Here is a 288,358-nt window from a genome sequence, read left to right as displayed (position 1 = left end):
CAGGTCTCTGGGTCTCACACCCTTAGAGCCTTAGGTGTTTAGACTTCCTAGCCTTGCCACGTACAGTGATCCCACACTGCTCAGCCATTTTTCTCAGCTCCTGCATAGTGCTTTTAACTTATCCCAAGTTACTTCACCCTGGCTTGGGGAGCTACTAGCTTCAGTTGCAGACATGTTAGTATTCAATCACACACAACCACAAGAAAACCTATATTGAAATCTTGCTCTTTTTTGACTGGGAACAATTTGGCTTCCCACTTCCAATTTCTCTCATTAGTCTGTGGGTAAAATGCAGGATGGTAGCCCCAAAATTTCTGTTATGACCTGGCAAGAAAGGGGTCTAGGGTTCCCTCTCAGCCTTCACCTGGTCTTACCATAACAGGGTTTTAATTTTAAACACAGTTTTTTTAGCTCCCCCTTAGTGAATCCTTTGTTCACTAACTTCCAATTATAAGGCAAAGAAACTAGTCAAACAGGTTTTCTTAGGTTTAAAGAAAAAAGGTTGAACTTTATTAAACTTAAACTCTAATTCAGTTAACGCCTATGGATATGCGATGTGCCTACGCTAGCATGCATACGCAATGCACACATGCAGATAGAGACAGAAAGGAGCAGAAGAAATACAGTGGAAAAGTTTGTGGCAATATCTGAAGATGGTTTTGGTTACTATTCTTTGAGCTCGCTGTAAATTCCTCGATTGTAGGTAGGTCTTGCTTTCCGTTGGGGCCCAGTATTCTTCTTAAACCTTATTTGATGTAGGAGACTTTTCTCTCTTGCGGTTCATGTGTCTTCAGTGGGTCCAGAGGCTTGTGAGAAAGAGATGGATCAAACATGAGAGGTCTTGTCACTCCAGGAGCAAACAGTCTTTCTGAGTTCAAAAACTCTGTGGCTAGTTCAAAAAACCCTGGACCAGCCAGTTAGTCATGTGACCAGCTGGTTTAACCAGGCCTGGCTTTTGTGGATAGTACATGGCATTGCACATGAGAAGTCCAGATCAGATGCTGTATCTGTTTAAGCAGAAGTTGAGGTTAGGGCCATACTGGACCAACATGGAAAGAGGAGGAACCAGAGAAGTGATGGAAGGAGCGGCAGTGGGCAGGGGAAAGGAGGGAGGGAAAGGGTTAAGTGTGGAGGGTCAGGAGGGAGAGGAGGAAGAAGACAGGGAAACAGGTGAGGAGGAAGTGAGGGGAAGGTTGATTGGAAGAGAGAGAGGGGAGAGGGAGAGTTGGTATTGGAGTGGGGAAGGATGGGCAAAGAGTGGTTGGGGAAAGTCAGAGGGGAAGAGGATGTGGGTCAAAGGGGAGGATAAGGGGGCAGGCCCAAAAGGTTCATTTGCAGGTGGGTGATGGAAGTGGCTGTCCCAAAAGGTCATTCAGCAGGGAGATTAAGGGTATGCAGGCCTGGAAGTACTGTACAAATGCAAAATACTGCAGAAACCTGAAATATAAAGAGAAAATGCTCAGCAAGACTGGTAGCATCTGTAGAGAGAAAAATAGAATTAATGTTTTGGGTTGATGACCTTTCATCAGAACTATACTGACGATACTGTATGTGGGCATGGAGGATCATAGAAAGTCAATCAGCACAGCCAAGAAAATGCAGATAGACCATCAGCTTGGTGGGGAGGGGTGGGGTGTGATGGGAGATGGGTACATTAGGACTGAAAAAGGAGGGGATTTTAAAATATTTCTGGAGTGGTGGGTAGGGGGTTCATGACCAGAAAAGATCAGCAGAGGTTGGAGACCACCCTTCAATGGAGCACAGGGTTGTAACCCTGAAAAGATGAATAGGACAGGGGGCAGCATGTAAAGTCTGTTAGTAGAGGGTGAGTAAGTGAGCCCCAAAAGGGCAATTAGGGGAGGGGGGGATGGGGGAAGGAGGCTGCCACAGAAATTCTGTCTGTAGGAGGAGAGGCAGCCTCAAAAAAGCTGTCAATCGGGAAGGAGGGAAGGTTCAGGTACCAAAATGCTGTCAGGGTCGGTCATGGCAAGAGGGAAAGCTGTACTAAGTTAACCTGCTGGTAGAGAGTTGGATGGGGTGAATGTTGTTCTATGCTTTAGCAAGGAATGGGAGACCAAATCTTGGGGGGCAGTGAATTCCAGGTATGCAGTTACACCAGAAGCCTGTTAGCTAACAGTGTGCAGATTGATGGTGTAGTGTTGTAGTGTTTTGAAATTGTAATTGCATTGTGTATTGTGTACACTTGGGGCTGCTGTAGAACACACATTCCAGCAAAAGGGAAAGTGAAAGTAAACAGAATAAAACTCAATTATATTCAACAGCCAGCAGTCTCTGTCTCTCAGTCTCTGCCTCATACCATTTACTAAACTCAGCTAAACCTCACGCAAGTCTCAACAACAGCACAATGATGATGAGATAAAAAAGAAAAGGATGGTAAAATAAAAACTGAAAATATTGCTTTCAGGTATGAAAATTTTGGAAGGTTTTTGTCTACATTTACAGACAGCATTTTAAGTTGGAGACAATGTTAGAGTGACACACAGGAAACCCACACACTGATCTCTCCAAAATAACCATCCAATCAAAAAATATACATATAATCTTGGATCATTGCAGAGACGTTTTCTCTGAAAGGTGCGCGATCCCAGATCCTTTATCAATGCATTGCTGATCAATGTGGCATTGTCTATGCCTAACCTATTACCTTTTGATGTGCATTCAGAGCCATCATCTGTATTGACAGGTTGGCAAAAGTGGCTGCAATGTTTTGAAGACGCGATGGCAGGTTTTGCAATCACAGACAACACAAGAAGAAAGGCTTTGATTCTACACTATGGAGGTGAAGAATCAGAAGAAATCTTTGAAACACTTGTGCCTGTGAAAAACGACAATGACTCAGCAAAAAGTGCACTGATGATGTACTTCACGGCCAAGAAAAACACTATATACGAAACCATTGATTTTCGGTGCACGAAACAAGAAGAAAATGAGATAATTGACCAATATTGCACGCGATTGAGGCAACCAGATGTGATTTTGGTGATGTTGAACATTTCAAACAGGAAATCAAAACACAAACAATTGAAGGCTGTTTCTCCAGCCAACTATACCACAAAGTACACATGAAAGATAGAAAGCTGTCAGAGTTGCTGGAGTTAGTAAGTTCACTATTGTTTTCAGAGTCCTGAGCTACTGAGGTTGAGGCTTCTAACAGTAACTACCACACTCCAAGTTGAACTCCTGCAAACACTATTCATCACTCACATGCCAGAAAATCACCTGCAAAGCAACAACAGCTGTTTCACAGAGTTGCGACCTGTCCAAAGAATTTTTCCACTGTGGCGGTGCTTACCCGCACCAGACAGAGTGGCCTGCTACTGATAAACAGTGTAAAGCCTGTGGAAAACCCAACCAATTTGCTCGTGTTTGTCACTCATTAGCAAAATCAACTACTAAGATCAATACCAACTAAAGGGTGCCACGTATGCATACCACAGCAAAAATGGCAAGAGAATGTAACCAATGTAGAGGTGGATGACCCTGAACATACTTTTGTCCTCTCTCTCAGACACAGCAAACAGCCATGTGTGACAGTGACCATTGGCTGCTCGGATGTAGATGCTGCCATAGACACAGGAGCGTCTGTCAATGTCATGGGAGACAAAACATTCAACCAACTTCCGGATTGCCCCTTTCTCTGAAAACCAGGGAATGCAAAAATTTTCCCTTACATCAGTGACAAACCACTGAAAATTCACAGAACTTTTGAAACACCAATCTCATTCAAAGACACAAGAATGAATGCTCTATTCTATGTCATATCTGGAGAATGTGACAGGCTTATCAGTTTCCAGACAGCAACAGATCTGCAAATGATTGCAGTCACATATGCGATTCCTTCATGTAACAAAAATATTCTCGAACTGTGTTCTGATCGCTTCACTGGTATTGGAAAGTTGAAAGTTGTTACATGCAAGCAGCATGTAGGCCCTAATGTGCCCCTGGTTGTGCATCAACGGCGATGAATACCATTTCATGTCAGGAAACATAAAGACTACTTGATTTTGACATTATTGAGTAAATTAGGGATGAGCCTACCCATTGGGTCTCACCCATACAAGTCGTCAAGGAACCCAAGAGTAAGTACCTGATTAGAATCTGGTTTGATATGTGATCATCAAACCAAGCCATACAACGAGAAAGACACTTGACACCAATAATTGATGACATCACAGAGAAAGTGAATGGTGCTAAACACTTTGCTGAATTTGACCTCAATGCAGGCTACCACCAAATCGAGCTTGCAGAAGAATCGAGATATCTTATGGTATTCTCCACTCACATCGGACTTTTTCAATATTAGAGACTGAACATAGGAGTCAACTCAGCAGCTGAGGTATTTCAGAACTTGATTCAATCTGCACTTCAAGGACGTTAAGGCACGCTGAACATCAGTGATGACATTCTCATCTATGGCCGCACCAAATGTGAACTCGAGACACACCTATGTGCATGCCTATAATGTCTCAGAGAATGTAACTTCACCTTGAACAAAGACTAGTGCTTGTTTAATGAAAGCAGAATTGAATTATTTGGTCATGTGTTCAGTGGTGAAGGAGTATCACCTGATCCATGGAAAGTTGAAGCCATGGAAAACGTTGCAGATCCTACAAACGTGCAAGAAGTCTAAGTCTGCTAGGACTCGTCACGTACAGCAGTCATTTCATTCCTGACCTCACTATGCTATGTGCCTTCCTACGTGATCTGACAAGAGACCACCAAGTGGGAATGGACTAAATCACACAAACAGACTGTACACTAGATCAAAAGATGTTTGTCAGCAAGTTGCACAAATGCCTATTTCGACCCTGAGAAAACCACCCAGCTAATTGTGGATGCAAGCCCGGTTGGTTTAGGGACAGTTCTCATACAGAACGACAAGACAGGTAACCAATTAATTATTGTAATGGCAAACAGATCATTAATACCTATAAAGCAATGTTATTTGCAAACAGAAAGAGAAGCGCTCTCAATCACATGGGGTATCTTACACATTCATCTCTTCTTATATGGAAGCGAGTTTAAACTAATAACCAATCATAGACCACTAGTGAGCTTGTTCAACAATCCACATAGCAAAATACCCACTCAAATAGAACATTGGATACTCAAACTACAAGAGTACGAGTTCCATGTTGAGTAGCAACCAGGCAAGCTCAACCCAACGGATTACATTTCGCGACATCCGCTGCCGCCAATCAGTCCTATTAATCATGAGGAAAAGGTTGCTGCACAACATCTTAACTACGGAAGCCTAAATGCAGTGCCAAAGTCACTAAAACTAGTCAACCTCAAAGGAGCAACAAAACAAGATGAGGGTTTGTAATTATGTATGAAGGCTATAGAATCACGAAACTGGAAAGATGTGATCGAGAAAGCGTTTACAAACGAAATCGCTTCAACACTACAAAGTCATCACAATGTTCGAAATGAACTCACCGTTACAACCACATCTGATCTCGTATTATGTGGCAACTGGATTTTCATTCCACACTCAATGAGGGACTGTATTGTCGATATAGCACATGAAGGACACCAGGGAATAGTCAAGACCTAACAACTCCTTAGGGAAAAAGTATGATTCCCAGCAGTTGACCGTATGGTAGAGCACAAAATCAGTCAGTTTGTGCCATGTCAAACAACCACAATATCAAATCTTCATGATCCTCTCAAGATGTCTGCACTACCTCCAAGACCATGGATTGAAGTTAGTGTTGACTTCACAGATTTGTCTACAGGTGAACACTTGCTTGTTGTCACTGACGACTGGAGCAGATTCCCAATCATGGAATTAGTTATGTCAACTTCAACGAAAGCAGTCATCCCAAAGCATGACCAGACCTTCGCATTGTTTGGAATCCCTCAAATGGTAAGAACTGACAAAGGACCCCCATTCAACATCAATGAGTTCAACAAATTTGAAAACTACCTAGGGTAACATCCATAGGAAAATCACACTCCACTGGCCAAAAGCCAACGGAGAAGACTAGTGATTTATGTAAACCTTGAAAAAGTGATACATAGGAACATAGGACCATAGGAAGAAGGAGCAGGAGTAGGCCATTCGGCCCCTTGTGCCTGCTCTGCCATCCAACTAGATCATGACTGATCTTCTACCTCAACGCCATTTTCCCGCACTATCCCCATATCCATTTATATTTTTAATATCTAGAAATCTATCGATCTCTGTCTTGAACATACTCAATGACTGAGCATCTACCACCCTCTGGAGTAGAGTATTCCACAGATTCACCACCAGCTGAGTGAAGAAATTCTTTCTCATCTCAGTCCTAAATGGCCTATCTCTTATTCTGAGACTGTGTCCCCTGGATCTAGCACCCCACCCCTCCTCCCCACCCCCCCCCCCCCCCACCCCCAGCCAGGGGAAACATCCTTCCTGCATCTACCCTGTCGAGCCCTGTAAGAATTTTGTATGTTTCAATGATCTCACCTCTCATTTTTTCTAAACTCTAGAGAATACAGGCCTAGCCTCCTCAATCTCTCCTCATAGGCCAATCCCGCCATCCCAGGAATTAGTCTGGTGAACATTCGTTGCACTTCCTCTATGGCAAGTATATCCTTCCTTAGGTAAGGAGGCCAAAACTGTGCACAATACTCCAGATCTCACCAAGGCTCTATAAAATTGCAGCAAGACATCTTTACTCCTGTACTCAAATTCTCTTGCAATAAAAGCCAACAGACCATTTGCCTTCCCAATTGCTTGCTGCACCTGCATGTTAGCTTACAGCATATAGCTACAGCTGACAACAAGTCATGGAAGCAAGAACTATATCACTTTCTTCATAATTATCGAGCAACGCCTCACTGGAAATCCTCCAGCTACACTCATATTTGCACTTCCTGTGCACGCACGTCTATCTGAGCTATCCTGTGGAGCTAATGATCAACATGTACACGAACGTGATCAGAAGGATCGAATGAAGGTAAATGCAGAGCAAAACATGAAATTTAAAGCTACACCGCTAAAGCTAGGAGATTGTGAAACGTGATGGTCAAGTTGGAAAGCAAACAACTCCTTATGACATCCAACCATTTGTTGTGACCAAAAGGATCAATGATCACTGCTAAGCCAGTTCACAAATCATTACAAGACCTGCATCATTCCTCGGAGCACTGAAAACACCACTCGTAAGCATCGAATCCGATTCCGACAACAACACCTCAGATAAATAACATGAGTCAAATGAGGCTACATCTGACGTCAGACAATATTCCACTCATGAAAGAAAACGGCCACCATATTTAAGTGGCTATGTTACATAGTGAACTATTTATGTTTAAGTTTATTGTTTACATTTTTGGATACAAACCTTTGAAACATGCTATGTCTCTCATTTACTAAGCAGGAGAGGGATGTAGTGTTGTAATGTTTTGAAATTACAATTGCATTGCGCATTGTGTACTCTTGGGGCTGCTGTAGAACATACATGCTAGCAAAGGGAAAGTGAAAGTAAAACAGAATGAAGAAGATTCCATTACGTTCAACAGCTTGCTGCCTCTGACTCTGTCTCACATATCTTATACCAAAATCGGCTAAACCTCACTCCAGTCCCGAGAACGTCACAAACTGCTTCCTCCATTATAGGGCACTGAAAGTGGCTGTTCGTGGCTTCATTCCTGATGCCATGAAGTGAATCTCCTCTATACAAACATTTATTCTGCATTGCCATCCAGTGGATTTTAATGGAGTTGCATGTTTAGACACATGCTGAGTTTTACAGCCAAAATTCCAGGTTGGAGCTAAGAATATGCGACAAATCCTTTAAGATTATAATTAACAACCACTCTGTGCCAACATATACTGCAGGTAAAAGGTGACACTTTTTAATAGGTTTTTCCATTGACAAACACTGAGATAGTTTTCAATATATTTCAAAATGGATTGCTGTTCTACAGGCCAATACAGTCATATTTGTACAAAACAACAGTCACTACAGAATCTGATTTCACCCTAAATATTAGTCTACAGTAGAGCCCCCATTATCTTCTCTAATGACTTAAAGAGAGAGATACAGCACTGAAACAGGCCCTTCGGCCCACCGAGTCTATGCTGACTAACAACCACCCATTTATACTAATCCTACATTAATCCCATATTCCCTACCAAATCCCCACCATTCTCCTACCATCTACCTACACTAGGGACAATTTACACTGGCCAATTTACCTACCAACCTGCAAGTCTTTGGCTGTGGGAGGAAATCAGAGCACCCAGTAGAAACCTACACGGTCACAGGGAGAACTTGCAAACTCCACACAGGCAGCACCCAGAATCGAACCTGGGTTGCTGGAGCTGTTAGGCTGCAGTGCTAACCACTGCACTACTGTGCCGCCCAACTTCTATTGTCATTTTTCCTAGTTGACTTTCTCCTACATGCACAAGACTTTCTCCAGTACCTTAATCAAATAGTTATTCTTCATGTTAGAGCCAATAATACCACAATGGGCACCACATCCAAGATTGATCCTATCTGTTCCCATTATACAAACTTTCCAAAGCGTCACTGAATGGGAATCAGGAGTGGGAATCAGGAGTGGGAATCATGGCAGCCACCAACCACACCCCCCACCGCCCCTCCCCGCTGCAGGGCAATGGGAACTGAATTACAATATTTAAATGAATGGGATGAATGAATTTAAATAAACTTACCCTTAATCTTCCGGGCCCACTGCGATTCTCAGGACAGCAGCCAGCACTCCAGTGCCTTTAATTCCCCATCTGGGGAAAGGCAGCATGACATTGGTGGGGAGGGGGTAGGAGGTCAGATTTTCTGTGCTCTGAGGGGACGGGGTCAAATAAACGTAATGGGTGTAGGGGATGGTGGGAAGGGATGAACTTTAAACTTTGTGCAGTTTGGGGGGGAATGTCAGATTTAAAAGGTAAGCGTTTTGGGGGGAAAGGCAAATAATTAATGTAATTGTTATTGGGCAGGTGGGAAAGGGGCATCAGAAATTTATTTGATAAACTTTGGGGGGGTGTATCTTTAAAAATGTAACTATGCTGGCAGGGCTGGCTGCCCTTCAAAAACAGCGCCAGTGCCTGCGCACAGGCAGCTGACGCCATTGCCCGCGACAGACAGTCCGCCCCCTCCACATGATTGGGGCCGGGGTGGGCCGCCCCAGCTATTTAAATGAGCCGCTGTGCAAGAGATTGCAGAAGCTCTTTGGCGTGAGGCCTGCAGTTTGAGCTCGCCGCCAAAATCCAGCCCTTTATTTGGTGTTAAAATGGACAGTCAAATTCACAGTGTGATTCAACTCTAATACCTGTAATTTTTTTCCAGGAAACTGTTTCTAATATTTTTATAAATTGTAACAATCATGTTCTGAAGAGATTCAACCACTTTTAATATTTTTTCCCACACGGCTAATCCCTTTGAATTCCTTTTTGAATCATTGGCCGGAATTTTACAGCGGGCGGATGGGAGCCGGACTCCGATGTAAATGTCGGTGACGAACCCGCTTCGCCCAGCCCGTATTTTAAGGACCCCCAGGCTTTTATTGGCCCGAGGCCGGCAGCTCTTAGTCTCAGCAGCGCCACCAGGAGCGGTGGCCACTGCTGGAACTGCAGCCCAGCTGATGCCATGGACCTGAGAAAGTGGGTAAGTTTGGGTTGCCTCACCAGGGGGATCGGTCGTGCCCTGGTGAGGCAAGGGTGGTCATTTGGGGAGAGGGGAGCGTCTTGGATCCTGGGGGTGGGTTGGGAGGCGGGGGCTGCCCTCAATCGGGCACCCTGTGCCGAACTGCCATCCACCAACACCCACCCCCCACCCTGAGGCACGGAAAGGCCAGCAGCTATCGCTGGGCAGCCTTTCACATCCCCGGCACACCCGTTTGCCATGGGTAAAATACCCGTGGAGGCGGGCGAGGGTCCTTAAGTGGCCGTTAAGACTTAGGGTCTTGATTGGCCTCGGGCGGGGGGGCCGTTTTCCACCCCTTGCCCCCCCGCTGGACATCCGTAAACTTGTTTGGAGGTGAAATCGGGGCGGGTAGGCCTCCCGGAGCCTGCCGCTCAATTTTATGCAGCCCCCACGCCACCATCCGACCCGCTGGGGCAGCGTAAAATTCCAGCCATGGTGTCAGTTTCCACATCTACGCTGATGTTACCCAGATCTACCACGCCTCCACCTCTCTTGACCCTTCCTCTGTTTCTAAATTATCTAACTGCTTGTCCGACATGCCATACTGGATGAGCAGAAATTTCCTCCAATTAAATATTGTGAAGACCAAAGCCATTGTCTTTGGTCCCCATTCCCTCCCAACTGACTCCAGCCCTCTCCCCGGCAACTGTCTGAGGCTGTTTGCAAACTTGTTGTTAAATTTGAACCTGAGATGAGTTTCCTACCACACATTAACACCATTACTAAGACTGTTTAATTCCACTATCGGAACATCATCCAACTTTGACCTCGCTTCAGTTCATTTGTGACTGAGACCCTCATTTATGCCTTTGTTATCTCTAGACTTGACTATTCCAACACACCTCAGATCGGCCTCCCGCATTCTACCCTCCGTAAACTTAAGGTCAATCAAAACTCTGATGCCCATGTCCTCACTCACACTGAGTTCCACTCTCCCGTCTCCCCTGTGCTCACTAATGTTCATTGGCTCCTAGTCAATAGAACAGAATAATAAAATAGTATAGCACAGAAGGAGGTCATTCAGCCCATCAAGTCTGTTGAGACTCTTTCGAAGAGCAATCTTTCCTTGTTCAAATACTTATCAATTCCCTTTTGATGACTACTATTGAGTCTGCATCCACCACCCTATCGGGCAGTGCATTTCAAATCCTAACCATTCATTTCATGAAGGTTTCCCTTCATATCATCACTTGGTTCTTTGCCAGTCACCTTAAATCTGTGCCCTTTGGTTATCGACACTTCAGCCATTGAAAACAGTTTCTCTTACTGACTCTATCTAAACCCTTCATGATTTTGAACACCTCTATCTAATCTCCTCTTAGCTTTCTCTGCTCTAAGGAGAACAAACCCAGTCTATCCATGTTACTGTAATCCCTCATCCTTGGAACCATTCTAGTAAATCTCTTCTGTACCTTCTCCAAAGCCTTCACATCCTCCCTGGAGGTACCCAGAATTGGATACAATACTCCAGCTGGGGTTTTTAGGTTTTTTGCGTTTTATATAGGTGTAGCATAACTTCCTGGCTTTTGTACTATATGATTCTGTTTATAAATCCCAGGATCTAATAGGCTTTACAAATTGCTTTGTTAGCCTGTGCTGCCACCTTCAAAAATTTGTTCTTGCACCCCCTTTAAATTGTACCATTATTGCCTCTCCTCATTCTTCCCACCAAAATGTATCACCTCACACTTTTCTGTGTTAAATTTCAACTGCCATGTGGCTGCCCGATCCACCAGCCTATGTATCGCCTCCTGAAGTTTACTGATCTGGATTCATAGTTTTTGGAGTTTTCTTAAAAGAACGATATACAAAAAGATTTTAAGTTGCAAATTATAGTGCAACAATGGAATATGCTCTTGCAAAACTTACTCTTGAGCAGTACTGTGTCCTTAATGAACATACGAACAAACGAATTAGAAGCAGGAGTAGGCCACTGGGTCCCTCGAGCCTGCTCTGCCATTCAATAAAATCATGGTTGATCTGATTGTAACCTCGACTCTACATTCCCACCTACCCCCAATAACCTTTTACCTCCTTGCTTATCAAAAATCTAGCTACCTCTGCCTTAACAAATATTTAAAGACTCTGCTTCCACAGCCTTTTGAGGAAGAGAATTCCAAAGACTCACAGCCCTCTGAGAGAAATAATTTCTCCTCATCTCTGTCTTAAATGGGCAACCCCTTATTTTTAAGTAGTAACCCCTAGTTCTAGATTTCCCACAAGGGGAAACATCCTTTCCACATCCACTGTTATGGCTCAGTTTATCCAAGCAGAAAAATTAAGCTTTTCTGGACAAGATAGTGAATAAAATTAATTTAAATCTGACTAAAAATACCCAGTCATCCTTCCATTTAAGAACATCTGTACCCCGTCTCACACATTTAACCAAAAAGTCAAAACACAATATCAGTTGAAAAAAATGAAGCCCATTTGGCATTCTTCTACAATGCCTCAATTTTAAAATTCTCATCCTTGTTTTTAAATTGCTTCGTGGCCTCAACCTTCCCTATCTTTGTAATCTCCTTCAGCCCCATGAACCTCCACCCCTCTCCCGCACCACCATCCCTGATACTGTGCTCCACAAATTCTGACCTTTTGAGCATTTGCAATTTTAATCACTCCACAATTAGCAGCTGTACCTTCAGCTGCCTAGGCCCTAAGATCTGGAATTCCCTCCCTAAACCTCTCCGCCCCTCTTCCTCTCTTTCCTCCTTTAAGACATTCCTTAAAGCCTACCTCTTTGACAAAGCTTTTGGTCAGCTGGCCTAACATCTCCTTATGTTGGATGCTGAACATGGATATTGGTCAGTACACCTAGCTAAGGGAACTCAAAAAGAACACCATTTGGAAGATATAACATCCAGAGACTACCCTTCGTCTTATCTGTCAGTCAAGATCTGTTTTAGCAGCATATGGACAGAATTATAGAAAACATTCCTGGATGTATATGCATTGCCAATGATATTGCGGTAATTGGCAAAATCTTCATTCATTGATGGCAGTAGCTCGTCGCGAAGGGCTTGTTTTTAACAGCAAGAAGTGCCAGGTGAACTTAAGTCAGATCAATTTCTTTGGCTCCATCTTTTCAGTTTGTGGAATCTGTCCTGACGCAGGCAAGGTCAAAGATGTAAGGCATATGCCTACTCCACAAGACAAGGAAGATCTACAGAGATGTCTTTAATTTTTCAACTTCTTGGCACCATACATTCAAAAGTTTTCTGACAAAGCATCATCACTGAGAGCTCTTTAAGAAAGATGTACCATATGTATGGCAGGTGGACCATTAGCATATGTTTGAGTCTCTCAAACAAGCATTGTCAGCAGAAACCTGTACCCAGCAGTACTATGATCCAAGGAAGAAGACAATCCTGGAAGCTAACACCTCACAGAAAGGGCTAGGAGCATGCATCCTGTAGGATGGCAAACCAATTGCATTCGATCCAAAAGTTTATCCTCAGCACAATCCAATTACTCAAACATAGAGCATGAAACACTTGCTTAACATGGATTAATCAGTTCAGCCATGAACTTACTGAATGGCGGAGCAGGCTCGAAGGGCTGAGTGGCCTAGTCCCGCTCCTAATTTGTATGTTTGTATGTATGTTCGTATGTTACTGTGGTGTTTAGGATCACAAGGTTCCACACCTACCTGTTTGGTAAACAGTTCACTTTGGAAACTGACTACAAACCATTGGAGATGATCTGGCACAAACCATTGACAAGTGCATCACCTCGACTACAGCGACTTTTAATGAAAGTACAGGGGTACAACTTCGATGTCTGCTACAAACCAAAATGGTCACCTCGGATACACTGAGCAGATTGCCAAATGCGAACAAGAATGAAGTTCCACTAGATTTACATGTAGACAGCATGGGCATCAAGGTGGAAGATGTGCTCAACATCAATTTATTGCATTTTGGTCAGTACAAATGTGACTAACTGCTATCAGAAATAGCAAATGACCCACAACTGAAGGCACTGTAGAGAGTCATCATAGAAGGATGGCCTGATATGATAAATGAGGTGCCAGAAACCCTCAAGTGCTTTTGGCCTTATAGAGATGAACTCGGTATCTCGAGAGGGGCAACCTTCAAAGGAAAACAAGTGATTGTGCCCAAAGCTCTCCGACAGGACATCTTGTCACAACTTCACCAAGGCCATACGATTATCGAACAAATGAGACGACTGGCACGAGACACTGTCTATTGGCCAGGGGTCAACAGTGACAACCAAAAGTTAGTGAGGATGTGCGAGGCATGCCAGAGCCACCAGCCACAACAACATAAACAATCTCTACACCCTCACGAGATTCCGTCAGTCCCTTGGTCCAAAATCGCCACTGATCTATTTACTGTGAATGGAGAGGACTTTATTTTAGTCACCGATTATTTTCCAAATTTCCAATTGTCAGACAGGTAAAAGATACTTCAAGACCGGTTGTCGCAGACACATTGAGTGCCATGTTTAGTCTGTTCGGTGCACCTGAAGAAATTATTTCTGACAATGGGCCACAGTATACGGGTAGACCTTTCAGGGATATGTGTGCCAAATGGGGCGTAAACTATGTGACGTCCTCACCACATTACCCCAGATCCAACAGTCAAGCCAAGTGAATGGTTCACACAGTTAAATTGCGTATCCTGAAGTGTAGGACAACGAAACAAGATTTTCGTGTTGCCATGCTCCGCCTCAGAGTTACACCTATGGATATGGGCTTCCCGTCACCAGCAGAGATCATGTTTTGCAGGCAAGTGAGAATGATTCTGCCAAGCCATCATCTGTCCACATTTTCCGAGATGCAGGAGACACTTCTCGAAAAATGGGATAATGAAGATGGTGCATGACCGACATGCAGGGGCAGAACTACCTCAGCTACACGTAGGACAAAAGGTCAGAGTCATACACCCCACAATGAGAACATGGCTACCTGTAGAGGTATCCAAAGTATGCAATGAGCCTAGATCTTATGAGTTTACAACATCTAACGGAGCAGTGTTGAGGAGGAACCAAAGCCAATTAGGAGAAGTGTGCAATACTCCAATTGCGGGCTCGAAAGAACACACTCCAACGATGAGGTTGTGACGGAACAACAGGACAACAACCAACACATTGACAACACGTCTGCAAGCCAAGAACAGCTAAGGGTGAAATCCACATCCCCAGAAGGTTATACCATAACAAGATCTGGAAGTGTTGTCAAACCACCAAAATGATATATGGACTCTTAAGCCTCTGCACTCATAAATTTCACAATCCCTATCTTCATACTTGGAAATTTTATAATCTGTATTCCTGTATATCTAATTTTGATATTTTTTAATTTTATAGTTTTTACTGGTATCATACAGGACTTATCTTTGGAAAGAAAGGGGATGTTGTATGATCACTTTAAGAGTGATGTCCCTTTAAGAACTCAGTATGCTAATGAACCAAGTACCAGGATGTAGTCATGTGATTAGAAGCCACAGTCATTCTGCACAACAACACCCTGGACAAAGGTTCTGTATATAGTTTGCTTTGTGTTGTATGTACTAGTTTAGCTGTTAATAAACCTTCTAGAGATCTGCAAGGAACTGGAATCCCCGAAACATTAACTCTGTTTCTCTTTCCACAGATGCTGCCAGACCTGCTGAGTGGTTCCAGCATTTCTTGTTTTTATTTCAGATTTCCAGCATCTGCAGTATTTTGCTTTTATTATACTGGAATCCACATCCCTCATTGTGTTGCTTAACATAACACGAAGAAACTCATGATAGGATGCAAAGGCCTCAGTCACTGCTGACCCCATGATTTGAAGCACCGTCTTCTCCAAAGAAGTCAGGAGATGCAGGTGTGCCTGTATCCCACCAGTTCTCTGCTGCTCCCTGTGGTTCTGTACAACCTTGTCCTGGAAGAGAGAGGGAAGAGTGTCAGTGAGTGTATTATAATAGGTTTGGGTGATATGTCTGTCATTGCTGAATAGCTGGACGCCTGTGAAAGCTGTGAGATGTGGCTGTGAGTCAGGCAACATTGGTATGTGTGTGGTGAGGTGGAGCATCTGGGTGCCAGGAATGAGTCCTGACTGCTGCTAGGTGAGTGATGGGGGTGTGGTGCATTGAGCAGTGAGAGAGGTTGGTGGTGCACTGGGTATGACCTGTCATTGGAAGATGCATTCACTGATCTTGACCACTCATGTGAGTTCATTGCACTTTATGCAGCACTGCAAGTGGGTTCTCAGGGCCACCTGCTCCCATTCCCTATGTAGGGTGTGCTTTAAGGGTACATGGCTTCCTGTGGAAACATGACCTCTCTTCTCTTTTGACCTCCTGGACTAAGGGTCTCCAATCGGCATCAGAGAACCCTGGAGCCCTCTCTCTGACCTGTTGCTCTAGTGATAGTGTTATTCCTTCTCTGAAAGCCTTTTATACACAGTTCCACCAGCTGCTGCAGTCTGAATATGCCTTCCTTTAATGGGCTGCCTTTAAGAAATGCTGGCTAGCTGGAAGTCATGTCAGCCATGCCTGTACCTGGGCCTTCTGCTGAATGCGCAGCTAGTCAGAAACGTGTCTCACATTAGGCTATGAATCACAATCATTGAGATGAGCATGCAGCACGAAGCTTGAATGTTGCCTACGTCAAATCAACCAGGCATGGGGTTATCACACATTGCGATCTCCATGCCTGCTAATGGACCCAATCGAATTTGTAGCCCATACAGTACATTAAATTCTTAACAGAATTGAGACTTTGCCCACAGATACGCACACACACACACATTACTTAGAAGAATTGAAAGTAATCCTAATACACAAACATAATCCAATAAAGGGCTCTGGTGTCCTGATCTGCACAGCTTAATGACTTATGTACAGCAGCTAATTATTTTAAACCTCTCACACCACTACCAACAGAAGTCACATCTTTTATATTTCATATCTGTTTATACATAAATGTAGCATTATTCATTCCGAATCTATTAGAGTGAACTTTTCCAACTCTTTTTGCCTGATTTAATGGACCCATTGATTTACATTATATAACTGCATTGCCCTCAGTTGATACCAGGAGAAATTTGCAGTTACAACATTTCTGTGAAGAAAAAGTAGAGTATAATATTTTTAATATGGGTTTAACCCAATGCATACTGCTCCAAATTTAGATGTGCCTATTATTTTAAGAATGCTGCTGCTTGTACATAGTGGGATGTTGGCTGCCTTTGTGTCTCAGGGTAGGCACATGATCATTTTGTTTGCTGCACCAAATGTTTCTGTTGTAGTAAGTGTTGACAGCACTCTAAAGCTAGCGATTTTTCTTTTAAAACTATTTGTGTTGATCTAATGTTTGTCTGCTCAGTTTCATCCTGGTTGAGTGGCTATGTGGTTGTCTAGTTGTGAATACACTTCCAACTCTCCACAGGTTAGTTTGTGGGTGGGAACCTCATCCATTGCTGGCCAGCACAGATTTGATTCTCTGCACTCCAATAAACTATGTATTAACTCTCTAGTTGTGGTGAGTTTGCGTCCTATTTCATTGTGGTCTAATACACTTTCAAACTCCAACTGGCCAGCCTTTATCCTTAGCTAGCACAGGCACGATGGACAGAATTACCTCCTTCTCTGCTGTATCATTCCATGATTCTTACATTGCCACAATACTTCAGCAGCTGTTTATCCCACAACTACTTCCTCACCTTTCCCTTTGATGCCCTTGTCCAGTAAAACCCTTGTTCTCTCCCAACCTAGTCACTCCCTCGGTACAGGCTCCACCTTCGCTCCCTCAACTCCATGGGGTACAGTCTTGAACAAATCTGGCAGAGAACTGGTTTAGTCATTCATCACCATGTTCAGCTGGACCACAGCCATGACTACTGGGCCCTGCTCTCCTCTGATAAAAACTGCTCGCTATTCCTGGATCAAACCTGGAATGCAAAGGTCCTCTCCCCTGTCCCCTCCCACCCTCAATTCCAAGAGCAGATGCAAGGAGCTTGCGAAGACCACTGACTATTGTTGGATATTAAGGGTTAAATAGATTTTTTTTTAGAACTGAATACAGTTAAAAGGGATTAATCAGAGTCTGGTACTAAGCAACTATTTTACCCAACCTCACAAATCAAGTAGCAGGATTCCACCGTACTTCTCTAAAGAGTAGACTTGTTTGAACTGTAGGCTGCCAGACTGGTGTCTACTGGCAGGCTGTGAGCACCACCTGCTGGTAAAAACCAGAAGTACATTGGCAATGTCTATCAGCACTTCCTAACAATTCTGGATTCATATTCAAATGTTATTTCTGATACTCCAAACTCTTATTAGTTGGTTGAAGTTCAGAAATTCTTTACAGCATTACCCATTCGATCAGTTGATTACCATAACTCACTGATAAAGAAGATTTCTACAGAAAACCCAGCAACAACAATTTATATAATGTCTTTAATGACTCAGACCAAAGAAGTTGCATCATTCCAAGCAGAAGGGCCACCCGCGCATCAACACGAGCAGAATTTCTCACCCACAGCTGTTATAAAAATTTCTAAATTCACTTGTAACGGCCCTTCAAAACACTCCCACAGGGGTTGCTGAGACCAAGTGGGCCCACATCAGAGACGCCATCTATGAGTCAGCTTTGACCACCTACGGCAAAAGTGCGAAGAGAAATGCAGACTGGTTTCAATCTCATAATGAAGAGCTGGAACCTGTCATAGCCGCTAAGCGCATTGCACTGGTGAACTACAAGAAAGCCCCCAGCGATTTAACATCCACAGCACTTAAAGCAGCCAGAAGCACTGCACAAAGAACAGACGGGCGCTGCGCAAACGACTACTGGCAACACCTATGCAGTCATATTCAGCTGGCCTCAGACACCGGAAACATCAGAGGAATGTATGATGGCATTAAGAGAGCCCTTGGGCCAACCATCAAGAGGATCGCCCCCCTCAAATCTAAATCAGGGGACATAATCACTGACCAACGCAATCAAATGGACCGCTGGGTTGAGCACTACCTAGAACTGTACTCCAGGGAGAATGTTGTCACTGAGACTGCCCTCAACGCAGCCCAGCCTCTACCAGTCATGGATGAGCTGGACATACAGCCAACCAAATCGGAACTCAGTGATGCCATTGATTCTCTAGCCAGCAGAAAGGCCCCTGGGAAGGACAGCATTACCCCTGAAATAATCAAGAGTGCCAAGCGTGCTATACTCTCAGCACTACATGAACTGCTATGCCTGTGCTGGGATGAGGGAGCGGCACCCCAGGACATGCGCGATGCCAATATCATCACCCTCTATAAAAACAAAGGTGACCGCGGTGACTGCAACAACTACTGTGGAATCTCCCTGCTCAGCATAGTGGGGAAAGTCTTTGCTCGAGTCGCTCTAAACAGGCTCCAGAAGCTGGCCGAGCGCGTCTACCCTGAGGCACAGTGTGGCTTTCGTGCAGAGAGATCGACCGTTGACATGCCGTTCTCCCTTCGTCAGATACAGGAGAAATGCCGTGAACAACAGATGCCCCTCGACATTGCTTGCATTGATCTCACCAAAGCCTTTGACCTCGTCAGCAGACGTGGTCTCTTCAGACTACTAGAAAAGATCGGATGTCCACCAAAGCTACTAAGTATCATCACCTCATTCCATGACAATATGAAAGGCACAATTCAACATGGTGGCTCCTCATCAGAGCCCTTTCCTATCCTGAGTGGCGTGAAACAGGGCTGTGTTCTCACACCCACACTTTTTGGGATTTTCTTCTCCCTGCTGCTTTCTCATGCGTTCAAGTCCTCGGAAGAAGGAATTTTCCTCCACACAAGATCAGGGGGCAGGTTGTTCAACCTTGCCCGTCTAAGAGCGAAGTCCAAAGTACGGAAAGTCCTCATCAGGGAACTCCTCTTTGCTGACGATGCTGCTTTAACATCTCACACTGAAGAGTGCCTGCAGAGTCTCATCGACAGGTTTGCGGCTGCCTGCAATGAATTTGGCCTAACTATCAGCCTCAAGAAAACGAACATCATGGGACAGGACGTCAGAAATGCTCCATCCATCAATATTGGCGACCACACTCTGGAAGTGGTTCAAGAGTTCACCTACCTCAGCTCAACTATCACCAGTAACCTGTCTCTCGATGCAGAAATCAACAAGCGCATGGGAAAGGCTTCCACTGCTATGTCCAGACTGGCCAAGAGAGTGTGGGAAAATGGCGCACTGACACGGAACACAAAAGTCCAAGTGTATCAGGCCTGTGTCCTCAGTACCTTGCTCTATGGCAGCGAGGCCTGGACAACGTATGTCAGCCAAGAGCGACGTCTCAATTCATTCCATCTTCGCTGCCTCCGGAGAATACTTGGCATTAGGTGGCAGGACCGTATCTCCAACACAGAAGTCCTCGAGGCGGCCAACATCCCCAGCTTATACACACTACTGAGTCAGCGGCGCTTGAGATGGCTTGGCCATGTGAGCCGCATGGAAGATGGCAGGATCCCCAAAGACACATTGTACAGCGAGCTCGCCACTGGTATCAGACCCATCGGCCGTCCATGTCTCCGCTTTAAAGACGTCTGCAAACGTGACATGAAATCGTGTGACATTGATCACAAGTCGTGGGAGTCAGTTGCCAGCGATCGCCAGAGCTAGCGGGCAGCCATAAAGACGGGGCTAAAGTGTGGCGAGTCGAAGAGACTTCGTAATTGGCAGGAAAAAAGACAGAGGCGCAAGGGGAGAGCCAACTGTGTAACAGCCCCGACAAACAAATTTCTCTGCAGCACCTGTGGAAGAGCCTGTCACTCTAGAATTGGCCTTTATAGCCACTCCAGTTGCTGCTTCACAAACCACTGACCACCTCCAGGCGCTTACCCATTGTCTCTCGAGATAAGGAGGCCAAAGAGAGAGATAGTGTTGTAAGACAAGGTGCTTGAGAGAGGCATAAGAAAAATGACACCAAGCCAAAGAATGAGATATTAAAAGGAGGGACCAAAAGTTTTTTTTATCAAAGAGGTGAATTTTCAAAGGGTCTTCAAGGAGGAGAAGGATTTAGAAAGGGCATTCCAGAACATGAAGCTAGGTTACTGAAACAGCTGCCAATGATGGGGCAAAGGGAGAGGAATGCACAAGAGGCCGGTGTTAAAGGAAAGCAGAGATTGGGGGTGGGGGTGGGGGATGCAGGGCTGTAACACAGGAGAAGGTTCTAGATATACAGGAGGGACACAAGGTTGAGAATTTTAAAGTTAAGGCATTGTACAATCATCGGACAAGATGGGCCAGCAAGTACAGGGTTGATGGATGAGTGGGACTTGGTGTGGGATAGGATATGGCCAGCAGAACTTTGGATGAGCTGAAGTTTATGGAAGGTGGAGGATGGGAGGCTGACCAGAAGAGCATTGGAATTAGTCAAGTCTGGAGGTGAAAAATGTATGCACGATGGCCAAGTTAGGAGCTGAGGTGTAGGTTTGTGGTCTTTGTGATTCGGGGATACAGGATCAGAAGCTCGCTTGGGGTCAAACAAGACACAAAGCTTGTGAAAGTATCATTACACCTGGTATAATGCCTAGGGACGAGGTGGAATCTGTGGTGAGGGTATGAAATTTGTGACAAGTTGAAGATGATGGCTTCCATCTTCTCAATGTTTAACTGTGGCTCGGCCAAGACAGGATGTCAGACAAGCAATACAAGGACAGTAGAGGAGTTGAAAGAGTTAATAAAAAAGTAGAGATGGGTATTATCAGTGTACTTGTGGAAACTGACACCAAAAGAGGAATTTTAACCTCTAAAAACAGGCGGGTTTTGGGTCAAGTGGGAGGTTAAAGTATTAAATTTTAACTTCTATTATCTCCTATCTATTTCCTATCAGATTTTTATATAAACTAATTTTTATGTAACCAGGCCTATGTAACTTGCACTTGCCCTGTGTCCATTTGCATGCACGTTTTTTCTGCTGCTCCAGATCCAAGCACTTCATTATATTTCTGTTTTTTTTTACTTTTTTGCTCTTTACCCCCTCCTAGACTCCACTCTTCTGTCGTTATGCCTTCTTTCACTTCTCCTCTCTCAGGTATTCTGTCCTCCCAATTCCCTACCCCAATCTTTCAGTACTCCTCAACATTCCTGCTGTCTTGCTGCTGTTCCAGGTGTGACTGCCTCTAAGATAAGCCTACAACTTCCCTCTGTGCCTCCCTTGGTATCCTCCGAAGGGCTCATCAAGGCACTCTGTGTTATCGCAATGTGGTTGACTCTTAAAAAAAACCCTCTGAAATAGTCCAGAAAGCCACTCAGTTCAAGGGCAATTAGCGATGGGCAATAAATGCTGGCCTAGCCAGTGATGCCCACATCCCACAAATGAATAAAAAAAAATTCCAAAAAGCTTGTTATGGAAGGATGACACTGGAGTCTATCTTTACTCAGTTTCACATTTATTGTACAAAGTAAAAGGATTACAAACATGTAGCTCCTCATTCAAAAACCTCCACCAGTCTCAGTAAGTGTCTGCTTGTAAGTGCTCAAGTAAGACCCCAATTAACACCCTCCACCTGCATATAATTAAACAATTGATATACAATTAACACATTAACGCTCACCGCTGCCACTTTTAGAAATGCAATCCCAATTGCCCTATCGTATTCGCTTGCTGAACTTCCCAACCAGCATGTCCACCGGGGGCTGATCTTGCCAATCTTGCTCCCATCCAACTAACCCCTCCCCATGCAGGCACTGTGGAGTCTGCCAGTGGATCAGCTCTCACTGCCCCTTTGTGCATTTCTCTCCAGAATGTTTCTTCACTTGTGATCAAGGCCCTTGCCAACCATGAACTTATTGCAGTTGACTGCATTGACATCATGGCCTTAATGGAAAACTGGCTGAGGGGTGATGACACCTTCCCCCTAAATGAAACCTCCTCACCTGACTATGTCCTCCACACTTCCCCTGCCAAAATTGTCATGGTGTTGTGGCAATTATCGCCAAATAATCCTACTCCTCTTGACTTCCTCCTTCTTTAAACTACTCACCTTGCTCCACCCCCTCACCTCTCATTCAAAATCCTTGTTCTCTACCCTTTATCCCAGTATGATAAAAATTCTCTCATTGAGATATCTTCACTGCTCTCCTCCCTCAGCCACCGCACCGAATTGCTTCTCATCCTTGGTGATTTTAACCTCCACCTCAATTCATCATGTTCTCTCTCCTCGAATTTACTGCCTTCTTATCCTCCCTAAATCTCTCCCTGCATGTGAACTCCCCAACCCATATTCACAGCCACCCCCTTGACCTTGCTATCTCAAGTGTTCTTGCTACTCCCATCATGTCATTTACGGATAAGGCCTACTCAGATCTCCCCCTTCCACACCCCAACACTACCTCTTTCTATATCCACCCCTGGGGAAAACTATCTTATATTTCAGTTATAACTGCACTTTCAAAATCCCAGCTGTTTAGCTTCTGGCCCCCTGTTTCACAAAATTTCTACAGCTACTGATTTGTTCAACTGTAGAGTACCTCCACCTTTGATGCCCTAGTCCCCAATAAACCCATTACTGTCTCTCACCCTGGCTATTCCCCCTGGTATGGCTCCCATCTCCACTTCATTAAATCCCAAGGGATGCAGATTTGAAAGGGCATAGCGGACAATTGATTTAGCCATTCGCTGCCAGATCAGGCTGGAACACATAAAACATTATTGAGTCCTTCTCTCAGCTGCTGAAACTGCTCACTATTCCAGGATCATCCAAGATGCAACGATAACCCCGGCTTCTTTTCTCTACTGTAAACTGTCTTTTTACACCCACTCACCTGTCCACTCCACGCTCATCGATGAGAGTAAGTGTGGGACGTGCATGGGCTTCTTGTCACTAAGATCGAGGCCATCCGATCAGATGCCTCTGTCGCTTTCCTTCCTTCACTAGCCAACTGAACCACACTTCTTCTAAAGTTTCCCCCTGTCCTAACCCTGAACTTGCATCTTTCTCTAGTTTCTTTCTTATCTTCCCTCATGCCCTGTCCGAACTCATCTTGTCCATGAGACCCACCTTGTGCTTCCTCGACCTTATTCCCACTAAACTGCTGACTACTCAACTTCCCCTCCAGGTCCCCATGTTAGCTGATATTGTTCATGGTTCTCTCTCTTCAGATGCTGTCCTTCTCTACTTTAAAACTGTCATCATCAGCTCTCTCCTCAAAAAACCAAAACTGGAACCCACTGTCCTTGCAAGCTACTGCCCCATCTCCAACTCCCCATTCCTCTCCAAAGTCCTTCACCTCCTGGAACTCCATGTTTGAATCCCTCCAATCAGGTTTCTGCCCCTGTCACTGACCGACACTGCTGTTATCAAAGTCACAAATAACATTCTATGTGACTATGGCAAAGGTAAACTATCCTTCCTTGTCCTTCTCGATGTGTCAGCAACCTTTGACACGGTTGACCACATCATCTACTGCCAAAGCCTCTCCACTGTCATCCAGCTGGATGGGACTGCACTCACCTGGTTCCATTCTTATCTTTCTAAACAGAGCCAGAGAATCTCTTGCAATGGCTTCTCTTCCTGCTCCTGCACTGTTACCTCTGGTGTCCCCCAAGTAAAGGCCTGCTCAGGTCACGAAAATAAACCCGACCCCAACCCAACAGAACCACATCAGAACCGAGCCCGACCCGGCCCGAGTCCCTCTATTTTTTTCCTGCGCCCAACCCAACCCGAGCCCGACCCGACCTGAGCCCGACCGGACCCGAGCCCGACCGGACCCGAGCCCGACCGGACCTGAGCCCGACCGGAGCCGAGCCAAGCCCGACCACCGGAATGTTCCCTTTACCTACCTTGCGACTTCCAATCTGCCGGAAGCTGCAGCATGAGCATGATGATGTCATAGAGACGCTCACTCGCTCACTGCACAGGCTCAGAGTTTCCCTCTTTGACGTCCCAGACTTCTAGCTCAGGTAAGTTTTTTACTTTTAACACTTCTTGCTGTGTGATCCGACCCAGACCCAGCCCGACCTGAGCTCAAAAGCCAGACCCGGAAGAGTGACCCGACCCGACCCGAACCCGACACATGTCGTCGGGTCCCGTCGGGTTCAGGTCGGGTAGCAGGCCTTTTCTCCCAAGGATCTATCCTGGGCCCCGTCCTATTTCTCATCAAAATGCTGCCCCTCAGCGACATCATCCGAAAGTATAATGTTAATTTTCACACGTACACTGATGACACCCAGCTCTACCTCACCACCACTTCTCTCAACTTCTCCACTGTTGTTAAATTATCAGACTGCTTATCCGACATCCAGTACTGGAAGAGCAGGAATTTCCTCCGATTAAATATTGGAAGACTGAAGCCATTATTTTTGGTCCTTGCTCCAAACTCTGTTCCCTAGCTATTGACTCCATTCCTCTCCCTTGCAACTGCCTCAGACTAAGCCATACTGTTTGCAACCTTGGTGTCATATTTGACCCCCAGATGAGCTTCTGACTACATATTTGCACCATCATTAAGACCGCCTATTTCCACCTCTGTAATATCACCCGACTTCCCCCCTGCCTCAGTTCATCTGCTGATGAAACCCTCATTCATGCCTTCTTTACCTCTAGACTTGACTATTCCAATTCACTCCTGACTGGTCTCCCACATTCTACATTCTGTAAACATGAGATCATCCAAAACTCTGCTGCCGCGTTCTAACTCACGCCAAGTCCCGTTCACCTATCACCCCAGTGCCCATTGACTTACAAGCAACACTTTGATTTTAAAATTCTCATCCTTGTTTTCAAATCCCTCCATGGCCTCGCCAAGACATCTGCGCTCATCTAATTGCGGCCTCTTGAGCATCCCTGATTTTACTTTCTCCACCATTGTTGACTGTGTGTTCAGCTGCCTAGGACCGAAGCTGTGGAATTTCCTCCATACTCCTCTCTGCCCCTCTACCTCTCTTTCTTCCTTTAAGATGCTTCTTAAAACCTACCTCTTTGACCAAACATTTGGCCATCACTTTATGTGTGTCAACTTTTGCTTTACAGCTCTCCTGCAAAACATCTTGGGACATTTTATTACGTTAAAGGCACTGTATAAATATAACTTGTTTTTGTGAATGTCCCAACCCCAACCTGTTTCCAACCCTCCACTTCCACTTTTAATGGAGGTGCGACTGGGAACCGCAGCCAATCCACACCATGGAGGCATGTTGGCACTTTATATATTACAGTGAGGCTACGAGCCTCATTGTTATTCTCCATTTGAAGCTTAACAGTAGATGGCTGGGTTTCCCAAGCCTTGGGAAACCTGGCAGTTAAACCCAGGTGAGGACTGTTGGATTTAGGAGGTAAGTGCCTTTGCACCTACCTACTGGTTCCAGCGAACCTGCCTTGCCAAACCCCTGCAATTAGATACACCCCCCACCCTCCCAATCTCCCCTCAACCATCCCCCCTCCTTGAGACTTGAGACCTCCCTCCAATGCCTCTGAATCCACCTCCAGGTCTCTGACCGCGCCTCCCCCCGCCCTCCCCCCCCCACCCAGCCAGACCCAGACCCCTGCAACCAAGCATCTTCCCCGGGATCCAGGGATAGGTTCCACTGGGATCACCTGCGCACCGTGGATTTATTGACACCCCACAGGAACAACCCACCACCCCAGAATCAAGCCCTGTTTCACAGGGTCAATATCCTCCCTGGGCTACAGAGCCTCCTAGTCTTGCGGCCTCCTCGCTACTGCTTCCCATCCAGCAGAGGCCAAGCCTGTAAATCGGGCTGACTTCCAGTTGGGGGACCGGTCGGTGATGACACACGTACACACACACACACACACACACACACACACACACAGAGGGCTCAATTTTGTGTCGATGGCGGGGCTCCTGGCGCAGGGCCGAAAAGGCGGGTGGTGTCCCATCTCGGCCAGCTGGAGCCCCCTGAAGCAGTTTTACAGCGCCGGGCCAATTAACAGCCTGGTGCACCGGTTCCCGGACCTTTAAAGTCGGGGATCCCGCCTCCAGGAGCTGCTGGCCAATCACAGTGCTGGCAGTTCAGCAGTATTGCAGCAGCTTTTTCGGGAGCAGAGAGTGCGAGCGAGTGAGCAGCTGGGAAGGTCAGTTTAAAGTAAACTTAATTTCCTTTTGTTTTCGGTGGAGACCAGGGGGCTGCTGGGTAAGTAACACCCTAGAGATTTGGGCCATTTAAAATAACTTGCTTTTCATTGCAGCAGCTTTTTCGGGAGCAGAGAGTGCGAGCGAGTGAGCAGCTGGGAAGGTCAGTTTAAAGTAAACTTAATTTCCTTTTGTTTTCGGTGGAGACCAGGGGGCTGCTGGGTAAGTAACACCCTATATATTTGGGCCGTTTCTGAACCCGAGACACTACACTTGTAGTGTCTCCCACCCGCCCTCCTCCTCTAACCAAAAAAAAAAGGACTCGGTGGTGTGTAGATAAGGTAAGGCTTTTTCTATTTCTCTTTTTTGTTTTATCGTGTGATTGGTTAAAAACTTTTCGTTCCTTTTTCATTTAACTAAGTTTAAGCTTAAGATTAAAAATGGCAGGAGATCTCAGACCCGTGACATGCTCCTCTTGCTCAATGTGGGAGCTCAGGGACATGGCTGATGTCCCTGACTCCTTCACGTGCAGGAAGTGTGTCCAGCTGCAGCTCTTGTTAGAGCGCATGACGGCTCTGGAGCTGCGGATGGACTCACTTTGGAGCATCCGCGATGCTGAGGAGGTCGTGGATAGCACATTTAGCGAATTGGTCACACCGCAGATTAGGATTGCTGAGGGAGAAAGGGAATGGGTGACCAAAAGGCAGAGAAAGAGCAGGAAGGCAGCGCAGGTGTCCCCTGCGGTCATCTCCCTCCACAACAGGTATACCGTTTTGGATACTGTTGAGGGAGATGGCTCACCAGGGGAAGGCAGCAGTAGCCAGGTTCATGGCACCGTGGCTGGCTCTGCTGTTCAGAAGGGCGGGAAAAAGAGTGGAAGGGCTATAGTCATAGGGGATTCGATTGTAAGGGGAGTAGATAGGCGGTTCTGTGGTCGAAAACGAGACTCCCGAATGGTATGTTGCCTCCCAGGTGCACGGGTCAGGGATGTCTCAGATCGGCTGCAGAACATTCTGAAGGGGGAGGGTGAACAGCCAGTTGTCGTTGTGCACATAGGCACCAATGATATAGGTAAAAAACGGGATGAGGTCCGACAAGCAGAATTTAGGGAGTTAGGAGCCAAGTTAAAAAGTAGGACCTCAGAGGTAGTAATCTCAGGATTGCTACCAGTGCCACGTGATAGTCAGAGTAGGAATGAAAGAATAGTCAGGATGAATGCGTGGCTTGAGAGATGGTGCAGGAGGGAGGGGTTCAGATTTTTGAAACATTGGGACCGGTTCTGGGGGAGGTGGGACTATTACAAATTGGACGGTCTACACCTGGGCCGGACTGGAACCAATGTCCTTGGGGGTGCTTTTGCTAACGCTGTTGGGGAGGGTTTAAACTAATATGGCAGGGGGATGGGAATCAAATGAGGTCAGTAGAGAGTAAGGATGTAGTAACTAAAGCCTGTAAGGAACTAGATAATGAAGTCAGCGTGACTAAGGGAAAGAGTAGGCAGGGAGCAGATGATGAAAGCAAAGGGACTGGTGGTCTGAGGTGTATTTGTTTTAATGCAAGAAGTGTAGTAGGTAAGGCAGATGAACTTAGGGCTTGGATTAGTACCTGGGAGTATGATGTTATTGCTATTACTGAGACTTGGTTAAGGGAAGGGCATGATTGGCAACTAAATATCCCAGGATACCGATGCTTCAGGCGGGATAGAGAGGGAGGTAAAAGGGGTGGAGGAGTTGCATTACTGGTCAAAGAGGATATCACAGCTGTGCTGAAGGAAGGCACTATGGAGGACTCGAGCTGTGAGGCAATATGGGCAGAACTCAGAAATAGGAAGGGTGCGGTAAAAATGTTGGGGCTGTACTACAGGCCTCCCAACAGCGAGCGTGAGATAGAGGTACAAGTATGTAAACAGATTATGGAAAGCTGTAGGAGCAACAGGGTGGTGGTGATAGGAGATTTTAATTTTCCCAATATTGACTGGGATTCACTTAATGTTAGAGGTCTAGATGGAGCAGAATTTGTACGGAGCATCCAGGAGGGTTTTCTAGAGCAGTATGTAAATAGTCCAACTCGGGAAGGGGCCATACTGGACCTGGTGTTGGGAAATGAGCCGGGCCAGGTGGTTGACGTTTCAGTAGGGGACTACTTTGGGAATAGTGATCACAATTCCGTAAGTTTTAGAATACTCATGGACAAAGACGAGAGTGGTCCTAAAGGAAGAGTGCTAAATTGGGGGAAGGCCAACTATACCAAAATTCGGCAGGAGCTGGGAAATGTAGATTGGGAGCAGCTGTTTGAAGGTAAATCCACATTTGATATGTGGGAGGCTTTTAAAGAGAGGTTGATTAGCGTGCAGGAGAGACATGTTCCTGTGAAAATGAGGGGTAGAAATGGCAAGATTAGGGAACCATGGATGACAGGTGAAATTGTGAGACTAGCTAAGAGGAAAAAGGAAGCATACATAAGGTCTAGGCGGCTGAAGAAAGACGAAGCTTTGAAAGAATATCGGGATTGTAGGCACAATCTGAAACGAGGAATTAAGAGGGCTAAAAGGGGTCATGAAATATCTTTAGCAAACAGGGTTAAGGAAAATCCCAAAGCCTTTTATTCATATATAAGGAGCAAGAGGGTAACTAGAGAAAAGATTGGCCCACTCAAGTACAAAGGAGGAAAGTTATGCGTGGAGTCAGAGAAAATGGGTGAGATTCTAAATGAGTACTTTGCATCGGTATTCACCGAGGAGAGGGACATGACGGATGTTGAGGTTAGGGACAGATGTTTGATTACTCTAGGTCAAGTCGGCATAAGGAGGGAGGAAGTGTTGGGTATTCTAAAAGGCATTAAGGTGGACAAGTCCCCAGGTCCGGATGGGATCTATCCCAGGTTACTGAAGGAAGCGAGAGAGGAAATAGCTGGGGCCTTAACAGATATCTTTGCAGCATCCTTAAACACGGGTGAGGTCCCGGAGGACTGGAGAATTGCTAATGTTGTCCCCTTGTTTAAGAAGGGTAGCAGGGATAATCCAGGTAATTATAGACCGGTGAGCCTGACGTCAGTGGTAGGGAAGCTGCTGGAGAAGATACTGAGGGATAGGATCTATTCCCATTTGGAAGAAAATGGGCTTATCAGTGATAGGCAACATGGTTTTGTGCAGGGAAGGTCATGTCTTACCAACTTAATAGAATTCTTTGAGGAAGTGACAAAGTTGATTGATGAGGGAAGGGCTGTAGATGTCATATACATGGACTTCAGTAAGGCGTTTGATAAGGTTCCCCATGGTAGGCTGATGGAGAAAGTGAAGGCGCATGGGGTCCAAGGTGTACTAGCTAGATGGATAAAGAACTGGCTGGGCAACAGGAGACAGAGAGTAGCAGTGGAAGGGAGTTTCTCAAAATGGAGAGATGTGACCAGTGGTGTTCCACAGGGATCCGTGCTGGGACCACTGTTGTTTGTGATATACATAAATGATTTGGAGGAAAGTATAGGTGGTCTGATTAGCAAGTTTGCAGACGACACTAAGATTGGTGGAGTAGCAGATAGTGAAAGGGACTATCAGAGAATACAGCAGAATATAGATAGACTGGAGAGTTGGGCAGAGAAATGGCAGATGGAGTTCAATCAGGGCAAATGCGAGGTGATGCATTTTGGAAGATCCAATTCAAGAGTGAACTATACAGTAAATGGAAAAGTCCTGGGGAAAATTGATGTACAGAGAGATTTGGGTGTTCAGGTCCATTGTTCCCTGAAGGTGGCAACGCAGGTCAATAGAGTGGTCAAGAAGGCATACGGCATGCTTTCCTTCATCGGACGGGGTATTGAGTACAAGAGTTAGCAGGTCATGTTACAGTTGTATAGGACTTTGGTTCGGCCACATTTGGAATACTGCGTGCAGTTCTGGTCGCCACATTACCAAAAGGATGTGGATGCTTTGAAGAGGGTGCAGAGGAGATTCACCAGGATGTTGCCTGGTATGGAGGGCGCTAGCTATGAAGAGAGGTTGAGTAGGTTAGGATTATTTTCATTAGAAAGACGGAGGTTGAGGGGGGACCTGATTGAGGTGTACAAAATCATGAGAGGTATAGACAGAGTGGATAGCAAGAAGCTTTTTCCCAGAGTGGGGGATTCAATTACAAGGGGACACGAGTTCAAAGTGAAAGGGGAAAAGTTTAGGGGGCATATGCATGGAAATTTCTTTACGCAGAGGGTGGTGGGTGCATGGAACGCATTGCCAGCGGAGGTGGTAGACGCGGGCACGATAGCGTCTTTTAAGATGTATCTAGACAGATACATGAATGGGCAGGAAGTAAAGAGATACAGATCCTTAGAAAATAGGCGACAGGTTTAGATAGAGGATTTGGATCGGCGTAGGCTTGGAGGGCCGAAGGGCCTGTTCCTGTGCTGTAATTTTCTTTGTTCTTTGTATCGGCAGCGCCTTTGGGAGCAGTGGCCACTGCTGGTACTGCAAGAGGCCTTGGACCCAGGCCCAGTGCTGGAGTCTGGACCCAAGGTAAGTGAGGGAGGGTCACCATGGCCAGACGTGCAGGCCTCGGCGGTGGGGGGAGGGTGGTTCAGGGAGGTGCAGGTTTTCCCGGCAGGGGCCCACAGAGGAGGGCCACACCTCCCCACATGGTTGAGGCCCTTCCCCCTCCCCGCCCCCCGCCGCTAGTTGAATTCCAGCGGCAGCAGGAAGAGGCCCTTAAGTGGCCGTTAATAGGCCATGTAAGGACCTTAATTGGTCTCTGGGTGATAAGACGGTCTTGGACCTATCCCGCTCCCAACAAAATTGCGTTACGACGGGGAGGCAACGGACCCTCCGCTCCCCCACCTCCTGCCGCAATTCTATGGGCTTCATCACCTCCAAACCTCGGGGGGCCCATAAATTTAAGCCCACACCGTGGAGTTAAAACTCCGCAGCATGCGAGGAAACCCTGACTTCCGGGTTTCCTATGCTCTATCAACATCTCCTGCCACTCCCAGCAGGTCAGGTCAGATAAAATCCAGCCCATGTCTTCCAATTATTTCATCGATGATAGCAGCATGTAAGAGAAAAGGGATGGACTCTGAGTTCTGATGAAAGGTCATCGACGTGAAACATTAACTCTGTTTCTCTCTCCACAGATGTTGCCAGATCTGCTGAATATTTCCAGCATTTTCTGTCTCTAATAAGTTCAAGGAGAGGAAAGGGAGGTTGGGTGTGGATGCATAGACGGAGAATCAAGGCTGGGTTTATAAGTAGAGGTGACAACTTGACAACTGCAATTTTGAAATGGATGGGAGCAGTGTCTGCAGGGAGAAAAGCACGCACAATACCAGCTAGCATGGGGGCCAGGAAGGGAAGTAGCATGTTCTCAAGTTTAGTTTAGTTTAGAGATACAACACTGAAACAGGCCCTTCGGCCCACCGAGTCTGTGCCGACCATCAACCACCCATTTATACTAATCCTGCACTAATTCCATATTCCTACCACATCCCCACCTGTCCCCTATATTTCCCTACCACCTACCTACACTAGGGGCAATTTATAATGGCCAATTTACCTATCAACCTGCAAGTCTTTGGCATATGGGAGGAAACCGGAGCACCCGGAGGAAACCCACGCAGACACAGGGAGAACTTGCAAACTCCACACAGGCAGTACCCAGAATTGAACCCGGGTCGCTGGAGCTGTGAGGCTGCAGTGCTAACCACTGCGCCACTGTGCCGCACTGTGCTGAGGGAATGGGACCGAGGGAGCAGGAGGTGGTTTAAATTGACATGAAAATCTCAAAGAGGGTGTGAGGGGAGATAGAAACTATAGAGTGATAGCTGTTCAAGGCAAGGGTAGGGACAGGTCTGGGAGAAGATTGCCTCAATGGGCAAAGGCCATACCTTTGATCCAATGCAAATATACAGACAGATAAACTCTCATTTCAGGCTAGGATTAAAGGATAAAGTCACCTACCTTATAAGAAGGACTCAGATGTTAGGTATCTGCACTTACATGTGTCCCAGTTAAATAAAAAAAAATCCAGTCCTGTCCTGTCCTGTCCTGAAAGCAGTGACATGGATAGAATTGATGTGCCAACCCTCACTGCAATGCCTCACCAAAGTGGTCATTTTTGATAAGTGGGTCAGGACAGTGAGCAAGTTAGCCAACCTTATCCCAACTCAACATCCACACATGGTGCACTTTGCCAGCAGGCTCTGTAGATAATAATCAGGACCCTGGCAGTTTTTCCCAGTCCCTAGCCCTGTGAGCATTGATGCTAATTGTAGCAGCCAATGGCTGCCTGAAATGAGATCAACTAACCTAGCACAAAAAGGGAATGTGGTCTGAAACTTTCTGCTCTGTATATCTGCTGAATAGACCTTCAACGGTAATGTGTATTTTCAATTCAATTATCAAAAATGTATATGTAATATATATACCTTAGGAAATCATGGTACATTTTAATTGCATGACGGATGTGGGTGGAGTATATTGATACAAAGAACAAAGAACAAATAACAGTACAGCACAGGAACAGGCCATTCGGCCCTCCAATCCTGCGCCGATCTTGATGCCTGCCTAAACTAACACCTTCTGCACTTCCGGGGCCCGTATCCCTCTATTCCCTTCCCATTCATGTATTTGTCAAGATGTCTCTTAAACGTCGCTATCGTATCTGCTTCCACCACCTCCCCTGGCAGCAAGTTCCAGGCACTCACCACCCTCTGTGTAAAAAAACTTGCCTCGCACATCCCCTCTAAACTTTGTCCCTCGCACCTTAAACCTATGTCCCCTAGTAACTGACTCTTACACCCTGGGAAAAAGCTTCTGACTATCCACTCTGTCCATGCCGCTCATAATTTTGTAAACCTCTATCATGTCGCCCCTCCACCTCCGTCGTTCCAGTGAAAACAATCCGAGTTTTTCCAACCTATCCTCATAGCTAATGCCCTCCAGACCAGGCAACATCCTGGTAAACCTCCTCTGTACCCTCTCCAAAGCCTCCACGTCCTTCTGGTAGTGTGGCGAACAGAATTGCACGCAATATTCTAAGTGTGGCCTAACTAAGGTTCTGTACAGCTGCAACATGACTTGCCAATTTTTATACTCTATGCCCCGACCGATGAAAGCAAGCATGCCGTATGCCTTCTTGACTACCTTATCCACCTGCGTTGCCACTTTCAGTGACCTGTGGAACTGTACGCCCAGATCTCTCTGCCTGTCAATACTCCTAAGGGTTCTGCCATTTACTGTATACCTCCCACCTGCATTAGACCTTCCAAAATGCATTACCTCACATTTGTCCGGATTAAACTCCATCTGCCATTTCTCCGCCCAAATCTCCAACCGATCTATATCCTGCTGTATCCTCTGACAATCCTCATCATTATCCGCAACTCCACCAACCTTTGTGTCGTCCGCAAACTTACTAATCAGACCAGCTACATTTTCCTCCAAATCATTTATACATCCAGGGTTTTTTTGGCATAACTGTGCTTGGACTAGGAGCAGCATGAATCAAGGGGTCAAAGAAACTTCTTTGGTCTTGCTTTTAGGGGAATAGTCAACTCAGGGGATCAGGGAAGGAGGACCAGCTTACCAGTGTTCATGAGCTTTGACACACCTTTTTTTTCTCAGTTTCTCTGCCATTGTACTCAGATCAAGGGATTCCTGTCTTAGACTTTGTTCAGCACTAACAAACTGCTCCTTCCTTGCCCACATTTCTTGAATTTGTCATTCAAGAATCTCACTCTCTTCTTCCGAAGACTGTCCCTGTTTGAATCAATGGAGGTCTGTTGGGTTTCTTGCCAATGGTCAGGTACATTACCTGCTTTATTAAGAAGATATTTATTCTTGCAGTACAACATTTAAATGCCAATCAAAAGTCCATGTAGCTCCAGCAATTGGGAGAACTAGGTTTCCGTTCAGAGAGCCAGCAAGCTTTCACTTGAATATTGAAGTCCCACTCAGAGTCAACTAGTAGATTGAATCTAATTCATAGGATACAATTTCAAATTGCAGTCAAAAATAACACTCATTTGCTCTCTGGAGAGTTCATGCTTCTAATGCAAATCACTGAATAGGGAACCTTACAATTGTTGAGTGTTCTACCAGGAGGAAACCAACAGAAATATGTGAGGAAGTCTATCCTAATTCACTTAATGTGCTTCCTGTTGCCACTTCACAATGGCACCGATAGCATCTGTGCAGAAGTTTGTAGCACAGCCCATTTCATTCTTTTGGCTGAAGAATAGCTCTAAAGTAAGCAGTAGGGCTATAAAGTGGAGTAAAGTTTCTGAAAGCATGTGTAGGACATAAAGTCCTGGATTTGTGGTAGGAATAACAGTGAAACTATCAGCACACACCATTATTATGGAGTAAATCAGACAGCAGCCTCAGTTGGCTGCATATATGTAGTTAACTGTGAAAATTAGAAAGATGCTGTCTGATTTTCTACTTTATTATTTTTAAAGTACACCCAACCCCACCCCCCCACCCCCACAACCCCCCCCCCCACCCCCCCCCAATAGGGTGTCTCTTTTCCCAGTTAGGACGACTGGTAAACTGTCTGCGCTAGGCCATCGTCCTGTGCTCCTCAAGCCAACGTCTGGATGGCTCCGCTTGTCACATTGTCTCTGCGGGAACTCTTAGCCTGTGTTCGGTATTGTCTTTGGGGCACACTGCAAGTACAAATCCATATCCTGCCACTCTGACATGTAACACATTGAGATTACACCAATAAATTGTCCAAATTATTTATTTCAGTTCTTCAAATTTCATACATTGGGTAAGATGTTACAGTACTAGTACCATCACTCAGAACCTTACCTTCTGATCACTGTGAGAGCAGGGAGACATTCATGTCTTGGAGATATTACTATGAAGAGACAAGGGACTGATTCCTAGTATTAGGTGACTAAGTTATAAGGAAAGATTAGAGAAACTTGGGCTTTTCAGCTGCAAAAGTAGATGACTGGGTGGGAGTCTGATACAGCTATAAAATGATAAAGATATATAGAAGGTAAATCAGCATAACCTATCTGTAGGATAGCATATGCGAGTTCAAACAAGCAACAAGAAAACTCAAGAAATTCTTCACATAAATCAGCAAGCAAGATTTGAAGTGGATCTCTGGGTAGGATGGTGGAAGCAAAACCAAGGAGTCAGTGGATGACGGTTTGGAGTGACTGTAGATTCTGTCTGAATGGACCAAATGGCCTTTCCTTATCTATCTTGTGATCTGTGACCTATGTCAGATTTGCTCCTCAATGTGCTTCTATTCATGGCCTGCTCAACAATTGGAAGGTCACCAGATCTGGGATGCAGATCTCTCTCTTCTTATGGTACAGTGAAGAAAGCAAAACCAGTGCAATTAGAAGGTGAAACAATCTCAGAAATATCGAGAAATGTAAAGGACTTGATTAAATGATAGGGCTAGTAGTTCCATACTGTAGTTTTTTTCTTCTTCCTGGAGAGAAATAGCTGGCTTGCACTTGGTAACTACCCAGGGTGACACATTTGAAAGTGGGCACTCTGATGCAGGTTAAAATCCCATCACTCTATAGTACAGCATATTGGAGCATTACTGAAATTGAAAATGGAAGAGCAGGGGAGGCTACTCGGGGAGGGAAGGGTGGGGTTGATCGGGTGCATAGAAGAGCAGGGAAAGGTGGAGTGGAGTGTTCAGGGTGTTGAATGGTTGATGTTGATGCTGAAGCTGCATATTGTCAGCTGCTGGGGTGGTGGGTGGATTAGATCAGTACTGTGTTGAGATATTTGGCAAGGGCCTAAAAGGAGGGATGAGTTAGTCATAGTCATAGAGTTATACAGCACAGAAACAGGCCCTTCAGCCCATCGTCGGAGAGCTGTGGGGCAAATGGAGGGTACTGGCTAGCAGAGGGAATGGTTACAGTCAATGGGGTCAAATGGATTCTGTAGAAGGGGAGGTCAAGACTAATGGGTGGGTATTCAACAGCTTCATATGGAGAGGAAAGGGACTCAGGAACATTGGTCATGTCGATGTGAGGAGGTTCCAGGGTATGAGTCGGCATGTTAATAGTAACGGGAGTAGAAACGGGGGAAGGGATGGCATGAATACACTGATGATTACACTGTGCATGGTAATGGGTAGCAGCTCATTGGTAACAGAGGTAAGGGTAACGCTAACATTAGGTGGGTCAAGGGTGATGGGTTAAAGCTGGAATGTTGCAGGAGGAGGTTGGAAGATGGCGAGACTTGCCCTGAGTTCCACAGGCGCCATTTTGTCCAATGATAATGGAAACCATGTGGACACTCATGGATTGCAAGGAGAGTGGAAGGAGGCAAACGACAGTGGGTGTGGCTCCTGCCTGGCTGCAATTTGAAGGCGGCACAGTGGCGCAGTGGTTAGCGCTGCAGCCTCACAGCTCCAGGGACCCGGGTTCAATTCTGGGTACTGCCTGTGCGGAGTTTGCAAGTTCTCCCTGTGACTGCGTGGGTTTTCGCCAGGTGCTCTGGTTTCCTCCCAAAGACTTGTAGGTGATAGGTAAATTGGCCATTGTAAATTGCTCCTAGTGTAGGTAGGTGGTAGGGAATATGGGATTACTGTAGGGTTAGTATAAATGGGTGGGTTGTTGGTCGGCACAGACTCGGTGGGCCGAAGGGCCTGTTTCAGTGCTGTATCTCTACATAAATAAATGAGGGAGTTGTTCATTGTCTCACTGTTTCAGCTCAGTGTCAACAGAGGGCTGAATTGCCACACTCTGCTTATTTGTTGTTGAGAAAAGCCACAGTGACATGGGTCTCATACACCCAATTTGTATGGTACCACGGGAAGAAGAACAAAGAGAGAGACTAAAGAGGGGACTTTTCCTTCAACTCATGGTGCTTGAGCACCAGCAACAGGCAGAACAGGAAGATGAGGATGCTCAGAATTATAACATCCAGGAACGGTCTTATCGAAGACGGCACTGGCATGTCATCACATCCTCAGGACAAGGAAAAATCACCTTCAAATGTCAGAGAAGCAATGCTAGAGACACTTAAGGATGTCACGTGAAATTTGTAGGATCCTGTGGCATGATCTGCAGCTGCTCAGCTTCGGAGGGAATCCATGCCAGTTGCCCTCAAGGTGACTGCTGCACTCAATTTTTTTTGCTAGTGGCTTTTTCCAGGAATCCAAGGTGTCATGTGTGGCATCTTGGAGTCTGCAACCCACAGGTGCATCAAAGAGGTAACCAATGCTCTTTTGCAATCTAAAGCAACACAGGGTGGCATAGTGGCGCAGTGGTTAGCACCGCAGCCTCATAGCTCCAGCGACCCAGGTTCAGTTCTGGGTACTGCCTGTGCAGAGTTTGCAAGTTCTCCCTGTGACTGTGTGGGTTTTCACTGAGTGTTTTGGTTTCCTTCCACAGCCAAAGACTTGCAGGTTGATAGGTAAATTGGCCATTGTAAATTGCCTCTAGTGTAGGTAGGTGGTAGGAGAATTGTGGGAATGTGGTAGGGAATATGGGATTAATGTAGGATTGGTATAAATGGGTGGTTGATGGTCGGCACAGACTCAGTGGGCCGAAGGGCCTGTTTCAGTGCTGTATGATGATTCTATGATAATGATTTAATCTACTTACCTGTAGACAAGGACATTCAGGAAACAAGGTCTGTGGCCTTTGGTGCCATTGCTGGTTTTGCTAGAGTGCAAGAGGTGATTGACTGTACTCATGTGGCCATTAGAGCTCCCTGGGACCAGACTGCTGTCTTTGTCAATCGCAAAGGCTTCCACTCTTTAAACGTTCAACTTGTTTGTGACCACAGGAGAAGAATCATACATGTTTGCGCACGTTTCCTAGGGAGCCGTCATGCCTCATACATTTTGAGAAACTCCCAGCTGCCAGCAGTTTTTGAGGAACCAGCCAAAGTGGACGGATGGATCCTGGGTGACAAGGGTTACCCATTGTGTACATGGTTCATGACACCAGTACGTCATCCCCAAAGTGCTGCTGAAGAGAGGTATAATGCTGCTCATGCATCCACAAGAGTCAGCATGTTGAAAATGCAATTCTGTTGCCTTGACTAGACTGGAGGGGCTCTTCAGTACACGCCACAGAGGGTGCCATGAGTAATCATTGTCTGCTGTGCCTTGCACTACCTTGCAATTAGACCTGGCAACATTCTGCAGACAGAGGAACAGGAGGAACACCAGTCCTCCTCAGATGAGGATGACTATGAAGACGGCAAGGAGGAGGACAACGATGACAACGATAGCATCATCGATATGAGGGCCATGGAGAAATATGCAAGGGACATCAGGGAGAACCTCATTTATGCACATTTCAGCCAACAATAAGCCACATCATCAAGGAATGTTGGAAGGAGAAACATAATAATTCCCCACAGAAATTCAATATTACCTGAGATCTTGTTCATCTCTGCAATCTTAACGAAGCATTGCTGCACTTTCACGTGATTGGCATTTGAAATCATCTTTGGACTATGGTGAATGGGACTACACACCATTGCAAGTTATGACTGTAGAAACTCAGTAGTGGAAAAAGTTAATAATCATCAATAGGAAAACAGCCATCATTGAAGACTGAAGGCTCAAATTTCAATAAGAAAAAGACACAGGATATTTTCTGAGATGCTTTGCAAACATCATTGTGTTCCTGCCATAAGCCTCCAAATACATCTTTGTTTCCATCTGAAACTAAGCAAAACATTAACAACAGTGGATCAAATTTTAAATGAAATAAATATGTATTGAAAAGTTTTTACTATTGTCACAATTTGTACATCACCCATGCCACCGTCGTGCTCAAAACTGTTTCAATTTTCCTTTCCTGCCACTACATCTAAGTGCTGTCCCGACATTAGCATCTGAGATGGATGACTGTGCCGGGCGTCCTCTGAAGGGATGGAGGGAGCATCTGTAGGGAGGTCCAGGTTCCTCACTTAGACTGTGCTGCATGGAGCCAACAGTTACAGCGATGGAGTGCAGATCAGATCTCATATGGTTCGAGTACTCAACCAGACTCACCACGGAGCTCGCCAAACTCTCAACTGAGGAAGCCATACGCTCATATGCCTGGGACATGTCAGACGTAATTGCTTGCATGGCCTCCTCCATGGCACACGCAAAGCCATGCATGACCTCAGGCATCTCCGACATATTTTCCACATGGCTTTGCTGCACATCCAGCAGACTTCTCGTACCAACAAACAGAAGATCATCATGAGCATGGGGCTGAACAGGGACCTTGTACTCAGCAGTCCTCTGATTGTCAGGGGACCTGGCTGGGACATGCTCCCTGAGCCGCTGGGGCGTGTCTGTGTCGTGCACTCCAGAAGGAGGCCATTCAGCCCATCGTGTGCGCCAGCCAAAAAAACTACTGCCCAATCTAATCCCACCTTCCAGCATCTGATCAGTAGCCTTGCCGGTTACAGTACTTCAGGTGCATGTCCAGGTAGCTTTCAAAAGAATTGAGGGTTTCTGCCTCCATCACCATTCCTAGCAGTGAATTCCAGATATCCACCACCCTCTGGGCGAAATAGTTTTTCCTCGTGTCCCCCTCAAATCCTTCTAACAATCACCTTAAATCTGTGCCCTCCTCTGCTACCTCCATCCAAGCCATGTTGGTGAGGTGGGAAGTTCTTCTAAATCCATCTGCAGGGAGGAGGACTTCCTGCCTTTCTCTGACGGCCTGGAGGAGAACCTGCAGGGAGGCATCACTGAACCGATGGACTGGTCTCTGCCTACTGGCTGACATCTGACTCACTTTTGCTGCAAGGAAAATAAATGATGTGAAGTTGATGGTGACAAAATAAAAGTAAGAACTCCAATTTAGGTTAATCTGAAGGTACTTAAATGAATGGAAGGCTGATGATCCTTGAGGCTGCAAGCATAGGATGTTTTACATCTGTGGCGATCATGGTGCTTGAGCCAGTGATGGTGGGTTCCACCGATGAAAGGCTGCCCCCACCACGTGATCCCACTACTTGTCTGACATTCAGTACCGGATAAGTAGAAATTTTGTCCAACTAAATTGTGGGAAGACCAAAGGCATTGTCTTCAGTCCCCTCCACCATCTGCATTCCATCCCTCTCTCTGGCAACTGTCTGAGCTGAACTAAAGTGTTCGCAAACATAGGCCATAATTTTACAATCTCCAGAAGCAGGCTGGGAAGCCGGGTGGGGGGTGTGGTGGGGGGAGGGGGGGGAGTGGGGGGATGGAGGGGAAGTAAAATCGTGTGGGAGTCAGGGGGTGCCATTCCCATCGCCAACCTTCTCCCGCTGCCATTTTACCAGTGACAGGGCAGGTGACACATGGCCTACCCACCCCAAGCCAATTGAGGCCCTTAAGTGGCCAATTAATTGCCACTTAAGGGCCTCCTCCCGCCGCCACTGGTATGTTACCAGCGGCGATCGGGCACTTTGCCACCTGGGGAGGCCGCTCAGTTAAACCTAGCGGCCTCCTTGCAGGCTGCGGGTGGGGGCCCTCCTGACGATGCATCCTGTGCCCCATGGAGGGCTCCCCAGCGGCACAAACCACACCGGCTGGAACATCTCCCCACACCCCCCCTAACCAGGGCCCAGCCAATTGTCCCCGGTGAGGCCCAAACCCCCACTCACCATTTTCAGGGTCAGCCTCCATGCTGCTCCACTCGCTGGGCGCAGACCCAGCAGTAGTCACCGCTCCTGGTGGCACTGCTGGGATTGAAGAGCTGCCAGCCCTCTGATTGGCTGGCAGTTCCTGGAGGCAGGGCATCCTGCCTCAGAAGGGTGGAAGTCCTGATTAGGGTCAATTAATGGCCTGGGCCATGCAAAATTACAGTGACAGGCTTGCCCCCAACATTTTAACTAGTGGGTGGGGCCATAGTGTCATATTTGACCCGAGATAGCCTTCCGACTACATATCCATGCCATCACTATTTTCACCTCTCTAACATCGTTCGACTCCTCCCCTGCCTCAGTTCATCCATGCCTTTGTTACCTCTGGCCTTGACTATTCAATGCACTCCTGGCCAGCCACTCATCTTCCCCTCTCCATAATCTTAAATTCATCCAAAATTCTGCTGCCATTTCCCAACTTGCACCAAATCCTGTTCACTCATCATCCCTGTGCTCACTGACCTACTCCAGGCTCAGCAATGCCTCAATTTTAAAATTCTCACCTTGTTTTCAGATCCCTTTGGCCCTACATCTGCGCTCCTCCAATTCTTATCTCTTGCGATTTTAATCACTCCAGCATTGGCAGCCATGCCTTCAGGTGCTTGGGCCCTAAACTCTGAAATTCCCTTTCTAAACCTCACCGCCTCTCTGCCTCTCTTTCCTCTTTTAGGACCTTCTTAAAACCTACCTCTTTCACCAAACTTTTGGTCATTTGATCTAACATCTCATGATGTGACTCAGTGTCAAATTATGTTTCATATTGCTCCTGTGATGCACCTTGGGACATTTTTCTATGCTGAAGGTGCAATATAAATGCAAGTTGTTGTTGCTGGATGAAGGTTGGCCAAGACACTAAGAAAACACCTTACTCTTCTTTGAATAATGACAATACTTTCTCACATGCTGACTGTAATTCGTGGGAGGCAACACCAAGTCAACAGAACAAGTACAGCTTTAAATCCACTACACACCATTTCATCAATCACATCTTGTCTAGGCCTTGAATGACATAAAGGCAGTGTGAATGTGAGGCAGGATTAGACTTCCCTCCCAATCATCAATGCATTTTTACTTTGGTTGACTAAAGAAATAACAATGATCAACTTGCACTCATACTGCATTGTTCAAAAGCAGAAGGCTTTGCTTTTTTTTGGTGCAATGAAACAGAAAACAAAAATATTTTATCCTTGTTATTTTCTACTTGGGTTAAAATCCACAAGAAACATTTCCTATGGACAGGATGATTCAGGCTGAACACATTTGGACCTAACTGCACTGTGAAGAGGGGAGAGTGAAATTAGCAGTTATGATGACCACAACAGCATGAATAGGACTGAGAAAGCAAACAGTTGTGTGAAAGGGATGGTGGTTGGCAGCTACAAGCTCAATTTGTTGAAGGGTATAATGCAATCCTTCTCATTTATTTTGATCATGAATCTTACTCCTGGCACCTTCCTGATGTTGTTAGCTCTTAAGTGTTTTATCAGCATAAGCAGAATAGATTAGCATAATCAGAATAGATGACAAGCTTTTGCATGTCTCATAATGGTGGGCTGCAGACCAGTGTCAGCACAGGCATTGTAGCAGGTCTGTAGCACATTTGTTTGGTTGATAAATAGGGCATCACAGAGAAACACAAAGGAAAGGAAATACATATTCTATAATAGTGGCAGGGTGTGGTTATAGCTTTAGTTATAAAAAGAGTGCTTACATTTCTTAAGAAAGAGAAGTAATGTTTAATATTTACACTGTATTCTAAATCATTTAGTACATTAATAGACATTATACCAACATATTTAGTTTGTTTATAATTAATTAATAGTTTGTATAGGCTCAAATCAGATTTACAAGTGTCACATGAATGTAGAGACTGCAATACTAAATAATTAAATGTGAGTGACTCTTATACTCATAATACAGCAGGTACAGTTTAAACCTGTCCCTTTGTAACTGTACTTAGATCCACCCAACTGAATAATTTCAACTGAGAGGTATGGATCTAGCATTCATTTGGGATTGACAGCATTTGCTGTACCCTTTATAAGAAAACATCTGTTTTTCCATGTTACAAACTGCTCTCTCGTTATTTTTCCTTGAATTTTAAACTGATAGTCCCTGGCCAAATGACGAGTCGGGAACCCGTTGACAGCTGGAACGGGCATTGCTGGGGCATTAGCATCCCACTTTCAGGTCTCCGAACCAATCAGTAAGGGCTGGGGTAGGGGGAGGTGGTGAAATGATGCACCAAATTTGTCAAAGGACATGGATTACTCAGGCTGCAACAATCACAGGAATGGAGAGGAAGGTCACGAAATCAATGTCAGCACCCAACTACCTCGCACCTGGTTGCAAAATGAGGAAGGTGTTTACTGCTGTCAGGAGGAAGTGAAAGCTAATTTTGCTCCTCAGTTTTGTCCACACACATTCATTATGGTACAACTCCCATCGAGTATTTATGGTAATTGCATATTGTTAATGGAACATTATCTGGCCTGCTAATGGGAGTAAGCATTTTACGGCAGTTACACTCCAATGTATTCTCTTGTAATACTTATTTAATCCTTGAGGGAATATTCTTGAGGGCCTGGAAATAAAAGCAACTAATTACAACCACGCCAATAAGTGTTTATTTGTACGTAACACCATCCTCTCATCGGGGCACCAATATCAAGCATTGCACACAACCATTGCCCTTTTAAACACAATAGGCTGGATTTAGTAAGCTGGTCATGGGTCCCGGTGGCAGACCTGGAAGTGGGGTGCGCCCCCGCCCACCACCCCGCTTGCCACGTGTGTGGCAACCCAGCATGATCATCCGGCGGGCCGCCAATTATAACAATGAAAGTGTGGGCCAGCTAATTATGCAGTCCACGGGGACGGTCTTTGAGGCGTCGAATGCGGCATCAGATGACGCCAGAGCAGGTGCTGGCACCATATTTAAAGCCCTGCTAGCCCTGCTTTCATTGCTGACTTAGACTAACATTCAGTGCTCTCTGGTGAAGCCATTGCTATCGTGACTCCTGGACCGCTCCCCCAACACCACCACGCCCCCACCCCGGAGAAGGACACCGCATGATGACAAATGCAAGTTTAGTGATGCCTGCCTTGAGATTCTCCTCCGGGCTGCAAGGGAAAGGTGGGAGGTCCACTTCCCCAACGATGGCAAGAAGAGGTCCTCCCGCCTAACATAGCAAACCTGGATGGAGATCACGGTGAAGATCAGCAGCTGTGGGGTCATCCCCGAACATGGGTACAATGCCACAAGAGTGTCAATGACCTCTTTCATTCTATCAAGGTGACTGCTCCAAACCACTCTCCTTTTTCTGGATTTCATGTGGCTGCACAGGAGGAAACGGGGCATGGGGAGGGAAGCACCATAAAGGCGCTGGCAAAGGGGGTTAAGCATCACCTCTTCCTGACAGATGCATAGCTGCATCTCGGCCACAGGACACCTTCCTACACAGCTCACACCCATTAACTCCCCTGAGAGCTGATGAGAGGATGAGCTATATAGGAAACCCCAGTAGGGAATGACGGGCCGACACTAGCAGAACTGTTATGTTGATCCCCCTGCAAAGTACGACTATCTCCCTCTTTCCAGTTGCAGGTGAAGGACAAGACGGCTCATAACAGCAGGGAGACATCGTAGACCGATGGAGGAATACCAGACATCAGGCCTCTCTCCACAGTTGAGGAGGAGGCACTTGAGTTTTCAGGGACCCAAGGCGGCCACTCAATCATGGATGGTGAGACTGGAGTCTCCAAGCAAGAATTTGAGAATTGTCTTCCATTGACATACAGTTCACTTCTGGAGACCCATATCATGCATGGTTGGCATGACGATATCTGCACAGCCTAACCCACACGTTTGTGTTCTCTCATGCAGGTCAGTGTCCGCACGAGACTCCAGTAGAAAGGGGACATAATTCAATCTCTGAGGACGATCGTCCCATGACTCTCCTGCACCTTTCACCAGCTCAGATATTTTCAACTCGGTGAGTTTCTGCTCGGCTTTAGAATCAGGATCACAAGCTGGTGAGAACACCACACACACCCAAGCAGATGGCTGAGGCTGAGACAGCCGAGGCCTCTGACAGTTGGAGGACTGTGGGTGGCCAGGCCTCTGCTGAGCCCCAGACTTTGTTTTTACTTGTTTTTTGTGGGATGTTGGCGTCAGTGGCTAGGCCAGCATTTATTGCCCATCCCTAATTGCCCTTGAATTGAGTGGCTTGCTAGGCCATTTCAGAGGGCATTTAAGAGTCAACCACATTGCTGTGGGTCTGGAGTCACATGTAGACCAGACCAGGTAAGGATGACAGATTTCCTTCCTTAAAGGACATTAGTGGACCAGATGGGTTTTTACAATAATTGACAATGATTTCATGGTCAGTGAAATTTTAATTCCAGATTTATTAATTGAATTCAAATTTCACCATCTGCCATGATGGGATTCGAACCCATGTCCACAGAGCATTAGCCTGGGGTCTGGATTACAAGTCTAGTGACTGATGACGAGCCTCTGGTGTCAACAGCACAGGGCATGCTGGAGTTGCAGAAAGGATAAGTAAACATCTGGTGCAGAAGCCAGAGGCAAAGCGCAGCCATGAGCGGACAATGGAGGAGTCCTGCCATTTCTCAGGCATTTGACTGTATGGCTTCCTCCATCAAGAGGTTGGCGACCCTCATGGAGAGTTAGATCCCACAGATTTGCACAGACCTGCACACCATCTTCTTGGCCATGAGCTAAACACAGCAGTAGCAAGGCGAGAGAAGGTCAACAGGGAGGTTCAAGTAAGCCTTGAAAGGGAGGAGGAGAGACTGACCTCTACAGCTGATGGCTCCCCTCAGTGCATTGTGCGCATGGACAGTAGCTCCTCAGCCCCTCCACCAGTGACCCTAGCTCCAGCAGGTATGATGCCTGAGGAGAGTCCTGCGCATGTGCAGGACACCTTCAGACAGCTGGAGCCGTCTAGGCCTCGGGCAACCAGATGAGGGCCGCCGAAGTCATCCCAGGCCAACGGGCAACTGTTAAGCTCCAGAAAGCTTGTTATGGAAGGATGATGCTGAAGCCTATCTTTACTCAGTTTCACATTTATTGTACAGAGTAAAAGGATTACAAATATATAACTTCTCACTCAAAACCCTGCACCAATCTCAGTAAGTGTCTGCTTATAATGTTCAAGTAAGACCCCAATTAACACTCTCCACCTACATATAATCAAACAATTGATATACAATTAACAGATTAACAGTAGCCTGATCAGCAGCCTGCCTCCAGCCCAGCTGCTAGTTCATGGGTTACGCCTCGTAGAAGCACTCGTATGCATATAAAGAAAACCACCTAGAGACACTTGGTGTTTCATGGATGTTTGAAATTTGCCTTTTGTTTTTCTTATAAGTTTTTTTTTTCATTTTTGAAATTAACTTTCATTGTGGAAATGATTTTTCTATCGTACATTAATTGTGAGCTGCTGACTTCACCCTTCCCCCTTAATGGATTCCAATGTAGGCACAACTCTCATTTGATTAGTATCTGCCATGGGCCAGAGCACATGGTTAAGCTGGGCAGTAAGGTTTGGAAGATAAATAGAAAGGAGGTGATAGACTGAATGCATTGAGGTGAGTCTTCTTTGATTTTTTCTGAGAGGCCATCATGGTGGCTGGAAGCGGCTAAGTATGGCACTGTTTCTTGCCTCCTTGGCCCATTGCTCAATCTGCCTGGCCTCTAGGGCAAGGGGTTCAACAACTGCTTGCTCATTAGCCTCCTCTGCGTCCTCCTCATTGGTGGAGGAGTTCAATCATGTCATGCAAGGCTTCTCCCCTCTGCAGGACTAGATTGTGCAGAGCACAGCAAAAAACACAATACACGAGACCCTCACTGAGGCAGAAAACAGGGCTCCACCAGATCAATCCAGGCACCGGAATCTTATCTTTAGCAGCCTAATGGCCTGCTCAGTGGTCGCTTGGGTGGAGCCATGGCAGGTGTTGTACCTCTCCTCTGCTGCAGTGTGAGAGTTCCTCACAGGCGTGAGCAGCCATGTTTTCAATGGGTGCCTATTGTCCACGAGAGTCCATTCCTGAAGGCAAGCGGGTGGGCCAGAAAAGCTGCAGCACCTGGGATTGGCGACGTATGTAGACATTGTGGCTGCTTCCCAGGAAGCGGGCACACAGCTGTAGGAAATGCTTTCGGTGGTCACAGACCAGTTGAACGTTGATTGAATCCGAGCCCTTCCTGTTGATGAAGGCGGCTGGCTGGTCCATTGGAGCCTTGAGGGCCACATATGTGCAATCTATCACACCTTGCTCCTGGGAGAATCCAGCAATGGTCCCGAATCCCAAGGCCCTCTCGACCTGACTGTCAGGGTTGGTCCAGTAGTGCACATAGTCATCAACCCTCTTGAACACGGCATTGGTCACCTATTGATGCTGCTGCCTGAGAGATGCCACACAAGGTGTATCCTTGGAATGATCCAGATGTGTAAATGTTAAGTGCCACAGTGATCTTCAAGGTCACGGTCATAGGTTGACTACCGACTCCCATAGGTTGCATATGTCGGTGACTTGGAAAGATCAGGTCTTCACTGACAATGCCACTCAGATATCTGAAGGTAGCTGAGTCGAGTCCAGTACACTCTCTGATGCCCTTCTTGGCATGGCTAGCTGCTGTCGCTCTCGAATGGAGCTTCACGGGCAGGCGCAGCTGCCTCCTGGCCCTCCCTCTGTCGGAGGCGCTGCATCATGCCACGGAGATCCAAACAGATAGGGTGTATGAGACCATTGCCAGGTGATGAGTAGCCCTCCAGAGTGCTTGCAGAGACAGTTGCCTTGGCAGCTTTCCCTTTGCTACTTCTCTTGCAGACTCACTAATGGCTCTCAGTGTTCATCCTTTCTTATAGCCGACCTTCTCGCCCGACAGTATGGGCACCTGAACCTCTCACCCAGCAGTATGGGCACCTGGTACTGCCACCCAACAGTATGAGGATCCAGTACTGCCATCCAAAATCAATCCCCCCCCTTGCAGACCACCCGAGACCAAACCCACTCGGTACTGCGACCTGTGACCGAACCCACCCATGCAGAGTGTACAGCACTGCAGTCCGGCAATGGCCTCCACTCCCCACCCCTCCCTATGCAATGCTGGTTATGGCTGCCTACCCATCACAGCACTGAGGCTTCGCCTCGGTGATGCCAACTTTCAACAGCCAGGGATCCAAAGGTGCATGAGGGCAGCCCGTCATCCACTTAATTCCAAGCCTCCCATTGAATCGTGATCAATGACATCCTAATGTATTAAAACTGTTATACAATTTAAATTGCACTCCTGTCGTTTCTGGGTAGTGACACCGCCTTGTTGCTTTCCTGCCACTGACTAAATCCAGAACCCAGAACCAATATCATGATTTTGGATTTCCGGGCAAACTCGTCCGATGCTATTCTCTGGCCACCCCCCCACCCCCACCCCCCAACCCCACGCCTCCATTCCTGGTCCAAATGGGCTCACTAAATTCAGCCCACTATTTTGTAGGATCAGAATTCCCTCCAACTGGAAAATTTATGGAATATAAAAATCCAGGCCCACGGATATGTTTTGACCTCATTTCTTTTGAACGATGAAATACAAAAGTCTAGCTGCAGCCAACAGCACAGAGCTGGGCAGCAAGGGTTAATTTAGACATTTAGTAAAGGATAGTGGCTCACCAAAAGGATTTGGACATTGATGGCTATTATGGGGCAATGGTACCAGGGAAATGCCATTACCTGCCATTGGTTAATGCAGTTAAGAGACTGATTACCATATACAGTGGTACAAGAAGCATGCCATCAATATAATACCATTAAGGAATTGTAATACAACTAAGGCCAGCATCATAGACAATGGTACTGGAATCTGGCTATTGTAACTATGATTGGTCCCTCTCTAGAAGCAAAACGGGTCACTCACACCTTCATCAACCTCGGAGCCAGGTGCTTTTACTGTATTGTCTCAAAACAGCAGGAGGATTGTTTAAACGATAAGAGAGTTGATCATATTCATCTGGGCTATTTTTCCATGGAATGACTGTATTGTTTCAACCAGTATGAGCTGATCTGGTCTATGTGTAGAATAAACGAAGAGGTGTTAACTACCGGACATTTGAACAGCATGAACAACAGGAAATATGTTTGAGATATTTGAGTTGAATCAATTTAAAAAGGAGGGCATTTAGGAGTGATGGGGTTGCAGTCAGGTGAAGGAGGTTGGGGACCAGTCATCTCCAGATCCAGGCCTACAATCAACACCAGTAATGACCAGCCGTGTGGGTGATTGTATGTTTTCAGTCAAATCTTGAAAGGGTTTGTACTGTGAGTACTGCAGTCAAGTGAAGAAGGATAGGGACAAGTCAGCTCCAGATCCAGGCCTACAATCAACATCTGTAACGACCAGCTGCATGGGTGATTGTAAGATTCAGTCAAATCATAGATGGGTTTGTACTGTGGTTATGTTAATCTAATAAACTAACAAATTTAGGTTGAACCAAAACATTTTTATCACGTGTATTTTGTTCTTGTAATTCCGGGGTCCAAGAATCATTGTGAGGAGGAAGGGAACTAAAACCCTTACAATTTTATTGTGTCTACGTTTCATGGTACATATTTCTTGGTAGTTGGGTTGCACTGAGGAAATAGATACCGAGGAGTTCAGGTTAAGAAGGCTTCTCTGCTATTCAGGGCTTTTTAGTAGGGTTAGCAATTATGAATGCAGAGGATAGCCTATTCACCCTGGAGTCATCGATCCAGTGGGTCAATTTTAACTCTACCTGCATGGCAATGGTGGGGCAAGTGAGAGTTAAAAATGTACAGGTTACTTACCTGCTCAGAACCTGACCTATTTCCACCATTTAAGATTTAACCTGCAGAGTTCCACAAGTGATGAAGCAGGTGGGATCCACTTGAATTTATGCAAATCACAGTTCTATTACATCAATAGAACCCCCATTGCAATTTTGGCCTGATTGGGGAAATCGTCATGGATTTCCTGCCAGGCTATAGCCAGTTTGCAACTTAAGAGACCCTTCACGTCTCCTCTGGGTCCCAAAGGAAAAATAGTAGCCACACCTGCCCCATACTGCCCCCTTCTCTCCCACAAGCCTCTCCGATAGCCTCCACCCTGACACTTATCTGCATTTGAGCAGTCTGCGGAGAGCTATCCAATCTTTCCCTGCCAGCAGCCATTCCATGCTGTCTTGGCTGATCCCAGCAACACCTGAAGGAGCCCGAGATTTTAAATTCCCCAGACCCTAAAACTTCGGCCAACAAGTGCTATTTGCAAGCCCCGCCTGCCGCGTTCCACGTTTAAAACTGACCCCAGTATTTCTTTAACTTCAACCAACATGGACACGATGACCCACACCTACTGCTTGCAAGGCCATGTGAAATCAAAGCTATATACCATCATAGGAATATAGGAATTGCTAGACAAGAAAAGACCATTTAGTTCACTTTCTACCATCCTGATGGTTGCACATTGCAATGATAATGAAGGTGTTGATTAATCATAGCAATCAATCTCTTATCATTTAGTCTACACAAGACTGAGAAAGGACACAAAGAAAATCCCAATGATGGAGATTTTGAGAACTATAGACCCAAAGTCACCTTTTCCCTCCCAAGCATCCTCAATTACCAAATGTCATGTCTTAAATTACTCATATGCTGTATTCCAAAATGTTACTATATGCAATAAATCTAATTGAGTTCCATTTGAATGAAACAATACTAAATTCTTCCACCATCCACCTAGAGAGCCTGGTCCATAGATTGACCATGCGCTCACTGAAATATTGGCCCCAATATTTAAGGGGGTGATGGAGAGGGAGCACAGTATTGGGGAAAGCCTGAAAATTCTGAGAATGTGAAGGCAGGAACTCATTATTATTGTTGTCCTATGTTCTTCCCTAGCAGTCAGCCAGATTGACAGCCAGTGAAAAGCCAGTAGCGAGGGGGCGTAGTCAAGGATCTTTAGGGATGTTGCCCAGGATTCGGTAAATATCGGAGCCTGGTGAGGGCTGGAGTGGTCAGAGCCCAGTAATCGGGAAGAAGGAAACGATCAGGATTTGTGATGGGGAGGTGGGGGATAGTGCATGGTGTGAGTCAGAGCCAGGAATGGTGAGGGAAGGAGGGAATGATCGGGGGTTGGAAGGGAGGTCAGCTCATTGCAGGGAAGACCAGAGATCGGGGGTTTGGGAGGATATGTTGGCCAATCCTGGCAGCAATGAGAGACCACGATCAGCAGAAAAGAAGCTGAAGGCTTGCTTGGGAGGCCGGGGGAACACCCTCTGCATCTCGTAGACCACAAGAAGTGTTCTAAAAAAGCTGCTCTCATCTCCATTTCGCTGCTGAGTTTCCCAAGTCCAGCAGCTGTTAAATTTAAATCAGGCTCCCAACTGCACTCTTGGAGCGTGATTTAAATATGATAAAGTAATGTCTGCCTCTCCAAAATGGGACACATTCATGATATGCTACCCGCAGCAATAAAAATGGCAGCTGGCGCACAGGAATGTTGGAACAGGAGTGGACCAATCAGCCCTTCGAACCTGTTCTTTCAATCAATGGCTGATCTGTATCCTGACTCCATCTACACATATCCATTAATAACCTTGGCTAGCAACAATCTATCACTCTCAGATTTAAAATTATTAATTGAGCAAGCACCTCCTGCCTCTTGTCAGAGAGAATTCCACACTTCGAGTACCCTTTGTGTGAAGAAGTGTTTCCTGACTTCTCTCCCTAATGCCTGGCTCTGATGTTAAGGTTTTTTTGTTACAGTGCTGAAGGGGGTCATTTGGCCCATCGTGTCCACACCAATAGAGCAACTCCCTCAGTTCCATTCCTCTGCCTTCCCCCCTCAAAACCCTGCACATTCTTCCTTTTCATATAACTGTCGAATTCCCTTTGGAATGCTTCAATTGAACCTGCCTCCACCATGTTCTCAGGCAGTGCATTCCAGACTTTAACCACTCACTGTGTGAAAAAGTTTTTCCTCGTGTCACTTTTGCTTCTCTTACCAAATACTTTAAATCTGTGCCCTCTTGTTCTCGATCCTTTCACGAGTTGGAACAGTTTCTCTCCATCTACTCTGTCCAGACTCCTCATGATTTTGAATTCCTCTATCAAATCACCTCTCAGCCTTCTCTTCTCCAAGGAAAACAGTCCTAACTTCTCCAATCTATCTCATAACTGAAATTTCTCATCCCTGGAACCATTATCATGAATCTTTTCTGTACTCTCTCCAATGCCCTCATGTTTTTCCTCAAGTGTTGCACCCAGAACTGGACGCAATACTGCAGCTGAGGCCGAACGAGTGTGTTATACAAATTCAACATAACTTCCTTGCTCTTGCAGCTCTTAATAAAGCCCAGGATACTGTATGCTTTATTAACTGCTCTCTCAACCTGTCCTGCCACCTTCAATGACTTATGCACATATGCACCTAAGTCCCTCTGCTGCTGTACTCCCTTTAGAATTGTACCCTTTATTCTATATTGTCTCTCCATGTTCTTCCTACCAAAATGAATCATTCTGCATTGACCATCATCTGCCACCTGTCTGCCCATTCCACCAACTTGTCTATGTCCTTTTGAAGTTCTACACTATCCTCCTCACAGTTCACAATGCTTCCACGTTTCGTATCATCTGCAAACGTTGAAATTGTGCGCTGTACACCAAGGTCTAGGTCATTAATATATATCGGGAAAAGCAAGGGTCCCAACACTGATCCCTGTAAAACTCCACTACAAACCTTCCTCCAGCCTAGAAAAACATCCATTAACTACTACTCTTTGCTTCCTGTCACTCAGCCAATTTTGTATCCATGTTGCTACCATCCCTTTTATTCCATGAGCTACAAGTTTGCTCACAAATCTGTTGTGTGGCATTGTATCAAGCACCATTTGAAAGTCCCTGTACACCACATCAACAGCCTTGCCCTCATCGGCCCTCTGTTACCTCCTCAAAAAGCTCTAGCAAGTTAGTTAAACATGATTTTCCCTTAAGAAATCCATGCTGGCTTTCCTTAATTAACTCACATTTGTCCATGTGACTATTGATTTTGTCCCGAATTATTTTTTTCTATACGTTTTCCCACCACCGAAATTAAATTGACTGACCTGTAATTGCTGGGCTTATCTTTACACCCTTTTTTGAACAAGGGTGTCGGGCACCACCCTCAAGTCAAAGCAAGACTAAAATTATTATGGCCAGTGCCTCTGCGATTTCTACCCTCACTTCCCTCAGTATCCTTGAATGTATCTCATCCGGCCCTGGTGCTTTATCCACGTTAAGTACAGACAAGCTATCTGATACTGCTTCTTTTTGAATTTTAAAGCCCTCTAGTGTCTGACTTACCTCCTCTTTCAACATTGCCGGGGTGCATCTTCTTCCTTGGTAAAGACAATGCAAAGTATTCATTTAATACCTCAGCTATGCTCTCTGCCTCCATTTGTGAATCCTCCTTTCTGGTCCCTAATCAGCCCCACTCCTCCTTTTACTATTTATATGCCCATAGAAAACTTTGGGATTTCCTTTAATGCGAGCTGCCAGTCTCTTTTCATGTTCTCTGTTTGCTTCTCTTATTTGCTTTTTCACTTCCCCGCTGGACTTTTTATATTTGGCCTGGTTCTCAATAATATTTTCTACCTGGCATCTGTCATAAGCACACTTTTTGTTCTTTATCTTAATCTCTATCTCTTTTGTCATCATGGGAGCTCTGGATTTGTTTGCCTTACTTTTCCCTTTTGAGGGAACATACCTTGACTCTGCCCGAACTATCTCTTCTTTGAAGGTAGCCCATTGTTCGTCTACCAGTTTTCCTGCTAGTTTTTGACTCCAATTTATTCATCCATTCTTACCCCATTGAAGTTAGCTTTCCCCCAGTTGATTATTCTAACCTTGGATTGCTCTTTGTCCTTTTCCACAGTCAGCCGAAACCTTATGATACAATGATCACTGTCTCCAAAATGCTCACCTACTGATACTTGATCCACTTGGCTCACCTCATTCCCAAGTACCAGGTCTAGCAGTGCCTCGTTTCTCGTTGGACTAGCAACATACTGTTGTAGAAAATTTTCCTGAACACACTCTAGGAACTCTTGCCCCTCACTGCCCTTTACACTACTGTTATCCCAGTCTATGGATAATTAAAGTCCCCCATTATAACTACTCTATAATTTTTGCACCTTTCAGTAACTTTCTTGCAAATTTGTTCCTCCATGTCCTTCCCACTAGCTGGTGGCCTATAGACAACACCGAGCAATGTAACCGCACCTTTTTTGTTCCTTAGCTCTAGCCAAATTGATTTTGTCCTCAACCCCTCTGGGACATCTTTTTTCTCCAGCACTGCAATGCTCTCCTTAATCAATACTGCCACCCTCCCCCTTTCTTCCCTTTCCTATCTTTCCTGAACACCTTGGCCGGAATTTTACGCCGCCCCAGCGGGTCGAATGGTGACGTGGGGGTGGCATATAATTGAGCGGCAGCCTTTGGGAGGACTTACCGCCCCGATTCCGCCTCCGACCAACTTTACATTGGTCCAGCGGGGGTGGGGGGGGGGGTGGTGAGAGACAGCCCGCCCACCCGATGCCAATCAAGACCCTTAAGTGGCCATTTAACGGCCACTTAAGGGCCCTCGCCCGCCTCCACGGGTATTTTACCTGTGGCAAGCGGGTGTGCCGGGGATGTGAAAGGCCGCCCAGCTACAGCTGCCGGCCTTTCCACACCCCGGGGGATGGGGCCTGGCAATCGGCACAGGGTGCCCGATTGAGTGCCACCTCCACCTCCCACCCCAACCTCAGGAATGCCCCCTCCCCCCAAACAACCACCCTAGCCTCACCAGGGCACGACCAATTCCCCTGGTGAGGCTGCCCAAACTTACCTTCGGTCCCAGTTACATTGCGTCCTCCTCAGTCGGCTGGGCTGCAGTCTCAGCAGTGGCCACCACTCCCGGGGGCGCTGCTGAGACTAAGAGCTGCCAGCCCGCTGATTGGCTGGCAGCTCACTGAGGCGGGACCTCTTCCCTCAAGTGGGTGGAAGTCCCGCCTCGGGCCAATTAAAGCATGGGGATCCGTAAAATACGGGACGGATCCCCAGGCTGGGCGGGAGCGGGATCGGCACCGACATTTACGTCGGACTCCGGCTCCCGTCCGCCCAGCATAAAATTCCGGCCCTTGTTTCCAGGAATATTTAACACCCAGTCCTGCCTTTTTTTGAGCCAGGTCCCTGTTAGAGCCACAACATCATATTTCCACATAGCAATCAGCGCCTGTACCTCACCTGTTTTATTAACCACACCCTGTGCATTCACATACACGCACATTAACCCTGATTCAGACTTTATTACTTTCTCTCTTACTCTGACCCCACCTAATAACGTACTATTCCCTACTGTTACAAGCAGGTGAGAAAGAGGTCTAGGGGTCCCTTTCAGCCTTCACCTGGTCTTACTGTAACAGGGTTTAATTTTAAACACACCGTGTTTTTTTTGGTTCTCCCTTGGTGAATCTTTGTTCACTGCTTTCCAATTATAAGGCAAAGAAACCAGCACAACAGGCTTTCTCAGGTTTAAAGAAGAAAAGTTGAAATTTATTAAACTTAAACTTCGGTTAATGCCTATGGATACACGATGCGCCCATGCTAGCATGCATACGCGATACACACATGCAGATAGAGACAGAATAGAGCAGAAGAAAGATAAAGAGGACAGGTTTGAGGCAATATCTGAAGAGTTGTTACGGTTCTTTGAGCTCACTGTGGAGCCTTTGATTGTAGGTAGATCTTGATTTTCGTTGGGGCCCAGTATTCTTATTAAACCTTGTTTGCTGTAGAAGACTTTTCTCTCTTGGGGTTCATGTGTCTTCAGTGGATTCAGAGGCTTGTGAGAAAGAGATGGGAGCAGACAGGAGAGAGATCTTCTCAGTCCAGGAGCAAACAGACACTCTGCCGAAACTATTTGTACAAATTCAAAAAACTCAGGTTGCCCAGCAGGTTAGTCATGTGACTAGCTGGTTTTCCCATGTCTGTTTGTGTATTCGGCCATCTTAGCAGTCAACCTAGAATGCGAGCTTCCCCACCTTCAAAGTCTGATGATCAAAAGTCCATTGTGGGTTGAATGTCAGGGATGGCTGCTTTGTCCTTCCATACACTGTCTGTTAATATGCAAATGTCTTTTCCAGACAAGCCTTATCTGTTTAACAAGTCCTTTCTTAACTCCAGTATTAAACTTCAGTTTAAAATCAATGTTCATGACAAAATTAATGTGCCTCATTCCTGGCAAGTGGGGGCCTAGCATTACACTACTCTAGTACTATCTATCTCCCCCAGTATTCTGTGCATCTTGGTATTACCCTCTATTACTTGCTCCTCGTTCCCACATCCCAGACATGTTACCAGTTATGCCTCCTCCAGTCTGAGCTCCCTCTCCAGTTCCCATCCCCCTGACAATTTAGTTTAAACCCTCCCCAACAGCAGTGGCAAATCTCCCTACGAGGATATTCATCCCAATCCTGCTAAGATGAAACCCATCCATCTTGTACAGGTCCCACCGATCCCAGAACCGCTCCCAATGTCTCAGAAATCTGATGCCCTCCCTCTTACACCAGCTCTCCAGCCATGTGTTCAATCGCTCAATTCTCCTATTCTTATGCTCACTTGCATGTGGGACTGGGAGTAATCCTGAGATTACTGCTTTTGAGGTCCTGCTTTTTAACCTCCTTCCTAGCTCCTTAAAATCTACTTTCAGGACTTCATCCCCCTTCTTACCTATGTCATTGGTACTAATGTGGACCATGAGCTCCGGCTGGTCACCCTCCCCCAGAAGAATGTCCTGCAGCCGCTCCATGATATCCTTGACCCTGGCACCAGGGAGGCAACAAACCATCCTGGAGTCACGTTTACTGACGCAGAAACGCCTGTCTGTTCCCCTAACTAATAAATCCTCTATCACTACTGCTCTTCCATTCCTCTTCCTCCCTTCCTGTGCAGCTGAGCCACCTGTGGTGCAACAAACTTGGGTCTGCCTGCACTCCTCTGAGGAACCATCACCCTCACCAGTATCCAAAATGGAAAACCGATTAACGAGTGAGATCGTCTCAGGGGACTTCTGCACTACCTGCCTGGTTCTCTTAGACTGCCTGGCAGTCGCCCATTCCCTATCTGCTGGCACACTTCGAACCTGCAGTGTGACCACCTCCTCAAACATGCTATCCACGTAGTCCCCCGTCTCACGGATGCACAACAGAGACTCCAGCCGTTGCTCGAGTTCCAAATCCCGGAGCTCAAGCTTCTGCAGCCAGTGACCCTTCCTGCAGGTGTGTTTGTCTAAGACACATGACTTCCCACATACCGCAGGATGTACATTCCACTCGGCAGAGATGCCCTACCATACCTTAACTTTACAGACTATTTATTATAAGTCGAATAGCTAACCAAACAGCTCCTTCCACTGCACTGAAGTGGGAACCAAATACTGGAGGATTAAAAAAGTATGAAAACAAGTAGAAAAATGGAGCACCTCTCCCCCTTCACCAAACTCACCACTCATCAAACTCGAATCTCCACACTCAGCTTGCAGTCTGCACTGTTATGCCCCCTTGTCCGAGACTCCCCCAATAGGGAAAAAAGTTAGTCTCTATCTATCCTTTCAAAATACTAAAAAACACAATCAAATTACCCCTTAACCTTCTATATACCGGAGAATATATGCCTAGTTTATGTAATTTCTCATTATCTCATCTTTGAAGCCTTGGTAACATTCTGGTGAATCTGTGCTTCACTCCTTCTAAGGTCAATATATCCTTTCTGCGATGTCCAGAATTGTTCACAGTATTCCAAATGTGATATAACCAGGGCTTTGTATAGCTGTAACAAAGCTTCCTCCCCTTTATATTCTATCTAGCTGGTTATAAAGGCTAACATTCCATTCGCCTTTTGGTCATTTTTTTGAACCTGAAAACTGCATTTTTAGTAATCTATGTATATAGACCCATAAATCTCTTTGGACTTCCACTGTTCATTCACTGAAGGTTGGGGACACGTTCCCTGATTTTTCATTATTTTTATCCCCCTGATCCTCTCCGACCTGTCATGAGTTTGTTATAATGACCCCATTATCTTCACAGATTCATTTTGAATTTACCCTCCTTCAAGCACAGGCCATGTCCTCTGGTTCTACTGTTCTGGACATGGTAAATTGGCTTGTCATGGTCTACTTTATCCAGTCTCAATTGAATTTGCACCTCATAATCCAATGCCCCCATCCCCTAAATCATTCTTGTTGCTCTACTTGACAATCTAGGTTTAATTTTGAGGAGTCATGGTGGGAATAATTTCATTAGCCTCATTGATGAGACTGTTTTTGCAAGTCTACCATACTGATCATTCCTTCACCAGAGAGAAAAACTTCAAATAAGATGAGTGTCTCATGATCAGGTCAAATGTTTCCATTTCAAACAGAAATTATGATAAAACCACCCGAAGGTGAAACATCAGTACTCCATGCCAAAAGCCGCCATGGAACAGTCTAGGGAAATTTTACAGATGTGTTGCCATGTAACATATTTCCACTGAAATACACATTTGAAATTGAAATTACTCACATCCTATGCCTGGGACGTTGCAGTTCTCCTCCCCTGCTGTCAGCAAATCTACACTCCTCCATTGGGTAAGTTGTAGAGATTCCCACAGACTGCAATCTCCATTGCAATCATGAATTGTTGAGATTTTCCACTCTTACGGCTGTTAGTCTCACTGTAAAAACCCATGAAGAAGTTACACCTTATTGAATGAGGTATAACTGAGTTATTAACGGCATACTAATATCATAATTACTGCTAAGCACCCTCACTGGTCCTGAAAAACTAATTTTATATTTGTGGAATTTCAAATGTCTCCACAATGATTAAAAAATTCCACATATTTTTAAAAATATAATTTTTTTAAGAGCCTGTCATGCATTTATTTCATGTCTGAAAATTTAAATTAATGGTGAGTGGATTTTAAATGCTTTTAGCTTTCTGGTTTGCTGTGTGTGAATACACCAATTTGATTGGTTGCCTTCTTAGTTGTTGATATCCTTGTTGCTGCAAACCAAGACATCCCCTTGACTTAGTGACAATTTTAAACTGCCATCATGAAAGGGGAAATTCCTACCACAGAGATTGCTAGATCTTTGTGGTCAGCTTTCCTTGAGGTCAGTGACGAGCACCCTTGCTTCACCACTGACCACAAAATCCTGGTCAATAGTTTTGTGGTAGCCACAACTTCCATTTTTTGTATGCTACTCTTTTCACATGACTTTACCAAATCAAGCTAAGAACTGCTGCTCATTCATTCTCTGACACATTGTTTCATGAAACAATCATGCATTTACTAATCCTGAATCTAAATTACTTTAACAATATCAAGTTATATTTGATTGAAATTCCATGTTAATATTACCTTCCTATTTTCACACATCCTTTTCCTCTGTCTACAAAGTATTCAGTTCTTATCTTGAGCTGGTGCTGTGCAGCAAACCCATTGTATTATGTGAGCTGACTTTGTGTTAGAAATATCCAACAACGACTACTCCCTTTTATGTAGGGCCTTTAATGTAGAAAAGGCATCCTAAGGTGCCTCACAGAGGCATAAAAAAAAAGAAATGAAAGCCAAGACAAAAAAAGATATTAGGATAGGAGACCAAAAGCTTAGGCAGAGAAGTGGGTTTTCCAAACCTGGGACCTCTACCACCTAGAAGGACAAGGGCAGTTGACACATGGGAGTACCATCACATGCAAGTTCCCCTCCAAGCCACAGACCATCCTGACTTTATCGTTGCTTCTTCACAATTGCTAGGTCAAAATCCTGCAACTCCCTCCCGAACAGCACTGTGGGTGCACCTACACCGCATGGACTGCACCGATTCAAGAAGGTGGCTCACCATTACATTCTCAAGGGTAATTAGGGCTGGGCAATAGATTTTGGTTTTGTCAGTGATGCTCAGATCCGAAGGACAAATAAAAAAAGGTCAATGGAAAGTAAAATTGGGTGGGGTGTAAAAGGGGTGGCCAATCCAATCTCATTTTTATCATCCTGTAGGTTAGATTGAAATGACAGAATTACTTGGAATTTACAGCACAGAAATAGGTTGCTCAGCCCAACTAGTCTAAGCTAGTGTTTATGCTCCATATGAGCCTTTTCTTTTATTCCACGGATGTGGACGTTGCTGGCAAGACCAAACTTTGCTACCCATCCCTAATTGCTGTTGAGAAGGTGATGAACTGCTGTAGACCATGTGGTGAAGGAATTCCCACAGTGCTGTTCGGTAGGGAGTTCCAGCATTTTGACCAAGCAACAATGAAGGGACGGATATATTTCCACGTCAGGACGGTTTGTGGCTTGGAGGGAAGCTTGGAGGTGGTGGTGTTTCTATGCGCTATTTAGAAGTCACGGGTTTGGAAGGTGCTGTTGTAGAAGCCTTGGTGAGTTGCTGAGGTGCATCTTGTTGATGGTACACACTGCAATCATGGTACGCCAGTGATAGAGGGAGCTAAAGTTTAAGGAGGCCGATGAGGTTGCCAGTCAAGCGGACTGCTTTGTCCTAGATGGTGTCAAGCTTCTTGCATGTTGTTAGAGCTGCATTCATCCAGGCAATTTGAGCATATTCTATCACACGCCTAACTCGTGCGTTGTACAGGATGGAAAGTCTTTGGGGAGTCAGAAGGTGAGTTATTTGCCACAGCAAGTTTTTGGTCAATGGTGACCCCTAGGGTGTTGATGCTGAGGGATTTGACAATGGTAATGCTTTTGAATGTCGCCAAGCACTTGTGTAGCATGTATATGACTTGTCATTTATCAGCCCAAGCTTGAAGATTGTCCAGTTCTAGCTGCACACCAGGACAAATTGCCTCATTATCTAAGGAGTTGAGAATGGTACTGAACACTGGTCTTTTGATGGAGGGAAAGCCATTGATGAAGCAATTGAAAATGAAAATCCTGAGGAACTCCTGCAGCAATGAACTCTTCCCATTCCTCTTTATCTAACTCTATCGGCGTATCATTCTATGCCTTTCTCCTTCATGTGTTTATCTAGCTTCCTCTTAAACTACCTCCTTGTACTTCTTTAACATGTTATTGTGTTGAAACATTTCAAAGTGATTCACACAATAAATTGTCTGATGTTATGTGGGAAACACAGCATCCGTTCTTCACCAGCAATGCCCTATGAACAGCAATAAGGCGAATAATGAGTTAACTCATTTCTTCTATGGTGTTGGTTGAGGGAGAAATATTATTCAAGACACCAGGAGAACACTGTTCTTCCTCGAATAATGCCATGGAATATTTACCATCTTCCTGAACTGCTGGAACAGATAGAGGGGAATTACAGTTTAACATTTCAATCTCAGGTTCACCAAGAACATAGAAGCCTAAGTTTCATGATGTACCAAGAGCTATCCTGTGAACAATTAGATTGTACAATTTCTAAGCCACAATATAAAATAAATCCTTATTAAATCCTTACTGACTCCAATAGAAAACATAGTTATAACTTGGAATTTTGAGTAACCACACCCCTTACCAAGTCCCTGTACCGCCCGCCACACTGGTAATTGAATGCAGGACTGAGAGTCCATGGGTATCATAGAACACTCGTCGGTAGGATGAAGCCCACAAAAAGCTCATTGTTCAGACTGGTTTACAGCAACTTGCCAACTTACTGCTTTTTGGGTTAGAAATGGAATTTAAAGGAGGGGGGAGCTGTTAACACCACATGGGTATGTGGCAGATGTCATGCCCAGTAAATGCATGACCTATTCATAAATTTAAACATGGACCGTAGTCAGCATAAAATCTTTTGAAACTGAACTTTACTTTTTTTCTAAACGAACCACAATGGACATTAAAAGGCTACATAAGATGGCTGGCAACGGTCAGGTGACTTTTGCAATTTTGGCCCAAACTCGGAAGTATCTCCAGCCTCTGGAAAGTTCCTAATTGAATGACCATGGGTGGAGTGGATGGACATACCAAGATCAAACCATATATGGAATTCACACCTCCTACTGTTTGTGGTCTGACCCAAAACTCAATATCTATGTATTCCTAGACTCACTGTCTCTGAGCTCAAAACTTAACAGAGAGCTGTAAAAAACTAGTTAAATCATAAGTAGGTGTGAATGGCAACCATCTATCCCCCATTGTGTAGCCATGGCTTCGAACCTCATATCATTCTGGGTGGACAATAAAAGTACTGATCAGGTGGTCACATGACCAAAACTAAACACAGATAATGGAACTTTTTACTCTAAGCACCAGGGAGAAACTTGTTAGTTTGCAAACTATCAGCTGGAGAGACAGCAACAAAGGCAGTACCACCATGCCGTACAGGAACTAGAGGCTGTAACATCTTGAGGTCTCCAAGCCTGTTCCATTTCAAGTTCACCAGTACAGAAAACCAACCTTCTAGTAATGAGACTACAAGCAATTAACTTCGTGACCTGCTGAAAATCACCTTCTTCGAGATAATCCTGCAACGACTTTGATATATGACTCTGGCTATCGAATCCACCTAATTACACTTCAGGAGTGAAAATGCCTTCTTCACCGGGCCCAGAACCCATGCCTTTTCCCCAAGGTGATCCAAATCAGGTGACTTACAAACTATTCTTTTGTTTGCAATTTGTAAAAGTGCACTATCCTCTTTAATGGCTTTCTTTCTCAAGTGTGTGTCTGTGTGTATGTGTATGAGTGAATGAGGTAGTGTTAGACTTTTGGGATGAACATGTGAATAAAAATAATTCTCTTTAGTTAAATGCACAAAAAGCATGCTGCTGGTTATTCAAAATGGCCATACACTCAGGGGTTAAGAAACCCACACATCTCCCTTGTTAAAAAAACACTGGCCGGGATTTATGCTGGCGACAGGGGTCTCAACGTCTGGAAAAATCAATGCTGAGAACCCTGCATCACCTCTTCTGTGGAAGGTCTGCTGAATCTAGTGCCAATTAGGCACTTAAGTGGACAGCAGCGGGCCTTCCATGGGATAAAGGACACGGGGAGTAGAAGTCCCGCCCCTGGAGAGCTGCCGGCCAATCAGAGGCCCAGGAGCATCGCTGGACCCAGGCCACAGGTAGGTCAGGGCGGGAGGGGTCTCACAGGGTGGGGGACGCGGGGGGAGGGCGGTGTATAGGGGGGGTTGTTAGTAAGGGCAGGGGGGTGGATCTCAGCTGGCTTTCCCCTTCCAGCTGCCGGGTCCCTCATTTAAGCACTACGTGCCTTTTAACAGGGGACCTCACCCCCTCCCTGGAGCCGGGAAGCAGCCCGCACAATTTTTCATGTCATGCTTCTTGTGCAGAGATGGTGGCGTAATGGAAATGTCACTGAACTAGTAATCCAGAGGCTCTGGCTAATGCCCTGGGGACACAGGTTCAAATCCCGCCATGGCAGCTGATGGAATTAAAATTCAATTAATTAATAAAAATCTGGAATTGAAAGCTCGTCCCAGAAATGGTGCCATGAAACTAACATCAATTGTCGTGATAACCCATCTGATTCTCTAGTGTCCTTTAGGGAAGGAAATCTGCTGTCCTTACCTGGTCTGGCCTATATGTGACTCCATACCCACAGCAATATGGTTGACTCTTAACTGTCCTCGGAAATGGTCTAGCAAGCCACTCAGTTGTCAAGGGCAATTAGGGATAGGCAACAAATGCTGGCTTTGCTAGTGATGCCCATATCCCATGAAAGAATAAAAAAGGGCCGCCCACTGCACAGCTAATTGCAGTGACGGTGGGATGAGGCCCTTAATTGGGCATTCATTGCCCAGTTAAGGACCTAAATTAGCAGTGGTGTTACCATCCCACATGATTTTATGCTCTCCCAGCCTCCAAGTCCACTGCAGGGGAGAGCATAAAATTTCCCCCATTGATTATGGACAGTAAAGGGAAGGAAACTGGGATTTCAGTTTCCTCTCAATTCTGAGACAGAGAATTGAGGCATCCAATTGTCCTGAAATAAGTGAGAGTTTATAATGAGATTATTTAGCAAAGCACTGCAAGGAAGCCAGACATACTTATTAGTTCATGTCATTTTTTTCTAATTTTAATGTTTTGCCTATTAACTCTTTGTAGTACAAGACCTGTTTCAAAACAATCAGATCTGAAAATTTATATTAAACAAGGTTTTTATTGCATGTGTAGAACAGATTTTATTGATATACATAATCATTTGAATGTTTGCAAATACGCTAATTGTATAGTATGATTAAAAATCCTCATGCACATATGTACTCAGCTTGAGTACCTGTGTAAAGGTTTATGTTACAAATTCAGAGCCTACCAAAGACAACCTTTTCAGGTTCAGTGACATTAATTGCTCCCACGGAAGCAAAATTTGTTCTAGGCCGTTTTCAGGCATTGGGGTGATTGTGCAATCATCCCGTCTCCAGTCCTGTTGAGGCAGGTAGCATGCAAACTCCATGCTTCCTCCTCATCTAAATAATTTCAATATGCGGATTGCACTGCTGACTGGCTACATGCTGATCAAGGGCCCAGCAGCATGCATGGCTAGCATGATGCACATCAAGCCTGCACCTCTTAAAGACAGTCCTCCCCTCTTAAAGGAGCACTGCACTCATTATATAGAAGCTATTGCAGCCTATCCATGGAAGATTTACATGGAAGGAGCAGCACACCAAATGAAGAAACAGGCCAGAGAAAGGATCCCAGGTTTTCTGACATGACACTGATGGCATTAATCCAGGAGGTGGAAAGGAGGAGAGACGCAATGTTTCTGCAGGTAGCCAGGAGGCCCTGAAAGCACATCCTGAGAAAACAATGGGAGCAGGTGGCCAGGGAGGTCACTTGCCAGAGTCTGGTCCAGAGGACCCGGCTGCAGTGCTGAAAGAAGTTCTATGACCTCACACAAGTGGTCAAAATCAGTGAATGCATCTTCACATGATAACTCCCACCCAGCATACCACATGTTGTTCAATGCACCATACCCTATCATTCAACCATCGGCAATCTCTGTTTGTGTACACCTTTAAGAGGTGTATTATCTTGCCAGCAGTGTAAGAGCTGTGATGTAACACATCATGTGAGTTCTGGGTAGGGGCAGTCTTAAGTAAGTACCTGTACAGTGAAGTCCTGCGTGTACATGCAGAACCATCCTTAAATAAAGAATCCACATTGCTGGGTTACTGATCCTGTCTTGAGTCGTCAGTGCTTTCTGTAAAGTGTCAGCTAACACAGAGGATAAGAGAACATGCAATATAATGGCAGTGATTTGGATTTTCAACACTTCAACTTTTTGAGTTTTCTTACCTTCAAAGATGTGCTAACCACTGCTGATTTTACAGGAACGTCAAGGATCTGAATACTGGTTCCATTGCATCATGCAACAGCAGCAATGCAAGCAGCAGCAGCTTGTGTGCACTTGGGGCTGCAAGGTCGGGCAGTTGCAGATTTCAGTTAGATTTGATTTCCACGGTGTGCCTGAGGGTCAGATCCCTCATGTCAGGAAAAACTAGGGATGGTCTGAGCATGGTGGACAGTGGACGAGTAAGCGGACCCCCGATTGAGAAGTGCGTCGATCGGTTTAGTGCCATAGCAATAGTGTGCTACTGGGTCGAGCACGAAAACGGGCCACCTTTAATAATAATAGTGCAGCAATCTGACAGTGAACAAAGGAAAAGACGAGATTTAAGACACAGAATAGAGGAAAAATCGCCATTGCTGTTTTCTGTCTGCCTGAATAGCAGGAGACAGCGCCACATCCTCCAAGCCTGTTCACAAGTGGAACTGCAAGCAGTTATTTCTGTTTGTCTGCAGAGCAGATTTCTTTTAGGAGCAATGGCAGTGAGTCATTGCAAGAACTAGCAGAGTTTCCTACCATCAACTGGAAAGCATCTGACCTGCTATCAGAATTTCAGCTGTTCGAGCAGATTCGACCAATGTTTCGTCGCAGACATGGATCCACAGAAGCAGGCAGTGAAAATACACATTGCCCTTGGCAATGAAGCTTACATCACCTTAACATTTCTGGTCTTACTGAAAGAACAGAAGGATCCCGCGAAACTGTTGTCCACATTCGAGGATTAACTTCATGTCAAACTCAATTTTCAGGTCCATCGACTAGAATTCATGGCCTTTCAACAGCAGTTGACTAAGTCCATTGACCAGTTGTCAGTCAATGTCAAGCTAAGGGTCGTCAGTGTGACTTCACTGAGAATGAGCTGGCAGACCGCTTCATCAAGTGAATGATTGCATCTACAGCAATAGAGGCATACCAGAGGGATATTTTAGAAAAGACCAAGGGATATATAGTGGACGCCTTGCTCAGAGATGGTCGAAAATTTGAATCTTTCATTGCAGGCAAACAAAGTTTACAATCCCGATGTGCTGCAAATACCATTGGTGCATTGAGTAAGGATTCCAAGTACAGGCAACTGTGTAAAAGGTGCAGGCTCGTCCATACACCTAAGGGTTTCCCAACATTTAACGACATCTGCAAAACTTGTGGTGTCAGGCTCATTGGAAACATCAGCATTGGGAAGCCAAGACAAATGCTGCTGGTAAGAGTCCTGACCACAGTCGAAAAGACCTTAAGAAGTCTTCACTCCCTGCAATCTTAGCAATCATACTTCACATCACAACTGATACATCCACAAGGTTGCAGATGATTTCAACACTAGAGATGATGATGGTGAGATTCCATGTTCAAGTGGGCGAGAGGAACAGTCGTTTTGCATTGTCAATGTCACGGAATGCATTGATTCGATCACTTCACTGGAGGCTTTTGCATCTATTTGTGTTCTATGTCTGAAAAAGGAGGGCACTGGGTGAAAGTGGATACGAGTGCCACCACAAATATTTTACCTCTATGCAGATATAGGCATAAAGGCATATATCCAGGTAAATGGTGAGCCATGGTGATGCCAATGAATGCCCAACTAACCACGTGTTTAGGATCCATCAAGTTTAAACGCAAATACAATGATTTGGATTGGAAATCCCAACCTTTGTACATCGTCCAAACGGCTGGACCTGCTATCACTGGACTACAGACGTGCAAGAGTTTGAGCTGGTAATGATACATGGTATTGGGCAGCGCCTCCCTCCAGGACTCAGACACCGACTCGGAAAGTTGAAAACAGCTTCTATCTTCTGTCCACAGTATGGGCAAAATTTAAAGATCATTCTGAGACTACGGCCTTCCTTGCACTCACTTGGTGAACCACCCTGTTCTCATGCCCACATTTCTGTCCTTGGTCTGCTGCAGTGTTCGAGTGAAGCTCCTCATCTTCTGTTTAGGCACTGTACAGCCTTCAGGACTCAATATTGAATTCAACAATTTCAGAGCATGATTGTCATTTTTTTTCTGTTTTTAATTTTCATTTTTTTAATATTTTATTTTTATTTCATTTTTTAACCATGTGGCTGTCTTAAACTTGGTTTTTCACGTTTCTGCTGTCAGGCAGAGCTATTAATTATTCTGCCATTAACACTCTCTCTGCACTAATGCTTTGTCTTTTACTGCAACTATTCGCACTCCCTTTACCTTTTATTCCGTGACATCACTATCATTTAATCTCTCCTGCCCTCCACCCTATCACACACCTCCTCTTTTGTTCTTCTTCCCCCTCCCCCCCTTTCACTTGCTCACATGGGAGGCGGTGGCGTAGTGGTATTGTCACTGGACTAGTAACCCAGAGACCCAGGGTACTGCTCTGGGGACATGGGTTCAAATCCCACCACAGCAGAAGGTGGAATTTGAATTCAATTAATAAATCTGGAATTAAAAAAGCTAGTCTAATGATGGCCATGAAACCATTGTCAACTGTTGTAAAAACCCATCTGGTTCACTAATGTCCTTTAGGGAAGGAAATCTGCTGTCCTTACCTGGTCTGGCCTACATGTGACTCCAGACCCATAGCAATGTGGTTGACTGTTACATGCCCTCTGAAATGGCCTAGCAAGCCACTCAGTTGTATCTAACCGCTCCAAAGTCAATAGCACTTGCTTAGCAATAGCCTGCTCAGTGACGCTCAGTTTGGGTTCTGCCAGGGCCACTCAGCTCCTGACCTCATTACAGCCTTGGTTTAAACATGGACAAAAGAGCTGAACTCAAGAGGTGAGGTGAGAGCGACTGCCCTTGACATCAAGGCAGCACTTGACCGAGTATGGCATCAAGGAGCCCTAGCAAAACTGAAGTCAATGGGAATCAGGGGGAAAACCTTCCGCTAGCTGGAGTCATACCTCGCACAAAGGAAGATGGTTGTGGTTGTTGGAGGTCAATCATCTGAGTTCCAGGACATCACTGCAGGAGTTCCTCAGGGTAGTGTCCTAGGCCCAACCATCTTCAGCTTTTTCATCAATGGCCTTCCTTCAATCATAACGTCAGAAGAGGGGATGTTCACTGATGATTGCACAATGTTCAGCATCATTTGTGACTCCTCAGATACTGAAACAGTCTGTGTAGAAATGCAGCAAGACTTCTTTTCTTTTATTCTTTTAGAGATACAGCACTGAAACAGGCCCTTCGGCCCACTGAGTCTGTGCCGACCAACAACCACCCATTTATACTAACCCTACACTAACCCCATATTCTCTACCACATCCCCACCATTCTCCTACCTACACTAGGGACAATTTACAATGGCCAATTTACCTATCAACCTGCAAGTCTTTTGGAGGTGGGAGGAAACTGGGGCACCCGGCAGAAACCCATGCAGACACAGGGAGAACTTGCAAACTCCGCACAGGCAGTACCCAGAATCGAACCCGGGTCGCTGGAGCTGTGAGGCTGCGGTGCTAACCACTGCGCCACTGTGCCGCCCTTAAAAAAAAGCAACTTCGACAATATCCAGGCTTGGGCTGTAAAGTGGCAAGTGACATTCGCGCCACACCAGTGCCAGGCAATGGCCATCTCCAACAAGAGAGAGTCTAACCATCTCCCCTTGACATTCAATGGCATTACTATCGCTAAATCCCCCACTATCAACATCCCAGGGGCTACCATTGACCAGAAACTGGCTACAAGAGCAGGTCAGAGGCTAGGAATCCTGCGGCGAGTAACTCACCTCCTGACTCCCCAAAGCCTGTCCACCATCTACAAAGCACAAGTCAGGAGTGTGATGGAATACTCTCCACTTGCCTGGATGGGTGCACCTCCAACAGCCCTCAAGAAGCTCGACACCATCCAGGACAAAGCAGCCCGCTTGATTGGCACCCCATCTACAAACATTCACTCCCTCCACCACCGACGCACAGCGGCAGCAATGTGTACCATCTACAAGATGCACTGCAGCAACGCACCAAGGCTCATTAGACAGCACCTTCCAAACCTGCGACCTCTACCAACTCGAAGGACAAGGGCGGCAAATGCATGGGAACACCACCACCTGCAAGTTCCCCACCAAGTCACACACCATCCTGACTTGGAACTATAGTGCCATTCCTTCACTGTCGCTGGGTCAATAGGAATATATATTCTATATATCCTATAAGCGGTTAATAAGGCATATGGGATCCTGGGCTTTATAAATAGAGGAATAGAGTACAAAAGCAAGGAATTTATGATGAAACTTTATAAAACACTGGTTCGGCCTCAACTGGAGTATTGTGTCGAATTTTGGGCTTCATTTTTTAGGTAGGATGTGAAGGTATTGGAGAGGGTGCAGAAAATATTTACGAGAATGATTCCGGGGATGAGAGACTTCAGTTACGTGGATAGATTGGCAAAGTTGGAGCAGTTCTCTTTAGAAAAGAGAGGCTTCAGAGGTGATTTGATAGAGCTGTCCAAAATCATGAGAAGTCTGGACAGAGTAGTTTTGTGATACTGCTCTAATTGCTTTAATCCTGACTAAAATAATACTGAATATGTAAATAGTTTAGTGTACATCATCACAGGAAGTAATGCAAGTTAAGATTTGATACAGTAGTTGGAAGAGTGTTAGATAGCAAGTAGCACGTGCATTGAAGAGCTCTCCTAGAATCCTGTTATTCTTCAATAAAGAACAGTATGTTTAGTTTACCATTCATTATTATAGTGTTTGAAACATTTGTGTCAAGAGCAAATAGCACAAGTAGATAGGGAGAAACTGTTCCCATTCGTGAAAGGGTCGAGGATCAGAGGACACCAATTTAAAGTGATTGACAAAAGAACCAGAGGCAACATGAGGAAAAACTATTTTTACGCAGAGAGTGGTTAGGTTCTGAAATGCACAGCCTGACAGAGTGGTGAGGACAGATTCAATCGTGAGTTTCAAAAGGGAATTGGATAATTATCTGAAGAGAAAAGACTTGCAGGGTTATGGGGAATAAACGGGGTATTGGGACTAGCTGAATTGCTCATACAGACAGCCGGCATGGACATAATGGGCCAAATAGCCTCCTTCTGTGCTGTAACCATTCCATGATTCTAAGATTCTATGATCTGTTGGTTGTGGGATTGTTTAGCTTGCTCTATAGCATGCTGCTTCCACTGTTTAGCATGCATCTGTAGCCCCATTACTGAAGCAGACTTTCCTTGACAGGCCAATCAACTCCTCTGACCTCCTTGTCACGATCCAGAACTACTCTCTTGAATATCTAATAAATTTGCAAAACACCTCCAATAACGAAACACAATATTTCCACTAATGCTGCATCAGAAAAAGTAAGTCAAAAGTACCTCTCCTGCGAGTTGAATAGTTATCCTTTTAAATAATGCAAGTGCAACTGAACACATATTCAGCTGGGACTGATTAAGAGAGGGCTTTAACTGAACCTGCAAGGTCCAAAATGGCAGCTTGTACACCAGATTGGTGATAGAGGCTGATTGACAACTTGATCCACACAGTCTGTATGCTTCCAGCACAAGCATGGCACACCTGTGCTAGTACCCTATCAATCAGGGCATACTGGGTAGGCTGCACCGAAAGTAACCAGATGAATACCAGTCGCCACTATTTCACTTCGGAGCTTCCATAACACCTGCAACAGTGGCTCTAAGGAGACTAATTTTGCGGCCCTTGTGTTTTATATTCTGGAGGTAATTCACACTCCACCACCGACGCACAGTGGCAACAGTGTGTACCATCTACAAGATGCACTGCAGCAACGCACCAAGGCTCCTTAGACAGCACCTTCCAAACCCGCAACCTCTGCCAACTAGAAGGACAAGGGCAGCAGATGCATGGGAACACTACCACCTGCAAGTTCCCCTTCAAGCCACACACATACTGACTTGGAACTATATTGCCGTTCCTTCACTGTCACTTGGTCAAAATCCTGTAATTCCCTTCCTAACAGCACCGTGGATGTACCTATCCCACATGGACTGCAGCGGTTCAATAAGGCGGCTCACCACCACCTTCTCAAGGGCAATTAGGGATGGGCAATAAATGCTGGCCCAGACTGCGAGGCTCACATCCCATGAACGAATAAAAAAAATGGGCTGAATTTTATGTTGCTGCCGCCATAATCGGTAGCGACCGTAAAAAATGGCAGCCCGCACATGTGGCCTTTACTCTGTGGAGCCACCGCAATATTAAATGCGGCGGCTCATTTACATGGCTGGGATGGATCGCCTCCTCCAATGGCTTGGAGGGGGCAGGTGGTCCGTCCCCAGCAACGGTGTCAGACGCCACTGCACAAGCACCAACGCCACTTTCAAAGGGCTTCCAGCCCTTCCGTCTAATTAAAATTTTTAAAGAAATATGAGTGTAAAACATTAAATAAAGTTATCCCAACCCTCTCTGACTCCCCCCATGACCATCAAATTTATTACTTGTCCTCTCCCCCCACAAAAAATTTACCTTGTGCTCCGACCATCCCCCCTCAAATTTCATAAACTATGAACTTTGCCCCTTCCCACCACCCCCTTGAGCAATCAAAAACGTTTGACCCCACTGCCACCCCTCCCCCCCGCCGTGTAAACTTACCTGCTTCCCCCTCCCCACCAGTGTTCTGCCTCAGATCTCTGAATGGAGATCCAAAGGCATGGGAGCTCTGGCCACCGCCACCAATATAGCACCAGGACTAACAGCAAGAGCAGGTAAGTATTTAATTCATTACTTGAAATACAGTTACATATTTAAATTTTGATGCTGCCGCCACGAGGCCTTGCCACCGCTGGCAATATGGGGCCCGGCCTTCCCAGCCTGGAGGCCTGTGGCTGTCCTCTCCCAGAGGAATTCTCCAGGCTCCCCTGCCGTGACCTTCAACGTCGGGGGTTCGGTAAAATCCAGCCCAATATCTACTTACATGATGGTGTAACCCAGGGTATATAACAATGCATCACCTTTGACATACAAAGTGGATACAAGGTAAGCCTCCATGTGTGTATTTTCATCTTTCAATAGACAGAACTAGTGGTGAGACTAGATCAAAATAGCAGCTTCAGATTTTTTGGAAATCTCCCCATTCAGTTACTGTAAGTGAGTAAGGTAAGTGAGCTTTGAGCTCCAGGTAAAGAATGAGTTCAAGTATCACACTGTTTAGTAGGTCTTGATTTCAGGAACAGGAAGAGCATGCAGGGCAGTCTTTTAGGAACTTCAAAGGGACAAGAGAGGTAAGTTCAGAATAGCAGCAACAACAGTAATATTGATAAAGTGGAGGAAAAAGGTTGTGGCAGAGAAAGGGATGCTGTAGGTGAGAGAAAGCAATTACTTGTCAGGAAAATACGTTTTCTGTATTCTGTCCAGGAGTGTGACTGAGGTTTCAGAAGAGTCTCCCAGATAACCAAACAATTTTCTAGTCTAGGGCATTTTAATAAAATAATGCAAAACACCACAGCGTCAGGAGAATAGTAGCTATATCATAATTTCATAACAATGTCAATAGGAATTCAGGTACGTGAAGCTGTTCTGTGCACAGATTTGGTAGGGAGGCAATAAGTTCAAGATGCTGCCCTTTTCCAGCCTCCAATCATCCATTTTCAAGATACATAAGTTTTATCCTATAGAATGAGTTGTCATAGAGTAATAGAATCATTTATGGCACAGAAGGAGGCCATTCGGCCCATCGAGACAATGCCGGCTTGCCACGGAGCCATCCAGTCAGTTCCACTCCCCTGCTCGATCCCCGTAGCCCTGCAAGTTTATTTCCTTCAAGTGCCCATCCAATTTCCTTTTGAAGTCATTGATTGTCTCCACTTCCACAACCCTCGTGGGCAGCGAGTTCCAGGTCATTACCACCCACTGTATAAAAAAGTTCGTCCTCATATTCCCCCTGCATCTCTTGGCCAACACCTTCAATCTGTGTCCCCTAGTCCTTATACCATCAGTTAATGGAACAGATTTCCTTGCCCAACTTATCTAAGCTTGTCATAATCTTGTACACTTCTATTAAATCTCCCCTCAATCTCCTTTACTGCAAGGAGAACAACCCCAGCTTTTCCAACCCAATCTTGTTGCTCAAAGTCCCCGTCCCTGGAACAATTCTGGTAAATCTCCTCTGCACCCTCTCAAGGACCTTCACATCCTTCCTGAAGTGTGGTGACCAGAACTAGATGCAAACTCTAGTTGGAGCTGAACCAGTGCTTTAAAAAGGTTCAGCGTAACTTCCCTGCTTTTGTACTCAATGCCGCTATTTATGAAGCTCAAGATCCCATATGCTTTACTAACCACTCTCTCAATATGTCCTGCCACTTTGCAAGATCGTTGCACATACATCCCCAGATCCCTCTGTTCCTGCACACACTTTAGAATTGTTCCATTAAGTCTATATTGCCTCAACTTATCCCTTCTACCAAAATGCATCACCTCACACTTCTCTGTAATATAGTCATTGAGTCTTCTATGGCACGTCAACCTTCAAGTAAATAGAATAACCCCCACAATTTCAAATTTCATAGTCAGCAATAAAATGCCGTATTACAATTTTGTAAATCCCCATCAGAAGTCCATTGGCAGCTGTTTTGGACAATCAAATGATAGATGTTACAGCCTACTTTTGGTGGGAATGAATTAAACTGACATTACATCGGCCTCTTTGGTCGTACAAATATAGAATAATAGCACCGTGCAATATGGAATGTCTGAAGGCTGAAGATACAAAACTAGCAGGCACGTCCTTTGATAGCAGCTACTAGTGAAATTTCATAACAGCTGTCGGCATTTCATTCCTGGCTGACAAATACCAATCAGTGTTCAGTCCAAGGTTAGGCAGCTGAACATTTTTTCTGATAGTTTTTTCGAATCATATTACATAATTCACCCTTTTTATTAATCTTTCATGGTATGCAGCCATTGCTGGCAAGGCCAGCATATGTTGCTCATCCCTAAGTGCCCTTGCGAAAGTGATGGCGAGCTGCCTTCCTGAACCACTGCAGCCCTTGTGGTGTAGGTACATCCGCGATGCTGTTAGGGAGGAAGTTCCCAGTTTTTCACCTAGCGACAGTGAAGGAACACCGATATATTTCCAAGTCAGGATAGTGTGTGACTGGGAGGGGGACTTGCAGGTAATGATGTTCCCATGTGCCTACTGCCCTTGCTCTTCTCGGCAATAGAGGTCGTGGATTTGTCCCCTGGCTTGATGGTAATGGTGGAGTGAGGGATGTGCTGGGCATGAGGTTCCATATTGTGGTTGAATACAATTCTGCTGCCACTAATAGCACACAACACCTCATGGATGCTCAGATTTAAGCTGATAGATCTGTTCTGAGCCCACTTAGCACAGTGGTAGTGCCACACAGACAATGGAGGGTGTCCTCAGTGTGAAAATGGGACTTCATCTCCACAAGACTGTGCAGTGGTCACTTCGACCAATATTGTCATGGATAGTTCCATCTGCAACAGGTAGATTGGCGAGATCAAGGTGATGTAGGCTTTTTCCTCATGTTGGTTCTGTCACCACTTCCCATAGGCTCAGTCTGGCAGCTACATCTTCAGGACTCAACCAGCTCAGTCAGTAGTGTGCTACTATGCCACTCTTGGTGATGAGTGTTGTGTTATTGGCTCTTAACACAAACATACCAAACGCTATAACAATAATTGGTTCGCTAAATGAAGGGTTCTTTCTTGAAGAATAACAGGATTCTAGGAGAGCTCTTCAATACATATGCTACCTGCTGACTAACACTGCTGCAACTGCTATATTGCATGTTAGCTTGCATCATTTCCTGTGATGATGTTTACTGAACTATTTACATATTCAGTACCATGTTAATCAGCATTAAAGCAACATCACAACAATTGGCATTGAAGTCCCCCATCCAGAACACATTCTATGCCCTTGCTACCCTCTGTGCTTCTCCCAAGTGGTGTTCAACATGGAGGAGTACTGATATATCAGCTGAGCGAGAGTGGAAGGTGGTAATCAGCGGGAAGTTTCCTTGCCCAAGTTTGACCTCATTAGGCAGTCTACGGCTTTCTGGACTCAACATTGAGTTCATCAACTTCAGAACATGACCGGCTTTTTTATTTTATTTTATTTTATGAACATACAAACATTCTAATTAGGAGCAAGAGCAGGCCACTCGGCCTCTTGATCCTAATTCAGTAAGTTGATGGCTGAACTGATTACTCCATATTTCCACCTACCCCCAATAACCTTTCACCCCTTGCTTATCAAGAATCTATCTACCTTTATCTTAAAAATAGTCAAAGACTCTGCTTCCATTGCCTTTTGATGAAGAGAATTGCTAAGACACACAACCCTCTGAGAGAAAACATTTCTCCTCATCTCTGTCTTAAATGGGTGACCCCTTATTTTTAAACGTGATCCCTAGTTCTAGATTCTCCCACAAGGGGAAACATCCTTTCCACACCCACCCTGTCAAGACCCCTCAGAATCTTGTACGTTTCAATCAAGTCGCTTCTTTCTCTGCTAAATTCCAGCTGATACAAGCCTAGCCTGTCCAATCTTTCTTCATAAGACAGCCCGCCCATTCCAGGTATTAGTCTAGTAAACCTTTCCTTACATAAAAGCAAAATACTGCGGATGCTGGAAATCTGAAACAAAAACAAGAAATGCTGGAATCACTCAGCAGATCTGGCAGCATCTGTGGAAAGAGAAGCAGAGTTAACGTTTCGGGTCAGTGACCCTTCTTCGGAACTGACAAATATTAGAAAAGTCACAGATTATAAGCAAGTGAGGTGGGGGTGGGGCAAGAGATAACAAAGGAGAAGGTGCAGATTGGACCTGGCCACATAGCTGACCAAAAGGTCACGGAGCAAAGGCAAACAATATGTTAATGGTGTGTTGAAAGACAAAGCATTAGTACAGATTAGGTGTGAATACACTGAATATTGAACAGCAGCAAGTGCAAACCTGAAAAAAAACCTTTCCTTACATCCTTCCTTAAATAAGGAGACCAATACTGTACACAGTACTCCAGATGTGGTCTCACCAATGCCCTGTATAGCTGAAGCATAACCTCCCTACTTTTGTATTCAATTCCCCTTGTGATAAACAATAACATTCTATTAGCTTTCCTAATTACATGCTGTACCAGCATACTAACCTTTTGCGATTCATGCACTAGGACACCCAGATCCCTCTGCATCTCAGAGCTCTGCAATCTCTCACCATTTATATAATATGCTTCATTTTTATTCTTCCTGCCAAAGTGGACAATTTCACACTTTCCCACATTATACTCAATTTGCCAGGTCTTTGCCCACTCACTTAACCTATTTATGTCCCTTTGTAGCCCCCTTATGTCCTCTTCACAAGTTACTTTCCTATCTATCTTTGTGTCATCTGCAAATTTAGCAACCATACCTTTGGTCCCTTCATCCAAGTCATTTATATAAATTGTAAAAAGTTGAGGCCCCAGCACAGATCCCTGTGGCACACTACAGTTTAAATCTTGCCAACCAGAAAATGATTATGTCTACTCTCTGTTTCCAGTTAGCCAGACAATCTTCAATGCATGCCAATATGTTACTTCCTACACCATCAGCTTTTATTTTCTGCAATAACCTTTGATGTGGCACCTTATCAAATGCCTTCTGGCATTTTTTCTGTTATTTTTTTTAAACATGTGCCTGTTGTAAACTTGTTTTTCAGGGTTTTGCTTTTGGACAGAGCTGTTCATTATTCTGCCATTAACACTCTCTCTGACTAATGCTTTGGCTTTTAATACAACTATGAGTATTCCATTTACCTTTGTTCCATGAAATCTTTGTCATTTAATCTCTCCTGCCTTCTGCCCTTTCACACACCTTCCCTTTTGTTCTTCTTCCACCTCTACCACCTAGAAGGGCAAGGGCAGCAGATGCATTGGAACACCACCACCTGCAAGTTCCCCTCCAAGTCACACATCATGCTGACTTAGATCTATATCACTGTCCCTTCACTGTTGCTGGGTCAAAAACCTGAAACTCCCTTCCTCACAGCACTGTGGGCGTACATATGCTAGATAGACTGCAGTGGTTCAAGTCGGCGGCTTACCATCACAAAGGCAATTAGGGATGGGCAACAAATGCTGGTCTTGCCAGCGATGCTCACATCCCATGAAAAAATGAAAAAAAAAGGATTTTGCAGGATCTACAGGGTTGGCTACCCCTTTGTCGTGTCCGGTGCTTAGGTCGATGTTAGGTGGTACATCGGTTTTATTCTCATTCGTCTACATCGTAGTGGTTTGAGACAACCGAGTGACTTGCTAGGCCATTTCAGAGGGCAGTTAAGGGTCAACCACATTGCTGTGAATCTGGAGTTACACATAAGCCAGACCAGGTAAGGACGGCAGATTTCCTTCTCTAAAGGACATTAGTGAACAAGATGGGTTTGTACAACAATCCGGTAGTTATGTTGTCACCGTTAGTGATACTAGGTTTTTATTACAGATTTATTTAATTAATTAAATTTAAATCTCCCACATGCCATATTCTACCTACAGCACCAGTAGCTTCAAATACAGCTCCATTCACCACAGCCCCTTCACTCATCTACCAACAATCTCTGTTAACCACAACACATATTGCACTTGTGGTGGGTGGGGGAGGGATGGATTTACTGGGTAAGTTGTTGGACTGGGAGAAACATTCCTGCTCCTCCTGACCCATAAGCAGTGCTGTAAAGGCACGCAACTTATGAATTCAGCTCTACTCGCTGCTTTTCACTTGCTGGGTTTCCCAAGGCCTGGAAAACCTGAGCAAAATGTGTTAAAAACAGAATGATTGTGAAAATGAAGGCAGTCAGCCTCATTATAATATTTAAATGATCAACCCACTTCCTGAAAGTTGTTTGGTCACCTGTCCCTCATCCTGCTTCTGTTAAAATGGCAAGTAATAGGGTTCAAGGTAGGGTGGGTTCCTGTTACAGATATTGTCTTTGTGATGGAAACCACACCTACCAAATGGAAATATATATTAATTTCATCATATGGAACATTATTTGAATGCTTACTGGACATTGAACATAACTTGTTTTTAAAAGACCACAGAGCAGTGGCTGAAAACATGGCTGCACATTTGCATTCTGAAAGACAGTTGCATGGAGAGACAATGGAAGTACTCTCTGATCCAAAGACATTGAGAGTCATTGACTGTGTAAGAGCTCAGCATTCCACCACCGCCGCCCCCACCATTGTGAGTGTCTGGTAAGCTTTAAGGAATCCATAAAGCTCACAGGCGAGGCTGTTTCAAACAAAAAGCTAGTCACATGACAAACCTGCTGGTCAACCTGGGAGTTAATTGAATTGTGCTCACAGTAAAGTTTTGAGTCAGACTGCAAGTTGAGAACCAAGGAGGAAGGTGTCCCTCTCTCTGTCTCTCTCTCACGCAAATTTCCAGGGACCCACAGAAGTAGCTTAAACCTCAAGACAGAAGACGAGCAAAACAAGTTTGAAAGTGTGCACTGGGCCCCAATGAAAACTGCAAGACTTAACTTCAATCAAAGACTTTACATCCAACCCAAAACCAGTAACTGAATTCCATCTACTACTTCAAACCTTCCCCCCTTTAATTCTTTCTCCTCCTCTGTATCTATTTGTGTGTGTGTTTATTGCGCATGCATGCTAGCATGGTTGTGTCGCATGTTCTTAGTAGTTTTAACTGAGTTAGAGTTTTAAGGTTAATAAACTTCCACCTTTCTTGTTTAAACCTAAGTAAACCTGTCTGACTGATTCCTTTATAATTACAATTAGAGAGCAGTGAGCAATGACTCACTGAGGGGAACATAGGAAGGAACATAGGAACATAGGAGCAAGAGTAGGCATTCAGCCCATCAAGCCTGCCCCGCCATTCAACATGATCGTGGCTGATCATCCACTTCAATGCCTTTTTCCCACACTATCCTCATATCCCTTAATGTCATTGGTATTTAGAAATCTGTCAATCTCTTATTTTAAACATACTCAATGACCCACAGCCCTCTGGGGTAGAGAATTCCAAAGATTCACAACCCTCTGAGTAAAGAAATTTCTAATTTCTGTCAGAAGCAGCTTCTCTCTTATTTTGAAATTGTGTCCCCTGGTTCTAGACTCCCTAACCAGGGGAACCATCTTAGCTGCATTTACCCTGTCTATTAGTGGTTAGGAAGGCATATGGGATACTTGCCTTTATTAGCTGAGGCATAGAATATAAGAACAGGGAGGAGACGATGGAGCTGTATAAAACGCTATTTAGGCCACAGCTGGAGTACTGTGTACAATTCTGGGCACCACACTATCGGAAGGATGCGATTGCACTGGAGGGGGTGCAGAGGAGAATCACCAGGAAGTTGCCTGGGCTGGAGAATTTCAGCTATGAAGAGAGACTGAAAAGGTGAGGGTTGTTTTCCTTAGAGCAGAGAAAGTTGAGGGGGGACATGACTGAGATATACAAAATTATAAGGGGCATTGATAGGTTAGATAGGAAGAGACTTTTTCCCTTAGCGGAGGGGTCAATAACCAGGGGGCACAGATTTAAGGTAAGGGGAAGGAGGTTTAGAGGGGATCTGAGAAAATGTTTTTCACCGTGAGGGTGGTTGGAATCTGGAACGCACTGCCTGAAGGGGTGGTAGAGGCAGGAACCCTCACAACATTTAAGAAGTATTTTGATGAGCACTTGAAATGTCATGGCATACAAGGCTACGGGCCAAGTGCTGGAAAATGGGATCAGAATAGTTTAGTTTTTAGTTTAGTTTAGAGATACAGCACTGAAACAGGCCCTTCGGCCCACCGAGTCTGTACCGACCATCAACCACCCATTTATACTAATCCTACACTAATTCCATATCCCTCTATGCCTTGCTCATTCAAGTACCTGTCCAGATGCCTCTTAAATGTTGCTACTGTTCCTGCCTCCACCACCTCCTCTGGCAGCTCATTCCAGATACCCACTATTCGTTGTGTGAAAAATTTACCCCTTTGATCCCCTTTAAACCTCCTCCCTCTCACCTTAAATCTATGCCCTCTAGTTTTAGTCACCCCTACCATGGGAAACAGACTCTGGCTATCTACCCTATCTATGCCTCTCATAATTTTATATACTTCTATCATGTCCCCTCTCAGCCTCCTTCGCTCCAGGGAAAACAGACCTAACCTATCCAATCTCTCTTTATAACTCAAGCCCTCCAAACCAGGCAACATCCTTGTGAAGCTTTTCTCCACCCTCTCTAGCTTAATCACATCTTTCCTGTCATGCGGCGATCAGAACTGCATACAGTACTCCAAATGAGGCCTAACCAACGTTATGTACAACTGTAACATGACGTCCCATCTCTTGTACTCAATGCCTCGGCCGATGAAGGTAAGCATACCAGATGCCTTCTTCACCACCCTGTGTTGCCACTTTCAGGGAACAATGTACTTGCACCCCAAGGTCTCTCTGCTCAACAACACTCCCCAGGGCCCTGCCATTCACTGTATATGTCCTGCCCTGGTTTAACTTCCCAAAATGCATCACTTCACACTTGGCTGCATTAAATTCCATTTGCCATTCCCTTGCCCACTTTCCCAGTTGATCTATATCCTGTTGTAACCTTAGACAACCTTCTTCACTGTCCACTATACCACCAATGTTGGTGTCATCTGCAAACTTACTAATCATGCCCCTTACATTCACATCCAAGTCATTAATATATATGACAAACAACAGAGGGCCCAGCACCAATCCCTGTGGCACACCACAGGTCACCGGCCTCCAATCTGAAAAACAACCCTCCACTACCACCCTCAGCCTCCTATCACCAAGCCAATTTTGTATCCAATTGGCTAGCTCACCCTGGATCCCATGTGTTCGAACCTTCTGGACCAGCCTACCATGCAGGACCTTGTCAAAGGCCTTGCTAAAGTCCATGTAGACAAAGTCCACCACCCTGCCCTCTTCAATCCTCTTGGTCACCTCCTCAAAAAACTCAAATCAAATTTGTGAGACATGATTTCCCACGCACAAAGCCATGCTGACTATCCCTAATCAGACCTTGCCTTTCCAAATGCATATAAATCCTGTCTCTCAGAATCCCTTCCAATAACTTTCCCACCCCTGATGTAAGGCTCACCAGCCTGTGGTTCCCTGGCTTATCCCTGCTGACCTTCTTAAATAAAGGCACAACATTAGCTATCCTCCAGTCTTCCAGTACCTTACCCGTGGCTAACGATGATACAAAAATCTCTGCCAGGGCCCCAGCAATCTCCTCCCTTGCTTCCCATAGCACCCTAGGATACACCTGGTCAGGCCCTGGGGATTTACCCACCTTAATGCGCTTCAAAACCTCCAACACCTCCTCCTTTGTAATGTTGATATGCTCCAGGATATCGGTGTTTCCTCCCTTGAACTCACTATCTTCCATGACCTTCTCCACGGTAAATACAGACGAGAAGTATTAATTTAAGACCTCGCCCATTTCCCATGACTCCACACATAGATTACCACACTGATCCTTAAGGGGACCTACTGTCTCCCTAGCTACCCTTTTACTCTTAATATACTTATAGAATCTTTTAGGATTCTCCTTTATCTTATCTGCCAGGGAAATCTCATGGCCCCTTTTCGCCCTCCTAATTTCCTTCTTAAGTGTACTCTTACATCCCTTATACTCCTCGAGGGACTGGCTTGATCCCAGCTGCCTATACCTGACATATGCCTCCTTCTTTGTCCTGACCGGATCCTCAATATCCCTCGTCAACCAAGGTTCCCTAAACTTGCCAGCCTTGCCCTTCAATCTAACAGGAACATGCTGACCCTGAACTCTTCCTATCTCACTTTTAAAAGCCTCTCACTTGCCAGACGTCCCTTTACCTGTAAACAGCCTCTCCCATTCAACTTTTGAGAGTTCCTGTCTGATGCCATCAAAATTAGCCTTCCCCCAATTTAGGACTTCAACTTGAGGACCAGTCCTATCCTTTTTCATAACTATCTTGAAGCTCATAGAGTTATGGTCACTGGTCCCAAAGTGCTCCCCCACTGACATATCAACCACCTACCCAGCTTCATTTCCTAAGAGGATGTTGACTGTAGCCCTTTTTCTAGTAGGGCCATCCACATACTGCTTCAGAGAACTATCCTGGACACACTTAACAAATTCTTCCCCATCTGATCCCTGAGCACTAAGGCAGTCCCAGTCAATATAAGGGAAATTAAAATCACATACTATTACAACCCTATAATTCCTACACCTATCTGTGATTTCCCTATATATATGCTCCTCCAATTCCCTCTGACTATTGGGGGTATAATCCCATCACCGTGATCACCCTTTTCTTATTTCTAAGTTCTACCCATATGGCCTCGCTGGACGTTCCCCCCAGGATATCCTCTCTACGTACTGCTGTGATGTTCTCCCTAATCAATAGTGCAAATCCCCCTCCTCTCTTACCTCCACCTCTGTCACACCGGAAGCATCGGTACCCCGGAACATTGAGCTGCCAGTCCTGCCCATCCCTCAACCACGTTTCCGTAATAGCTATAATATCACAATCCCATGCTTTGAGTTCATCTGCCTTACCTGTAAGGCTTCTTGCATTAAAGTAAATGCAGTTTAGCCTACCAGACCTTCCACGCTCCCTGGCCTGCCCCTGCCCGGCCTGCCTACTGGACTTGCTTGCTTTAAACTCTACATTTGCCTCAACTATCTCATCAGAGAGACTCCTACTTTGGATCCCACCCCCCTGCCAGACTAGTTTAAATCCTCCCGAGTAGTACTAGCAAACCTCCCCGCAAGGATATTGAACCCCTTCCAGTTCAGATGCAACCCATCCAACTTGTACAGGTCACAGAGATCCCAATGATCCAAGTAGCTGAAGGCCTCCCGCCTACACCAGCTCTTCAGCCACACATTCATTTGCCTTATCCTCCTAATCCAACCCTCACTAGCACGTGGCTCAAGGAGTAATCCTGAGATTACAATCCAGTACTCCAAGTGCGGGAAGCTAAAAAAAAAACCCTGTGTTTTTTTAAAAGTTAAACCTTGTATTGGCCAAACCAGGAATAAGCCGAGAGGGGAGCCCTAGACCCCTTCCTCAATTGGTCGTAACTGTGCATTTTAACGTAAAAGCAAAATACTGCAGATGCTGGAAATATGAAATAAAAATAGAAAGTGCTGGAAATACTCAGCTGGTCTGGCAGTATCTTTGCAGAGAGAAGCAGAGTTAATGTTTCAGGTCTGTGATCTTTCATCAGAACTGATAATGGTTCGAAAAGAATTAGGTTTCAAGCAAGTGAAGGGGGAGAGGCTTTGGTGCAGAAGAGAAAAAAAGGGAAGGTGTGTTATAGGGCAGAAGGCAGGAGAGATTAAATAACAAAGCTGTCATGGGACAAAGGCAAAGAGAGTGTTAATGCTTGTGGTGAAAGACGCAGCAATAGTCCAGAAAGAGTGTTAATGGCAGAGTAATGAGCAACTCTGCCCACATGAAAAAACATGGTGAAAAAAAAGAAAGAAAAGAAAAATATGAAAAAAGGCCAGTCATGCTCTGAAATTGTTGAACTCAAAGTTGAGTCCGGAAGACTGCAGAGTGCCTAATCGAACAATCAGGTGCTGCTCCTCGAGCTTGCATTGATTTTCACTGGAACATGCTGCAGGCCAAGGACAGAAATGTGGGCATGAGCGAGAGCAGGGGTGTGTATTGAAATGGCAAGCAACTGAAAGCTCAGAGTCATGTTTTCGGACTGAGCAGAGGTGTTCTGCAAAGTGGTCACCCAAGCTGCGTTTGGTCTCCCCAATGAAGAGGCGACCGCATTGTGAGGGTACAAAGCTAAAAGAAGTTGTAAGTAGCTTTGGAATTCGGTCTACCAAATTGAGAAAGTGCTAAAGAGTGAAAATTATAAGGTATGCAAGGTTAAGGGTTTAATTGAATAACAGTGAAGCTTGCAAAATGTATCACAACTTCCCTTTTGATAGTTAAAGTCTCTGAACAAAGATACAGAAAGAAGTAACAGTAACAATAAATAGAAACTTATCTGTGCAAAGTTATTTAAGCTGGAACAAGAAAAAGACAACTGAAGTAAAAAGCTATCGAACGCAAGTGGCATGTTGCCACAGGTATCCCAGAGGTAAAGCCTAGCATTCAAGTTGAAAGCAAAATCACCCGATGTTACACCAGCCAACATACTAGAAGGACAAGGTTATTTGTTTATGCCCAAATAACAGAGGGATAGCTTGAATATTTGAATCCTGGAAACTGAACAAGGAATGCTGCATTATTGGAGAGGCTGGCCTTCAGATGAGATATTAACCCAAGACCTTATCATCTTGTTTAGTTGATTCTGGTATATATTTGAAAATGAGCAGAGTGATCAGGGTGTCCTGGCCAATATTCCTCCCTCAAAGGACTAAAAATAGATTAACTGATCATTCATTTCATTGTTGTTTGTAGGATCCTGCTGCTTGCAAAAAGCCACAAACGCCTACATAATTGTCACTGTCCTTCTAAGTAATTAATTGTATGTGAAACACTTTGATATATTTCTGAAAGTGTGATAAGCAATGTTCCTGCTAAGCTGCACACATGCCTGGAAGGTACCTCGTAGGCCTTGTTCCATATTAAATACTGTGATAAAAAAATTTAAAGGTACTGCATACTGAACAAATTGGCCACGCACAACAATGAAACTTTAAAAGGAACATTGGTGATAAGTTGCAACATAAATGTAAGCCTATTTTTCCTCAGAGACTGATTTAATAAAATATCTTAATTCAGCTCAACCCTCAGAAACCATCTCATCTAGTGTTCTATGCCAGTTTTACTTGGAGAAAATTAAAATAATTTGAAAATGGGTGAATCCCAATCACTGCCCAGTCTTGTTAAAAATTACCCATCAAGCAAAAAAAACCTTTAACCCAAATCTGTGTATTAAAATAGGTAACAATTATAAACACACAAAAATTTTAATGGAGGATAAATAGAAAACAATTGAAGTAGAAGCAAAAACAATATACAAACACAGACTGGTAATGTTCATTTAACGTATGGGCTACTTTTAATGCACAGAAAGGAATTCCCCCACATTCATGGTTTTTATAAATAGGTGTCTATTTTTTCACTTGTTTTGTACCCTGTATTGTGGAGACATTAGTTATTAAGGTTAATAAGGTATCCAACATTGTTTGATTACCAAACATCAGAAACTAATCCATTATCTCACCTGTTGACTCATCCCTATTGAACCCCCAGTCTAATTTTGTATTTGGTAAAAATGGCTAATTCAAACCATTGAGCTCTTCTTGTATTGAGGATCTGGAGTGGAGAATGCTGTACAAGAAGGCCTGGCAATCATTTTTCTTGCCATTTCACAGACTTCCAGGCTGCCTGTAACTTTTGCGGCCTGGATGAGTTTGTTTTTCACATTTGTATGGAATGTGTAAGGTTACAGCCCCTGTTCTAATATTTGAAGGGGATACTCTTCAACTTCTGGCTCCGCTTCAGTCCCATATTCCTAATCTTTGGCTGCCCGGTGCAGGAGGATGGGGTGCTGGGGCAAGTCAGAGCACCTCCTCATGCGTCTGCTGCTGGGCCTGGCGAAGGTAACCATCCACAGGTCCAGATTGGATGCAGCCCGTGGGGGTGATCATATGGTCCTCTGCCACTCTTCAGCTTTATCCAGGCCCAGGTAGCCTTGGAGAGGGAGCATGTGGTCCACTACAATGCTTAAGGTCTTCCATGAATGGTGGATGCCACAGGGACTGGAGGAGATAGTGTTGTTTCATTTGTTTTTTATGATATGGATTTTATTAGGTGTGCCTATCTAAAAAGGGCAGTTTTGCTTAGATTTTAGCATCTCCTTAAGAGTGCAATTAATGTTAAAGCTGTCCTCATCACTAAAATGTTAGGAATTAGATTTAGGAGCAAAAGGCCTTGCAACCTCATTTAAATATTATCAGAAAGTTCTGGAAATACTCTGCAGGTCTAGCAGAATCTGGGGAGTGAAGCAGAGTTAACGTTTCAGGTCTGTGACCTTTCGTCAGATTTAGGGTGGCACAGTGGTACAGTGGTTAGCACCGCAGCCTCACAGCTCCAGCAACCGGGGTTCAGTTCTGGGTACTGCCTGTGTGGAGTTTGTTGGTAGGCACAGACTCGGTGAGAATAAATTAAAAAAGAACTGGTAAAAGTTAGAAATGAGCAAGTGAAAGGGGGAAGAACAAAAGGGAAGATGTGTGATAGGGCAGGAGAGATAACAGAGATGTCACAGAACAAAAGGGAATGTGAAGCATTGCAGTAAAAGAACAAAGCATTAGTCCACAGAGAATGTTAATGGCAAAATAATCATAGAAAGTTTAAGGCACAGAAAGAGGCCATTTGGCTCATTGTGTCTGTGCTGAACAGCTCTGTCCAAAAGCAATAACATGAAAAATAGGTTCAAGGCAGGCACATAATTAAAATTAGATGATTTTTACAGCCTTCCAGACTCAACATTGAGTTCAACAATTTCCAGAACACTTTCTGTTTTTATTTCAGATTTCCAGCAGCTGCAGTATTTTATTTTTATTTATACTCGTTTAAATATACTCGGTTGCTTATTTTCAGAAACAGTAACACGTTAGCAGGCCTGCAAACCCTTTATCAAGGAACACCTTTACTCTGCCGCGTTTAGCAGAGCAGTACATGCGGGAAAGCGGCGCACCGTGCGCCAGTCAGTGAGGCGGCGCCGCTCTTGTCTTGCCTTAGTGGGAGGACCGAGCTCATTGGCGTTGGCTGAGTGAAGTGATGTCGCCGAGGTGAAGGGACCGAGTTGTAGTCGAGTTTGAGTAGCGGCTACTGAGCCGCGCGTTAGAAAACCTTATGGACAAGCCGGCACCAAGAGGGAGAGGGAAGTCCGTGATAATATCCTTTAACCTGGGGAGTGGAGCAAATCAGCGACGGGCGTAGCATAGGGCCGAGATCCTGGCAACCAAGAAACACAATATAAACACGCCGGGGCCCGGCTTAAGGAGCAGCGGTAGCCCGAGCCTCTGGAAGTAGTGCTGGGGCCAGGCCAGGATCTGCCTGTTGGCAATATACGGCTTTCACCGTTACAGCGGTTTTCACCGCTACAACCGGTTCAGTCTCTCAGCCTTATAAGATGTGCAGTGACGGTTCTGTTTACTGTTCAGTTTATATTGTGTGTTGAGAAGAAAATCCAGTTTTGGAGGATTTATTCTGAACGCATTATGGTGGTTGCTGGGAATGCTATACTCTCACAGTATGTAGGAAATGCTTGTTTTAAATTGTTGCCGTATTTTAGAGTTGATGTTCTGCCCGTTTTCATTATTTTTTTCTATTTTGGTCTACAATAATGCGTGTTACATCACTAGTTGGATAAGTTTGTATAAGTGTGATAAAGACAGTTTTCAAAGTTGTTCGTAAATTCGTACGTTAAACAGAATTGTCCTGTTTAAAACTCTCCAAGTTTGTAAAAGAAAGACTTGCATTTATGTTGTCCTGACATGCGTGGGAAAAGGTGCCGCATATGGTGCCAGTCCTCCCGGGACTGAACTCAAATGGCAATCCGGTGTGTGTGTGTGAGAGAGCCTAAAATGAGTGTTGACTGGTCATTTTGCCACTGTGGGCATCACCTGCTGTCATTCTGTGAAATTGAAATCACAGAATAGCAAACGGGAGTAGGATTCCTGATATTTCTTTGGCTCCCTTTTCCCCACTCTAGGGTGTTGAGGTCAATTGTAACTATTCAATTACTGCACACCTTAGATCAACTAACTTAGTATGCAAAGACTTTCTGGTCTGTATAGCTTAATATTACATAATATGGTGCATTTGCTCACTAGCTCACAAATGAACTGGAATGCATGTTTACAACGTGCAGGCATTCTGATACAAATAACATTGGGTCATGAATTTATACATTTTTATGTAAATTCAGTCAAAATGTTCAACATCCAAGATTCCAATATAGTTAGTCAAATAATTATGACTGCTACATAAGTACCAGTGAGTGAACAGTATGAAAATATATTTAATTAACTGTATTAGACAACCTAGCTTTAAAATGAAAATCGATTATTTTAATAGATTTGCCAGAGCATTTTATGTGATCTTGGAACAAAAATGTATTTGTACTTTAAAATGGAAGCTCCTTATTTCTCAAACACTGCAGGTGTAAATTAATTGTTCTGCTTTTCACAACTGTTTTATACTGGTGGATCTGCTGTAGGTATTGCTCATGGTATAAGGCCACAGATGGAACTGGTCGGGGCAAAGGTAGAGCAAGCAGTGGCAGATGGGTTAGTAGCCAATTACAAGTGATGTTCACAGAGCAGGTAGTTTCTTTACAACACTCCCATTTGTTTCTCAGGTGCTTGAAGATGAAGTTAGTTTTGAACTGAGATAGCTACTTTGTTTTTTGATTTTGCAGTTTGGTTATTCTTAACCATATAAGTAACACAACTGCATGGTTAGCGTGCACAAATGGCAAAATCAAGAGGCTAAGTTTTTGATGGATAATACCCAGTGATTAGCAGACACCAATAAGAAAATTGGTAGAAACACTACCTATGTACTTGCACAATGTTTTTGTTTGTGCAGTGATCAGAATTGACAGGAATTTATCAGGGAACTCCTCTTTGCTGACGCTGCTTTAACATCTCACGCTGAAGAGTGTCTGCAGAGTCTCATCGACAGGTTTGCGGCTGCCTGCAACGAATTTGGCCTAACCATCAGCCTCAAGAAAACGAACATCATGGGACAGGACGTCAGAAATGCTCCATCCATCAATATCGGCGACCACGCTCTGGAAGTGATTCAAGAGTTCACCTACCTAGGCTGAACTATCACCAGTAACCTGTCTCTCGATGCAGAAATCAACAAGCGCATAGGAAAGGCTTCCACTGCTATGTCCAGACTGGCCAAGAGAGTGTGGGAAAATGGCGCACTGACACGTAACACAAAAGTCCGAGTGTATCAAGCCTGTGTCCTCAGTACCTTGCTCTATGGCAGCGAGGCCTGGATAACGTATGTCAGCCAAGAGCGACGTCTCAATTCATTCCGTCTTCGCTGCCTCCGGAGAATCCTTTGCATCAGGTGGCAGGACCGTATCCCCAACACAGAAGTCCTCGAGGAGGCCAACATCCCCAGCTTATACACACTACTGAGTCAGCGGCGCTTGAGATGGCTTGGCCATGTGAGCCGCATGGAAGATGGCAGGATCCCCAAAGACACATTGTACAGCGAGCTCGCCATTGGCATCAGACCCACCGGCCGTCCATGTCTCCGCTTTAAAGACGTCTGCAAACGCGACATGAAGTCCTGTGACATTGATCACAAGTCGTGGGAGTCAGTTGCCAGCGATCGCCAGAGCTGGCGGGCAGCCATAAAGGTGGGGCTAAAGTGTGGCGAGTCGAAGAGACTTAGCAGTTGGCAGGAAAAAAGACAGAAACGCAAGTGGAAAGCCAACTGTGTAACAGCCCCGACAAACAATTTCTTCTGCAGCATCTGTGGAAGAATCTGTCACTCTAGAATTGGCCTTTATAGCCACTCTAGGCACTGCTCCTCAAACCACTGACCACCTCCAGGCGCTTACCCATTGTCTCTCGAGACAAGGAGGCCAAAGAGAAAGAGAGAGTTCTTATGTGCCATTCCTCTGGCATTATATCCTAAATAAAATTTGGAGCAGAAAAGAGAAGCAGAGTTAACGTTTCGGGTCAGTGACCCTTCTTCGGAACTCTCTTTTCACAGATGCTGCCAGACCTGACGAGTGGTTCCAGCATTTCTTGTTTTTATTTCAGATTTCCAGCATCCGCAGTATTTTGCTTTTATCATAGAATATAAGAGCAGGGAGGTTATGATGGAGGTGTATAAAATGCTAGTTAGACCACAGCTGGAGTACTGTGAACAGTTCTGGTCGCCACACTATAGGAAGGATGTGATTGCTCTGGAGAGGGTGCGAAGGAGATTCACCAGGATATTGCCTGGGCTGGAGCATTTCAGCTGTGAAGAGAGACTGAAAAGGCTAGGGTTGTTTTCCTTAGAACAGAGAAGGATAAGGGGGGACCTGATTGAGGTATACAAAATTATGAGTGGCATGGATAGGTTACATAGGAAGAGACTTTTTACCTCAGTGGAGGGGTCAATAACCAGAGGGCATAGATTTAAGGTAAGGGAAGGGGTAGGAGGTTTAGAGGGGATTTAAGGAAAAATGTTTTCACTCAGAGGGTGGTTGGAATCTGGAATACACTGCCTCAAGGGATGGTAGAGGCAGGAACCCTCACAACATTTAAGAAGTATTTAGATGAGCACTTGAAATGCCATAGCATACAAGGCTACGGGCCAAGTGCTGGAAAATGAGACTAGAATAGTTAGGTGGCCATCACAGACATGATGGGCCGAAGGGCCTGTTTCTGTGCTGTATGTCTCTATGACTCTATTTCTGGAATATGCCTTCTTTATGCAATATGATAGCATGGTTTAGAAGCCATAACAATAAGCCCCCTAGTGTATGTATTGGATTCCGTAATCACACAGGTGGCTCACATTTTAACATTGGAGAAAGTACAATAAAGGCCATCCAAATTGATATCTTGGATCAGAAATGTAAATTGCAAAAATGGTTAAGAAAATTGGAGAAAAGAAAGCTTTTCGGATATCTACTGAGTTATGCAAAATTCTAAGGGGTACATGTATAGATCAGTTGATCACTAATAATTTTACAGTCATGAATTTGATATTTGGGAGCACAGACTCCAGTTCAGAAGAGAACTTAGAACAATTTAGATTTACGTACTTTTTACTTGTTTGAATATATTGGATGCTCTGCCCGTGGAAAGCGAATAGCATCAAATTCAAGAGGATAGATATTTAGCAGAGAAATGGGATTAAGGAGTGTGATGGTGTATGTTGATTTTGAACTTTGGTTTATCCAGATGGTCTACAATGATCTCATCTAGACCTGTTCCTAAGTTACTATATATAGTCCATATCAACCAATGAATGTTTATTTATTTCTCCCCTTTCTTTCTGTTGTTTATATTTTATCATAAGTCCTTGATACAATGCTTCAGTACAATCACTGTCAGACATCTACACAATTTTCCACTTCAGTCAAACTGTTTTTGACTAACAAATTCATCCCAATTAATACTCGGTAAATCTTGTACTTAAAAGAGCAACATTAGTATTGTGCATGTAGGGCAGATGGTTGGGGTTGAAGTATGTTCTCTATAATGTACATCCTGTTCTACCTAGAAGAAGGTATGTGTATCATAAATTGATTCTCCCTGTACCGTACTTGGCAGTGCTGACAAATACTAAATTTTGCTAATTTTGGTCTCTAATTGGCCTCCTGATGCCGATTAAGTTGTGAAGCTGCTTACTGTACAGATATAGTTCAAGTGATGGCACTCTTGCTTCCTTAAGTGGGAATGGCATGTGTTCAAACCTCTCTCCAGGACTTGAGTGCATATTCTAAGTTGGCACTTTTGTGTAATATTGAGCAAATACTGCATTGTCTGATGTATGGTCTTTCCGGTGAGACATTAAACTGAAGCTTCGTCTGCCTGCTCAGGTGAACGTAAAAGATCCAGTAGCACAATTTGAAAAATTGGGAGTTTGTCTGGTGGCCATCATTTATCCCAACTAAGAATGGAGTAATTGGTCATTTATTTAATTACCATTTGTACAACCAAGTGAGAGAGAAGCAGATTTAAAAGTACAAAAATATCCTACCAGTTGGGACTTTTATTCCTCACAGACTGTCCAGCGGTAAAGGAGGATATAGTTTACTTTAGACTCTTCAATGTTTACCATTTTGCTTGTGGGCAGTCTGGCCATACTATTGTGCATCCGCAGACACCGCTAACTTGACGTTATTTCTCAGGCAGCTGGTGGAGAAATTGTTGCATGTTAAAGCCTGTTATACTGACTGGAGGGAGGCAACAACTGATCTGAATTAGTCAAAAATGCTCAATTTAGAAACATGAAGTTTGAGAAAATAAATTGATACTAAACAAAAAAAAATACCTTTTTATTAACTATGAATTGCAATATGAGCATTTTTGACTTCTAAAATGTCATTTTAATTTTACTTTTAACAAGACAATTATAACACAATGAATATGCCAAAACAAATTTCTGTAAACTCTGGTTACGTATGCGATAGAAAATGGTTTGTACAATTTGTATATATACTTGTTACTTTTAGTAAATTCATGTTAATACGATGCTTGTGTTTAAAATGTTTTAAAGTCCTCCTTCAAAAATTATGGAAAACTTCAGAGTTCTATGATCTTAGTCATAATTTAGCTGATAGATTATACAATACTTTTGTCCTTCTGGAACAATGTTATTAACAATCTATTTGACTGCCCTTCATGGTCACAAAGACCAACTGTTCCCAATTAAATTTTAGGGAACCTGAATTTAATTGACTCTTGGGTTGCAGGTTGCCTTTTTAATTGTATTACTAATTGATGTATATAGTACGTGAAAGCCCATTAAGGACCCTAACCTGACTAGAAGAAGGGCATTTTCCTACCTATGACTGGGAGGCTTAAACTGCCTTCTGTTATGACATTGAAAGCACTTTAAGTTGAATCCCTTTCCCTCTAAAGGCTCGGAATATGGTTTTCTTAAAGAAAGGAGTGAGAACAACAGTGGGTGGGGCGGGGGAAGAGAACTCTGTTATAGTAGGAGAGGGACCAATTTGGTAGTAGGCTAGTTTTTTTCATATAAATCTGAGGTAGGTGATGCTGTGGAGAACAGGGCCACCTGCCTTGCTGCCTAAACTAGAGTGATTCGTTCTAATGTTTGTATAATGCAAAGATTAAGTTTAAGGGTGTGTACATTGTGTGTTAATAGTGCTAAAGTCCTTAGTGGCCTATTTAGTTTTGGTTTTAATATCTTTTCAGCTTCACAAATGATTCACAGTACTAAGAAAAAAAATTCTGAACTGAATTGAAAACAGAAATAAAGATGGGATGGGGTAGTATACCATGATTAACATGAATGACAGCAAATCCGGAAGAACCATTATTTCAAATTCATGTTCCAGTCGTGTTTATTAGTAGAGTAGGGGCGAGGAATGCCTCTTCTGCTTTTCCTTTGTGAAAATGCAATGCATTTTCAAAAAGCCACCTGTACTTAGCATTTTGAATATTAACAAAGGAAGCCACAGGTGCTGTCAGTGAGCTTAATAATTCAGTAATTCGCAACAGTAAAAACTTAACATTTTACATGCGAATCTTGTCTGAAACACTTTTTTCAGATTTACTTCAGCAAAAAAAACCCATAGAAATCATTACAGAGGGGAAACCGCAAATCACTTCAAAATCAAGAAGGCCACTAATGCATTTTGGAAAGTTTCTGCAAACTGCTTCCATTTAGAATGTACGTGTGTGGTTGGGGAATCCGTTAATTGTTTTTGAGACAGGCTGAAGTGATGAAATAAAAATTTTAATGAATATTAAAAGACAGAAATACATTTTAATGGTCAACAGACATAGAGTAGAATAGGACTTGATGCATTAGATGCTATCATATTCCTGTCTTTGTAACAGTGCATCCTGCTAGTGACCTGTAATTTAAAATTTATCAGCAATTCCAACTAACCTCTGACTTCAGTTTAAAGTTACTCTAATTACCTGGATTTTTTGATTTAGGACAGAAAATGTTGGTGACATTTTAAACACATGCTGTTTTATAAATTTAATTTGGTATGTTATGTTACATTCCATATTTTCAGTACTAAGTAAGATTCCAAGTTGGTCGCCAAAATGAGTTTTGAAAAGTATGTTTGGATGGCTTAATTTGTTGCCTTTTTTCAGTACCGTGTTTTGACTTCCCATTGACTATTTTCATATGCTGTCGCAATTTTCCTTGGAATTTCAAACATCACTTTGGCTTTTAATTGGTATAACCCTTATTTCTTTGCTATTTTACGAATATGAAATTCGAGTGAGTCAAATGCAAGTGGGAGATTTCATGGAGACCAATGAAGTGTGCGTGCATGTCTACAGGCCTGTAACCCAATTGCCATGTGACAGTGTAACCCTCGATTCAATTGCTGCCTTGTAATTTCCCCTTTTTTTTTCTCTACTCCATTCCAACTGTAAGACTAATTTTGTATATTTACATTTTCTTAAAGTTCTGATGTAGATATTCCTGATGGGCTGCCCTTAGTACCACTTTTATTATATGTTTAATTTTGTCCTCTGGATCTGAAGTGTATGTTTCCTTAACCAATTTGAAAAGCTGTCAGTGGTTCAGAGCTGAAAGATGGACTGAAAGTGCCCAGAGTTTTGTATCTCATTGAAAACAAAGGTGAATATGAGTAAGTATTTGCATGTTTTTGTTTAGTTTTGTGTGTTTGCTGTGATGTATTCAAGTTAATTTTGTAGCGGACCCTGCTGTTCCAAAGAAAATGCCATAATTTTGCCTCTTGGTTAGGTACAACGATTTTTGGTTGGATGGTTGCACATAGATGTGAAATTAAAGTAATCTTTTTGGTGGATTTATGTGATTCAGGGGTTAGAAGTCTGTATTTGGATTGCTTTGCTATCGAAAGTTCCTATTCCTTTGAGCATGTAAGTAATTCCGTTGGGCAAGCAACTTGATACAAGTTAACTGCATTCTAATAGACCTGTTGAGCTAGACTGGAGCCTACTTATATTAACATTGTTGGGAAGTCAGCAAGGTGCTGTGTGAATGAATGCCATCACCTGCAGGAAATGCACACAAGTTTATGAAAGGGAAATGGATGCAGTTCCTTGGCCAATCTTGGATTAAGAGCTGGTTATAGGGGAAATTTGACTTTGTTTGCAGCTGCTTGTGTGTGATGAATTTTAAACAGTAGTTTACTCTGCAATTGTGTGTTACTTTTAACATAAGGGTCATAGAGTTTTACAGCACAGAAACAGGCCCTTCGACCCAATGTGTCTGCGACGACCATCAAGCACCCATACAATCTAATCCCATTTTTCAGCACTTAGCCTTGTATGCTGTGGTGTTTCAAGTGCTCATCTAAATACTTCTTAAATGTTGTGAGTGTTCCTGCCTCTACCACCCCTCCAGACAGTGTTCCAGATTCCAACCACCCTCTGGGTGAAAAAAGTTTTCCTCAACTCTCCTCTAAACCTCCTTCCCCTTACCTTAAATCTATGCCCCCTGGTTACTGACCCCGCCGCTAAGGGAAAAAGTTCCTTCCTATCTATCCTATCAATGCCCCTCATAATTTTATATACCTCAATCAGGTCCCCCCTCAGCCTTCTCCACTCCAAGGAAAACAACCCTAGCCTATTCAGTCTCTCTTCATAACTGAAATGCTCCAGCCCAGGCAACATCCTGGTGAATCTCCTCTGCACCCTCTCCAGTGCAGTCACATCCTTCCTATAGTGTGGTGACCAGAACTGTCCCCAGTACTCCAGCTGTGGCCTAACCAGCATTCTATGGAGCTCTAACATAACCTCCCTGCTCTTATATTCTATGCCTCGGCTAATAAAGGCAAGTATCCCAAATGCCTTCCTAACCACATTATCAACCTGTGCTGCTGCCTTCAGTAATCTATGGACAAGGAGCCCACGGTCCCTCTGAACTCCCCAAGGTCCTACCATCCATTGTATATTCCCTTGCCTTGTTAGTCCTACCAAAGTGCATCACCTCGCACTTTTCAGAATTAAATTCCATTTGCCACTGCTACCCCCATCTTCCCAGCCCATCTATATCGTTCTGTCATCTAAGGCTTTCCTCCTCTGTTTATGACACCACTAATTTCCGTGTCATCTGCGAACTTACTGATCATATGTACTATATTAATGTCTAAATCATTAATGTACGCCGCAAACAGCAAGGGTCCCAGCACCGATCCCTGTGGTACCCCACTGGTCACCGTCCTCCATTCGCAAAAACAACCCTTGACCATCACCCGCTGCCTCCTGCCATTAAGCCAATTTTGGATCCAATTTGCCAAATTACCCTGGATCCCATTGGCTCTTACCTTCTTACCCAATCTTCCATGCGGGACCTTATCAAAAGCCTTACTGAAATCCATGTAGACCCTATCAACTGCTTTACCCTCATCTACACATCTAGTCACCTCCTCGAAAGATTCAGTCAGATTTGTTAGACGCGATCCCCCCCCCTGACAAAGCCATATTGACTATCCCTGATTAATCCCTGCTTCTCCAAGTGGAGATTAATCCTGTCTCTCAGAATTTTTTCCAATAATTTCCCTACCACTGACGTTAGACTCCCTGGCCTATAATTACCTGGTTTATCCCTGCCACCCTTCTTGAATAATGGTACCACATTTGCTGTCCTCCAGCCTCTGGTACCTCTCCTGTGGCCAGAGAGGGTTTGAAAATTTGTGTCAGAGCCCCTGCTATCTCCTCCCTTGCCTCACATAGCAGCCTGGGATACATCTCTTCTGGGCCTGGGGATTTATCCACCTTTAAGCCTGCTAATACAGCTAATACTTCCTCCTTTTCAATGCTAATTTGATCAAGTATATCACAGTCTCCCTCCCTGATTGCTACACCTACATTGTCCGTCTCCATAGTGAACACTGATGAAAAGTAATCATCCAAAACCTCACCTATGTTCTCCGAGTCCACATGCAGATTGCCTCTTTGATCCCTAATGGGCCCCACTTTTTCCCTGGTTATCTTCTTTCCATTAACATACTTATAAAACGCCTTGGGATTTTCCTTTATCTTGTCTGCCAGTGATTTTTCATGTCCCCTCTTCGCTCTCCTTTTTTAAGTACTCCCCTACACTTTCTATACTCCTTTAGGGCCTCTGCTGTTTTCAGCGCTTTGAATGTGCCATCAGCCTCCTTTTTTTTTTTCTTTATCCAATCCTCTATATCCCTTGACATCCAGGGTTCCCTTGATTTGTTGGTCCTACCCTTCACCTTTACGGGAACATGTTGGACCTAAACCCTCACTCATTCCTTTCTGAATGACTCCCACTGGTCTGATGTAGACTTTCCTATAAGAAGCTGCTCCCAGTCCACTTTGGCCAGATCCTGCTTTATCATATTGAAATCTACCTTCCCCCAATTCAGTACTTTTATTTCTGGTCCCTCTATATCCTTTTCCATAACTACCCTAAATCTTAGAGTTATGGTCACTATCCCCGAAATGCTCCCCCACTGCCACTTCTACCACTTGTCCGGCTTCATTCCCTGGGAATAAGTCCAGTACCGCTCCTCCTCTTGGACTCTCTACGTGCTGGCTCAAAAACCACTCCTGAATGCACTTGAAGAATTCCGCCCCCTTTAAGCTTTTTGCACTAAACATCGTACCTCCATTTTGTAAATGGGACTTGTGTTCTTACCCATTTTTTATTCACTGAAAGTAACATCAGTTTACTTGTTACTTCAGTTTACTTGTTACTTTCTGGGCTTTTCATCTGATCCATGAGTAATAATGATTCAAAACATAATAGAAAGATAGCCCATAGATTTAGTGTGGTGAGGATTTATGCCACAACATTTTAGAATAAGAATTCCCACTTGCACTTGAAGGCTCAATTTTAAAACATAGCAACTAAAAATCCAATTTTTGTGAATTTGGTTTCATGACATCTGTGCTAACCTTATTTAACCACTAAGTTTTGCTGAAATTAGTTTGTTATACATGTATCTTGACCATTATGTTACTGAGGAAAAGCTAACTTTGGTTTCTGCCTGTTACAGTAACAATAAGATGCGAGTTTCTGTTCATTGAAAACTTGTAGATTTTCTTCCCCCTATTATCTTCCCCTTTTAGATTAGATTTAGCTCCCATTATTAGCTTGGATTCTCTTGCCCTATGGAAGGGTGGGATGGTCTGGGATGCATATTTCTATTTTGATTGCCATTAACTTTGAAGATCCAATGTCAGCATCAAATGATTTTAGGTCAGGTAAGGCACAGATAATAAAGTTGCTTTGTTCAAGGCACAGAAGGATACCCCGTTAATTTACCAGTGTGGCATTTTCCCTTTCTCAAACCAACATGCTCGTGACCTTTGTGAGTGAGATTGCCAATTTGTGATAGGTTTATATTGTTGCTATCCCAGTTGGCTGGCTGGTTACGGTGAAAGATTCTAATTTGTCCTTTTCGCACCATATTAGGTGTGGTATTTTACTACAGTTCAAGGCTCTATCAATTGGCATGATGGAGCGATAAAGTTTTGCTAATGAGGCAAGTGTTTTGAACGCTACTAGAGCACTCAAGACCTGTGCTTGCACTGTATACTAATTAGCATGTTGTCATGAAGGCCCCCTCCCTGCCAAGAATGAGACATATTAATTTTGTCTTATGAACATTAATTTTAAATTGTTGCTGGAATGAAGAAATGACTTGTTTAAAAAGAGATCACCAGATACTTAGATGGAGGACATTCTCATACTAAGAGACAATGCTTGTGGCGACATGGCAGATACTCCCTGGTCCAATTAACCCAAATGGATTTTGATCAGACATTGAAGGTGTAAGGAAGCTCGTACTCCAGGGTCTGCTAAGATGATAGAATCCACAAACGCATGAGTTTGTTAAAGCAGCTAGTTGTGTGACTGGCTGGCCCAGGTTTTCTTTGTTTGAACTGCACACAGCACAGTTTGGTCAGACTGCAGATTGTAATTGAACCTGGAACAAGACAGTCTTTGTCCTGGCTGGCGCTCTGGCTTTCTCACAAGCCTCCGCACCCACTGAAGACACGCAAACCTTGAGAGAAAAAACCCCTGCATCGAAACAAGTTAAAGCGTGCACTGGGCCCCAATGAACAGCAAGACCTATTGGCAACCAAAGACTCTACATTGAACTCAAAGGACTGTAAATAATTACCAGATATTGCCTCAAACTTTTCCCCCTTTATTCTACTTTTTCTGTCTCTAATTGCATGTGTGCTTATCGCATATGCATCCTAGTGTCGTCACGTTGCGTATTCGTAGCCGTTAGCTGAATTAGAGTTTTTAAGATGAATAAGCTTCCACCTTTCTTGTTTAAATCTAAGAAAACCTGTCTTGATTGATTTATTTGCCTTACAATTGGAAAGCGATGACCAAGGATTCACTGAGAGGGAACTAAAATACGGTATTTAAAAAAAAAAAATTAAACCCTGTTGGGCAAAGGCTGAGAGGGAACCTCTGGACCTCTGTCTCACCTGGTTGTAACAGAAATTTGGGGTCTAGCATCCTGGATTTGACCCACAAAAAAACGAGAAATTGGAAGTGGGAAGCTAAATTGATCCCAAAGACAAAGAGAAGATTTCAATAGAGATTTTCTTGTGGTTGTGTGTGCTAGAATACTAACATGTCTGCGACTGATGCTAGTAGCTCCCCAAACCAGGATGAAGTAACTTGGGACAAGTTAAAAGCACTGTTTATGGAGGAATTGAGGAAAATGGCTGAGCAGTGTGGGATCACAGTCTGTGCTAAGGCTAGAAAGTCTGAACTCTTGAGACTAGTGGCCAACCATTTTTCCTTTGAATCTGCAGAAGCAGTGTTAGAAGTAGGCTTTGACAGGGCATTGCGAGCAAAGATGCAATTGGAACAGAGAAAACTTGAATTAGAAGAGAGAGAGAGAGGAGAAAGAAAGAGAGGGGGGGAGAGAGAGAGAGGAAGAGAAAGAACCTTCCAGAAAGAATGCCGAGAGAGAGAGCTGAGGCGACTTGAGTTAACTAGGGGGCAACAGAGTAACCCCAGTGAAAGCATGACCAATATGGAGGAGAAGTGTAATTCAGGGCTGGGTACAGAATTGTTAAAACTCTCCCAACTGATCCCAAAATTCTCCGAGGGAGACGTGGAAGCGTTTGTGTCTTTTGAAAAACTGGCAAGGCAGTTAAAGTGGCCAGCTGAGGCTTAGACTCTCCTGTTACAAAGCAAGCTAACCAGAAAAGCCCATGAGGTTTATTACACGTTGCCAGATGAGAGGTTGTCAAAATATGAACTGACAAAAATGCTATACTCGGGGCATATGAGTTGGTACCGGAAGTCTATCGCCAAAAGTTTAGAATACTCAAGAAGCAAGCTGATCAAACTTAACTGGAGTTTGAGAGAAATAAGCAGCTGGCTTTTGACCTTTGGCTGAGGGCTCTTAAAGTACAGCTCAGCTATGAAAATCTCAGAAGTAATTTTGCTCGAGGAATTTAAAAACACTCTCCCATTCTGCATAAAGACTCATGTAGAGGAACAGAAGGTTCATAGAGCCCGGCAAGCCGCAGTGCTGGCCAATGAGTTTTCTCTCATTTATAATTCAGTTTCCCAGGGGGAAACCTTTCCTCATCACCCCCACAAATCCGAAAAGGACAAAGGCGGGGGGAGGGTGATAGAAGCCTAGGCAGTCCTGGGAGGGAAAGAAAAGCAGGAGACACGGGGCACTGTCCTCCAGCCATAAAGGAAGGTGCTGTAAGTAGGAGTGAGACCCTTAGGCCTGTGTGCTTCCATTGTAATAAAGTAGGGCATTTAAGAGCTGACTGCTGGAAACTAAAGGGAAAACCTGTAGGGTTAATCAGGGCACACCTCAGTGATGGAGAAGGGACCCTGATGGAAAGCACAGCAGAACAAAGTGTGGCTTTAACTGCAGTAAGAGTGAGACCCAGGAAGCTTAAGGCTGCAAGTGCAGGAATATTTAATAGGATTCCTGAGGGTTAGCAGGGTTTTGTGTCTGAAGGGAGAGTAACCCCATACCCCTCGAATGAGGCAGGCAAGCCCATAGTAATTCTCAGGGACATTGGCCACTAGATCCATTTTACTGGGGAAAGGCCTGACCTTTTCCCCCCTCCCCACCCTCCCAGAGAGTGCAGCGAACACCAAAATGGTGGCGAATGGTATTGGAGTGCAGTGTATGCCTGTACCTTTACACTGGGTGTACTTGGAATGCGACCTACTTTCGGCACCGGTGACCATAGGGATTGTCCCTAGTTTGCCTGTGGATGGGGTTGGCCTCCTAGATAATGATCTGGCAGGGACGAAGGTGACAGCTTCCCCAGTAGAGAAAGAGAGACTGCAGCAGGTCAGAGAAACAGGGCAGTGGCAGGAGACGTCCCCTGCAGTTTCTCTGAATGTGTAGTGAATCAGGCCATGATCAAACCAGCTCACCCAGAGGAGACTGAATTGGCACTGCAGGCAGATGACCATCAGGTCTGCCTGTCTGAGACTTTTTTTGGAAAGTTAGAAGCCCCAAGGAATGAGTTAAATGGATCTTCCCTAGCTGAGGCTTAGTGAGCTGATCCAGTATTGAGAGTTAGCACAGGCTGCCCAGTCTGAAATTGAAGCAGAGGGAGTGCCTGATTACTACTATTTAAAGGATGAGGTACTGATGAGGAAATGGAGTTCTCCTTCCAGATCTGAAAGCAAGGAGTGGACAGTGGTTCACCAGGTCGTTGTGCCGCAGAAGTACCGGAGAGAAATATTAAGAATGGCCCATGAGATTACAGTGGCTGTATGTGTCGGTATACGAAAAACCAAAGCCCGCATAAGGCAGCAGTTTGACTGGTCAAAACTCCACAAAAATGTGGTGGAGTACTGTAGGAGTTGCCACATGTGCCAGGTTGAGGGGAAATACTAACCGGCAGTGAGATCTGCATCCTGAATTCCTGTATAGGCTTTTGGAGGATCCTCCAGCAAAGGGCTGGTGAACTGTAAGGGACCCATGCCGAGAACAAGAGAGGACAGGCAGGCACAAGGCTGGCAAAAGTTTAGAAAAGAAAGCGAAAAAAAAATTAAGAGGGCAGGTTAAAGGAAGTCCGGGAGAAATCTCGGATGAAACCCCTACTGTTTGGTCAGCCAACCGTGAAATATTTTAAAAGTTAGACCCCACATCCTCCTATGTAAATACAGACACTAGAAGCACCCCACCAGAGTGGCTAGCTGCATTTACAAGAACCTGCAGAGACAAAAGGAAGTCCTCAGGAGGGCAGAGAAACCGTGAGGGTGATGTCTCACCTAGTCTTAGTGCCGCAGGTGAGTGCAGTAGAATATGGGCAAATACCTGCAGGCAGGAGTGTCCCAGAGGACAAGGGGAAGATGAGCAAAGGATTTCCCCCCCCCACCCCGCAGTCAGGAAATCAGCGAACCAGCCATCCCCTCAGGTGAAAAGCCCTTGCATGACTCATCAAAGCACTGAAGGAGAGTTCAGAGTGGAACTGCCCACTGCCACCGTCCCTGAGCCGCCCACTCCAACCTAGGGCTAATTAAATTTAACCCTCCCCCTGCAGACCTCAACAAGAACAAAGACACCTTCAGCAGTCATGGAAGTGTGAAAACTGAAAAAACTTCCCCAAAAACCATATGTTTATTGGAATGCCAAAAAGGGCAGTTTAAAGCAGCACTGCTACCAAGAAAAGACAGGCTGAAACAACTGTTAGGATTTCTGAATGAATGAGAGAGATGCATGTGTGTTTTCCGGTACTTATCTTCTCTCTAGTCCCTTTTAATTAACTGTTCTTTTTTTAAAAAAAAAATCGCATTTCATTCCGTGGAGGTGTCATGAAGACTGCTAAGAATGAGTCATATTAATTTTGTCATATGAACATTAATTTTAAACTCTCGCTGGAGTGAAGAAACTACTTGTTTAAAAAAGAGATCACCAGGCACGTGGCTGGAGGACATTGGCATACTGAGAGACGGTGCTTCGGGAGACAAAGCAGCTATTCCCTGGTCCAATTAACCCAACTAGATTTTGATCACCAGACATTGAAGGTGTAAGGAAGCTTGCATTCCAGGGTCTGCTAAGATGATATAATCCACAAATGCAGGAATTTGTTAAAGCAGCTGGTAGTGTGACTAACCAGCTGGCCCAGGTTTTCTTTGTTTGAACTGCACACAGCACAGTTTGGTCAGACTGCATATTGTAATTGAACCTGGAACAAGACAGCCTTTCTCCTGGTTGGCGCTCTGGCTTTCTCACAAGCCTCCAAACCCACTGAAGACATGCAAACCTCGAGAGAGAAAAGACCCCTATGTTGAAACAAGTTAAAGCATGCACTGGGCCCCAATGAACAGCAAGACTTATTGGCAACCAAAGACTCCACATTGAATGCAAAGGACTGTAAATAATTACCAGATATTGCCTCAAACCTTTCCCTTCTATTCCTTCTACTTTTTCTGTCTCTCTGCATTTGTGTTTATCGTGTATGCATGCTAGTGTCATCCTGTTGCATATTCAAAGCCATTACACAAATTAGAGCTTAAGATGAATAAACTTTCACCTTTCTTGTTTAAATCTAAGAAAACCTGTCTTGATTGATTTTCTTTGCCTTACAATTGGAAAGCGGTGAACAAGGATTCACTGAGGGGGAGTTAAACACAATGTTTTTTTTTTAATTAAACCTTGTTAGGGTTAACTAGGCAAAGGCTGAGAGGGAACCCCTAGACCTCTGTATCACCTGTTCGTAACATTGTCATGAAAAATGCACTTTTTAAAATTCATCTGACTTCTCTATGGACAACACACTGCGCACAAGAGAATTGACAGCCTGTTCCCAGGCTGCTGCTTGTACTATCTGAGCTGGCTATAAGAAAGTTCTTTGAGTTATCTGAGAATAACTTTCTCCCTCTGATTTTCTCTCCGAACAGTAGGATGGCTAAACTGAACAACTTTGTACATCGGTGTTCCACTAGGTTGCATTAGAAAATGCTTCCAATTCCCACTCGACCCTTGTGTGTTGACTGTGGCTTGCCTTGTGCAGAGTGTCATTGGCAATTCCATTTAATTTCATCAAAATGGCTCTGTTGCCATTTGTTTTTATTTCCCCCAACATTTGCTCTTGTGTTCTTAGACACTAATTTCCATAATCACCCCAATTTCCACAAGTAGACTGAGTCCTGAAACTTCTGTCTTGTTTACTGCTGTGTATGGGTAGAATGCTTTAAGCTTAGAAAGCAACATCTATTTGCAGTATAAAAGCAGAATATTGTGGATGCTGGAAATCTGAGATAAAAACAGAAAATGCTGGAAATACTCAGCAGGTCTGGCAGCATCTATGGAGAGAGAAACCGCTTACCGTTTCAGGTCGTTCACCTTTCATCAAGATGACCTCCTGTCTGTTTCTACTATTTCCTGTTTTTATATCTAATTGTAGTATATTGCTCACTGGAAAATACATAGGGTGCCCACTGTAGTCCCCATCAATTCCAAAGACAGAAAATACTACTTTAACACAACAATGTTGGGTTTAAGCTTTAGCTCAATAATAGCACTTTCACCTTAGTCACGAGTTCAAGCCATTCTCCAGAAATCTGAGCTGATGTTCGAAGCAGACACTTACTTCAGTACAGTACTGAGGGAGTGCTGCACTGTTGAAGAAGCTGTCTTTCATATGAGGTGTTAAACTGAGGTTCTGTCTAGCCTATTGGGTGGATGTAAAATATCCTGTTGTACTATTTGATGAAAAACAGGGTCATTTCCCTGTATCCTGACTGGCATTTATCCTTCAACCTTCATAAAAACAGATTTTCTGTTCTTTCTTGCTGTTTCTGGAACCTTGTTGAGTGCAGATTGGTTGCCTTGTTTCTGTATGTGACAGTGTTTCAAAAGTATTTCATTGGTTGTGAAAGTCTTTGGGACATCCTGAGTGAAAGATGGAATATGAATGCAAATTAATTTGTTCATTCAATATATACAGGCTAAAGGTGTTGGTCACATTTGTGTAAAGGTTGAATGATACACAGAAGCCAACAGAAACATTACAGATATTCAAGCAGCACAGTACTTAGAAACAAAACTAGAAATAATCTACAAAGTTTTTTTTTATAGAGAAGTGGTTCTTAAACTATATTAAGTAATAAAACTGATGGATGTAACATTCATTTTGAAGGTTATTAAGAGACATGCTTGAGATGTTAAATATAGTTGACCTGATATCCAGTTCACCCACAGACTTGATGTTTTTTTGCCAAACTGAACACTAATGGTGCAATATTTGATTCATGCCATAATACTACTTTCATGCTAGCTGTTTCTTTTGAACTAAATGGGTTGTAGTATGCCTAAGGAAGTCTTGCTGCAATGACATGGGGTTTTGGTGGGTCCAAACCTGGAATACTGTGTACCGTTTTGGTCTTCTTACCTAAACAAGGATATACTTGCCTTAGAGTGAAGTGATTTATGACTTTAACCCCTTATAGGGACTAAACCAAATCAGGAGTACATCCCTATGAATCTCCATTAATCAACTTCAAACCAGACAAATTCTCATAGACACTTATTTGGGTCCAAAGAATTGTACTAGCTTTCCCTCAAAGAAAGAAAACCAACAGAGAATATTATCATCTTTCGGATAGCCTATTTTTAATAATTATGGTTAAGTCATAAATATCCCAGAAATTATAAGAGTCTGGGAACTCTCTTCAAAATGTATCTCTCCACTTAGAGATACAGAGAGGGGTGGGGGTCTTTGTAGTTGTATACAGAATAATGCATGAGATGATTTATCAGCTTTTATATATTAAAGAATTTATCATGCAATACACTTCTAAGTGGATAAGTATATCTTTGGCCTCCTTGTCTCGAGAGACGATGGGTAAGCGCCTGGAGGTGGTCAGTGGTTTGTGCAGCAGCGCCTGGAGTGGCTATAAAGGCCAATTCTAGAGTGACAGACTCTTCCACAGGTGCTGCAGATAAAATTGGTTGTTGGGGCTGTTACACAATTACATCTCTCCTTGCGCTTCTGTCTTTTTTCCTGCCAACTGGTAAGTCTCTTCGACTCGCCACGCTTTAGTCCTGCCTTTATGGTTGCCCGCCAGCTCTGGCGATCGCTGGCAACTGACTCCCACGACTTGTGATCAATGTCACAGGACTTCATGTCGCGTTTGCAGACGTCTTTTAAAGCGGAGCCATGGACGGCTGGTGGGTCTGGTACCAGTGACGAGCTCGCAGTACAATGTGTCCTTGGGGATCCTGCCATCTTCCATGTGGCTCACATGGCCAAGCCATCTCCGGCGCCACTGGCTTAGTAGGGTGTATATGCTGGGGATGTTGGCCGCCTCGAGGACTTCTGTGTTGGAGATACGGTCCTGCCACCTAATGCCAAGGATTCTCTGGAGGCAGCGAAGATGGAATGAATTGAGACATCGCTCTTGGCTGACGTACGTTGTCCAGGCCTCGCTGCCGTAGAGCAAGGTACTGAGGACACAGGCTTGATACACTTGGACTTTTGTGTTCCGTGTCAGTGCGCCATTTTCCCACACTCTCTTGGCCAGTCTGGACATAGCAGTGGAAGCCTTTCCCATGTGCTTGATTAATTCTGCATCGAGAGACAGGTTGCTGGTAATAGTTGAGCCTAGGTAGGTGAACTCTTGAACCACTTCCAGAGTGTGGTCGCCGATATTGATAGATGGGGCATTTCTGACGTCCTGTCCCATGATGTTCGTTTTCTTGAGGCTGATGGTTAGGCCAAATTCATTGCAGGCAGCCGCAAACCTGTCGATGAGTCTCTGCAGACACTCTTCAGCGTGAGATGTTAATGCAGCATCGTCAGCAAAGAGGAGTTCCCTGATGAGGACTTTCCGTACTTTGGTCTTTGCTTTTAGACGGGCAAGGTTGAACAACCTGCCTCCTGATCTTGTGTGGAGGAAAATTCCTTCTTCTGAGGACTTAAATGCATGTGAGAGCAGCAATGAGAAGAAGATCCCAAACAGTGTAGGTGCAAGAACACAGCCCTGTTTCACGCCACTCAGGATTGGCAAGGGGTCTGATGAGGCGCCGCTATGCTGAATTGTGCCTTTCATATTGTCATGGAATGAGATGATGATACTTAGTAGCTTTGGTGGGCATCCAATCTTTTCTAGCAGTCTGAAGAGACCACTTCTGCTGACCAGGTCAAAGGCTTTGGTGAGATCAATGAAAGCAACATAGAGGGGCATCTGTTCATGGCATTTCTCCTGTAGCTGGCGAAGGGAGAACAGCATGTCAATGGTGGATCTCTCTGCTCGAAAGCCACACTGTGCCTCAGGATAGACCCACTCAGCCAGCTTCTGGAGCCTGTTTAAAGCGACACAAGCGAAGACTTTCCCCACTATGCTGAGCAGGGAGATTCCACGGTAGTTGTTGCAGTCAGTGCGGTCACCCTTGTTCTTATAGAGGGTGATGATATTGGCATCGCGCATGTCCTGTGGTACTGCTCCCTCATCCCAGCACAGGCGAAGCAGTTCGTGCAGAGCTGAAAGTATAGCAGGCTTGGCACTCTTGATGATTTCAGGGTTAATGTCGTCCTTTCCAGGGGCTTTTCGTTGGCTCGAGAATCAATGGCATCACTGAATTCTGATTTTGTTGGCTGTACGTCCAGCTCATCCATGACTGGCAGAGACAGGGTTGCATTGAGGGCGGTCTCAGTGACAACATTTTCCCTGGAGTACAGTTCTAGGTAGTGCTCCACCCAGCGGTCCATTTGCTTGCGTTGGTCAGTGATTGTGTCCCTTGATTTAGATTTGAGGGGGGCAATCTTCTTGACGGTTGGCCCAAAAGCTCTCTTAATGCCATCATACATCCCTCTGATATTTCCTGTGTCTGAGGCCAGCTGAATATGATTGCATAGGTGTTGCCAGTAATCATTTGCGCAGTGCCTGGCTGTTCTTTGTGCAGTGCTTCTGGCTGCTTTAAGTGCTACGGATGTTAACTCGCTGGGGGCTTTCTTGTAGTTCAGCAGTGCAATGCGCTTAGCGGCTATGACAGGTTCCAGCTTTTCAATGTGAGATTGAAACTAGTCTGCATTCCGCTTCACACAATTTCCATAGGTGGTCATTGCTGAGTCATAGATGGTGTCTCTAATGTGGGCCCACTTGGTCTCTGCATCCCCTGTGGGAGTGTTTTGGAGGGCTTTGTCCAGTGAATTTAGAAACTTGCATGACAGCTGTGGATGAGAGATTCTGCTAGTGTTGATGCGCGGACGGCCCTTCTACTTGGAGTGATGCAGCTTCTTTGGTTTGAGGCTAAACTTGCTGCACACCAGGGAGTGGTCGGTGTCACAGTCCACACTGTGGAAGCTGCGTGTGATTTGAACGTTGTTTACAGAGGCTCGCCTTGTGACAATGAGGTCCAGCTGGTGCCAGCGACGTGATCTTGGGTGCCTCCAAGAAACCTGGTGACAGGGTTTAGTGTGAAAGAATGAGTTGGTGATGCAAAGGTTATGATAGGTACACAACTCAAGCAGTCTCTGTCCATTCTCATTCATCCTTCCAATGCCATAGCGCCCAAGGCAGGAGGGCCATGAGTCATGGTCGGCCCCAACCCTGGCATTAAAGTCCCCTAGCAGGAATAGATGTTCGGTGTTGGGGATGCTACTAATGATATTATGGAGTTCCTCATAGAACTGGTCTTTAGCTTCAGGTGGGGAGCAGAGTGTTGGAGCATAGATGCTGAGTAGGTGTACTAGACCAGAGGTGTTGAACAGTTGGATGGACAGTATGCATTCCGAGCCATTTCAGGGTGGCTCTATCATGCTGAGCACAGTGTTTCTGATGGCGAAGCTCACTCCTTGCTGTCTTGGTTCTTCAGGATCCCTACCCTGCCAGAAGAAGGTGTAGTCTTGCTCTCTTAGAGATCCGCTTGCAGGGAGGCATGTCTCCTGAAGTGCTGAAATGTCCACATTGAGTCTACTGAGCTCGTTGTTGATGATGGCAGTCTTCCGAGAATTGTTGATTTGTGTAAAATCTTCCGACAGGCCAGGACACTTGGTTCTGGCGTTCCAGCTTGCAAAATAAAGGGCTGGTACCTTCTTTCCTTTTTTGGTCGTGCTGTTTGGTGCGGTGTTACAGTCCACTTGTCGGGCAATGACACTGAGCTCCAAGCACCCATTGAAGCAGGTGGACTGTGGCGGGACAGAACCTTACTGACCCGGGGCTGCCCGGTTTGAGGCGGGCGGCAGCTGTCCAGTGAGATGCGATGACCTCTCCTACTGACGAAGGCAACCCGTGGCGCCCAATCTCTACGCCAATTGAGCTGGACTTATAACCCGTAATTGCTGCCTTCCGTGTTGATTTGGTCGCTGTGAGGTGACTATGGAGTGACCTCTCCATGGCGCATGCCTGGGCAGATGTATGAAGGTTGTGAGTTGCCCAAGCATCAAAACCCCCCTCTCGGCCTTCCTGGTGGGGTCCAAAGGAGTGCAGAGCACGACATTTGGCACCAGTCTGGCTGCAGGAACTGCCGGAAACATGCCAAAGGTGACATGGGGTTCCGCTCCGGATTTTCTGTTAGGGTTTACTCCCTTAGCCTTGGTCTCTCCCGAGACGCCCACAAGGCAGTGGGGTTGATGGGTCCCCTACACAGGGGTAGGTGGATGCCGGTGGGAGGAGGTGGGGGGGTGGGGTGGTGCGAGGAGGAGGAGTGCGGTGGGAAGGAGGTGAGGGGTGAGCTGGGGGGGAGCTGTAGGGGAGAGGGGTGCAGGGGAAGGGGGTGCGGGGAAAAGATGATGCAAGGAGGGAGCTGGGAAGGGGGTGCGAGGGGGGTAGGTGGAAAGGGGTGCGAGGGGGTGAACTGGGAGCGGGGGGTGGGGTGTGGGGGAAGGGGGTTCAGGTAATAAAACATTGCATCAGCTCCTACCATTGTCCCTTTTACAATGGTGTTCGTCGTAGAAATGCTATATTCAGCAGCTTCCATTCCCCTCTCCAGCTGCCCATGCTTTTAAATAACAAGTGATGCAGGCAGAACAGTTAATATTCTCTACAGTGCAATATATAGATATGAGATTTGAGACGGACCTTCCTTAAAAAAAAAATGAAAACGTCGGGAGTAACGAGGAGGTCAGAAACTCGGACTCAGTTCAAGATTCCAATATAATTGAAATTGATTGCCGAGTCGCCGAGTGAGCGGGAGCCGCTGCCGGGACCATGTGGCCACTCTTCCTCCTGATCGTCGCCGTGGATCACAATGTCAAATATTACTAAAAGATGTAACACACCTTATTTCTAAAATAGAATCCAAAAGTTTAACCTTGGTAATGTTACCAAAATATCTTGGAATATCCAGAATATCTATCAAAGTTTAAAGTAAACTTTTTGCCTTAAATTCCCCTTAGTTGAGAAGCATTGTTTGAGGATTCAACACTTCTAATTTTTTTGCTTCAAAACCTCTCCTGTTTGTTCTGTTTCTGAAGTGTCATCTGACTTAGCATATAGATGTGACCTTCCTGTGTGTTTATCGTGCTTTTAAAATCCATATCTTTAATTACCGTCTGCACTTAATGTTTTACTGGAATTTGAAGTTGAGTATTTATCTGGTCGAAATGTTTATAATTGTGTTTACTTAACCTCTCTTGTTCCTGTGAGTCCATTCCATTTATTGTTTCATTATTTATAATTGCCCTTTCCATGGCACCCTAAAGCAACCTCCAGAGCTGACCTGTCTGCACAAACCAATTAAGTTTATTGCTACCTCTTACTGACAGGGTATTTCAATGTGTGTGTTTATCTTCCAAGCCACTGACAACAGGGATACAAATAGATTTCTCAACTTGTTTCTGGTTCATAACAGGGACCATGAAATATTCTACCACCTTAAAGGAGAATGTTAGTGAGTCTTAAAAACCTGACCATTTATTCAATCTTTAATTCTAAAAGGTATAATATTTTAACTATTTCTGAATTCTACTTAATTAAGCCTATTATACCTATATTCCATCACAAGAGGGGGTGAAGAAGGTCCACTAGATTGATTCCTATGAGGAGAGATTGAGTTGAATTGGCCTCTATTCTCAAGTTCAGAAGATCTCAGAAACCTATAAAATTGTGCAAGGGCTTGACAAGGTAGATGCTGAGAGGTTGTTTTCCTTTGCTGGAGGGTCTAAAAAAATTGTCTCAGGAAAAGGGGTCGGCCATGTACAGTTATTAGGAAGAGGAGAAATTTCTTCTTTTAGAGCGTTATGGATCTTTGGAATTCTCTGCCCCTTTAGAATGTGGATGCTTCGGTTAATGGGTATATTTAAGACTGAGATTGATAGATTTTTGAACACTAAGGGAATCGAGGGCTGTGGGAAATTGGCCTTGATGCATAAGTCCAGCCATGATCTTATTGAATGGTAGATCAGGGATGATGTACTCTTATTTATATTATGCTAAAAGGTTTTATATCTTAGGTTTATATATCTGAAAATAGTCTCTTCCTTTGTTCTATTGCACTAGACAGGCTTTATTCCTGATGTTGAATTCCCCTCAGGGCTGTTTATACGGAGACAAGTCATCTCCTTCATTGTCTGTCAAGATGTGCATATTAGTACATGTAAACTTATTCCCCCCCCACCACCTGCCCGCATCCTTCAAAATACCTTTTGACAGATATTTATTTTCCTACACACGGAGTCTTTGCCGATTTATTTTGCAACTTGGCAAGGAAAGGCAGCTTCTGTTTTTCTCTGATTGTCTTTTTATTTAAAACAAAGAGACAGAAAATTCCCTAATTGTTACAGGCCCTTCTGGTTGTTAAAATAATTGCAGAATTCTCTGCTGCCAGCCTTCCTTTTATCGTCTTAACAGATTAGATGACAATAATTTTTGGAATATTACAAGTTAACTCACTAAGATTTTAGTAGGCTCGGTGTAGGAAATGAGGATCCGTTTGTTTTTTTCTGATGTGTCTTCGTTGTGAGATTTGTTACTGAGATGATTGATTCAAGATATTTCCAGTTATAAGTTTTTTTTGCAGTAGAAACCTGTATCTGCTTAAACTCTGAACAAGCTTTTGTGGTCTCAAGGGATGTTTCATCTTTGGTTTTGTACAATGTTTAAATTTATTAATGTGTGACTATTTACCTAGAAACAGAAATCTGCTGTCCCTACCTGGTCTGGCCTATATGCAACTCCAGCCCCATGCGAACATAGTTGACACTTAACTGGCACTCAGGCTGATATTGGTTTAATACAACTATCAATAAGGAGGCCAGCTGCCACCACCTTGGCAAGTAGAGATAAGCAAATATTGGCCTTGCCGGTGGCGCCCAAATCCTAGCATTAATTACAAGCCATCTTGTACTGAGCTAATGAGCTGGCCATGCCCCTTTGTTGCGGTTGAAAGTGGCGAATGCCATCCACGTCAAGTCTTCCCTTTCAAATACCTTTTTATATTTTTCTGTAGTGAATCGATTACTGTTTACCTGTCAAATGACAAGAGAAGTATCCAATTGAAACATGATGTGCATCATTTTTTGGTTGCAGACTATTGGAATTATTTAAGAGTTAATATTGGCGGACAATTTGGACTAAAATTATTCTGTGCACTGAGAAAACCGCAGTTCTTCCAGAGGCCTTGTGGTATGTGGAGAATGCAGATCATGAAAAAGATTGCTTGCTGTATAATCTTTGAAAATATGCTTCACTTATTGAATTTGATCAACTATAACATTCATGAAACAAAATGTTCACGCCTCTTTTAGAGGAGTGTTCGTGAATATTGAGGCATCACTAGAGAGGTTAGGGAAGGAGACCAAACCCAGTTGGAGAATTAAGTTATGAAGAGTTTTGAGAGGAAAGGAGGTACTAAAATCTGGTTTAAGTGGAAAGTTCTGGAATGCAGAGTTATGACTGAAGACTTGAGAATTGCTGAAAATGGAGACATGTTGTTGAAGCTTTTCGTCTTGCACTCATCAGGACAATACGCAAGAATAACCAATGTAAGGGAAAACAACAACTTACACTGCATGAGAAGTGTGATTCGTTGGCAAGTGAGCTCTGGTAGAGGCGTTGCCATGGAGAATGCACCAGTTTACAGTGACTGACAGTTAACTGCCAAGCTTTGTTTGAAATTTAACCCAGGCAGCTTGACTTTGGTCAAGGCATTGCCCTGAGGAATGAATCAGCGAATGGCTGTCACTTATTTTGTTCAGCTGAAACAGGAGCAATGTGTGTACATGTTCTTTGTCTGCAAAGAACAGGGCCCTGTGTATTAATGTATGTAGCTTCCAGTACATGCAAATGTGCCACACTGCGAGTCCTACTGACAATCTTAAACTGGAGGCAGTCTTAGTGATGGCGTGAGTATGTGGCTGAAACTTCATCTCTGGGTCAAATGTAACACCAAGGTTGTGAACAGACTAGTTTAACCTCAGGAAGAGGGAATGGCTTCAACCTTCTCAATATTTTATTGCAGGAAATTTCTGCTCAGACAGTAATGAATGTCAGATAAGCAGTCTGATAACTTCGCAACAGTGGAGGTGTTGAGAGAGATGATGGTGCGGTAGAGCTGGGTGTTAGCATACATGTGAAAACTAACGCTGTGCTTTCGGATGATGTTGCCAAGGGGCAATATGTACCGAGAAATAGGAGGGGGACAAGGGTAAATCCTTGGGGGCCACCAGAATTTATGTGCAGGAGCAGTAAGAGAAGTCATTGTAAGCTATACTCTGGCTACGATTGGATAGATAACAATGGGACCAGGTGAGAGCAGTCTCACCCAGCTGGATGACAATGGAGAGGCATTGGATGAGGTTGGTGAGGTCGCAGTCACATAGGATCTCATTTGTGACTTTGATCGAAGCTAGCTGAAGTGTATTGAACTGGCTGAGCATTTTGTGATCAGTGTGTTTCCTGAAAATGCAGAGCATGCGCAGAACGATCGCTGACGTCATCGGTGTGTGCTACCATTTGCCTGCTTGCCAGTATGATTCTGCGCATGCACGCGTCAACATCACCATGTCATGACTTCCGAGTGTTGCTTTACCCCTCAATAGCTGTGATTGCTGCCTCCATCCCCTCCAACAGTACCCCACTCCCTCCCGCAATCGGTGCCTCAATCATCTGTTCCACGCTTCCGCCCCCACCTGTTCGCCGCTCCTGCCTTGCCGCTAGCATCCCGTTCACTGCCCCCCCCCCCCCCACTTCCCTGCTTCTCCAGGCGGCGAGGCGGGAAGAAGCGAGAAGGCGGGTGCAGGAGAGAGCGGGGATGAGAAGCAGCAGTCACGGGAGGAAGCGGGAGACTGGAGGTGGCGTTCGCAGGAGGGAGTGGGGTACTATTCGGTGGGGGGGGGGGGGTGGAATGTGGTGAGCGGGTTTGGGTTCAGTTCGTTTTTTCCGTCAAATTGAGTAGTGCCATTTTTATTACTGGCAGCTGCTTATGATGTCGTAGACAGTGATGTTTCTATCGAAGAAGTTGTATTTGTGCATGTGCCACCTAGTGGTTGTGTGTCGGCAAATGCAGCCTTTTGTGATACTGCTATACTGGCTCTCTGCTGCCCTCTTTGTCGGGGAGATGTAAACAAAAAGCTTCATAATGGCTGCCGAAAATGTTACGGCCACATGGTGAGGGGTTTGGGTGGTTTCCACGATTCAACTACCTTTTTTTTTATTCGTTCGTGGGATGTGGGCATCACTGGCTAGTGGTAAGCTTCCTTCTTGAACTGCTGCAGTCCTTGGGGTGAAGGTACCCACCATCTACAAGTCAGGAGTGTGCTGTTAGGAAGGTAGTTCCAGGATTTTGACCCAATGACAGTGAAGGAATGGCAATATAGTTCCAAGTCAGGATGGTGTGCGGCTTGGAGGGAACTTGCAGGTGGTGGTGTTCTCATGCATCTGCTGCCCTTGTCCTTCTAGCTGGTAGGGGTTGCAGGTTTGGAAGGTGCTGTCAAAGGAGCTTTGTTGAGTTACTGCAGTGCATCTTGTAGATCAAGTGGGCTGCTTTGTCCTGGATAGTGTCGAGCTTCTTGAGTGTTGTTGAAGCTGCAACCATCCAGGCAAGTGGAGAGTATTCCATCAAACTCCTGACTTGTGCCTTGTAGATGGTGGACAGGCATTGGGGCGGCAGGAGGTGAGTTACTTGCCGCAGAATTCCCAGCCTCTGACCTGCTCTCATCACAGCATTGATGTGGCTGGTCCAGTTCAGTTTCTGGTCAATGGTAACCCCGAGGATGTTGATAGTGGGGGATTCAGCAATGGTAATGCTATTGAACATTAAGGGGAGATGGTTAGATTCTCTCTTTTCTGAGATGGCCATTACCTGGCATTTGTATGGTGCAAATGTTACTTGCCACTTAGCACCCCAAGCCTGGACGTTGTCCAGGTCTTGCTGCATCTGGACACGGGCTGATTCAGTATCTGTGGAGTCGCAAATTGTACTGAACATTGTGCAATCATCAGCAAACATCCCCGCTTCTGACATGATGGAGGAAGGTCATGGATAAAGCAGCTGAAGATGGTTGGGCCTAGAACACTACCCTGAGGAACTCCTGCAATCATGTCCTGGAGCTGAGACTGAGCTCCAAGAACTGCAACCATCTTCCTTTGTGCCAGATATGACTTCAACCAGCGGAGCGTTTTCTCCCTGATTCCCATTGACTCCAGTTTTGCTAGGGCTCCTTGATGCCATACTCGGTCAAATGCTGTCTTGATGTCAAGGGCAGTCACTCTCGCCTCACCTCTGGAGTTCAGCTCTTTTGTCCATGTTTGAACTAAGGCTGTAATGAGGTCAGGAACTGAGTGGCCCTGTCAGAATCCAAACTGAGCATCAGTGAGCAGGTTATTGCTGAGCAAGTGCTGCTTGATAGCACTGTCGATGACCCCTTCCATCGCTTTGCTCATGATCAAGAGTAGACTGATAGGGTGGTAATTGGCCAGGTTGGATATGTCCTGCTTTTTGTGTGCAGGACATACCTGGGCAATTTTCCACATTGCTGGGTAAATACCAGTGTTGTAGCTGTACTGCAACAGCTTGGCAGGGGCGTGGCATATTCTGGAGCACAGGTCTTCAGTACTATTGCTGGAATGTTGTCAGGGCCCACAGCTTTTGCAGTATCCAGTACCTTCAGCTTTTTCTTGACATCACATGGAGTGAATCAGATTGGCTGAAGACTGACATCTGTGACGCTGGGGACCTCAGAAGGAGGCCGAGATGTATCATTCACTCAGCACTTCTGGCTGAATATGGATGCAAATGCTTCAGCCTTGTCTGTTGCACTGATGTGCTGGGCTCCCCCATTGTTGAGGATGGGGATATTTGTGGAGCCTCCTCCTCCTATTACTTGTTTAATTGTCCACCACCATTCATGACTGGATGTGGCAGGACTGCAGAGCTTTAATCTGATCTGTTGCTTGTGGGATCGCTTAGCCTTGTCTATTGTTTCTGCTGTTTGGCATGAAGTAGTCCTATATGTAGTTTCATCAGGCTGACACCTCATTTTTACGTATGTCTGGTGCTGCTCCTGGCATGCTTTCCTGCACTCTTCATTGAACCCCCACCCCCCAGCTTGATGGTAATGATTGAGTGGGGGATATGCTGGGCCATGAGGTTACAGATTGTGGTTGAATACAATTCTGCTGCTAATGATGGCCCACAGTGCCTCATGGATGCCCAGTTTTGAGTTGCTGGATCTGTTTGAAATCTATCCCATTTAGCACGGTGATAGTGCCACACAACACGATGGACGGTATCCTCGATTATGAAGGCGGGACTTTGTCTCCACAAGGACTGTGCGGTGGTCACTGCTATCAATACTGTCATGGACAGATGCATCTGCAGCAGGCAGACTGGTGAGGACGAGGTCAAGTAGGTTGTTCCCTCACTACCTGCCACAGACCCAGTCTAGCAGCTATGTCCTGTAGGATTCGGCCAGCTCGGTCAGTAGTGGTGTATGAGCCACTTTTGGTGATGGATGTTGAAGTCGCCCACCCAGAGTACATTCTGTACCTGACTGCAGCAAGTGTGTTTTCTTATTAACCCCTTTGTGTTTTATTTGTCAAATAAACAGACAGCGACAGTTTTCCTTGTAGATTTAAAACAGCAAATCAAATGTTTATTGATCAATACACCTTAAGCCAAAATGATCGCAGCCACATCCACTCACTCATTCATTCGCCCGTGCGCGCACATGCACACGAGACAGAGAGGAAAAGGGAAAAGTGGGTTTAAGTGCGGATAGATTTCATGGGGTCACGGTAAACAGTTTGAATTCTCTTGGAAGTCTAGTTCTTGTTAGTTGCAGGCCTGTGGTGTTTGTAGATTTCTCTCTTGGTTGAAAGTTCAGTTGAAGACCGTGGATCACTTCTAATTCACTGCTGTATAAAGTGTAGATGTAGAATTCTACAGCAGGGTGCTTCCTTTCTGGTTTGCTGATTGTTCTCCCAGTCGCTTAGCTGGAAAAGCTTGGATGATGCTTTCTGGGTTTCTCTCTCTAGGCTGCTTTTTAAGGTAAAGATGTATTACATCTCACCTCTGCTAGAAGACGGGTATTTTCTTCCTTGTAGTAATCGACCATGGCCTAGGATTTGGCTACTTCGCACCACCTTTATTTTAGAAGAACCCATTCAATTCAAAAGGGTCTCTTGATAGGTTCAGGATGAGAATCATCTGTTATGATGTTTCTACTTCACACCTCCTTAGTTTCAGAAGAACCTAGTCAATTCAGGACTATTTCAGGATGGGTGTAATTGACCCCTCTTAGCTTTGAAGATTTTCCTTTGTCCCTGTCGGACAGTTTGAATATACAAAGGTCAAATCCTTTTCTTTCAGCAGCTATTTTAAAGCACATTGTTCACTTTTAAAAGAAAGGTCCATTTTTAAAAGACAAAGTAAGTTTTTATAACTCTTCAGTTTTTGTCCATAATTTTTCATTGTTGCACTTATATGCGTGATAACAGTAAGACTCATGTTAGATTTACTTAATGAATACACAACAGAAAGATGACTATGAGATGGGTTTGAATTCTTTTTATACATTTCATTCGAGAGATTATGGTCTGTAGAACATAGTGATACATATTTTGGAACTCCCAAAGTTCATTTTTGAGGAGGTTTGAGTGATTTGAAAGATTACTTCGTGTGTCTGCATATTGTGTTCAGGTTCAACTCAGTAAATCAGCACGGTACATATTTTTTTAAAAAAGGGCACTGAAGGCATATTTTGGGACAATGCAGGTATACAACCCTAACAAAGAGGACTGGTGTAATTATAAACAAAAGTTACACATTTGGCTGCAAGATAAAATAGGGGATGAAAATAAAGTGAACGTTTCACTCATCATGATAGGGCCGCATGCTTTTGAGGTGGTGTTTAACCAATGTTGCCTGCGAGACCCCTGTACTTTGGACCATTCTGAAATTAATGAGATTCTGGACTCATTATGGCATGACAGAATGAAATTGCACTGAGTTGCATTCCATGAAAGGAAGCCATTTGCAAGTGAGGCTATTGCAGATTATATTCTTGAATTAAAGAAACTCTCTCCTTACTGTGAGTATGGCACGAACTTAGAAGTCAACCTTAGAGACACGTTCTTCGGAGGTCGAAAGAACAGTAAAATCCAGGCCAACCTTTTGAGTAAAGGCAATAAGCTGATGTGGAAAGAGACCTGTGATGAGGCTACAGCCATGGAAATGGCTGGAAGAGATGGTGGCAGATTGCAAGGAAGTTCTTTTCCTGAGCTGGCAGGAGAGGATTACTGGATTTCAGCAGGAATCAGATCATGGCAACCAAATTCACAGCCTCGTCAGAAATTTAGGTGCTACCGTTGCCATGGTAGCTACCAGCTATTTACAGAATCACAGAATTGTTACAGCGCAGAAGGAGGCCATTCAGGCCATCATGTCCGCTCTGGCTCTCTGAAAGAGCAACTCCCTCAGTTCCATTCGCCCGCCTTCTCACCATAACCCTGCACATTCTTCCTTTTTATATAACAGTCTAATTCCCTTTTGAATGCTTCAATTGAACCTGTCTCCACCACATTCTCAGGCAGCGCATTCCAGACCTTAACCACTCACTGTGTGAAAAAGTTTTTCCTCATGTCACTTTTGTTTCTCTTAACAAATAGTTTTAATCTGTGCCCCCTTGTTCTCAATCCTTTCACAAGTGGGAACAGTTTCTCTCTATCTAATCTATTGAGACCCCCTCGTGATTTTGAATACCTCTATCAAATCACCTCTCAGCTTTCTCTTCAAGGAAAACAGCCCTAAATTCTCCAATCTATCTTCCTAACTGAAATTCCTCATCTCTGGAACCATTCACGTGAATCTTTTCTGTACTCTCTCCAATGTCCTCATGTCTTTACTCAAGTGCGGTGCCCAGAATTGGATGCAATACTTCAGCTGAGGCCGAACTAGCATCTAACTAAGTTCAACATAACTTCCTTGCTCTTGTACACTATGCTCCTATTAATAAAGCCTAGGATACTGCATGCTTTATTAACTGCTCTCTCAACCTGTCCTGCCACCTTCAATGACTTATGGACATATACCCCCAGGTCCCTCTACTCCTGCACCCCCTTTAGAATTGTATGCTTTATTCTATATTGTCTCTCCATGTTCTTCCTACCAAATGAATCACTTCACATTTCCTTGCATTGAACTTTATCTGCCACTTGTCTGCCCATTCTACCAACTTGTCCATGTCCTTTTGAAGTTCTACACTATCTTCCTCCACAGTTCACAATGCTTCCAAGTTTCATATCATCTGCAAACTTTGAAATTGTGCTCTGTACACCAAGGTCTAGGTCATTAATGTATATTAGGAAAAGCAAGGGTCCCAACACTGATCCATGGGGAACTCCACTATGAACCTTCTTCCAGCCTGAAAAAGCATCCATTAACCACTACTCTTTAGATTAGATTAGAGATACAGCACTGAAACAGGCCCTTCGGCCCACCGAGTCTGTGCCGAACATCAACCACCCATTTATACTAATCCTACACTAATCCCACATTCCTACCAAACATCCCCACCTGTCCCTATATTTCCCTACCACCTACCTATACTAGTGACAATTTATACTGGCCAATTTACCTATCAACCTGCAAGTCTTTTGGCTTGTGGGAGGAAACCGGAGCACCCGGAGAAAACCCACGCAGACACAGGGAGAACTTGCAAACTCCACACAGGCAGTACCCGGAATCGAACCCGGGTCCCTGGAACTGTGAGGCTGCAGTGCTAACCACTGCGCCACTGTGCCGCCCCTTTGTTTTCTGTCACTTAGCCAGTTTGTATCCATGCTGCGACCGTCCCTTTTATTCCATGAGCTACAAGTTTGCTCACAAGTCTGTTGTGTGGCACTGTATCAAATGCCTTTTGAAAGTCCATGTACACCTCATCAACCCTCTCTGTTACCTCCTCAAAAAACTCCAGTTAAATACGATTTTCCCTTGAGAAATCCATGCTGGCTTTCCTTAATTAACTCGCATCTGTCCATGTGACTATTGATTTTGTCCTGAATTATTTTTTCTAGAAGTTTTCCCACTACCGAAGTTAAACTGACTGACCTGTAGTTACTGGGCTTATCTTTACACCCTTTTTTGAACAAGGGTGTAACGTTTGCAATTCTCCAGTCCTCTGGTACCACCCCAACGTCTAAGAAGACTGAAAAATTACAGCCAGTGCCTCTGCGATTTCCACCCTCACTTCCCTCTGTAACCTTGGATGCATCTTATCCAGCCCTGCTGCTTTATCCACTTTAAGTACAGACAGCCTATCTAATACTTATTCTTTATCAATTTTAAAGCCCTCTAGTGTCTGACTTACCTCCTCTTTCAACATTGCCTGGGTAGCATCATCTTCCTTGACAAAGACAGATGCAAAGTATTCATTTAATACCTCAGCTATGCTGTCTGCCTCCAGGTGTAAATCCCCTTTCTGGTCCCTAATCAGCCCCACTCCTGCTTTTACTACCCTTTTACTATTTATATGCCTGTCGAAAACTTTGGGATTTCCTTTTTAATGCTAGCTGCTAGTCTCTTTTCATGTTCTCTCTTTGCTTCTCTTTTGTGCTTTTTTACTTTCCCTCTGGACCTCTATATTCAGCCTGGTTCTCGGTAATATTTTCCACCTGGCATCTGTCATAAGCACACTTTTTCTTCTTAATCTCTCTCTTTTTTTTCATCCAGGGAACTCTGGATTTGTTTGCTCTACTTTTCCCCTTTCGGGGAACATACCTTGACTGTACCCAACTATTTCCTCTTTCAAGGTAGCCCATTGTTCATCTACCAGTTTTCCTGCCAGCTTTTGACTCAAATTTATTTGTCCCAGCTCTATTCTTACTCCATTGAAGTTGGCTTACCCTCAGTTAATTATTCTTACCTTGGACTGCTCTTTGTCCTTTTCCATAGTCAGCCTAAACCTTATGATACAATGATCACTATCCCCAAAATGTTCTCCTACTGATACTTGATCCACTTGGCCATCTCATTCCCAAGTACCAGGTCTAGCAGTGTCTCCTTTCTCATTGGACTAGCAACATACTGTTGTATTTTCCTGAATGCACTCTAGGAACTCTTCCCCATCACTGTCCTTTACATTACTATTATCCCAGTCTATGTATGGATAATTAAAGTCCCCCATTCTCACTACCCTATAATTTTTGTACCTCTCAGTAATTTCCTTGCAAATTTGTTCCTCCACGTCCTTCCCATTAGCTGATGGCCTATAGATAACACCAAGCAATGTAACCGCACCTTCTTTGTTTCTTAGCTCGAGCCAAATTGATTCTGTCCTCGACCCCTCTGGGACATTCTTTTTCTCCAGCACTGCAATGCTCTCAATAAATACTGCCACCCCTCCCCCTTTTTTCCCTTCCCTATCTTTCCTGAACACCTTGTATACAGGAATATTTAACAGCCAGTCCTGCCCTCCTTTGAGCCACGTCTCTGTTATAGCCACAACATAATATTTCCACATGGCAATCTGCGTGTGTACCTCACCAGTCTTATTAACCACACTCCATGCATTCAGATACATGCACATTAACCCTGATTCAGACTTGATTGCTTTCACCCTTACTCTGACCCCACCTAATAATGTATTATTCCCTACTCTGGTGCTATCTATCTCCCCCAGTATTTTGTGCATCTTGGTATTCCTGTCTCATACTTTTTCTTGGTTCCCACATCCCAGGGATGTTACTAGTTTTGCTTCCCTCCAATCTGAGCTCCCTCTCAGGTTCCCATCCCCCTGACAATTTAGCTTAAACCCTCCCCAACAGCACTAGCAAATCTCCCTGTGAGGATAGGCTAAGATGCAACCTGTCCATCTTGTACGGGTTTCAGCTGCCCCAGAACTGGTCCCAATGTCTCAAATCTGATGTTCTTCAGCCACGTATTCAATTGCTCAATTCTCCTGTTCCTATGCTCACTTGCACATGGGACTGGGAGTAATCCTGAGATTACTGCTTTTGTGGTCCTGCTTTTTAAACTCCTCCCTAGCTCCCTAAAATCTGCTTTCAGGACCTCATCTCCCCCCCCCCCCCCGCCCTCCTTACCTATGCCATTGGTACCGATGTGGACCACGACCTCTAGCTATTCACCCTCCCCCAGAAGAATGTCCTGCAGCCTGTCCGTGACATCCTTGACCCTGGCACCAGGGAGGCAACACACCATCCTGCAGTCACCTTTACTGCCACACAAATGTCTGTCTATTCCCCTATCTAATGAATCCCTTATCACTACTGCTCTTACACTCCTCTTCCTCCCCTCCTGTGCAGCTGAGCCACCTATGGTGCCACAAACTTAGCTCTGGCTGCACTCCTCTAAGTAACCATCACCCTCATCAGTATCCAAAATGGAGAGCCGATTAGCGGGTGAGATCATATCAGGGGACCCCTGCACTACCCACCTGGTTCTCTTAGACTGCCTGTCGGTCACCCATTCTCTATCTGCCTGCATGCTCCTAACCTGTGGTGTGACCACCCCTCCAAACGTGCTATCCATGTAGTCCTCCGTCTCACGGATGCACAGCAGTGACTCCAGCCACCATTTCCTTTAATGCCCCCATTTCCAGTCAAAGTGCTCTGCCTGCGGGGAAAGTCAGTCATATCCAGACAGCGCACAGGAGTAGAGGAAACAGACTGCAGGTCACAGCAATGCACCAGGACGTAGTTGTGGTATACCTAAAGCTAGTTTAGGAGCCTGGAAGTCCTCGAATGAGCATATGATAGATATGGAAACAGAAGTGATGTTTATCGAGCAGGAAGATCAAAAGTTGTACTCCAGAGAGCAAAAAGAAGTACATGGAAGGTGGGAGTAAAATGGCTTGAGATATAATTCCGGCGTTCACAGTAAAAATGAAAGTCTGAGATTCACAACTTTCATTGTTCATACAGCTGCAGCATGATCTGTTACCTCAGAAGGACAGTACAAGAAGTCCTCAAGTCACATTCCGTTATGGAAAAACTGATGTGAAACTGATTAGTTATTCCAATGTAAGGTGAAGTTAGTGTTAGGGTGGAATATGGTGCGTCCGATTACTTGCCATTTGTAGTAGTAGGAAGAAAAATGAGTCTCCCTGATGGGAAGAAATTGGCTTAAGAAAGTACAGATAAACTGGGCCAAGTTATGTACAGTAGGGATCAGTAAGTGTACGTCTGACATTGAGGAAATGAAGACTGATTTATTTTTAGCAAATTAGTTACCTGTGAATAACTTTACATACACATGACATGTCCGTGTCTGCCAGAGAAATTTCTGAAGAAACTCACAAAGAAGTGGTGCTCTGTGAGGTCCTCAATTATGTCATGAATGGCTGGTCTAAAGAGTGTGATGATGAGAAATTGCAGGAGTATTTTACACGTAGAAATGAACTGAGTGTAAGTCAAGGCTGTCTCCTATGGGGTTTAAGAGTCATTATTCTGCCAAGGTTTGGAGCGAGATTGTTCGAGGAACTTCTTCAAGAGCACACCGTGATCGTCTGTATGAAAGCAGTAGCAAGAAGCTATTTTTGGTTTCCAAACATAGATAAAGATATTGAAGAGTTGGTGAAAAGTTGTGAAGTGTGTCTCAGAATGAGAAGTGATCCAACCAAGGTTCCTTTCATTCCATCATCGAACATAAGTTAACCATTGGAATGAGTACATGTTGATTTCTTTGAAGTGGAAGGAAAAGAATTCTTTGTTCAAGTCGATAGCTATGGCAAGTAAATAAATGTTGAGTCTGTGCCCAATACCACAAGTGCCAAAACTATTGAGGTTATGAGAAGTTGGTTTGCAATTTATGGGTTGCGATAGGTATTGGTGTGAGGTAATGGTTCACAGTTCATGTGAGAAGAATTTGACCTTTTTTTGCAAGAATGGGGCCAAACACTTGCTAATACCACCATATTTGTGAGGAGCATCCAGGAGGGCTTCTTGAAACAGTATGTAGATCGTCCAACTAGGGATGGGGCCATTTTGGACCTGGTATTGGGGAATGAGCCCGGCCAGGTGGTCTAAGTTTCAGTGGGGGAGCATTTCGGGAGCAGTGACCATAATTCCATAAATTTTAAGGTACTTGTGGATAAGGATAAGAGTAGTCCTCGGGTGAAGGTGCTAAATTGGGGGAAGGCTAATTATAACCGTATTAGGCAGGAAGTGAAGAATTTAGATTGGGGGTGGCTGTTTGAGGGTAAATCAACATCTGACATGTGGGAGTCTTTCAAACATCAGCTGATTAGAATCCAGGACCAGCATGTTCCTGTGAGGAAGAAAGACAAGTTTGGCAAGTTTCGGGAACCTTGGATAACACGGGATATTGTGAGACTAGTCAAAAAGAAAAAGGAAGCATTCATAAGGGCTGGACGGCTAGGAACAGATGAAGCACTTGAGGAATATAAAGACAGTAGGAAGGAACTTAAGCAAGGAGTTAGGAGGGCTAAAAGGGGTCATGAAAAGTCATTCATTGGCAAACAGGATTAAGGAAAATCCCAAGGCTTTTTATACATATATAAAGAGCAAGAGGGTAACCAGGGAAAGGGTTGGCCCACTCAAGGACAGAGATGGGAATCTATGCATGGAGCCAGAGGAAATGGGCGAGGTGCTAAATGAGTACTTTGCATCAGTATTCACCAAGGAGAAGGACTTGGTGGATGATGCACCTCGGGAAGGGAGTGCAGATAGTCTCAGTCATCTCATTATGAAAAAGGAGGTGGTGTTGGGTGTCTTGCAAAGCATTAAGGTAGATAAGTCCCCAGGGCCTGATGGGATCTACCCTAGAATACTGAGGGAGGCAAGGGAAGAAATTGCTGGGGTCTTGACAGAAATCTTTGCAGCCTCATTGGCTACAGGTGAGGTCCTAGAGGACTGGAGAATAGCCAATGTTGTTCCTTTGTTTAAGAAGGATGGCAAGGATAATCCAGGAAATTATAGGCCGGTGAACCTTAGATCAGTGGTAGGGAAATTATTGGAGAGGATTCTTCGCGACAGGATTTACTCCCATTTGGAAACAAACAAACTTCTTATCGAGAGGCAGCATGGTTTTGTGAAGGGGAGGTCGTGTCTTACTAATTTGATTGAGTTTTTTGAGGAAGTGACGAAGATGATTGATGAGGGAAGGGCGGTGGATGGTGTCTATATGGACTTCAGTAAAGCCTTTGACAAGGTCCCGCATGGCAGACTGGTACAAAAGGTGAAGTCACACGGGATCAGAGGTGAGCTGGCAAGATGGATACAGAACTGGCTCAGTCACAGAAGACAGAGGGTAACAGTGGATGGGTGTTTTTCTGAATGGAGGGATGTGACTAGTGGTGTTCCGCAGGGATCAGTGCTGGGACCTTTGCTCTTTGTAGTATATATAAATGATTTGGAGGAAAATGTAGCTGGTCTGATTAGTAAGTTTGCGGACGACACAAAGGTTGGTGGAGTTGCGGATAGTGATGAGGATTGTCAGAGGATACAGCAGGATATAGATCGGTTGGAGATTTGGGCGGAGAAATGGCAGATGGAGTTTAATCCGGACATGTGAGGTAATGCATTTTGGAAGGTCTAATGCAGGTGGGAGGTATACAGTAAATGGCAGAACCCTTTGGAGTATTGACAGGCAGAGAGATCTGGGCGTACAGGTCCACAGGTCACTGAAAGTGGCAACGCAGGTGGATAAGGTAGTCAAGAAGGCATTCGGCATGCTTGCCTTCATCGGTCGGGGCATCGAGTATAAAAATTGGCAAGTCATGTTGCAGCTGTACAGAACCTTAGTTAGGCCACACTTCGAATATTGTGTGCAATTCTGGTCGCCACACTACCAGAAGGATGTGGAGGCTTTGGAGAGGGTACAGAGGAGGTTTACCAGGATGTTGCCTGGTCTGGAGGGTATTAGCTATGAGGAGAGGTTGGAAAAACTCGGATTGTTTTCACTGGAATGACGGAGGTGGAGGGGCAACATGATAGAGGTTTACAAAGTTATGAGCGGCATGGACAGAGTGGATAGTCAGAAGCTTTTTCCCAGGGTGGAAGAGTCAGTTACTCGGGGGCATAGGTTTAAGGTGCGAGGGGCAAAGTTTAGAGGGGATGTGCGAGGCAAGTTTTTTTACAGAGGGTGGTGAGTGCCTGGAGCTTGCTGCCAGGGGAGGTGGTGGAAGCAGATACGATAGCGACGTCAAAGAGACATCTTGACAAATATATGAATAGGAAGGGAATAGAGGGATATGGGCCCCGGAAGTGCAGAAGGTGTTAGTTTCGGCAGGCATCAAGATCGGCACAGGCTTGGAGGGCCGAATGGTCTGTTCCTGTGCTGTACTGTTCTTTGTATCACCGAGCATCAGATGGTGCTGCAGAAAGAAGTGTGCAAATTGCAAAGAGGTCTTTGCAGAAGTATTTGCTAGGTGACAAGCTAGGCAGCAATTTCTATTGATACAGGCAAGACAGTTTTCTCTTCCCTTACAGAATAACCCCACAGTCTACAACAGGTTGCTCAACATCCACATTAGTGTTTAAACATGCCCATAGGACAAGGTTTAATTTGCTTAAGCCTGACGTTTAATAGTAAATAAGAGAAATGCAAGACAGTGAAGATGAGTCATGAAACTTGGAGAGTTCAGTGCTGGTCAGAAGATCATGGTTAAAAAAAAAAGAGGTGATGAGGAGAAGTATATGTTTGGAGTTGTAAAAAGACTAGGTGCATTCACATATCAAGTTAAGATTGGAGAGAGCCTCCATCAGTGTCATGCAGATCATTTGCTTGAATGAGGAAATCTGACAAAGGGAGAGCATGAGAAACCTACTATAGTCCAACTTCCTACAGTCACGAGAAAGTCAGAAAGAAAGTGCAAGTTTGCCAGTATCACGGAATCCATCAGTAGAGCAAAGGGAGTCAGAGGCAGGAATTTTACACCACCCCAAGAAGAGGGGGGGTGGCGTAAAATGCAGCGGGAGGCTTTCCTGACCCGCTTCCTCCTCTGCTGCCCTTTACATAGGGCTGGGGGGTGGGAGTGAAAATGGCCCGCCCGTCCCAGGCCGATCAAGGCCCTTAAGTGCCCACTTAAGGGCCTTCGCCCACCTCCACATGGATCTTACACATGGCAAGTGGGCGTGCTGGACCTGGGAAAAGCTGCTGATCATCCCGAGGGGGACCCTGAGGGCCACCCCCGCTACCCCAACCGCCCCCATCACCCCCTTTTCTCCCCGCCCCTCCCCAACCGACCATCCTTCCCTCGTCGGGACTTGAACAATTACTCCTGGCGAGGCAACCAAACTTACCTTTCCTCCCGGCTCCACATTATCATCTATCTTTGGCTGGACTGCAATCCCAGCAGTGGCCACCGCTCCTGGTGACGCTGCTGGGACTAAGAGCTGTTGGCCCGCTGATTGACCAGCAGCTCAAGTGCTGGAAGTCCCGCTTGGGAACCTGTAAAATATGGAACGGATCCCCAGGCAAGGCAGAAGCCGGTGCGCCACCAACTTTTAGGTCAGTCTGCTTCTGTCCGCCCACTGTAAAATTCTGGACAGTGTCTTTGATTAAAACTAATGAATTAATTTCACAGTCCCAACCATTAAGTGACTTTGACTAGCAACTCCAAAGTTCAGGATTTAAGCAGCCTGAGATGTTGAGAGAGCAGAGTCAAGCTAATGGAAATGGAAGAAGATTCTCAGTTAGAAAGAGAAATAAGCCAGGTAGGTTAATTGAAAGTATGTAGGATGGAAATAAATTGTTCTTTTCATTACTTTTGGCAGATACTATTTTCTTAAAAGATATACTGTTAAGGGAAAACAATTTTTTTAACATGTAAATTACTCTGGTGGTATTGGTCCGACATGTTTAGTTGTGATTACAGTAATAACAGGCATGCAACCCAACCTAATATAAAAGCAAAGTACTGCAGATGCTGGAAATCTGAAGTAAAAACAAAAAATGCTGGAAATACTCAGCAGGTCTGGCAGCATCTGTGGAGAGAGAAGCAGAGTTAATGTTTCAGGTCAGAGACCTTTCATCAAAACAATTGAAGCTATGCAGCATTTTACACTATTTGTTGCTTGAAAGGACAGCCATGCATCTATTTTCTAACTGTTAATCAAACCTAAAAATGTATATGAAATTAAATGAATTAAATTTGGTCCAGACGTAATTAGATTCCCAAGTTACTATTGCATAGTGAATTCAATATTTAAATAGACAGCTTAAATAAGAATTCCATTCCATGAAATATAATGGAATCAATTATCAGTAGTAAATTTGAGGATCATATGTACAACAATAACATCACATGTCAACCTCCTTACCTTTCTTTTTAAAGCAGTGAAAACCCAAGAACACTGAGGTGAGTCCTTTGGCATGCTGTATGTTAATTTCGAAAAGGCTTTTGATAAAGTTCTATATGGAGACCAGTGTAGTGTTCAGGTGGAGAAAGGTTAGAGGATGGGGAATAATTGGACCAGGATGCACATGTCACTTAAGTCATCATTTTAACGATGCATCACCTGCACTAGCAGAAGGATATAATTGTAGTTTACGTCGGTAGTTTATATTCAAAATTGTGTATAAATACCTTTTTAACTTGAATCATTTGTTTAACAATATAGGAATTTATAATGGGAAAAGGTTATAAGGAAATAGATAGTTTTTTAAGATTTTTAATACTTCCAGCTGTTGTGTTGCACATAGTGAGTCAAGAACAAGTGCAGTCTTTGGGCTGAATTTCATGGGGCCCACAAAGTGGTGTAGGGGGATGGGGGTGGTGGTGGGGGGCATGGAAAATGGTGGCAAGGTGGGGATGGAGTGCCCGTCTCCTTCCTGCTGCCTTGGCATTCTACCAGCGATGGGGAAGGTGGAGGAGAGCCCTCCTGCCCAGATGCCAATTGAGCCACTTAAGTGGCTGATTAAGGGCCTCTTTCGGCTGCTGTTGGCTTTTTACTAGCGGCAGGACAGCCCTCGACCTCATGGGGAGTCCACCTGGTGAAACCTGGCAGCTACCCTCCAGGCTTGGGGGTGGGGGGGCCCTCCTTATCGGGCACTCTGTAGCCCATGGAGGGGGCCCCCACAGTAGCACCCCCACCCCCACCCCCACCCCCAGGCTCCGGTCATCCCCGACCCCGAATTTTGCGTGGATGGTGTCCATTGCTGCATCATTGACTGGATGCATACCCAGCAGTGGCCGCTGGTCCCTGTGATACTACTGGGACAGAAGAGCTGCTGGCCCTCTGGCTGGCTGGCAGCTCTTTGAGGCAGGCTTATGTCCCATAAAGGAACGGAAGCCCCAACAGCAGCTCATTAGCTGCACGATGGACCTAAGATCTGGGCGGCGCACCCCCAAGTGGCTGAGGCGGGGTTGCCTTCGGCGTTCTGCCACATTGGGGCCACTGCCACCCCGACAAAATTCAGCCCTTTAGATTTTTTTTTTATTCGTTTCATGGAATGTGAGCATGGGTGGCAAGGCCAGCATTTGTTGTCCATCCCTAATTCCCCTTGAGAAGGTGGTGGTGAGCTGTCGTATTGAAATTCTGCAGTCTATCTGGTGCAGGTACACCCGTGGTGCTGTTAAGGAGGGATTTTGATCCAGCGACAGTGAAGGAATGGCGATGTATTTCCAAATCAGGATAGTGTGTGGCATGGAGGGAACTTGCAAATGGTGGTGTTGCCATGCGTCTGCTGTCCTTGTCCTTCTAGGTGGTAGAGGTCGTAGTCTGCAAGGTGCTTTCGAAGGCGTGGCGAGTTGCTGCAATGCTTCTTGGCGATGGTGCACAGTGCTGCCACTGTGCATTGGTGGTGGAGGGAGTGAATGTTTAAAGTGTTGGATGGGGTGCCGATCAAGTGGGCTGCTTTGTCCTGGATGGTGTCGAGCTTCTTGAGTGGTGTTGGAGCTATACTCATCCAGGCAAGCGGAGAGTATTCCATCACACTCCTGACTTGTGCTTTATGAATAGTGGACAGGCTTTGGGGAGTCTGGAGGTGGATTACTTTGCTGCAGAATTCCCAGCCTCTGACATGCTCGCGTAGCCACAGTATTAATGTGGCTTCTCCAGTTCAGTTTCTGGTCAGTGGTACCCCCAAGATGATAGTGAGGGATTCAGTGACGGTAATGCTGTCGTATGTTATGGGGAGATGCTTAGATTCTCTCTCGTTGGAGATGCTTAGATTCTCTCTCGTTGGAGATGCTTAGATTCTCTCTCGTTGGAGATGCTTAGATTCTCTCTCGTTGGAGATGCTTAGATTCTCTCTCGTTGGAGATGCTTAGATTCTCTCTCGTTGGAGATGCTTAGATTCTCTCTCGTTGGAGATGCTTAGATTCTCTCTCGTTGGAGATGCTTAGATTCTCTCTCGTTGGAGATGCTTAGATTCTCTCTCGCTGGAGATGCTTAGATTCTCTCTCGCTGGAGATGCTTAGATTCTCTCTCGCTGGAGATGCTTAGATTCTCTCTCGCTGGAGATGCTTAGATTCTCTCCCGCTGGAGATGCTTAGATTCTCTCCCGCTGGAGATGCTTAGATTCTCTCCCGCTGGAGATGCTTAGATTCTCTCCCGCTGGAGATGCTTAGATTCTCTCCCGCTGGAGATGCTTAGATTCTCTCCCGCTGGAGATGCTTAGATTCTCTCCCGCTGGAGATGCTTAGATTCTCTCCCGCTGGAGATGCTTAGATTCTCTCCCGCTGGAGATGGCCAATATGTGGTGCGAATATTATTTGCCACTTACAGCGCAAGGCTGAATGTTGTCCACGTCTTGCTGCATATGGACACAGACTACTTCAGTATCCGAGGAGTTGCGAATGGTGCTGAACATTGTGCAATCATCAGTGAACATCTCCACTTCTGACCTTATGATTGAAGGAGGGTCATTGATGAATCAACTGAAGATGGTTGGGCCTAGGACACAACCCTGAGGAACTCGTGCAGTGATGTCCTGGGGCTGAGATGGTTGGCCTCCAACAACCACAACCATCTTCCTTTCTGCTAGTTATGACTCAAACCAGTTTTGAGAGAAATGAAGCAGATTAAAAAGATGAGGCATAAGTGGACCAGGGTGTGAAGATATTATTCCATCCCTATTTAAAAGTCATATTTTCTGATCTTGTTTTTTCATCTCACATTCCTGTGTCTACATTTAGAATGGAAACTGCTATATGCTTTTCATGCTCTAATCATCTTTGCATTCACAATGCTATGGCCTCACTTGTTTTCTGTTTAATATAAGCATGGTTCATGTTGGTTATCTAGTGTCTTTATTTTGCTGTTGGAATATCTGTATAATATATATTGTAAGTCTTGGAACTGCAATTTCTTCTGTTTGTAGTGCTTATTTTCTATGTCACAGTTTGGTCATATCTGGTCTCAATTGGTATGATGATTTCTTCATATCTGGGTTTTAATGTTTTTGGTAGCACTAGGATGCTTTCCCCTAAAATGCTGACATATTTGTTAGTTACCGTGTAGTGGAGGCCTCCTGACAGTAGGTAGCGTTATTATCTCCTAGTCGCCCCAACCCTCACCTTGTTTTTTTTTCAATTCGTTTATTCTTTGATCATTTGCCTCAACATTCAGGACATGATGTATGAAACCAGTAAAAAAAAAACATCGAATGACAATTTGGAATGATTCAGACAAGCTGGAATCTTGCAATTCATTCATGATTTACTCGTTCAGTCCTGGGCACAGTTCCTGTAATCCACCACCTCCTCAGGTTTGAACATTGCTTGTGACCTTGGCCCACAATTTGAACCCCAGCCCAAGTCACGTTTACTTTTGTGGGTAGGATTGAAATGGTCAACAGGGAAATTGAAAGACATAAAGTGTATTAGTGAATTAATCACTCATTACATTTAAACAGGTGTGAGTTTGTCAATAGATATTACAAATAGGGTGCTGGGTTATGTTGCCAAATCATTTGAGTTCAAATTGCTGGAAATCTTGTTGAGGCTGTATTTCCTTTCTGGTTAGGCATTCTTGGAGTACTAGGTACGTTTCTGTTGAAATGGAAGGGGACTGCTGAGGCAGTGCAAAGGTGAGCATGAGTCCAGTCCCTCATATCTCAAAGACAAATCAAAGAATTTTGGGTTTTCTTCATATTCAAAAATTAGGAGCTGTGGGGCAGCACAGGGATTTCGATGTCCATGTATATAAATCTCTCAAAGGAAATGCACAGGTACAAAAATTAATCAAAAAGATTAATGAAATTTTGGCCTTTATCTTGAAGGAATTAGAATTAAGAAGTGAAGCGATGCTTCATTTGTACTTGGTCAGACTTTATTTATTATACTGCATTCAGTTTTGGGCACTGAACCTCAGGCTGTCCTCGATTGATTAAGGGTACCAAGGGATACAGATCAAAGCCGAGTAAACTGGAGTAAAGGCTGGCTCGGGACTGCAAATGAAACCCGGCCCAAGTCCTTTCATTTTATCGCTCTCCCAACCCGAACCAACCACCGGAATGTTCAGTTAACCTAGCTTCCACTAGTTTTTCGCTTTTTAAGCTTGTGCAGATAAGCAACAAAAACTGTAACTGGACTTGAAAGGTTGTTTTCAAAAGTACATTAAGATTGGAGCCACGTACTGGAGGTGGTGAGCCAAAGATATTTACCATAGAAGTTGGTGATTGTTTGGTCACTAGTTAAACTGAAACCCATGGAGTTGTGCCCAGACAGGTTGTCCCACACTGTACCAGTATCTGTATTGCTTAAAATAAGCACAGCATTGCCTGAAGACTCAGAAGATATCATTATACATTACCTGGCCTCCTGCTTAACAGGTTGAAATACTTGCTGCAAGTTTATCCAGTGAGCAGCTGAGATGCGGAGACCAGGAAGATCCTGAATGATTAATTATTATAAAATATACATTTATATATTAACGAGGTTGTGCTCTACCTTCCATGGAATCGCTCACCGCAGACTAGTACGGAGTGTTTCCCGCCTTGACATCCTGGTTGTCACTGTCCGGCCCGACCCGACCTGAGCCTGAATGCCGGACCCGGAAGAGCGACCTGATCCGACCCGACCCAACCTGAACCCGACACGTGGTCGGGTTTGGGTTGGGTAGCCATGCTGTATAGTAAAGGGTAAAGGCCTGCTTGGGTATACAATTTAAACCTGACCCGGGCCTGACACAACCACATCTAACCTGGACCCAAGTCCTCTGGTTCTTTCCCGCGCCCGACCCGACCTGGCTCAACTACTGCAAATTAATGAAGCTAATCATATCAAAGAGGTTGTGCCAATGTGCTGTACCTTGGATCTTCGTGCTCCATTCTGGCAGCTGAGCAGACTATTCCTGCAGAATCGTGCAGAGGATGGAGTTGGGAATCGGAGCTTGATCTCCTCACCAACGGCATGCCCCACCCTGCAACTTTCACACACAAGCACTTAATTTGTGGCCGAGTTGGATAGTGTGATCACTGTCAGGACTCTAGTCTACACACACACAGTACTGCAAGTGCAAATCTGCAGTACTGTTTGTTTGAAGACTTCTGGTGGTTGATCCGCATACACATAATGGCCAGCACGTCGAATAGCTTACAAAGCAAAACGTAACAGATACGTTAATGTTGACAAAGTATGTTGAACAATTTCTAGCATTGACATTTAATACAATTTTACATAAAGGATAATAGCACTTTTAAAAAAAAAAATATATATATATATATATATTCTTGCCCTAGATTATTTGATGTCATGGATGAATCTCACCCCTCCAAAGATTTCAGAGTATCCATCTATCCTTTGAGATCTTTGTTTATCTGGCAGTGCTACAAAAACTTACAATCAGCAAACGCTGCTTGTTAATTGCTTTTACACACTGGACTGTCTTGTTCCTGTATAAGATTACAGTTCAGTCTTCGAGATAAAGCATCCCAGAAACCCTGAGTTGAAGTATTAAAATGCAAAACAAGTAATCTAACAGCGATCAAATACAGTCATGTATTTATTGAACATCTTTATTCCAACTTCTTGAGTACATAAAACAAAAGATCCCATCTCTAGGAGCTGAACTAAGTTTTTTAGATAACTTTCAAATGCACACAGTATTTCTCTCTTCTGTCAGAAATATCAGCCTGTCTCTTCCAAGACTTTCAAACAACGTCTTGACTCCCTCATGATTTTTAAGCAGTCTTCTCATGGGATTGCCAATTTTCTCTCTACAAAGAAAGACTTGCTTTTCTCTAGCACCTTTCACAACCTTAGGACGTCCCAAACCACTTTCCAGCCAATGAAGGTCTTTGTGAATTGTAGTCACTGTTATAAAGAAGGAAACGCAGCAGCCATTGCTCACAGCAAGCTTCCACAAACAGCACTGTGATAATAACCAGATAAAACAGAAACAAATCATGTCAAAATGTAGATTGAAAAGAAAACAAATGGTCTACTCCACCCAATAGGCAATTAGGGGAACATTTAGTTTTGTAGTCGCTGTTACAGACATAACATGTAAGTAGTCTCAGTAACAGACATGGCAACAAAAAAGAAAAGAACAAAAGGTGTTATTATTTTTTTAGATGACAATTTATAGAGTCAACAGTGGAAGGCTTAAGGGCAGTCCTCCGCTGGTAGATTGTCCTTCCAGTTATGCTGAAGTTCCTCTCACTGCTGCTACTGCTTGCCGGAATGCAAAGTATGCTTCTAGCCAGCCTGGCCAATTTAGAGTATGCAACACTGTATTCCTTCCACCAGTCTGACAGATCACACTCGTTTGCCATCGCCAACACAGCAGGCTTCTGTGCTGTGTCCTGCTGCACTTCATCATTTGTGTCCATTTCTTCATGAACATTCTCCCATTCAGCAAATTCGGTCAGTGCTTTTTTGGCAGCTGTAGGTTCATCGTCAACCCCTTTTGGTTTCCTTCACAGGGTCTTCTGTTTTAAAGTTGTTGATACGTCTGCGCACCTCAGAATGAACTTCCTCCCTATCTTGGCTGGACAATATTCACAGCTGATTAAGTTTAGGCCAGAGAAATGTTGCTATCTTGTGCACATCATTTACTTCAACTTTCTTCAGAAGCCACTCTCTGTGCCGTTGCCTGACAACTGCTTGCATTGGAGTATCTGAAGAAAGTGGCATATAGAGTCGTTTATGTTTCTCAAACCACGGAATTACCAGGTTCAATGTAGGATACTGGTCTCCCTTGAGTTCCCTCTGAGCTTGATGAAATGGTCAGAGGAAATCAACCAAAAACTGCAAGATATCGGGGTGATATTTTCCAGCCTGTAGTTTTCCCCACGCTGTTCCAATTTCTCGTGCAGTTCATGATAAATATCCTGAATTGAATTCAGTGTCAGATACACAGTACTCTATCTCGTTTTTGCCATTGGATTTAAAGTTTTAGACAACGGTGCAGCAAGACCAGACTGCTTAACATGTGTCACCAAGGCTTTGGCATGATGTATAGTTTCTACAACATCCGGAGCTTCGGAAGCTAATTCCTTTGGATCAAGTGAATGTCGAAGGGACCGTGTTACATACGTGTCCTGACAACCCAGACGTCAATATGGTCTAAGAGCAAGCACTATGTTAGCACCTTGATCTGTCACCCAGACTAATTTATTTAAACTTGCTGGGTTGAATCCAGAAGTATTCACTAACAGCTTTAAAATTTCACGCCTGATGTTTTCGCCAGTTTTGGCATCTTCCAGTGGAAACATTTGCTGTTGTTAAAACTTTGGCATTAAGTTGAAAATCTACTGTGATGTAATGACAAGTTATCGACACATAATGGATTTTACAGTAGTTGTCATTCCAACATTCACAGTATTCCTTCAGTATGTCAGTAATCTGAGAAATTAGTTTTTTCTTCAGCCACATCACGACACCTTGAAACAGTAGTTGGATTTGGTAACGCGCTTGATGCTGATACTCGACCGTATGTAGCACCCACATTGATGAGCCCTTGTGCTAGCTCAACAAACCCTGCACCAGAGACAGTTTGGAATGGTCAAATATCCTTGCAACAGAGACTCAGGCATTTGTCTGTAATTTGTGATTTCTTGTGAGCAGGTATGGTTTTTTCGCTCATCTGTACAAACAAAGTTATGTATGACTGAAACAAAAACAAGAAATGCTGGAATCACTCAGCAGGTCTGGCAGCATCTGTGGAAAGAGAAGCAGAGTTAACGTTTCGGGTCAGTGACCCTTCTTCGGAACTGACAAATATTAGAAAAGTCACAGATTATAAGCAAGTGAGGTGGGGGTGGGGCAAGAGATAACAAAGGAGAAGGTGCAGATAGGACCAGGCCACATAGCTGACCAAAAGGTCACGGAGCACAGGCAAACAATATGTTAATGGTGTGTTGAAAGACAAAGCATTAGTACAGATTAGGTGTGAATACACTGAATATTGAACAGCAGCAAGTGCAAACCTGAAAAAAACAGTGGGTAAGCAAACTGAACAAACTAAGATGAAATGAAATAAATGCAAAAAAAAAGATTGTAAAAAATGTAAAAAAGAATGTAAAAACAAGGAAGAAAAGATAACTAAAAATGAAAGTAAAATGGGGGGCTGTCATGCTCTGAAATTATTGAACTCAATGTTCAGTCCGGCAGGCTGTAGTGTGCCTAATCGGTAGATGAGATGCTGTTCCTCGAGCTTGCGTTGATGTTCACTGGAACACTGCAGCAATCCCAGGACAGAGATGTGAGCATGAGAGCAGGGGGGAGTGTTGAAATGGCAAGCAACCGGAAGCTCAGGGTCCTGCTTGCGGACTGAGCAGAGATGTTCCGCAAAGCGGTCACCCAGTCTGCGCTTGGTCTCCCCAATGTAGAGGAGACCACACTGTGAGCAACGAATACAGTATACTACATTGAAAGAAGTACAAGTAAATCGCTGCTTCACCTGACTTGGCTCTGCTGCATGTCGAGTACAACTTTTTCAGTGTGCTGCTGCAAAGATGAATTTCCTGTCATGTTTTCGTAGAAGTTTGCAAGATTTGCGTAGTAAAAGTTCAACTGGATTTGTACAGTCACGGAAACAACAGCTTTGAAATGTTTCCAAGCGGGAGATTTACCTTTTCCAGCTACAGGACTTTGCACTGCTAAACATTCTCCAGTTGACAGTATTTGTTTTATACCCATAGTGCACTCACTGTACTTACCACTTTTGGATGGATGGAATGGAACAAAGCTACAGCATGAGCATAATGACGTCATGGAGACGCTAACTCACTCACTGTGCAGAGTCTGCGGAGTCTGGATGCACGTTTCCCACCTTGATGTCCCAGACTCCCAGTTCAGGCTGTTCAAATTTTGACGCTTGCCTACTCTTACTCTACTTCTCTTTTCCTCCCAGCAGAGCAAAAGGCAACACTGTGTGTGTCCGGCCCGGCCCGACAAGCTCGAATGCCGGACCTGGAAGACACACGTCGGGTTCGGGTCGGGTAGCCATGCTCTAAACTAGAGTTGAAGTGCATAACAACTATGATTTAATTTAATGGTGGAACAGGCTCAAAGGGCTGAATGGCATACTCCGGTTCCTACATGGCAGAGAATTTCAGAGAGAAGTAAGAGCAACAAATTGCGAATACAAACCTAGACCTCCGTGATATGCAAAATTGACCTTTGGAACAAGTTGCCAGCTCTTGCAGATTTGCTGAAAACGTTCAAAAGGGAGCTGAATGGTTCATCCTTCTCGACTTGTCTGCAGCCTATGACACAGTTGACCACACCATCCTCCTCAAATGACTCTCCTCTTGAGCAGCTGGGAGGGGCTACTCACACCTGGTTCCATTCCAGCTTATCTCGTTATAGCCAGGCCATTCACTCTAATGACTTCGCTTCATGCTTTTGCACTGTTATCTCTGGAATCTCCCAATGATCTATCCTTGGCCCCTCATATTTTTTCATGTGTATGCTGCCACTTGGCAATAACGTCCGAAAACACAAGTTTGAGTTCCACACATGTACGCAAATGACACTCAGCTCTACCTCATCACTGCCTCGCTTGACCCCTTCACTGCCCTGATTTGTCACATTACTTTTCCAGCATCCAGTATTGAAAGTGTAGAAATTTTCTCCAGCTGAATATTGGGAAGGCTGAAGTGTTGTCTTTGGTCCCTGTCACAAGCTCTGTCACCTAGCCACTGACCACGTCCCTCTCCCTGGCTTGGGCTAAACTGTACATAACTTTAGCATTCAGTTGGACCCTGAGCCAAGCTTCCGGCCCCATATCCTCTCCATTGCCAAGACAGCTCATTTCCACTTCTAACTGCCTCATCTCCGCCCCTGTCTCAACTTTATCTGCTTCATCCATGTCTTTTGTTACCTCGAGATTTGACTATTCCAGTGCTCTCCTGGATGGTGTCCTACCTTGTACCATCTGTAAACTTGAACTCATCGAAAACACTGCTGCCTGTATCCTAACCCACACCAAGTCCCATTTATCAGTCACCTTTGTATTCACTATATTGGCTGCTGGTCTGGCAATGCCTTGGTTTTAAAATTCTTGTACTTGTTTTCAAATCCCTCTGTGCCTTCTCACCTGTCTCTTTTTCTATTCTCCTTCAGCCCGACAACCCTCAATCTCTGCGCTCTAATTCTGTCCCTTGAAGAAGGATGTGCATTGTGTCTTATGGTCAGTGGTCTCCTGGAACTTTTTATGAACGCTTTGGGAAGTGGACAAGCAGTACCATAACTGTATGGGGCTACCTCGGTGAACCACTCCAGTGATGGCGAGCACTGTCTCCTCCATGGGAAGCTAATGACATAGCTGCACCTTTCCAGACTAAGATTTTGCTTCAAAAACATTCACTCTACTTGTAATTTGCGGATCAAAAACAAACTATAAGAGAACAAAGAACAGCACAGGAACAGGCCATTCGGCCCTCCAAGCCTGCGCCGATCTTGATGCCTGCCTAAACTAAAACCTTCTGCACTTCCGGGGACCGTATCCCTCTATTCCCATCCTATTCATGTATTTGTCAAGATGCCTCTTAAACGTCATTATCGTACCTGCTTCCACCACCTCCCACGGCAGCAAGTTCCAGACACTCAACACCCTCTGTATATAAAACTTACCTCGCACATCCCCTCTAAACTTTGCCTCTCTCAGCTTAAACCTATATCCCCTAGTAACTGACTCTTCCACCCTGGGAAAAAGCTTCTGACTATCCACTCTGTCCGTGCCGCTCATAACTTTGTAAACCTCTGTCATGTCACCCCTCCACCTCCGTCGTTCATGTGAAAACAATGGAGTTTATCCAACCTCTCCTCATAGCTAATGTCCTCCAGTCCAGGCAACAACCTGGTAAACCTCTTCTGTACCCTCTCCAAAGTCTCCACGTCCTTCTGGTAGTGTGGCGACCAGAATTGCACACAATATTCTAAGTGTGGCCTAACTAAAGTTCTGTACAGCTGCAGCATGACTTGCCAATTTTTATACTCTATGCCCCGACCGATGAAGGCAAGTATGCCGTATGCCTTCTTGACTACCTTATCCACCTGCGTTGCCACTTTCAGTGACCTGTGGATCTGTACGCCCAGATCTCTCTGCCTGTCAATACTCCAAAGGGTTCTGCCATTTACTGTATACTTCCCACCTGTATTAGATCTTCCAAAATGCATTACTTCACATTTGTCCGGATTAAACTCCATCTGCCATTTCTCCGCCCAAGTCTCCAACCAATCTATATCCTGCTGTATCCTCTGACGATCCTCATCACTATCCGCAACTCCACCAACCTTTGTGTCGTCCGCAAACTTACTAATCAGACCAGCTACATTTTCCTCCAAATCATTTATATATGCTACAAACAGCAAAGGTCCCAGCACTGATCCCTGCGGAACACCACTAGTCACATCCCTCCATTCAGAAAAACACCCTTCCACTGCTACCCTCTGGCTTCTATGACAGAGCCAGTTCTGTATCCATCTTGCCAGCTCACCTCTGATCCCGTGTGACTTCACCTTTTGTACCAGACTGCCATGAGGGACCTTGTCAAAGGCTTTACTGAAGTCCGTATAGATAACATCCACTGCCCTTCCTTCATCAATCATCTTCGTCACTTCCTCAAAAAACTCAATCAAATTAGTAAGACACGACCTCCCCTTCACAAAACCATGCTGCCTCTCGATAATAAGTTTGTTTGTTTCCAAATGGGAGTAAATCCTGTCGCGAAGAATCCTCTCTAATAATTTCCCTACCACTGATCTAAGGCTCACCGGCCTATAATTTCCTGGATTATCCTTGCCACCCTTCTTAAACAAAGGAACAACATTGGCTATTCTCCAGTCTTCTGGGACCTCACCTGTAGCCAATGAGGATGCAAAGGTTTCTGTTAAGGCCCCAGCAATTTCTTCTCTTGCCTCCCTCAGTATTCTAGGGTAGATCCCATCAGGCCCTGGGGACTTATCTACCTTAATGCTTTGCAAGACACCCAACACCACCTCCTTATTGATAATGAGATGACTGAGACTATCTACACTCCCTTCCCTAGGCTCGTCATCCACCAAGTCCTTCTCTTTGGTGAATACTGATGCAAAGTACTCATTTAGCACCTCGCCCATTTCCTCTGGCTCCACACATAGATTCCCTTCTCTGTCCTTGAGCGGGCCAACCCTTTCCTTGGTTACCCTCTTGCTCTTTATATATGTATAAAAAGCCTTGGAATTATCCTTAATCCTGTTTGCCAATGACTTTTCATGACCCCTTTTAGCCCTCCTGACACCTTGCTTAAGTTCCTTTCTACTGTATTTATATTCCTCAAGGGATTCGTCTGTTCCTAGCCTTCCAGCCCTTATGAATGCTTCCTTTTTCTTTTTGACTAGGCTCACAATATCCCGCGCTATCCAAGGTTCCTGAAACTTGCCAAATTTATCCTTCTTCCTCACAGGAACATGCTGGTCCTGGATTCTAATCAACTGACATTTGAAAGACTCTCACATGTCAGATGTTGATTTACCCTCAAACAGCCGCCCCCAATCTAAATTCTTCAGTTCCTGCCTAATATTGTTATAATTAGCCTTCCCCCAATTTAGCACCTTCACCCGAGGACTACTCTTATCCTTATCCACAAGTACCTTAAAACTTATGGAATTATGGTCACTGTTCCCGAAATGCTCCCCTACTGAAACCTCGACCACCTGGCCGGTCTCATTCCCCAATACCAAGACCAGAATGGCCCCATCCCTAGTTGGACTATCTACATATTGTTTCAAGAAGCCCTCCTGGATGCTTTACATCTTTCTAAAATCTGTCTACATATCTGCTCCTCTACCTCCCAGTTGATGAATGGAGTTGATTTATTTGTTCCCACGATTACAGATTTAAAATGATTGCAGGAAAATTAAAATGGTTGCAGAAAATGATTACAAGATTTAAGCAAAGAAGAAGAAAAAAGAAAACTTAAATGCAAAACTGCTTTGTTACTTTTCTCACAGCAAATGAATGCTTCAACAATGTTACTCTACTTCCAGCAATTAAATGCTTCAAAAGTATCATCATTCGAATGCTCGGTCAGATTTCTGATATGTGGTTGGGTTCCTCTTTCCCTCTACTGCAGTGCTGGTCTCACGACTGCAGCAAAGATCTTCGATGTGTTCAACCTTTCGTACCCTTTTCAGGGGATGGGTTAGTTTAATATATTGTCAGGCCACCCCATCCTGTGAACCTTCTTTTAAAAGCACCATACCCAATTATATTCTTTGCCCTTTGTTTAACCATATGATTTGAATCTTTCCAGAAAGCTGTCCATCTCTCTCGTTTTGTCCAGTAGCTTTCTATTATGTGAAGCCCCTTGCAGTCATTATTACAGAAAAAGATTTTTGTCTTTTGCCGGATCACTGTGCTTCATCTTATCTAAGTTGTACTCTTTTTCCAAGGTCTCCTATTTATAACATCAGAACACCGATGTGACTTGCTAGACTGCACTATCACTCTTGTATTTCCTGATAGCATTTGTTTCAGTGTCTCAGCTCAACAAGTCCACCGGGTTTATTTTAGAGCGACTGAAATTTGCAGAGGACCTTTTGTTTTCAGTCCAGTTCGTTGTCATGTAGGGCATGACAGGGAATATGGCCAAGCTTTTTGCTGTGAATTCACATAAAAAGATTTGTTTTTATCTACACCATCAACTAGGTCCTGTTATGACCACCTTGTCCTGCAAGAGAGGAGGAAGTGTGTCGGTGAGTGTGGTGCAATGTATTTAGGAGATGTGACAATCATGGTTGAATAGTCGGTGGAGTGCAAGCTGTGAGATGTGGGGGTGAGGCTTACAGCAGTTCACATTGCGTCAGGGTGAAATGAAGCAATGAATATTAGGTGTGAGTACTGATTGATGGAGCTTGTTGGTAGGTGAGCAGTTGGAATGTGGTGCATTGAGCAGTGTGTGAGACCAGTGCTGCATTTGGTCAGATTTGGCATTTAACGGTACATTCATCGGCCTTGACCACTCCTGTGAAGCTATTGAACTTTTTTGCAGCATTGCATCCAGTGCTTGACTCCTGGTATTGACTACTCCGGCTGTCTGGTCTTACTGCCTTCACAGAGTTTACCTGGAGGGACTCCTCCACTGTGGATAGATAGCATTTCTCCTCCTTTCTATCTCCTCCACCCAAAGCATTATTGAGTGTTCCCCACATCAAAATCATTTTTATAACAACTTTCAGCAGCTGCTCCAGCCAGAATGCAGCTCCCCTAAAAAGGTGCAGCCTGGCTTTAAGTCATGATAACTTCTCATTATTTTGCAGCCTAGTTTTCAGACGCTGGCCAATTTTGCCCCCAAAGTGTCTTAACACCAAATATTGGTTTCATGAATGGGTGAGATGGGAAAGGAAATCTGTAATTCTTGTTTTATAATGAACAATCTGTAATCTCATTTATAATCCACAATTTAAGGATGTGCAGGAGGAGAGGGAATGGGTGATCTCCAGGCAGTCCAGGAGGACCAGTCAGGTAATGTAGGAGACCCCAAGTGCATCTCGCTCTCCACCGCAGGTGGCTCAACTATACAGGGGGACAGGAGGAAAATTGGGAAATCAATAGTAATTGGGGCTTCTATAGTTAGGGGAACAGATAGGAATTTCTGTGGCTGCAGACATGAATCCAGGATGGTACATTGCCTCTCTGGTGCTAGGGTCAAGGATGTCACTGAGCAGCTGCCGAGCACTCCGGGGATGAGGGTAAACAGCCAGCGGTCGTGGTTAATATTAACATCAATTACCTGGAAGAGGGATGAGGTCCTGCAATCAGATTTTAGGAAGCAAGGAAAGAAACTGGCAAGCAGGACACATGCTAGTGAGTATAGAAATAGAGGGATAGAGCATATAATTGTGTTGCTGGAGAGATGGTTTAGGAGAAAGGGCTTTAGATTCCTGGAACGTTGGGACTGGTTCTGGAGGAGATGGGACCTATACAGGCCGGACAGTTTGGACTTGAACAGAACCGGGACCAATGTCCTCGTGAGGCAGTTTGCTAGTGCTATATTGGGGGGCGGTTTAAACTAACTTTGCAGGGGGATGGAAACCAGGATGTTGTAACAGAAAAGATAAAGAATTGGGCGAAACAGATAGCACTGGAGTAAGAAATAGTAAGGTATTAGGTGGGGTCAGACTAAGAGGCATTGCATGTATATAAATGCACGAATCTTGGTAAATAAGGTTGGTGAGCTGCAGCCATTAATATCCACATGGGAATATGATGCTGTGGCAATAATGGAGACCTGACGCCAAAAAGGGCAGAACTGGTTACTAAATGTTCCTGAGTACAAGATGTTCAGGAAAGATAGAAAATGAAAATAAACAGGAGGGGTGGCTGTAATGATTGAGAATATTATGGCGCTGGAGACGAGGGTGTCCTGCAGTGGCCAAGGACAGAATCTATTTGATTTTACTTAAACAGTAGAGGCACCATTACACTATTGGGGGGATTCTAAGGCCACCAACTAGTAGGAAAAATATAAAAGAGCACATTTGCATGGAAATTGGAGAAATTGAACTATAGAGTAGTGACAATGGTGGAATTCAGTTGTCCTAGCCATCAAGAAGATCGCCCCCCTCAAATCTAAATCAGGGGACATAATCACTGACCAACGCAAACAAGTGGACTACTGGGTTGAGCACTCCCTAGAATTGTACTCCAGGGAGAATGTTGTCACTGAGACTGCCCTCAATGCAGCCCAGCCTCTACCAGTCATGGATGAGCTGGACATACAACCAACCAAATCGGAACTCAGTGATGCCATTGATTCTCTAGCCAGCGGAAAAGCCCCTGGGAAGGACAGCATTACCGCTGAAATAATCAAGCGTGCCAAGCCTGCTATACTCTCAGCACTACATGAACTGCTATGCCTGTGCTGGGACGAGGGAGTAGTACCCCAGGACATGCGCGATGCCAATATCATCACCCTCTATAAAAACAAAGGTGACCGCGGTGACCAACAACTACCGTGGAATCTCCCTGCTCAGCATGGTGGGGAAAGTCTTTGCTCGGGTCGCTCTAAACAGGCTCCAGAAGCTGGCCGAGTGCGTCTACCCTGAGGCACAGTGTGGCTTTCGTGCAGAGAGATCGACCGTTGACATGCTGTTCTCCCTTCGTCAGATACAGGAGAAATGCCGTGAACAACAGATGCCCCTCTACATTGCTTGCATTGATCTCACCAAAGCCTTTGACCTCGTCAGCAGACGTGGTCTCTTCAGACTACTAGAAAAGATTGGATGCCCACCAAAGCTACCAAGTATCATCACCTCATTCCATGACAATATGAAAGGCACAATTCAACTTGGTGGCTCCTCATCAGAGCCCTTTCCTATCCTGAGTGGTGTGAAATAGGGCTGTGTTCTTGCACCCACACTTTTTTGGGGATTTTCTTCTCCCTGCTGCTTTCACATGCATTCAAGTCCTCTGAAGAAGGAATTTTCCTCCACACAAGATCAGGGGGCAGGTTGTTCAACCTTGCCCGTCTAAGAGCGAAGTCCAAAGTATGGAAAGTCCTCATCAGGGAACTCCTCTTTGCTGACGATGCTGCTTTAACATCTCACACTGAAGAGTGCCTGCAGAGTCTCATCGACAGGTTTACGGCTGCCTGCAATGAATTTGGCCTAACCATCAGCCTCAAGAAAACGAACATCATGGGGCAGGAGGTCAGAAATGCTCCATCCATCAATATTGGCGACCACGCTCTGGAAGTGGTTCAAGAGTTCACCTACCTAGGCTCAACTATCACCAGTAACCTGTCTCTAGATGCAGAAATCAACAAGCGCATAGGAAAGGCTTCCACTGCTATGTCCAGACTGGCCAAGAGAGTGTGGGAAAATGGCGCACTGACACGGAACACAAAAGTCCGAGTGTATCAGGCCTGTGTCCTCAGTACCTTGCTCTCTGGCAGCGAGGCCTGGACGACGTATGTCAGCCAAGAGCGACGTCTCAATTCATTCCATCTTCGCTGCCTCCAGAGAATCCTTGGCATCAGGTGGCAGGACCGTATCTCCAACACAGTAGTCCTCGAGGCGGCCAACATCCCCAGCTTATACACACTACTGAGTCAGCGGCGCTTGAGATGGCTTGGCCATGTGAGCCGCATGGAAGATGGCAGGATCCCCAAAGACATATTGTACAGCGAGCTAGCCACTGGTATCAGACCCACCAGCCGTCCATGTCTCCGCTTTAAAGACGTCTGCAAACGCGACATGAAATCCTGTGACATTGATCACAAGTCGTGGGAGTCAGTTGCCAGCGTTCGCCAGAGCTGGCGGGCAGCCATAAAGACGGGGCTAAAGTGTGGCGAGTCGAAGAGACTTAGTAGTTGGCAGGAAAAAAGACAGAGGCGCAAGGGGAGAGCCAACTGTGTAACAGCCCCGACAAACAAATTTCTCTGCAGCACCTGTGGAAGAGCCTGTCTCTCTAGAATTGGCCTTTATAGTCACTCCAGGCGCTGCTTCACAAACCACTGACCACCTCCAGGCGCTTATCCATTGTCTCTCGAGATAAGGAGGCCAAAGAAGAATATAGACAGATGGTAAGTGTAAAGAGCAGAGAGGGGGAAGAGTTTCTGAAGTAAAGACAAAGTGCTGGAAATACCCAGCAGGTCTGGCAGCATCTTTGGAGAGAGAAGCAGATTTAACCTCTCAGGTCAGTTACCTTTCATCAGAACTGGCAAAGGTTAGAAATGTAATAGGTTTTAAACAAATAAAGCGGGGGTGGGGGGAAAAGAGAACAAAAGGGAAGGTGTGTGATCGGGCAGAGGGCCAGAGAGATTAAGTGACAAGGAGGTCATGGGACAAAGGCAAAGAGAGTGTGCTAAAGAGTTTCTGAAGTGTGTTTGGGAGAATTTTCTACATTATGTTTCTGGCCCAATGAGGAAGGAGGCATTGCTGGACCTGGTTCTGGGGAATAAGGTGGGTCAAGGAGCAAGCTAAAGTAAAAATTGAATTGGGTAAAAAAGTACTAAACTGAATTGGGAGAGGGCAATTTGTGGGGTGAGAACGGATCTGTCCCAGGTAAACTGGAATTAAGGATTGGCAGGCAAAATTGTAATCAATGGGCTGCCTTTAACGAGGACATGGCTCGGGAACAGTCGAGGTACATTCCGAAGAGGGGGGGAAGGTGGGACAACCAAAGCCTAGATGACGAATGAAAAAGAGCAAGATGAAGCAGAAAAAAGGTGGTGTGTGACAGATGTCAGGTTGCTTGTGCAAGCGAGAGCAAGGCTGAATATAGAAAGTTAGAGGGGAAGTGAAAATGGAAATCAGAGTTAGAGAGTATGCGAAGAAACTGGCAGCTAACATAAAAGGGAACCCAAAAGTCTTCCATAAACATATAATAGTAAAATGGTAGTCAGAGAAGGGGTAGCAATGATTAGGGACCAAAAAGGGGATCTATAATTGGAGACGGGCCATGGCTGAGGTGCTAAATGAGTACTTTGCATCTGTCTTTACCAAGGAAGAAGATGCAGCTAAAATCTTAGTGAAAGAGGAGGTAGTTGAGACACTGGATGGGCTAAAAATTGATAGAGGAGGTATTAGGCTGGCTCTACTTCAAGTTGATCAGTTACCAGGACCGGATGGGATGCATCTGAGGATGCTGAGGGAAGTAAGAGTACAAATTGCAGAGGTAGTGGCCATATTATTCCTATCCTCCTTAGATTCAGGGGTTGCCAGAGGACTGGAGAATTACAAACGTTACACTCTTGTTCAAAAAAGGGTTTAAGGATAAACAGCTACAGTCCGTTTAACCTCAGTGGTGGGGAAAGCATTTAGAGGGACAAAATTAAGAGTCACTTGTACAAATGTGGATTTATTAGGGAAAGCCAGCATGGATTTATTAAAGGTAAATCATGTTTAACTATCTTAATTGAGTTTTTAGATCAGGTAACTGAGATGGTTGACGGGGGTAATGTGTATATAGACTTCCAAAAATCGTTTGTTAAAGTGCCATGTAATGAACTTGCCAGTAAAGTCCATGGAGTAAAAGGAGCAGTGGCAGCATGGATATGAAATTGGCTGAGTGACAGGAAACAAGAGTAGTGGTAAACGGTTGTTTATCGGACTGGAGGAAGATATATAGTGGGGTTCCCCAGGTGTCAGTACCAGGAGATCTATTAATGACCTAGACTTGGGTGTGCAGGGCACAACTTCAAAATTTGCAGATGACACAAAACGTGGAAGTATTCTGAATTGTGAGGAGGATAATGATAGACGTCAAGAGGACATAGGTTGGTGGAATGGGCGGACACGTGGTAGATGAAATTTAATGCAGAGAAGTGTGAAGTGGTACATTTTGGTAGAAAGAAAAGGAGAGACAATATAAAATAAAGGGCACATTCTAAAGTAAGTACAAGAACAGAATGGCCTGGAGGTCTGTATGCTCAAATTGTTGAAAGTGACAGGGCAGTTTGAGAACATGGTTAAAGAAGCATACAAAATTCTGGGCTTTGCAAATAACGGCATAGAATACAAAAGCAAGGACGCTATGATGAGCCTTTATAAAACTCCGGTTCAGCCTCGGCTGGAGTATTGTGTCCAATTGTGGGCACCACACAGTAAGAAATATGTGGAAACTTGAGAGGGTGCAAAAAAGATACATGCAAATGGCTCCAGGGATGAGGGACTTCAGTTACGTGGATAGGTTAGAGAAACTGGGGTTGTTCTCCTTGCAGCAGAGCAGGTTGGGAGGTCACAAATTAGAAAGAAACCATGTACACACATTCATCAGTCTCGCTATCATAGCTGTGCTCTAGTTTAGTTTTTTTATATCCGGGATTGTGCACGAGCCCAGCTGGGGAACTCCAACTGCTTTGCCTGGGCTCAGTCAACTTGTGCTCCAGCATACACTGAATTTCCTTGTGTATTTCTACAATTGCTCTTCCAGTTTCTCTACATCAGTGAACTCAACCCTGGATTCTAAGTTGTTTACAACTTTGGGAAGATCATCCAGTGCTTTTAATACATGTTTTTTTTCTGTACTCCACCAGACCAACAGCTAGCTTTGCAGAGCACTTTGCAATCCAGTTGTCACCTAGTAAAACAGTGACTTCATTTGTGTGGATTAGCTGTCCTGGCATAAATGCAAGTAGGACAAATGGCACCATAAACATCATAAGGCACTTTTAAAAGGCAAAGTTTTAAGCCTGCCTTAAAGTGCTTCATAGTCATTTTGTATTTTAACCCAGTGCTGGATTTTTTTTCCTTGCAGCTTGAGACCCCCTATCAATTTCGTCCTGCATCTCTTGTTGTTCCAGCTCATCCAGCCTGGCCCACAATTCCTGCTTAGTTCGGATATTTGTAGTCACCACCACCATCACCACCCTCCAAATCTGCTACAAAAACCTTATTGGGCTTAAGGTTTTCCTTCAGTTTATGAGCTTTTCTTTGTTTCCCTTCAGAATTAAAATTTTTAATATCGAGGTCTTCAGTCTGAATTTCCTCCCGAACCTGGGTCAGTTTCCTGGGACCTAGGCAATAGGGATTTTGTTTTATGGGATGGGTCTCTCCTACATCCACATCCATGTGCACCCTGGTTTGTCCCTGTAGATCCCTTTAAATGCTCTGAGCAACCTTGTTGGGTCTCTCCACTCCTTCTGCGTTTAAATAGGAGAGTATGGAGTCTAATTTCTCTAACATTTCAGTATTAGCTAACCAGACAGTAGGGGTTTCAATTGGGAATCCTCCCAGCCTCCCTCTAACTCGTCCTCGCTGTCCCTTTTGCCCTCCACTTTCCTGACTGCCTGACAGACCTATGCTTGTTTGTCCCCTTCTCGGCTGGAGTGTCAATTATATAATTCATCTGACGTTCTCTTTGCTACTCTTTACGGGCCACTGAACCAGGCTTTCAGTGATTCTCCCTGTATTGGTAAATAGCACTGATGCATGTTCTCCAGGCTGAAATGATCTGGCCTTGACATGTTTGTCCACCTGCCTTTTCATAGTTGTCTGGGAGGTTTCTACGTGTTCCTGAGCACTGCCGAGGCTCTTGTGAGCCGCTCTCGCAACACGGAGATGTAGTCTAATGGAAAATTTGTCGCTGTGTCCCAAATCCTCCTTGATTAGTTTTAGAGGATCTCTCACCTCGTGTCCATAAACTAATTCAAAGGGACTAAAGCCAGTGGACTCACTGGGTGAGTCCCTGATAGCAAACAGAAGAAATCCGAGCCCTTTGTCCCAGTCATGGGGGTACTCCTAGCAGTATGGCCTGATCGTTGTCTTTAGGGTCTGGTGGTACTGCTCCAAAGCCCCTTGTGACTGTGGGTGGTAGGCTGAGAACTTTAGTTGGGTTATGCCCAGATTACACATGACCTCTTAAAATTACTGGACATAACATTTGTGCCCTGATGCAACTCAATCTCAGCAGGCAGCCCAAATTGGGTAAAGAATTGGGTTAGCCCCTCCACCACTATCTTGGCAGAGAGTGTTCTTAGAGGGATAGCCTCTGGAAATCAGGTAGCCACATCCATAATGGTGAGAAGATACTGGTAGCCCCCTTTTGTTTTCGGCAGGGTCCCCACACAATCTACCAGCACTTTACTGAATGGTTTCCCCAGAAGCCGGTAAGGGAATTAGGGTGCAGATTTTATTGCAGATTGTGGATTCCCCACAATCTGGCACTTGTGGCAAGTCTTACAGAACTCCGTCATATCCTTGTGGAGTTGTGGCCAGTGAAAATGCTGTCTGATGTGGGCTTGTGTTTTTCTGATACCGGCATGTCCGGCCATTGGAATCTCGTGGGCTTTTCTCAATACTTCCCGACGGTACCTCAGCGGCACCACTATCTGGTGAACTAATGCCCACTTTTTGTCTGCAGATCTGTGAGGAGGTCTCCACTTCCTCATCACCACTTCCTCATCACCTCATCTTTTAAACAGTAGCACTCTGGAACTCCCTCTGCTTCAGCTTCAGTTTGGGCAGTCTGTGCTAGCTTTTTTAATACTGGGTCAGCTTGCAGAGCCTCGACCAAGAAAGACCTGTTTAACCCATCCTTTGAGTCCTGTAACTTTCCAAAGAAGGTTTCAGATAACCAGACAGTAGGGTCATCTGCCTGCAGTGCCAGTTCAGCTTCCTCTGATGGAACTTGTTTGGCCATGGACTGGGTCACCACACAGTCAGGAAAAATGGCAGGGACTTTTTCCTGCAACTGCTCTGTCTCCCTGACTTTCAGTCTTTCTAAAACCACTGGGGCAGCTACCACCTTAGCCCTTGCCAGATTATTACCTAGGAGCAGGTTGACCGTGTCGACATAAATCGGGGACAATCCCCGCCGTTATCGGTCCTGAAACAAGGTCATACTCCAGGTGCACCCAGTATAAAGGTATGGGCATATACTTTCCTCTGATACCATTTACTAGCACTCTAGCGTTCAGTGCACTCTCTTGGGGAAAAGCCATGCCTTTTCCCAGCAGAAGGGATTGGGTTGCCCCTGTATCTCTAAGAATGACTATGGGCTTACTCACCTCACTCAAGGAGTGTGGGGTCACTTTTCCTCTGGACACACAATCCTGGTAACTCTCAGGGATTTTAAGTTTTTCTACACTCAGCTGTAGGTTTACTGGGTTTTACTGCTGCAGTTAAAGCCACAGCCTGGTACACTGTGCTTTCCTGCACTGGTCTAAGATTTAGTCAGAGTACATAACGGTTTTCCCCGTAACTTCCAGCAGTCAGCTCGAAGGTGACCTGCCTTGTTACAATGGAAACATACAGGCTTTCAGGTGTTACTCCTGTTCTCAGCACTGTCCTTTTTGGCCTGAGGAGGGCCCCCTGTGTTTCCAGCTCTTCCTTCTCGCTCATTGCTGTTCATCCTCCTATCACCCTCCCACATTCTATCATTTTCAGGTTTTTGGAGGTGACTAGGGAAGGGTTTCCCTTGGGGCAAGAGCTTGTGAATAATTGTATAATCATCAGCCCAGATTGCTGCCAGTCGGGCTCTTAGAACCTCTTGTTTCTCCACGTAGTTTCTTATGGAAAGGGGAAGCAAGTTTTGAACTCCTCGAGGAGGATCACCACTCTAAGGTTTTCATAGGTGGACGGCATAGTGGTTAGCATCGCAGCCTCACTGCTCCAACGACCCGGGTTCGGTTCTGGGTACTGCCAGTGCGGAGTTTGCAAGTTCTCCCTGTGACCGCGTGGGTTTCCGCCGGGTGCTCGGGTTTCCTCCCACAGCCAAAGACTTGCAGGTTGATAGGTAAATTGGCCATTGTAAATTGCCCCTAGTGTAGGTAGGTGGTAGGAGAATGGTGGGGATGTGGTAGGGAATATGGGATTAATGTTCTTCTTTTGGGCCTCCTTATCTCGAGAGACAATGGATACGCGCCTGGAGGTGGTCAGTGGTTTGTGAAGCAGCGCCTGGAGTGGCTATAAAGGCCAATTCTGGAGTGACAGGCTCTTCCACAGGTGCTGCAGAGAAATTTGTTTGTTGGGGCTGTTGCACAGTTGGCTCTCCCCTTGCGCCTCTGTCTTTTTTCCTGCCAACTACTAAGTCTCTTCGACTCGCCACAATTTAGCCCTGTCTTTATGGCTGCCCGCCAGCTCTGGCGAATGCTGGCAACTGACTCCCACGACTTGTGATCAATGTCACACGATTTCATGTCGCGTTTGCAGACGTCTTTATAACGGAGACATGGACGGCCGGTGGGTCTGATACCAGTGGCGAGCTCGCTGTACAATGTGTCTTTGGGGATCCTGCCATCTTCCATGCGGCTCACATGGCCAAGCCATCTCAAGCGCCGCTGACTCAGTAGTGTGTATAAGCTGGGGATGTTGGCCGCTTCAAGGACTTCTGTGTTGGAGATATAGTCCTGCCACCTGATGCCAAGTATTCTCCGAAGGCAGCGAAGATGGAATGAATTGAGACGTCGCTCTTGGCTGGCATACGTTGTCCAGGCCTCGCTGCCGTAGAGCAAGGTACTGAGGACACAGGCCTGATACACTCGGACTTTTGTGTTCCGTGTCAGTGCGCCATTTTCCCACACTCTCTTGGCCAGTCTGAACATAGCAGTGGAAGCCTTACCCATGCGCTTGTTGATTTCTGCATCTAGAGACAGGTTACTGGTGATAGTTGAGCCTAGGTAGGTGAACTCTTGAACCACTTCCAGAGCGTGGTCGCCAATATTGATGGATGGAGCATTTCTGACATCCTGCCCCATGATGTTCGTTTTCTTGAGGCTGATGGTTAGGCCAAATTCATTGCAGGCAGACGCAAACCTGTCGATGAGACTCTGCAGGCATTCTTCAGTGTGAGATGTTAAAGCAGCATCGTCAGCAAAGAGGAGTTCTCTGATGAGGACTTTCCGTACTTTGGACTTCGCTCTTAGACGGGCAAGGTTGAACAACCTGCCCCCTGATCTTGTGTGGAGGAAAATTCCTTCTTCAGAGGATTTGAACGCATGTGAAAGCAGCAGGGAGAAGAAAATCCCAAAAAGTGTGGGTGCGAGAACACAGCCCTGTTTCACACCACTCAGGATAGGAAAGGGCTCTGATGAGGAGCCACCATGTTGAATTGTGCCTTTCATATTGTCATGGAATGAGGTGATGATACTTAGTAGCTTTGGTGGACATCCGATCTTTTCTAGTAGTCTGAAGAGACCACGTCTGCTGTAGGATTAGTATAAATGGGTGGTTGATGGTTGGCACAGACTCGGTGGGCCAAAGGGCCTGTTTCAGTACTGTATCTCTCTATGACTCTATCTTAAGTGCCTGTATCCATCAGTCACAAGCGAGTTGCTTAACCCTTTCCAACTACATGTAGTTTTGTTCTGGCAGTTTTCGGAGAGTCCGGAACTTTTGGTGGTGTGCCTCTGGTACTAGCTAGTCTGCACACAGGGTTGCATTTTTAGCCATCCCATAATCTGATGAACTCTCATCAGGCAACAATGAATAAATCTCATGGGCTTTTCCTGTTAGTTTGCTTTGTATTCAATTGTATTCAACTGCAATCTGTAACCTCATGGCCTGGCGTATCCCCCACTCAACCATGACCATCAAGCCAAGGGACCAAACCTGGTTTTAATGGAGAGTGCAGGAGGGCATGCCAGGCGCAGCACCAAGCATGCCTAAAAATGAGGTGGCAGCCTGGTGAAGCTATTACACAGGGCTATTTGCATGCCAAACAGTGGAAGCAGCATGCAATAGACAGGGTTAAGCAATCCCACAACCAACGGATCAGTTCTAAGCTCTGCAGTCTTGCCATATCCAGTCATGAATGGTGGTGTTCAATTAAACAACTGACTGGAGGAGGAGGAGGCTCAACAAACATCCCCATCCACAATGATGGGTGAGTCCAGCACATCAGTGCAAAAGACAAGGCTGAAGCATTTGCATCCATCTTCAACCAGAAGTGCTGAACGGATGATCCATCTTGGCCTCCTCCTGAGGTCCGCAGCATCATAGATGCCAGTCTTCAGCCAATCCGATTCACTCCACGTGATATCAAGAAATGGCTGAAGGTACTGGATACTGCAAAGGCTATGGGCTTGACAACATCCAGCAATAGTACTTAAGACTTGTGCTCCAGAACTAGCCATGCCCCTTGCCAAGCTGTTCCAGTACAGCTACAACGCTGGCATCTACCCGGCAATGTGGAAAATTGCCCAGATATGTCCTGTGCACAAAAAGCAGGACAAATCCAACCTGGCCAATTAACGCCCTATCAGTCTACTCTCAATCATCAGCAAAGTGATGGAAGAGGTCATTAACAGTGCTTTCTAGCACCACTTGTGCGGCAATAACCTGCTCACTGACACTCAGTTTGGATTCCGCCAGGGCCACTCAGCTGCTGACCTCATTACAGCCTTGGTTCAAACATGTACAAAAGAGCTGAATGCCAGAGGTAAGTTGAGAGTGACTGCCTCAGATATCAAGGCAGCATTTGACAGAGTATGGCATCAAGGAGCCCGAGCGAAACTGGAGTCAATGGGAATTGGGGAAACTCCCTGCTGGATAGAGTCAGAGCTAACAAAGGAAGATGGTTGTGGTTGTTGGAGGTCAATCATCACAGTCCCAGGACATCACTGCAGGAGTTCCTCAGAGTAGTGTCCTGGGCCCAACCATCGTCAGCTGCTTCATCAATGAACTTCCCTCCATTATAAGGTCAGAAGTAGGGTTGTTCGCTGATGATTGCACAATGCTCAATACCATTCATGACTTCAGATACTGAATCAGCCCTTGTCCAGATGCAGCAAGAGTTGGACAAGATCCAGGCTTGGGCTGATAATTGGCACGTAACATTGGCGCCACACAAGTGCTAAGCAAAGACCATCTTTTCTTCTCGTTCAATGGCATTACCATCACTGAATCCCCCACTATCAGCATCCTGGTGGTTACAGTTGACAAGAAACTGAACTTGACCAGCCAGATAAATACTATGTCTACAAGAGCAGGTCAGAGGCTGGAAATTCTGCGGAGAGTAACTCACCTCCTGACACCCCAATCCCTGTTCTCCATCTACAAGTCAGGAATGTGATGGAATACTCTCCACTTGGCTGGATGAGTGCAACTCATCACTCAAGAAGCTCAACACTTTTCAGGACAAAGCAACCTCCTTGATTGGCGCCCCATTTACCACCTTCAACATTCACTCCCTCCACTACCAACACACAGTGGCAGCTGTGTGTACCATCAACAAGATGCACTGCAGCAACTCACCAAGGCTCCTTCTACAGCACCTTCCAAACCCGTGACCTCTACTACCTAGAAGAACAAGGGCAGCAGATGCATGGGAACACCACCACCTGCAAGTTCCTCTCCAAGCTACAAACCATCCTGATTTGGAACAAAATTACCGTTACTTTACTGTCACTGGGTCAAAATCCTGGAACTCCCTTCCTAACAGCATTGTTGGTGTACCTACACCGCAAGGACTGCGGCTGTTCAAGAAGGCGGCTCACAACACCACCTCAAGGGCAATTAGGGATGGGCAGTAAATGCCGGCCTTGCCAGCAAAGTCTACATCACCCGAACGAATAAGGAAAAAAATGTGAGAAGGGGTTTAAGGGCTTCCTCCTTTACCCTCTCCTTGTTTGACCACAACAGGTTTAATTCTTTCTTAAAGTGGATGTACTGGCCAATTGAGTAGGTATTTGGTTCTTGTTATGATCATAGCAAGTAAATAATCGGACAGGTTTTTCTTGAGCTTAACAAAGAAAGAGGTTGAATTAGAGTCCATTCAAAAAAAAAAAGGGTTACAGTCTGTGGAGTTTGATGATTCAGCTGGCTTCTAGCTGAATTCAGTGGTGCTGAGGCTTTTAGTTTGAAGAGGTAGATGACTGGTTCGATGGGGCTCTTGGAGCAGCGATGCAGATGATTTTCTCCAATGGGGTTTCTGATTTGTAGCTGTAGTATGCAAAGGTGGTCAGTCAACAGGCAGGATTTGAAAGCTTTCAAGCTGGAATGGAGAGAGAGAGAGAGAGAAAGACCCCACTTGGATCTGCATGTCAGAGTCCAGTTGCTTCTCTTTCTCTGCTGCAGAAAGACATGAGCTGAACACCACTGATGGGGAGGGGCTTGTCACATGAGTCACTCAGTCATTCAAACATGCAGTTGCAGTATTTCTCCCTTGCTAAAAAGAACAGGTAGTTCCTTTAAACTTCCTGGTTCTTGGTTCTTGCTGGGGTGTGACCAGACTTTTCATCTCCCTCTTCACAGGCATTGCAGTGTAGGATACAGTGTTGCAAATTAGATAGTCATCTTAAGCTGCCAGCAAAATCATCCTTTTAGCTGGCCTTTTTAAAATGTCTTTTGAAAAAATGTGTATACATATATATATAAATTCAGGTTTCCAGTTACTAGATTAAAGAAAATTATCATTCAACAAAGCACATTCGTGTAACAAATAAGTAAAAAGCAAGAGGATAACCAAAGAAAGAGTAGGACCTATTGGGGACCATAAGGGTAACTGGTGAATGGAGGCGGAGAACATTGCTTTGGTTCTCAATGAATGCTTTGCATTTGCTTTCACAAAAGAAGGGGACGATGTAGACATTGCAATTAGGGAGGAGGACTGTGAAAATATTAAATGAAATTAACATAGTGAGAGTAAGTATTAAGAGTTTTGACATCTTTGAAAGTGGATAAATCTTCAGGTCTGGGCAAAATGTATCTTAGGCAGTTCAGGGAAAAAAAGAGAAGAAATAGCAGAGGCTCTGACCATCAATTTCCAAGTCTCTCTGGCTTCAAGTGTGGTGCCAGAGGACTGGAGGACAGCTATCGTTGTACCATTGTTTAAAAAGGGAGAAAGGGTAGACCGAATAATAACAGGCCAGTCAGCCTAACCTCGGTGGTGGAAAAATTATTGGAAAAAATTCTGAGACAGGGCAAGTCTTCATCTAGAAAGACAGGGATTAATCAAAAACTGCCAACACGAATTTCTTAAAGGAAGATAGTGTATGACTAACATTGAATTTTTTGAGGAGGTAACAAGGAGGGTCAATGAGGGTGATCCATTTTATGTCTATATGGATTTTAGCAAGGCTTTGATATGATCCCAAATGGTAGATTGGGCACAAAAATAAAAGCCCATGGATTCCAAGGCAAAGTGGTATGTTGGATTGAAATTTAGCTCAGGAAGCAAAAGGTAATAGTTGACTGGTATTTTTGTGATTGGAAGGCTGTTTCCACAGTGAGTTTCCACAGGACTGAGTACTAGGTCCCTTGCTTCTTGAGGTGTGTATGTGTATATATATATATATATATCAATGATATGAACTTGAATGCAAGAGGTATGATTTAAGAAATTTGCAGATTATACAAACGTGGACAGTGTGGTTGAGAAAGAAGAAAGCAGAGCAGTACCAAATGGAATTCAATCTAGAATAGTGTGAGGTAATGGTAACAAGGCAAGGGAATACACAATAAAGGTAGGATACTGAAGTGTAGAGGGACTATAGAGTGCTTGTCCATCGATCTCTAAAGGTAGCTGGACAGTTAGATAAGGTGGTCAGGAAGGCATGCGGGATACTTAAAGTTATTAGTGTTACAACAGAGGTGGGAGGAGCGCACTTTCTTTTCTAGTTCCACTTCTCCACAGGTCACAACATATATTTTTTGAAAATGTTTACCCGGTTACCGATGCAGTCAATCATATACTCGACTCTTTATCCCAGAATAAAATACACTAACCAGGTTTCTTTAATAAACAACACAGGTATCAGTTTATTATAAAACAAGACTTAACCAGTAACAAAGCAAAGCATTAACACAGATTGAAATATGAAACTTCCCCTTTTTAAATTCTCCACACACAAACATACAACACCACCCCCCCTCAAAATAAATACAGAAATTCTCTCTTCAGAGGTCTGTTGCAAAAAAACCCCAAAAAAAGAATACTTTGGCCGAATGCTTGCTAATTCTTCAAGAAAAAACATAAGATATGGAAAGATGTCAGTTGTCCCTTTTTGGTCTGGCATCCCAAATACACGTAGATGGCTGTCACTGGGATCTTTCTCGAGCAGTTCTTTTCAGGCGACGTTGAGGATTAGTTTGGCAGGCATTTCCAGAAGAAATACGGCATCAGGAGTTTCTGGCAGGTTTTTCAGGAGAAATACGGCATCAATTTCTCTATTTCATACACTTGATTCTCAGGAAGTTCTCGCAGATGGAAGAGGGTGAACTGATCATGGCTGTTCTTTTGGCTGGTTTTCTCCAACTGTCTTCAAAACAGTTCACATCCCAACACAGCGTCCAAAGTGAATCCAAATAATATCTCAAGAGTCGAGCCTCCTGACCCCAATACATCGTGACCTGGTACTTCTCTGTAAACACAAAGTTTCTGTTTATTGCTTAAAGCACATAACTTCCAGCAAGGCTGTTTTTAAACAACAGCTCAGTGTCTTTTCAATGAACTGTCAACAACAAAGCAAAGTCCAGCTTCTGTGAAATCCTTAGCCTTCCAATGAATCCATCTCCACAATATAAATATAGGTCCTTAAAAACATATATTTAATCAATATAGAAGCACTTTCATAACACCTCCATCCTTGGAGGGATGAAACACTGGTTTTTCAATGCCTTTTTTATTTGTTACAAAGAGTGAAACAAAAGATGATAAATATTAAAAACACATTTACACACGCATTCTCATTCACTCTTTGTGTAGCTGATACGCTTCTGCTTTGTACCATCTTTGCACTCCGATAACTCAAAGCAATGTTGGATTCTAGACAAAGTATCCACAATTACAATATTTTTTCCCGCAATGTAGATAATCTTTCAATAGTAAACTCCATTGGAATAGTCCGGCATTCTGGTTTTTAAATATTTTTACAAAGGCAAGGGGGCTATGATCAATATATACTAGTGTTTCTCTGTAGGTGTGGCGGACATAGACTACAAAATGCTTAAGAGCTGGTATTACGACCAGGTGCGAAAGCTCTCTAGGGGTCTTCTGTCTTTACCTGGTCTTATTGTAAAGGTTTTATTTTTAAACACTGTGTTTTGAGCTCCACCTTTGTGAATCCTTGTTCACAATTTCCCAATTATAAGACGAAGAAACCAACACACCAGGTTTTCTCAGGTTTAAAGGAGAAAAGTGAAATTTATTAAAACTTAGAGTTAAACTCTAATAAGGTTGACGCCTACGGATATATGACATGCAAACGCGATACACATGCAAATAGGGACAGAAAAGAGAGGAAAATGTAGTAGAGAGGGGTTTGAGGCATTATCAGAAGAGTTTCTTGGTTACTGTGCTTCAAGCGCACTTGATTGTAGGTAGATTGCTGTTCGTCGGGGCCCAGTGTTGTTCTTAATCCTTGTTTACGTAGGAGACTTTTCTCTCTTTGAGGTTCACATATTTTCACAAGATTCAGTTCCGTGGGAAAGAGATGGAGGCAGGCAAGACTGGAGGTGTTCTCAGTCAGGAGAATTGTACTTGCTGAATTCAAAATCCTCTGTTGGAAGTTCAAATTCAAAACCTCCAACAGTCAGTCTGACCACTTCTTCTCTGTATTGGGGAAGCAATAATTCTTGCATTGTTCCAATACTATCTGTTACTATTCAAATGTCTTTCCAGTCAGGGACTGGCAATTTTAAGTTTTAATGTTCATGTTTCCCAATCATGTGTGCCTCAGTCTTGGCAGGTTGGGGGGTGGGGGTCATGGGGGCGTTGCCTGACAACTCCTAATAAACCCAAGGTTTCTTTTTCCACTGTTGATTTAGCTTTTTGGAAAAGTACCCCACTAGCTTTTCTATGCCTGATTCTTTGTCTTGTAACAGGACTGCGCTGACCCCCCCACCCCCCAGGTCATTGGCATCATTCGCTACCCCGAAGAGCTTAGTAAAATTTGGGGCAGCCAACACTGGTTCATTAATCAAAATGGCTTTAAGCCTGTCACGATATGCTTGGCAGTCCCCTGACCACACTACCTTGGTTTTCTTCTTTTGTAATAAATCTGTCAATGGAGCAGGTATAACTACTAAAATTTGGTACAAACCTGCAGTAGAAACCACAGATCCTCAAAAATCTCATGATTTCTCACTTGGGGAACCCCACCAATGCTTGTACTTTTGCTATTCTTGGCAACACTTGTCCTTGCCCTACTATATGCCTGAGGTAGGTTACCCCTGCTTTTGCAAATTCACTTTTGGCAAGGTTTACCACTAAATCAGCCGATTGTAATTTTCTAAACGGAGCTTTTATTTGTTCCAAGTGGTCCTTCCAAGTGTCACTGTATACCAGCACGTCGTCGAGGTAAACCACACAATTAGGAGCACTGGCTACCACTTGGTTCCTTAGTCTCTGAAAAGTTACCGTGGCATTTTTAGCCTGAATGACATCACTCGGCATTGGAAAAGACTGCCCGGTGTGACGAAGGCTGATATTTCTTTAGCTCGGGGTGTTAAAGGAACCTGCCAGTATCCCTTTAACAAATCTATTTATGTAAGAAACTTGGCACTGCCCACTGTCAATACAGTCTTACAAGCGAGGATTGGGTAGGAGTCTGCCTTTGTTACGGCATTAACCTTTCTGTAATCTGTGCAGATTCTAGTTGAATCGTCAGGTTTAAACAATAACAGTACTGGGGAACTCCAGCTACTTTGACTGGGTTCAGTTAGGTGCTTTTCCAGCATGTATTGGATTTCTGCTTTTACCTGGGCCTGTTTCTCTCGACTTAAGCGATAAGGATGCTGTTTTATAGTAAAGGATTCCCCTACATCCACATCATGTGTGGCTAAAGTTGTACATCCTGGTTTGTCCCTACAGACTCCTTTTAAATGCCGTGAGTAACCTTGTTAGGTCTTCTTGTTGCTCTGCATCTAAATATGAAAGAATCGTGTCCAATCTCTCGAACAATTGCCTAGGCCTCCTTCTGCCTCATCCTCACCTATCCCTTTTATCCTTCACTGTTCCCACAACCTGACATACCTGTTCTTGCTTATCCTCCTCCCGGTGGTGATATTGTTTCAACATATTGGTATGACACAACCGATTCTTTTTCCGACAATCTGGGGTGTCAATCAAATAATTTACTTTAACAGTTCTCTTTACCACTTTATATGGACCACTAAACCATGCTTTTAGCGGTTCACCCTGTAGAGGCAGTAATTGCTAACACCTCAAATGGCCTCTGGGAACCAAGTAACCTTATTCATGATGGTAAATATATAATGATGTCCCGCTTTTGTTTTTGGTAAAGGTCCTACACAGTCTGCCAATACCCAAAAACTGATATGGGAATTAGAGGTGCTGGTTTTATGGCAGGTTGCGGTTCTCCCACACTTGTGGCACGTATGACACGTTTTACAAAACTGCACCACATCCTTGGAAAGACCTGGCCAGTAAAAATGTTGACCTATACGTGATTGGGTCTTACGGATCCCCACATGTCCCCCTTTTTAGCAATTTCATGAACTACCCTTAATATCAGTGATACTTGAGCAGTAAACTGTCTGATGAACAACTGTCCATTCTTTGTCCGCAGGCCTGTGAGGAGGTTTCCATTTCCTCACCAGAATCCCATCTTTAATATAGTAGCCTTCCAGAACTCCTTTTGCCTCAGCTTCCATTAGAGCCGATTGTGCCACATTATTTAACTCTGGATCTGCTTGCTGAGCCTTGATCATAGAAGAATTATCCAACATTTCGGATTATCCAAATCCCCAAAGAAAGTTTCAGATATTCGACGATCTGATTGTGGTGCCAATTTTATCTCAGTTAATGGAACTTGTTTAGCCATTGTTCGGGTCACTACACGTGAAGGAAAAATTCCTGGAACTTTTTCTTGCAACTGTTGTGTCTCCTTGACTTCACTTGGTCTTTCCGTGACTACTGGGGAAGTTACTACCTCCGTTCCAGCCAAATCATTCCCCAGGAATAGGTCAACTACAGGCTAACTGTGGACAACTCATACAGTTACTGTTGCAGACATTGGGTCACACTCTAGGTACACACGATACAAAGGTATGGGTATATACTCCCCCAGTACTATTCACTAAAACCTTGGCATGCAGTCTGCTCTCTGGTGGAAAAGTTATGCCTTTTCCCAGCAAAAGAGTTTGGGTGACTCCTGTCTGCCTAAGTATAACTATAGGTTTACCTGCCTCATTTGAGGGATAAGGAATTACTTTTATTTTGACAAGAATTCCCTATAACTCTCTGGTATCTTACTTATGCCCCTGAACTCACATCAGTTTCTACACTTGGCTTCACAGCTGCAGGCAGAGCTACAGCCTGATCTGTCATACTCTTGGTCAGGGCCCTTTTCTCTACTTTGGCTTATAAGTCCCCCATAAGTCCCATGGGTTTACCCTGCAACTTCTAGCATTCTGCACGATGGTGTCCCACCTTGTGACAATGGTAACACTTAGGCTTGCGGACCTCACTTCCACCCGCAGCATCATCTTTGGCCTGAGGAGGAGATCCCAGGGCATTCCCAGCTGTCCCTTCTTGTCCCTGGCTACTTGCCTTCCTTTCACCCTCCCACCTATCCTTCTCGGGTTTGTGGAGTTGACGGAGGAAGTGTTTGGGTTTATAAGCAAGCTCGTAATCATGGATTTCTGCTGCGTGTCTGGCTGTTAAAACTTTCTGGTTCTCTACATTGGTTCTTACTAATGGAGGGAGTGAATTTTTAAATTCTTCCATGAGAATTGATTCCCTAAAGGTCTCATACGTGGCCTCTACCTTTAGTGCCCACATCTAACGATCAAAATTAAATTTGCTTTACCCTCTGAAATTCTATATAAGTCTGCCCAGGCTGTCTCCGGAGATTCCGAAATGTCTGCCGGTATGCTTCAGGACCAACTCTGCAGAAGCCTCCTCAGAAAGCATGGCATAAACTTCATGAGCTCTGCGCATCAACCTGCTTTGCATAAACAGTGTCCAGCTTTCCATCGGCCACTTCATCTGTCTGGCTGCCCTTTCAAAAGAAATGAAAAATGCCTCTACGACCCTTTCCTCAAACTTTGGGAGGGCTTGCACAAATTTAAACAGCTCTCCACTGGGTCTTGGGCTGGAGTCAGATTTTTCCTCACCAGACAGGAGTCAAGACCACCCACCCCTTTGTCTTAGTTCCATCTATATTTAATTCGAATTCCCTTCCTTTTCTTCTTCTTTGAAATTGTAGTGCAAGTTTTTTCAGCTCTTGTTCATGTTCAAGCTCAAACTGCTTCAACTGAATTTTAGCTAATTCAACTGAACTACCATCTGTTCGCTGCCGCCTTCCACTTTCAAATGTTGTGCTATTACTGTAATTATGTCTGCTTTGTTAGCTCCTAGCTTTAACTCTAATACCAACAATTCTGCCAAATCCTTTAGCCTAGCATTGGTTAAGTTTCTCATTATTCAGGGATGCATCCTCCTCCTCCAGAAAGGTTGTAGCAACTGACAGATGTTCCTGTAGTGTAAACCTTACTCTAATGCACAAGAATTTTTTTTTAATTTTCCTCTTTCACATTATTACTCCATTTACCATTGCATCTCACCGGCATTGGGTTACCCTGCACAGAGCCCCCAATTATGTTACGACCAAGGTGGGAGGTGTACACTGTCTTTCACTTCTCCACAGGTCACAATATATATTTTAGAAAATATTTACGCAGTTACCGATGCTGTCAATCATATACTCTCCTGTTTATCCCAGAGTAAAATACACCAACCAGGTTTCATTAGTGAACAATAGAATTATCAGTTAATTATAAAACAAGACTTAACCAGTAATGAAGCAAAGCATTAACACACAGATTGAAATATGAAACTTCCCCTTTTTTAAATTCCCCACACACAAACACACACACTGAAAAAATACAGAAATTCGCTCTGCAGAAGTCTGTTACAAGAAAAAGACAAAAAAAGAATACTTTGGCCAAATACTTGCCAATTCTTGAAGAAAAAAAGAGAAGATATGGAAAGATGTCAGTTGTCGCTTTTTGGTCTGGCGTCCCAAATACGCATAGACGGCTATCACTAGGATCTTTCTAGAACAGTTCTTTTCAGGCGACATTGAGGATCAGTTTGGCAGGCTTTCAAGGAGTAATGCGGCATCAGTTTCTCTTTCATACACTTGATTCTCAGGAAGTTCTCAGAGATGGAAGTGGGTGAGCTGACGGTGGCTGCTCTGTTGGCTGGTTTTCTCTAACTGTCTACAAAACAGTTCACACCCCAACACACAGTCCAAAGCGAAACCAAAAATAATATCAAGAGTCAAGCCTCCTGACCCCTATAAATCTCTCTTTCCACAGATGCTGCCAGACCTGCTGAGTGAATCCAGCATTTCTTGTTTTTGTTTCAGATTTCCAGCATCCGCAGTATTTTGCTTTTATTTTAGTGTTTAATTCACTGCCACTTCTCTTCCAGGAATGCCTACCTTGAAGAAGTTCTGCTCTTCTCTCCGACGGGATTTTCGTTTGTCTCTTTTACCTTGTTCACCTTCATTGCTTTCTATTTCCCTCCTGGTGTTTGATAAGGTATCTACCAAAAATGCTTTGTCTTTCAACACACCATTAACATATTGTTTGCCTTTGCTCCGTGACCTTTTGGTCAGCTATGTGGCCTGGTCCAATCTGCACCTTCTCCTTTGTTATCTCTTGCCCAACCCCCACCTCACTTGTTTATAATCTGTGACTTTTCTAATATTTGTCAGTTCCGAAGAAGGGTCACTGACCCGAAACGTTAACTCTGCTTCTCTTTCCACAGATGCTGCCAGACCTGCTGAGTGAATCCAGCATTTCTTGTTTTTGTCCCTATAAATCTTGACCTGCCACTTCTCTGTAAACATCTTTTCCAGGTCACCAAGGTTTCTGTGCTTTACTGCTTAAAGCACACGACTTCCAGCAAAGTTGTCTTGAAACAACATTTCAGTGTCCTTTCAATGAACTGTCAACAACAGAGCAAAGTCCAGCTTCTCTGAAATTTTAAGCCTTCCAATGAATCCATCTCCACAATATAAATATAAATCCTCAAAAATTTTTACTTAACAAAAAATATAGAAGCACTTTCGTAACATTAGCTAAGACATAGAATGTAAGAGTTGGGCGGTTATGCTTTTACTGTATAAAACACTAGTTAGGCCACAGCTTGCAGTTCTGATCACTGCACTATAGGAAAGATGTGATTGCACCGGAGAGGGTACAGAGAAGATTTATGAGGATGTTTCCTGGACTGGAGAACTTTAGTTATGACAAAGGATTGGCTGGGGCTAGGATTGGTTCCTTTGGAACAGAGGAGGCTGAGGGGAGACAAAATCGAAGTGTAAAATTATGAGGGGTCTCAAAGTGGATAGGAAGTCCCTATTCCCTTTAGCTGAGGGGTCCATAACCTGGGGCATAGAGTTAGGCTAAGAGGTAAGAGCTTTTGTGGGTTTCAAGGGGGAATATATTAACCCAGAGGGTGGTGGGCATCTGGAGCTCACTTCCTGAAAGGGTGGTCGAGGCAGAAACCCGCATAATGTTTAGGAAATACTTGGGTATGAAGTGCCATAACCTACGAGGCAACGGACCAAGAGCTGGAAAGTGTGATTAGGCTGGAGGGCTGCTTGTCAGCCGTGAAGGGACCATGGGCTGAATGGCCTCCTTCCATGCTACAAATTTCTATGATTCTATGAAGCAGGAGCAGATCTGAGGAATTTCCTGACCAGTGAGTAATAACGATTGGACTTTGTTAAACCCAAAAGTGCAAGCTTGCAGAATTAAAACAGCTGTGACAAAACTGTTGAAGCATTCTAGCCTTTGATGCTATTTCTCCACTAATTATGCAGAAAGGCTGTATTTTAGAGGTATAGGGCACATGGAATACACATCTCTGAAGGGGCTCAGCAAAAAAAAAAGTTGTAGGTAATTTAATTATGAATATAGATTTGTTTTTTAGTTTTCAGTATTTCTGTAACTCATGAGGCTCTTGCTGTATAAAATTAGAAACTATGACTGAAAGGGGTGTGGTTGGAGTCCAAGCTTTATGTTGTGGTTTTAAGTATATAGCTTCAAGGTAATAATTTCAAGTATAATCTTGAAATGTTTAAAAGTTAAACATTAAATGTATAAAATGTTTTGCAGTTGGGATTATGCAATACAAATGTGCCCTTTTGTCCTGCATGTGTGTAAAATGTCCACATGCTATGTGGAGCAACATGAATGATCCATTGCATTGAACTTACTTTTTGAACTTGCATCTTATGATTCTTATCTTTTCATGAAACCTTTGAACTCCCTACTGTTGGTCAAATAAGGTCATAGGATCACCTTTTACATCACCTGAACTGGCAGTTTGGTCCTTGGTTTCATCTTCACTGAAAGAGAGAAGCCCCAACAATGCTGCACTTGTTTGGCGCTGTATTCAAATGGCAGCCTGGATTAAAGAAAGAATGAAATTTCATTTCTTTCGCACCTTTCACAACCTCAATATCCCAAAACACTTCACAGCCAATTAATTACTTTTGAATTGTTGTCACTGTTGTAATTACAGGGAAACGTGGCAGCCAAATAATCTGTTTTGTTGGTGTTGGTTGAGGGATAAATGTTGATCGTGACATTGTGAGAACTCCCCTGCTACTCTTCAGATAGTACCATTGGGTTTTTTTTAACATCCATCTGAGAGGGAAAATGGGACTTCAGTTTAATCTCTCATCCAAAGTTATTGATCTCTCCATCCCTCTTGTCACTTCCCCCGCCCCAAGTTCATGCTAACATTCTTCATCCCACTTGCATGTTGAAGTCCTGAAGTGGGACTTTAATTAATACACAGAAGTTTGAATTTGATTGAAAGTTAGTGGAATATCTTGTTTCTCAAGATATATGTAAATGTGTTTCTTCTTCCCTCCCTAAAACTGAGTTATTTGCATTCTAGAATATTTTTGCTCTATCACAGTGGGTTTGTGGTATTTGATGCAACTAATGTTTGTTCCTTCCTGCGTAAATCCTTCCTTTCCTAAGTTTTTATGCTATAAGGAATTTTCTCTCCTTTCCCATAATAAATTATTCTTGGAGCTATTGGTGTAGAATTGCCAGGCTAGACTTTCCCCACTACCATATCTCAATGACCGGCATCTAAACATAGTTGCAACGTCCTAGGTCAGTAGCAAGGTGGTGCCCAAAAGTCCCCTTCTGGATCCAGTGCACATTACAACCACTCTCAGCAACACATGAAAACCTCATCTCAAATAACATTATTTTCTCAATTGTTACTTAATTCTGACTCTCTAAAAATTTAGAAAAAAATATTTTTTCCCCACCCCTTACACCTGATATTTTATAAATTTTCAACCTACATCACATGCTTGTAGTTCCACAGGAGCAGCATGAAAATGACAACTCATGTTTTTTCTCTTCTCCCTCCTGTCTTTCCTCTTTCTGCACAGGATCTTGAGCTTTCAGGCCCCTTCTATCTGGTTGCTATGTGATATGGGTCTCCTGCTTTATTTGGGGTACTGTAGTTCCACAGTAGGAGGGTACAAACAATTCCTTTGTTATATTTCACTCCAACCCCAGGTGAAATTTCCAATTCAGGCCGATAAGTCTGCATTTCTGTGGAAAGCTTCTTGCAAACTTTCCTAACATTAATTAACCAATTCTATGGGTAAGGTTTAGTGTTTTTTTTTAAACTATTTTTTGTGTAGTCACAAATGTTATTTTTAGTTCTATACTCTCAAGTTAGTGAAGGAGAAAAATTGATGAAAACTGGAATTTATTTGATTTTGTCATAGTTGCTGTTTACCTAATGTTGCTGCTGAAAAAATGTAACCATTTGCTCACTTCTCTTGCTTAATCATTCCTCATTAGTGATTAGCAACTGAATCAAATCTTTAGGTTTATTCACTTTTGCCCAATTGGACATTTGGCTAAAAGTGGGCCCTATTTGAAAATTACCAATCAGCAATTTCATGCTGTAGACAGTTGACACCCTGAAATGCAATACTTCCAGATGTAATACATGCAGTGCAGATCAGTTCAAGCCTTTATATTGTGTGGACACAGATTTAAGAATTTGAACAGTCTTCACCATTTCCATAGTTCAAATGTGTTTACTGCTATAGAAAATTGGAAATCAGATGGCTGTTAAAGGGATGTGGCTGGTGCCAAATAACGGAACATCAAAGGGGTGTTATGTTGTGGTTTTAAGTTAATAGTTTCAAGGTAATAACTGGAAGAGATAGTCTTTAAATGCAATCCATTTAGAAGTTAAACATGAAATTTGTATTATGTTTAGAAGTTGTGACTATGCAGTACAAATGTCCTTTTTTTAAATATTGCATGCTTTGTAAAATGTCTGTGCTTTGTCATGTGACATGCATGAACCATTGCATTGAATTTACTAGTGGTTGAGCTCCCTCTGTTGGGGGAGGCTATGCTGATTTCTGTTCCATCTCCCTCTTTTGAAAACTTTGTGTCCTCCACATTGGTCCCTTTGAGCTTTAATGGTGTATTTTGGGAGATGTGAGTAATGCCTTTGGAATAGCTAGTATGTGTAAAACTTGTAAAAGAATTCCAGGAATTTTATACTTGGTATGCAGTCAAAGTAATCCCATTTCAGATGGGTGACAGATTCCAAACTATGCAAACTGTGAATTAACCTGTAGTATTGTTCTGTGTGATGAATGTGAAATTAGTAGAAAGTCTATTCGCTTCAGTAACTTCACTTGGCCATCACCACAGTTTTTCGTTGTTGTCGACTTCCTTGGGCTGTAGAGATTGCATAGTATGGGGTGGTATGCAAAAGTTACTTCAAAGTCATTTATTTGTCAAATATTTTCTGACACCTATCTGTTTAGGTGTTGTATTCAATTTGGTCAGCTTGTCATGTGTCAAGTGCAGACTGCTGTATTTGTGTAAGCAGACACTAGTTTGATTCTCTTAGTCCCAGGAATTTGGCAAAGACTTGAGTCAAGTTTATAGGAGGGACAGGTCTGTGATTCATAGTCCATTTGACAAGCAGCCCTGTGACTTGTATGCTGGTTATCAGTTTACATTTGGAAACCTTTGGCCAGCACACCACACCTGCAATTAACAGCAATAAGGTAAGTCAGAGACTCTTGTTATCGATAGCATAATAAGAAGTAAAGCGACAAGGTTATAAGGGAGAGTTAAATGGAAAAACTCTTACTTTTGCTATTCTGAGGAGAATAATGAAGTCTGTAATTACTGTAAATCTAGTTACACCTTTCCAACAGTTGTGCTGTAGCAGCTTAGTTTTGTATATCCCAGTGTCTCAGCCTGTACAGCAGTAATGCTCCAGTAAGCTGTACTTCGCTGCTTCCCAAATTGTTGTTTGTTTTTTCTAATTAATTATTGGTACAACCGAGGTTGGAGGAATGCACTGTCTTGTCTAGTTCCACTTCTCCACAGGTCACAACATATATTTAAATGTTTACTCGGTTACCGATACAGCCGATCATATACCCTATTTTTTATATCTGAGTAAAATACACCAAACCAGGTTTCTTTAATAAACAACAAAATTATCTGTTTATTACAAATCAGAACTTAACCAGTAATGAAACATAGCATTAACACACAGATTGAAATATGAAAGTTCTCTTTTTACCTTCCTCTTCCTCATCATCTGCAGTCCTTCGGGAATGAGGATGACTTTCTGCCACTCCAGGGTGTGGGTCCTTAGGTGACTGAATAGTCCAATTCTGGATCCGTACGCTCTGCCCCAGGTGGGGCAGGTGGTGTTTGATGAGGCGAGTGAATGGGATGCTCGAATTTCTGAATGCTGCTTCCGCTCTTTACACTTGGTCACTGCCTGGGCCTGTCGACGTTGTTCAAACTGGCTGGCGCTGTCGCTTCTCCATTTTGGGCGGTCTTGGCCATGAATCAGTGGAGATGTCACATTTTTTCAGGGAGGCTTTAAGGACATCTTTGTAATGTTTCCTGTGCCCTCCTGGTAGCCTGTTGCTGTGATGGAGCTCGGAGCAGAAAGCTTGTTTTGGAAGTTGTGTGTCAGGCATGTCAACGATGTGACCTACCCAATGTAACTGACGAGCCATGACCAGTGTCTCGCGACTGGGGATGTTGGCCTGAGAGAGGACAGTGATATTGGAGCGCCTGTCCTGCCACTGAATTTGCAGGATCTTGGAGCCACCGCTGGTGATATCTTTCCAGTGCTTTGAAATGTCTGCTGTACCATGTCGGTGTTTCCAACGCTTACAGGAGGGCAGGTAACACTGCGCCCTGTAGACCATGAGCTTGGTGCCAGGTTTGGGGTCTTTGTCGTCAAACATTCTTTTCGTCAGATGACCAAAGGCTGCACTGGCGCACTAGAGACGATGCTGAGTTTCGTTGTTGATGTCTGCCCTTGCTGAGAGGAGGCTCCCAAGGTATGGGAATGATGCACATTATCCAGTGGTTCGCCATGGATCCTGATAGTCAGGGGGCAGTGTTGCATTGTGAGAGCAGGTTGGTAGAGGACCTTCGTCTTCTAGATGTTTAGTTTACGGCCCATTCTTTCATGCACCTCCGTGAATGTATCGACGAGGGTTTGAAGCTCGGCCTGTGTGTGGGCATATGCAAGCGTCGTCAGCAAACTGCAGTTCGATGACCTTTCATGGGATATGGGCATCGCTAGCTAGGAAAGCATTAATTGCCCATCCCTAATTGCTCTTTAGAAGGTGGTGGTGAGCTGCTGCCTTGAACCGCTGCAGTCCTTGTGGGGTACGTACACCCACAGTGCTGTTAAGGGAGTTCCAGGATTTTGACCCAGCGACAGTGAAGGACCTGTGATATAGTCCTAAGTCAGGATGGTGTGTGGCTTTAAAAAAAAAAATAACATGAGAAATAGGAGCAGGAGTAGACCATTCGGCCCCTCAAGCCTGCCCTGCCATTCAATAAGGTCATGGCTGATCTGCCCCAGACCTCAACTCCGCTTTCGTGCCAGCTCCTCATCGCCCTCAACTCCCCGATTATTTCAAAAATCTATCTACCTCCTCTTTAAATACTTTCCGTGATCTACCCTCTACAACTCTCTGGGGTAGAGAATTCCAGACATTCACTAACCTCTAAGAGAAGAAATTCCTTTGCATCTCAGTTTTAAAGGAGTGTCCCCTTATTCTGTAACTATGTCCCCTAGTGGAAACATCTTCTCAACATCTATCCTGTCAAGCCCCCTCAAAATCTTATATGTTTCAATAAGATCACTTTTCATTCTTCTAAACTCTAATGAATAAAGGCCTAAACTTGTTTAGCCGTTCTTGATAAGTCAACCCCTTCATCCCAGGAATCAGCCTTGAAACTTTTGAACTGCCTGCAATGCCAGTATATCCTTTCTTAAATACAGGGACCAAAACTGTACACAGTACTCCAGGTGCAGCCTCACCAGCACCCTGTACAGTTATAACGAGACTTCCCTATTTTTAAACTCCAACCCCCTAGCAATAAAGACCAAAATTCCATTTGCTGCCTTAATTACTTGCTGCACCTGCATGCTAACTTTTTGTGTTTCATGCACAAGAACACCCAGATCCTTCAGTGCTGCGCTTTTTTGGAGTCTCTCCTAATTTAAATAATAGTCTGCCTTTTGATTCTTCCTGCCAAAGTGCATGACCTCACACTTTCCTACATTAAACTCCATCTGCCAAGTTTTTGCCCACTCAACCTAGCTATATCCCCTTGCAGATTCCTTATGTCCTCATCACAACGTGCCCTCCCACCTATTTTTGTATCATCAGCAAATTTGGATATATTACACTCTGCCCCCTCCTCCAAGTCATTAATATAGATAGTAAATAATTGAGGCCCTAGGACTGATCCTTGTGGCACTCCACTGGTTACATCTTTCCAACGTGAAAAAGACCCATTAATCCTGACTCTGTCTTCTGTGTGTTGACCAATCCCCAATTCATGCTAATACGTTACCCCCAATACCGTGAGCTCCTGCCTTGTGCAATAATCTTTTATGTGGCACCTTATTGAATACCTTCTGGAAATCCAAATACACTACATCTAATGGTTCCCCAACATCAGCTCTGCTTGTTATATCCTCAAAGAACCCTAGCAAATTTGTCAAACATGATTTCCCTTTCATAAAACCATGTTAACTCTGTTTGATTGTGTTAAACTTTTCTAAATGTCCTGCTATTTCTTCCTTAATAATGGACTCTAGCATTTTCCCAACGACCAATGTTAGGCTGACTGGCCTATAGTTTCCTGCTTTTTGTCTCCCTCCCTTCTTGAACAGGGGCGTTCACATTAGCAGTTTTCCAATCCACTGGGACCCTCCCGGAATCCAGTGAGTTCAGGAATATTTTGACCAATGCCTCCACTATCTTTGCAGCCACTTCCTTTAAAACCCTTGGATGTAGGCCATCAGGTCCTGGCGACTTGTCTGCCTTTAGTCCCATTAGTTTGTCAACTACTTTGTCCCTCATGATAGAGACTGTTACAAGATTTTTCCTCCATTAGCTCTTTGCTTACCTGTGTGGAGTTTGCAAGTTCTCCCTGTGTCTGCGTGGGTTTTCTCCGGGTGCTCCGGTTTCCTCCCACAAGCCAAAAGACTTGCAGGTTGGTAGGTAAATTGGCCATTATAAATTGCCACTAGTGTAGGTAGGTGGTAGGGGAATATAGGGACAGGTGGGGATGTGGTAGGAATATGGGATTAGTGTAGGATTAGTATAAATGGGTGGTTGATGGTCGGCACAGACTCGGTGGGCTGAAGGGCCTGTTTCAGTGCTGTATCTCTAAACTAAACTAAACTTATATCTGTGGGCTGCTTATAGTGTGAAGACCAATGCAAAATATTGGTTTAAATTATCTGCCATTTCCCTGTTCCCCGGTATCAATTCTCCAGTCGCATCCTCCAAGGGTCCCACGCTCACTTTAGCTATTCTCTTTCTTTTTATAGACCTGTAGAAGCTCTTGCTGTTTGTTTTTATATTTCTTGCCAATTTACTTTCATCAACTTTCTCCCTCTTTATTAGCTTTTTAGTCATCCGCTGCTGGTTCCGGGAAAAAAAAAGTTCTCTATCATCTGGCTGACCACGAGTTTTCGCTGCTTTCTATGCCTTAGTTTTTGATTGGATACTCTCCTTGACTGTCTTTGTTAACCATGGGTGGTTCATCCTTCTCACTGAGTCCTCATTTTTGACTGGAATAAATTTTTGCTGAGCGTTATGGAGGAGAACTTGCAGGTGGTGTTCCCATGCATCTGCTGCCCTTGTCCTTCTAGGTGGTGGAGGTCACTGGTTTGGAAGATGCTGTCGAAGCAGCCTTGGTTTGTTGCTGCAGTGCATCTTGTAAATGGTACACACTGCTGCCATTGTGCATCGGTGGTGGAGGGTGAATGAGTGGATGCCAATTAAGCAGGCTGCTTTGTCCTGGATGGTATTGAGTTTCTTTAGTGCTGTTGGAGCTGTACTTATCACGGCAAGTGGAGAGTATTCCATCACACTCCTGACTTGTGCCTTGTAGATGGTGGACAGGCTTTGGGGAGTCAAGAGGCGAGTTACTTGCTATAGGATTCCTAGCCTCTGACCTGCTCTTGTAGCTACTTTGTTTATATGGCTACTCCAGTTCAGTTTCTGGTAGACAGTAACCCCCAGGATGTTGATGGTGGGGAATTCAGCATTCATAATACCAGTGAATGTCAAGGGGAGATGGTTCGACTCTGTCTGTTGGAGATGGCCATTGCCCAGCACTTGTATGGTGTGAATGTTACTTACCACTTATCAGCCCAAGCCTGGATGTTGTTCAGGTCTTGCTGCATTTCTACACTGACTGCTTCAGTATCTGAGGAGTCGCAAATGGTGCTGAACATTGTGCAATCATCAGCCAACATCCCCACTTCTGATGACTTATTATTGAAGGAAGGTCATTGATGAAGCAGCTGAATATGGTTGGGCCTAGGACACTACCCTGAGGAACTCTGCAGTGATGTCCTGGAGCTCAGATGATTGACCTCCGACAACCACAACCATCTTCCTTTGCGCTAGGTATGACTCCAACCAGTGGAGAGTTTCCCCCCCCCCCGATTCCCATTGACGCCAGTTTTGCTAGGGCTCCTTGATGCCATACTCGATCAAATGCTTCTGTGATGTCAAGGGCAATCACTCTCAACTCAGTTGGATTGGCCTTGGTTCTGGACTGGAGGCAACGTAGGTTAAATAGTTTCCCGCTTGTCCTGTAGAGTAGATCTTCTCCCACTGGGAGCTTCAAGGAAATGAGGTGAAGTGTTGCAGCGAGGAAGATGGAACAGATGTAGCAATGCAAAACTGGGCATCCATGAGGCCCTGTGGATCATCATCAGCAGCAGAATTATACGCAACCACGATCTGTAATCTCATGGCCCGGCATATCCCCCACTCTACATTACCATCAAGCTGGGGGATCAACCCTGGTTCAATGATGAGTGCAGGAGGGCATGACAGGAGCAGCACTAGGCATACGTCAAAATGAGGTGTCCACCTGGTGAAGCTATAACCCAAGCCTACTTGCATGCCAAACAGTGTAAGTAGCATGATAGGACTAACAAGGCAATGGAATATACAATGGATGGTAGGACCCTAGGGAGTTCAGAGGGTCAGAGGAACCTTGGGATGCTTGTCCATAGATCACTGAAGGCAGCAGCACAGGTAGGTAAGCTGGTTAGGAAAGCATATGGGACACTTGCCTTTATTAACCGAGGCATAGAACATAAGAGCAGGGAGGTTATGATGGAGTTGTATAAAACGCTGGTTAGGCCACAGCTGGAGTACTGTGTACAGTTCTGGTCACCACACTATAGGAAGGATGTGATTGCACTGGAGAGGATGCAGAGGAGATTCACCAGGATGTTGCTATTATGAAGAGGACTAGATAGGCTGGGGTTGTTTTCCTTGGAGCGAAGAAGGCTGAGGGGGGGACCTGATTGAGGTATACAAAATTATGAGAGGCATTGATAGGATAGATGGGAAGAAACTTTTTCCCTTAATGGAGGATTCAATAACCAGGGGGCAGAGGTTTGAGGTAAGGAGCAGGAGGTTTAGAGGGGAATTGAGGAAAAATGTTTTCACCCAGAGGGTGGTTGGAACACTGCCTGAAGGGGTGGTAGAGGCAGGAATACTCGCAACATTTAAGAAGTATTTAGATGAACACTTGAAATGCCATAGCATACAAGGCTACAGCCAAGTGCGGGAAAATGGGATTAGTTTGGACGGGTGCTTGATGGTTGGTGCACGCGCATTGGGCCGAAGGGCCTGTTTCTGTGCTGTAAAACTTAGTCTCCATGACCTGCAATAGACCGAGCCAAGCGATCCCACAACCAACAGATCAGATCTAAGCTCTGCAGTCCTGCCACATCCAGTCATGAATGGTGGTGGACAATTAAAGAACTAACTGGAGGAGGTGGCTCCACAAATATCCCCATCCTCAATGATGGGGGAGCCCAGCACATCAGTGCAAAAGGTAAGGCTGAAGCATTTACAACAATCTTCAGCCAGATGTGCCGAGTTGATGATCCATGTTGGCTTCCTCCCGAAGTCCCCAGAATCATGGATGCCAGTCTTCAGCCAATTCGATTTACTCCACGTGATATCAATAAACAACTGAAGGTACTGGATACTGCAAAGGCTACAGGCCCTGACAACATTCCGGCAATAGTACTGAAGACCTGTGCTCCAGAACTTGCCGCACCCCTAGCCAAGCTATTCCAGTATAGCTACAACACTGGCATCTACCCAGCAATGTGGAAAATTGCCCAGGTATGTCCTGTACACAAAAAGCAGACAAATCTAACCCGACCAATTACCGCCCCATCAGTCTACTCTCGATCATCAGTAAAGTGATGGAAGGTGTCATTGACAGCACTATCAAGTGGCAATTGCTTCGCAATAACCTGCTCAGTGACACTCAGTTTGGGTTCCGCCAGGGCCACTCAGCTCCTAACCTCGTAACAGCCTTGGTTCCAACATGGACAAAAGAGCTGAACTCGTGAGGTGAGAGTGATTGCCCTTGACATCAAGGAGCCCTAGCAAAACTGGAGTCAGTGGGAATCGGGGAAAACTCATACCTCGCGCAAAGGAAGATGGTTGTGGTTGTTGGAGGTCAATCATCTGAGCTGTAGGATGTCACTGCAGGAGTACCTCAGGGTAGTGTCCTAGGCCCAACCACCTTCAGCTACTTCATCAATGGCCTTCCTTCAATCATAAGGTCAGAAGTGGGAATGTTCGCTGATTGTGCAATGTTCAGCACCATTCGCAACTCCTCAGATATTGAAGCAGTCCGTGTAGAATTGCAGCAAGACCTGGACAATATCCAGGCTTGGGCTGCTAAGTGGTAAGTAACATTCACGCCACACAAGTGCTGGGCAATGACCATCTCCAACAAGAGAGTATCTAACCATCTCCCCTTGACATTCAATGGCATTATGATTGCTGAATCCCCCACTGTCAACATTCTGGGGGTTACCATTGACCAGAAATTCAACTGGAGTAGCCATATAAATACCATGGCTACAAGAGCAGGTCAGAGGCTAGGAATCCTGCGGAGAGTAACTCACCACCTGACTCCCCGAAGCTTGTTCACCATCTATAAGGCACAAGTAAGGAGTGTGATGGAATACTCTCCACTTGCCTGGATGCTTGCAGCTTCAACAACACTCAAGAAGCCTGACACCATCCAGGACAAAGCAGCCCGCTTGATTGGCACCCTGTCCACAAACATTCACTCCCTCCACCACCACTGCACAGTGGCAGCAGTGTGTACCATCTACAAGATGATCTGCAGCAACACACCGAAGCTGCTTAGACAGCACCTTCCAAACCTCTACCACCTCAAAAAGGACAAGGGCAGCAGATGTGTGGGAACACTTCCACCTGCAAGTTCTCCTCTAAGACACACAGCATCCTGACTATATCGCTGTTCCTTCACTGTTGCTGGATCAAAATCCTGGAACTCCCTTCCTAATAGCACTGTGGGTGTACCTACCAGACATGGACTGCAGTGGTTCAAGAAGGCAGCTCACCACCACCTTCTCCTATGAAATTAGGGAAGGGCAATAAATGCTGGCCTGGCCAGCGCGCCCACATCCTATGAAATGAATAATTAAAAAAAACTTAGTGAGAAGGAATCCTTTTCAAAATGAATTTACATGTTCAGGAATGTACACAATGTCTACAATAAAACGAGAGCTGGAGGCAATCGTGGGTTGGGAGCAACCAGACATAGGGATTACTGAGACATGGCAATTTAAAAAAAAAAAATCAGGACTGGGAATTAAACATTGCAGGGTGCAATATATTAAGGAAAAGTAGAGGGGAAAAAATGGGAGGAGGAGTTGCACAACTTACTGGGGATAATAGTGGCAGTAGAAAAAGGAATGCAGCTATCAGCAAGACAAAAATAGAATCCATATGGATAGAGATAAGAGGTAATAAAGGATCAATCACACTAATAAAGGTAGTCCAGCTAATAGTGTAAGGGCAGTGAAGGAAGATATATATGGGCAAATTAGGGAATTGAGTAAAAAATGATAGAATAATAATCATGGGAATTTCATCTACTCTGATAATTGGACAGAAGAGGTTTGGTAAAGTGGCTAAGGGAATGGAGCTCCTCCAATGTGTACAAGATTCTTTTCTAACCCAATATGTTTTTTTAAAAAAATGCCCAACATGGGAAGATTTGCTATTGGATCTAGTAATGGGGAATGAACCAGAGCAGAAAGTGAAGTAAAAGTAGGGGAAATCTAGGCAGTAGTGACCATAATATAATATGCTTTAAGATGATAATGGAGAAGGACATGAGTATGACAAACCAGGTTATTAGTTTGGAGAAAAGCTGATTTTTGAGGGGCTGAGAAAAGAACTTGGAAAAATAAAATGGGCAACAATATTGATGAGCAATGATGTAGAGCAACAACAGGAAATATTTAAAACCGCGTTCAATAGAGTGCAGGAAAAATATATTCCGCTGAAAGGAAAGAACAAACCAAATACTAGTGAGACTCCATGGATGCAGAAAGACATAAGGGAACAATTGAGGATTAGAAGAGACGCATATATTAACTACATATACAGCAGAGGAGTGTATGATGAGAGAACAGAGATTAGGAGAGAAGTCAAAAAAAGAAACCAATTAGGATGGCAAAGAGGATCTCTGAAATTAAATTATCAAGGAACATAAAACAAAATATTTTACAGGCACATCAATTTAAAAAAAAAAAGATGGCTGGGATGGGGATAGGACCATAAAGGGATAGACAGGATGACAACACAGGTAATGAAAGAGAGATGGCAGAAATGTTAAATAATAATTTCACTTCAGTATTTAGCAGAGAGACAGAAAAGGTAGACGGGACATTGAATGTTGAGCTGAGTAATGAGATAAGTGCATTTTAAAATAAAAAGGGGATGTATTGAATAAACTAATCAAACTTAATGAGGATAAAGCCCTTGGTCCAGATGGATTGCATCCACACATTTTAAAAGAATCTAGAGAAGCGAAAGCAGAAGCATTACCACACATTTTTATAATTCTTCAGAGAAAGGTGTAGTGCGAGACAACAGCTGGATAGCTAACGTAATTCCTATATTTAAGAAGGGAGACAACATGCTCCAGGCAATTATAGACAGGTCAGCATTACATAGGTGGTGAGAAAAATAATGGAATCCCTACTAGAGAGAATAGAAGAACATCTGGAAAAGAAAAATGTAAGAATCAAAGTGATTATTGACAATGCAGCCGATAGCTGACATCATCAGACTGTGCCAATCTGCACACATGTGCAGATTGGCTACAACTCTCTGCGCATGCGCTGCGTTCTGCTTTGCCAGGACTGGTTGGTGCATGCACAGATGACATCATCGCGTAATGCGGGGAGAGACCGGGGGTGGGGGATGCGGGGAGTGCGCTCTCCTCCTCCCCCCCCCCCCCCCCCCCCCGCCCGCGCGCACTCTCTCTCTCTCTCTCCCTCCGGCCATTGTGTGCTGCCATCTGTTTAGGTTGCCTGCGTGTGATTATTTGAGCAGCGCCATCTTTAGTCCAGGCAGCAACCTGACTTCGCAGACTGCTACGTTTTAGTGGCACAGGCTGCATTTTTGCATGTGCCACCGAGTGGTTGCATTGTCAGCAAACGCAGCCATCATGAATAGTCAGCATGGATTTCAAAAGGGAAAATCTTACTTAACTAACCTTATTGAATTTTTTAAATGGGGTAACAGAGTGTACAACAGTAATACAGTCGATGCAACTTATCTGGATCTTCATAAGGTGCCCCGTAATAGACTAATGAATAAGGTCCAAGAATGCGGAGTCAGGGAACAAGTGGCAGATTGGATTGCTAGCTGGCTTCATAACAGAAAGTAGAGAGTGAGAATAAAGTGTAGTTATTCAGAGTGCCAGAAAGTGGGAACTCGTGTTACATTAGTGATTTGGACTTTGAAATCATAAACACAATTTCTAAATTTGGGACACCAGATTTTGTGGGGGGGCTGGGGTGAAGAATAGTAAGAATACTAAGGACTGCAACAGATTACAGGAGGGCATTAATAAACTTGTAGAATGAGCAAATAATTGGCAAATTAAGTTCAACACAGATAAATGTGAGGTATATTTTGGTAGGAAGAATGGAGGGGTCACATTACTAGGAAAGTGCAAGTCTAGGTGGGATAGAGAAACAAAGGGATCTCTGAGTACAGATACACCAATCACTAAATGTTGTGCCACAGGTTAGCAAGATCATTAAAAAAAAAACTAAGCACTAGGCTTTATTTCTAGATGAATAGAATAGAATTGAAAAGTGGGGAAGTTATGCTAAACCTGTATCAAACCTTGGTTAGACCACCTTTAGGAGGATTACATTATAGAAAGGATGTGGAGGCATTGGAGAGGGTGCAGAGAAGATTTACAAGGCTGACACCAGAAATGTGTGGGCATACATATCAGGAAAGGATGTACAGACTCGGTCTCTCCTCTTGAAAAATGAGGGCTGAGGGGTGATCTAATAGAGGTCTTCAAAATTATGAAAGGTTTTGGTAAAGTAGGGACAGAGAGAATAGGCAGAATTTTATTTCTGCCCTTGGAGGCAAGTACAGCAGTGAGGGTGGGGCAAGCATAATGGTAGGGGCGCCATTTTCAATTTTGTCCGGGATAGGCGTTCCCGTCCCAGGCTAATTGAGGCCCATAAGGGCCTCTCCACCTCAATTTGAGGGCAGCGGAGGGGCCCGCTGCTGCGGGCAATGCTGCCAGGTTAAACCTGGCCTCCTCCTATTGGGGGGTTCCCTCCTTTGGGGGCAATCCAGGACCCCCGGAAGATGCAGCCCCCCCCCCCCCCCCCTCCTCCTCACTGGGGCCTGCCTGAATGGCCCTGGCGACCCCGACCCCACTCACCTTTCCTAGGGTAGTCACCTTCTGTGCTGCAGGGTATCCTGCAGTACTTACAGCCACCACTGCTCCTCTAACAAACATATTGGAACATGTTTTGGGGTACAACGCGCCAGTTTTCTACAAAAGCAAAATACTGTGGATGCTGGAAATCTGAAATAAAAAAACGAAAATGCTGGAAATATTCAGCAGGTCTGGCAGCGGAGAAGAGAAGCAGAGTTAATGTTTCAGGTCTGTGAAAGAAACCTCTCAGACCTGAAACGTTAACTCAGTTTCTCTCGCCGCCAGACCTGCAGAGTATTTCCAGCATTTTCTGTTCTTGCATCAGTTTACTGTTTTACACTGTTGGGATCTTGAACTTTTTAGTAACGCGTTATACATCAATTTAATAAAGGTGGCTCTCTCTCTTCTTACAGATTATCCATAACTGCAACTTCAGAAGCTAATGTTGGAACTCTTGGCTGTCAGACTGTGATCCCCATTAATAACCAGTTTCACATTTTACAAGGTACAGGGAGCAGCAGTTTTGAGAAATTTTTAATCCGGAATAATGTGCAACTGTAAAAGGAAAATGCGATGGGAAATGTGTGTCTTTCTATTAACTTTAATCCTACTCTACCATCTATAATTATTGAATAATTTTGAATAAATTAGAGATTTGATGTTTGTGCTGTGATGATGTAGAGAAACATGGTGGGCTGAATTTTGTTCCCAGCCCAACGTCTGGTTCCATGGCGGGCAGCCAGAGAATCGGAACGGCAGCATCGCCATGGAACCTGGCGCCAGGATTGCTGAACCTGATCATCCCCAGGACGGGATAGGCACGGGAGGACGTCTTGAAAAACGAGGTGCTCTCCCTGTAAGCTCAGAGGACCCCCCCCCTCCCCCGGGAACCCCCTCCCCCAACCCCAGACCAAACATTCCCCCCCCCCCCCCCCCTCTCACTCGGGCCTTCCGGACCAGTCCCAGCAATTACGCCTCACCTACCTCGGGTCCAGGGTTCCAACGCTGGGCTTGGGTCAGAGGCCTCTGCAGTACTGGCATTGGCTGCCGCTCCCGGTGGCGCTGACGATATTGTTGAGCTGCTGGTCCTTTGATTGGCTTGACAGTCTTGGGGGTGGAATCCCCATCCCTATTAAATGTTTAAAGGGATGGGGATCTCACTCCTTGAACTTCAACCCCAAAAGACCGGAGGATCACGTCGGGGGTCAGAAAAAATGTGGAGGTGGGGTCTCCCCTGCCCCCCCCCCCCCCCCCCCCCCCAACCTGATTTTATTTTTGGACTGGGGCTGGGAGCCCCGTCTCCTGCATAAAATCCAGCCCATTGTGGGTTTGTGGGCCTGCAATTCTTGCATAGCCTCATCCATAGTTGGACAGATGCTGAGCATAAGCCACTGTTTCACTGCTAGGAAAGAAATGGGAAGGAAAATGTGAAGATAAAACTCGCTGAACCTTAATCACACATTTAGCATCCAGTTAGTGGTTCAGACAAAGGCCTGAGTTGTGTTTGTCTGCCTCTCAACTACAGAATTTTGTATGTTTTGAAGAAACCTTTTCTTCATCTTGACTAATCATAGGACTTGGGAGAAAAATAGGAACTAGAGCTGTGACCAGTAATGGGGATGTTTGGCAGTGATCCTTTCTCATTTATCTAGTTCCCATGGCTTCCCACCTGTCTGAAATGAATGTGATGAATTACTACTCCCTTTCTATGAGCAAAAGCTATTTGAAGGAAAGGCCATCTTTGCGTCGATGGCATGAATAGAATTCTATGAACATAACAGATAGTGAAACATAGAAAATAGGAGCAGGCGTAGGCCATTCGGCCCCTTGGACCGGCTCTGCCATTCAAAAAAGACCATAGCTGATCGTCTAGTTCAGTACCCTGTTCCCACTTTCTCCCCATTCCCTTGATCCCTTTGGCATTAAGAAATATATCTATCTCCTTTTTGAATATATTTAATGACTTGGCCTCCACTGCCTTCTGCCGTAGAGAATTCCACATGTTCACCACCCTCCGCGTGAAGAAATTTCTCCTCATCTCGGTTCTAAATGGCATACCCCGTGTCCTGATACTGTGACCCCTGATTCTGGACTCCCCAGCCATCAGGAACATCCTCCCTGCATCTAGCCTGTCTAGTCCTGTTAGAATTTTATAGTTTTCTATGAGATCCCCTCTCATTCTTCTAAACTCTAGTGAATATAGGCCTAGTCGACCCAGTCTCTCCTCATGCGTCATTCCTGCCATCCCAGGAATCAGCCTAGTAAATCTTCTTTGCACTCTCTCTGGCAAGAACATCCTTCCTCAGATAAGGAGACCAAAACTGCATACAGTACTCCAGATGTGGTCTCACCAAGGCCCTGTATAACAGCAGTAAGGCATCCTTGCTTCTGTACTCAAATCCTCTTGCAATGAAGGCCAACATACCATTCGCCTTCCTAACTGCTTGCTGCACCTGAATGCTTGCTTTCAGTGATTGGTGTACAAGGACACCCAGTTCTCGTTGCACCTCCCCCTTTCCCAATCTATCACCATTCAGATAATCTGCTTTTCTGTTTTCACAACCAAAGTGGATAACCTCACATTTATCCATGTTATACTGCATCTGCCTTGCATTTGCCCACTCACCCAACTTATCCAAATTACATTGGAGCCTCTTTGCATCCTCCTCACAGTGCACATTCCCTCCCAGCTTTATGTCGTCTGCGAACTTGGCAATGTTACATATAGTTCCCTCACCCAAGTCATTAATATATTTTGTGAATAGCTGGGGCCCAAGCACTGATCCCTGCGGTACCCCACTAGTCACTGCAACACCATCCAAATTCACGGGGTCAGCTTCTCTATGGATGCTGATGACATCAATCTTTGCCTGTTTACCAGCACTTTCCATACCCTGCGTGACGTTTATGACACAGGTAAGTCAAAGTCTGCTCCAGCTGATAATCGGGACGACCAAAGCAAAGTTTTTCAGTGCCCGATACAAAAGTTGTTCTTTTGTCATTGACTTTATTCTCTCACCGCGGCCACTTGCTCAAGCCAAACATATGTTAAAACCATGGTATCCTGTTCAACCCAGAGCTGAATGTCAAATCCAATGCTATCCACCTCCAGGGCCACTGATTTCCACCTGCATGCATTGCTGCTGCCTCATCTTTGTTGTCATTGAAACCCTTATCCACACTTTAGTTAACGTAACTTCAATTTCTCTAATGTCCTCCTTGTTACCCCCCCACCATCACTGTCCATAATTAGTTCCAACGTTTTGAAAATTCGTCTGCCCCTATTCTGTCCAACTCGCCCATCACCGCACCCCCCCCCCCGTCTTTGTTGACTTACATTGACTTTGTGTCCTCCTACACATTGAGTTATAAATTGTACCCTGTTTTCGAATTTCTCTATTGCCAACCCCACCCATCCAGTCTTTCATCCTGTCCCATACTCTTCAGTCCTACAACTCTGGTCTTTAATGCATTTCCCCTTCCTCCACCCTATCATTGGTAGCAAAGCCTTGAGCTGCCTCAGTGCCACTCTCTGGAAATCCCTCCTTACACACATTCCTCAACAGTTAGCACTGTACATTCTAATGATGAGAAAAGTTTCAGCTGTATCTCTTGTGCAACAAACTGTCAGATACTTTACCATAACCTATGAATGTTTTACTTACTTTCAGAGGCCGAAGAGGCTCTTTTGATAGATGACCCTTTTACACGTGAGTACTTTTGAATATTTGTAAAAAGCTTTAATGTAAGGGAGGAGCAATGAAGTAGTTTTTTTTGCAGTGGCAATTCATATTTTTTTCCAACAAGTCTATTCTTTCAATAGAATTGTTCATCATTCAGTCATCCCACAAGTACTGTCCCAGTTTGCTCAGTCTTGATTGATTGAGGAATATAACTTTTTTTTTGTCTAGCTGTTAGCAAGACGAGCCCCCTGCCGTCCCCACCACGTGATTCCTTGTTCCGTCATGTGTTAAGGCAGTAGCTCAGGTCTTTTGCTTCCCCTCCTGGTTTGGTTCTCTGAGCTCTCAACACCCCATTTATTCTGGTCTAATCCATTACATGGAATTTCCTTGCCTGGTCGTGGACTTGAGGTATAAATGCATGCCTGTTGATTTAAATATGTTAATTAGTGCAAGAAGAATTGTCTGTTACATGTCGGCTATGGATATGAATGCTTCTCTAACTCACAATTTATCCAAATACTAAATGCTTGCCTAAGTCAAGCTTCTGCTTTGGTGGAAGGAGGTGTCACCTTGAAGACTTCTATCAACCTGAAAACTCAAGAGGAGTTGATTTGTTCCTATCTAAATATGGGAAAAGAGACAAAACCTCTATTTCAGGGCATATTGCTCACCAGTACTCCAGTTAGTTGCCAACTTGCCCCAGGCATATCTTTTGGGTTTTCTCCATTGGAAATGATGAACATACCAATATTTAGATTTCAATCTCTGATGTTGATGGTTCTTAAAAGCACAGATCAATTTGTCCTGCAGCCTCCAAAATTTACTTACAGCCCAGCTGGAGGATTTGTTCCAGTTAGCCCTTCTACCCCTATAGACGATAGCTATTTTAAACCAAATTATCTACCAATTAAGCAGGAGTCACTCATGGGCTCCCTGCAGATTAGTACAGCATCTTTACAGCTTAAGCTTTTAAGGGGGTAACCCACCCTCTACTGTACTCCACGCTTCACTCTTTACAAATGCTGAGTGGTAACCAACCACACTTATTAATAGCCCCCAGGGGAATGATTGGCAGTGCTCAACCAATGCTCTCCATTAGTCAGCATGCTTCTACTTTAGCTGATACGGTTGTATCCATTTTTCCACTATTAGGATGTTTTGCCTTTCTCCCTGGGTTGAGATCATTGATAGCGAGCAACATGTGAACTTCTGAGCTGTACAATGAATTAGCTTGAGTGTCAGCTTGATTTGCTTAGTAGCACACTTGACTCTGAATGTTGAGATTTCAAAGCTTATACCAGGACTTGAGCAGGTAATCTAGACGGACAGTCTAGTGCTGCGTTGTTGGACGTGTTGTCCTTCGGCTGAGACATTTAAAATAACATTTCATCTGCCTGTTCTGCTAATTCAAGCAGACTTAAAAATTCATAGCATAAAGTTTCCCCTGTTAACATCCTTCCCTAAACAAACATTACCAAAGAAAAACATTTACTGATCATTTGCCTCATTGCTGTGTGCAAAATGGGTAACGTAGTTGCCTACATAGAAGCGACTACACTTCAAAAATAATTCACTCGATGTGAAGCACTTTAGGATGCCCTGAGGACATAGATGTTGGATAAGTGTTCGTTTAAGTTCATTCAACCTTGTTGCCGATTCCTTGTCTCTCCCTAACTGCATTTTTGGACTGCACCAGACAGGATCTGGGCAGCATACTGCACCGCATTTTGCTGCTTTGCTCAGCCCAAAGCCTCTGCCCCTGTTTTACTGCCACCATGGCCAAAACATGATTTTATTTCTTGCAAATTCAGTTTCTCAAGTGCTCTCCGAGTAGGCCACCCTAGCTTCACTCCTTTATTAAAGGTCTAATAATGACAACAGTTCCAATGATTGATTTTTTTTCCCTTAGGCTTATGTAGGATCCGTATTCAAGGGGACCAAGCAAACTACCTCTTTGAGCTGCCGGATGATGAATACTGCCTCAGCTTCCTCACTGAAGTGAAAAAGGTCCAACAAGGTAGACAAGCTGCTTGAAATGCAAAATGTAAAATTGGAGAAATATTGACTCCTTTGGAGCAAAGCGGAGACTTGCAAATGAGCTGCCAAATGAAAGATGTAATTACCCAAGCAGGCAATATACTGTCCCTAAATTGTGAGAGTCTTGTGCAAGATTAAATTACCCTGGTTTGCTTTGTAGGTAGCATATGCTAAAGGCCTGCTACCCGACCTGAACCCGACGGGACCCGACAACGTGTCGGGTTTGGGTCGGGTCGCTCTTCCGGGACCGGCTTTCGGGCTCGGGTCGGGCTGGGTCCGGGTCGGACACGCAGCAAGAAGTGTTAAAAGTAAAAAAAATCTACCTGAGCTGGGAGTCTAGGACGTCAAAGAGGGAAACTCTGAGTCTGTGCAGTGAGCGAGTGAGCATCTCTATGATGTCATCACGCTCATGCTGAAGCTTCCTGCAGATTGGGAGACACAAGGTAGGTAAAGGGAACATTCCAGTGGTCGGGCCGGGTCAGGCACAGAAAAAAATGGAGGGATTCGGCCAGGTCGGACTCTGGTCCGATGTGGTTCTGTCAGGTTCGGGTCGAGTTTTGTTTTGTGACCTGAGCAGGCCTTTAGCGTATACTGTCATAATAGATGCACATGAGTTGCCCACCAAATAGCTTATAAACCTTGAGCTCTCTGGCATTTTATAATTTAGCTGCAGCCAGATGCTCTTCCAGAAATGGGCATCATCAGTTAAATTGAATAAACCTAACTTGCAATTCATTATTGTTACCTCTTTCAAATATTTACTTATGCTCTTCTTGCTGTCCAAATTCTGTTTTGCTGTCCAAATTCTGTTTTGCTGTCCAAAAATTCCTTTTAAATTCAGCCTCTCTGTTTGTTTTTTTAATCAGGCTGAGGTATTTCCTGGTTAAAGGACCAGGCTCCTTTAATTTCCATATGAAGTGCACTGTTGCAGTTGGAATTTATGATTTCAGTTGATGGTGCTCGACTTAGCATTTCATAATAAATACCTATAAAGAAATTGATTTGATAAACTCCGAAGGAATAAGAAGAACATGTGCTTCAGTATTTATTCTGTGAAAGTCAACATAACTTTATCTCAGTTATGAAGTCCATTCTTCAAACAAAAGTTGCCTTTTTCAGGTGATATAAGTAATGTTGAAGGGGTTATTCAGAAGTTTGTGAACAAGTGTTTTGGATTCAATTTCACAAAATGATTTGAAATTTTTTATGTCGTTCAAATGATTTATAAAGATTTATAAAGAATATATAATTACAATATGGCAACATCTAGTGACATAGCTAATACAGAAATGATCACTTTCTAAGTTTTTGCCAAGGAAAACAATGCTGCTGAAGTCATAATGAAAGAGGAGATAGTTGAGACACTGGATGAGCTAAAAATTGATGGAGTGTTAGAAAGGCTGGCTGTACATAAAGTTGGTAGGTCACCTGGACTAGATGGGATGAATCCAAGGATACTGAAGGAAGTAAGGCAGGGAATTGCAAAGGCACTGGCCATAATCTTCCAATCCTCCTCAGATGGGGTGGTATCAGAGGACTGGAGAACTGCAAGTGTTACACCCTTGCTTTAAAATGGGTCTAAGGGTAAACCCAGCAATACAGACCAGTCAGTTTAACCTCAGTTATGGGAAAGCTTTTAGAAACGATAATCTGGGACAAAGTTAACAGTCCCTTGGACAAGTGGGGATTAATTAAGGAAAGCCAGCACAAATTTGTGAAAGGCAAATTGTGTTTAACTAAGTTAATGGAGTTTTTTGATGAGGGTAAATGTAGTTGATGGACTTCCAAAAGTCATTTGATAACGTGTCATATAATGGACTTGCCAGAAAAGCTGAAGCCCATGGAATAAAAGGGATGGTGGCAGCATAGATACAAGGTTGACTGAGGTATACAGCGCAGTTCTCCAGGGGTCGGTGTTGGGACACCTGCTTTTCTTGATATATATTAATGACCTAGACTTGGGTGTACAGGGCCCAATTTCAAAACTTGCAGATAATACAAAACTTGGAAGTATTGTGATTTGTGAGGAGGATAGTGATAGACTTCAAGAGGATATAGACAGGTTGGTTGAATGGGCAGACACATGGCAGATGAAATTTAATGCAGAGAAATATGAAATGATACATGTTAGGAATAGTGAGGAGAGGCAGTAGAAAAATAAAGGATGTAATTCTAATAGTGATGTAGGAACAGAGAGCCCTGGGATACACATGCACAAATCATTGAAGACGGCAGGGCAGGTTGAAAAAGTGGTTAAAAAGGCATACAGAATCCTGTGTTTTATAAATAGAGCCATAGAGAGGAAAAAAGCAAGGAGGTTATGATGAACCTATATAAAGAAAACTTTGGCCTCAACTAGAGTGTTGTGTCCAATTCTGAGCTACATTTTCGGAAGGATATGGAGGCTTTTGAGCGGGTGCAGGAAAGATTTACGAGAATGGTTTCAGAGATGAGGACTTCAGTTGTGTGGATAGATTGGAGAAGCTGGAGTTTCTCTCCCTAGAGCAGCGAAGGTTGAGAGGAGACTTGATAAAGATGTTCAAAATCGTGAGGGGTCCAGACAGAGCAGATAGAGAGAAACTGTTACCATTGGCAGAAGGGTTGAGAACCAGAGGACACCGATATAAGGTGAATGGCAAAAGAGCCAACTGTGACATGAGGAAAAACATTTTTATGCAGCAAGTGGTTAGGATCTGGAATGCACTGCCTGAGAGTGTGGTGGGGGCAGATTCAATTGTGACTTTGAAAAGGGAATTGGACAAGCACCTGAAGAAAGAAAATTTGCAGGGCTACGGGGAAAGGGCTGGACAGTGGAACTGGCTGACTTGCTCTTGCTGAGAGCCAGCACAGACATGACCGACTGAATGGCCCGCTCCTTCTGTGCTGTAACCATTCTATGATTCTGTAATTCTAAGTGGGCAATTTGAGTTTTGTGACACTGTTGCGACTTCTTAAGATTTTTCTTTCCACTGCTGAAACTTGAATATTTAATCTGAAAGCACAAAGGCTTTGAAAAATTGATTATTCTAGAAGACCATCAGGTAAGCTATTAATATTATTTAAAGTTTATGTGTAATTTTGTAAGGTTAGCTGGATGAATAAAGACAGGATGATTAAACAGTCCACCAACTGCAGATTAAACTAAAAGAAAGTTTAGTTTTAAGTAAAATCTAGGACTTGTGTTGAGAGATCACTCAAGGAAATTTCTTAAGTCGTTTGACAGGAAACCAAACAGTGATTATTTTGCCATGTTCCTTTTGGTTGTGGGAATATGTGACTGTCTGTCTTTTCTTTCCATTCAACAAGCCTTAACTAAAAGCATTGGTGCTGAAAAAGTGGCAAAGGATCCATTTGGAGTGGAATCAGCAAGTTGGCCCCAAGTAGTAGACCCATTACATGGCAAACCAAGTGGAGCAGTTAACTCAGGTAATTGGTCTAAGCTATTACTAGGCAGATGACTTGAGAATGAAATGACAAAGTTGGACACGCACCAGTGTGCAACCTGAATTTACTCAGAACAATTGAAAATCTCAATAGCTGTATGATTTCACTTGACCATTATTTTGCTGTTGTTGAGCTGTGAAGCCAAGATTTAAAGTTTCTAGCTTCCTGAGCATGTGGAATATTTTTCAACCATATTTTATATACAGGTTCTCAAAAGAGAAACAATAGTAAAACAGTACAACAAATGCATGGTTTCATTCTGGAGGAATGCCACCATCTTGATACAGTTACATTTGTATGGAGTGAGTACAAAACAGAGTGCTTGTTAGAAGATTAGATTAGAGATACAGCACTGAAACAGGCCCTTCGGCCCACCGAGTCTGTGCCGAACATCAACCACCCATTTATACTAATCCTACACTAATCCCATATTCCTACCAAACATCCCCACCTGTCCCTATATTTCCCTACCACCTACCTATACTAGTGACAATTTATAATGGCCAATTTACCTATCAACCTGCAAGTCTTTTGGCTTGTGGGAGGAAACCGGAGCACCCGGAGAAAACCCACGCAGACACAGGGAGAACTTGCAAACTCCACACAGGCAGTACCCGGAATCGAACCCGGGTCCCTGGAGCTGTGAGGCTGCGGTGCTAACCACTGCGCCACTGTGCCGCCCTCAGAGAAGACAGAGAACATAGTATTTTCATGTGACCACATTACAGGAGCAGAAGAAGTAGGACACGAAATCTTGGCATTAACTGACCCAATAAGGTCAAATCTAAAGTTGGTAAGAAGAGAAATGAGAAAAAGAGAAGAATTTAATGTTGGTTTCAGAATTTTATGTAAATCTTAGATTATATCTTTATTACTTTAAAATTTGGATTAAATGTAGCCAATTTTAACTCTGAATGGGTTTTGAGTGAGTAAAAATCTAGACCAATGTTTCTCATCCTGGCTCATACCTACCCATCACATTGATTCAGTGAACTTTTACATTAAAGGTACAATGTATCCCACTAACTTGCAATATATTTCTTTCACATTGCCTTCATTGGCTACAAACTACTACACCCTGCAAGAATGGTATTGCCAAAGTTTTCGGGTATGGCCTGCCTTTCAGTAAAACTTTGCTGACTTTGATTTATTGCCTTTCTTGTCACAGAATATTTTGACTTGACTACCTCACAGAAAGAAGTGTAACAGATCTGTCATATTGAACCAGTCCATCATATTCCCAACTTTCTGCTGCTATGTGTCATGAAACTTTATAAATAATATACAAAATATGGAAGTGAATGGAACATGAAGTGTACTGTATTTTAATCTTCAATATTTGGAGAGAATTAGTATATAGAGCACAGTGTTACATGTCACATTTGTGCTTTATCTTTTAAAATATATCTTTTTTGCACTACAATTCTTAATATGACAATAGCAATTGTCATGCACGGAAAGAGAGAGAGAGATACAGCACTGAAACAGGCCCTTCGGCCCACCGAGTCTGTACCGACCAACAACCACCCATTTCTACTAATCCTACATTAATCCCATGTTTCCTACCACCTACCTACACTAGGGACAATTTACAATGGCCAATTTACCTATCAACCTGCCAGTCTTCGGCTGTGGGAGGAAACCGGAACATCCAGCGGAAACCCACGCGATCACAGGGAGAACTTGCAAACTCCGCATAGGCAGTACCCAGAACCAAACTCTGGTCGCTGGAGCTGTGAGGCTGCAATGCTAACCACCGCGCCACTGTGCCGTGATGAAATAAAGAGTGAAATGAAAGAATTGTGAATTTAAAAAGTTAACTAAACAAAATCACAAGAACATGGAAACTTATACACAGTCAAAATGGAGTAGTGACCATGTGACCCCTCCTGTACAGGAAATCCATTAACTCGTTTCCAAAGATGGAGCTCGTTGACCTCATGAAATAGCTCTGGGGAGAACCCCTTTGAAGTTGAAAGGAGCTGTTGCATATTAATGACTGATGTGAATGGACTAACGGAGGATGCTGGAGACAGTCTGGCTCATAGCCAAACCAAGATGAATAAGGTGTAAAGTAGTAACATCATAACAGAATGATTCCCATTCAAGCATCAAATGATGTCCATGGTTATCATATCTTGGCCCATTGTATGGTGACAACAAGGGAGAGGGCCATGCATCTCCTGACAGAAACTAATGAGAGATGTTTTACCTTAAAAAGTAGCTCTCTAGAGAGAGAGAGAGGGGAGATCAATCCAACATCTCAAAAAACCTGTGAGAAGGATCCAGCAGGCAAGAGAAGAACCCTGCTGACCAAGAACAGCCACCACAGCAGAGACATCACAAAGTGAATTTGAGACTAATCATCTGTGAAGGTAAACTACGCACCACCAACATTTAGCTGTATTACAACCACAAGAGCTCTGCAATACCTCCACAAGTTTAAGACTGAATAATCAGGCCTACAACCTTTTTTTAAAAAAAAATGTTGCCTCCCGAGAAGGCTCAATAATCTTCTGTCAACTGCAAACAATTACCACACTTGGGACTTTGTTTAAAAGCACTTCCTGGAAGTCGCATGCCTTAAGCTAAGTAAACAGCCGGGGCCTTATGGACTATGGAACTGTTTGGACTTCAAGAAGTCACATGTCTGGTTTTATGGCTCAGGAATTTTGATTTCGTTTTTTGATATTGTCTGGAGCTCAGTTGGTGTGTATCCTACTGAGAGAGAAGCCACCTAACTCATCTTTTGCCACCTGTGTTGAAAAATCTTCTGAGAATCCAGTGTAATCACTGAATCCACTGGTGCAGTAATTTTCCCGAAAAGCCTGCAAGACTACTCTTCGACCTCTCCTGAACAGAACAGCTCTAGAAAGATCCCAGTGACAGCCATCTATGTGTACCCAGATACCAGACTGAAAGTCGTCTGGAACATTTCATATCCTTTTTTTTTTCTTCAAGAATTAACATGTATTTGGTCAAAGTATTTTTGTTTTTGTAAAGTCGATCTCTGCAGAGCAAGCTTCTTTATTTTTTCCTTTAACTGGTGTGTGTGTGTGTGTGTATGTGTTTGTGTTGGGTTATTTAGAAGGAAATATATTTATACTTTCATATTTCAACCTGTGTATTAATGAGCTTTGCATCTTTATTGAATAAGTCTTGTTTTCTAAAAAATTTGTTTATTAAAGAAACCTGGTTGGTGGGCTTGTATTCTGAAATGGATAGATAAAAGTATACAATTGGCCAGGTTCATAACTGGTTAAAATATTTTTAAAGATATATAGTGACCAGTGGAGTAGTGGGACTAGAGGGAGACAATGGGCTTCTCCAACCTCAGTGTAACACAATCCTGAACCATGTAAAATGTTATACCTAAATGCTTGATTTGGTGGAATTTAGATCCATCTGGTTAGAAGTGGGTTTTAGACAGATTCAAATTTGTGTCCTATTTACACATAGCTTTTCACGGTCAGCTTATTAGCATAACGCTCAGTGCATATTTGTGCATTTACATGGCACACTGGTGGCAAGAACAGGGAAATGTATTTAAGTGAAATTTAAAGGGTGGAGACAGTCAAAGGAAAGTGTCTGAATAGCATAACAAGTTATGTTAATGTTTGGATAAAAAGACTTACATTTATATAGGGCCTTTCATTACCAAGGACGCCCCCAAAGCGCTTTACAGTCAATGAAGTATTTTTGCAGTGTAGACATTGTTGTAGGAAATGCAGCAGCCATTTGGTGCATACCAAGGTGTCTCAAAACAGCAATATGGTGAGCAGATAAAATGTTTTGTGATGTTGATTGAAGGAAATATTGGCCAGGGCACTAGAAAAAACTCCCCTGCTGTTCTTCAAAATAGTGCTGTGGGATCTTTTATGTCCACTTGGAAAGGTAGATGGGGCCTCAATTTAACGTCTCAACTGAAAGGCAGCACTTTCTCAGTACTGCACTGGAGTGTCAGCTTGATATTTGTGCTCAAGTCCTGGAGTGAAACTCGAACCCGCAACCTTCTGACTCGGATGTGTGTGCTACCAAGTGAGCCACGGCTGCCAATCCCAAAGGCAAGGGGAGTAAGAAGTTATAGACAAAAGTTAAATCAAAGGAAACCCAAAAGCCCAGGCTTTTGTCTGCAGACAAGAGCACCCTACTTACCCCTGCCCCACCAACCACAGTTTTGAGAACTGAAGCGAAAGTGGTGATGTGTGAGTTGGTTTTAATGAAGCTGTTTGTATTTGCCATTCCATGGTATGTCCCCATACGTCAGCATTAGATCTTACCTGGAAGGATTTGAATTATAATGAATCTGCCAGTATAAATTGCATTATATTCAGCATTACTCTGAAACAGTGTTTATGATGCATCCTCTGTTTCGCTTGGGGGGGGGGGGAATTTAAACATCCCCACTCTTTTTATTTTCCTCCCACCCAGCCCCCAAATGTATCGGGTGTGGAGATTAAATAGATAACCTTGCCATTGATACTCTCCCTACCTGCATAACCCTCGGATGTCCCCACTCCACACTGCAATCTCACTTCGTGCTGAATCCTCCCACTATGCCCCCATCGTCTGATAGCTGGGGACGCCAACTGCTGGCTTTCCTGACCTCCAGTAGATCAGCCCCTCAATCTGGCCAGGTGGGAAATGGAGTTTTTAAAAAAAAAAGCATGCTAATGAGGTCCTGCAGGACTTCCGGGTTTCCTGGCCACAAACTTGTGCCGCTCCTCCCTCCCTACAGATTTCAGAACCATTGTGTCAGATAGTTAAATATGTGATGTCCTTTCAATTCTGGATACATTAACTAGTTTAAGAAAATTTTTTAAAGTTGGTTACTTAGTAGTTTGCTTCTCTGTTAGAGTTTAGGTTTGATGATGATTTTGCTGATATTCTAAATCTGGAGAAGAAGAATCAACAGAATCAAACTGGGAGCAGTTTTGCACCTGTGGCAATGTCTTCTCGTATCGAGTGAGTAACAAATTTAACTGTCATGCACGACTGTGCAAAATTAGCTGGGACCACAATTGGGCTACTAAAATTGGCCTGTGCATCTTTTGACTAGAGTGGGAAAGGGGAATCAGCCAGGATTTCAAACTTTTGATCCTTATTCAGCGACCTTGAACATCATGCGAAAACATGTTCAGGCTCAACTGCAATATCATTCATGCTTAAAAAGTAGAAAAATCAACCAGAATTTTCTCCTTTCCTCCTTCATCTCTCCTGAAACTGACTCCTTGCTGATGTACAGCTCCACTGGCACTGATCGTCTGCTGGTACCCGGTGGTGGAATGGTAATGTTACTGGACTGGTAATCTAGAGGCCCAGGCTAATTCCCTGGAGACACTGGTTCAAATCTCACCAGGGCAATTGGTGGAATTCAAATTCAATTAATTAATTAAAAACAAATCTGGAATTGAAAGCTAGTCTCGGTTTCATGGCACCATTACTATGATGGATTGTCGTAAAAACCTATCCAGTTCACTAATGTCCTTTAGGGAAGGAAATCTGCAGTCCTTGCCTGTTCTGGACAGCGTGTGACTCCAGTACCACAGCAATGTGGTTAACTCTTAACCGTCCTCTGAAATGGCCTAGCAAGCCACTCAGTTCAAGGGCATATCAGGGATGGGCAACAAATGCTGGCCTGCCAGCGACGTCACATGCCATGAAAGAATAAAAATGAAGATCCAGTGGTCATTATTCATGTGTGAGTTTAGACTATGAATGTCTGTATGCTATCTGACAGCAAGGATCTAATAGAACCCAGTCCTGTCATTACTCAATATACAAACTTTCCAGGAAGGGTTACCAGATAACGAGAAGCATTAGAAATCCTGGCCAGTTTTTCTACTCATGGTAACAAAAGGGCACCATGACATTCTTTGTCATCAAGAGAGAGATGTGATCAAACCTGGGATTGCTTTGTAAGTCTCAGTTATTCATGTTCTTAGCCAACTGAGGCACTAAAGGAGCCACCGTCAGCCATTTTTGACTGTTTCCTGGGAAGTGCCAATTTTAAGTCATTCCTAAAAGCAATTAGCTGTCTGCATGGATTTCTTCAATTCGTATCTTGAGTTTAAAGCATGCTGCTCTGAATTTAATCCTATAATTAAATATTTTTTCATGTGTAGATAAAAACTAGATACCTATCACTGAAAAACTTAATCCTTTCTGGCATTGATTTAAAATCTTAAGTAGAGTGATAACATAAATTGGTGTTCCATTATCATCTTTGCTTTTGACCTGTAGAGTTCAAAGTAATACTAGCTGTTCCCCACATAGCAAGTTCTTGGCTTCATTCACATTGTCGAATTCTTTTAGTAGTTTCTATCCTATATAGGTTCCATATTTCTCTCTCTTTTGGTTGCTTTTCATACACACTTGAAAATAGCACTTAGTGACATAATTATCTTTATGTATTTGTAATGTTATAGACCATCTATTGAGAAGGTTGGGTCATGGAACGGACAACCAAGAGTATCCAACACAATGCGGAAGTTATTTGAGCCAAATAATCCATCTGTGGCCAGAGAAGGTCTGATTAAACACACTCTTGCACGACGTGAAAAAGAATATGTCAACATTCAGAACTTTAGGTCTGTATGATCTTCCATCTCATTTTATAGGATTGTGAGCCTAATGTTAGGGCATGGGTTCTGGATTGATGGCTCATTTCATTTAATTATCCTAACATTTGTCGTAGGGAGTACATTTTTGTCCCATCATTTTAGGCTTATTTTATTCCGTGAGCTCAAAAGCACACTACACAAGTCCAGTGTTTATTATCGTGAGAAGCGAGAAATCACAATCAAGTCTGAAGTTCCTGTTGTCTGACACGTATTTGAAGGAGTGTCCTCATCCAGACAAGTGACTACTTAGAAGGACTTTGTGGATCGAGCTGATCATCCATCTCTATGATGCCATGTTCCAGTTGATTAAGCCATTGAATAAAAACATTGTTGTTTTCATATTTTCACACTTTTCCCTTGGAGAATAGTGTGAAGTAATGGAAGGATTTTCAGGCTGATTAGCAATTTTTAATGTTCCTCTTATCAAGCAGCTATCTAATTTTAAAATTTTTATAGATTCTGCTTCAAAAAGATTTTGAGACAAAATTCCACTTTTTAACCAACTATAATCTCTCATTCCTTGTATCATTCTGATAAATCTTTGCTGTACCCTTTCTCATAATGGATACTCAGAACTATGTGCAGTATTCCAAAAACCCGTGACGTAAAGAATGAATGGTGAGGGAAAGAGTGTGAGAGATTCAACAGCTTGCAGACAGCCACAATGTGCATGGATTCTTCAGTGCTATGAAGGCCATTTACAGCCCCAACACTTTAGGGCCCACCCCACTAAGAGCTCATCAAGGACAGAGGCAGTCAGCATCTGCTAGAGGGAGCATTTCGAAGAGCTCCTCAATCGAGACTCTGTCTTTGACCCAAGCATCTTTAACTCCTTTTCTTAGTACACTACCGGGCTCAGCCTTGGTGCTACCTTGACCCAGAATGAAGATGGAAAAGCCATCCATCAACTGAAGAACAACAAGGCCTCTGCAGAAGATTGAATTCCTGCTGAAATCCTGAAACACGGCAGTGATACATATTACATGTCTGGTGCAATTGCACAACCTCATATCCTTCCTCTGGGAAGAGGAGTGCCAGAAGATCTCAGGGATGCCGTGATTGTGACCATTTTCAGGAAAGGAGACAAATCCAATTGTGGTAATTGCAGGGGAGTCTCTCTGCTGTCTGCCACAGGGAAGATCATTGCAAGGATTCTCCTGAACCGACTCCTTCCAATGGCTGAAGAGCTCCCTGTAGAGCTGCAATGTGGATTTCGCCCACTGAGAGGCATTACAGATATGATCTTCACTGCGTGTCAAATCCAAGAAAAGTGTAGGGAGCAGTGTCAACTGCTGGACATGATCTTATTTGACCTCATGAAAGCATTGAATTCATCAATCGTGAGGGATTATAAAGAGTCCTGCTCAAATTTGGCTAACCGTAGAAATTTATCACCATTCTTCGCCTGCTACTCAATGACATGCAAGCCGTACTCCTTACCAACAGGACCACCACAGTTCCTATCTCATTGCAGACTGGCATCAAACAAGGCGCTGTCATTGCACCAACCTTCTTTTCCATCTTCTTCGCTGCAATTTTGCATCTCACCTCCAGCAAACACCACACAGGAGTGGAGATAATCTGCAGGATAGATGGGAAATTATTCAACCTTTGTTGCCTCCACTCCAAAACAAAGGTCACCCCAACCTCTGTTACTGAGCTTCAGTATGCGGATGACGCATGTGTGTGAGCTCCAAGTCATCGTTGACTCCTTCACTGAAGCATACCTTTCTTTAAGCATCCAGAAAACTATGCCACTCCTGCAGAATCCACGATGAGATGTGTATCTCAGGAGTTTCCTTTCAACGAAGGCAGACAGAGATGACTAAATCCACCATTTCCTTCAAAGTGCCAGCTCTGCCTTTGGCCAACTGAGGGAGAGAGTATTTAGGGACCAGAACCTCAAATCCAGGGCTAAGATAATGGTGGACTAGGCAGTATTGATCCCTGCACTCATAAATGCTTCAGAGACTTGGACAATCTACAGCAGGAACCTGAACGCACTGGAGAAATACCACCAACGTTTTCTCTGTAAAATCCTTCACATTCATTGGCAGGGTAGGCAGTCTAACATCAGCATCCTCTTCCAAGCCACCATTCTCAGCATCGAGGGTGCTAATCCCCAGAACCAGCTTTGCTAGGCAGGCCACAGCACTCGCATGCCTGACAGAAGGTTCCCAAAGTAACTGCTGTACTCTGAGCCTCACTGCCCCAAAAGACTCCCAGGTAGACAGAGGAAACACTTCAGGCACGTTCTCAAAGCATCACTGAAGGAATCCAACATACCCACCAACTTATGGGAAACCCTGTCTCTCAAACTCAAAGTGAAGAAGGTGCATTCGGGAAGGTACAGAGCACCTTGTGAGATGTTGATGGGTGCCAAGTCCAGGCAACAGAAGGAGCACACAGCTCTGAAGTCTCTCGCCTGTCCAACTCTTCAAACGTCACCTGCCCCACATGTGGTATTGTCTGCGGTTCACGCATTAGATAGTGTTACAATCAGGTGAGAAAAGTGTCTAGGGGACCCTTTCAGCCTTCACCTGGTCTTACTGTAACATGATTTAATTTTAAACACACTGTGTTTTGAGCTCCCCTTTGGTGAATCCTTGTTCACCGCTTTCCAATTATAAGGCAAAGAAATGAGCACAAACAGGCTTTCTTAGGTTTAAAGAAGAAAAGTGAAATTTATTAAAACTTAAACTCTAATTCGGTTAACGTCCACGGATACACGCCGCGCCCCATGCTAGCATGCATACACGATACGCTGATGCAAATAGAGACAGAAAGCAGAAGAAAAATAAAGTGGAGAAGTTTAAGGCAATATCTGAAGAGTTTCTTGTTACTGTGCTTCGAGCTCACTGTAGAGTCCTTGCTTGTAAGTAATTCTTGCTTTTTGTTGGGGCCCAGTATTCTTTTTAAACCTTGTTCACTGTAGGAGACTTTTCTGCCTTGAGGTTCCTGTGTCTTCAGTGGATTCCGAAGCTGGTGAGAGCAAAATGAGAGCAGACAGGAGAGAGATGTTCTCAATCCCCCAGGAGCTTTCTCTGTTTAAATTCTCTGTGGCTAATTTAAAACACTCAGTTCAAAACTCTGCAACAGCCAGTTAGTCATGTGACTAAACTAGTCTGACTACGACTTCTGTGTTTTGGGGAAGCATGGAGTGGTTCCTTTGTTCCAACACTGTCTGGTAGTATGCAAAAATGTCTTTCCAGTGAGGGGCCTGGCAATTCCCTGTGATAGGCCCTGTTTTCTTCCCAGCAACAGTCTCAAGTTTTAATGCTCATGTGGTGAAATTAATGTGCCTCATTCTTGGCAGGTGGGGGCCTGCATGACAATAGATTAGTCATGTTAGAACACACTGAACCGGCGTAGAAGCAAGTCCTCAGTCCCGAGGGACTGCCCAAGAAGAACTGTACTCCAACTATGAACTAACCAATACAAAAGCAAAATACTGCAGATGCTGGAAATCTGAAATAAAAAACAGCAAATGCTGGAAATACTCAGCGGGTCAGGCAGCATTTGTGGAGAGAGAAACAGTTAGCGTTCCAGGTTGATGACCTTGCATCAGAACTGAGAAATGTAATAGGTTGTAAGCAAGTGGAACAGGGGAGGGTGGGGAAAAAGAACAGAAGGGAACATCTGTGATTGCATGGAATACAAGAGCAATTAAATGACAAAATACAAAAGGGAGGTGCAAGGTCAAAGGGAGTGATAAAGGGACAAGTAAAGAAACAAAGGATGTGTCTAGAGGTGATGTGAATGGCAGAATGATGAACAACTGCCATCTGAAAACAAAAACAAGAGTAAAACCAAAATCTGCAAAGAAAAAGGAAACAAAATGGGGGCAGAAGTTACAGTCTGAAATTGTTGATCTCAGTGAGTCTTGAAAGCTGTAAAGTGCCTAATTGAAAGGTGAGGTGCTGTTCCTTGAGCTTCATTGGAACACTGCAGTAGGCTGTGGACAGAGGTCAATGTGAGAGCAAGGTGGAGAATTAAAATGACAGGCGACCAGAAGCTCAAGATTACACTTGCGGACTGAACAGAGGTGTTCCACAAAGCAATCACCCGATCTACGTTTGGTCTCTGCAGTGTAGAGCAGACCACATAATGAGCAGCGAATACAGTATAGTAAATTGAAAGAAGTGCACATTATTAACTGTTTCATTTGGAAGGAGTGTTTAGGGCCTTGGATGGTGAGAAGAAGAGAGGTGAAAGAGCAGATGTTGCATCTCCTGTGCTTGCATGGAAAGGTGCCTTGGGAAGGGGAGAGGTGATTGAGGGGTGGACCAGGGCATCTCAAAAGGAACTGTCCCTTCAGATGCTGTAAGTGGGGAGACAGGAAGATGTGTTTGCTAGTGGCATCACGCTGGAGGTGCAGAAATGCGGAGGATGATCTGTTGAGTACAGAGGCTGGTGGGATGGAAGGTGTCAACAAGGGGAACCTTGTCGTGGTTCTGGGAAGGAGGGGAAAGGGTGAGAGCAGAAGTGCGGGAAATGGAGCAGACACAGTCAAGGGCCCTGTCAACCGTGGTAGGGAGGGTGGGGGCGGGGCATCATGTAATCCTTGGTTGAAGAAAAAGACCCATCAGAAGCGCTGGTATGGAATGTTACATCAGAACAGATGTGACAGTGATGGAGAAACTGGCAGAATGGATGGAGTCCTTCCACAATGCAGATTGTGAAGAAGTGTTGTGGAAGTCATATGAACTAACCAATGTCTTGTACCGATACAACATTGTTACCTTGCTTTCATATTCAGTGCCTCTGCATAAAACCCAGTATCATTATTTTCTAGTTTATGGGCTTTTCTACCAACCCTCTCCCCTTTTCTACCAACCCTCTCCCCTTTTCTACCAACCCTCTCCCCTTTTCTACCAACCCTCTCCCCTTTTCTACCAACCCTCTCCCCTTTTCTACCAACCCTCTCCCCTTTTCTACCAACCCTCTCCCCTTTTCTACCAACCCTCTCCCCTTTTCTACCAACCCTCTCCCCTTTTCTACCAACCCTCTCCCCTTTTCTACCAACCCTCTCCCCTTTTCTACCAACCCTCTCCCCTTTTCTACCAACCCTCTCCCCTTTTCTACCAACCCTCTCCCCTTTTCTACCAACCCTCTCCCCTTTTCTACCAACCCTCTCCCCTTTTCTACCAACCCTCTCCCCTTTTCTACCAACCCTCTCCCCTTTTCTACCAACCCTCTCCCCTTTTCTACCAACCCTCTCCCCTTTTCTACCAACCCTCTCCCCTTTTCTACCAACCCTCTCCCCTTTTCTACCAACCCTCTCCCCTTTTCTACCAACCCTCTCCCCTTTTCTACCAACCCTCTCCCCTTTTCTACCAACCCTCTCCCCTTTTCTACCAACCCTCTCCCCTTTTCTACCAACCCTCTCCCCTTTTCTACCAACCCTCTCCCCTTTTCTACCAACCCTCTCCCCTTTTCTACCAACCCTCTCCCCTTTTCTACCAACCCTCTCCCCTTTTCTACCAACCCTCTCCCCTTTTCTACCAACCCTCTCCCCTTTTCTACCAACCCTCTCCCCTTTTCTACCAACCCTCTCCCCTTTTCTACCAACCCTCTCCCCTTTTCTACCAACCCTCTCCCCTTTTCTACCAACCCTCTCCCCTTTTCTACCAACCCTCTCCCCTTTTCTACCAACCCTCTATGAGATAAATAATGTCGACACAAATCTTCAGCTACAAGAGCAGCCCATCTTACCAAAGCCATCTCAGTAATGTAAAATAGCGGTTGGAGTGCCTAAGACAATTTCACACTTGTGCATTTTGCCATCATCACATTTACACTACATGTGAATAGAACTGGTATTTTTTAAAAAAAATCAGATGTTGAATTTCCCTTTGGAAAGTTCAGTTTTGAATCCTAGATTGTGACTAGATGAAAATTTCCTGTATGATTCTGTCTCCAGGTTTTTCGTTGGCACCTGGAATGTGAATGGACAATCTCCCGACACTAGTTTGGATCCCTGGCTTCGTGCTGACCCTCAACCACCTGATGTGTACTGCCTGGGGTAAGAGCCTTGTAATTAAATAGTCATAGACTAAAACAAATGTATTTGTACCAATATATGATTTATTTATTATAGTTCTTTCTGTTACTGCTACCTAATTAGAATCTTTTGAACAGTAACAGCCTTACCTTACACGATTTATTTTTCTTTTTGATGGATTTTGATTGTGGTGTTCACTTTAATCACTGGTTCTTTTAATTGATATTAAGTTTTCAAGAGTTGGATCTGAGTACCGAAGCCTTCTTTTACTTTGATTCTGCCAAGGAGCAAGAATGGCTGAGTGCTGCAGAAAGAAGTTTGCATCATAAATCCAAATATTACAAAGTAAGTTACAGTTCCTCCAAATTGGAGAAAATTTTAAGTACCTAAATATTTGAAGAGATTTAAATGTAAGTAATTGATCAGTTATCTATAAAGATTCAAACAGAAACTCTTTATTTTGAAGAACTTATTTTTAGGAGGAAAAATGGCCTTCATTTTCTGTAGTCCATTCATGAAGACCTCAGCAGTTCTAATCAGTAGTGAAGCTTTTATTTATTAGAAATTTTTAAATATCGTAGGAATAAATCTCTACAAGAAACTGCTGCTATTCTCCTGTTTTTACCAACTGTATAAGAAGTCTTTCCAAAAAGGTATCAATTTTTGCATAGGTTAGGGGGAAGCCCTTCTACAACTACGCAGCACAATAAAAGGGAAACTGAAAATAGCACTGAAGAGTAAGCATTAATATGGTGCTTTTATGTCCTCAAAGTCCCAACACCTTTAGGGAAGATGGTAAGAACAAAGTTAATATCGCAGAAGGATACACACCTGAACTTTCATAACCAATCTTTTCTATTTTTACAGATGCTGACTAACCTGTACATTTCCAGCATTTTTAAAAAATATGTAATTGTGTCTGGAAGTATTTACCACCTTCCATATTGAGTTTTCTTGTATTAAATTCACATTATGATTTTAAGGGAGAAGAAAGTATAATTATTTTTTTTAAAACTCGGGGAATGTGTTTTAATATTGGGACACTGGAATCAATAAACTATTAATCCAAAGGTATCCAATGAATCCTTAAACTTCATCTTAACTTCTCATCAAGGAGGCATCTGGGGTTTACTGAAAATTAGCTATTTTTGAATAGCTAGGGTTCAAGTGATAGAAGGAGCCGTCAACAGTGCTATCAAGCGGCATTTGCTCAGCAATAACCTCACTGACACTCAGTTTGGGTTCCACCAGGGCCACTCAGCTCCTGTCCTCATTACAGTCTTGGCCCAAACATGGACAAAAGAGCTGAACTCTAAAGGTGAGTAACTGCCCTTGACATCAAGGCAGCATTTGACCAAGTATGGTTCCAAAGAAAATCTGGAGTCAATAGGAATTGGGGAAAACTCTCCATTGGTTGATGTCATACCTAGCACAAAGGAAGATGATTGTGGTTGTTGGAGGTCAATCATCTGAGCTCCAGGATATCACTGCAGGAGTTCCTCAGGGTAGTGACTTACACCTGACCATCTTCAGCTGCTTTATCAATGACCTTCCTTCCATCATAAGGTCAGAAGTGGAGATGTTTGTTGATAATTAATGTTCAGTCCCATTTGTGACTCCTCAGATACTGAAGCAGCTGTGTCCAGATGCAGCAAGCCCTGGACAACATCCAGACTTGGGCTGATAAATGGCGAGTAACATTCGTGCCACACAAGTGCCAGGCAATGACCATCTCAAACATGAGAGAATCCAGCCATCGCGCCTTGATGTTCAATGGCATTACCATCGCTGAATCCCCCGCAATCAACATCCTGGGGGGGTTACCATTTACCAGAAACTTAACTGGACCAGCCATATAAGTACTGTGGCTACAAGAGAAGGTCAGAGGCTGGGAATTCTGCAGCGGGTAACACACCTCCTGACTCCCCAATGCCTGTCCACTATCTACAAGGCAGAAGTCAGGAGTGTGTTGGAATACTCTCCACTTGCCGAGATGGGTGCAGCTCCAACAATACTCAGGAAGTTTGACACCATCCAGGAGAAAGCAGCCCACTTGATTGGCACCCCATTCACCACCTTCAACATTCACTCCCTTCATCATCGACACACAGTGGCAGTAGTCTGTACCATCTACAAGATGCACTGCAACAATTCACCAAGGCTCCTTCACCACCACCTTCTCAAGGGTAATTAGGGATGGGCAATAAATTCTGGCCTAGCCAGCGACGCCCCCATCCCATGAACAAATATAAAACAATTTGAAATTCTAAATCAGAGGAGGTATCCTTGATATCTTTTACAATTGGGCACCATCAGTGTAATTTTCCCTTCAGGCATCCGTATTGGATTAGAAGACTCTCCACTAGCATATTTCTTGGCATGACAGAATGAATTGATTATCCTGTGACACTGGTGGGTATTGTGGGAAGAAGTTAACAGCATGCACAGCTAGTTAAATCTTTCCAACTGAAGGAGACAGTCTGAAAACAGGAATCCATGGAAGGCTGAAACAAGGAAAGTAAAGTTTAAAGTTAAATATATTCAGCTGAGCAGAATAGTTGCACTTCAATACCATAGTGAAGGAATGTTAAGTTGTCTTTCGGATTAAAGGCCGACTACCCGACCCGAACCTGACGGGACTCAACGACCTGTTTCCGGTTCGGGTCGGGTCGCACTTCCGGGTCCGGCGCTCGGGCTGGGTCGGACCCACTCAACACCACCTCCGGTAAGTGGCTTCACTGTTAATATAATTTTTGGACTGGAAATGTGATTTTGTTAGTTATTTTAAGCTTGTGCAGATAAGCAATAAAGTGAAAAACGGAAGGTGGGTTAACTGATGGTCAGGTCGGGCACTGGAAAAAAAATGGAAGGACTCTGGCCAGGTTGGGCTCTGGTTGGATGTGGTTCTGTCGGGCTCAGGTCGGATTTCATTTGCAGACCCGAGCCTGCCTTTATTTTGGATGAGATATTAAGCAAAGGTCCTGTATGCATTAGAAATCTGCCAAGTGGAGGGAGGTGGAATTGAAGGACCAGTTTCCCTGAGCTTTCCACACAGATGCCACTAGCTGACTGAGGCCTGAGAGCAGATCACTTGTCTATTCTCACAGTTGGGGAATTGTATGGCAATGGTAGACCCAAGAAAAGAGGAATGAAAAAAAATTGCATACCTTTACCTTCTCCATCCCCTTGCAAAAATATCGCAAGACTTACTGTTACTCCTATATAAAAGCAAAATACTACAGATGCTGGAAATCTGAAATAAAACATGACCCTGAGCTGGTTGCTTGCCATTTCAACAACCCCCTGCTCTCATGCCCACATGTCTGTCCTTGGTCTGTTCCAGTGAACATCAATGTAAGCTCGAGGAGCAGCACCTAATCTTTCAATTAGGCACTCTACAGCCTTTGGGACTGAACATTGAGTTCAATAACTTCAGAGCATGACCGGCCTTTTTTTGTTATAGTTTTTATTTTATTTTAGTTTTAACCGTCTGCCTGTTTTTCATGTAGACGGAGCTGCTCATTATTCTGCTATTAAGTCTCTCTGGACTAATGCTTTGTCTTTCACCACAAGCATTAACACACTCTTTGCCTTTGTCCCAGGACAGCTTTGTTGTTTAATCAGACCCCTTCCCTTTTGTTCTCCTGCGCCCCCGCCCCCCCCCCACCACTTGCTTAAAACCTAATTCTTTTCTGACCTTTACCAGTTCTCATGAAAGGTCACAGACCTGAAACATTAACTCTCGCTCCACAAATGCTGCCTGACCTGCTGAGTATTTCCAGCATTTTGTTTTTATTTTACTGCTGTTACTCCTTTTGTGTATGTTCCCTGTCATTCATAGGTGCTCACGAATGTAGATTGTACCTTGATTTTTTTTCTCTCCTGTTTGCCATGTTTTAGATTAAATTGATTCGTTTAGTTGGAATGATGATGATCGTGTTTGCTAAAAGGGAGCATGAAAAGCACATAAGAGATGTGGAAGCAGAGACAGTAGGGACAGGAATCATGGGAAAGATGGTAAGAACAAAATTAATATGGAAGGATACACACCTGAAATGTCATAACTATCTTCTCTCGTTACAGATGCTGACTACCCTGTACATTTCCAACATGTTTTTTATTTTTAATTGTGGCTGGCAATATTTACCTCTTTCCACATTGAGGTCTCTTTTGTAAATGTGACAAAAACAATTCACATCATGATTTTAAGGGGGGGGGAAGTATAATTATAAAAAAAGTAAGGGATGTATTTTAATATTGGGATCAATAACCTATTAATCTAAAGTTATCCAATGAATCCATAAACTTCACAGTAACTCCACGCAAAGAGCCATCTGGGTTTTACTGCCAAGTCTAAGCCTAAATTTGGCTTGTCGCACCACGTTCCATCAACCAATTAGGATTGATCTCGCATTTGCGTCACCCACGGCCAACCTCCCGTTAGGATATGCACAAGCTATTGAGTAAATGCGTCATTGAAGAAGCAGCCAGTTCATAGTCATGAACTAATTTCTTCATTAACTTCATGATCATAATTAGCATAATTAAAATTTAGACACTTGAATATGCAAGTTGTTTCATAGGGTTAACTGACAATGAATAGTGGAGGTTGCAAAGGCAGTTCAGTGACGTCATGGTAATTCAGCATTAATTGACTTGCTAAGTATCTTTTGGGCCTCCTTATCTCGAGAGACAATGGATACGCGCCTGGAGGTGGTCAGTGGTTTGTGAAGCAGCGCCTGGAGTGGCTATAAAGGCCAATTCTGCAGTGACAGGCTCTTCCACAGGTGCTGCAGAGAAATTTGTTTGTCGGGGCTGTTGCACAGTTGGCTCTCCCCTTGCGCCTCTCTTTTTTCCTGCCAACTACTAAGTCTCTTCGACTCGCCACAATTTAGCCCTGTCTTTATGGCTGCCCGCCAGCTCTGGCGAATGCTGGCAACTGACTCCCACGACTTGTGATCAATGTCACACGATTTCATGTCGTGTTTGCAGACGTCTTTATAGCGGAGATATGGACGGCCGGTGGGTCTGATGCCAGTGGCGAGCTCGCTGTACAATGTGTCTTTGGGGATCCTGCCATCTTCCATGCGGCTCACATGGCCAAGCCATCTCAAGCGCCGCTGACTCAGTAGTGTGTATAAGCTGGGGGTGTTGGCCGCTTCAAGGACTTCTGTGTTGGAGATATAGTCCTGTCACCTGATGCCAAGTATTCTCCGAAGGCAGCGAAGATGGAATGAATTGAGACGTCGCTCTTGGCTGACATACGTTGTCCAGGCCTCGCTGCCGTAGAGCAAGGTACTGAGGACACAGGCCTGATACGCTCGGACTTTTGTGTTCCGTGTCAGTGCGTCATTTTCCCACACTCGCTAAGTATAATTTAACAGTTTAAATCAGAGTCTGAAATTGCTACAAGTTGTTGAGATTAATTTCTCACTATACTCCTTTGATATCTGACATGTTAATAGCATTAGACAGCTAGTCTACTGAATAGATCAAAATCTATATATTTGTAGTTAGCAATGTTTCCAGAATGTAGTTGAGCTGAATACCTCAGCATCCTCTGGGGTAATGATGTTAGCTTCTTGATGAACCTTTTTCTGTAAAGATGGTATCTGTTCTCAATTGAATCCTCTGCTCCTGATTAAAATTCTCCTTCCATACTGGTAGCTGCATTTGAACTAGCTGGCCTGAATTTTACTTCCTTGACCTTGGGAAACTTAACACAGCTTTCTCAATTTTCCTCAGCAAATAAGATAAGTTCAGATGTGTAAATTTTTCTTACAGGTGGAAAGGAAATTGATGGAAAGTTAAATCCTAAAACAGTATCCTAATAAAATCCATTTAGGGAGCCTATCCTAAAACTGAATTGAGAAAGACTAATTAACATGTGGATGTCCCCATTCTCAGGGTAATAAAGGTGGAGTGGCAGTACGGTTTGTCTTTCACAACACAAGCTTCTGTATAGTGAACTCCCACCTAGCTGCTCACGTGGAGGACTTTGAGAGACGGAATCAGGATTACAAAGATATCTGCGCTCGCATGACGTTCCAAGTATCTGAGCAGAATCAACCTTCTATAAACATTAGTAAACACGAGTGAGTATCGAAAAAGGCTGGAGGAATGTCTGCTAGTGGGGATTAAGTAGTGAAGAGTTGATATTCAGCCAGTGTAAGCACAACCATTTGTTTTGTGTGTGTGAATTTGGTACTCATCAAGGTGAGGAATATTTGCACTGGGTCATACGATACTGTTTCAATGCAGGCACCCAGTGTTGGACTCTAGCGCTTCAGAGTCAGGAATAACATGTTAAAATGCAGTATAATGCACCCTTTTCTGTGCTCCAACAATGTATGTCATCCCCAATCTCAGAAGAACACCCTCCCTTACCTCACTAACATTTCTTACACCAGTTTCTCTGACTTTGGTTACCAGTTAGTAAAAAAATTTCTGCTGTAGGTCCATCCATGCTCACTGAAAACTGGAATGAAACAGTCTAAAGTTATTCTATTCAGGACTCTTATGAAGAGAATACAAGGGGATTTTTTTTTTTGTCCCTTCAAATTTGAACCCAGACTGCTGAGGTGAAAAAGCAGTGCTGTGTTGCAATTCGGGCGTCTTCCAGTATAGTTTTTACTTGTGCTTAATGCAATAAGTCAGCTTCCATAAGCAAGCCTGCACTTCCTATGAACTTAATTCACCTGAAGTATATCATAAAGCATGCCAACAAATGAACAGTGAACACTTACTATTTTGGAGGTGCACTGGAAATTGTACAGACTATCCACTGTGTCCTTCAGATCCTTTTCAATCAGTGGAAAACACAATGCTGATTTAGCTCTGTGTAAAACCTGCCAATCACATTTATTGCAAGAAGTAGTATATAATCAAAAAAAATCTGCAGGTAGACCTAATAAACACAGCATTTCTGTTTCAAAACAACCCAAAGTATTTTTATGCATTTCCTAACATCTGGCAGTAGAGGGCTGTTGAAAGAGGATTAGTCCTCTGCCATCCAGGTACTTGGCACAGGAAAAATGTAAAAAAAAAGTCACAACATTAGAAATGAAGCACCATTAGTTGTAATAGGCAGTGAATAATATAGCTAACATGAGCTGCAACTGCAAACCAAGTAATCCATAACTTTCATAAGTGGAGTTAAAAAGCAGATTTCATTACCTGTCTTTCTGGAAAAGTTGTGCTATGTACAATCTTTCAAATGTTCACAACACAGAGGTTCCTGTTTGAACAGAGCACTTCTTTGTGAATGGGGATCATCATACTACCTTGTGCAGTAAGAAGAATTTTTGCATGTAATTTCTACATCTTTCCAAACCAGTTGCAGCATTTTCCGACCTTTTCTCATATTATTTATATTTCTTGTCTCAGTGTTATTATTTGGCTCGGGGACCTGAATTACAGACTCTGCCTCCCAGATGCCAGTGAAGTGAAGGCATTGATAGAGAGACAAGACTTAAAGAAACTATTGGAATACGACCAGGTAAGGAAAGTTAAATCTTTGATTTTATACTGTTTTGCTGAATTCCTTGGAGTTGTGAAAATAGTGTCACTAATAATTTCAGTGCAGTCATTGGAACTGTAATTATAAGTAATACATTTTCAAATGTGCTGATTTTGTTTGGCACTGCTAACTTGTTTATGTTGTTATACTTGAGAATGCCTGATAAGTTTTGTGACTGCTTATTAAAATATCCAGGTTTGGTGACTATACCAGCAACCCGTTTCTATATTTAAATATCACTAATGGAACATCTGGAGTATAAGTAGAATGTTGAAAGATGAGCAGCTAATTGCAAAATTTCAGATTTTTGAGTGTGATCAGCATGGAGAGAATTTAATCCTGTTCCCAGTAGCTTATTGGGTATATTTCCTACTGAACATGACCCAATATACCTCTTATTGCTTGCTTTTTGGATTCAGCTTAAATTTCAAGCATATTCAGCATATTTGTTTCAAGTAATATTTATATGTGTTAGTTTTCAGAATCGTTATATGAGCTGGAACTTAAATTCAGGCCTGTTTTAGGTCAAATTGAAGAACAAGACAGGAAGAAAAACTTTGAGGAAGTGATGGCAGAGCGCTAAAATTACCAAAGTACTGTCAAAATTTCCAGGAGAGAGAACTTTTTGCAAAAGCACAATTTTTTTTATTCCTTTTGTATTATTGACTAATTGCTCATCTTGGAAAGTGTGATTTTGCTTCAAGACCTGGTATACCTTTGAAGGTATTTAAGGGGGAAAGTATGTCCTGATAGCAATATAAAACTCCAAGTAAGTCTTTACTACTTTGCAGTTCAGAGAAATGTTGGTGTAGGTTTGTATTTTGTCGTCACATATGGCAATTTGATTTCCATATCCTTCTCAGTATATCTGTATTGGAAGTGGATGCAATTTGCATTCTTTCCTTTGTTTTTAACTTAAGCTAGGAGCATGATTTTATTAAAATATGTTTAATATCTGATTATGGGACAATTATTTGGTTTATATCCTTATGTTTTTCAGTTGAATATTCAGCGCCGAACGAAGAAAGCTTTTGCAGACTTCAGTGAGGGAGAAATTAATTTCAGACCAACTTACAAATATGACACCAAATCAGATCAATGGGACTCGAGGTAGATAATCTTGATGGACACTTTTGTTTATGATGTTGTGAACAGTGGTATCTAGAAGAAGCCCGTTCACAAAGATGTTAAGTTGCCTGTCAACATACACAGATTTGATGATGGAATTGGTTAAATATCATGACCAGCAGTTTCCACTTTGGGCACAGTTGGGGAACTGGATGCAAATTGCTCTAGTTTTAAGAAGTGTTTTGCTCAAGTCTCGGCACAATTTTATTTGCATGTTGCCAAACGAAAAATCTTACTTGAACCTAAACAATTGGACAGCATTGTAGAACATTCTTTTTAAATTTTACATTAAAAAATTCCTTGATGTAGTTGAGAGTGGTAACCTGGTGTGATTAATACAGCTTAGAATCAGTTTACTGAAAATGAATTTAAAATCTATACAGAACCATTTACTAGTTACATTGGTCTGTTGTAGAAGGTTTCTTAAATTTTTTAATATTTAAATACTTTTATAACGTGTCTGTTAAGCGTCCATGCGCCGAACCAAAAAAATTTTAAATTTTGCGAGCGTCCTCGAAGGCCCACAAATGGATGCAATTAGCGAAAAAAGCACAGATTTGGTCTGGGGGTTTGACCCATTTTATGGGTGAAGCCTCCTTCTTGCAATTTTTAAAAAATTAGCCAAAAGATTGCGGAAAGTTGATTTGCGCTAGACATAATTTGCATTTGAAATGCCTCGATCTTTTGTGCTGATTTGGCCGATTTTTGGCTGTAGAAATTCCTGCCCAGCCTTTTTTCATTTAACAGTCCTAGCTTGGTGTCACTTAATTTCTACTATCTGATTCACTTTGGCTTCTCTATTCACTTTTCAACCTTGATGGTATTGTGTACTCTGAATGTTGGCCCTTTACTTACCCCAATTTTTTTTTTAAATTGAGAATTTAAGAGATGTGCCAGTTTGACCCAGCTCAAAATGTGTACTGGAACAATCAACTATTAATTAGCAATAATTTATTGGGCTGGATTTTGTGTAGGAGGCGGGACTCCTGGTGTCAGGCCGAAAAGGCAGAAAGAACACCGCCTCGGCCTTATCCTGCCCCCACCCCCCCATCAAACGATCCTCTGGTCTTTCTACATCAAAGTTTCACATACCGGAATCCCCGTCCCTTTAAAGACGGCGATCCTACCTCCATGAGCTGCCAGCCAATCAGAGGGCCGGCAGCTCAGCAGTATCGGCAGCGCCATTGGGAGTGGTGACCACTGTCAATAGTGCAGAGGCCTTGGACCCAGGCCCAGCGCTGGAACACCGGACCTGAGGTAGGTGAGGTGGGGTCGTTGGGACCAGGTGAGGGGGTGATCGTGCAACCCAAGAGGAGGGGGTCCAGGCATAAAGTGGTTGTCGGCAGGTTTGCTCTGTAGACCACAGATTGCCTACAGAGGAGGCCCCCCCCCCCCCCTCCCCTTCCCTTGCCATTCGTAAGATCCCAGCAGTGGCGGGAAGAGGCCATTAATAAGCCAAAGGTGGAAACAAAATTCTCAGGAGTGTAACTCCTTCCTTTAGCAGTTGAGACAATGTATGCTAAATTTTACCTATACATTGTTTTATACTATCCAAAGAATAGAAGTGTTGATGTTAGCATTGGGCACCAAGGACATCAATGTAAGTTTTTCACCATAAATGCAAAACTCGCCCAGATATTTAGCAAAGAACTTGTAATTTTCAAGCAAGTTTTATTAGAGATTTTTTTTTAAATTTTTAAGTTGTGTTCCAGTTTAACTCACTGTTTTGGGTAAATCTTTGCTGCTGCTCTATATTAAAGTATAGTGTTGTCTAATTATTGTTAATTACAACCATTTGACTGTTTAGATATTTCATTTTCTCCCCTCAAGTATGAAGCAAACTAGCCAATTTTCTTGGCTGAGTGTCAGCTGGACAGCTATCCCAATTTCCTTTTAAGTGGGTGTGTTTGCTGGGCATTACAGAATACTGGCACACTTTATTCCTCTTCCCTAGAGTCCCAGCTCTTTTCTTCCTTCTTTTCTTCCCCCTTGCCCCCAAAATCAAGGCAATGATAAACCACTGCTTGACACTGGCAACTCATGTAAACCATGAATTAGGTCTGTGTCCAGAAAAGGTGTGCACTTCCTATTTTGATATTTTGCCTACTGTGAATATTTCCTGCTTATTCTGTATATTGTATCACAAGATTGTTATACTGTTGTATCATGCTGACTGTTTCTCCTTGTCAGTGGCAAATGCCGTGTCCCAGCATGGTGTGATCGTGTGCTCTGGAGAGGTGAAAGTGTACATCAAAAAAGTTATCGAAGTCACATGGAGCTTCGAACCAGCGATCACAAGCCTGTCAGCTCACTGTTGGATATTGGGGTATGTATTGTTTGTGTGTGTATGTGTCTCTCAATACTTTCCTATTGTACATGAAAAATCTTTCCCACCACTAGTGTCAACTGTACCCACAAAGCTGGTCAAATCTGCCCTTTTCTTTCCAGCTGCATTTCTACAATCTGTTCTTCCAAAACAATTCTGCTTAGTTTTGTAGCACCTTCCTCCAATCTTCTAACAGTGTTTGTTAACTGATCTGTACTTCCTGATTTACCTCGTCTTCTCTCCTACTCTTTTTTTCAACTTTGGTGTTCAACACATTTACCTAATAAAAACAATAAAAATTAAAAAAAAACCAAAATAATAAATAAAAAGTGGTTGGAGTAAGGTTAGTGAAGAAATTTCCCAGGTTGAGGTAGCAAACAGGTGATGGACTAAATTTAAAAAGAGATGTTGAACCCAGTTTGAAAGAGTGAGAAAGACCCTTTCTAGCACATTCAGTATTTGAATTATCAAGAAGTAATTTAGGTTGGTTTAATTTCAGTGGGTGAAAGCATATACAAAACTCTGTTTCTTTTCTGTTATAAGAACAAACTATCTTCGATTAGGACTATAATTTCAAGCTTTTGGTCTGTGAAACAGTATTAGGTAAGGAAGCAGGATGAAAATATAGACTGCCTCATCCCACAATGTTGGCGCTGTCCGTTCAGTTTTGGAGAAATGGTAGATATGCAAGCTGTCCTTCCCCCTCTCCGCTAACCTGGACTATATTTACTGCTGATTTTTATTTTATGAGCACAGGAACAATGACAGGAAAAGACCCTTTGGTCCTTCCAACCTGTCCCACACAATTGTAATTTCTTCACCCGGAGTGGTGAGCCTGTGGAACTCGCTACCACAGAAAGCAGTTGAGGCCCAAAACATTGTATGTTTTCAAGAAGGAGTAAGATATAGCTCTTGGGTCTAAAGAGATCAAAGGGTATGGGCGAAAGCAGGAACAGGCTACTGAGTTGGATGATCAGCCATGATCATAATGAATGGTGGAGCAGGCTCGAAGGGCTGAATGGCCTACTCCTCCTATTTTCTATGTAATAGTTGTGTATCACTATATATACTCTCGACCCCATGCAAAAGCCATATGATCTCCTAGGAGAGGCAGAAAACCAGATAAATTGGGGTGATGGAGAAATTTGGAAAATTACACTCCTCTGCAACCTCCCCACCAGGTGATCACAACTAGTTCAGGAGATCACTCAGTTAGTTCCTTGCTGTACCTCCACCAGAAACGGGTTCAGGGCTTTCTTGAAGGAATTAAGAAAATCAGCTCTACCGCATGAGTTGGCAGCCTGTTCCAGAGGTCCTCTGTTCCCCAGGATAAAGGCCATCTGACACCTAACATAGATCTCACCTTGTACAACTTAAAATTGTGACCCCCTAGTCCTCCTTAACTTAGTTAACAAATTGTCAACTCGAATACAAGCTATTCCTTCAATCATTTTATAAACCTCAGTCAGCTCCCTCCTAAGTCTGCTTTTCTCTAACGTGTAGAGTCCCATCTCTTTTAGCCTCTCTTGATAACTAAGATTCTTTCAACTGGGAATTAGTCTACTGGCTATCCTCTACAGCTGTCCAAAGACTCAATATTGCCCACTATGTGAGGAGAGCAACACTGGACACAGTATTCCAACTGAGGCCTAACCATGGTCTTGTACAAAGACAAAAGGGTATGCTTTGACTTATAGTCAGTTGTCTTATGAATGCACCTTAACACTATTCTAACTACTGTTTCACTGCATTGCTCATGAAGTCTTTAGAGAACTAGAACATCCAGGTCTCTTTCTTCCTGCATCTTTAATGCTTTTCCCTAAAGGGCATATGTGTGTTGAACATTTGCCCTCCCCACATGTAAAACACTAAACTTTTCCAAGTTAAGCATCATTTCCTAGTCATGAGCCCAATCTCACAACACATTAAGATCTGCTTGAAGCAGTCGAGCATTGTCTGCTGTCGTAACACTCAAACAGATCTTGGTATCATCTGCACATTTCCAGATCATGCACCCAACACGTACACCTAGATCATTAATAAAAATAATAAAGATCAACTGTCCCAAACATCAATCCCTGCAGGATATCAGTGGTGACCAGTCTCCAAACAGATCTGAACCCATCTGCCTGTGCCCGTCCAGCCAGTACTCCGTTCCGCTTTATATATTACCGCTAGTGCCAGAGGCTTCAATCTTGGAAAGAAGCCTTTTATGCGGCACCTTGTTAAAAGCTTTTGGCAAGTCGGGGCATCCCTCATCCATCATCATGATCGCCTCTTCAAAAAATCTAATCACACTTGAAAGAAGTAACTTTTTTTTTTTGAAGCGTGTCCCAATTATGTTCTGAACTCTTCAAACAATCATATGTTATATCCCTCATGATTCACTCAAGGATCTTTCCTATTACTAATGTCAAACTAATGAGCCTGTAGTAGCCTGTCTTGCCTCTTTTTTTTTTAAGGATGGGGACTATATTTGTCGCCTTCCAGTCTGTGGGAGCTGTCCCGGAGTGCAGTAAGCTATTATAAATACAGGCAAGGTCTCGCACAGCATATGTTTCATCTCCTGAGGACCTTCAGATGGATATCATCCAGCCTGGCTGCTCTATCTTTTTCAAGTTCTTAATTCCATCTAAAACAATATGTTCATCTATGGTATTTTTTATTGTTAACATTATCATTAAATTCTAACTGTCGAGATTATCATTAAGAGTGAAGACTGATGCTAAGAATTCATTTAATATTTCTGCCGTACACAGTGAGTCCTACTTCACCTGAATTTTATTAAGAAATTTGGAGCTCAATGACTAGCAACTTAAAAAACTATGAGTCTGGGGATGTAGGTTGCCTATTATTCAACTGTACTTGGTTCAGTTAGACACATTTTTGGCAGTTCTGCCAGGCCACTAGGTCTTGTGCACCAAATAATGAAATATCTTTGGGGAGGGGGTGAGGGGAAGGAAGAGAGAAAGAAGAGTTTAACACTAGCTTTATCTGGCTTGGCCTGTTTGGTCCAGTTGGTTTTAAGTAGCTCACAGAACAGCCTTATCAATGATTGTAGAAGTATCTGTGTTGCAGACTTGCACTTTCCAATAGAAGGAAGCTAAGTGAAAAAAAATCAGGAGAAATTTGTGGGGTAATGTTGTGAAGGAATAAGAATAAAAAGGTTCTGAAACAGTTAAAAGAAGAGATTAGATTACTGCTATTGAATTTTCGAAACTAGTGGATTTCCCATTATTAATTGAAGGATATGGTCTTTACCTCACCTGCCTTTGGGTTGCTTTTTTTGTTCTTTGAATGTTTTTGTGTGTCTCACTCACTTGCATTCTCTTTCTCCATTGCTCATTCTTCTCCCCTCCACTCCCCACAACTTATCTATCTGGTTTACTATTTCTTTCCCTTAATTTTTTGGTGTTCTCATTTTTTTCTTTGATTTGCTCTTTTTTTGTCTTTAGCTTTCCCTCTTTTTCCAGATCTGCCTTTTTTACCTTCTGTGTCTCTTGTTTTTACATTTTGGCTTTTTTCTTCCCTTTTGGCTCTTGTGGTTGCTTAACTCTTGGCTGCAGTTGGTGGCTAAAGGATGAGAGGAAAGGTCGGGCCTGGAGGCTGCATTTTTGCACCACAGGCAGCAACTGACAGAAAACCAACATGAAAGGCCTTTTTTATCCTTTCATGAGATGTGGATGTCGCTGAGAAGGCCAGCATTTGTTGTCTATCCCTAATTGCCCTTAAGAACTGAGTGGCTTGCTAGGCCATTTCAGAGGACAGTTAAGAGTCAACCACATTTCTGTGGGTCTGTAGTCGCATGTAGGTCAGACCAGGTAAGGATGGCAGATTTCCTGCCCTAAAGGCCATGAGTGGACCAGATGGGTTTTTATGACAATCGATGGTGGTTTCGTGGCACTGTGAAACTAGATTTCAATTACTTAATTAATTAATTGAATATAAATTCCACCAGCTGCCATAGAACCAAAGAAACATTACGGCACAGAAAGAGGCCATTAAGCGCATCATGTCTGCACTGGCTGAAAAACTAGCCGCCCAATCTAATCCCACTTTCCAGCACCTGGTCCATCGCCTTACAGGTTACAGCACTTCAGATGTAGATCCAGGTACCTTTTATATGAGTTAAGAGTTTCTGCCTCCACCACTGATCCGGGCAGTGAATTCCAGACACCCACCACCCTCTGGGTGAAATAGTTGTTCCTCATGTCCCCTCTAATCCTTCTACCAATCACCTTATATCTGTGCCCCCTGGTAATTGAGTTCTCCGCTGGGGGAAACAGTTCCTTCTTGTCTACTCTAACTAAGCCCCTCATAATTTTGTACAACTCAATTAAGTCACCCCTCAGCCTCCTCTGTTCCAAGGAAAACACCCTAGTCTATCCAATCTTTCCTCATAGCTGCAATTTTCAAGCCTTGGCAGCATTCTTGTACATCTCCTTTGTTCTCTCTCCAGAGCAATTTTGTCCTTCCTGTAATGTGGTGACTAGAACTGTATGCAGTACTTCAGCTGTGGCCTAACCAGTGTTCCAGCATTACATCCCTGCTTTTGTATTCTGTACCTCAGCCAATAAAGGAAAGCATTCCATATGCCTTCTTCACCACTTTTATCTACCTGTCTTGCCACCTTCAGGGGCCTGTGGACGTGCACTCCAAGGTCTCTCATCTCCTCTACCCCTCTCAATATCCTCCCATTTATTGTGTATGCCCTTGCTTTGTTTGCCCACCCCAAATGCATTACCTCACACTTCTCCAGATTGAATTCCATTTGCCACTTTTCCACCCACTCAACCAAACCGTTGATATTCTGGAGTCTACAGCTATCCTCTTCACTATCAACTGCACGCCAGTTTTTGTGTTATCTGCATATTTCCCAATCATGCCTCCGACATTTAAGTCCAAATCATTAATATATACCACAAACAGCAACGGACAGCCGTGGTGGGATTTGAACCCATGTCCTTGGGCATTAGCCTGGGCTTCTGGATTACTAGTACAGTGACATTACCACTATGCCACCATCTCCCCTTGGCACCGCCTGCCTAGAAAATGCAAATGACAAGGGAGGACTGAAAATCAAGTACAGTACAAGTGTACAACAACTTAAAAGTTCTCAAGTTTAAACCCAGCAGCCAGTCATCAGCTTTGGCTCAGTGTTAGCACTCAGAAGGTTGTGGTTTCAAGTCACACCTCAGAGACTTGAGCACATAATCTAGTCTGACATGTCAGGTACCATCTACCAGAGTGTGAACGTTGGGAATTTGTTGAGTGGAACTCCTATAAGTAGTGGGTATGAGGTTTCAAACTGATATTTAGTTTAACTTTTTTTAATTTAACTTAGAACTTTAAAAACTGTAAAAGAAACTGCAAGTTAGTCAATACTTAACAGAAACTGTCAGTAGCAGCTAACAGCTAAGTCAATCTACTAAGTGTTTGCCTGAATGGGGACAAATTACTGAGAGCAGGAAGCTGAGTGAGCCTTGTAACTTGGGTATGGCTCAAAGATGTATAAAGGTCAATAGTTATCTGCTGATGCACAGAGTAGGAATTTGATGCTGAAGGGATAGGAGGTGTTGCTTTTGTGTGTAATACCTGTCATGATTCGTGTTACAGGTAAACATTTAATCTACCTATCACTTAAACTAGATCAAGTAATTAGTTAAACTAAAAACTTAAAACTATAAGCTTAGTTGGTTACATACATAAACTTCAATTAAATAATTAAAACAAGGTTAGGTATTGATGGCAGTGCAGGTTGTGTGCCGCAACTGCATTATGTGGGAATTTGTGGAAAGCATTGTAATCCCGCACAACTACATCTATGGTGAGTCTGAGCATTTTGATGAACTTCAGTTCAGAGTTGTAGTCCGAGGCGCAGACGTTGCGGCGAATCAGGGAAGGGGAGGGTTACCTGGCCCCTTTTGATTCAGGAGGCAGTCACGTCCTTGGGTTAAGAATGTGGTACACGTCTGGTTAGTGCTCATGGACAGGAGGGTCTGATTCCAAGTAAGGCAGGTAGGAGGACTCCCGGTGTTGTGCTGGAGGAGCCTTTGCCTTTATCCAATAGGTACAAGTTTCTTGCTGTCTGTCTGGATGAAGAAGTCTGCAGGGTGGGTAAGCAAACTGACCACGGCATTGTGGTTCAGGAGGCCATTAAAGTGCAGAGAGTGAAAAGGAATGTGGTGGTGGTAGGGGACAGCATAGTCAGGAGGATAGATAGTGTTTTCTGCAGTTCTTTCGTAGATTGTTTTGCCTGCCTGGTGCCAGGGTTAAGGACATTTACTCGGGGCTGGAGAACAACTTGGAGTGTGAGGAGAGGATCCAGTTGTCATGATCCATATTGGAACCAACAGCATACATCTGCTGAGGGTGTATGAGGTCCAAATTAATAAGCAGAACCTCAAAGGCAGTAATCTCTGCATTACCATCTGAGTCATATGCAAATTGGCATATCGTCAAAGGGATCAGTGTTGAATGTGGCTCAGAGATTTGGGGGAATCGGGTATCAATTCATGGGACGTGGGAAACCAGTTCAGTGGAAAGATGGAGCTGTTCTGTTGGAACAGGCTCCACTTAAACTAGCTGGGTCTGGTGGTTTGGCAAATCAAATAACTAGGACTCTCTCTAGGGCTTTAAAGTAAAAAAGGTTGGGTGGTGGGGGGAGGGTGGGTGGGTGCGGGTTCAGGTGAAGGGAAGTTTTATACATGTAAAGAGAAAAGTCATGAGCATTATAGAGATTTGGGTAAAAATAATCAGAGTGTGATAAGGGGCAAAGTATTTAATGGAGTAGTGAAAAAGGCCAAATTAGGGGGAAAAAGGCAACAGTTAAAATTAAAGATGTTTTCTCCGAATGCACCAAGCATTCATTAAAACATAAGAAATAGGAGCAGAAGTGGATCACACAGCACGTCGAGCCTGCCCCGCCATTCAGTATGATCATGGCTGATCTTGGGCCTCAAATCCACTTTCCTGCCTGTTCCCCATATCCCCTCAATTCCCAGAGGGACTAACAATCTGTCTATCCCAGTCTTAAATATATTTAACAATGGCGCATCCACTACCTTTGGGTTAGAAAATTCCAAAGATCCACAACCGTTTGAGTGAAGAACTTCTGCTCATCTCAGTCCTAAATGATCTCTGCCCCTTATCCTGCCCCCATGTTTTAGTTTCCCAGCTACAGAAACAACCTCTCAATGTCTACCCTGTCAAGCCCTTCAGAATCTTGTAATTTTTAATGAGGTCACCTCGCATTCTTCTAAACTCCAGAAAATATAAGTCCAATTGCCTCAGTCTGTCATCCCAGGGACTGATCCAGTGAACTTTTGCTGTACTGCCTTCAAGGCAAGTATATCCTTCCTTAAATATGGAGACCAAAACTGCACACAGTATTCCAGGTGTGTTCTCACCAAATCCCTGTACAATTGTAGCAAGACTTCTTTATTCTTGTACTCCAAATCCCTTGCAGTAAAGAACAACATGCCATTTGCCTTCCTAATTGCTTGCTTTACCTACATGCTAACTTCTGGTGTTCCTTGTTTGAGCACACCCAGGTCTCTCTGAACACCAACATTTACAAGTTTCATGCATTCTTAAAAATAAAATTCTGCTCTTCTATTTTTATGACCAAAGTGAATAACCTTACATTTCCCCACATTATATTCCATCTGCCACCTTGTTGCCCATTTACTTAACCTGTCTATACCTCCTTGCAGCCTCTGTGTCCTCCTCACAACTTGCATTTCCATCCACCTTTGTATAATGAGCAAACTTAGATACATTACTCCGTCTCTGTCTAAGACATTAATCACAGAATTGTTACAGCGCAGAAGGAGGCCATTTGGCCCATCATGTTTATATCAGCTCTTCGAATGAGTATTTCACTTAGTGCCATTCCCTGCCTTCTCTCCGTAACCCTGCATATTCTTCCCCTTCATTTAACAGTCTAATTCCCTTTTGAATGCTTCAATTGAACCTGCCTCCACCACACTCCCTAGATTGTAAGTAGTTGAGGCCCCACCACTGATTCTTGCAGCACTCCACCAGTCACAGCCTGTCAACTTGAAAATGCCCCATTTATGCTTACTCCTTGCTTCTTGTCCAAGAACAAGGCAATAGCGCAGTGTCGCAATGTAGATAACGATAACCAGAGTGTGCAAACATAAGAGTGCACCAGCAAATAAGGTCAGAGAAGAGAAAAATGGTAAAAAGACAGAATTAAAGGCTCTTTATTTGAATGCAGAATGCACAATTCGTAACAAGATGGATTGATAGCACAAATAGAAATAAATGGGCATGATACAATAGCCATTACAGAGATGTATTTGCAAGATGACAAAGGCTGGGAACTAAATATTCAAGGGTGTTTGACATTTAGGAAGGATAACAAGAAAGGACAAGGAGGAGGGGTAGCTCTGTTAAGAAAGGGTGAAATCAATACAGTAGTGAGAAATGATCTTGGCTTGGAAGATCAAGATGTAAAATCAGTTAGGGTGGAGATAAGAAATAGCGAACGAAAGCAGTCACTGGTGGGAGTAGTTTATAGGCTCCCTAACAGCTACACTGTAGGACAGAATATAATTCAAGAAATAATGGGGGCTTCTGCAATAATCATGGGCGGTTTTTAAACATCTTATAGATTGGACTAATTAAATTGACAAAGGTAGCCTGGAGGATAGGATGAGTTCATAGAGTGTATTAGGAACATACAAACTTGGAGCAGGCTACTCGGCCTCTCGAGCCTGCTCCGCCATCCTATAAGATCACGACTGATCTGTTTGTGGACTCTACTGCACTTTCCTGCCTACCCCTGATCCCCTTTGAATCCCTTGTTTGTCAAGAATGTCTACCTCTGCCTTAGAAACATTCAACGATCCTGCCTCCACCGCTCTCCAGGGAAGAGAGTTCCACAGACTCACGATCCTTTGGGAGAGAAAATTTCTCCTCATTTCTGTCTTAAATGAGAAACCCCTTTATTTTTAAACTGTGCTCCCTAGTTTTAGTCTCTGCCACAAGCAGAGACATCCTTTCAACATCCAGTTTCTTAGAACAATATGTTCTGGAACCAACCCATGAGCAGGCTATTTTAGACTTGGTAATGTATAATGAGCCAGGATTAATAAATGACCTCATAGTAAAGGATCCTCTAGGCAAGAGTGATCATAACATGATATTTTGCATTCAGTTTGAAGGTGAGATGTTTGGGTCTGAAGCTGTCTGAAACTTTTAAAAAAAAGTATGAGGATAGAGTTGGCTAATGTGGGCTAGGAAAATGAGTTAACTAGTAAGACCGTAGAGAAGCAGTGGCAAACATTGAAGGAGATATTTCATATCTCTCAACAAAGATATATTCCACTGAGAAAGAAAGATGCTATGAGAAGGATGCACTTTCCGTGCCTAACTAAGGAAGTTAAGGATGGTATCCAATTGATAGAAAAGACATACCATGCTGCAAAGATTAGTGGTAGGCCAGAAAATTGGGAAATTTTTAGAAACCATCAGAGGATGGCAAAAAAGGGAGAAATTAGAGTATAAGAGTAAAATAGCAAGGAATATAAAAACAGACAGTAAAAGCTTCTACAAATATATAAAAAGGAAGAGTTGCTAAAGTAAACACCAACCTTTCCTCATAAGACAACCCCCTTCATCCCAGGAATCAACCTACTCAACCTTCTCTGAACTGCCTCCAATGCAAGTATATCCCTCCTTAAATAATGAGACCAAAATTGTACGGGGTACTCTAGATGCAGTCTCACCAAATCCCTGTACAGTTGTAGCAAGACTGCTCTACTTTTATACTCCATCCCCCTAACATCAAAGGCCAACATTCCATTTGCCTTCCTAATTGCTTGCAGTACCTGTATGCTGACTTTTGGTATATAATAGATTTTAGCAAGGCTTTTGACAAAGTCCCAATGGCAGGCTGCTCAAAAAATTGGCAGGAAGCAAAGGGTAACATTTGCTGGGTATTATTGTGACTGGAAGCCAGTGGGGTTCTACATGGCTCAGTACTCAGTCTCTTGCTTTTTATAGTTCATATTAATGATTTAGACTCTAATGTAAGGAGCACAATAAAGAAGTTTGCAGATGGTACAAAAATTGGCCGTGTGGTTTACGATGAGGGGGAAAGCTTTAGGCTGCAGGAAGATGTAGATGGTCTGGCCAGTTGCGCAGAAAAGTGAAAAATGGAATTCAGTCTGGAGAAGTGTGAGGTAATGCATTTTGGGAGGTGCAACAACGTGAGGGAATACACAATAATTGGGAGGATATGGAACCTTGAAGTGTATGGCCACAGATCCTTAAAGGTAGCAGGATAGGTCACTAAGGTGGTTAAGAAGGCAGATGACATATGTTCCTTTATTAGCTGAAGCATGGAATATAAGAACTGGGAGGGTATGCTCGAGCTGAACACAACATTGTAGCATTGTGGAAGAACTGTGCACTGTGACGAAGATAGTGTGGAACTTCAAAACGACATAGACAAGTTGGTGGAATGGGCGGACAAGTGGCAGATGAAGTTTAATGCAGAGAAGTGTGAAGTGATTCATTTTGGTAGGAGAGGCGATATAAAATTAAGGGTACAACTCTAAAGGGGATGCAGGAGCAGAGGGACCTGGACGTATATGTACATAAGTCATTGAAGGTGGCAGGGCAGGTTGAGAGAGGTCAGCTTTATTAATGGGACATAGTGTACAAGATCAAGGAGATTATGTTGAATTTATATAAAACACTGGTTTGGTCTCAACTGGATTATTGCACCCAGTTCTGGGGACTCCATTTAAGGGAAGATGTGAAGGCATTGGAGAGAGTGGAGAAAAGATTCACGAGAATGGTTCCAAGGATGAGGAACTTCATTTACAAAGATGGATTGGAGAAGTGGGAACTATTTTTCTTAGAGATGAGAAGACTGAGAGGAGATTTGGTAGAGGTATTCAAAGTCATGAGGGGTCTGCACAGAGTGGATAGGGAAAAACTGTTCCCACTCATGAAAGAATCAAGAACGAGAGGACACAGATTTCAGGTAATTGGCAAAAGAAGCAATGGCAACATGAGAAAAAGCTTTTTCATGCAGTGAGTGGTTAGGATCTGAAATGCACTGGCAGAGAGTGTGGTGGAGGCAGGTTCAATTGACGCATTCAGAAGGAAATTAGATAGTTATCTGAAAAGGAAGAATGTACATGGTTATGGAGAGTGGCACTAGGTAAATTGCTCATTCGGAGAGCCAGTGTAGACACGATGGATTGAATGGCCTCCCCTTCCTGTGCTGTAACAATTCTGTGATTCTGAACATTAGTTAGACCATAGCTTGAGTACTGCATACAGTTCTGGTCACCACATTACAGGAAAAATGAGATTGTACTTGAGAGGGTTAAGAGCAGATTTATGAAGATGTTGCCAGGACTGGAAAATTTTAGTTGTGGATTGGTTGGGGTTGTTTTCCTTGGAATAGAGGTGACTTAATTGAGGTGTATAAAATTATGAGGGGCCTAGAAAGAATAAATAGGGATGACCTATTTAGCAGATGGGTCAAAAACCAGAGGGATTGCTTTAATGGGTACAAGAATTAGAGGGGAGATGAGGAACATTTTTTCACCCAGAGGCTGAAAGGGTGGTAGAGACAAGTTCTCGCCACGTTTAAAAAGTAATTGGATGTCTACTTGAAAAGCAGTGACCTGCAGGCCTGCAGATCTAGTGCAGAAAGGTGGGAATAGGCAGGGTAGTTCTTCAACGACTGGCACGGACCGATGGGCCGAATGGCCGCTTCCTTTGTCGTAGATTTTCCATGATCTCTATGAAAAGCTGACAAATCCCCTGGACCTGATGGCCTAATCCTAAGATTCAGAAAGAGGTGGCTGCCAAGATGGTGATGCACTAGTTGTGATCTTCCAAAATTCCCTAGTTTCTGGTACTGTCCCAGTGGACTGGAAGGTGACAAATGTAACACCGCAATTTGAGAAAAGAGGAAAAGAGAAAATAGGGAACTACAGGCCTGTAAGCCAGCCATCAGTTGTCAGGGAAATGCTGGAATTCATTTATTATGGAAGTGGTAACAGGGCACTTCAGAAAATCATATGGTGGTTAGGTATCCTTTTGGAAATGGTGTTTGACAAATCTGTTGAGTTTTTTGAGGATGTGACTAGCAGGCTAGATGAAGGGGAACCAGTGATAGTAGGATATTTGGATTTTCAAAAGGCATTCAATAAGGTGCCACACGAAAGGTTGTTATACAAGGTAAGGGATCATGGGGTTGGGGGTAATATGTTAGCATGGATAGAGATTTGGTTAAAAGTCAGAAAATAGAGAGTAGGAATAACTTTCCGGTTGACAGGCTGATATTAGTGGGATCTCACAAGGCTCCATGTTGGAGCCTTGGCTATTTGCAATCTATATTAATGAATTAGAAGAAGGGGCCAAGTGCAATGTATCCAAGTTTGCTGAGTTTTTATTCGTTCATGGAATGTGGGCGACGCTGGCAAGCCAGCATTTATTGCCCATCCAATATTGCCCTTGAGAAAGTGTAGTGTGCTGCCTTCTTGAACCGTTGCAGTCCATGTGATGTCATTGCACCCTCAGTGCTCTGAAGGAGGATGTTCCTGGATTTTGGCCTAGCAATGATGATATATTTCTAATTCAGGATGGTGTGTGACTTGGGGAACGCAGAGATGATGGTGTTCCCATGCTGCCCTTTTCTTCTAGTTGGTCTGTCGAAGAAGCCTTGGTGAGTGGTTGCAGTGCACTTTATAGATGGTATACACTGTCTGCCAGGGTGGAGGGAGTGAATGTTTAAAGTGGTGGATGGGGTACCAATCAAGTGGGCTGCTTTGTCCTGGATGGTGTTGAGCTTCTCGTGTGTTGTCAAAGTTGCACTCATCCAGGCAACTGGGGATATTCCATTGCACTCCTGACAGGCTTTGGGGGGTCAAGACGTGAGCTACTCCCGCAGAAATTCCAGCCTCTAATCTGCTCTTGTGGCGACAGTATTTATGTAACTGGTCCAGTTACATTTCTGGTCAGTGGTAACCCCTAGGACATTGGTGGTGGGGGATTCAATGATAGGAATACTATTGAATGACCAGGGAGATGGTTAGATTCTCTCTTGTTGGAGATGGTCATTGCTTGGGACTTGTGTGACTTGAATGTTACCTATCACTTATCAGCCCAAACCGGAATATTGTCCAGTCATGCACATACGGGCACAGACTGCTTCATTGAGCAGTTGTGAATGGAACTGAAAGCTGCAATCATCAGCAAACCTGCCTGCTTCCTGACCTGTGATGGAGTGAAGTTCATCAATGAAGCACTGAAGATGATTGGGCCAGGGTACTGCATGAGGGATCATGCAGTGTGTCCTGGGATTGAGATGATCTCCAACAACCACATCCATCTTCCTTTGTGCTAGACATGACTTCAGCCAGTGATACAATGATACAAAGATAGGTGGGAGAGTCAGGAGGACACAAAGTTTGCAAAGGGATATAGATAGGTTAAGTGAGTGGGCAAGAAGGTGGCAGATGCAGTATAATGTGGGGGAATGAGTTTATTCAATTTGGTAGGAAGAATAGTAAAAGAGTTTGTTTGTTTTAAATGGTGAGAAATTATTAAATGTTGGTGTTCAGAGGAATTTGTGTCGCCTTGTACATGAAATTCAGAAAGTTAATATACAAGAACAGCAAATGATTAGGAAGGCAAATGGTATGTTAGCCTTTATTGCTTGGGGTTTGGAGAACAAGAGTAAGGAAATCTTGTTGCAATTGTACAGAGCTTTGGTGAGACTACACCTGGAGTACTGCGTACAGTTTTGGTCTTTGTACCTAAGAAAATATATACTTATCTTTGTGGGTGTGCCCTGAAGGTTCATTAGAGTGATTCCAGGGGTGAGAGGATTGCGTGCGAGGAGAGATTGAGGAGATTGGGCCTATATTCTCCTGGTTTAGAAGAATGAGAGCTGATCTCATTGAAAATGTAAGATTCTGAGAAGGCTTGACCAGGTAGATGCTGAGAAGCTGTTCCCATGGCTGGAGAGTCTAGAACTAGGCGCCATAGTCTTGGTTAAGGGAGGGGGGGGGGTGCCATTAACAGCTGAGATGCAGAGAAATTTCTTCGCTCGGGTTGTGAATCTTTGGAATTCTCTAACCCAGAGGGCTGTGGATCCTCAATTGTTTCAAGGTATATTCAAGACTGAGATCAGCAGATTTTTGGACTTCTACGAGAGTCAAGGGAGATGGGGATCAGGTGGGAAAGTGGAGTTAAGGTCAAAGATCACCAATGATCTTATTGAATGGAGAAGCAGGTCAAAGGTGCAATATGGCCTGCTTCTCCTATTTTTAATGTTCCGGATGAGATTTCTGCCCTTACGGGTGGACATAAAAGATCCTATGACACTAGTTGAAGAAAAACAAAGGAGTTCTCCCTAATGGAACCAATATTTATCCCTCAATCAACATGATTAATAAAAACACATTAAGCAGTCATTATCTCATTACTGTTTGTGGGACCTTGATGTGCACCAAAGTAGTTGGCACGTTTGTACATTACAACATTGACTACACTTCAAAAGTACTTGATTGCCTATAAAATGTTTGGGGGTATCCTGAGGTCACAAAAGGCACCATATAAATCCAAGTTCTTTCTTTCAGGCATGACGGATATAGCATGAGGTGAAGTCAGAAGTCTACAAAAAATGTAAATATAGGTAGATTTTGTATATTCAAGAGAAATATCAGATTGCCTTCTTCCATTGTGCTGTAGGTGAAGATTGTCCATGAGCAGAGGTATAAGAAGGTGTTTGAAGATATTGTACGAGTGATGGATCGCATGGAGAATGAGTTCCTACCTTCTTTATGCCTTAGCAGAAGGGATGTAAGTGCATAGCTACTAATTATGTTTTAGCATGATCAACTCTTTTGTTCAGCTACCATATTGCTAGTGTTTGTAGTATAATTGCGTTCTAAATGCCTGTGACATATGTGAAAATCTTCTTTTATTCCACATATATGTACATGAATTGACTTTGCCAGTGTTGCTGCCTGAATATAGCCCCAGGGCCCATTAAATGTCACTCTTTGGGTAAAACAGAACCCAGCTAGGCGATTTTGGCAGGCAACATTTAAATGTATTAAAATAAAAACCGAAAATGCTGGAAATACTCTGCTTCTGTGGTGAGAGAAACCGAGTTAATGTTGCAGGTCGATTACTTTTCATCGGAACTGGGAAAAGTTAGAAATGTTGTAGGTTTTAAGCAAGTGAAATGGGGGAGGGTAGGAAAAAGAACAAAAGGCAAGGTCTGTGTTTGGGTGAAAGACAGGAGAGATTAACTGGCAAAAGGGTTGGTGGTGCAAGGCCAAATGGGATAAGTAAAGAAAGATAAAATACTGCCGATGCTGGAAATCTGAAATAAAAACAAGAAATGCTGGAAATACTCAGCAAGTCTGGCAGCATCTGTGGAGAGAGAAGCAGAGTTAACGTTTCAGGTCAGTTCTGGGTCACTGACCTGAAACGTTAACTCTGCTTCTCTCTCCACAGATGCTGCCAGACCTGCTGAGTATTTCCAGCATTTCTTGTTTTGATTACAGAAAGGATCTGTCTAGAGGAGGTGTGGATGGTAGAATGATGAACAGCTGCTGTCTGAAAGTAAAACCAATGCAAGCCAAGAAAAGGTAACAAAATGGGGATGCTGCCTAACCTGCTGAGTGTTTCCAGCATTTTCTGTTATTTCAGATTTCCAGTATCCAGAGTATTTTGCTTTGTTCAAAAGTCGTACTTTGATTTTTATAGGATGACTGCACTTCCATTAGTACTGTATACCACCCAGATGGATTCCTTTTTATATTTTGGTTACCAGAATGATGCTTAAATTGTTGCAGAGGTATCAGCATAAGAAGGTCCATGAGAATGGGAGAAGCTACATGGCAACTATAGTTTTACCAGTTTTTGTGAACTGTGTCTGGAATAATTAAATAATGTCTACCATTCAAGTAGGCTTGCCAAAATTGAAATGAAGTTTCTGTTCTTTGGCCAGTGTTTCTGGGATACAAAATCAACCTGAGCCATGTACTCCATTCAGAATACTATGTAATGTTTTGAACTGAATGTGTGCCATAAAAAATGTCCTATAAGATTCCGTGCAATTCTAACAGCATAATTTGCTTGTTATAATCTTTTAATGACAGTAATGGGGATATATGGCATACAAATAATGCTAGAATGGAAAAGATATATTTATGATTAAGTAACAAGGAAGATCTTTGGTTTAAGACCATGTTTCTCAGTGATATTTAAACCAAGGTACTAACTAATCATTTTTACCCCTAATGTAAAATTCTTCAGTAAAGCATTAAAAGTCAAAGGGCTGTCAAAGGACAATACATTAAAGAAAATAGTTCTAATCAACTTAGCAGCAAAGTACTTAGAGTTTCATTGAGGAGCTTAGAATCAGTCTGCAGCTACCCTGCTAGATGCAGCAGTGTAATGTTCCATCTTGCAGTTTGACATGTCAGTCATTAGCATTAGCCAGAGGAATTCTTCAACCATGAATTGAATACTGTATTGTGGAATAGACAAATGTTCATATTCCAGTTAGCCTACAAAGCATGGACATCTCATGTTAGTCTGTACAGGGCATTAATGGTTAATCTTTTCTGAGCTTTATGGAAGGAACATAGGAGCGGGAGAAGGCCGTTCAGCCCATCGAGCATGCCCCGCCATTCAGTACAATCATGGCTGATCATCCACTTCAATGCCTTCTTTCCACACAGTCCCCATATCCCTTTATGTCATTGGCATTTAGAAATCTGTCATTCAGTGCTTTAAACATACTCAATGACTGAGCTTCCACAGCCCTCTGGAGTAGAAAATTCCAAAGATTCACAAGCCTCTGAGTAAAGAAATTTCTCCTCATCTGTGTCCTAAGTGGCTTCCCCTTATTTTGAAATTGTGTCCCCTGGTTCTAGACTCCCCAACCAGGGGAAACATCTTAGCTTCATCTACCTTGTATATCCCTTTAAGTATTTTGTAGGTTTCAATGAGATCTCCTCTCATTCTTTGAAACTCTAGAAAATATAGGCCCAGTTTCCCCCATCTCTTTGCATAGGACTGTCCCACCATCTGGGGAACAAGTCTGGTGAACCTTCGTTAGTAATAATATCCTTCCTAAGGTAAGGGGCCAAAACTGCACACACTACTCCAGGTGCAGTCTAACCAAGGTTCTATTCAATTGAAGCAAGACTTCATTACTCTTGTGATAAAGGTTAACATGCCGTTAGCCTTCATAATTGCTTGTTGCACCTGCATGTCAGCTTTCAGTGACCTAATGACAAGGACACCCAGGTCCCTTTGTATATCTACACTTGCTAATCTCTTACCATTTAAGAAATACTCTGCACATCTGTTCCTCCTACCAAAGTGGATACCTCACATTTTTCCACATTATATATGTGAAAACAATAGGAAGACATTCCTGTGATAAGAGACTGCAGGTCAATTATTCCAGGATCTTTGAGATATATGTATTTTATTTATTTTTTTATTTATTTAGAGATACAGCACTGAAACAGGCCCTTCGGCCCACCGAGTCTGTGCCGACCAACAACCACCCATTTATACTAACCCTACAGTAATCCCATATTCCCTATCACCTACCTACACTAGGGGCAATTTACAACGGCCTATTTACCTATCACCTGCAAGTCTTTGGCTGTGGGAGGAAACCGGAGCACCCGGGGAAAACCCACGCAGACACAGGGAGAACTTGCAAACTCCACACAGGCAGTACCCAGAATTGAACCCGGGTCCCTGGAGCTGTGAGGCTGCGGTGCTAACCACTGTGCCGCCCTAATTCAGTTTAAAAATAAAATGCATAAATAATTTATTGTGTTCTATCTAAACATCTACTAGAATAATTGAACCAAAACATGGAGTCAATGTAAGACTCATGGTTTGTTTTATTTTCTTAATTACAGTTTACTTTTGAGGACGTTCAGTTCCGGCAGCTACAAAAGGAAAAGTTTCAGATAACCAATGATGGGCAGGTGCCATGTCATTTCTCCTTCATTCCTAAACTGAATGACAACCATTACAGCAAACAGTGGCTACGGGCAGAACCTTGTGAAGGATATCTCGAACCTAGTAAGTAAAGTGAGAATAACAGCCACTGTTTAATAGTCCAGTAATATAATGGTACTGTCACAGATCAGTGACTTGTATCAGTCTAACTGTTGATTTGTACCTAAAATAATTTTAATTTTACTTTTAGTCTCTAGGCCTAAAACTTCAGTATTTTTATTTATAGAGTTCAGAAGTTATTTATTCTTAATTTCGGTCTAGCCTTTTTATACCCAAATTTTAGTCAAATCATAACCGATACAGCACAGAAGAAGACTATTTGACCCATCGTGCTTGAAAGAGCTATCCAATTCTAATTCCACTCTCCTGTCCTTTCCCCAAAGCCCTGCAACTTTTTCTCCTTCATTAATATTTCAGAAGGAACTATATCTCTTTGAAACTTAATTTAAAATTCTATCATGGTGGTCACTAATTCATAATTGCTCCTTTACAAGGTTATTAATTAGCCCTTGCTCGTTACAATACTAAATCTAAAACAGCCCAATCCCTAGTTGGTTCTTCAACATATTGCTCCAGAAACCCATCTCGTACATGCTCCAGCAATTCATCCTAACATTTTAGGTTTACCCAAACTATATGTAAATTGAAGTCGCCCATTATTAATAGCAGCATGGAGAAGAATTGGCGCCAGGACCCAGCCCGGCTTTACCCCGTTGATCTTGAAAGTTCGTGATGTTGCTCCATTCTGACAGACGGAACTGTGCACACTCTCGTGAAAAGAGATGATGCCCTAGAGTCTAGGAGGACAGCCTACTTTCCATAGCAATTTGAAGAGTCTGCCTCTGCTGACAAGATCGAAGGCCTTGGAGAGGTCTATGAAGGCAACGTAGAGTGGTCTGTATTGTTCGCAGCACTTCTGTAACTGAAGAGAAAATCTGATTGACTGTCAATGTGCCAGCTCTGAAGCTGCACCGAGACTCAGGATAGCTGCACGACACCAGGTTCTGCAATCTGGTCAGAGCAATGTGAGTAAAGACCTTCCCCACAATACATAGCAAGGAGATGCCTTGGTAATTGTTGCAGTCACTGTGATTCCTCCTTATTTTTGTACAAGATGACCGTTTGCATCACACATCTTGGGGCACAGGTCTTTCCTTCAAACAGAGACAAGTTCATGGAGATGCTGTACCAATGCCACTTTCCCACTTTGTCTGTGTCTGCGTGGGTTTCCTCCGGGTGCTCCGGTTTCTTCCCACATGCCAAAGACTTGCAGGTTAATAGGTAAATTGACCATTATATAAATTGCCCCTAGTATAGTTAGGTGGTAGGGAAATATAGGGACAGGTGGGGATGTGGTAGGAATATGGAATTAGTGTAGGATTAGTATAAATGGGTGGTTGATTGTCGGCACAGACTCGGTGGGCCGAACGGCCTGTTTCAGTGCTGTATCTCTAACTAACTAATATTTTAATATTCATCTTTGAAGAATTCCCCAGAATTTATGTTTTGACAAATGACAACTGTTTAACTTCTCGCACTGCCTGTGCAGGCACAGGTAATGTGAAATAAACGAGGTCTTGAATGATTACTGCGACTTTATTCATCTGCTTAAATTTCCAACATTTGTTCTACAAGTTGTAGGCTGCTGGCTATTCTTTTATCCTAGAAATTATTGTAATTTTACTCTAGTCTCTTGAATGTTAGTTTAAGTCTCCATTGGAAATTTAGTTATAATTTAGTTGATGAGAAAAAACTATTTTTAACCAATGACTGTTTTCCTCCTCGACTAAAACAGCCCTACATGGTCTCCATGAAATTGAATGTTTAGATCAAAGACCAGCAGAAAGGAGATATGAAAATACCAATGCACTTATACAGTAAAAGGTAGTTTTCTGATGGAGAAGTTGGATAGCTGTTCAAGTCACGAGCTGTTTAGTAAACTGGAGATTGAGCACTTGGAACCTTGCAATCTTTGTGTCATCAGATTTTTTTTTATCAAAGCTAACTAAGGCTAAGGTGGCACACGACTTAAAATCCCATTTAAAAAAAAAAATGGAATGTAGAAGAAAGTAGGAGTAAAGAAAGTCAGGAACTTCTCCAAAGTTCTCCAATGGAACACTGAAAAAACAAACCACCTCATCAGCTTCTGGCAAAAACTCTATTCTTGCCTCCAACTCCATTCCCCCTTCCCTAGCTGACAGTTCAGCCTCATCTATCCCATATCCTATCTGTCACCAAAACTGCTACTTTTACCATTGCCCATTTTTGTCCTACCTCAATTGCGCTAGTACTGGAATGGTAATACAGACTTTATACTTCAAAACTAAACTTCTCCAATGTCCTCCTGGTTGACTTCCCAAGCTATATTGTAAGCAAACTCCAATTCACCCATTATCTTGTCCAATATTAAGTCAAGATCCCCAAAATTCTTGGCTTTGCCAATCTTAGTGGTTTACTAAGGTGATTAGAAGAAACCTGAAAAAGAAAAACAAATAGTTTGAAGATGCAAGGATACAAAATGCAACTAAGGATAGCTAAAGAACATGCTTAAAAAAATGAGAAAAAATAATCTCACATTGCACAGAGTAGCAAAACAGACTAAAAGGTTTTGCAGCTCTTAATAGTAGAAAAAAAGATGGGTCCACTGAAGGATAAATTGGATAAAACTATTACAAATGTATCAATATGTCAGGTGTACAGGATGCATTCTTCACATCACTGTTTGCAACTTGGGATTGTAAATGAGTTTAGGCAATGTACAATGTATGTAGCATTCACTAAAGAACATCCATAAATACTGGATCTGAATATGAGGATTCAGGTTAGCTGATGTGCCAATAGTCAAAAGAATCCAGCACAAAGGCTGCCTAACATAACATTCATGATGGTGTAACTACATGAGAATGCTATTCAAGAGCACAAGAGTTGTAGAACAGGAAACATAGTTTTAGAACTAAAAATGAGAAAGATTTGTTTTCTTTTGGGAGACATGGGGACCGTTTACATAGTTGGGTAAGATATAGCAGATTGTTTCAATGTGGTTCAGCAAAATAATAAATATAGGAATAAATACCTGTAAAAATGAAAGGAACTTACTTTGGTGTGGGCAAGTGGATTTTAGGCTACATCATGTTATCTCAAGATTGAAGAGACCACCAAAGTTCAGGGCGGAGTTTATCTACCCAAACTGGCTTTTAGTCGAAATTGCTATTCAAACAAATGTAAAATTAAAGCTGTGAAGTCTCTGAAAAGGGAACCAAACAACCCATGCATTCCCACTGGTTATGGACAGCACCCAGTGAACTGCCACGTGCATCTTTCTACTGAGGTGTTATCCAGGCATGAACAAAAGCTACAAACATAGGGATGTAGGGTTGACTGTGCATGACAATCTATAATATTCTGTACCTGTGGTTGGCAAACTTGCAGGCCCAGGAACAGACCCACCAGGATGTCCTCCAGTTTCCTTGCCCTATACACATTTGAGTTAAAATGGGGGTGTGGGAGAACTTTATCAAAACTTTGTAATATGAAAGGATCCAATTTGCAGTAGATCAATAGAATTGTAGGTTAGATAAAGCCTCACCCTACTGACATACATCAAATCCCTTTAAAGAGAGAACATCCAGTTTCCTCCCACAGCCAAAGACTTGCAGGTTGATGGGTAAATTGGCCATTGTAAATTGCCCCTAGGGCCTGTTTCAGTGCTGTATCTCTCTATGACTATGACTACCACAGATTAAGGGAACAGTGATCCATCAAAACAAAAAGTGATAAATGGTAACATTAATCAAAACACCCCTATAATCCCCCCTCCCATCCTTCTATCCTTTCTCAGCCTTGGTTAAATGATAGAACACTTGCCTCTTGAATCTGAAGATTGGGGTTTAAGCCCCACATCAGAGCCTTGAACACAATTAATGCTTCTTTGCTGTGCTGAGGGAATGCAGCAAAGAACAAGGTGCGATATTTTAGATGCGACATTAAACAGGGTAGATTTAAAAGATCCAATAGTACTATTCAAAGAAGAGCAGGCAAGTTCTCCAACGCCCGAGCCAAAATTTATTCATTTTGCTGTGCGTGGAACCTTGCTGTATGCAAATTGGCTGCCACGGTTTTTTCTATTCGTTTCATGTGGGCGTCGCTGGCCAGGCCAGCATTTATTGCCCATGAGAAGGTGGTGGTGAGCTGTTACCTTAAACCGCTGCAGTCCATGTGCTGTAGGTACAACCACAATGCTATTAGGAAGGGAGTTCCAGGACTTTGACCCAGCCGCAGTGAAGGAATGGCAATATAGTTCCATGTCAGGATGGTGTCTGGCTTGGAGAGGAACTTGCAGGTGGAGGTGCTCCCATCCATCTGCTGCCTTTGTCCTTCTAGGTGGTGGAGGTCACAGGTTTGGGAGGTGCTGCCTGAGTAGCCTTGGTGCGTTGCTGCAGTGCATCTTGTAAATGGTACATACTGCTGCCACAGTGCGTTGGTGGTGGAAAGAGTGAATATCTGTGGACGGGGTAATAATCAAGCTTGTCCTGGATGGTGTCGAGCTTCTTGAGTGTTGGAGCTGCACCCATCCAGGCAAGTGGAGAGTTTGCCATCACACTCCTGAGTTGTGCCTTGTAGATGGTGAACAAGTTTTGGGGAGTCAGGAGATGAGTTACTTGTCGCAGGATTGCTCTGACCTGCTCTTGTAGCCATGATATTTATATGTATATTATCAGGAAACTACAGACCAGCTAGCTTAACATCAGTCAATGGGAAAATGCTAGAGTCCATTATTAAGGAAGAAATAGCAGGACATTGAGAAAAACATAATGCAAATAGAGTAGTCATGGTTTTATGAAAGGTAAATCATTTTTGACAAATTTGTTAGACTTCTTTGAGGATATAACAAGCAGAGTGGATAAAGGGGAACCAGTAGATGTAGTGTATTTGGATTTTCAGAAGGTATTTGATAAGGTGCCACATAAAAGGTTATTGCACAAAATAAGAGCTCAGGGCATTGGGGGTAATGTGTTGGCATGGATTGAGGACTGGCTAACACAGAAGGCAGAGAGTCGGGATCAATGGGTCTTTTTCAGTTTGGAAAGTCGTAACTAGTGGGGTGCCTCAAGGATTGGTGCTAGGGCCTCAGCTATTTACAATCTATATTAATGATTTGGAAGAAGGGACAGAGTGTAGTGTATCCAGATTTGCTGACGATAACAAAATAGGTGGGAAGGCATGTTGTGGTGAGGACACAAAGAATCTGCAAAGGGATATAGATAGGTTAAGTGAGTGGGCAAAAACTTGGCAGATGATGTTCAATGTGAGAAAGTGTGAGGTATTCCACTTTGGTAGGAAGAATAAAAAGGCAGATTATTATTTAGATGGAGAAAGACTGCAAATACTGCAGTACAGAGGGATCTGGGTGTTCTTGTGCATGAAACACAAAAGGTTAGCATGCAGGTGCAGCAAGTAATTAGGAAGGCAAATGGAATTTTGGCCTTTATTGCTAGGGGATTAGAGTTTAAAAATAGGAAAGTCTTGTTACAACTGTACAGGGTGTTGGTGAGGCCACACCTGGAGTACTGCGTACAGTTTTGGCCCCCATATTTAAGGAAGGATATACTAGCATTGGAGGCAGTTCAGAAAAGGTTCACTAGGCCGATTCCTGGGATGAAGGGGTTGTCTTATCAAGAACAGCTAAAAAGGTTAGGCCTTTGTTCATTGCAGTTTAGAAGGTGATCTTATAGAAACATATAAGATTTTAAGGGGGCTTGACAGGGTAGATGTTGAGAAGATGTTCCCACTAGCGGGGGAATCTTGAACTGGGGACATAGTTACAGAATAAGGGGGCACACATTTAAAACTGAGATGCGAAGGAATTTCTTCTCTGAGGGTGGTTAATCTCTGGAATTCTCTGCCTCAGAGTTGTGGAGGCTAGGTCACTAAATGTATTTAAGGAGGAGGTAGATTTTTGAAATCTCGGAGTCGAGGGTTAGGCGGAGCAGGCCCGAAAGAGGAGTTGAGGCCTGGGACAGATCAGCCATGACCTTATTGAATGGCGGGGCAGGCTTGAGGGGCTCCTATTTTTTATGTTCTTATGGCTACTCCAGTTCAGTTTCTGGTCAATGGTAACCCCCAGTATGCTGATAATGGGGGATTCAGCGATTGTAGTGCAGTTGAATGTCAAGAGCAGATGGTTAGATTCTCTCTTGCTGGAGATGGTCATCGCCTAGCACTTGTGTGGCATGAATGTTACTTGCCACTTATCAGCCCAAGTCTGGATATTGTCCAGGTCTTGCTGCATTTCTACACGGACTGCTTCAGTATCTGAGGAGTCGCGAATGGTGCTGAACATTGTGCAATCATCGGCGAACATCCCCACTTCTGACCTTATGATTGAAGGCAGGTCATTGATGAAGCAGCTGAATATGGTTGGGCCTAGGAAACTACACTTACTCCTGCAGTAATGTCCTTGAGCTGAGATGATTGACCCTCCAACAACCATCTTTCTTTGCGCTAGGTACGATTCCAACCAGCGGAGAGTTTTCCCCCGATTCCCATTGACTCCAGTTTTGCTAGGGCTCCTTGATGCCATACTTTGTCAAATGCTGCTTTGATGTCAAGGGCAGTCACTCTTTCCTCACCTCTTGAATTCAGCTCTTTTGTCCATATTTGAACCAAGGCTGTAATAAGGTCAGGAGCTGAGTGCACTGGCAGAACCCAAATTGAGCATCACTGAGCAGGTTATTGCTAAGCCACTTGATAGCACTGTCAGTGACACCTTCCATCGCTTTTACTGATGATCGAGAGTAGACTGATGGGGCGGTGATTGGCCGGATTGGATTTGTCCTGCTTTTTGCGGATAGAACATACCTGGGCAATTTTCCACATTGCCGGGTGGATGCCAGTGTTGTAGCTGCACTGAAACAGCTTGGCTAGGGGTGCAGCAGGTTCTGGAGCACAGGTCTTCAGTAGTATTGCAGGGATGTTGTCCGGGCCTGTAGCCTTTTCAGTATCCAGTGCCTTCAGTCATTTCTTGATATCAAGCAGAGTGAATCGAATTGGCTGAAGACAGGCATCTGTGATGCTGGGGACTTCAGGGGGCTGAGGTGGATCATCCACTTGGCACTTCTGGCTGAAGACTGTTGCAAATGCTTCAGCCTTATCTTTTGCACTGATATGCTGGCTCCCCCATCATTGAGGATGGGAATATTTGTGCAGCCACCTCCTCCTGTTAGTTGTTTAATTGTCCACCACCATTCATGACTGGTTGTGGCAGGACGGCAGAGCTTAGATCTGATCTGCTGGTTGTGGGATCACTTAGCTCTGTCTATCGCATGCTGCTTATGCTGTTTGGCATGTAAGTAGAACTGGATTGTAGCTTCACCAGGTTGACTCCTCATTTTGAGGTATGCCTGGTGCTGCTCCTGGCATGTCCTCCTGCACTCATCATTGAACAAGGGTTGATCCCCCGGCTTGATGGTAATGGTAGAGTGGGGGATATGCCGGGCCATGAGGTTACAGATTGTGGTTGAGTACAATTCTGCTTCTGCTGATGGTTCACAGCATCTCATGGATGCCCAGTTTTGCATTGCTAGATCTGTTTGAAGCTGGTGTCCAGCGTCCTGAGCGTGGTTGGAGCTGCACCCATCCAGGCATGTGGGGAGTATTCCATTACAGTCCTGACTTGTGCCTTGTAGATGGTGGACAGGCTTTGGGGAGTCGGGAGGTGAGTTACTCGCCGCAGGATTCCTAGCCTCTGACCTGCTCTTGTAGCTACAGTATTTATATGGCTACTCCAGTTCAGTTTCTGGTCAATGGTAACCCCTAGGATGTTGGCGTTGCGCACTGACTGCACTTCACAGCCCATGAAATACTTTTGAAACACTTTGGAATGTCCTGAGATTGCAAAGGCATGATGTAAGTGCAAGGCTTTCCCTTGCTTCCTTTTATCTCCTGTCACACCCTTGGGCTGTTTCTGGCCTTTTGTGCATCTCCCCCTCGCTTGTCCTATCTTTGGCAGTAGAAAATTCTGCACTGTTCTTTGGAGTTATCCTCCCAATTTTTCCACCTTACTACTTTTCTCCACCAATAAAAACTGAAGTAAAACTCCACTTTTCAAACAAACTCAGTCATCCTTTGAAATTTCTCAGTCCATGGCTCTGTGGCCATTCCTTTACTTCAATTGTGAAGCCCCTTGAGACCTCTTTTAAAGGCACTGTATAAATGTAAGTAGATGTAGTATTTGTCCAGATATCTTCATTTGAGAAAGGTTTCTGAATACTTTGTAACTATTCTCTTTCAGATGAGTCTGTGGATATATTACTTGAAGTTTATGTTAGCAAGGATTCTGTGACATTATTAAACTCAGCTGAGGATAAGATTGAAGACATCTTGGTTTTGCATCTGGATCGGGGGAAGGATTATTTCCTTACAATTGGTGGAAACTACTTGCCAAGCTGTTTTGGTACATCACTCGAATCGCTGTGTCGAATGAAGAAGCCAATCAGGGAGGTGCCTATTACCAAGCTTATAGACCTGGTAAGAATTTGAATTAATGTGAAAAGAAAATCTACATTATTAATGTTTACAAAATTTGGGACACTGCCTCTCGCAAGCCCTTCTTATCAGCACCCCACCAATTTAAACTGGGTGACCAAAATTAAATTTTATTATCATAGAATCAAAAGCAGACCCTTCAGCCCATCATGCCCATGCTACCTCTTTGAAAGAGCTATCGAATTAGCATCACACTCCTCCTCTTACCCCATATTCCTGCAATTTTTTTCCCTTCAAGTATTCTATTATAAAATTGTTTTCAGTTTGACAGCATTGGCAACCATGACCTTTTCTTAAATGAAAAGTCCTGATCATCCTGGAGAAATGTTGCTGATATTACCTTGTTGCTTCTTGGTAGCCCTATTTTATTGTGATATTTAGATCTGTGTCAGTGGTATTTGCTGTAAAATGAAGGGATGGTTCTGCTAAGAAATGAGACATCTAACTAATTTGCACCCTCTGGATGTGTCAGTATAGTTAAAGTTGGATGCACCATATGGCTGACCTTTACTAATGCTTGTTTCCATTGAGGTAATGATGTGGTTCTTTGGCCATTTAGTTGCCTCCAACTATTGATTTCTTTTTGCATAGTTGTGGAGAGTAGAGACGCACAATGAATCCATTATTGTGTTGTCTGATCTAACGTTAGTAACTCCACAAGATAAATATTATAATTCCTGCCAGTACAATTCTGCAAAATTATCCTGCAACCTTCTTTGTGCAATGTGCTAAATGTGTTGTGTGCCTGATGGAAGGGGATCAATAGTGGAAAGTGCTATTAATGGAAGAGCTGATCTGAGCGCAACAATGTATTATTTAGGTGGGTGAGTTGTTTATCTGATATATATCTTGTGTGTAAAAAGACGTGGGGAGAATGTTATGCTGTCCCTCACAGCGAGTTTTGGGGGCGGGGGGTGAGCATTTAATCGCACCTTCCAAACCCGCGACCTCTACCACCTAGAAGGACAAGGGCAGCTGATGCATGGGAAGACAACCACCTGCAAGTTCCTCTCCAAGTCACACACCATCCTGAACTATGTCTCCATTCCTTCACTGTCGCTGGGTCAAAATCCTAGAGCTCCCTTCCTAACAGCACTGTGGATGAACCTACACCCCTCGGACTGGAGCAGTTCAAGAAGACTGCTCATCACCACCTTTTCAAGGGCAATTGGGGATGGGCAATAAGTGCTGGCTTAGCCAGCAACACCCACTTCCCACAAATAAAAAAAAAAGGCCCTTGGATGTCCTTCCTGCCCCGCTGCCAATATGGGCCCTTAAGTGGGCAATTAATGCCCAATTTAGGCCTCATCCTGCTGCCGCCCATATTAGCCCAGGGACAGGCGGACCTGTAGCCATGTGGGGAGCATGCCAAGCAAACCTGTGCAAGTTGCTTTCCAGCTGCAGGAAGAGGGGTCCCTAGTTAAAAGGCACTTTGTGTCTGCTCGAGGAACTCGGCATCGGGAAGGGAGGGGGTGGGCCTGGTGTTGCTGAGGGCCACCCCGCTGCCCATGCTGCCGACCCCTCACCCTGCGAAACCCTTCCCACCCTGACTTAACTATGCCTGGTTCCTTACCTCTGATGGGTCCATGGTGGCACTGCTCAATGGAAGAGCTGCTGGCCACTGATTGGCAGCTCTCAGGCAGATTTCCGTCACCAGTCTCCTTAATCCCAGGGAAGACCCGCTGCTGTCCACTTAAGTGCCTAATTGGCACTTAATGTGCAGGCCTTCCTCAGAGGAGGTGACGTGGGGCTCTTGGCGCTTCAGCTGGTGGCCAAGACCCCTGGCACCCACATAAACTCTCCTCTCCCCCCCGCCCCCCCCCCCCATACTGTGCATGCGCCACTTTAACTTTTTATGCCAGGTATCCCTTCTTCAGGATTCTTTCTTTCTGCTATGTCTTCACCTGCAACCACTACAATAATAGTAGTCCCAGTTTTTAATTTGTTATGAACAGGTAGTTAATTTTGAAAACAGATTTCTCTATATTTTCAACAATCTGTCTGTAAATAGATTGTAATTAAAATTTTTCCCTTTTTAAAAAAAAAACAGGAAAATCATGATGGTGTATTTTTCCACTCCCTCAGTTTGTAAACCCTGACTTAAGGACTGCAACAACACTCTTGTTAAAGTTAAAACAAAGAAGTAGGGTTTATTAACACATTCTTAAACTCGAAGGGGGTTAACTTCGCAACGCACGCTCATAAACATACAAGGGAAGGTAAAGAGATCAAAAGGGCAAGGATATTTACCAGTTAGAAAATAGCTTAATGACAGGGGTCCCAGTTGAACTTAATCTGTTTTTCACTAACATAAAGTCGAAAGCTGGAATTAACTGACTGGAAATGCCGAGTGGAGTAGGAGTCGTAAGAAATTGCTTCTCTGAAATCCTCTTCTCATGCACTTTCGGAGATGAGCTGAGGCAAGTTAGTTTCTGATTTCACCCTTTTTAACGAGAGAGAAACTGGCAGAGAGGTTTTCTTGCTGCTTTGCAGACTGACTTCTTTCCTCCTGCTTGCAGGCAGGCCCCAGAGCTAGTGAGATGCAGCTTCAAGGCAGCTGTTTTTTGTACAAGCTGTTATCTAACTGAAACCATTTCAAAACCAGACAGGCTTTAAAAAAAAAAGTAGCTCCTTGGTCATGTGACCAGACCCCTTCAACTTACTGTCCCACCTCCTGTTGGTGTTGATCACCCCCCCCTCCATTTTAACAAGTTGAACAGAGTTAAATCAACTTATACATGCTGTGTATAATGGCAGCTGACAATAACACCCAAGTACACAAAAATACTATAATTTACAGTTGATTTTCATTCATTCGTGACACCGTATTAACTGTTCAAACTTGGAGTGCCTTGGCATTGATGTTCTAACCCAGACCCAGATAGTCCATTAGTTTAAACACGAGCTTTTCACTTCTGAGTTCAAATCTAGCCAGAATGATAGAGTTGAATGTCTTTTTCTGTCTGCTTACTGTAAAACCTACATGAAATCAGTTTGGAAAGTATGGACCCACAACATAAAACTAACCAGAATGTGACAATAGTCAGCACTAAATTGGTAATCCCACTCCAAGGGGCCACAAGGTAGCTGATGTCGGAAATCAGCAAAGGTTACACTGGTAAAAAGTGGGTTGGCTTCTGAGAGGACACATTGTAGACAGATTTTTACTGAGTCTAATGTTCTATATCTCACCTGAAAGTACTAGCTGTTAACACCCAATGCACAAAATGTAGGATGTTCCATTCCCCAGCATTCCTATCCCTCACCTTGATTAGTACAAGGAGGTAAAAGATAGTATGAAGCTTATCATTTTGCACAAATTTGGAGTCACTTGGAGCTGAGAACGGTTGGTGGGAAATGCCACACTGGTTGAGGTTGCAGCTAAATTACGTTTTTTGGAACCGGGTAAAGAGGGCTTTATCATGAACCTTCCTATCCTCAACTTCAGTGTTTGAAATTATTTCATTCACAAACACAAATGTTTTTTTTCAAAAATGCTCACATTTCCCTGTTGTTGAATTGCACTTCCTCAGGTTCATTTCAAAAATGAGGTTTCTAAAAAGTGCATCTTTTGAAATTTGTGAACAACGCTCCAAGGGATGGAAGTAATTATAGTTACACTTATCTCAATTCTGTTGTTTCTGCACATGATTTTTCTTTCAGAAGGCTTTCTCTGGCTGATGCTTTTTTTCTCTTTCTATCTCTTGTGGCACGTTCAGGATGATGACCGCATATTACAGAAGGTAATAGTACATTTGAAGAGTGTTAGACTAACTGGCTGACTACATCTAATCCTTTCTAAATATTTCATGGATTTTAAAGTATAGAACTGTTCTGAGTTTTCCCAATAGCCTAGTGTACAATGTCACTGGTGTAGTAATTATGCATACAAACCAGAAAATGCTAAGTTTGTTTTCAACTCTATTGAGTTAGCTCATTATGGTTGATCTACTACTATTGGTCTGTACACCCCTGGCTAACTAGGCTTAATGACAAACAGGATCCCTGCTCTGACCACTGCCCAGTGACCTCTGCTGGAAAGTGCACATATATGGATCTCAGTGGCAAAAAATATTTATCTCCATGACAAGAAGGGCCTTTTCACCTCTTCCTCCACCAAGTAGTCAGCTAAGAGCTGACAGAAATAAAATTAGAGTAGCATGTAGTTCTGGCAAGCAAAACTGTAACCACCTGGTTGGGAAACCAGCACTGTAACTTGTCAGATTACTATCGTCATTTTTCAATAAGATAGTATTGTTGGGTCAGAAATGCCAGTAAAGGAAGTACATTTTTACTGTTGGCTTAAGTACTTAAGAAACTCGTGGATGATGAGCTGTAAGGAGGCTGGAGGTTTGCTCCTCCTCCTGCCCCGAGATAGTGGTTACTTGGGTGTTGGTATCTCAATAAAATGACCATTCAAGTATGAACCTAGACAGTGTCTGTTGACAGGCTGTTTGACTGCGGAAGGCACCCCAGTTGAGTCCAGTTCTATTCTTACCTAATCTGCATGCACATAAGAATCACTAAGAACAAGGAAGGTTGAGCTAACTCTTTTCCACTCCGCCATAGCCCAGGGACATTGAAATCAATTCCAGTGCCCCAACTGCTGTCTTAGATGAAATCGCCTAACTTAGCACAGGCTTGGGGTCCTGGATATTAAAATAGGGAGCCCAATAACCTAGACCGCTGGAGGAGCTTCCTCGGCATCACCTTAATTTACAAGAAAAAGGTGCAGTACTGATGCCTGTCAAATTATCTTTCTCGAGCACTTCTAGTGAATACAGTCCACCAGTAGTTACAAAATGATCCCCAGGTACTTGATTGCACAAATGGTACTAATGCATTTTTTTTTCCTGTATGAATTTTTAAATATAGTATCAGCAGCTGAATTCCATGGGAGGTTGACTAATTTCTTGTTTTCAAATCTGACCCTTTTGCCAACTAACACATTTGAAGATTTATCTTGCTACTTTTACAAACTAGAACTAATTCATGGTCTGAAATGTCTGTAGGCTCGTTGAACCAAGTGATCTGTTAGCATTCTCATGGATATTTTTACTCCTTTTGGGACTCTTCATGCAGAATTACACTGCTCAATCAGCAAATCATGCTACATATACCCTGTTAAATGTAGAGATTTGCGGGATTTGGCATGGCATATTGCACTAAATCATTTGCTTTAATCATGCTACAAACGTACTCGCATACCAATCTACTTGAGTGCTGTGTGGCCTGCTGGTAAGGTGTCCCAAATGGCAGCTGTGTTTTGGTTCTCATTTTTCTGGGACATAAAGGAGTGCAAGTGAAAATAGCAAACTTCACAAAGGATCAATGAAGAAATGTAAAATTGAAAAACATTAATTGCTGGGCTACAGGTTATAGCTTCTGTAAGTAGATAGAATATGAAAAAGATTATAATATACACAGTTCATAATTCTTCACAACATGCCCAAATATGTTAACTCAATTTGCATGCTTAAATATCAGGTCTGTGGAATATGTTGCTAGAATTTTGCTCATTTTCCAATTGCTCTTAATGCTGTGGGAATTCTTTTCTGATTAATTAATTAATTCTGGTAATCTATGTGTGGAGCCACGGGAAATGGGCAAGGTCTTAAATGAATACTTCTCGTCTGTATTTACCATGGAGAAGGTCATGGAAGCTAGTGAGTTCAAGGGAGGGAACAGCGATATCCTAGAGCATATCAACATTACAAAGGAGGAGGTGTTGAAGGTTTTGAAGCACATTAAGGTGGATAAATCCCCAGGGCCTAACCAGGTGTATCCTAGGGTGCTATGGGAAGCAAGGGAGGAGATTGCTGGGGCCCTGGCAGAGATTTTTGTATCACCGTTAGCCAAGGTGAGGTACCGGAAGACTGGACGATAGCTAATGTTTTTCCTTTATTTAAGAAGGTCAGCAGCGATAAGCTAGGGAACTACAGGCCGGTGAAATTATTGGAAGGGATTCTGAGAGACAGGATTTATAGGCATTTGGAAAGGCAATGTCTGATTAGGGATAGTCAGCATGGCTTTGTGCGTGGGAAATCATGTCTCGCGAATTTGATTGAGTTACTTGAGGAGGTGACCAAGAGGATTGACGAGGGCAGGGCGGTTGACATTGTCTACATGGACTTTAGCAAGGCCTTTGACAAGGCCCCACATGGTAGGCTGGTCCAGAAGGTTCAAACACATGGGATCCAGGGTGAGCTAGCCAATTGGAGACAACATTGGCTTGGTGATGGGAGGCAAAGGGTGGTAGTGGAGGGTTATTTTTCAGATTGGAGACCAGTAGTGTGCCGTAGAGATCGGTACTGGGCCCTCTGTTTGTCATATATATTAATGACTTGGATGTGAATGTAGGGTACGTGATTAGTAAGTTTGCAGATGACACCAAAATTGGTGGCATAGTGGACAGTGAAGAAGGTTGTCTAAGGTTGCGACAGGATATAGATAAACTGGGAAAGTGGGCAAGGGATTGGCAAATGGAATTTAACGTAGACAAGTGCGAAGTGATGCATTTTGGGAAGTTAAACCAGGGCAGGACATATACAGTGAATGGCAGGGTCCTGGGGAGTGTTGTTGAGCAGAGAGACCTTGGGGTGCAAGTACATAGTTCCTTGAAAGTGGCAACACCGGTAGACAGGGTGAAGAAGTTGTATGGCATGCTTGCCTTCATCGGCCGAGGCATTGAGTACAAGAGTTGGGACGTCATGTTACAGTTGTACATAACGTTGGTTAGGCTGCATTTGGAGTAGTGTGTGTAGTTCTGGTCACTGCACTATAGGAAAGATGTGATTAAGCTAGAGAGGGTGCAGAAAAGATTCACAAGGATGTTGCCTGGTTTGGAGGGCTTGAGTTATAAAGAGAGATTGGATAGGCTGGATCTGTTTTCCCTGGAGCGAAGGAGACTGAGAGGGGACATGATTGAGGTATATAAAATTATGAGAGGCATAGATAGGGTAGATAGCCAGAGTCTGTTTCCCATGGTAGAGGTGACTAAATCTAGAGGGCATAGATTAAAGGTGAGAGGGAGGAGGTTTAAAGGGGATCAAAGGGGTAAGCTTTTCACACAAAGAATAGTGGGTATCTGGAATGAGCTGCCAGAGGAGGTGGTGGAGGCAGGAACAGTAGCAACATTTAAGAGGCATCTGGACAGGTACTTGAATGAGCAAGGCATAGAGGGATATGGAATTAATGCAGGCAGGTGGGATTAATATAGATATGCATTATGGTCGGCATGATCGCGGTGGGCCGAAGGGCCTGTTTCTATGCTGTACGACTCTTAAGACTCCATGATTTAAAGGCACCGTGAGCAATTTTGAGTGATGTAATAAATGATTGTATACAATGTATAGAATATTGAACTGTGGGATATGAATTATTTGTTTATGCATCTGTAGCTTTAACATTCTTGAAAATAATAGACTAACATTGACACCTTTCAAGTTACAGGGAAATGACACCTGTTGATACTCTTGGCTAAAAGCTGCATGTTTGCATTGTTCATGAGCAGTATTCTGCTTGCAAGTTTTGCTGATTTTATTTAGCAAATAAAGTGCTGCCTTCTCGTCTCCATATTTTTCTCTGATAGCTTTTCTTTTTGCTGCTACAGTTTCTCTTATCTTTAAAAACCCAATTTTACATTTATTTTACCTGAAATACTACTACTGGTCCCCCAAAATCACATGCTTTCTTTTCCTGCACTGCAGTAATATGTTAAGAATACATTGAGAATGAATACTGTTGGAATGTCCACTTTCAACCATGTAAATGATTTGTTTCCTCCAATTTCCAAGAAAACTTTGAAATTTTTTATCCTTAATTTTGCCTGTGTTTGAATTAAATTAAATTCAAAATATTTCTAGGACTTTGTTCAAAAATCGAAAACTGAAAAAAAGTTTTAAATAGTTTTAGCTGTTGAAGATATGCTATATAATTATACCATGTAATGTAGATTTGATATCTTGGAATGTCAGCCACGTGTAGTCTCGTGATTTGAGAGTTTGTGCATTGAGCTACCAAAGAAACTGGATTTAAACTAGACATTCCTGTTACTGAAGAGTTCAGTCTGAACCCAAAGCCGCTTCTGCCACCTCTCCCACTCTTCAGTTCCCAAGATGGCTTTTGTCACTCTCTCCCCATCCTTAACGATTCTGCATTTCTTTCTTTCCCACAATCCAGTTTAAAGTATTGCTCCTTGGGTGACTGGCTCTAAAGCCTATCTACCCGACCTGAACCCAACCAAACCCAGGTTCAGGTCAGGTCTGTATTCGGTGTCCAGCATTCGGGCTCGGGTCGGGTCAGGCTGGGATGTACTGTTTGGTTTTGTATTGTTTTTGTTTAAGTTTATGATCTTTTTCTGTTTCAAATATATGTTTGTTATTTTCGGGTCAGATCGGGCATTTAAAAAAAATTAAAGGACTCTGGCGTGGTTCGGGTTGGCTGTTGTCGGGTCGGGCTGGGGTTGAGTTTTAATTTTATTGAGTCTGGCTTTAACTGGCGCCCATGTAACCATATGCAAGCAAGAGAATCAGTGCATCCATGCATTGTTAACAGATAAACATGTTACTGATCACTTTAAAAAGTAAGCTTGGTGCAAAGTCATTCCATTGTGGCACAATGAATGCAATATATAATTTTCTATTAATTACAACAATTTTTTAAAAAGGTGAAATGTTGCCAGAGTTCATGTCATAGCCTTTTACGGACGCTAGAGGGCTAATGTAATTTCAGAATACGGCATTCTGCCACCGAGCGCCATTATCACCTAGAAATCAGAAATTCTGTAGGTGTTTTTTCAAGGGGAAAAATACCTAGTTGCTTTTGTTTTTAAAAATGAGTAGTTCACAATTCAAACTTTTGGGCAAAATATTTGGTTTTCATGATGGTCATCAATATTATAGCTTTAAAAAATAACTACAAAATTACTGGAAAGTGCTGTGCTACTGTTTAATCAACAGTAACCTAGATTCTGGTCTAGATTTGAATGAGCTGTATGAATCAGAAATTACATAATAAAGGACTAGTCCCTTTCCAAATACTGACCCTGAATTGTCCAAATTCCTTACTGTGCTTAATAGGAGAAATCTCGGTTAGAGCTTGTCTCAATGGATAATATTGGAACTGACAGTAAACCTCTGCAGATTCCAAAGGAAATTTGGTTGTTGGTGGATCATCTCTTTAAAAATGCAAGTCGACAGGTAAGTGTTATAAATTTTCTTTCCCTCTGTTCCACTGTCAACTATCACTCAACTCATCCATAATTTATCAAAAGATGACACTCTACTGATGAGAGATATGACTATAGGTAAAGACTTGTGATTTGCATATTGTGATACACATCGAAAATAGTTAATTAAAGGCTCATCTGGCTAATGAAAAGAGTTCTATCTGAGCTACTATGATTTTGAAAAAAACAATAATGCTACATTTTAGATATATAGGATTAAATTTGTCTGCTTAAAGGAATGTTCTTACTGTGGCCTTACCACAGAGTTTTCATAATCCCATAGTCATTTTCTTCTAATTTTTTTTCAGTTTCACCCCTTCCTTCCCTGAAGATGCTGACCATTGCTGGGATGTGATTCAATGTTCTGGTCATCTTTAATGCAAGGGCCTAGCTGTGTTGCCAGGTTATAAGACCATAAAGGGCTTCACAGTCAAACCTGATTTTGTCCCCATTTGCGCATGTCCAGAAGGAGTCATAGGAAACTAATCAGGAATGGGAATGTAAACTGATACCTTTTTTTTTCACCCTTCTCCTCCATTAAGAATTGCTAACTCCGCATAGTTGTATCCGGAACCTTCTTGCCTAAATGCCTTCATGCTAGAACAAGCTCACTAAAGTAATTTTTTTTAAGTGTTTTTATATCTGACTAACCAGTTTACCTGCTAGTAATTGTAGGAAACCTTTAACGATGAGGCATGAAGTTTTGGGCCTAGAAATTCAATTGTGCAGCACCTGTTTTTTATGCATTTCCAAAAATGGGTGTACTCAAATTTCTAGGCCATTGTATCTAAAACCAAGCAGGAGAGTTTGAAATATGAGTTGTCACCAGTGCACAGAATTTCTTGAGTTTTCATTATCCTCTTGCCTTTTTGAAAGGAGGACCTGTTCCAGACGCCTGGTACACAGGAGGAACTTCAACAGATTTTTGACTGCTTGGACACGAGCATTCCACAAACTATTCGTATCCTTTACACTACAGCATGGAGCTGGAGCCAAATCAAGCTTTAGTTTTACAGGCAGCTGCACTGTCACTAAGAACTAAAATGTATGAGAGCCTCTAACGCAAGAATTTCACGTTAGATTAATAGAGCGATGAAAGTTACTGGAAATATTTTGTTCCCATCTATCTTCCTTTCTTTTCTGCCCCCCCTCTCTTCCCCCCCCCCCCCCCCAAAAACCCTTTTGCTCTCTGAGGAGAAGCATTTTTATATTTTCATATATTAGGTAGTCTAATTTGTTTCAAATGGTTGTTCATTTAGAGAGTGGCCTCCTTACACATCATATTATGCTGGAGGGGAAGAATAGGGAATGATGCTTATTCACTAGAGAAACCTTGTGTAATAGAAAATAATTAACAGAATGATTTCTGTATTGACCAGAATTTAAGGATCAGGACTATTGTTGCATATTCTTCCCCAAACTATATGCATACTTTTTAAATTGTATTTCAGCTGTGAGGAAAACATTACATTCGTCTGTGTTGCAGACAAGCCAAAAGGCAGAGTTAGATTACAAAAATGGATCTAAATTTCTTACTATCTTTTGGTATCAAGTTCACATAGTTTTTGAGCAGACAAATGTGTGGTATTATGAAGTTGGAGGATAGAACTTCACTGCCGTAACCCTATTGCCACAGAGTTGCCCATCTCAGTTGTGTTTTATGGGCAAACAACAAGGTGCTCTCGTGCCTGTAGTCATAGTGTCATAGAGAGATACAACACTGAAACAGGCCCTTTGGCCCACCGAGTCTGTGCCGACCAACAACCACCCATTTATACTAATCCTACATTAATCGCATATTCCCTACCAGTAGTGGTAATCTTTTTGCAGCATTGTAGAGAACTGGAAGCCTGCCCACATCTTGGTTGTATGTTAGTATTTGGTTTAGGAAACCACAGTAGGCAGGAGGAAAAAAGGCTCCAAAGAGGTTACGAGATTTATTTTTCTGCACATTTGTCTGACAATGGTTTCAGTAAAGTTTATAATACTTTCCAAAAGCTGACCAACTTTCAATTAAAGTAGTTGTGTTCATTGGGAGTTTTAGGTTATTTTTTCACTCTGGTCAAACCTCCGTCATTTTCCTTCAATCCAGTGTCCCCTCGTTTATAACAGTCCAGATTTATTGCAATCCGATATATTTCAACATATGATGGAAACCACATTGGTGTTCTGTGCAAAGCTAAATTCGTATCTGCTTATGTTAGATACTCCATACCAATCTGTGCTGTTGACATTTCCTGATTTTATGTACTAGCTGGCAGTAACCATTCAGTGGCTGAAGCTCTACTCATCTTCCTTGAAGCCCTTCCAGAGCCTGTAATATGTTATGAGCTGCATCAACGATGCCTAGAAATGTCATACGATAGCCGCAGCTGCAAAAATGTAAGAATTACAGTTCCATGGTTATTTTATGTGACTATTATACTGTTTAAAAAAAAAAATGGATCATAGTTGTTTAACACTTCATAATTTGTGCAGATATACCTTTTTATTGTCTGTAGCAGGCACATATCCATCATATCTACCATTTTACAACAACTTGCATTTGCATAGGGCCTTTTACCTTAGTAATATTTCTCTTATTAGATTGGATCAGTGTGACCAGGTCATTCACAGAAGCACAATTGGCAGCTCTATGATTTGATAGAAACTTGCATCAGCAGAGATTTTGTACGGATGGGAAAGTTGGAATGAAGTTAAGAAAAGTAATTTTGACAGGCAGTTCAATAGTAAACTACCAGAATGAAGCTCTAACTTGTGCCCTAACACTCAGTTCAAAAAGTACCTGCTTGTAGAGGCAGATATCCCTGGCTACACATTTCTGTATTTCCAGATAGCTATCGCCCCTGAAATCAAGATGTTGCATTTTATCAGGTAGGTTGGAATTCCCAGTTATTAATGAGAAATCCCAGCTAGACCCAAAGCAGCATGTCCTTTAGGTGATTCCAAACTGGAGAATAGCCCTGCTACCATTCGATTGCTTTCCTCAAGACTATGCAGTGTAAAATGAGATGCATGATTATTTAGGGATTCTAGGTCTCGCACAAACACATTTACAAGCATGCCTCCACAGGCCATGGTCCTTCATGTATAATATACTAATCCTTTGTTATCTCTTGCCCACCCCCACCTCACTTGCTTATAACCTGTGACATTTCTAATATTTGTCATTTCCAAAGAAGGGTCACTGACCCGAAACGTTAACTCTGCTTCTCTTTCCACAGATGCTGCCAGACCTGCTGAGTGGTTCCAGCATTTCTTGTTTTTGTTTCAGATTTCCAGCATCTGCAGTATTTTGCTTTTATTGTCCTTCATACATACTTCGTTGTCCCTAGATGTTGAGATTAATAATTTTAGTGACAGAAAATAAATATGTTGAGGGTAAACTATACCACAGGTGATGGCAGATGGTTCTCTTGCAGAATGGGGCACTCAACTTTAGGGAGTTTGGCCCCTAGTAGTGTGAACCTAATCACATTTCATCACCTGTAAGGTGATGAGTTTGAGTAGTGTAGCAAGCTTTCTTGTTCAAAGAGCAAATCAGAAGATACCAATAAGGGCAGTCAGTGAATGTAACCACATTTTATAAACATACGAAAATTACTGATGGGCAAAGATCATCTGATCCATGAAGCCTATCCTACACTACAATAGCTAGACCATCATGGCTAAACACGCTACAACCTGCCAAACTGAACATTGAGTCCAATCACATCAGAGCATGACGGACTCCTCTTTTTATTTTTATTTTTAGTCATTTTTTCTGTTTATTTTATTTTAGTTTGTTTCTACTGTGCCTACCCACTGTTTTTTTTCATGTTTGTGCTTGGGGCCAGGCTGTTCAATTTTCTGTTAATTAACACCCTCTCTGCACTAACGCTTTGTCTTTCACCACACCATTAACATACCGTTTGCCTTTGCTCCATGACCACCTGGTCAATTATTCTCTGTGACCTTGTCCTATCAACACCTGGCCCATTGTTATCTCTTGCCCCACCCCTGCTTTACTTGCTTAAAACCTATTACATTTCTAGCCTCTGCCTGTTCTGATGAAGGGTCACTGACCTGAAACATTAACTCTGCTTCTCCCTCCACAGATGCTGCCAGACCTGCTGAGTATCTCCAGCATTTCTTGTTATATTTATGGCTAAACATTCCTTCCCTATCACTCACCTCGCAGCTGCATAATCTCCTGGGAGAGGCAAAAAAGCAGGAAAAATCCAGGACCAATAAGGGAAAAAAATACCCTGTAAAATTCCTCTCCAAACTCCTCAGGTGATCAAAACCAGTCCAGGTGGTCTTGTGGACCAATTATTACCCATAAAGATACTTCTTACAGCTCCCTCGTGAAGCTGTGCAGAGAGTCAGCACCCAACATACCATGGGCAATGTATTTCTGTGCTCACAATTCTGGGAAAAGAAAAACCGCCTAACATCCAGCCAATCCTACACCAACATAGTTTAAACTCATGTCTCCTGATCCTCCCAATCTGTTAAACTGGAATAATCTATCAAGAGGGACAGTATAGAGCCCTCTTTTTTTTTTAAAGAGAAAACACAATGTCCAGCATCCTCTTTTCAGTTTTAAAATGCAAGTCCTCAAAATTTAACCAAAATTGAAGTACTATTGTAACAATACACACTTGCTCAAATATACCTTCTCAAGGGCAATTAGGGATGGGCAATAAATGCTATCCTAGCCAGCGATTGCCACATCCCATGAATGAATTTTTTAAAAAACTTGCACCTCATTTCCCACATTCTGTCTCGCACAAAGGCCCACTCTCCTATCCTCCTCTGTCCTTACCAGCCTCCATTAACTATCTGTCAGTCACCTCAACAACTTCAGAATCCATATATTTGTCTCAGAAACCCACCACGGTCTTGCTGCACCTTACCTCTCCAAACCTGTGTTCCATCCCACATCTTCTGCACTTCAAATTTCAGTCTGTTAAGCATCCCCCCATTCTATTGGTAACAAAGTCTTCAGTCACCTCGTCCCCACTCACTGGGGTTCTGCTCCCAAATACCCCCATCTTGCTACAACCGCCTCATCTTCAAAATTCTCCTTAAAAACCTACTTCTTCAACCACACCTTTGGCCACCTCACCTAATTTCCTTACTTCTGCTCGGGTCTGACACCAAATTGAGTGGCATAGGACTTCTTGCCACATTAAAGAAGTCACATAGCTAAGTTGTTGTTGAATGTTTATACATGGTGTAGAGGTATATTAATTCTGAACATCTGTAGTTTTAGTACAAAAATTATTGAAAGCCCCGATCCCTAACGGTAGCATTTATTGGATAAGAGAATACAGTTGTTGCAAATAATATTGTATCCATCATCAAATTCAATCGGTATTTCAAGATTGTTTAACTCTCTAATATCCGATTATTCTTTCTTGGCATTTCTTCGCGGACAAAGATTTAGGAAGGTTGCATTCGTCGATTGCGTGCCCGCTGGTGGCTAGTCAGGCTTATCCATGACCGGCAGTTTCTCCCACGGCGGCTGCAAGTGAAGGTGTAGTTGCTGCTGGGGGCACATTGGATGTATTATATCAAGTTATCATGTTGATGACTTTAAGCATCTTTTATTCCATAAATGTTTCTTTCTTTTTCTCCAGTTGATAGGCCAACTGCCCCGCAGTCACAGAAATGTGTTTAGGTACTTGATGGCATTTCTGCGGGAATTATTGAAGCACAGTGAAGACAACAAGCTTGATGCTAAGATGTTAGGTAAGATAAGATGGAGCATATTTTACCTGTTAATAGCACAGGTCAAGTGTCATGGCAACTTTTCCTATATGCTCTAATAAAACTCATTTACCTGAAGATCCCAAGAACATCTTTCTCAACAACAGTATGGGAATTTGTACATCTGAGCAAGATTGCTGATGTATTGAATTGAGTTGATTACTCTGAGCTTTTACCACTGTTTTAACAAGACTGAAAATGATCATTTTTCGAGAGAAGATTTATGCAATCTCCCTTTCATGCATTATGCATTTCAACTACAGTATCTCTATTTTACATGTATAATAATTCATTCAAAACATCTGTTGTGCCAATTTGAGATACAGAACTTGGAAGACCTCCATTAGACCAGCTCTGTAACCAATGTTGCATTATTTATTTAAAACAAATTCTTCCCTAATCTACATAATATAGTATGGAAACTTGAGAGTTGATTTTAACTTTTGACAGTGATGGAAAGCAGGCAAAAATGGATCGACCACCTGTGATGCTGTCTGCCCAATTTTCCTTTTCATTATGGAAAAGAACATCATGCGAGGACTATAATGGGTGGCTGATGTATTATCACCTGTTTTCTGTCAACACCGGACATTAAAATTAACTCTTTGGTCTCCAGAATAATGCCTTGGACTGGAGGAGCCATTGTACTTTTAGAGCTATAGGTGAATCAGTTGCTGCTGTGGTGACACTCTTCTCTATAAAGAGATAAGGCTAAAGGTTCAAGCCCCACTCGAGGAATTGACCACGTAATCTTAGCCAACACTTCAGTGAAGTACTGAGGGAGTTCTACACTGTAAGATGCAACGGTAAACAGAGGTTCTATCTGCCTGTTTAGATGGATGCAGAAAAATTAAACAACACTTTTTTTTTGGCGGTTAGGGAGTACGCCCTATGTCCTGGCCAGCATTCATTGCTCAACAAACATCACCAAAACAGATTAGGTAGTACAAATTTCTTTCTGATTCAGCGGGCTGTCTCATTACTGAGCTTCTATACCTTATGATTGGGTATTCACCTTTATTCTCCATTATCTAGTCATTAATAGCATGACCTGAAATCGTAACAAAGAAAACCTCTCATTACGTGAACTGGATGCTGCAACCTTACGAATGTCACCACATGCATGCCTCCAGGTTTCAAAAACTGGTTTTGTGAATACTTCAGTGTGATGAAACCAAATATAAATCAACAAGCGGCGTTGGCGTCGTGGAATTGTCACTGGACTAGTAACCCAGGATATTGCTCTAGGACCATGGGCTTGAATCCCACCATGGCAGAAAGTGGAATTTGAATTTAGTTAATAAATCTGGCATTAAAAGATAGCCATGAAATCACAGTCGATTGTCATAACAATCCATCTTGTTCACTAATCTTCCTCCATTTGGAGGAAGTACTGAGGGTGACAAGGGCGCAGAATGTACTCTGGGTGGGGGACTTAAGTGTCCATCAACAAGAGTGACTTGGTAGCACCACTACTGACAGAGCTGGCCGAGTCCTAACGGACATAGCTGCTAGACTGGGTCTGCGTCAGAATGTGAGGGAACCAACGAGGGAAAAATCTACTCAACCTCATCCTCACCAATCTGCCTGCCGCAGATGCATCTGTCCATGACAGTATTGGTTGGAGTTGTTAGGGTTTCTTTTTTAATTCATTCATGGGATGTGGACATCGCTGGCTAGGCCAGCATTTATTGCCCATCCCTAATTGCCCTTGAGAAGGTGGTGGTGAGCTGCCTCCTTGAACGGCTGCAGTCCTTGTGAGGTAGGTACACTCACAGTGCTGTTAGGAAGGGAGTTCCAGGATTTGGACCCAGCGACAGTGAAGGAACGGCGATATAGTTCCGAGTCAGGATGTTGTGTGACTTGGAGGGGAACTTGCAGGTGGTGGTGTTCCCATGCGTTTGGAAGTTGCTGTCCAAGGAGCCTTGGTGCGTTGCTGCAGTGCATCTTGTAGATGGTACACACTGCTGCCACTGTGCATGGGTGGTGGAGAGAGTGAATGTTTGTGGATGGGGTGCCAATCAAATGGGCTGCTTTGTCCTGGATGGTGTCGAGCTTCTTGAGTGTTGTTGGAGCTGCACCCATCCAGGCAAGTGGAGAGTATTCCATCACACTCCTGACTTGTACTTGTAGACGGTGGACAGGCTTTGGGGAGTCAGGAGATGAGTTACCCTCCGCAGGATTCCTAGCCTCTGACCTGCTCTTGTAGCCACGATATTTATATGGCTACGCCAGTTCAGTTTCTGGTCAATGGTAGTTCTGTTAATAGATGATGGGGGCGGCGCAGTGGGGCGGCGCAGTGGTTAGCACCACAGCCTCACAGCTCCAGCGACCCAGGTTCAGTTCTGGGTACTGCCTGTGTGGAGTTTGCAAGTTCTGCCTGTGACCGCGTGGGTTTCCGCCGGGTGCTCCGGTTTCCTCCCACCGCCAAAGACTTGCAAGTTGATAGGTAAATTGGCCATTGTAAATTGCCCCTAGTGTAGGTAGGTGGTAGGGAATATGGGATTAATGTAGGATTAGTATAAATGGGTGGTTGATGGTCAGCACAGACTCGGTGGGCTGAAGGCCTGTTTCAGTGATGTATCTCTCTTTGACTCTATGATAAATACCCAGTAGTTCAAGGTAATGGGGTGAACAGGTGTTGGGTGTTAAATAGTTAATTGTATTCAAGTGTTTATCTATAAAGAAGAGCCAGCCAGCGCTGGTTGGTGTTTGGAGAGCAGAAGTAAGCTCTGTGACGGGCAATAAACAATCTACGCCAAAGCAGCCTAGTCTCAGTGTCTTCTTCACAAACAGGCTTAGAGATTTCTTTAACATTAGTAGCAGCGAATGTTTGCCTGAAAGTGAAGATAGGAGTCTAAGATTTGTTTTCAGACAGGAGATTAGAATTAGAGTTTTTTTGTGAGAAGCTGTATTTGGAGGGTTTTTTTGAAGAAAGATGACTGAAACCAAGTATAAGGTGTCAGGATATGATTTTCCACCGCTGTTTTGTGAAGCCGAACTTACAATCAATGGAAAAATGAAGTTGATATATGGACACGGGTTACGTCTTTACCTAAAAGGAAGCAAGGAAAGGCCCTTGCACTTTCACATCTTGCCAGAAGCAAGATCGGGGCAAAGTGTTCTCTGAGCTGGAGGCTCATCATTTGGACAGTGAGAAAGATTTGGACAAACTCATGAAATATATGGATAAAATTTATATGAAAGGTGACTTATTGAGTGCCTGTGAGGTGTGGTCAGACTTTGACAAATTTAGAAAAATGGCTGGTTCTTATATGGAAGAATATATTATGAAGTTTAGCCGACTATATGCAAGGTTGCAGCAATTCTGCTTGGAAATTCCTAGGTCAGTGTTTGCCTTCAAACTGTTGGATTGTGCTAGGATAGCGAACATGGATAGGCTTTTGGTATTAACTGTGTTAGATTCAATGAAAAATATACGCTGTTTGATCAGCTGTCTAACGCTCTAAAAGATCTTCTGGAAAGTATTCCTTTCCGGCCACTTTCATGGCGCAGATGGGCTCTTCAGCAGTGACACGAAAGGTGGAGGATACAATGCTAGCAGCATTTCAAGGCCGTTCAGGTATGGGGCCCAGACGTCCGTACGAAAGGAGAAACACACACAAAATGAATGAGGATAGAGACCCTTTTGGGAGCTATAACAGACAGCAGGATTTGGGCAATAATGGCAGAAGGATGAACCCCAGGAATAATCAAGGGGTGGTCAACAGATATTTCCGATGTGACTCAAAGTATCACTATGCGTTGCATTGTCCAAAAAGGAATAACAGGGTTTTTGAGATGACACATGATATGGAAGGTTCGGAAGGCGAGGGTGGTGCTACTGATCAATCAGAAGAAATTGATCTGGTCACGAGAAGCTTCAGTCAGGTAATGAGTGTCCTAGTCGCAGATTCGTTCAAATGCACAGTACTAGACAGTGGGTGTACGTCCACAGTATGTGGAGTGGACTGGTTAAGGTGTTACATGGGTCCTTTAAGTAAGGAAGACCGAAATAAGGTCAAAGGATATGACCGTTCTACCTGTTTCAGGTTTGGGGATGACAACACGTTGAAATCACTAAAAAGAGTGGTAATTCCATGTAAAATAGTAGGGGTAAACCATTTTATTAGTACAGATGTAGTATCCAGTGATATACCTTTGCTGTTGAGCAGCATGCAATAGACAGAGCTAAGCAATCCCACAGCCAACGGATCAGATCTAAGCTCTGCAGTCCTGCCACATCCAGTCATGAATGTTGGACAATTAAGCAACTAACTGGAGGAGGTGGCTGCACAAATATCCCCATCCTCAGTGATGGGGGAGTCCAGCACGTCAGTGCAAAAGATGAGGCTGAAGCATTTGCAACAATCTTCAGCCAGAAGTGTCGAGTGGATGATCCATCTCAGCCCCCTCCTCAAGTTCCCAGCGACACAGATGCCAGTCTTCAGCCAATTCGATTCACTCCGCATGTTATCAAGAAATGATGGAAGGTACTGGATACTGCAAATGCTATGGGCCCTTACAACATTTCAGCAGTAGTACTGAAGACCTATGCTCCAGAACTTGCTGCGTCCCTAGCCAAGCTGTGCCACTACAGCTACATCATTGGCATCTATCTGGCAATGTGGAAAATTGCCCAGGTATGTCCTGTACACAAAAAGCAGGACAAATCCAACCCAGCTAATTACCGCCCCATCGGTTTATTCTCGATCATCAGTAAAGTGATGAAAGGTGTCGTCGACAGTGCTATCAAGCGGCACTTGCATAGCAATAACCTGCTCAGTGACACTCAGTTTGGCAGGACCACTCAGCTCCTGACCTCATTACAGCCTTCGTTCAAATATGGACAAAAGAGCTGAATTCAAGAGGTGAGGTGAGAGTGACTGCCCTTGACATCAAGGCAGCATTTGACCGAGTATGGCATCAAGGAGCCCTAGCAAAACTGGAGTCAGTGGGAATCGGGGGAACACTCCACTGGTTGAAATCATACCTAGCACAAAGGAAGATGGTTGTGGTTGTTGGAGGTCAATCATCTGTGCAGGAGTACATCACTACAGGAGTTCCTCAGGGTAGTGTCCTAGGCCCAACCATCTTCAGCTGCTTCATCAATGACCTTCCTTCAATCATAAGGTCGGAAGTGGGGATGTTCGCTGATGATTGCACAATGTTCACCATTCGCAGCGACTCAGATACTGAAGCACTGTGTAGAAATGCAACAAGACCTGGACAATATCCAGGCTTGGGCTGATGTGTGGCACGAATGTTACTTGCCACTTAAGTGCCAGGCAATGACCATCTCCAACAAGAGCGAATCTACCATCTCCCCTTGACATTCAGTGGCATTATGGTTGCTGAATCCCCCACTATAAACATCCTGGGGGTTACCATTGACCAGAAACTTGAACTGCAGTGGTCATATAAATATCGTGGCTACAAGAGCAGGTCAGACGCTAGGAATCCTGCGGCGAGTAACTCGCCTCCTGACTCCCCAGAGCCTGTCCACCGTCTGCAAGGCACAAGTCAGGAGTGTGATAGAATACTCTCCACTTGCCTCGATGCATGCAGCTCCAACAACACTCAAGAAGCGCGACAACATCCAGGGAAAAGCAGCCCACTTGATTGGCACTCCATCCACAAACATTCACACTCTCCACCACCGGCGCACAGTGGCAGCAGTGTACAACATCTACAAGAGGCACTGCAGCAACACACCAAGGCTCCTTGGACAGCACCTTCCAAACGTGCGACCTCTCCCGCCTAGAAGGGCAAGGGCAGCAAATGCATGGGTACACCACCACCTGCAAGTTCTCCTCCAAGCCACCCACAATCCTGACTTGGAATTACATTGCTGTTTCTTCGCTGTCACAAGGTTAAAATCCTAGAACTCCCTTTCTGACAGCACTGTGGGTGTACCTACCCCACAAGGACTGCAGCGGTTCAAGACGGCATCTCACCACCACCTTCTCATGGGCAATTAGGGATGGGCAATAACTGCTGGTCTGGCCAGCGATGCGCACATCCCCATAAACAAATTTTTAAAATGCTGATTTATTTTCATTTCATATATGTAAATGAGCAAAGTAATGATTACAGTCAATTACAAATTATTTTCTGTTCTAAAAAATAACACATACTACACTGTCTCTGTTAGTGTGCTAAAGAGAGTTTTTCTGATCAGTCTTTCTCAGTCTAGTCAGCGCTGTACATAATGACAGAACTTTCTCTTTCTAAGTCTCGCTTCTTTACCAGATCTCAGATTATCCCAGGCACTGTTCTCTTTTTCTCAGCTGAGCAAGCTTGATTTTTGATCCTCCCACAGCTCTCCATGTCCCAAGAATTGACCAGTTGAACTGCCATTCAAACTAGCCACTGACCACCTAAGAGTGGGTTCCAGCCAGAAAAGTCCATGCTGAGTACATTTAGAAGCAGCTCCTTTCAGCATAACATAATTGCTTACTTGAAGTGTGGTAAAGATTCATGCATTGTCACAAACTGTTAAGACATGAAAAACTTGAATTGTAGCACTGTTGTAATGTAGGAAATACGGCAGCCAGTTTGTGCACAGCAAGCTCCCACGCCCAGCAAGGTGATAATGACCAGACAATCTGTTTTTTAGTGATGATTCAGGGATAAATATTGGCCAGGACACCTGGGATAACTCCCTGCTGTTCTTGGAAATAGTCCCTTTAAATCGTTTACATCCACCTGAAACAGCAGGCAGGGTTTCGATTTAACGTCTCATCCAAAAGACAGCACCTCCAACAGTGCAGCACTCCCTCAGTACTTCACTGGAGTGTCAGCCTAGATCCTTGTGCTCAGGTCTCTGAAGTAGGACTTGAACGCATAGTCTTTTAACTCAGAGGTGAGAGTGCTGTCCACTGAGCCATGGCTGACTCATGTTAACTTCATCCTAGGGTCCTAAAAGAATTGGCTAGTGAGACAGTTGATGCGTTGGTTTTAATTTTCCAAAATTCCCTAGATTCGGGAAGGTTCCATTAGATTGGAAAATAGTGAATGTAACTTTTATTCAAAAAGGAGGGAGACAGAAAGCAGGAAACTACAGGCCAGTTAGCTTAACATAGGGAAAATTTTAGGAGCTATTAAAGAAGTTATAGCAGGGCACTTAGAAAAATTCACGGTAATCAGGCAGGGTCAGCATAGTTTTGTGAAAGGGAAATCATGTTTAACCAATTTATTGCACTTCTTTGAAGAAGTAACGTGCTATGGATAAAGGGGAACTGGTGGACGTACTGTACTTCGATTTCCAGAAGGCATTTGATAAGTTACCACATCAAAGGCTATTGCAGAAAGTAAAAGTTCATGGTTTAGTGGGTAACATATTGGCATGGATAGAAGATTGGCTAGCTAACAGGAAACAGAGTAGGCATAAATGGGTCACTTTCTGGTTGGCAAGATTTAACGAGTGGTGTGCCATCAGGATCAGTGCTAATGCTCAACATTTTACAATTTATATAAATGACTTGGATGAAGGGCCCGAAAGTATGGTTGCTAAATTTGCTGATGGCCCAAAGATAGGTAGGAAAGTAAGTTGTGAAGAGGACATGAGGCTACAAAGGGATATAGATAGGTTAAGTGAATGGGCAAAGATCTGGCAAATGGAGTATAATGTGAGAAAATGTGAAATTGTCCATTTTGGCAGGAAGAATTTTTTAAAAAGCATATTATCTAAATGATGAGAGATTGCAGAGTTCTGAGATTTAGAGAGATCTGCGTGACCTAGTGTATGAATCGCAAAATGTTAGTAGACAGGTTCAGCAAGTAATTGGGAAAGCTAATAGAATGTTATCGTTTATTGCGAGGGAAATTGAATACAGAAGTAGGGAGGTTATACTTCAGTTATACAGGGCATCGGTGAGACCACATCTGGACTACTGTGTACAGTATTGGTCTCCTTCTTTAAGGAAGGATGTAAATGCATCAGAAGCAATTCAGAGAAGGTTTACTAAACTAAAACCTGGAATGGGTGGGTTGTCTTATGAGGAAAGGTTGAACTTGTTAGGCCTATATCCGCTGGAATTCGGGAGAATAAGAGGCGACTTGATTGAAGCATATAAGATCCTGAGGGGTCTTGACGGTGGATGTGGAGAGGATGTTTCCCTTTGTGGGAGAATTTAGAACTAGGCTTCACTATTTAAAAATAAGGAGTTGCCCATTTAAGACAGAGATGAGATTTTTTTTCTGTGAGGGTTGTGTGTCTTTGGAACTCTCTTCCTCAAAAGGCTGTGGAAGCAAAGTCCTTGAACATTTTTAAGGAAAAGGTAGATAGATTCTTGATAAACAATGGGGTGAAAGGTTATTGGGGTAGGCAGGAATGTGGAGTTGAAGTTACAGTCAGATCAGCCATGAACTTATCGAATGGTGGAGCAGGCTCGAGGGGCCTATTCCTACTCCTTGTTCGTATTTTAAGCAATATTACTTTTGAGAACTCATGAAAACATCCAATCCCTTTATTGTTTGAGTGTTTTCAGCTTTGTTTCTCTGTCAAGTGAATAAAGGGTACTGTATGTTTGGGGAATTAAACCTCATCATCTTCAGTCTGACTTTATAGCAAAGTTTAAACCAAAGATCCTTTCTGGGGCAAATAGTCAAATTTTCAAAAAATAATTGGTTGGCTATGTCGTTGCTATTTGTGTGACCTAGCTGTGCACACATTTGTTGCCGTATTTATCGACAAAACCATGATGACTGAGCCTGAAGACTAATTTGTTGGCTGTGAATTATCTTGGGACATCTGAGGACATGAAAGATGTTATATAAATGCTCTTTAATTTGCTCTTAAGACAATTAGATTCACTTAAGAAGAAAATGCTGGAAGTGCTCAGCAGGTCAGGCAGCATCTTTGGCGAGAGAAACAGTTAATGTTTCAGCTCAATGACCTTGCATCAGAATGTTTTATTGAACCTGAAATGTTAATTGTTTCTCCACAGATGCTGCCTGACCTGAGTGTTTCCAGCATTTTCTCTCTGATTTCCAGCATCCACACTATTTTACTTTCGTTATTAGTGGTTTTACTTAATATTTTTCTGTATGTTTATATTGTGTTCATAAAGCGATTATGAGGACATCGCCATCTCCATCCCTCTTCCTCATAGACACTGTATCAAAGTTCACACATGAAGAATGACCACTTAGAGCATTGTTAGCATCTGTGGCACCAAATCCCAGCAAGGATCATTACTTTTGGAAAACAGGAGCGAAAATTCAAGCCAATGAAAGAAAGCCATATAAATCCACTGGTCTTTTCTGTTTTCAATCTGATTGTTTTAACTGACTGTTTCTTCAGTGAATTGGTGCTAACTGGAGGACAGAAACTGCTGGATGAGGAGGAGTTGATTATGTAGGTTGGGAGCACTCGAAGACAATGGTAGCCATTTATTCTGATGCACAGAATAAAACAGGCTTCCCCTGCCTGTTTTATCCTTAGAGCTCCAAATTGATTCAAATCTCTACAGCTGATCGAAGTCTAAACTAAGTGAGAATTTAAAAGATTGTCAAGTTTGAATTATGTCTGATTCGCCCAAATATATTTATGGAATGGATTCACTTTTCTGCAAATCTAATGGCAAGTGATCTGAGATGCAAGTCTCATTATTAGTTTAACTTCTGTAAGTCAGTTAGTGTACATGTGTTTGAAGACCAATATTTTTAGGTACATAAAGCAAATAAACATGGTTGAAGGAATTGGAATTTCACTTCAGGCATATTTTATAATTGTTTTCTTGTAATCCACAGCTACCCTCTTTGCAAGTCTCCTTTTGAGGCCACCACCAAACTTAGTTGGGCGGCAAACCCAGACCGATCGACAACGTGCTGTGGATTTCATCTATGGCTTTCTGATTGAAGACGATGACTAGATGTCATGCATACTTCTGATAACCTCTTCACTGCACTGTGACCCTAGCTGAAAATGTTATGTTAAACTGGTGATTGAATGATACAGGTGATGAGACCTATTTTTCAGTGCATTTCAGTATTGTTCTGAGTGAATGAAGGTAGCTTTTAATTCTTTCTCACCAAGTAGCTTAGAATGCTTGTCACATAGTGACGCAGCATAACCATACACATTTCCAGCAATTGCAGAAGCTCTTGTACAATCTGAATTTTTATTACCAATTATTGTATGAAATTTTCCCAGCATTGCATCTAAAGTCTGTGGTTGCTACCAGGTTAATGCAAGTTAGAGTGGGAATCTTGTATGTATTTGAAGGTGACTGGAAGACAGCACTGAGCAAGGGAAGCTGCATTAGATTAAACAAGGAATATACCAGTAATCACAGAATATAAGCCCATGATGTGCCTCTTGCAACCCTCCACCATTGAAAGACAATACTTAATCATAATTCTAACAAGTGAATAGAAAATAGTTTAAAAAGCAGTAAATGAGCAGGAGCAGTAACTTATTCCTCTTGAGTGTTAATGATTCAAGTCCCACAATTTTGTTGGGACTTGCGTCTACCCGATACAATTGAGTTTCATTATGTCCTGGCTAGACAGTGGGGTAGAGTACCTTGCTAAGAGATTGTTCTGTTTTGGAAAGCTATTGGTCTAAATTTCCAAGTAAAGAAGACTATATGGAGACAGTGGACTACATTGGAGGAAGGGGAAAAGAATGGGTTGACTTTTAGAGATACAAATTTAATAATATACATCACAAAGCACAAAATTAATGGTTTTCTGAAATATGGCTAATCATAAAGTTTTATAAAATTGCCGAAATTCTAGATGCTCTTAAACATAAATCAACTTCCAAATATGCAATCTGCCTACAGAGTTCATGCAAATGATACTGTACATGTGTTTTTCAAAATTCTATTCAAGAAAGTGATACAGCAAGGTTTATTTGTTTTTGCATATTTATTGAAAATTCAATTTGTGTTGTACAAATAGCATATGTTTCACCTGAGAGATAATAATGCAGCTGTGTGTACTAGTCTCTGCGTGAAATATAAGTCATGCAAGAGGAAAAGAACAGTAGTGCCAATGCTTTATTCAGTTCCAAACCTGTTGTAGACCACAGGACACCAAATCCATTGGATTGTGAATTCAAATCTAATTCAGCCTGATTGGCTAAGTTTTGCCTATTTTCAGCTGGAGTGCTTCAGCTTACCTTTCAGAAACACATTTCCTGTTTGTCAATCAGAATAACATTGCAATGCCATAGACAAAGCCTGCCCTTCAGAGAAAAATTGTTGTATGAATGCTACTTAGTTTTTATTCAACTAGGACAGTTTAGGTTGAATCCATGTATCATTTGATCACCATTAAAAGGCCATGTGATAATCAGTTTAGGCTGATGTATTGTTGCCAGATCCCAGCCATGGGGAGATGTGTGTGTGTGTACATATATTTAAAAATCTATGGCAGTGTCCTTAAAGAAGAATTTGTGTGTAGCCTAGAGTACTTTCAGTATAATGTATACTCCTAGGTAGAGTGCAAAAATCATTTTTCAAAAACAACAATGTCCCACTTCATATGAGATGTTTGTAAATGTCTACAGAGACATCTTGTAATGGATCTCCACATTCAGTAAGGAACCACTCAGCTGAGAATATCAACACTACAAACCTTTGAGTTGGATTTCAATTGTTTGATGTTTTCCCCTCTAAACTCATAACTTAGATGAGGTGAATAGTATAATGAATAATATATATTTGTACAATTAACTTTAATTTTAATACAATTTGGCTTGAATCTAAGAAGTTGAAAGATACAAATCAGTTAATTAATCCAAATTACACACCAGTTGAAATGAAATATAATCAAGCAGCTCAATTTCCGAATTCACTGTACCAAGAAAAGCAGCAGCAGTTGTGTGAAACTTTGGGCTGATATTTTTGCCAGCCAGTGCTCGTCATGGTAAATTGAGACAATTGGTATCCATTGAAACCGGGAACAAAATGAAAGTCCTTTAAATTCCTGTCCTTGAGTATATTGAATTATTGAAATGCCTTCATCTGTTGTTTAAAGGTTTTATCTTCATGTTTTTATCACTGTGGTGCCAGGTGTAACTCAACAGACTTGATAAACTTGATAAAAGATGGACTTAATCCAAAAGACCAGGTACAGGAAGTGTTTGATATCATTGGTGTAGAGGACAGGTAATTAGATACCAAACTGTGATTCACAATTGCTGTGTAATACACTACAATGTATATTTCAGTCTCTGGGTTATTTCATTATCTTAGCTAAATTTTCTAATTAAAATCAGTTTAAATCTGTATCCAAATAGCATTTGTCATTTATTTAAAAATATGTAGTAATGGTTTCTGTTATTTGGGCCTTTTGAGTTATCAGATAAGTCCCTTTTGATAATTGGCATCTTTAAGTTCCTAAGGTATCAGAAATTGTGATTCAGGAGGTATATTCCTGTATTACACTGCAACTATTATAAATATTTGCTGTCTAGAAGAAGTCTTTGTGTGATTTTTGCAGTAGTATAGGTCAGGTCATCCTCTCTTACGTTACTTATATAAACAGTTAATTTAGCAAATGGCCGTAAGGTACTGCCAATTCCAATAATGTCATTTTGTTTTAAAACGGGACACAAAGTAATGTGCAGTAATAATATTATACCCTGACACATCTAAAATACATGCTGTTAAGTCTTTTTTGGGGAGAATTGGATTGTTAAACTGCTACGGTATTCTCTGATATTACAGCTGCTGCAATGTTTCTGCTTGTTAAATGTATTGCTACACATAGCCCTGACCCATTCTTCATACTGTCTGCTTTGAGTAACAAAAAAGGGCTTGTGTTCAATTCTGATATTCAATACAGGGAAAATCATTGAAATTATGCTGATTTTTTTTTTAATTGCTCTGTATTTAAGATCAGATTTTTAAAACTACATGTTAAAGTTTAAATTATTTATTCATACTAGTGACCCATCTGGCAGTAATAGTGTTTTGATGCAGTACTTTAACTGTGTATACTTTCCCTAATACTGTACTCAGCACTTTCAGTACCAGTGGGTGACAACTCCATTGTCTTAGTGTATCATAGTACTGTTTATTGCATTGTATGTGTAGATATATTAGTTTTCCTTTATATAGGCTATAAATATGGAGCTGCCTTAAAATACATTTATCAGTTGAAAGTAAAACATGCAATCTTACAAACTATATGAATTGCATATTACAATGTCAAGTTTAGAATTTGGTAACTCCTGTCACATAGATAAGGTAATCTCAGCTGTTGATTAAAACACAGCAATAATTACTCTCTAGAGAGACTAGGACTTCCTACAAATTAATCCCTTAGATGTACTAAAGCTTCATTTTTAAATTATGTTTTATAACCATGCAGATAATTTTGTGCTTTGGGTTTAAGAAGCAGCCTTTTACAGAGATCTCTCTTGACTCATTCTTAAGGTGTCTGGACTGTCTATAAAATAGATGTTGTCTGTCTACTCAGGATAAAGGGCTGGGTAAGATAGCTGAATTATCATCTGTGGGTGGAAGTGGCAGTGTGTTTTGAACTTGACATCTTTATTCATTGTCCAAAAATCTAATGGCAACAACAGACAAACTTTTATTTTTAAGATTTGAATTATGCATTGTTTATTGTATCTGGCATGGTATATGCAGAGAATTTCCCTCATCCTACGACACAGCAATTTGTTGAAAATAAAATCATTACTTCAGCTACCTTTTGGGGTAGCATTTGGTCAGCTTGGCAGTAGCCTCTAATTGTGGGAGCAGATTGCTTTTGTCATGTTTTCTCCTCAATAAGTTAAAACTACAGTTCTTTCTGCTCATCTAGAATTGTACCTATGCCATTGAAAGGGCATGCTAAATGGCCAAATCACATGCCTATGCCAAATGTCCTCTTTTTGGCACTAAAATGCATTGTACCACCCTGCCGGATCATCTTTCTCCATTTTCCCTTCCCTGTTGCAGAGAGACACTGCACTCTCTGCTCAGCTTAGATCTGAGCAGGGTGGAGGACCAATCTACACACTTGGCACTGAACTTTACAGCTTTAATGCTGAACAGCACTGTACAGGCAGGCTTCAGTACTTTGTTATAAATTGTTGTTTAGGGCACTGTTCAAACTGTCTTTTATTGTAAGTGAAATAAGTCCTAGTTGTTCGTCAATTGCATGATATTTAATAAATTCTACTGTTTCAAATTTGTTTTAAAAGTTTACTGAAATATGTTGTATGTAGTTCCACTGTATCTCACTGAACTGCTTCCATTTGGTGTTTAGTCACTTATCCATGATATGGTAACTTCCTTTACTGCATGCATCATTCAATTTTTTTCATAGTACGAAATCATCTTGCAGTGAATGCACTCTGAGTAAAAAGTAGATTTATAAATAAGGTATGGGATAGGGTGTGAGGTAGATGTCACTTTTGTTGACCTGAGCTTATGCGAACAATGACACCTCCACTAAATTCATCTTACTAAATTGTGAAGTAAACTTTACCATTTAATTATGGAGGGAGGGAAAGAGTTGATTTTAAGAATATTCTCTCTTATTTCATGCCATTCAAAGTCATAAACAAGTAAAGAAAATCAGCTTTCAGGATAATATTTTCACCAAAGATATTGTCAAATAAAAAAAAAACAGGGTGGAGACTAAAATTGGGTTGTGTAGCACCTGTTTTTAGATACTACCCGGCCACCTAATACTCAAAAATGGGGGTCCACGTTAGAGGTGCGCAGCACATCGTCTTGGTAAAGAATGTGCACGAGCAAACTCCAAAGGCAACATGCAGAGCAGGCAGCTTATGCAAATCAGTGTGTGTTAACATCAGTGCTGCCATTTTCAAACAGCGCACTCTGGCCAATGCTCTATCTTAACCTCGCACAGCTGAACACAATGTTAAACGGAATGAAGGAACCCCACCAGCACTATTTAAAAGAATCATGAACTACTTTGGTTAGCTGCTGTATTATTTCTTTTGGGTGCTGCTGCCATTGTACTTGTTTTTGGAGCTTTCCTATGTTTGACTAAAGTTTAAATACCCTATAGGGAGTGGTCTGGCTGGTGCTTAAAGTACTTTTCTGGTCATTTAAAATCTTGTGCAGAAATAAGTTGCTTCTCAACATGGGTGACCTGGAAGACCATCCTCTCGAAATTAAACATGACTGGGAGAATGAAGAGAGGCCATGCAGCACAGGACAAGCTGCCAGAGAGGGGTGAAGGACGCTCAGCAGGAAGTCATATCTGCAGAGAGTCTTGAGGTTCTTACGACCTACGTGAGACTGTTGATAAAATACGAGATATGAATCCCCCAGACCAATTTAAAGAATTACATGACAAGATTTCACGTTTTTAAGACTTTTATTACAACTAAACTAAAAGAAATCCCCATTAACTAAATAGTACTTTATAAATAGCAAATACCCCAAATTACAACGGTATTTTCTTTACTTATTAAAACACTTGAAAGCCTCACTCACTTATAAGTTACACAGTCCTCCTTGACATGGTAGAATCTTTGTGGTTGAAAATCCCAAACTCCACCCAGTTTCTCTCTCCCTTGAGGCTGCCACTGCTGGTTGTCTTCCTTTCTTACAGCCTGTCTGCCTTCAGAAAATCTGTTTAAATGTATCTGAAATTACAAGTCAATAGCCTATTGTCCTTTTCCAATATGCAAAGTCCACAAGTCTGGCTTCAGCAGCGTCACCTGGGCTTTTTATTGTTTCCAGGTATTAGCAGCTGCCGTGCACATTTGCATCCTCAGAATCGCTGGCTCCTTGTTTGCGATCCAAAAGTCTGGGAGGGTGAAACCCGTTGTTCTTCAGGTGCTATACTCCTGCAGTCTCTGCTTTTTAAAAAAGTCTTTGATCTGTGTTCTCTGTTGTCCTGGTAACCAAAATTTGTCTCGTCTTTAAGCACAGCTATTGTGAGATCATCTGACTTCATCTTAAACTTTTAAAAATCACAGTTTTTAAAACATCATGTTACAAAATCAGCATTATAACAGGTAGCAATTCACTTTCCTCAGCTTCAACGAGGAGCAATGCATGGAACGTCTTCAGTTCACAAAAGAGATCATGGCTGAAATCTGCCAACTGCTGCAACCACAGCTGCTATCTCAAAGGAGGGCAAGGACTGCATTGCCTGTAGCTGTCAAGCTGGCCATGGCTCTTAACTTTTATGCGTCTGGCTCCTTCCAAGCTGCCACAAGATTGAAAGTAATTTTTAAAGACAAATAATCCGAAGTTCATAAACAGTTCCTAGTTGGCCATACTGAATGAAATAACTCTTACTGGGACAGACCATATCCCAGTAATGCCTCATGTGGAATATATTATCTTGGTGTAGTGTTAAAAACCCTTTTTACTGAAACCTGGAGCAGTTCAAAGTTATGGTTTTCCTTTGACATTAAATTCTACTCTGTAGGGTCTGTAACTAATGGCCCACAATGGGGCGGCGCAGTGGTTAGCGGCGCAGTGGTTAGCACCGCAGCCTCACAGCTCCAGCGACCCGGGTTCAATTCTGGGTACTGTCTGTGCGGAGTTTGCAAGTTCTCCCTGTGTCTGCGTGGGTTTCCTCCGGGTGCTACGGTTTCCTCCCACATGCCAAAGACTTGCTGGTTGATAGGTAAATTGGCCATTATAAATTGCCCATAGTATAGGGACAGGTGGGGATGTGGTAGGAATATGGGGTTAGTGTAGGATTTGTATAAATGGGTGGTTGATGGTCGGCACAGAGTCGGTGGGCCGAAGGGCCTGTTTCAGTGCTGTATCTCTAAATAAAAAAAAAAACCTAAATGTTAATTGCTTCTATTGGTATCTTGTCATACAGAATCAAAAAAGGACATTAAAATTACTAATGTAATTTTAAAGAGAGGGGCAAAAGAAAAAGATGAACACATCTGATTTAGTATTTCTTCCTAATCAATTATGTGTAGAACTAGTGATACCCCAATATCTCTGCACAAAAGTCTTGAAAATGTCTGTACTTACTGTGTGAAGTGCTATTTCCTGCTTAAGTACTGGAATTCTGCATCAAACAATTGTGGAAGCAGTGAAAATGCTTGACCTGATACTTAAACAGTTAGTTGGCTTTTTTTGTGTTTTGCAAAGATTTTTTTTTGTCATTCCTGAGGGAAATTAGTATGTTGTATGTAATCTTTCAAACTTATACCTATAAAGTTTGAAACTAGACAACCTGGAACTGGTTTATATAAAAGTTTTTGTGTTTAACCAGAATTTTGATTAAGAATGATGCATTAATTGTACATTTGGACCAAATGTGTTCTGAAGGCATCAACTATGTTTTTCAATAACTAAGTGGTTCTGACCATAATGTTATAATCCAGTCTCTTCATACTAAGCTGTGGAGCTCTTTGTTCTACTGATGTAGGTAATGTACAAATTTTAAAACACAAAATGGCTTAATGCCTTCTCTTAAACCTTGCATTATGGGTGTTGGCGTTTCATTGTAGTTCCTTAATGAAACATCCACAAGGATATCCAACTGCAATCACTGTAGTTCATTACATTTTGATTCTTTAGAAATGGAAGTATGCAGAGGGTGTGTAATAGTGTCAGGATTTTAGTATGTGTTTATGAACAATAGGCTGTCCTAGACTGCTACATCTGCAAGAAATGTGTCTGCCTCAAGCCACTCTGGCTTAGAGACATTGAGCTGGAGTCGAAGGTGGAAACACTCCGACATACAAGGGAGAAGGAATTAGTGGATAATTTACACCAGACTACAGTCACGTACGAGAGGAAAGCACAGATACAGGCGATAAATGCTGGCCTGGCCAGTGTCGCCCACATCCTATGAATGAATTTTTTTTAAAAAGGAAGGGGGAGGTGTGATTGTCTGCCTACTAAGGGGAATGTCAGAGAGATAGTGAAGGAGGTTCAGGCGACATTGCTCCTGTCCAACAGGTACAAATCACTCTAACTGTGAGAATAAAGGGAAAGAATGCCTAGTAAGGCACTGGAGTAGGATGCTTTCCAAAGGGAAGAGATGCAGCTATACTCAAGAAGCTTGACACCACCCAGGACAAAGCAGTCCGCTTGATCGGCACCATTCCATAGAACCAGAGAAAAATTATGGCACAGGAGGAGACCATTCAGCCCATCATGTCCGTGCCAACCAAAAAAACTAGCTGTCCAATCTAATCCCACCTTCCAGCACTTGGTCCATAGTCTTGCAGGTTCCAGCACTTCAGGTGCATGTCCATGTACCTTTAAAATAATTGAGGGTTTCTGCCTGCACCACTGTTCCTGGCAGTGAATTCCAGACACCCACACCCTCTGGGTGAAAAAGTTTTTTCTCATGTCCCCTCTAATCCTTCTACCAATCACCTTAAGTCTATGCCTCCTGGTATCTGACCTCTCCACTAGGGGAAACAGTCCTTCCTGTCTACCTAGGCCCCTCATAACTTTGTGTATCTAAATTTAAGTTACCCCTCAGCCTCCTCTGTTCTAAGGAAAACAACCTTAGCCTATCCAATCTTTCCTCATAGCTGCAACTTTCAAACCCTGGCAACATTCTTGTAAATCTTCTTTGTACTCTCTCCAGAGCAATTATGCCCTTCCTGTAATGCCGAGACCAGACTGTATGTAATACTCCAGCGGTGGCCAAACCAGCGTTTTATACATTTCCAGCATTACATCTCTGCTTTTGTATTCTATACCTCAGCCAATAAAGGAAAACATTGCAAAAGCCTTCTTCATCACTCTCACTACCTGTCCTGCTACCTTCAGGGACCTGTGAACATGCACTCCAAGGTCTCTCACTTCTTCTACCCCTCTCAATATCTCCCCTTTATTGTGTATTCCCTCGCTTTGTTTGCCCTCCCCAAATGCATTACCTCACACTTTTCTGGATTGAATTCCATTTGCCACTTTTCCACCCACTCAACCAAACCATTGATATCATTCTGGAGTCCACAGTTATCCTCTTCACTATCAACTCCATGGCCAATTTGTGTGTTATCAGCAAAAATCCCATATTTAAATCCAAATCATTAATATATACCACAGACAGCAAGGGACCCAAAACTGTGGAATGCCACTGGAAACCGATTTCCATTTGCATCAACATCGACTCTTTGTCCCCTGTCACTGAGCCAACTTTGGATCCAACCTGTCACATTCCCCTGTCTCCCATGAGCTTTCATTTTACTGAGCAGTCAGCCATGTGGGACCTTGTCAAATGCCTTACTAAAATCCATGTAGACCACATTTACTGCACTATCCTCATCAATCCTCCTCGTTACTTCCTCAAAAAGCTAAATCAAGTTAGTAAAACATGACCTTCCCTTAACAAATCCATGCTGACTATACCTGATTAATATGTACCTTTCTAAGTGGCAGTTTATCCTGTCCCTCAGAATTGAATTAAATCTAATCATTTACCCACCACCGAGGTCAGACTGACTGGCCTATAATTATTTGGCCTGTATCTCACCTGTATCTAGTGAGGATTTGAAGATGAACCTCAGCGTGTCCGCTATTTCCTCCCTAGCTTCCTTTAACAACCTGGAATGCAATCCATACAGCCCTGGCGATTTATCCACTTTCAAGGGTGTCAGACCCTCAAGCACTTCCTCTCTCATTATGCTTATCATATCTAATATTCCACACTCCTCTTTAACTACAATGTCTGCATCAACCCTCCTTTTGTGAAGACAGAGACAAAAAAACTCATTCAGAACCCTGCCCACACCTTCTGCATCCACGCACAAGTTCCCTTGTACATCTCTGATAGGCCCTAACCTTTCCTTAGTTATCTTCTTGCTCTTAATGCACTGATGAAACATCTTTGGGTTTTCCTTGATTTTACCTGCCAATAATTTATCATGTCCTCTCTTGGCTTTTCTAATTTCCTTTTTTACTTCACCCCCGCACTTTCTTTACTCCTCTAGGCTTTCTAAAGTATTAAGTTTTGTGTGATTGTCATTAGCTTTCTTTTTCTGCTTTAACTTACCCTATAAGCTTCTAGATAACTAGGGGGCTCTAGATTTGGCAGTATCACCCTTTATCTTTGTGAGGACATGCCTACACTGTGCCTATAGTATTTTGTTTTTGAATGTCTCTCTGGTTTGCCACTGATTTTCCTTCAAGTAGCTGTATCCAGTCCACTTTCGCCAGGTCACCTCTCAGTTTCGTAAAATTTATCTTCTCCCAATTTAGAACTTCGACTCTTGTTTAATCATTATCCTTTTCCATGATTATGCTAAAACTAACTGTATTATGGTCACTATCTCCAAAATGGTCACCCACTGTTCCTTCATTCACTTGCCCCAGCTTCATTACCGAAGACTAAATCTAGAATTGCGCCCCCTCTTGTTGGGCTTGTTACATGCTGACTAAAAAAGTTCTCTTGAACACAGTTCAAGAATTTTGTGCCCTCTGTGCCCTTCACACTGTTTGTATCCCAGTTGATATTGGGGTAGTTGTAATCCCCAACTATTACTGCCCTCTAGTTTTTGCACTCAGAAATTTGCCTACATATTTGTTCTTCAATCTCCCTCTCACTATTTGGGGGTCTATAGAACTCTCCTAGTAGTGTGGCTGCCGCTTTTTTTATTTCTGAGCTCCACCCATATGGCCTCATTTGATGATTCATTTAGCATATCATCCCTCCTCAAAGCTGTTATTGATTCCTTAATTAATAATGCTTATTCCCCCCCCCTTTTTTATTCCCCTCTCTATCCCACCTGAAAACTCAATATCCAGGGATGTTGAGTTGCCATTCCTGTCCCTCTTTAAGTCAAGTTTCCATTATAGCAATGATATTATGTTGCCATGTGTCTATCTGTGCCCTCAGCTCATCGGCTTGATTTACTATACTTATTGCATTTAAATAAATATCCTTTAACTCTGCCTAATTTTTTTTAACCTTTGCTTCTTCTGTCTTTCAGAGTCGCACACAAATTTTCTGCCTAGCAAACCTTCCTGCAAATTTATTTGTCCCAGTCATGTTCAGGTGTAGACCGTTCAGCTTGTACAGGTCCTACCTTCCCCAGATCCGGTCCCAAAGCCCCAGAAATCTGAAGCCCTCCCTCCTACACCATCTCTCCAGCCACGCATTCATCTGGTGTATTTTCCTATTTCTATACTCACTAGCACGTGGCGTTGGGAGTAATCTGGAGATTACTACCTTTTGAGGTCCTGCTTGCTAATCTTGTTTCTAACTCCCTAAACTCAGCCTGCAGGACCTCAGCCCTCTTCCTATATCGTTGGTACCAATGTGGACCACAACGTCTGGCTGTGCACCCTCGCCCTCCAGAGTGCTCTGTAGCCGCTCGGTGATATCCATGACCCTTGCACCAAGGAGGCAACATACCATCCTGGAATCACGTCTGTGACCACAGAAATGCATATCTATTCCCCTACCTATAGAATCCCCTGCCACTATTGCTCTCTTGTCTTTTCTCCTCCCTCCCAGCGCAGCTGAGCCACCCATGGTGCTCTGGTCATGACTCTCGCTGTACTCTCCAGAGGAACCCTCTCTCCCATCAGTACTCAGAACTGAATACCGGTTAGGAAGTGGGATGCTCTCCGGGAACTCCTGTACTACCTGCCTTGACCTCCTTGTCTGTCTGGCAGCCACCCAGTCCCTCTGTGTCTGTGCTCCCTTAGCTCTGGGGTGTCCACCTCCTGAAACTTGCTATCCAGTAGTTCTCTGCCTCGCAGATGCGCCACAGTGACTCCAGCTGCTGCTCGAGTTCCGAAACCCGGAGCTCGAGCTTCTGCAGTCGGTGACACTTCCTGCAGATGTGTTTGTCAAGGGCACATGGTGCGTCCATGACTTCCCACATGCCACAGGAGGCACATTCCACTCGGCCGAGCTGCCCTGCCATACCATAGCTTTACAAAAAAATTATTGCTAGTATAAGTAGAATAACTTACCAGTTATTTGCTAATCGGCTTCTTCCCCTGTACTGTGGAGGCTGAAAAAGCAGAAAAGAAAAGAGACCAAAGAGCACCTCCTTCCCCTAGTCAGCGAAATCCCTCAGACAACTCACAGCCTCACTCTGTCCAAACAGCACTTTCCAATTAGTAAATACTCATAAATTAACACTAACTAAAACCTTAGTAGTACCAACTTTCTCACTTACAAGGTAGTTATTTGAAGGTTTTTTTTTAACTTTTTTCTGATTTTTAAGCTATTTACAAGCAATAAGAGCTGTTACTTGCCAACCAATCAGCTTACAGATTTCCCATGATGTCACTTAGTTTTGTTTTCACTTTTCAAACCCAGCGCGCGAGGACACAGACAGACAGAGAGAGACTGCAGCTGCTCCGGATCCGTCTCCTCCCAGGTCTGCTGACAGCTGTTGCTCCGGATCCATTCCTCCCAGATCCACCGACTGTTATTGCTCCGGATCCACCTCCTCTGAGGTCCGCCAACTGCTGCTGCTCCGCTCCTTGGTAAATAAGGGCCTCGAGTCCCGCTCTTTATTTATACAGCTCCCGCTCCGGATCTGCCTCCTCCCAGGTCTGCTGATTGCTGCTGCTCCGCTCCTCCCCTCGGTAAGTCCCACCACTTTAAACAATCGTTCCCTCTACCACCGGTCGATTGTGGTTGCAGTGTGTACCATGTACAAGATGCACTACAGCAACTCCCAGATCCATAACCTGTCACATCTGGAAGCACAAGGGCAACAGACACATAGGAACATCACCATCGCCATGTTCCCTCCAAGTCACACACCATCCTGAGTTGGAAATATATTGCCATTCCTTCATTTTTGCTGGGTCAAAATCTTGGAATTCCCTACCTAATACATTGTGCAAAGACCTTCACCATATGAACTGGAGTGGTTCAAGAAGGTAGCTCACCACCACCACCCTCTCGAGGGCAACTAATGATGGGCAATAAATGCTAGCCATCAGTGATGCTGTCATTGTGAGAGTGATTTTTTTTAAGAAGTTGAGATTTGGCCTGTACTAGCAGGCCAAAAATACACTCCTGCAGAGGACACAGCTTAAGGGAAGCTCACCCGGAAGGACAATTATATTTTTTCCTACCTCTATACCATGATTTCCTGGCCATTCAATAAGATGAAGCAGGAATTGTGAGGAAAAAATCCTGACTTGAGAGTTTTGTGCATTTGTTCATGAAAATTGGAAATGCTAATTCCCAGGATGATCCTTGCCTTATCTTTCTTAATTTGCAACAAACGGAAGGATCCTCAGTAGCCCAACTGCAGCATAAGGCTTAACCGTGCCATCCTACCTACAGCCCTTAGAGGGAGACTTCAAGTTCTGGCACAGTAAAGGAATGTGGAAGGAGGATCATGGTGGAACTCAGGTCACAGCAATTTTGAATATTGTGTGATGGGAAGGAGACAAAGATCCAATTCAAAGATAACAAAGAACAAAGATAATTACAGCACAGGAACAGGCCCTTCGGCCCTCCAAGCCTGCGCCGATCCAGATCCTCTCTCTAAACATGTCGCCTATTTTCTAAGGTTCTGTATCTCTTTTCTTCCTGCCCATTCATGTATCTGTCTAGATACATCTTAAAAGACTCCATCGTGCCCGCATCTACCACCTCCGCTGGCAATGCGTTCCAGGTGCCCACCACCCTCTGCGTAAAGAACTTTCCACGCATATCCCCCCTAAACTTTTCCCCTTTCACTTTGAACTCGTGTCCTCTAGTAATTGAAACCCCCACTCTGGGAAAAAGCCTCTTGCTATCCACCCTGTCCATACCTCTCATGATTTTGTACACCTCAATCAGGTCCCCCCTCAACCTCCGTCTTTCTAATGAAAATAATCCTAATCTGCTCAACCTCTCTTCATAGCTAGCGCCCTCCATACCAGGCAACATCCTGGTGAACCTCCTCTGCACCCTCTCCAAAGCATCCACATCCTTTTGATAATGTGGCGACCAGAACTGTACGCAGTATTCCAAATGTGGCCGAACCAAAGTCCTATACAACTGTAACATGACCTGCCAACTCTTGTACTCAATGCCCCGTCCGATGAAGGAAAGCATGCCGTATGCCTTCTTGACCACTCTATTTACCTGCGTTGCCACCTTCAGGGAACAGTGGACCTGAACACCCAAATCTCTCTGGACATCAATTTTCCCCAGGACTTTTCCATTTACTGTATAGTTCACTCTTGAATTGGATCTTCCAAAATGCATCACCTCGCATTTGCCCTGATTGAACTCCATCTGCCATTTCTCTTCCCAACTCTCCAATCTATCTATATTCTGCTGTATTCTCTGACAGTCCCCTTCACTATCTGCTACTCCACCAATCTTAGTGTCGTCTGCAAACTTGCTAATCAGTCCACCTATACTTTCCTCCAAATCATTAATGTATATCACAAACAACAGTGGTCCCAGCACGGATCCCTGTGGAACACCACTGGTCACACGTCTCCATTTTGAGAAACTCCCTTCTACTGCTACTCTCTGTCTCCTGTTGCCCAGCCAGTTCTTTATCCATCTAGCTAGTACACCTTGGACCCCAAGCGCCTTCACTTTCTCCATCAGCCTGCCATGGGGAACCTTATCAAACGCCTTACTGAAGTCCATGTATATGACATCGACAGCCCTTCCCTCATCAATCAACTTTGTCACTTCCTCAAAGAATTCTATTAAGTTGGTAAGACATGACCTTCCCTGCACAAAACCATGTTGCCGATCACTGATGAGCCCATTTTCTTCCAAATGGGAATAGATCCTATCCCTCAGTATCTTCTCCAGCAGCTTCCCTACCACTGACGTCAGGCTCACCGGTCTATAATTACCTGGATTATCCCTGCTACCCTTCTTAAACAAGGGGACAACATTAGCAATTCTCCAGTCCTCCGGGACCTCACCCGTGTTTAAGGATGCTGCAAAGATATCTGTTAAGGCCCCAGCTATTTCCTCTCTCGCTTCCCTCAGTAACCTGGGATAGATCCCATCCGGACCTGGGGACTTGTCCACCTTAATGCCCTTTAGAATACCCAACACTTCCTCCCTCCTTATGCCAACTTGACCTAGAGTAATCAAATATCTGTTCCTAACCTCAACATCCGTCATGTCCCTCTCCTCGGTGAATACCAATGCAAAGTACTCGTTTAGAATCTCACCCATTTTCTCTGAGTCCAAGCATAACATTCCTCCTTTGTCCTTTAGTGGGCCAATCCTTTCTCTAGTTACCCTCTTTCTCCTTATATATGAATAAAAGGCTTTGGGATTTTCCTTAACCCTGTTTGCTAAAGATATTTCATGACCCCTTTTAGCCCTCTTAATTCCTCGTTTCAGATTGGTCCTACATTCCCGATATTCTTTCAAAGCTTTGTCTTTCATCAGCCGCCTAGACCTTATGTATGCTTCCTTTTTCCTCTTAGCTAGTCTCACAATTTCACCTGTCATCCATGGTTCCCTAATCTTGCCATTTCTATCCCTCATTTTCACAGGAACATGTCTCTCCTGCACGCTAATCAACCTCTCTTTAAAAGCCTCCCACATATCACATGTGGATTTACCTTCAAACAGCTGCTCCCAATCTACATTTCCCAGCTCCTGCCGAATTTTGGTATAGTTGGCCTTCCCCCAATTTAGCACTCTTCCTTTAGGACCACTCTCGTCTTTGTCCATGAGTATTTTAAAGCTTACGGAATTGTGATCACTATTCCCAAAGTAGTCCCCTACTGAAACTTCAACAACCTGGCCGGGCACATTCCCCAACACCAGGTCCAGTATGGCCCCTTCCCGAGTTGGACTATTTACATACTGCTCTAGAAAACCCTCCTGGATGCTCCTTACAAATTCTGCTCCATCTGGACCTCTAACACTAAGCGAATCCCAGTCAATGTTGGGAAAATTAAAATCTCCTATCACCACCACCCTGTTGCTCCTACATCTTTCCATAATCTGTTTACATATTTGTACCTCTATCTCACGCTCGCTGTTGGGAGGCCTGTAGTACAGCCCCAACATTGTTACCGCATCCTTCCTATTTCTGAGTTCTGTCCATATTGCCTCACTGCTCGAGTCCTCCATAGTGCCCTCCTTCAGCACAGCTGTGATATCCTCTTTGACCAGTAATGCAACTCCTCCACCCCTTTTACCTCCCTCTCTATCCCGCCTGAAGCATCGATATATACAGATGCTTACTGGCTGACATCCATAAAATCACAAAGCAGCTCATTAAACCAGACACATCGCACAGCCTCCTCACCCTCCCAATTATTATACCCTTATCCCAGTATGAGTAAGTTCTTGAATTTCTTCCTACTTGCACCACATCCCTAGTGGTAACAGGAGAATCCTCCATAATTAATATAGGTTGAGGTGCTAAGGAAGATGACCTAATCTGAGAAATCGCGCATCGCTGATGCCAAACAAGGGAAAAGGTTTTAAAATTATTGGAGTTTGGCTGGTATGACAATAGCAGCCCCCACCACAATTTAAATCCCAAACACCAGTGCAGTGCTTCACCTGAACAGGATGATTGTCAAAGACCATTAGCACAACCAAAACCCACTATATGCTGTCATAAAATACTCCTAACACTACTACTGCTCCCTGAAATCAATTCCCAGCCTCTCTAAAGCTGACTCACTACCTGAATGTGCTATGTGTCTGTATGTTAATGTCGCCAAAGAATAAGCTCAATAAAAAAAGGGTGCAAGGCAAAAGTCAAGGAATCTTTTCAAGAAAAAAGGGATGAACAGGATAATTGTTAATTCATACAATACCAACTATCCTAGGTGGTCTAATCCAGGGACAGAATTTAGTGTAGTAGAGATGTCTTGACTCAGTATTATGAACCACACAGTCTATCCACTTGTATTTTTTTTATTTTAAGATTTGGTTTAGGTGGATAATAGATATAAATTAATATTTTGAGGGCATAATTATATACCCTGCATGTCTATAATTCCAATTTTTTTATATAAAATGTGAAATATTAGGAGATGGTTAGTTTATAAGTGACTAATAGTTTTGCAACTAATTGCATTTGTCTGAGAATAGTGGAAGAACTATTATTTTGGAGATTTGGGGAAGAATTTTAATTTGCCTCCCCAATAGCTCAGTGATCTTTTTAGCAAAGCCTTATAAACCAGAAAGACCCCAGTTTAAATACTTGCTCTGTGCTGTGTTAGCTAATTTCATTTGCAGTGGTGGTCGGGGTGCTACAACTTTACCTGGCGCCCTAGGTTGGAGAGGAGTAGATTGTCCAGTATTTAGTCCCTGGTTTCAAGTCTCTTTCCAGTGATATTTACTAAAAATTTGTGCGTGTGGATTGAGATGATCTTACACATTCCCCAGTCAAGTAACCTGCTAATACTCCCCATAATGACTTGCATAAAATAATGCCCACTTAGACCAAATACCGTACAAAGAGCAGCAGCTATTGAACCGTACATCAATAAGGAGTTAATGTCTTAAGATTGAGAAAATGAGTGCTTTGAAACAGCTATTATGGAGAATCTAGATGCCGTAAATATTTTGTACATAGGACCTCCAAAGCAGTAATCTCAGGATTACTCCCAGTGCCACATGCTAGTGAGCATAGGAATAGGAGAACTGATCGATTGAACACATGGCTGGAGAATTGGCATAGGAGGGAGGGCATCAGATTTCTGAAGCATTGGGACCAGTTCTGGGGCAGGTGGGACCTGTACAAGATGGACGGGCTATACCTTAACAGGACTGGAACTAATATCCTCACGGAGATTTGCTTGTGCTGTTGGGGAGGGTTTAAACTAGCTTGTCAGGGTGATGGGAACCTGAGGGTTAGCTCAAATTGGAAGGAAGTAAAGCTGGTAATAGGCAGTAGAAAAGTAGCAAGTGACATTAGAAGGCAGGCGAAACAAAGGCGAGCATCAACTAGGCTTAGAATGCAAAATGTCAAGAAGACAAAGTTAAGGGTACTCTACCTGAATGCATGCAGCATTCGCAACAAGGTAGCAGATTTAAAGGCCCAAATAGAGATAAATAGGTATAATCTAATTGCCATAATGGATACGTGGCTACAGGGTGAGCAAGACTGGGAACTGAATATTCAAGGGTATTCGACATTTAGGAAGGACAAGGAAAAGGAGGTGGTGTTGCACTGATAATATGGGATGGGATCAGTACATAGTAAGGGAGGATCTCAGATCGGATGAACAAAATGTAGAATCTGTTTGGGTGGAGCTAAGAAACAACAAGGGGCAGAAAACATTGGTAGGAGTTGTAGTGTGGGGCATGGCATTAATCAGGAAATTAGAGAAGCATGTGACATGGGTAATACAGTAATCATGAGTGATTTCAATCTGCATATAGACTGGGTAAACCCAATGAGCACTAATGCTGTGGAGGATGAGTTTCTGGAGTGTGTTTGGGATGGTTTTCTAGAGCAGTGTGTTGAGGAACTGACTAGAGAACAGGCTATTTTAGATCTAGTATTATGTAATGAGAAAGGGCTAATTAATCTTGTTGTATAAGAACCTTTAGGGATGAGTGACCATAATATGATAGAATTTTACATAATGTTTGAAAGTGAGGTAGTTCAATCTGTAGCCAGGGTGCTAAATTTGAACAAAGGAAATTATGAAGGTATGAGGGGCAAATTGGCTGAGGTGGGAAAATACATTAAAAGGTATGAAGTACATAGGCAATGGATCATCTTTAAAGAAATATTACATAGTTTACAGCAACTATACATTCCTTCAAGGCACAAACACCCCAAAGGTAAAGGCAGTCAACCGTGGATAACAAACAAAGTTAAGGATTGTATAAGATTAAAAGAAAAAGCCTATAGAGTTGCCAGAAATAGTAGTAAAACCCGAGGATTGGGAGGATTTTAGAATACAGCAAAGGAGGATGAAGTAACTGATAAAGGGAGAGTAGTTTATGAATGTAAGCTAGCAAAAAACATAAGGACTGTAAAAGCTTCTATAGGTATGTAAAAAGGAAACATTTGGCTAAGACAAATGTGGGTCCATTACAGGCAGAGTCAGGAGAATTTATAATGGGGAAGCTAAATGATTACTTTGTGTCTGTCTTCACTGAGGAAGATACAAGAAATCTCTCAGAATTAGAGATCCAAGGGATTAGGGGGATTGTGGAATTGAAGGAAATTAGTATTAGAACGAAGGTTGTATTGGAGAAATTAATGGCACTGAAGGTTGATGTGGGGATCAAATGTAATATTTCCAAGTTCGCGGATGACACAAAACTAAATGGGAATGTGTGTTGCAAAAAAGGTTTTTCCTCATGTCGCCTTTTGTTCTTTTATCAATTACTTTAAATATGAGTGCTCTGGTTCTCAGCCCTTCTGCCAATGGAAACAATTTCTCCATATCTACCTATCTATTCTTTCTTAGACCCCTCATAATTTTGAACTCCTGTATCAAATCTCTCCATTTTCTCTTTAAGGAGAATGACCCCAGCTTCTCCAATTTATCCACATAAATGAAGTTGCTCATCCCTGGAACCATTCCCTTAACTTTTTTCTGCACCCTCTCTAAAGCCTTCACACCCTTTCTAAGGTACAGCGCCCAGAACTGGACACACTATTCCAGTTAAGGCCGAGACAGACTATTATAAAGACTTACTATAACTTCTTTGATTTTGCTAAATAAAAAGACATACTGTCAAAGGTTTTCGTCTTGCACTCATCAGGACAGATGCAAGAATGTCAAATTTCAAGGGGAACAACAATTCATATTGCATGAGAAAAGGATGCTGATTGGTTGACGAGTTGACTCTGGTCAAGGCGTAGCCATAGAGAATGAACCAGGGGACTATTGTCCCCCACACTTTTGTGTAATTCAAAAAAGGCACAACACCTGGACATGTTCATTTTGCCTGCAAAGGTACAGGTCCCTGCGTATGAATATTTGTAGCTTCTAGCAAGCATAAGTGAGCAACATTGCGAGCCCAATGGATAATCTTAAATTGGTTGTGAGTGTAATTCTTAGCACACTCGTTTAGTAAGTGCTGTCTAATCACTGAATCACATCGAACATTAGATATTGTGTTCTGAGTTTTGTGAGTACAGTCTGGTTGAATACAGCGAGTACTCTGCCTATTGCAAACAGCCGAAGAAATGTCCTGTTTGATACGATTTTCCAGTCGTAAGGACGTGCAGCCTATGTACCTGGCATTGCACTGGCAGTGGAATTATATACCACTTTACTCATACTGCTACTATGCTGGAGCAACACAAGTGGTATTTTCCACTAACAGGATGTTGCCGTCAAGTCAAAAAGACATTCTTCCTACCACACAAATGAGTAATGTGGTATATCAGACCAATCCGAGTCAACTTGCCAACCAATCAGCACCCTTTTCTCATGCAGTATAAATTGTTGCTCCCCTTGAAATTTGGTGTTCTTGCATCTATCCTGATAAGTGCAAGATGAAAAGCTTCGACAGTGTGTCTCTTTTATCAGCAATACTCAAGTTCTGTACTACCAAGTAACTATTCCTTGCGTTTGTACACCATGCCTCTATTTGTCAAGTCTTTTTAACCACTTCCTCAACCTGCCCTGCCACCTTCAATGATTTGTGAATATATACCCCGAGGTGTCTCTTTCCTGCACCCCCTTTAAAATTGTACTCTTTAGTTTATATTGCCTTTTCTCATTCTTCCTGCTAAAATGTATCACTTTGCACTTCTCTGCGTTAGATTTCACCTGCCATGTGTCCATTCATTCCACCGGCCTACTATGTCCTCTTGAAGTCTATCACTATCCCCCTCACAATTTCCTGTGCTTCCAAGTTTTGTGTCATCTGCAAATTTTGAAATTGTACCCTGTACACCCAAGTCTAACGCATTAATATGCATCAGGAAAAGCAGTGGTCCTAGTACCGGCCCCGGGGAACATCACTGTATACCTTCCTCCAGTCCTAAAAACAACTTTTCACTACTACTGTCTGTTTCCTATCACTCAGCCAACTTTGTAACCATGCTGCCCCTGTCGCTTTTATTCCATGGGCTTCAATTCTGCTGGCAAGCCTATTATATGGCACTTCATCAAACGCCTTTTGGAAGTCCATATGCACCACATCAACTGCATTACCCTAATCTCCCCTCTCTTTTACCTCATCAAAAATGCAATTAAGTTAGTTAGATACAATTTTCCCTTAATAATTCTGTGCTGGCTTTCCTAATTAATCCACACTTGTCCAAGCGACTGTTAATTTTGTCCAAGATTATTGTTTCTAAAAGCCTTCCCACAACTGAGATTAAACTTTTTACACCTTTTTCTGGTTTTCTGCTTCATCTTTCTCTCTTTTCATTATCCAGGGAGCTCTGGCTTTGGTTGCCCTACCATCCCCCTTCGTGGAATGTACCTCAACTGTATGCAAGCCTCTTTTAATGCATCCCATTGTTTGATTACAATTTTGCCTACCAATATTTGATTCCATTTTTCCTGGGACAGATCTGTTCTCGACCCTGTGAAATTGGCCTACCTCTAATTAAATATTTTTACTCTAGATTGCTCCTTGTCCTTTTCCATAGCTACTCTAAACCTTATGATACTATGAGCGCTGTTCCCCTATTGACACTTGATCGTCTTGACCCACCTCATTTTGCAAAACCAGATCCAACAATGCCTCCATCTTCATTGGGCTGGAAAAATACAGATCAAGAAAGTTCTCCTGAACACACATCAGAAACTCTTTCCACTTTCCCCTTACACTATCACAATCCCAGTCTATATTAGGATAATTGAAGTCCCCCATTATCGCTACTCTATAGTTCCACCTCTCTGTAATTTCCCTGCAAATTTGCTCCTTTCTATCTGTCCCACTAGTTGGTGGCCGATAAAATATACCTAGCATTGTAATGGCACCTCTATCATGTCTTATTCTAGTGCTATCTGTCTTTCCCAGAACCAGTCCCAATGTTCCAGGAATCCTTTGTGTATCTTGCACAAGCCAAACGGATTGCACCTTAACGAAGCCGAGACTAATGTCCTCACAGGGTGGTTTGCTGCTGTTGGAGGGGGTTTAAACTAATTTGGCAAGGGGTGTGAACCAGAATGTAGCATTAGAATGGGGAAACAGGTTCACAGAGGATTGGGATACAGATAGCACTATAACAAAAAATAGTAAGGTGTAAGGTGGGTCAGACTAGAGTGAATACAATATTACTTTGTAAAGTTTGTTTATGATATTTCAGCTCCTACCTTAATCCCATGTGTATGTCCCAATCATTTATTTCACTCTATCCTTCACTTTTAATTAAATTTTAATCAATGCATTTTACTGTCTCAGGGAATCCAGGGATATGGCGAGCGGGCAGAAAAGTGGAGTTGAAGCCTAAGATCAGCCACGATTGTATTGAATGGCAGAGCAGGCTCGACAGGCCATATGGTCTACTCCTGCTCCTATTTCTTATGTCCTTTTGTCCTTGTGAACATTAATGAAGTAATAATACCACAAAAGAAATGCATGATTTAACTTTAATATAATCTTTAGAATACATTGACTGTCATTTCAGCAGTCTTCTTTGGCCTCCTTGTCTCGAGAGACAATGGGTAAGCGCCTGGAGGTGATCAGTGGTTTGTGAAGCAGCGCCTGGAGTGGCTATAAAGGCCAATTTTAGAGAGACAGACTCTTCCACAGGTGCTGCAGATAAAATTGGTTGTCGGGGCTGTTACACAGTTGGCTCTCCCCTTGCGCCTCTGTCTTTTTTCCTGCCAACTGCTAAGTCTCTTTGACTCGCCACTCTTTAGCCCCGCCTTTATGGCTGCCCGCCAGCTCTGGCGATCGCTGGCAACTGACTCCCACGACTTGTGATCAATGTCACAGGACTTCATGTCGCTTTTGCAGACGTCTTTAAAGCGGAGACATGGACGGCCGGTGGGTCTGATACCAGTGACGAGCTCGCTGTACAATGTGTCCTTGGGGATCCTGCCATCTTCCATGCGGCTAACATGGCCAAGCCATCTCAAGCGCCGCTGGCTCAGTAGGGTGTATATGCTGGGGATGTTGGCCACCTCGGGGACTTCTGTGTTGGAGATACGGTCCTGCCACCTGATGCCAAGGATTCTCCAGAGGCAGCGAAGATGGAATGAACTGAGACGTCACTCTTGGCTGACATACATTGTCCAGGCCTCGCTGCCGTAGAGCAAGGTACTGAGGATACAGGCTTGATACACTCGGACTTTTGTGTTCCGTGTCAGTGCGCCATTTTCCCACACTCTCTTGGCCAGTCTGGACATAGCAGTGGAAGCCTTTCCCATGCACTTGTTGATTTCTGCATCAAGAGACAAGTTACTGATGATAGTTGAGCCTAGGTAGGTGAACTCTTCAACCACTTCCAGAGCGTGGTCG

The 288,358-nt window shown here is 43.5% G+C and overlaps 1 protein-coding gene across 2 annotated transcripts; it reads left to right on the top strand.

The window, feature by feature from the left end:
- The first annotated feature begins 87,290 nt into the window (after positions 1–87,290).
- Positions 87,291–269,272, top strand: ocrl (OCRL inositol polyphosphate-5-phosphatase). 2 transcript variants are annotated; one of them, XM_068047560.1, is made up of 24 exons: positions 87,291–87,492; positions 94,848–94,927; positions 181,181–181,272; positions 184,439–184,477; positions 186,360–186,467; positions 189,794–189,913; positions 194,788–194,896; positions 196,360–196,521; positions 202,478–202,579; positions 202,789–202,903; positions 206,459–206,575; positions 208,466–208,653; positions 209,945–210,056; positions 211,078–211,187; positions 213,396–213,531; positions 228,280–228,390; positions 231,489–231,654; positions 239,882–240,117; positions 243,855–243,878; positions 249,216–249,335; positions 250,241–250,325; positions 251,619–251,746; positions 254,989–255,100; positions 264,875–269,272. In XM_068047560.1, the coding sequence occupies exons 1-24, from the start codon at positions 87,451–87,453 to the stop codon at positions 264,994–264,996; spliced, it is 2,736 nt and encodes a 911-aa protein (XP_067903661.1). In that variant the 5' UTR covers positions 87,291–87,450; the 3' UTR covers positions 264,997–269,272. The 2 variants fall into 2 exon arrangements, with proteins under 2 accessions (XP_067903661.1, XP_067903662.1); XM_068047561.1 differs by lacking the exon at positions 243,855–243,878 and having other exon boundaries at positions 87,292–87,492.
- Positions 269,273–288,358: the final 19,086 nt, after the last annotated feature.

The sequence above is a fragment of the Heterodontus francisci genome, chromosome 15, assembly GCF_036365525.1.
Source record: "Heterodontus francisci isolate sHetFra1 chromosome 15, sHetFra1.hap1, whole genome shotgun sequence".
In the NCBI taxonomy this organism is placed as follows: Eukaryota; Metazoa; Chordata; class Chondrichthyes; order Heterodontiformes; family Heterodontidae; genus Heterodontus; species Heterodontus francisci.
This window is presented reverse-complemented; position numbering and strand designations above follow the sequence as displayed.

Excerpts from the sequence above, each read along its gene's own strand:
- ocrl (XM_068047560.1), top strand. The coding sequence starts at position 87,451 with ATGGACAAGCCGGCACCAAGAGGGAGAGGGAAGTCCGTGATA. Across the intron at positions 94,928-181,180 it reads GAAAACAAAGGTGAATATGA|ATTATCCATAACTGCAACTT; the intron begins GTAAGTATTTGC and ends CTCTTCTTACAG. Across the intron at positions 251,747-254,988 it reads ATAGCCGCAGCTGCAAAAAT|TTGATAGGCCAACTGCCCCG; the intron begins GTAAGAATTACA and ends CTTTTTCTCCAG.